The sequence below is a fragment of the Macaca thibetana genome, chromosome X (assembly GCF_024542745.1).
Source record: "Macaca thibetana thibetana isolate TM-01 chromosome X, ASM2454274v1, whole genome shotgun sequence".
NCBI classification, from domain to species: domain Eukaryota; kingdom Metazoa; phylum Chordata; class Mammalia; order Primates; family Cercopithecidae; genus Macaca; species Macaca thibetana.
The window spans coordinates 60,428,330-60,716,687 of record NC_065598.1 but is presented as its reverse complement, the minus strand read 5'-3'; the positions used below and the strand labels follow the sequence as shown (position 1 = coordinate 60,716,687).

General features: G+C 41.0%; 5 protein-coding genes and 3 pseudogenes across 6 annotated transcripts; 5 read left to right on the top strand and 3 right to left on the bottom strand.

The window, feature by feature from the left end:
- Positions 1–22,223: 22,223 nt before the first annotated feature.
- Positions 22,224–23,814, bottom strand: LOC126946527 (SHC-transforming protein 1-like; annotated as a pseudogene).
- A 47,851-nt stretch (positions 23,815–71,665) lies between these two features.
- Positions 71,666–72,481, bottom strand: LOC126946576 (profilin-2-like). Its single transcript, XM_050777103.1, has one exon. It carries the CDS (start codon positions 72,157–72,159, stop codon positions 71,698–71,700), a length of 462 nt encoding a protein of 153 aa, XP_050633060.1. The 5' UTR covers positions 72,160–72,481; the 3' UTR covers positions 71,666–71,697.
- Positions 72,482–79,598: 7,117 nt separating this feature from the next.
- MTMR8 (myotubularin related protein 8) lies at positions 79,599–199,776 on the top strand. 2 transcript variants are annotated; one of them, XM_050776904.1, is made up of 14 exons: positions 79,599–79,711; positions 112,181–112,303; positions 115,448–115,610; positions 116,861–117,018; positions 121,707–121,835; positions 123,018–123,152; positions 126,782–126,914; positions 128,247–128,356; positions 134,661–134,786; positions 135,915–135,964; positions 138,284–138,484; positions 141,140–141,268; positions 189,457–189,583; positions 191,488–199,776. In XM_050776904.1, exons 1-14 carry the CDS (start codon positions 79,688–79,690, stop codon positions 192,010–192,012), a joined length of 2,133 nt encoding a protein of 710 aa, XP_050632861.1. In that variant the 5' UTR covers positions 79,599–79,687; the 3' UTR covers positions 192,013–199,776. The 2 variants fall into 2 exon arrangements, with proteins under 2 accessions (XP_050632861.1, XP_050632863.1); XM_050776906.1 differs by lacking the exon at positions 189,457–189,583 and having other exon boundaries at positions 79,613–79,711; positions 191,484–199,776.
- LOC126946544 (40S ribosomal protein SA-like) lies at positions 97,099–98,149 on the bottom strand. Its single transcript, XM_050777010.1, has one exon. The coding sequence runs from the start codon at positions 98,066–98,068 to the stop codon at positions 97,181–97,183; it is 888 nt and encodes a 295-aa protein (XP_050632967.1). The 5' UTR covers positions 98,069–98,149; the 3' UTR covers positions 97,099–97,180.
- Positions 199,777–222,989: 23,213 nt separating the features above from the next.
- LOC126945789 (uncharacterized) lies at positions 222,990–227,595 on the top strand (annotated as a pseudogene).
- A 10,358-nt stretch (positions 227,596–237,953) lies between these two features.
- Positions 237,954–240,613, top strand: ASB12 (ankyrin repeat and SOCS box containing 12). Its single transcript, XM_050776975.1, has 3 exons — positions 237,954–238,025; positions 239,133–239,979; positions 240,337–240,613. The coding sequence occupies exons 1-3, from the start codon at positions 238,008–238,010 to the stop codon at positions 240,468–240,470; spliced, it is 999 nt and encodes a 332-aa protein (XP_050632932.1). The 5' UTR covers positions 237,954–238,007; the 3' UTR covers positions 240,471–240,613.
- Positions 240,614–246,247: 5,634 nt separating this feature from the next.
- Positions 246,248–256,863, top strand: LOC126945788 (uncharacterized; annotated as a pseudogene).
- A 130-nt stretch (positions 256,864–256,993) lies between these two features.
- On the top strand, positions 256,994–278,143 carry AMER1 (APC membrane recruitment protein 1). The gene is made up of 2 exons (XM_050776844.1): positions 256,994–257,168; positions 269,910–278,143. The coding sequence occupies exon 2, from the start codon at positions 270,008–270,010 to the stop codon at positions 273,410–273,412; it is 3,405 nt and encodes a 1,134-aa protein (XP_050632801.1). The 5' UTR covers positions 256,994–257,168; positions 269,910–270,007; the 3' UTR covers positions 273,413–278,143.
- The last annotated feature ends 10,215 nt before the right edge of the window (positions 278,144–288,358 follow it).

Below are 288,358 nucleotides of genomic sequence, written 5' to 3'. Positions count from 1 at the left end.
GATACCTAAATAGACCAAGGAAGTTTGGATTCAGAAGTTCAATTACATCTTTAGAACCTGGCCTCTCTCTTCATAGTTCACATTCACCCTCAGTCATCTCCAGCTCCAACCTCAGCAACTTCAGGCTTTTATCATACATTCATCTACAATATACCATTGTGGTAAAGAGCACGAGCTCTGGAGTCCCACTGCTGGAGTTTGAATCCTGGTTCTGCCACTTACTTTGTATGATTTTGAATGTTACTTGACTCTGTATCTTCTATAAAATCTGGATAATACTACTATTTATCTCACAGAGTTTTTATAATGATGAAACAAGTTAATATACATAAAGGATTTAGAACAATAATAAATATTCCACAAGTACTTGCTGTGACTATCTTAATTTTAACATCTATTAATTCCAATGGAAATAAAACATACTGTTACCAATAGTCCCAGCCAAAGTCCCAGAGTTGGCTCAGTTTTGGTCATTTTCCATCCCTGAACATTCACTCTGAGATCTCATTGGCCAGAGCTATATTATGTACCAACCCATTGGAGTCAGGAGGAGGAAGTGTATTAGCCCATCTGACCCACATGGATTTACAATGAAAGGGGATGTTCCCCAAAAGGAAATTGAGGAGGCTGTTACCAAAAGGCAAAAAAAAAAAAAAAGAAAAAAGAAAAAAAAAAAAGGACACTGGGAATGTAAAAACAAACACTCATACAAAGATGCTCATACTAAGGTCCTTCTTGGTTGAGAGAGGAAAGATCTTCAAGGATAAAGAGCATCTTCAAGTAAGCCCTGAAACATTCCTTGTTCCCTCTTCTTACTCTAAAGAAATAATAGCATAAATATGGTGGTGGCAGTGATGATGGCAATAACAAAGATGACAGTGATGGGGCAGAATATACTAGACAGCTGACATTACAAGAAAGCAATGGAGGCTTGGGAGATTTTAAACTAGAAATGGGCATGGAATTTTTTTATAAATAGCAAGCAATTCTTCCAGATTTCATGGATGATGGGTCATTTGAAAAAAAAAATACAGATGTTTTTGGTGGCAATAATTTGTCTCAAGTTGTGAGAATGAGGTAGCAGCCTTTTGAGACATCTAAAATCAGGCTTCTACTCAGGTTCAGAAAAATCAAAGAGCCTGAAAAATATCTTCTATATATTTCAACATCCACAAGTATTCCTGCATGGACTTTTCTGGTGTTTCATTGCATTAATTGGGCAAAAAGGTTAGAGTTAAAAAAAAAATGAGGCCAGTATGCTTACTGCTTGCTTTTATAAATGCACACTATTTATCTCTCTCAGGTGTCTGTTAATTTTTATTATTTGTCTAAAGGGCCAGACATCTCTCTCCCTGACCCTAGTCAGCCTTTCTCATTCACTCTAGCCTCCATCAGTGCAAATTACTTTTCAGCCAGCCATCATAGACAACCTGTTGTTTGTCCAAATGTTTCTACCATTTTTTGTGCCATTGCTAAAACTATCCCCTCTATACCTGAAATTCTCTTCTGTTTGCTGCTTCTCTGCTTTGACCGCTCTGCTTATCACCATAACCACAACTCAAATTCCATTTCCTTCAAAATTTTCCACAAATTACTTCATTCTGGATTAATTTGTCTCACCTGTGTCCTCCCATTGAGCATTCTTTGGCTCTTGTCATGGCAGCTACCACATCGTACCTCAAGAGAGCTACTCATGGGTAGATTTGGCTGCCTGACTGATTTATAACATCTCTTTCAATAACAGGACAGAGACTCTATCTCCACCTGTGACAGTTAATATTGAGTGTCAACTTCATTGGATTGAAGTATACAAGGAATTGATCTTGGGCATGTGTCTGAGGGTGTTGCCAGAAAAGATTATCATTTGAGTCAGTCAGTTGGGAAAGGCAGACCCACACTTAATCTGAATGGGCACAATCTAATCAGCTGCCAGCACAGCTAGAATATAAGCAGGCACCAAGTTCTTCAGTTTTGGAACTCGGACTGGCTTTCCTTGCTCCTCAGCCTGCAGACAGCCTATTGTTGGACCTTGTGATTGTGTGAGTTAATACTTGATAAACTCCCCTTTATATATACGTATATTCCATTATTTCTGTCTCTATAGAGAACCCTGACTAAAACAGATTTTGGTACCAGGAATGGTTCTAGAGGAACATAATATTAAAGATGGAGTTATTTTGTTGGTTTTGGGGTTTCTGGAGTGGGCTGCTTGATATGATTAGACCCGAAAGTGCTAAGGACTCTACTTCTAATAGTATAGAGAGCACTGATTGTCCTTTGTGTAAACTGTTTACAGAGTAATACAAAAAATGCATTTGACACTCATGATTAATTGCTCATGAGAGGCAAGGAGTTTAGTGATTCTATACATAATAACTTTGACCATACTTGGAGAACCAAAGGACATAATGAAGCTGATTGGTTGCTCCTAAGCTCAGAGGGCAAAGTGATGAAAGAAAATGAACTCAGAGACTCTATCTCCTGGCTTCAGAAGCATTTACTGAGCCTCAAATCTGCTAAGATTGCCCTGAGTGAGAGTCTTATCTCCTGTAGAGAAAGAGCTGAAATTGTAGAAAAACAGACACAGCTCTTATCATGCAAGTGGCTGACCTGCAATGAAAGATGTATGCACAGTCTCGCCAGGTTTCTACGTTAAAGTGAGGGCATTGATCGAAAAAGAGTGGGAACTTGCAACTTGGAATGAGGACTTGTGGGAAGACCCTGATGAACCTGGGGACACTGAGTTTGTAAACTCTGATGAAACTTTTTTGCCAGAAGATACAGCTCCCCATCGGCAGTAGTGGCAATGTCTCCTCCCCTATGCATGCTGCCATCAGCCTTTCCACCTTTGTCTTAGGAGATAAACCCTGCAATGCCTGAGGCAACAGTGGTGGCCTCCCCTGAGGCAGTTGCCAGGCAAGGTAATGTTGATTCTCCTCAGGAGTCACCTCCAACACTCCTCTTTGCTTCTAGACCTATAACTAGACTTCAGTCCTGGTAGACCCCTGGAGGTAAGGTTGAGAGTGTAACCCATGAGGAGGTGCACTACATGCAAAAAGAACTGCTTGAGTTTTCTAATTTATATAAACAGAAATCTGGAGAACAGGCATGGGAATGGATAGTAAGGGTTTCAGAAAATAGTGGAAGGAACATGGAGTTGGATCAGGCTGAATTTATTGATTTGGGCCCACTAAGTAGGGGCTCTGCATTTAATGTTTCAGCTCGGGAAGCTAAGAAGATTCTAACGGTTTCTTTGCTTGGTCTGCTGAAATATGGATTAAAAGGTGGCCCACTGTGAGTGAGCTGGAAATGCCTGATTTCCCTTGGTTTATTGTAGAGAAGGATCAAAAGGCTTAGGGAGGTTGGGATGGTGGAGTGAATTAGTCACTTTAGGCCTACTCATCCCCTTTGGGAGGGTACAGAAGACATACCTTTGACCAATACCTTGTGAAATAGATTTGTGAAGGCAGCACCTGCATCTTTGAAGAGCCCTGTAATTGCTTTTCTCTGTATGTCAGATCTAATGGGGGAAACTGCAGTCACTAAACCATAAAATTGAAATACAATGGGAATAACTAGATAGCGAGGTGGCAGGGGCCAAGTGGTGGCACCCAACTGTCAAAAGTTAGCTGGGCATAGCTACCATAATTGACAGCAGAGACAAACCAGCAATCAGAATAGTCTAACTTGTGTAGAGCTCTGGCATAGGGCTAATTAATCGCGGTGTGCCTAGAAGTGAAATTGATAGGAAGCCTAATACATTTCTACCTAATTCATGCAAGCAGAAAATTTCTAGGTCAAATGTACAAAAGACTAATTTGAATTATAAAACCAGAGAATCATGGCCCCTCAGTTTCCAGACTTGAGCCAGTTTTTAGACCCAGAACTTCTTGAATAAAGGACAGGCAGGGTTCCCTTGAGAAAGGATCCCACTACATTACTGACAATGTATGCAGTGAATCTCCTTTCTCCAAGGAGACCTCTGGATTTTCACCAGGGTAACTGCACTGAGGAAAAGGACCCTGACTAATATACCTTCCATCTCATTTTCTCAGCATAGTCTAACATAACATCTGCAGCATAGTAGGCCCTTGTAAATCTATGTTTATTTTTTTACTCATTCATTCTTTCAACAAATATTTATTGGATACCTATTATGTGGCAGGCACTGTGCTGATTACTGGGGTACAGCAGTAACTATAACACTCAAACATCCATATTTCTATGTTTTATAAGTTTTTGATATTTCCTCCTATACACACTCTCCTCTCTCAGGCCACCATGTGAAGAAGGTATTTCCTTCCCATTCACATTCTACCCATAAGTGAGAAAACCAGTGTCAAAAGACAAGGTCAGAGTAGTGCAGAGTCAAATCTCTTAGAATCTGTTGACAAGAATGGAGTAAAAAAATAAATTTAAAAGGTGAGGATAGAAGACTGATGGAGTAGAAGCAGCAGGGCTTGTTGAAAGAATACTAAGCCTATGGCCAATTTAGACTCCACGGCTCACCTCAGGCACAGCGCTTTCACCTTCTAGGTTTAACTACTCACTTTTTGTTCACTGATCTTCAGACACCCACCCCATTTCCCAGGTGCTTACTGCCTATGTCCCAGGTAGAGCCAAGTGTATGGACTTGGCACACCCACAATTCAACCATGAAAATGATCTGAAAGCTGCTTGAGGCAGGAAAGTCAGAGAATTTTCTGTTTTCTAAACTGAAACAGATTCAGAGCAGATTTCTAGAATTGAGAGGTGGTTTGGCTTGCTCTTTGTTGAATCAATTACAATCTGGGTTATCCTCTTGTTTTGCTTAAAGAAGGGAATTCTTCCTCCGCAAATAGGTTTCAATATCTGAAGAAAAGTGCATATCTCTCTCTCTTGTTGGGCCATGCCAGAAGTAGAATAAGACCCCATTTTTGTGGAGGGTGATCAGTGGAGAATGACAAAGAGAGATTGAATAGAGTCTTGCATAATCCTGGGGTGCTGCACCAAATGAAGTAGTGAGGAAGAGAAGGAGGAAAGACCCAGACCACAAGCAGCAATGTGGCTATTTTTGTTACCAGCATTCGGTGTTGAAATTTATTTAGTCAAAGGAAATTGAACAGCAGATCTGCTAGATGGATAGAACCCCGTTAGACGTAAGATCCCCTTCTCATAGGCTCAGTTCCAGAAACTATCTTGGAAAAAAAAAAAAAGGCAGAGCTTAAGCTCTGTATTACTCCTGGCCCATTGGAAGTGGCAATTGGCAATACAGCTGCTTCACCCTCTGGCTGGCTGAAACCTGGATAAGAGGTGAGGGGGGACCATAAGGAGAAAATATTCATGAAAGCAGACTTGGCCTCAGGATGCACCTCGTGTGGGATATAGCTCATTAAGAGTAATGTAAAACAGCTTATGGTTAAGAGGATAAAGCAAAGGTGGCAAACTAGTAATTAGTGTCCTAATCACCTGAGGTCATGTATGTTTTGCCAGCATGGTGTTTTAAAAAATATTAGCCTAATGGCTTTTACGTGGGGTATAAACTCTGGAGTCCATACCACTCCCTATTGTCATACCTGCTTTCTGAGAGCCAGTATGTGCAATGGCTAAGAATACTGGGGCTCTGGTGTCAGATCTCCTGCTTACATAGCCTGCACCTCTCACTTACTATCTGTCCTTCAATTTCCTTATCTGTATATGGGGAAGATAATAGTGCCAACTTATAGTTGTGAACATTTAAAGAGTTAATGTAATAATCTCTCCATGGCTGCTATTATATTTGTCTGACTCCTGAAAGCATTTGAGTTTTCAACCTCTATTATAAAGGGGAGTAATCTAGAGTAGGTGACAAAAACAATTCACAGAGGAAATATTTGACCTAGGCCTTAAAAAATAGGGCAGAGGGACAGACTCTAGCAAAGTCATGGATGCATCAACCCACAAGCTATGTTTGCAGGGCAGAAAGTATTCTTGAGAGCTAACACAGAATTGTTTTCTTTTCTTTTCTTTTCTTTTTTTCTTTTTTTTTTTTTTTTTTTTTTTGAGACAGAGTTTCACTGTTGTTGCCCGGGTTGGAGTGCAATGGCACAATCTCAGCTCACCGCAACCTCCACCTCCCAGATTCAAGGAATTCTCCTGCCTTAGCGTCCCGAGTAGCTGGGATTATGGGTGTACACCACCACATCAGGCTAATTTTGTATTTTTAGTAGAGACAGGGTTTGTACATGTTGGTCAGGCTGGTCTCGACCTCCCGAACTCAGGTGATCTACCTGCCTCGGCCTCCCAAAGTGCTGGGATTACAGGCTTGAGCCACCACGCCCAGCCCCAAGGCAGAATTGTTTTCTTAAGGAATGGCAGAAGTGGGTCTGAAAAGAAAGTAAAAGATGGACTGCAAAGAACGTGCTGTGTTCTGCCCAGCTGTTTCATATATAGTTATTTGAAATCTCATTGCTGCTTATACCATAAAAAGGTTGGGGCAAAACATCATTTATTTCATGACCAAGTGATAACCACATATTTACTTCCTCCTTTCTGGGTAAGGAGATTAATGTAATTGATCTTATCCCACCATTGTCTTGCTTATGGGGAAGCTCAGAACCTAGGGTAAAACTCAACTAGCCCTATAATCTTCATTTTATATTTTTTCTTTCCCTTGATCCTCATTTTCTGTTTGTCTTCCATTATTGTGTGTTGTGACTTTATTATTTACTATAATATTGTATGAGATATTTTATAAGTTGCTATCATTTGTTTGTTGGAAAGGCAGAGTATGAATACATAAATAAAATGTAAATTATTTAAGCTTTCTCCTTTAAACAATAAAAAAGTTTAAAAGCAGAGTGACATGATTTGGACAACACTTTAGAAACACAATTCTGACTGACTGTATTGTGGAAAATGAACTAGAGAGGAGTGAGCTTGAAAGTGGAGAGATCACTCAAGAGATTGTTTCAATTGTACAGGTAGGAGAAGATAGGGCCTGACTCCGGGTAGTAGTGGGATGGAGAGGAGAGGGTAGAAATAGAAAAAACTGGAGGCAAGGTAGAATTGATATGATGTAGTGATTGAATATGGGGAGAGAGGAGAAAAAGGATGCAACTAAGTAGATGATAGTTAAAGTAGGAAGAATTCTAAGATGACCTCCATAACCTTTGTTCCTTGGTATTACTCCCGTAATTATGTTACATTACATTGCTAAGGGGATTTTGCAGATATTGCTAATATTACTAATTAGTTGACCTTAAGAAAGAAGATTATCCAGGTGGGCCTAGCCTAATCATATGAGCCCTTCAAAAGCAGATCCAAAAGGAAGCAAAAGAAGAAGCCAGAGTGATTCAAATTGAGTTAAATTTAAAATGAGGAAGATTCTTCATTTCTTATGTGGGGGAGGACATATGAATGTGCCTGAGAATGGCCTCCAGGATCTGATAGTGATCTTCAGCAGCTGACAGCCAGTAATGAAATAGGTACCTCAGTCTTATAACCATAAGAAATTGAATTCTGCCAGTAATCTGAATGATTTTGGAAGTGGATTCTTCCTCAGAGCCTTAAGATTGGAGTCCAGCCTGGTTGACATCTTGATTTGAGCAGTGTAAAACTTTAAGCAAAGAACTCAGTTAAACCCATCTAGATTTCTGACATACAGAACTGCAAGTTAATAAATGAGTTTTGTTTTAAACCACTACATTTGGACCGGTGCTGTGGCTCACACCTGTTATCCCAGCACTTGGGAGGCTGAGGCAGGAAGGTCATTTAAGCTAAGGAGGTTGAGATGAGCTTCACCAACACAGCAAAATCTCCTCACTACTACTTTTTTTCTTTTAAAAAATTAGCTTGTCATGGTGGCATGTGCATGTTACCCTAGCTACTCCAGAGGCTGATGTGGGAGGATCACTTGAGCCCAGAAGGTTGAGGCTGCAGGGAGCTATGATGGCACCACTGAACTCCAGCCTGGGTGACAGAGCAAGACCCTGTCTCAAACAAACAAAGAAACAAGACTGCTAAGATGGTAGGTAATTTGTTTTACACATCAATAGAAATTAATGCAGTAGTTGAGCAGAAACCTTTGGAACCCACATCACATCCTTTTGAGCTACCTCTGAGTCTACCTGCAGCTGTGGTTGACAGCTCTGACTTACCTGAAGCTACTAATGTCCTACCTCAAGAACACAATAAACATCTTTCTGCATTCTTCCCTACTGCCTTTTCTGATGCTGTAGAGCTTGCTCAAAAGTAGCTTAGAAATGCAGAGAAAATTAATGGTCCCAGGAGCAACATTCAATTAGTAGAGAAAGCAAATTGATAGCATAAAGTGTATCTTCTGATACACTTTAGCCTCTGAATGATGTTCAGGAAGACAATTCTTAATTTTGTATTTCAATAGGTTTTTGGAAAACAGGTGACGTTTGGTTACATGAATAAGTTCTTTAATGGTGATTTCTGAGATTTTGGTGACCTATCACCCAAGCAGTATACACTGTACCCAATTAATGATCTTTTAGCTCTAACTCCCTTTCCACACTTTCCCCCAAGTCTGCAATTCCATTGTATCGTTCTTATGCCTTTGCACCCTCATAGCTTATCTACCACTTATGAGTGAGAACATATGATGTTTGTTTTTCCATTCCAGAGTTACTCAACTTAGAATAATGATCTCCAATTCCATCCAGGAATTCTTTATCTACTTGTTGATTGAAGGGCATTTGGTCTGGTTCTATATTTTTGCAATTGCAAATTGTGCTGCTATAAACATGTGTGTGCAAGTATCTTTTCAGTATAATGACTTAGTTTCCTCTAAGTAGATATCCAGTAGTGAGATTGCTAACTCAAATGGTAGATCTACTTTTAGGAAATTGTCACACTGTTTTCCATAGGGTTGTAATAGTTTACATTCCCACCAGCGTATTGAAGTCCCTCACTGTTATTGTGTTGCTGTCCATCTCATTTCTTAGGTCTGGTAATAATACTTTTATATATTTGGAAGCTTGAGTGTTAGGTGTATATATATTTTGAATTGTGATTTTTTCCTGTTGGACAAGTCTTTTTATCATTATATAATGTTCCTCTTTGTCTTTTTAAAGGGCTGTTGCTTTAAAGCTTGTCTTGTCTCACATAAAATTAGCTACGCCTGCTCACACTTGGTTTCCATTTGCATGAAATATCTTTTTCCATCCCTTTACCATAAGTCTATATGAGTCCTTATGTTTTAGGTGAGTATCTTGAAGACAGCAGATTCTTGGTTGGTGAATTCTTATCTGGTCTGTCATTGTGTACCTTTTCAGTGGAGCATTTAGGTCATTTACATTCAACGTTAGTATTGAGATGTGAGGTATTCTTCTATTCATCTATTCATTGTGCTATTTGTTGCCTGAATACCTTGTTGTTGTTGTTTTTATTGTGTTATTGTTTTGTAGGTGTTGTGAGATTTATGTTTTAAGAATGTTCTATTCTGGTGTATTCCAAAGATTTATTTTAAAATTTACATCTGCCTTTAGCAGTTCTTGTAGTGCTGGCTTTGTATTGGCAAATTCTCTCAGCATTTGTCTGAAAAATGACTATGTTTCCTTCATTTATGAAGCGTACTTTTGCTGGATACAAACTTCTTGGCTGACAATTGTTTTGTTTAAGGAGACTAAAGATAGGACTCCAATCCCTTCTAGCTTGTAGGATTTCTGCTGAGAAATCTGCTGTTAATATGCTGTGTTTTCTTTTATAGGTTACTTGATGCTTTTGCCTCACAGATTTTAAGATTCTTTCCTTCATCTTGACTTTAGATACCTGATGACTAGGTGCCTAGGCGGTGACATTTTTGTGATGAATTTCCCAGGTGTTTTTTTCAGCTCTTGTATTTAGATATCTGTATCTCTAGCAAGACCAGGGAAGTTTTCCTTGATTATTTCCTCAAATATGTTTTCCAAACTTTTAGATTTCTCTTCTTCCTAAGGAACATCAATTGTTCTTAGATTTGGTCATTTAACATAATCCCAAACTTCTTGGAGGCTTTGTTCATTTATTTTAATTCTCTTTTCTTTGTTGGATTTGGTTAATTCAAAAGCCTGTTCTTTGAACTCTGAATTTCTTTCTTCTACTTATGTTATTCTATTTCTGAGACATTCCAGTGCATTTTGCATTTCTTTAAGCGTGTCCCTCATTTCCAGAAGTTGTTACTGCTTTTTGTTTATGCTGTCTATGTTATTTTTAATCTGCTATCTCTCTCTCTGTCTCTCTCTCTATATATATATATAGACAGAGAGAGAGTGAGACATATGCTGCCTCTCTCTGTCTCTATCTGTACATATATGTATGTATATCTATCTGTAGATATATATATCATATAAATGTACATGTATGTATATATGTACAGAGAAAGATATTTATACATGTACATCAATATACATATATCTTTTTATGTGATGAAAAATCTCTCTGTGTATGTGTGTGTGTGTGTATATATATATATAAATCTTTGTATGTACTTTGAAATATGTATATATCAGTTACTCTGCTGAGCACAAGGGTCCTGAGGGAATGAGACCCAGGAAAAGCAAATTTTGATAGGATGTGAAGGTAATCGAAATATCACATAAAAAGATATTTTATGCAAATGGAAACCAAAAGTGAGCAGGATTATAGAGATAGATAGATAGATAGATAGATAGATAGATAGATAGATAGATAGACAGACAGACAGACAGATAGATAATAGGGAAATTCTCACTCTATAACCCAGGCTGGAGTTCAGTGGCACAATCACAGCTGACTGCAGCCTTGAACTCCTGAGTTTAAGCATCCTTTTGCCTCAGCCTCCAAAGTAGCTGGGACTACAGGTATGTGCCATCATGCCTGGCTAATTTTTATTTTAACTAATTAATTTATTTTTTTGAGATGGAGTCTCACCCTGTCACCCAGGCTGGAGTGCAGTGGCACAATCTCAGCTCACTGTAACTTCCACATCCTGGGTACAAGCAATTCTCCTGTTTCAGCTTCTTGAGTAACTGGGACTACAGGCGCACCACCATGGCCGGCTAATATTTTTTATTTTTAGTATAGACAAGGTTCACCACGTTGGTCAGGCTGGTCTCAAACTCCTGACCTCAAGTAATATGATGGCCTTGGCTTCTCAAAGTGATGAGATTATAGGCATGAGACACTGAGCTCAGCCAAGCTAATTTTAAAATTATTTTTTGTAAAGATGGATTATCCCTATGTTGTCTGGTCTGGTCTTGAACTCCTGGGCTCAAGCAATTCTTCCTCTTCAGCCTCCAAATGTGCTTGAATTAGGATCCTAAAAACTATTAATTCATTGATTCATTAAACAAATATCTACTGGTCATTTATTATGTGATTGTGGAGAGGTGAAATAGTGAATGAGGCAAACTAATTTCAACTCTTCTCATGCTATCAGCCTGATAGAGAAGGATGACCAATGATCAAGTTCTTTGAAAATCTGAAAGACAAGTGCAGGGTGCTTAGGGGCATATCCTGGATGGACCTAACCTAGTATGAATATTCTTTGAGGGCTTTCTAGAGAAAGCAACTTTTCTTTTTCTTTTTCATTCTTTTTTTTTGTGTATATATATATATATACTTTAAGTTCTAGGGTACATGCACACAATGTGCTGGTTTGTTACATATGTATACATGTGCCATGTTGGTGTGCTGCACCCATTAACTCATCATTTACATTAAGTATATCTCCTAATGCTATCCCTTCCCCTCCTCCCACCCCATGACAGGCCCCGGTGTGTGGTGTTCCCCTTCCTGTGTCTAAGTGTTCTCATTGTTCAATTCCCAACTATGAGTGAAAACTTGCGGTGTTTGGTTTTCTGTCCTTGTAATAGTATGCTCAGAATGATGGTTTCCAGCTGCATCCATGTCCCTACAAAGGACATGAACTCATCCTTTTTTATGACTACATAGTATTCCTTGGTGTATATATGACACATTTTCTTAATCCAGTCTGTCACTGAAGGACATTTGCATTGGTTCCAAGTTGTTGTTATTGTAAATAGTGCCACAATAAACATACATGTGCATGTGTCTTTATAGCAGCATAATTTATAATCCTTTGGGTATATACTCAGTAATGGAATTGCTGGGTCAAATGGTATTTCTAGTTCTAGATCCTTGAGGAATCGCCACACTGTCTTCCACAATGGTGGAACTAGTTTACAGTCCCACCAACAGTGTAAAAGTGTTCCTATTTCTTCACATCCTCTCCAGCACCTGTTGTTTCCTGACTTTTTAATGACTGCCATTCTAACTGGTGTGAGATGGTATCTCATTGTGGTTTTGATTTGCATTTCTCTGATGGCTAGTGATGATGAGCATTTTTTCATGTGTCTGTTGGCTGCATAAATGTCTTCTTTTGAGAAGTGTCTGTTCATATCCTTTGCCCACTTTTTGATGGAGTTGTTTTTTTTTTTTTTTTTCTTGTTAATTTGTTTGAGTTCTTTGTAGATTCTGGATATTAGCCCTTTGTCAGATGAGTAGATTGCAAAAATTTTCTCCCATTCTGTAGTTTATTTTGCTGTGCAGAAGCTCTTTAGTTTACTTAGATCCCATTTGCCAATTTTGGCTTTTGTTGCCGTTGCTTTTGGTGTTTTAGACATGAAGTCCTTGTCCATGCCTATGTCCTGAATGGTATTGCCTAGGTTTTCTTCTAAGGTTTTTATGGTTTTAGGTCTAACATTTAAGTCTCTAATCCATCTCAAATTAATTTTTGTATAAGGTGTAAGGAAGGGATCCAGTTTCAAATTTCTACATATGGCTAGCCAATTTTGCCAGCACCATTTATTAAATATGGAATCCTTTCCCGATTTCTTGTTTTTGTCAGGTTTGTCAAAGATCAGATGGTTGTAGATGTGTGGTATTATTTCTGAGGGCTCTGTTCTGTTCCATTGGTCTATATCTCTGTTTTGGTACTAGTACCATGCTGTTTTGGTTACTGTAGCCTTGTAGTATAGTTTGAAGTCAGGTAGCGTGATGCCTCCAGCTTTGTTCTCTTGGCTTAGGATTGTCTTGGCAATGTGGGCTCATTTTTGGTTTCATATGAACTTTAAAGCAGTTTTTTCCAATTCTGTGAGGAAAGTCGTTGGTAGCTTAATGGGGATGGCATTGAATCTATAAATTACCTTGGGCAGTATGGCCATTTTCACAGTATTGATTCTTCCTATCCATGAGCATGGAATGGTCTTCCATTTGCTTGTGTCCTCTTTTATTTTGTTGAGCAGTGGTCTGTAGTTCTCCTTGAAGAGGTCCTTCACATCCTTTGTAAGTTTAATTCCTAGGTATTTTATTCTCTTTGAAGCAATTGTGAATGGGAGTTCACTCACAATTTGGCTCTCTGTTTGTCTGTTATTAGTGTATAAGAATGCTTGTGATTTCTGCACATTGATTTTGTATCCTGAGACTTTGCTAAAGTTGCTTATCAGCTTAAGGAGACTTTGGGCTGAGACAATGGGGTTTTCTGAATATACAATCATGTCATTTGCAAACAGGGACAATTTGACTTCCTCTTTTCCTAATTGAATACTGTTTATTTCTTTCTCCTGCCTGACTGCCCTAGTCAAAACTTCCAATACTATGTTGAATAGGAGTGGTGAGAGAGGGCATTTTGTCTTGTCCCAGTTTTCAAAGGGAATGCTTCCAGTTTTTGCCCATTCAGTATGATATTGGCTGTGGGTTTGTCATAAATAACTTTTATTATTTTGAGATACGTTCCATCAATACTGAATTTATTGAGAGTTTTTAGGGTAAAGGTCTGTTAAATTTTTTCAAAGGCCTTTTCTGCATCTATTGAAATAATCATATGGTTTTTGTCCTTGGTTCAACTTTTTAAATGAAATCTGAAGTCTGAGAAAGCATAATCAAGGCCAGGCACCATGGCTCAAGCCTGTAATCCTAGCACTTTGGGAGGCCGAGATGGGAGGATCATGAGGTCAGGAGATTGAGATCATCCTGGCTAACATGGTAAAACCCCGTCTCTACTAAAAAAAAAAAAAAAAAAAAAAAAGTAGCCAGGCGAGGCGGCGGGTGCCTGTAGTCCTAGCTACTTGGGAGGCTGAGGCAAAAGAATGGCCTAAACCCGGGAGGCGGAGCTTACAGTGAGCCGAGATCTGGCCACTGCACTCTAGCCTGGGCGACAGAGCGAGACTCCGTCTCAAAAAAAAAAAAAAGAAAGCATAATCAAGAGACACCAGAGGGCAGAAGTTAATGAGGGAGGGAAAGAGGGGTTCAGGCAGAAGGAATCATATGTGCACAGCTCCCAAAGGTATGACTAATGTGTACAGGAAAGGACTGTAGTGAAAAGTAAAATTGAATAGGTAGATAGAACATAATGTTGCCAGGCTTTTGTAGGCTATGGTGGGGTTTTCTGTTTTTATCCTAAGGGTAAGTGGAAGCCCCCGAAGTGTTTTAGATAAGAGAGTGCCATCAGATTTGCATGTTAAAAACATCATTCTAGCTACTTTGTGGAGAATAGGCTGGCAGTGGGATACATAGCCTGAAGGGGGAGACACTAGCTGGAAGGTGAAATTAGGAATGAGATGAGGGTGGCATGTGGTAGTGTAGTGCAGGTGGCAATGAAAAGGAAGTGGACAGACTTTTGAGAAACTTAGGAAATATAATCAACAGAAATTGGTGACTGATGATGAGTGGTGGTAGATTTGCAAGAGAAGGAATAGTTACAGATGATCGCCAAGTGCCTTTCTTAAGCATTTGGGAAGATGGTGGCGCATTTCTGGAGAGAAGAAATGCTGAAATCATATAGACCTTATTGTAGTCACTTCTATCTCCTACTGTCTTTCCATTACCCTAATATCCTGTCAAAATTTGCATTTCCTGGGTATCATTTCCTCAGGACCCTTGTGCTCAGCGGAGTAACTGACTAGAGCTAAGTAATATTAATTAGTGCTAAGGAGTTAACATGCCAACCTTTGTAGAACTCACCTTGGCATTTTGCCAATAGTCTTTTGAAGAGGATGTTTTTATTAAAGGAGGCAGTGTGGAAAATTGAAAATTGATTTGTAGATAGGAAGGTTTTTTTCCCAACAAAGGGTGAAGTAATATATATCCCTCTGGTAAGTAACAGTAGGCCAAACCCAAAAGGACTCAAGACTCAGATACTGCTTCTAACCTCTTTTTTTTTTTTTTTTTTTTTTTTTTTTTTTTTTTTTTAAACACACCTCTGATTTGGCCCAAATGTCAGGAAGACTGGGACTCAGATCTCATGTCTGGGATCCACATTCTATCCCAGCTGGTGGTATGCTGGAACTCACTTATATCAGCTAGTGGGAGATAATTGATAAATTTTCAGGAATTTCGTGACTAGTTGGCATCACCTTGTAGCTTGAAATTGGCCACAGTAGAAGAATTTACATCACAAAAACTGGCAAATGCTATAAATTAGGGCTTCTGTCCTTTAGAAAATTTGTTGTTAAACATTTATTAGCACATCACTGATTTCAGTCCTGCTGAAATGGCTCTGTTGTCTGGGGTATATAACCTGGCTCTTGGTCTGTCGAGAAGGAATTCAGGACACAAACACACATGAGGAGTAGCTTTTGGAGCAGAAGGTTTAATAGAAAAAGAAAAGAGAGAGAAAAAGCTACCTCATGTTGAGAAAACCTAAAAGAGAATGTCAGAGTGGAAAAAAGAACTGGCTGGTGTGAATGCACTGAGTTTTATAGTCCAGTTTGAGGAGGTGGTGTCTGATTTACATGGGGCTCATAGATTGGTTCAATCAGTTATGATGTCCACATAGTGGGTGGGGAAGGTTGGTTGCCCCACCCTAATCTTATTATGCAAATGAGCATTCCAGTTGATCAGCACCATCTTGTCTGCTTCTTACTGTACACATGGCTAACAAAGAGAAGGGAAGATGGAGGCGCCATCTTGAACATGACTGGCCCAACTTCCGATATCTATATCTGCAGCTCAATTTTACAGGCTGTTCTTTGTTAAAAAGGAAAATGACTTGGGGCTGCTTTTCATTAAAAAGAAAAGCCTTACCAAGGATTCCCATACCCTTACTATCTGCCTAAGTAATTTATTCTTAGCTCCTGTATCACTGCCACAGACTAACCATGTGGCTGGCTTCTCTGTCTGCACCCACATCTTTGGTAACCTCATCCATTATTGTGATTTTAGATACCATGTATATTCTGTAAGCTCCCAAATTGATATCTCCAATCCAGACATATCTTCTGGATGCCAAACATATATAGCAGACTTGTATAACCAACTGCCTCTTTAACATTTTGTATTTTCGTTTGGATGTCTAATAGGCATCTTAAACTTAACATGACTTAAACTGACCTCCCAATCTACAATCCCCTCATGCTCCCCATCACAAAATTTCCCCCTGCTGTCTTGTCCATTTTAGCAAATAACAAATTCCTCCAGTGGTTAAGGTCTGAACCTTGGTGTTATTGAAACTACCCTTGCAAAAGTATGACAGTAAGAGAAATCTGACATGGTTGACTCCATCTTGCATCTAGCCTCACAAGTTGGCTGTCTTTGCTCATTCCTGGGTATGGGCCAAACTAACTTTGGGATAAATTTAGTTTACAGTTTAAATGATAATAACCTTTCACAAAAACTAAACTGTTTAAAACTAATGAAAGAATACCAAGTTAGGAGAATGAGGGAAACCTGAATTTTAAATAATTGCCAGTCATTATTCTGGAGGTGATAAGATTTTCAACTTCCTCAATTACTCTTCAAGATAACATCACTATTATAGAACCTAAGAACTGCCTTTTGAGACGTCTTTTCAGATTTTTGCATTTTTGACAACTGGATGCCTTCACCACCAGGACCCACAAATAGTCCTGTGGCCTCCACCCAGGAACTGACTCAGCATAAGTGGACAGCTTTGATTACCTGTAATCTCACCTCTGACCCAACCAATAAGCATGCTCCCTACACTAGTCCCCTGCTCACTAAACTATCTTTGAAAAATCTCTAACCTGTGAGCCTTTGGGGAGATTGATTTGAGTAATAAGTCCATCTTCCATGTGGCATGGCTAGTCTCACATCAATTAAATGCTTTATTTACTGCAACACCATGGTCTCTGTGAGTTGATTTTGTTTGTGCAGTGAGCAGGAAGAACCCATCAGGTGGCTACATTATCCTTGAATGTTCCCTTTCTCTCACACCCCACATCCAATCCATCAGCAAATTCTGTTTGCTTTACTTTCAAAATACATCCAGAATCAAACTGTTTATTACCATATCCCATGCTACTATAACCACCCAATGGGTTCATTTTGCCTGCTTCCCAAATAGAGCTGATTTATCAAGACAGAGTGCAATAGAGAAAGAGCTTAGTTCACACAGAGCAAGCTGAACAGGAGACTGGAGTTTTATTATTATTCAAATCATTCTCCCCCCAAATTTGGAGGCTAACATTTTTTAAGGATAGTTTGGAAGGCATGGGAATCTGCTTCTAGGTGGGGCCACAGGAATGGTCAGTGGGAATCAGAGGTCCTGGTGCAGCCGTTGGTCCATCAGTTGTCAGAAATGCAAAAACCAGAAAAGACATCTCAAAAGGCCAATCTTAGGTTCTACAATAGTGATGTTATCTGCAGAAATAATTGGGGAAGTTGCAAATCTTGTGACCTCTGGAATCATTACTGGTAATCATTTATGTCTACACCTTAGCAGAATTCAGGATTCTCACATCCTCCTAACCTGGTGGCCTTTCATTAGCTTTATAAAGGCAGCTTAGTTTTGGGGGAAGGGCTGTTATCATTTAAACTATAAACTAAATTTCTCTCAAAGTTAGCTTGGTGCAAGCCCAGGAATAATTAAGGGACATTTGAAGGTTAAAGGCAAGATGTGGGCCAGGCGTGGTTCCTCACATCTGTAATACCAGCACCTTGAGAGACTGAGGGGGAAGGATCATTTGAGTCAAGAGTTTAAGATCAGCCTATGCAACATAGTAAAACCATGTCTTAAGGATTTGTTTTTTTAGTTAGTCAGGTGTGGTGACATGTACCTGTAGTCCCCACTACTTGAGAGGCTGAGGCAGGAGGATCATTTGCGCTTAGGAGGTCAAAGGTGTAGTGAGCTAAAACCGCATCACTGCACCCCATCCTGGGTGACAGAGTGAGACCCCACCTGTTTTTTTTAAAAAAAGGCAAGATAAGGGTTGGTTAGATCAGATCTCTTACAGTGTCATAATTTTCTCACTGCTATAATTTTTGCAAAGGCCGTTTTACTATCACCTGGTCTGTGCTGCTATCATCTCTCACTTGGATCATTTGCAGTAGCCCCCTAACAGGTCTCCCTGCTTCCTCCTCTTCCGTTCTGCAGTCTGTTCTCAACATGGAAACCAGAGTCATCTCATTAAAACACAAGTCGGATCATATCAACCCTCTTCTCAAAATTCTCCAAAGGCTCCCCAAATAATCTGAAGTAGAACATAAAGTCCTGTAAGACTTTATGAGATCTACCTTACATAACTTATCTCATCTCCCTATATTCCCTTCCCTTCCTTGTTCACTTTACTCCAGCTTCAAACATACCAATCTTGCCTTTACCTCATAGCCTTTGCTTTGTCTGGAATATTTTTCCCCTAGATACACACTAGATATAGGTAAGGCACTCCTTAACTCCAATATTTAAAATTGTAAAACTTCCCCCACTCTGCTCCAGCACTCCCTGTTTACCTTTTCTGATTTCTTTCTTGGAACTCACCATCATCTGACACATTGTGTACTATTTATTTTGTGTACTATCTATCTCCCAGGTTAAAATGTAAGTTCCATTGAGAGAAGAGAGAAAGAGACCCCCCCCATATTGTTTTATATTGTTTTATACTCAGTACCTGTTTTAAGAAGAAACGAGGAAGTGAAACCAAAGGCAGGCAGCCCAGCACCAGGCACCAGACCCAAAACCAGACCCAAAACCAGGCCTGGGCCTCCCTGACCTAACCTGGTAGTTAAAATTCAACCCCTGACCTAGCAACTGATGTTATCCATAGATTCCAGACACTGTATGGAAGGACATTGTGAAACTTCCCATTCTGTTCAGTTTCACTCTGATTACCGGTGCATTCAGCCCCTGTCACATACCCCCTAGGGTGCTCAATCAATCACGGCCCTTTCATGTAAAATCTTTAGGGTTGTGAGCTCTTAAAAGGGACAGAAATTGTGCACTCAAGAAGCTCAGACATTAGTCTGCTGATGCTTCCAGCTGATTAAAGTGACTTCCTTCACTATTTCTGTGTCTGTGGGGTTTTGTCTGCGGCTCGTCCTGCTACAGCATGACAGCAAGGTTTTTGTTTTGTTTTGTTTTTTCCTATGTTGTGTACTGTTATGTTGTCAGTGCTTGAAACAGTGCTTGAAACATAGTGAACACTCAGTAAATATTTGAAGGAATAAATAAATACATTTTCTAATGTAACTTACTACATAATACTGTAATTTATCTCTTCACACTAAGTGTATAATAGGCACTCAATGAATATTTGTTGAATTAATAAATAATAAAAGTCTTTTATGAACCCTGAAGCACTTACACAATGCTTTATCTTATGAAACCCGAAAATTTGAGACAGGTCTCAGTTAATTTAGAAAGTTTATTTTGCCAAGATGAGGATGTCTGCGCAAGACACAGGCTCAGGAGGTCCTGATAACATGTACCCAAGGTGGTCAGAGCACAGGTTGGTTTTATACATTTTAGGGAGATATGAGACATCAATCAATATACGTAAAATGAACATTGGTCTATCCAGAAAGGTGAGACAATTTGAAGTAAAAGAGGGGCAACTCAAAGCAGAGGGGGAGCTTCCAAGTCACAGGTAGATGAGAGAAAAATAGTAGCATTATTGTAAGTTTCTGATTGGCCTTTCCAAAGGAGACAATCAGATATGCATTTATCTCAGTGAGCAGGAGAGATGACTTTGAATAGAATGGGAGGCAGTCTTGCCCTAAGCAGTTCCCAGCTTAAATTTTCCTTTTTAGCTCAGTGATTTTAGGGGCCCAAGATATTTTTCTTTCACACTTTCCCCCTTTTCTTTTTAAAAATCTTTTGGAGAAAGCATAGTAGAATAAAATGAGTCTTTGGTCTCAGGTTTCATCTGATCTCTCATGGCTAGGTCGTTTTATTCCTAGAAAGGTAGGCCCTGAGTTATTAGGAAAGCTCATTTTTAGAAGGTCCTGTGAAGAGAAAATAGGGGTAAAAAAGGGAGGAAAACAACAACAAACAAAAGAACAATCTTGGAAAATCAATATAGGCCACATAGTCTGAAGTTCATACATCAGTAGGCAGATATGGTCACTTACGTATGTACATAGGATGCTATTATTTTCTTCTGAAGTTTAAGTTGTCCAGCTTCAGTATTCATGGCTTTATGAAAGCACAGCTTAGTTTCCAGTAATTTCAAATTAGGAAAAATGGGGAAAAAGGAAAAAAAATAAAAACATTATTTAGCAGTCTTATAGTCAAGAAAAATTAGAATTTGGTTCAAACTGTAGAAAATAATAAAAATTTTAAAAAATTAGGTAAGGCTAGAATCTAACAACAGATGTACTACAGTTTTTAAACATAACTTTTCTCTCTCCAGTTTTCCATTTTAACTAAAGACAGATTACAGTAGGACTGGTTAGCTTTATTATACTTGGCCTAATTATTTGTGTACCGTGCAGCAAGAATAATCATTTTTACACAGACTTTTAAATTGGCTTTGATGAAACTTTGTTCCATAGAAGGAATCTCAGATAAAACTTTTTTTTTTTTTTTTGGTAGAAGAAATACGGACATTTTAATGAAGAGTTTTCCCTTTGGTATAAGCGAGACCGTGGAAACATCCAAATAACAACAAAAGGAGGGTGGGATGAAAACAGTCAACTCTCCCTTATCCACAAGGCCGAAAGAGAGGAGCCTGTTTGCTGTGGTGTGGCCACCCCGGGCCTAGGCTGTACCAGGCCTGTAGAAGGTACTCAGGAATTGTAGGTCTTGCGTTTCCCATCCGTGAAACTGACCAGCATTCAGGCAAACTTCTGCCTCTCAGCCTCGCGGTAAGAGGCCCAAGTTTTTCTAGTCCTAGCTGGAAATCAATTTCATCTGCCTCAGGTGTCTGGTATAAAAGATAATGCTGCCGGTCCCAGTTACCTCACAGGCCTGGAGGAGGAAAATGCCAAGAGCTGTAAAAGGGCTTGGAAAAGTCAAAAAGGTGATGTATAAATGTAATAACTGATTAACATTTTGTGCTCAAGAATAAACCATGGAAAACAAAATTAGAAAAGTAAGTCTACAGCCCTAAAATATATGCATACAAAATTTTGAAAGAATGCAGTTGTAATTCTACAGATGGTATTTGGGGATTGTCTACTGCTTTAGAATCTCAATGCCCCTTTTCCTACCTCCACTAAATCCACCTGGGAGAGTTAACTTACAAGAGGCCCAAATTCAATAACCCCCACCCCCCTCCCAGAAAGGGAGGCAGGGCAGAGGCTCCAGGAGGGAGGGCTACACTTTGGCTGTAGAGTACAATAGGCATGCTACATGGGACGGTGGGCCTTATGAAATGTATATGCAGACACCTTGGGGTGAGGGGCCCCCAGCCAGGAGCCACTGAGCAAGGGAGGGATCCATCTCCTCCCTGGCCAGGAGGGGGCCCTGGGGCAAACCCTAAGGGTTGCATATCCCCAGAGAGAGGGGACAGCTGCCACTCCTGCCTCTGTTCTCCCAACCCAAACCGGAGAGGGTGCTGAGCAAGGAGAAGACAGGTCCCAGAAGCCAAGAAGGTGCTGGCATCCCTGTCATTGAACTCAGGGTCCCAATAACTCTTTATGTAAAATATCTTCAGACCTAAGAGATGATCAAAGGCACAAAGTTTAAACATAGGGGTAGGGGTGTTGAGAGGGGTCTGGGGTACCCTGAAGCCCAGAAGTGTGATTCATTCCCCCTTGCCCAGAAGGGTGACTGTTCCACTGGGCCTGTCAGCAAAGGACATTTTCCATGACAAGCACTCACCTTCTTGGGGAAGGGGCATCAGGTTGACACAGAAAAGACCCAGGTAAAGGGCCACTCTGTACATTAATACTTTGATGATTAATGCTTGGGGAGAAGCAGGATTCTTCCCCAGGTTTCTGACTCAAACCCTCTCACTCAGCTGGATATGAAACCCAGTGTCCACACTACTCCCAGCTCTGACACTAGGCCATGCCCACAGAACACTCCCAACTGAGGTCCTGAGAGTTAGGGAATAGGGTGGAAGGGGTTGGAGGGCATCTTCTGGAAGAGAGTGCTGGGGCAGATCACAGTTTCCACTCCACAGGTTGCTGTAGACACAGTTTTCTGCCCACAGAGATGATGGGCAAGTGATAGTCCATGTGGTAGCTGATAAGGTGACTGACACTCTCAAAGTGGTGATCCTTTGTCCAAACTACACCCTTGGTCCACCAGTAGCAGATGCTTGGGCTGCCCGCTCTTCAAGCCAGTGAGCACATACTGGCCAGGTGTGGTCATGCTTTCTTTCACCAGGAAGTCCCTGTTGAGCTGCAGCAGTGCCTCAGCCCCCTGCTGGTTCAGCTTCCCATGGAACCAGGGGTCCCCTCAGAGCTGCTCAGCCATGACATCAACTGCGGAGGAGGAGGCACATGAAGAGCATCTTCAAAGGGCTTCATGTCAAACAGGTCCCAGGTTGTGCTGCCATTGATGGCAGGATTGGGGGGCCCAGCACCACTCCCTGCTTGCTGGGCCTTGTCTAGGTTCTGCATGTTGACACAGGAAGGATCATCAAAGAGCTCTCTGCCTGGACAGGGTGGTGGAGGTGGCATCTGTTTGCAAACTTCTGGATCTCCCCCAACAGGCTATCCTACAGGCAGTGTAGCTCCCAAGTGGCTGGGGGTCTGGGCACTGGGTAGAGAGGGTTGAGCAGCCCCTAGAGTGGCTGCTTCCCGAAGCCTCATGTATACTACATGCCCAAGAGGGGGTTTCTTCCCAGGAAGTCATTATAGTGCTGATGGTGAGGTGGCTCTTCCTCCTCCTCATCCCAAGCTAAGTCATCAAAGCCAGTCATCCTGTCATGGGGGGGGACTGATTTGGGTGGTTTCCTGAGGTATTGTTTAAAGTGCAACTCAAAGGCCTGGCCAATGGTGCTGATGACATCCTGGGCAAGCCCTTCAGGACACTCCAGAATGTGGCAGGCTTTCCAATTCACAGGGTCTTTGGCAACATTGGCAACATACTTGGCTGTGTCCGGATCCCCACTGGATGCAAATAAGATAGATTGCATGTGGTAGTGATAATCTGTTTGCAGTCTGTGACCATAAGGTTGAGGCTGCTGGTGGAGGTGGTGAGAGTGATTGGCATTCCAGCAAAATTCAGGTTACTCCTTCCCAAGATAGAGCTGAGTGGATGGCTACAGGGCTTTCTCTTCCTTGTCACCCCCTTAGCACCCAGCACAGCCTCGCACACCTGATTGATGGCTTCCCTGGTGACCTGAGTCCAGGTGTTGAAGTCCAGGGTGCTCATTGACTGCAGGATCTCCACACAGCCCATGTACCAAATCAAGTAGGAAACCCCGGGTCCCATGACTTTGTCATTGGGATGCAGCCAGCCCTGCATGGGCTTATTGACAGAGCTCCCATGGTGGGTCCACTCCTCACCCCCCAGCTGGCCCGCTTCCACCTGAGTCCTGCACCCACCACCTCCACTCAGCTTGTTCATATCCTGGAGGAGGGGTAGGGGAATGAGTCTGGCATGGCTGCCCCTATGATGCCCTCCCCATCATCGGCTGCCCTTCCTGGCTCCCCCTTAGGCCCCAGCTGTCCCCCGGCCCAATTGGCCAGCCTCTGGTTGCTCATCCGGGGGAAGAAGGAGCACAGAGTAGTGGGACTATCGTCCCCAGACAAAGGGGGCAGGATGGGTCCCAGGGATGAGGCTGATGGGGAAGGCAGTTCCTCTGGCGGGGTGGACCCTGAAGGCCCCTCCTCCAGTGATGACAGAGACTCATTCCACAGTGGATTGTACTTGGGCTTGGGGGGCAGGAGATCCCTAGCTGAGGTGAGAGAGGGGCTACTGCTCAGCCTGGCCCCTCTGTCAGTTTGGGCAAGGAGGCCAGGCAGGGATTATGCCCAGGCCCTTAGCCTGGTCTGACCTCTGTGGCCCAGGAGTCACAGAAGTCCTGGGGAATGAGAGGGATAAGTGGTTTCTGCTCCACAGCTCAGACCCAGACAGTTTTGGGTCCTATCCCCAACCAATGTGGAGCCTCTTCCTCAGATAAAACATTTTAAAGCTGAGCCCAGCCATGGATTTGGATCACCAAATACCTATAAGTGGGGTAAGTTTCCTCTCCTCTTGAGGTTCCAAGATAAACCTGGGGCTCCTGGACCTGTCAGAAAATGGCATTCTTTACCTACCACAGGTCAGAAACCCTGTATAAGGGTTGTGTAGCAAAGGTATGAGGGCAGTTTTTATTCCTTAAAGGAAAGCACACTATTCCAGTCAAAGCCCTGGTAAAATAATCAGTTTCTCCAATTGTGTCCTGTTACAAATGAAAACAGATTCTTTATGCAAATAACTATATTGTTATAAGTTAAGAATATTTAAAAATAGTTTCCAAATCCTGGAGAAATCAGATAGAGAGAAAAAATATGCCCCAAATTTTGTTCATAGGAGCACACTAAATTGGTAAAAGTTGTCAATAGCTCTAAAGAAAAGTTTCAAGACTAGAAAACAAAACAAAGGATCAGCAACATTTTTAGTGAAAAGTCAAAAAGATTAGTCCAGTCCATGCCACTAATTCCTGTTTTGCTTGATATTCACAAAAATTTTAGCTTCTCCATGAATCCTGAAAGTGTTTCCTCTATTCTCATGTCATAATCTCCAAACTTATCAGAAACCTGCATTCAAGAGCACTTGTTAAGAACTTTATAGCTAATTATAAAATCACCTTCTAAAGAGGACAAAACAACATGACAATTGTCCATGGATAACAAAAATTTTAGGGCAACCATACTCAAAGATACAACTGACAAGGAAATGTGTTACTTCTGTGACACACAATAATTCTAACATAACAATTATTATTATTACTGATAATGAACACTAAATCATATCAGAATTACAGGAGTTTCCCATAATTTTGGAAAACATACCAATAACATATTTATACAAATACACCCCAAAGAAAACCAAACACAATTTCATATTTGACAATGCTTCCTGTATACTTTTTGCGCCAAATAAGCCAAATTATGTCATTTTTTAACTTTAGGGAACCTAATATCTTAAAGAATTAATTAGGTCCACAAATACATAATTTATCATTTCATTTTGGAAACCTTGTCAAATATAAAAGGTTTAAAACACTTGATATTACAAAATAGAATAACAGGTCATTGTAAAATACGTCATTCTAAATGAATTACCAAAGTGATAACTCAAGGGTTTGAAAAAAAAAAAAAGGCAAAAACCGTTATTTGTTGTGAGAGGAGACTTGATTTTCAAAATAACTCCTAATAATAACAGCATGAAGCCAAATAAATTTGTTTCTCAAAATTTTACAAATGATCTATAGCATTTTAATTTTTGACCATCAGATATACCCTCCATAAGCCTTTATAACTTTTATTAAGGACTTGGTTAATGCTTCAAGAAAACCTTGTTAATCTGACACAGGGGCCCATATGCTGGTCTTGCATCAGTGTGTCTTTGAAATGAATGATTAATTTATAGAGAAACTGAATTTATTTTCTCTTTCAAAATCAGCCCTTACAATCTCCCATGTCCAACTTTTCCATGATAGTCTCTGGGCCTTGAGTTGACACAGCTTCAATTTTTGGCCTGTATCTCAGGGATACAGTTTATTTTGATTGGTATCTTCTATGGGGCCTGAAGATGAGACTTTAGTTGCTCTCAGTGTTTAAGATCTAGCAAGACTTGGTGCCCTTTTTACACCCAGGAGTCAAAGCCCTGTAACTCAATGTCACAAGGACATTAAAAGCACATACAGGAAGATACATGAATGTAATAACATTAATGTAAAAAAAAATTAAATCTCAGTTTTTTTTTCCTAAGCAAACCAAACTTAATAATAATGGCATAGAAATTATTTTGATAAACCATACAATTTATTAGGCCAGTTACCAAAAGGCAAAATAAAACACCTTCTGCAGTGCAGAGAATATTATGTTGGATGAAAACATTTCCTTTAGACCTTTAAGAAAATGTACCTTTTAAAACGGGAGTGAGAGAAAGCTGAAAAACAGTGAGATGCAATAAAAGTTGAACTTTGGGTTAAAAGAAATTAATATACCTTATAATTTATAACGAGTAAATCAACCTCTTAAGAAAATTTCATTGTTCTAACAAATAATTTAGTGTATAAGTGTTTTTGTTTTACATCAAGCCCAATCTCTAAAAGAGCATTATATTTTTTCTTTAGTTACATACAACTTGATCATATAAAAGGTTTTTTTTTTTTAATCCTCTTTTATGACTTACACAGACCACTCATGACAGGCTGGAACTTTCAGGTTTGTCCTGAATATCACTCTTTCTAAAACAACTAGTCATTTTATTTTAGGTCTGAATTTTCCATACAAGATTCTTTCTCATATAAAATTATTTCTCGTTAAACTTTCTTACCACAGAAAACCTCTATTTTTATAACTTTCTTTACATCTCTTATTTCCTGCTTCCTTTTCCTTGTTTTATATATAACCTTTAAGCTTCATATTACACAAAACTTTTAATCTTTTAAAAAAGTACACACTTTTTTTAGCAAGAATGTTTTCCTACAATATATTTCTATTGGAAAATACTCAAATAATACAATGTCTACTATTTAATTTCATATAGCTTTGTACTCTAAATTATGAGAAGTGGGGGGCGGAGCAAGATGGCCGAATAGGAACAGCTCCAGTCTCCAACTCCCAGCGCGAGCAACACAGAAGACCGATGATTTCTGCATTTTCAACTGAGGTACTGGGTTCATCTCACGGGGGAGTGCCGGACGATCGGTGCTGGTCAGCTGCTGCAGCCCGACCAGCGAGAGCTGAAGCAGGGCGAGGCATTGCCTCACCTGGGAAGTGCAAGGGGGAAGGGAATCCCTTTTCCTAGCCAGGGGAACTGAGACACACAACACCTGGAAAATCGGGTAACTCCCACCCCAATACTGCGCTTTAAGCAAACAGGCACACCAGGAGATCATATCCCACACCTGGCCGAGAGGGTCCCACACCCACGGAGCCTCCCTCATTGCTAGCACAGCAGTCTGTGATCTCGCGGCAAGGCAGCAGCGAGGCTGGGGGAGGGGCGCCCACCATTGCTGAGGCTTAAGTAGGTAAACAAAGCTGCTGGGAAGCTCGAACTGGGTGGAGCTCACAGCAGCTCAAGGAAACCTGCCTGTCTCTGTAGACTCCACCTCTGGGGACAGGGCAAAAACAAACTCAGCCGAAACCTCTGCAGACGCAAACGACTCTGTCTGACAGCTTTGAAGAGAGCAGTGGATCTCCCAACACGGAGGTTGAGATCTGATAAGGGACAGACTCCCTGCTCAAGTGGGTCCCTGACCCCTGAGTAGCCTAACTGGGAGACATCCCCCACTAGGGGCAGTCTGACACCCCACACCTCACAGGGTGGAGTACACCCCTGAGAGGAAGCTTCCAAAGCAAGAATCAGACAGGTACACTCGCTGTTCAGAAATATTCTATCTTCTGCAGCCTCTGCTGCTGATACCCAGGCAAACAGGGTCTGGAGTGGACCTCAGGCAATCTCCAACAGACCTACAGCTGAGGGTCCTGACTGTTAGAAGGAAAACTATCAAACAGGAAGGACACCTACACCAAAACCCCATCAGTACATCACCATCATCAAAGACCAGAGGCAGATAAAACCACAAAGAAGGGGAAAAAGCAGGGCAGAAAAGCTGGAAATTCAAAAAATAAGAGCACATCTCCCCCGGCAAAGGAGCACAGCTCATCGCCAGCAACGGATCAAAGCTGGACGGAGAATGACTTTGACGAGATGAGAGAAGAAGGCTTCAGTCCATCAAATTTTTCAGAGCTAAAGGAGGAATTACGTACCCAGTGCAAAGAAACTAAAAATCTTGAAAAAAAGGTGGAAGAATTGATGGCTAGAGTAATTAATGCAGAGAAGGTCCTAAACGAAATGAAAGAGATGAAAACCATGACACGAGAAATACGTGACAAATGCACAAGCTTCAGTAACCGACTCGATCAAATGGAAGAAAGAGTATCTGCGATTGAGGATCAAATGAATGAAATGAAGCAAGAAGAGAAACCAAAAGAAAAAAGAACAAAAAGAAATGAACAAAGCCTGCAAGAAGTATGGGATTATGTAAAATGACCAAATCTACATCTGATTGGGGTGCCTGAAAGTGAGGGGGAAAATGGAACCAAGTTGGAAAACACTCTTCAGGATATCATCCAGGAGAACTTCCCCAACCTAGTAGGGCAGGCCAACATTCAAATCCAGGAAATACAGAGAACGCCACAAAGATACTCCTCGAGAAGAGCAACTCCAAGACACATAATTGCCAGATTCACCAAAGTTGAAATGAAGGAAAAAATCTTAAGGGCAGCCAGAGAGAAAGGTCGGGTTACCCACAAAGGGAAGCCCATCAGACTAACAGCAGATCTCTCGGCAGAAACTCTCCAAGCCAGAAGAGAGTGGGGGCCAATATTCAACATTCTTAAAGAAAAGAATTTTCAACCCAGAATTTCATATCCAGCCAAACAAGGTTTCATAAGTGAAGGAGAAATAAAATCCTTTACAGATAAGCAAATGCTTAGAGATTTTGTCACCACTAGGCCTGCCTTACAAGAGACCCTGAAGGAAGCACTAAACATGGAAAGGAACAACCGGTACCAGCCATTGCAAAAACATGCCAAAATGTAAAGACCATCGAGGCTAGGAAGAAACTGCATCAACTAACGAGCAAAATAACCAGTTAATATCATAATGACAGGATCAAGTTCACACATAACAATCTTAACCTTAAATGTAAATGGACTAAATGCTCCAATTAAAAGACACAGACTGGCAAACTGGATAAAGAGTCAAGACCCATCAGTCTGCTGTATTCAGGAGACCCATCTCACACGCAGAGACATACATAGGCTCAAAATAAAGGGATGGAGGAAGATTTACCAAGCAACTGGAGAACAAAAAAAAGTGGGGGTTGCAATACTAGTCTCTGATAAAACAGACTTTAAACCATCAAAGATCAAAAGAGACAAAGAAGGCCATTACATAATGGTAAAGGGATCAATTCAACGGGAAGAGCTAACTATCCTAAATATATATGCACCCAATACAGGAGCACCCAGATTCATAAAGCAAGTCCTTAGAGACTTACAAAGAGACTTAGACTCCCATACAATAATAATGGGAGACTTCAACACCTCACTGTCAACATTAGACAGATCAACGAGACAGAAAGTTAACAAGGATATCCAGGAATTGAACTCGTCTCTGCAGCAAGCAGACCTAATAGACATCTATAGAACTCTCCACCCCAAATCAACAGAATATACATTCTTCTCAGCACCACATCGTACTTACTCCAAAATCGACCACGTAATTGGAAGTAAAGCACTCCTCAGCAAATGTACAAGAACAGAAATTATAACAAACTGTCTCTCAGACCACAGTGCAATCAAACTAGAACTCAGGACTAAGAAACTCAATCCAAACCGCTCAACTACATGGAAACTGAACAACCTGCTCCTGAATGACTACTGGGTACATAACGAAATGAAGGCAGAAATAAAGATGTTCTTTGAAACCAATGAGAACAAAGATACAACATACCAGAATCTCTGGGACACATTTAAAGCAGTGTGTAGAGGGAAATTTATAGCACTAAATGCCCACAAGAGAAAGCAAGAAAGATCTAAAATTGACACTCTAACATCGCAATTAAAAGAACTAGGGAAGCAAGAGCAAACACATTCGAAAGCTAGCAGAAGGCAAGAAATAACTAAGATCAGAGCAGAACTGAAAGAGATAGAGACACAAAAAACTCTCCAAAAAATCAATGAATCCAGGAGTTGGTTTTTTGAAAAGATCAACAAAATTGACAGACCACTAGCAAGACTAATAAAGAAGAAAAGAGAGAGGAATCAAATCGACACAATTAAAAATTATAAAGGGGATATCACCACCGACCCCACAGAAATACAAACTACCATCAGAGAATACTATAAACACCTCTACGCAAATAAACTGGAAAATCTAGAAGAAATGGATAATTTCCTGGACACTTACACTCTTCCAAGACTAAACCAGGAAGAAGTTGAATCCCTGAATAGACCAATAGCAGGCTCTGAAATTGAGGCAATAATTAATAGCCTACCAACCAAAAAAAGTCCAGGACCAGATGGATTCACAGCTGAATTCTACCAGAGATACAAGGAGCAGTTGGTACCATTCCTTCTGAAACTATTCCAATCAATAGAAAAAGAGGGAATCCTCCCTAACTCATTTTATGAGGCCAACGTCATCCTGATACCAAAGCCTGGCAGAGACACAACAAAAAAAGAGAATTTTAGGCCAATATCCCTGATGAACATCGATGCAAAAATCCTCAATAAAATACTGGAAAACCGGATTCAGCAACACATCAAAAAGCTTATCCACCATGATCAAGTGGGCTTCATCCCTGGGATGCAAGGCTGGTTCAACATTCACAAATCAATAAACATAATCCAGCATATAAACAGAACCAAAGACAAGAACCACATGATTATCTCAATAGATGCAGAAAAGGCTTTTGACAAAATTCAACAGCCCTTCATGCTAAAAACGCTCAATAAATTCGGCATTGATGGAATGTACCTCAAAATAATGAGAGCTATTTATGACAAACCCACAGCCAATATCATACTGAATGGGCAAAAACTGGAAAAATTCCCTTTGAAAACTGGCACAAGACAGGGATGCCCTCTCTCACCACTCCTATTCAACATAGTGTTGGAAGTTCTGGTTAGCGCAATTAGGCAAGAGAAAGAAATCAAGGGTATTCAGTTAGGAAAAGAAGAAGTCAAATTGTCCCTGTTTGCAGATGACATGATTGTATATTTAGAAAACCCCATTGTCTCAGTCCAAATTCTCCTTAAGCTGATAAGCAACTTCAGCAAAGTCTCAGGATACAAAATTAATGTGCAAAAATCACAAGCATTCTTATACACCAGTAACAGACAAACAGAGAGCCAAATCATGAAGGAACTTCCATTCACAATTGCTTCAAAGAGAATAAAATACCTAGGAATCCAACTTACAAGGGATGTAAAGGACCTCTTCGAGGAGAACTATAAACCACTGCTCAGTGAAATAAAAGAGGACACAGACAAATGGAAAAACATACCATGCTCATGGATAGGAAGAATCAATATCGTGAAAATGGCCATGCTGCCCAAGGTAATTTATAGATTCAATGCCATCCCCATCAAGCTACCAATGAGTTTCTTCACAGAATTGGAAAAAACTGCTTTAAAGTTCATATGGAACCAAAAAAGAGCCCGCATCTCCAAGGCAATCCTAAGTCAAAAGAACAAAGCTGGAGGCATCACGCTACCTGACTTCAAACTATACTACAAGGCTACAGTAACCAAAACAGCATGGTACTGGTACCAAAACAGAGATATAGACCAATGGAACAGAACAGAGTCCTCAGAAATAATACCACATATCTACAGCCATCTGATCTTTGACAAACCGGAGAGAAACAAGAAATGGGGAAAGGATTCCCTATTTAATAAATGGTGCTGGGAAAATTGGCTAGCCATAAGTAGAAAGCTGAAACTGGATCCTTTCCTTACTCCTTATACGAAAATTAATTCAAGATGGATTAGAGACTTAAATGTTAGACCTAATACCATAAAAACCCTAGAGGAAAACCTAGGTAGTACCATTCAGGACATAGGTATGGGCAAAGACTTCATGTCTAAAACACCAAAAGCAATGGCAGCAAAAGCCAAAATTGACAAATGGGATCTCATTAAACTAAAGAGCTTCTGCACAGCAAAAGAAACTACCATCAGAGTGAACAGGCAACCTACAGAATGGGAGAAAATTTTTGCAATCTACTCATCTGACAAAGGGCTAATATCCAGAACCTACAAAGAACTCAAACAAATTTACAAGAAAAAAACAAACAACCCCATCAAAAAGTGGGCAAAGGATATGAACAGACATTTCTCAAAAGAAGACATTCATACAGCCAACAGACACATGAAAAAATGCTCATCATCACTGGCCATCAGAGAAATGCAAATCAAAACCACAATGAGATACCATCTCACACCAGTTAGAATGGCGATCATTAAAAAGTCAGGAAACAACAGGTGCTGGAGAGGAGGTGGAGAAATAGGAACACTTTTACACTGTTGGTGGGATTGTAAACTAGTTCAACCATTATGGAAAACAGTATGGCAATACCTCAAGGATCTAGAACTAGAAGTACCATATGACCCAGCCATCCCATTACTGGGGATATACCCAAAGGATTAGAAATTATGCTGCTATAAAGACACATGCACAAGTATGTTTATTGCAGCACTATTCACAATAGCAAAGACTTGGAATCAACCCAAATGTCCATCAGTGACAGATTGGATTAAGAAAATGTGGCACATATATACCATGGAATACTATGCAGCCATAAAAAAGGATGAGTTTGTGTCCTTTGTAGGGACATGGATGCAGCTGGAAACCATCATTCTTAGCAAACTATCACAAGAACAGAAAACCAAACACCGCATGTTCTCACTCATAGGTGGGAACTGAACAGTGAGATCACTTGGACTCAGGAAGGGGAACATCACACACCGGGGCCTATCATGGGGAGGGGGGAGGGGGGAGGGATTGCATTGGGAGTTATACCTGATGTAAATAACGAGTTGATGGGTGCAGCACACCAACATGGCACAAGTATACATATGTAACAAACCTGCACGTTATGCACATGTACCCTACAACTTAAAGTATAATAATAATAAATAAATTAAAAATAAATAAATAAATAAAAAATAAATTATGAGAAGTTTGTCTACAAGTATTTATCCCATTACATTTACTTATTTTATTTTAATTGTTTACCTAGATTATTTATGAAAACTGTGATAGTCGTCATTTAAAGTTATTGAACCGCCATTGCAAAATTATAACTGAGACAGAGAAAAAGATTTGACCTAACTGACTCTATCTTTCTTTTAACCTCCAAGCTGTCCTTGTTCATTCCTGGGCATAGGCTGAACTAACTTTGGGAGGAACTTAGTAAACCTGCTTATTGCCAGTGAACTAGACTGTCTAAAACCACAGGATTAGAAGTTATAATAATCTTACTCAATTCAAGATGCAACTTTTTTCATTAAACCAATATCAGTCTTATAAACCAATGTCACTCTTATTTATTAAAATTACACAAGCAAAGATTATTCTGTTTAAGGTTGGGTTTATAATTTTGTAATCCCTATGCCAAATTTTGACAACTTTCAGTATTTGGCAGGAATAAGTATGAAATTGCTTGATTAATAAATGTAAACAAAAGGTATGCTGGCAATTCTTAAGACATTTCTATTATTACTTTACCAATAATTTTAAAGCTAGCTTATTTAATAAAGATTTTAACTTAAGTTACATAAACTTGAAAAAGCATTTGACTAATCTTTTCTTTTTTCTTGGCAAAGTATTTGATTCAAGTGCTTTTATTTTCTTAAGCCAATTCATTAGAGCTCTTCATATATTTTCAGTAGTGAAACACTTTGTACACAAAACATAAATACATAGATGTATTAGGCATGCTGATAGAAGTACATCTTATAGATTTCCAAAACCTCCTCTTTTTTTCCTGTCTTAAACTTGCAAACTCTTGATACCTTGTTTCCTTACCCGGGCAGTTGTCAGCTACATAGCCCTAAATCTGCATATTAAAGGAAACAATTCTGGTGAAAATCAGATAGCAAAATTTACATTATAAGGTACAAAGACACTGTCTGGTGAGCTAGAGGGAAATGAAAAGGGATTTAATTGCCAATTGAACATAAAATTATAGTAGTCTACTACACACACATATGCATACACATATACATACACACATAAACACACACAAAGATACTGTAGCTTTTACTTCAGTGCTTTAGCCATGAGATAAATACAAATTCACTAGCTTGTAAAAAAAAAAAAAAAATGTTAGATCCAAACAGTGGTTTTCATTTAAGTAGAAAATAACAGCAGATTTAAAGTAGGCAGAAAAGAAAAATAGGGAAAATTGGGACCTACAAACTCTATAGTCTGCAGGTCAGCCTTGGGACTCTTTTACTTTAATGTAAATATGCACCAAAACCATATTACTTCTATTTTACTCTGGCAAGTAGAGTTGCCATAAAACCTACAGAGTGCTCAAAAGGGGGTCATTCTCCTTATTTTCAGATTATTCATTTCCCACTTTTTTTTTTTTTCTTAGAAGGAGAAACTGAGCTATGGCCTAGGGGTTTTGTGTTGTGGATCAATACGTGCTGCTTGTGGGCAGGACTCCACAGTTGGTCACAGCTGAGTCAATTCCACCCTCTTACATGTCTCAGTTTCACTCCAGAGGTCTATAACCTCTTGTAGCAAGATGAGCCACAGACAAAACTCCTCAGACACCGAGTTAAAGAAGGAAGGGGTTAATTCGGCCAGGGGCATTGGCAAGACTCCTGTCTCAAGAGCCGAGCTCCCCAAGTGAGCAATTCCTGTCCCTTTTAAGGGCTCACAACTCTAAGGGGGTGTGTGTGACAGGGTCGTGATTGATTGAACAAGCAGGGGGTATGTGACTGGGGGCTGCATGCACTGGTAATTAGATCGGAACGAAACAGGATAGGGATTTTCACAGTGCTTTTCTATACAATGTCTGTAATCTATAGACAACATAACTGATTAGGTCAGGGGTCAATCTTTAACTACCAGGCCCAGGGTGTGGCGCCAGGCTGCCTGCTTGTGGATTTCATTTCTGCCTTTTAGTTTTGAATTTTTGTTTCTTTGGAGGCAGAAATTGGGCATAAGACAATATGAGGAGTGGTCTCCTCCCTTATTCCCCACTTTGAGACTCTCACTCAATAGTGGGAGTTCTCACTTTCATTTTTACTCTCCATGTCTTCTTGCAAGACAGATCGATAGTGATTCATATAGTACACTTGTGCTGAAGCATTTTGGTGAACTAAGGTAGTGATGAAGCTTTTATCATTTGAAGAAGTAAAGGTAGCAAACAAGGGAGCAGAAAGCAGGTTCCTATTACTAGTATAACTCTTATAAGAATTTTAAATCCTCCTAGCATTGGGAACCATTTTCTAAACATGGCCCCAGGATCAAATCCATGCCACACTTGCATGGGCACATGTGCCAGCTTTGTCATATCTCTAACTATATCTTCAACTACTTGCCCTTGATTATCTACATGTAGGCAGCAATTAGTAAGGTTAAATTTCCTACAGACCTCTCCTTCAGCTGCTAGCAAGTAGTGGAGAGCTAATCTATTTTGATAGATAGCATTTCTCATCTGAGTTTCTTGCTGGCCGGAATTGTCAAGGCTCTGCCAGTTTTATTAGTGATTATTTCTAAGACAGCTTGTAACCATATGATTTGGTTGATCATGTAAATAGGGGTCCGGTGTCCTCACGAGCCATCTTGTGCCTCAGTAGCAGGCCCATAATATTGTATGATTCTCTCAGGGGGCCATTTATCATTTTTTCAATTTCCTATAGCTATGCTTCTCTTTTCGGGGGAAGCATAGACAGGGAAGCCCAGGAGTTTGCCTGTTTTTATGGGCAGTAGGAAGAAAGATGGTTTAATAGTGCCAATAACACAACTACCTGCCTACTAGTCAGGTAATTTGGCATAAACTCTATGCCTACATATCCAGTATAATCCAGTTGGGGCTGTCCAGTCCCTGTGGGACTCCAGATGGGTCCACACAGTTTGCAACTTTGGGAATTTAGTAAATGGATTTCTCTCTGTGTGATTTGAACTCCACCAAGTGACTGTTTTTGTGGTACCATTATACAGTTTCTGTCTCAGACAACTATGTTGTCCTGCAGGGTGCGTGAATTCTTTTCCTTCTCTACTACGCAGTATTGTCCAATAATTGAGGCTTTTAGGACCCAGAAATTATCGGGGTGATTCTTTTGAGCCAGGAATTCATCAGGAACTGGGTCTGTAGGTACTAATTCTCAGGCTTCCCATGGCCTTTGATCTCCTATTACAGTTCCTCTACCTACATAACATGAAGTGACATTGAGAGACTGGGCTACATGCTCAACTAATTGCAAAAACAAATTTCTTGTTTTTCCTGGAATTTCTGGTACTGGCATATTTAGTTCATCATAGAAAGCTTGAAACACTGACTCAGGAGAGCATTTATAAACTTCTCCTTGAACCAAGATATTTACTCTAGGATCCAGTCTGGCCCATCGATTCCTAAGACCACATGCTCCTCTTTTTTCCAGCGAGGATCAAAGGGATTGGTTATTACTAGCTCTAAGGGGTTACATTGTCCCTTAGTACAGGAAGGGCCATTTTTTCTTTCATTTTTTCTTTTCTGAAGGTGGATCCTTTTCAGTTTTTTTTTTAATCCAACTGGCCTAAATGACACAAGACCAGTATTTACATTTATTTCTAGAAAGTCCTAATTTATGACAGGTGTACTTATTTTTTGCCATATAACCTCTTTTCTAATTAAGAGAACCACACCTTATTCCCAACTTATTAGTATTAATGACAGCACAGGCATCAAATTTTAAGGTGACTTGTTTGGGCACCCCTTTTTCTTCTGTTTCGGCTAACATGTTACTTGTATCATTTATGAGTCCCCACCAGTCCTCAGTCCTTAATCTTATTTTAAAAACTGTGGTCATGGGAGGCTCAGATGGGTCATAACAGACATCAGGTTGGTCATTTCCTGGGTTACATACTTTGTATAGAATAACATTATACAAACAAGTTCTTTTTAGAGTTCCAGTACACTTACAATAACCATAAAATAATGGGACCATAGCAACCTTTTGTCCTACCTCAGTGACTTCATGTATACACTGGGAACAGTCCTCAGTCTGAGGAAGGTCAGTTGAAGTCCTTACTGTAAAAGTCTAAATTTTAAGGAAAATGATTCCCGCAATGAATTTTCTCATGCTTTGGCCGTGCGTGGACCAGTCAGCTTCCGGGTGTGACTGGAGTAGGGCTTGTCGTCTTCTTCAGAGTCACTTTGCAGGGGTTGGTGAAGCTGCTCCCGTCATGTACCACTCACAGTCTAATGATGTTTAAGGATAGTCTCGGAAGATAGCCCTGCTAGAATAAACTGAGTCCAACATCTCTACACAGTTATGTTTAACTGGGCTCTCTGATACCAGGAGCAAGGTGGTGGGGTTTAGGGTGTTGCAAACTTCAATGGTTATGTGGGGATTTTCACATAGCAAGCTTTGGTACTTGGTTAATCTAGTGTGTTAACCAATGATGTCCTTTGGTAGTCATTAAAGTTACCACAGCATGGGGAGCCTTTATATTCAGGTTTTGCCTAAGCGTTAGTTTTTCTGCTTCTTGTGCTAACAGGGCTGTTGCTGCTGGGGCCCTTAGACCTGGGGGCCAGCCTTTGGAAACCCTGTCTAGTTGTTTTGAGAGATAGGCCACTGGCCTTGGCCAGGGCCCCACATTCTGGGTTAAAACTCCAACTGCCATTTTTTTTTCTTTCTGATACATAGAGTGTAAAGAATTTTGTCAGGTCAGGTAGCCTTGGGGCTGGGGCCGACATGAGTTTTTCTTTTAACTCATGAAAAGTTTATTGCTTTTGGTTGTAATAGATGTAGTTTATCTAATCTACATTTTTATTAACTGTCACCTACCAAAATATTGACTCAAATCCTGCGGCTATCTGATTTCAAGCTTTAAATTGATCTGGTATTTCTCATGGGACTCCAATTGCGCATAAATAGACATAAGAGTCGAAAGACCCATGAGGGGCTTCTCTCGCTTTACAATGTCTTATTTTTTTTTTCCTTCCGGTTGATGAAATGCCAAGATGAAAGGGATAGCCAATTGGACTAAAATACAAGTGCCACTCCAGTTATTTGACAGAGTGCCCAGTAAAGGTCCGCCACAATACCACCACACATCCGCTTGGGGATGAACACAGGCTGACTGATTGATAAGCTCTTGACAATACTTAAGCTCACTGCATCCTTTCAGGTCTCCAAGGAATGCTAAGTTTCCTCCCTGTCATGAGAGACACGAAGTGAACTTAGTGTTGGGAGACAGAAGCTGGATGGCCCTCAGGGGCTGACCCACAGGGTGCTGGATTTTGGGATATAGCAGAGAGAACTTGGCACGACTTATTACTCCAGGCTGTAGAATCCTGGAAAAGAGCTACCATGCAGCCCACACCTGGTCGACTGGAGGACCACCTTAGTGGAAAGGGGACAATTTGGGTCTCTGGCCTGCCATGAGCACAAGCATAAAAATTGCTTTTGTTTAACGTGCGGATGGAATATTTGATCCATTTTAACCAGGCATTTGCATCTTGGTGTCTTGCCTTAATTGCTGAAGTTTTTTTAAGTCTTTAACTTCTATGATCCTCTAGTAAAATGAATGTATGGTTATAGAAAATTACAAAAACTGGTTGGGGCAGTCCATCCTTGCTCTTTAGTGGTCCACAGAACCTTGGACTAACTATGGCATGAAAGCTCTACATCGGGGGGCAAGACTCCTGGTTGGCACTGGGGTCTTTATCAAAATCTCCCTGGATTAAATGGTCCTAGTTTACTAAGGCCCAGTCTGAGGAGAATCAAGAGGGACAGAAGTACTTTTCTGAAGTAGAAAGCTGTCTTTGACTTAGTAAGTCCTCACAGAGTATAACAAGGCAAGTATTAAATGCAATAGTTTGAGGCAAAATGACTTGGTTATGTTAATAAGTAGATGGTCAGCAATAGAATGAGGAAAGAAGAAAGAGTAAGAGAATAGATGAAGAGTTAAATTTTTCTTAGCTTTAGTTTGGTAGGGTTTTCCCTGGGACTATGGCCCACAACTCTGGAGGGGGTGGCGCTTTCTTGACTCGGGTGTGATGAGTCCATCCTTTTTTTTTTTTTTTTTTTTTCTGTATGAACAGCAGTCTTGGTGATTAGCAGCACAAGGTAGGGTCCTACCCAGACTGGCCCAAGTTTTTCTTCTTTTCACCCTTTGATGAGAATGTGATCTTCAGGCTGGTGCAGGCTTATCAGAAATTCTAGGGGTGGTACATGTGCTAAAAGACTTTTTGTTTTTGAGAGAAAGGAAAGTGGAAGATAAACCAAGTATATAATTTTTAAGAAATTGACCTTTTGTTTTAAATGTAGGGACATTGGGAGTGGACTTATAGTCCTTAGTGCCTGAGAAATTTCCTTTAGCACCTGTTTTTATTAGTTTTTAAACCAAAGAAAGCCAAATACCATTGTACATTTAACAATGCTTCTCGTATGACTTTTATACCAGATAAGCTAAATTTTATCTTTATATTAGTGTGTTATTAATGTTAAACCTAATTTTAAAAAATTTGTAGACATATTTATCTAATTTTTAATGTTTGACCATAAGGTAAGATTTTATAGACTCTTTTTAACCTTTTATAATTTTTGCTAAAGAACAGGTTGGTGCTTTAAGAAAAACCTGTTGAACTAAACTAGTTCAACCATTATGGAAAACAGTATGGCGATTCCTCAAGGATCTAGAACTAGATGTACCATATGACCCAGCCATCCCATTACTGGGGATATACCCAAAGGATTATAAATCATGCTGCTATAAAGACACATGCACACGTATGTTTATTGCGGCACTATTCACAATAGCAAAGACTTGGAATCAACCCAAATGTCCATCAGTAACAGACTGGATTAAGAAAATGTGGCACATATACACCATGGAATACTATGCAGCCATAAAAAAGGATGAGTTTGTGTCCTTTGTAGGGACATGGATGCAGCTGGAAACCGTCATTCTTAGCAAACTATCACAAGAACAGAAAACCAAACACCGCATGTTCTCACTCATAGGTGGGAACTGAACAGTGAGATCACTTGGACTCGGGAAGGGGAACATCACACACCGGGGCCTATCATGGGGAGGGGGGAGTGGGGAGGGATTGCATTGGGAGTTATACCTGATGTAAATGACGAGTTGATGGGTGCTGACGAGTTGATGGGTGCAGCACAGCAACATGGCACAAGTATACATATGTAACAAACCTGCACGTTATGCACATGTACCCTAGAACTTAAAGTATAATAATAATAAAAAATAAAAATAAATAAATAAATAAATAAATAAGTAAAAAAATAACAGATGCTGGTGAAGTTGCAGAGAAAAAGGAACACTTATACACTGTTGGTGTGAGTATAAATTAGTTCAACCATTGTGGAAAGCAGTATGTTGATTTCTCAGAAACCTAAAAGCAGAACTACCATTTGACCCAGCAATTCCATGACTCTATATATATCCAAAGGAATATGAATTTTTCTGTCATAAAGACACATGTTCATTGTAGCACTATTCACAATAGCAAAGACATGTAATCAGCATAATGCCCATCAATGGTAGACTGCATAAAGAAAATGTGCCACATATACACCGTGGAATACTGTGCAACCATAAAAAAGAACAAGATCCTGTCCTTTGCAGGAACCTGGATGGAGCTGGAGGCCATCAATCTTAGCAAACTAACTCAGAGACAGAAAACCAAATACCACATGTTCTCACTTGTGTGTGGGAGCTAAGTGATAAGAACACATGGACACAAAGAGGGGAACAACAGACACCGGGGCCCACCTGAGGATGAGGGTGGGAGGACGGAGATGAGTAGAAAAAATAACTATTGGGTACTAGACCTAGTACCTGGGTAATAATCTGTACAGCCAACCCTTGTGATACGAGTTTACCTATATAGCAAACCCTCACATTTACCCCTGAACCTAAAATAAAAGTAAAAAAAAAAAAAAAGAAAATCCTGTTATGGTTTTACTTTAATGTAGAGTTCACAGAAAAACTGGATGATACTTCTTTAACTTTAGCTAATATGTTTACACACAGAATTTTCTTTAAAATTAACATTTTAAAACTTGCTTAAACCTTCAAAACAATAATTTTGTAAACTTTTTAAGGTAGGTAAAAATGTAGATTCTTATGCCTCCTTATAATCCTTTTACCAAAGGTATATTTTACTTTTCTTATACACCTTGCACATAAACTTTTTTTTTCAATAGTTTCACATTCAGGAGGCCTAGTTACTTTTAAATTATACAACTTTTTGCATAAATTCTTTTTTATAACATTTTTCTCTGTCATGACTTTCACAAACAATTCTTTGACATGCCTCAACTTTCTGACTTATTACAAATATTTCTTTCTTTAAACAACCAGTTAGTTTATTTCCCGACAAGAATTGCCATATAATAAATACTCTTTTTATATAAATTGCGCCCCCTCCCCCCTTTTTTTCCATTTTTTTTTCCTTAGGATACTTCTGAACTGGTGAGGTGTGTTCACAATGAGGTTTCCTCTAAAAATTTTTTTTTTTTTTACTTTTTTTTTCTTAGCAAAGCCATTGCCGCTACAGATTGAATGCATTTGGGCCATCTGCAGGTTACTGGGTTAAGGATTTTTGATAGCAAGGCCTCAGCGCTTTTGGGATATGTCCTTGTTTACACTGACAACAAAGTGGTATTGGAGTGTTATAGGGTTACGGAGAATAACTTCAATTATCAATTATAGGTTTTTAATTTACCTTGGCTTTTAAAGGGATAGGGTACACTTTTTTTTTCTTAACTACTTGTATATATATCTCTCTCTCTTTTTCCTTGATTCCCTCTTTGTCTGTCTCTTCCTCTCTGTCTCTTCCTCTCTCTATTTGCCATTTTTTCCTCTCTGTCTCTTTCTTTTCTCTCTCTCTGCTGGTCTTTCCTTGCCTCTGCCAGCCGCTTATGCTGCTGTTCTCTCAACCACTGTGTGTTGGGGGTGGGGGGTCTAAAACCAGCTGTAACCAAGTGTCTATGTACAGGAACTGGTCTGGGTTCCCTGGCTTACTACCTTGGCCATACCTTTGAAACAAGGGGCCTGTCCAAGCTTCCTTCTAATGGCCAACCTGCCTCTAAGGCTGGCCAGTCTATCTTACACAACGTTTTAAGTTTTCCTAGTGTCATAGTACTCCACAGTCTCCTTTAAATTCTTTTTTGAAATTTTTCAACATAATTCCTAGTACGGTGGGCTTATTTGTGCCTGACCTACACTTCTTTGAGACGAAACACCATGCTCACACCACACGCACACCATAAAACAAAGAATGGGTTAAAAGGGCACACACACACTTTAGCAGTTTGCAACAAACCAAAATCAAAACCAAAATCAGAGTATCGAGAAACCCAAGCCAGGTCAAAACCAAAACCAAAGTATCAAGCAATCCAAGTCAAGTCAAAAACAAAACCCAAAGTGCCGGTATAGGCACACTGTGGGTGATCAGGTCATGCTTCCACTCAAATGGAGTGGGCAAGTTCCCAAGACAGGTCCTGTCAAGCAATTCAAACCAAGTCAAAACCAAAACCAAAGTGCCCATAAAGGCACACCATGGGTGATCCAGCCATGCTTCCACTCAAATGGAGTGGGCAAGTTCCCAAGACTGGTCCTGTCAAGCAATTCAAACCAAGTCAAAACCAAAACCAAAGTACTGATAAAGGCACACCATGGGTGATCAGGCCATACTTCCACTCAAATGGAGTGGGCAAGTTTCAAAGACTAGTTTTACCAAGTTTTAGATGTCCAGACTCCAAGTGCCGGTTCCTTCCCAGTGTTCAGCCACTGCCTTGATCCTCCATGGGGACCTGATACACACCGCTCTGGCAAGGCATCCCACCAGGGCAAATGCCTACCTGTGAGTACTTTCAGGATCCACGTAGCTCAGGCTGGTCGGAATCCCCCGCAGGGATGTTCCACAGGGCAGGCTGAAGCTGCCTAAGGAGCTACCTCAACCATCCAGCAATCATCTCACTTACGGTCAGGGAACCAAGAAATGTAGCAGGACTGTTTGGGTGAAGGAAAAGGGACAAGATGGATGAAGGTGAACAAGATGAAGCAGTCCCTGTTGTTTCCGGGTTCTTCATCACAGATTTTCCTGCGCCCGGGAAAAGAACCAAATCAACTGAGCATGCGCAGAATGACGTCAAGCCGGGGACACCGAAATTCAAGAAGCCACTCCTACACAAATGCCCCGAACTCCTCCCCTTCCAGCTCCCAGGCATAAAAGTCCGCCCCCGGCCGGAGCCGGGGTGACTTCTTCAGCCCCCGCATTTGTGGACCGGAGAACATCACCCGAGAGCGCCGGTGGGACTTCCCTGGCCCCCCACACCTGAGGACCAGAGAACTTCGCCTGAGAGTGTGTGTATATTTGCAATAAAAGACTGCCACTTTCTTATGTACTTTGGCCTCATGTTTAATTACTTAGCCTCAACCATCCAGCAATCATCTCACTTACGGTCAGGGAACCAAGAAATGTAGCAGGACGAGCTGCAGACAAAACTCCTCAGACACCTAGTTAAAGAAGGAAGGGGTTTATTCGGCCAGGGGCATTGGCAAGACTCCTGTCTCAAGAGTCGAGCTCCCCAAGTGAGCAATTCCTGTCCCTTTTAAGGGCTCACAACTCTAAGGGGGTGTGTGTGACAGGGTCGTGATTGATCGATCAAGCAGGGGGTACATGACTAGGGGCTGCATGCCCCAGTAATTAGATTGGAACAAAGCAGGGTAGGGATTTTCACAGTGCTTTTCTATGTAATGTCTGTAATCTATAGACAACATAACTGATTAAGTCAGGGGTCAATCTTTAACTACCAGGCCCAGGGTGTGGTACGGGGCTGTCTGCTTGTGGATTTCATTTCTGCCTTTTAGTTTTGAATTTTTGTTTCTTTGGAGGCAGAAGTTGGGCATAAGACAATATGAGGGGTGGTCTCCTCCCTTACTCTGAGAGGGCTCAAAATGCCAGATGATCAACCCTTATATGCGTTTTCCAGATGAGACATTTTTAAAATTAATTTTTCTTGGGGATTTCCCTACAGGGTCACTGTATGTCATGGGGGTCAACCTCCTAGAAACTCCAACAAGGCTCCTGATCACCCAAGGGTGCCTTTCAGCTGGGAAGAACAAATGTCCTTTCTCTTTGGAGCTGCGAAAATCTCAGCCTATCATTAACGTATGAAAACAACAGTTCAGTTCCTCATGCAAATGTGCACAGACAAATTGAATTAAGATTAATTCTGAGAGAAAAATCACTAGAGAATACCCTTTAGAATGCATTTCTGAACAAGAATTAGGATCCTTAAACAACAACTTCCTAGGAGAGAAAAGGGGAAAAAAAAAACCCAGCCAAGACCACTTCCTGTAAACTGTGCTCAGTCACCCAAAACTTTGTAGCTATTGTGTGCCATCATACATGCCAAGGTCAAATCCTCTCACAATGCAAAAACCGAAAAGGTCAGGTCATGTAATACAGGAAAACAGAGGTTTAAGCCTAAAAATAATCTGAATTCTTCAAAGGGGTTCAAGTCATTAGAAGCCCTTTCTAGATTTTTTGGTACTGCAGATGGCAAAGGTGGAAAGAGGTATAGGGTGAAAGAAAAGTAAATTAAAATGACAATTATGGAATTATTTTAAGACAGGAAGCAAACACAGAAACCAAACACATCGTTTTTTGTTTTCTCCTTTTTTTTTTTTTTTTTTTCTTTTGCAGCTGCAAGGGATTTTAGCCAAACTAGACAGGACTTGTTACGCACAATTTGGAATTCTCACTCGGATTTGACCAAGTCAGGCAGAGTTGGTCAAATCTGATGGGAGAAACACTGGAACAAACAACAACAAAACCCAACTATATGATCACTGAGTGCTCTAATGGTAAAGAGAAATTAAGATCAACTGGTTGTTAAACTTAACTTTAGCCAAGACAACCCCCAATTCAATTACTTACCTAGGGATGGGTCTCAGGCTGAAGACTGCACTCTACCACCTGAGAAGCAGAAAAAGAACCCTCATCTTCCCTGTTGGAAGTGAGCTCAAACTCCATAAAGGAGTTAACTGCCTTCCATTGTCATGGAAGCAGGAAAAACTTGTCTTTTTTGTGTTGGAAGCAAGTAACACTCCAAAAAGGAAGTGGAGTTGTACTGCAAAATAAACTTTAGATCTTGACCAAATCTGAGGAGAACAGGGGTTCTCTGGAGGGTGTTCTCTCAGACCTCAGCAAAATTTCCTATTGGTTTGAGCCATAAAGTTAGCTCATGCTGGTACCAAGCACTGATAGGAGATTTGTCAAAGGTCAGGGGCATCTCCACTCCAAATCCCTTCATGGTAACCAAATGTGAACCTGAAAATTTGAGACAGGGCTCAGTTAATTTAGAAAGCTTATTTTACCAAGGTTGAAGATGTGTGCCCATGACAAAGCCTCCAAAGGAGGCAATCAGATATGCATTTGTCTCAGTGAGCAGCAGAGGGATGACTTTAAAGAGAAAGGGAGTCAGGTTTGCCCTAAGCAGTTCCCAGCTTGAGTTTTCCTTTTAGCTTAGTGATTTTGGGTGCCGAAGATACTTTCCTTTCATAAACTTTTTTTTTTTTTTTTTTTTTTTTTTTTTTTTTTTTGAGACAAGGCCGCTCTCTGTCAATCAGCTGGAGTGCAGTGGCACAATTAGCCCACTATAACTTCAAACTCCTGTGCTCAAGGGATTCTCCTGCCTCAGCTTCCTGAGTAACTGGGACTGCAGGTGTGTGTCACCATACCCGGCTAATTTTAAATTTTCTTTGGTAGAGATGGGGGTATCAATATGTTGCTCAGGCTGGTCTCGAACTCCTAGGCTCAAGCCATCCTTCTGCCTCAGCCTCCCAAAGTGTTGGGATTACAGACATGAGCCACCACACCCAGCTAAATCGTGCTTTGTCATTAACAAATGGCCATTCTGTTTCCCTCTAGGCCACAAGGATGAGGCTGTTTGCTGCTGCTCCTCAGAGGTGCCCCAACACTTTACACAAAAGGCAGCACTACATTCTATCCCTCCCCTATCACCTCAATATCAATTAAACCCTTTGCTGTAATTGGAGCTTTAAATCCAAGGTTTCTAGATTCTGTTGTCAACCACACGGGAGTTTAGTCTGCCTCCTTCCCCCTACCTGATACTGTAAACAAAAAACGAAATTTTAAGCCCTGCCCTACTCATCTGAATTTCCACCTCCTCTTGGCTAAGGGTATTTCAGAGTTAACCTAAAAATCTAGCTCAGGCCATGATGGAAGAGGGGATTGGACATGCCTCATTATACCCCTCCAGCATTAACATTAACACAGACCTTAAGTATAATTTTAAAAAAATTACAATCTATTTTCCCTGGAGTCTGCTACCTGAAGGCTTCATCTGTATGATAAAACCTTGGTCTCCATAACCCCTTATCTTAACCCAGATATTCCTATCTACTGATAATAACTCTTTCAGCCAATTGCCAATCAGAATATGTTTAAATCTATCTATGACTTGGAAGCCTCTGCTTCAAGTTATCCTACCCTTCCAGATCAAACCAATGTAAATCTTACATGTAGTAATTGTTGTCTCATGTCTCCCTAAATTGTACAAAAGCAAGCTGTACCCCAACTACATTAGGCACATGTTGTCAGGTCCTCCTGAGGTTATGTCATGGGTGCATCCTTAAACTTGACAAACTTTCTTAGCTGACTGAGACTTGACTCCAATATTTTGGATTTACAATACCTACAGCATTTTTACATTTTCCAAAGTACTTTGTTTCCATTCATTCATTTTATCCCCATACCAACCCTGCAGGGACGAACATTTTCATATTCTAGGTGAAGAACCAGAGGCTAGGAGAGGTGACGTGGCTAGGATTCAGATTTCAAGCCTTTTCACTCAGTTTCAAATGCCATTGTAGACAATTTGATGTGAAAACAAACATATAAATAAGTGAATATGCAACTTGTAGAACTCTTAATTAGCAAAGAGTATGTATCTTTAGTGGGGTAATGTGTAAGTATTAGCAGCAGCGAATCCATATGCGTCTGCAGCAACCTCAATTCTTGCCTCCTCAGAAGAAATAATTCAACTGAGGGGTAAAAAAGACAGAAGAAGAGACAAAGGCAAGTTTTATAGCAGGAGTGAAAGTTTATTAAAATGTTTTAGGGCAGGAATAAAAGGAAGTGAAATACCCTCAAAGAGGGCCGAGTGGGTGACCTGAGAGATCAAGTGTGTGCAGTTTGACCTTTGACTTGGGTCTTTATATGTTGGCATGCTTCCAGAGGGTTTTGTTTCTTCTTCCCTAATTCTTCCCATGAAGTGGGCTGTCCACATACACAGTAGCCTGCCAGCACTTGGGAGGGGTCACATGTGCAGCAGATTTACTAAAGTTGTACGCATGCTCACTTGTGGCATTTTTCCCGTATAAGTCAAGTGTTCCTAGAAGAAGTTCATCTGCCATTTTGCCTGTTAGTGCACATGCTTGAGCCCACTCACGCAACTCCTGAGATGTTATTGAAAAGCTGCTGATCACCAAGTTCAGATGTTCTTATCTATTGGGAGACTGTCTTTTCCTGGTGCTGGCTATGATCAATTATTATTTTAGAGAGACAGTTATCAATCGCCTGACCATCACCTGATGGTTGCCTGACATTCTTGGTTGGAAAAAGGGGCCCTCTCCTGCCCTGCTTTTGAGATACCTGTTTTATATTATTTTCATGTCTGACACTAATAGCTCCATCTGGACTCACCAACCACTCCTGTGGCCCCACCCAGAAACAACTCTGTGCAAGAGGACAGCTTTGACATTCTATGATTTCACCTCCAACCTAACCAATAAGCACTCCCCATACCCTCACCTTCTGCCAACCAAACTGTATTTGAAAATCCCCTAACCTCCCAGACTTCGATGAGATTAATTTGAATAATTACCCCATCTCCTGTGTGGTATGGCTGACTTCCCATCAATTAAACTTCATTTACTGCAATTCCATGGTCTTTGTTTGTGCAGCAAGTAGAAAGAACTCGTCTGGTGGTTACAGACATGGACTTGAGATCGTTAAAGAATGAAGGGAGGAGCAGAGACAGGCAATCAGAAAGAATCAATTCTTAGAACACCATGGGAGAAACTGAAATGCATGTCCTGGAAACAGTGAGGAGTTTGATGTGACTGGACTGCAGAATGCTACAGAGAAAAAGTGGGTGCCAAGGCAGCAGAGGAAGGTAAGAGCAGCTTCTGAAGGGACCTGAATTCCATTATGGGCACCCAAAACACCATGGGTTAATGGTGGATGGAGAGAGGAGATGGGTCCTCTCAGTGAGACTCAAGCTTTTCTATTCTGGCCTTTACCCCTCCTATTACAGCCTTCCCTGATACTTTTTGGACATAGGATAGCCTCATCGGTTTCTCTTCATATTCAGTTCAAGCTTATTTGTACAAACAACATTCAGTCTCCAGCGAACGAATTCACCATAGAAACAGGCTAGGGCCATTTTCTGGTCCAGTAGTGAAGTACTTCTTTCTTGCTGGAAAAGGCAGAATTTCTCCTGGGTGGCCACCACCTGGGCTCCTTTCCCTTTCCCAGCCTACCAGCTGTGAGCCTCAGTCAGCCTTAGGCCCAATTAAGTTTCTTGTTCAATGGGGCATCTGGTTGCTTTAGCTTGAGCTCTAATGATTTGGCTGGGCCCCTCCAGTGAACTGGCAAGGTCTGTTTTCTTCAGTGGCTCTATTTTTGTCTCTTTGAGAGATCCAGGCTTCAAATACTAATGTAGAAGGCTCAATTATCTTAAGAATTCATCTTCCTCTCTCTCCAGCTCACCTCCCTCTCCCTCCAGGGATCTGTGTCATGCCATATTGATGCTCTGTCCAAGATGAGGACTCTAGTGAAGGCACTTTCACATTAAATTATTTCTCCGGCTCATTGTCTCACCACTGTTTTGAGCTCTTTTCTTAACAACACCAGTGTGAAAAAAATCTTAGGGGTTTAGTTAACTAGGAGCTCAATATGAGTCAGAAGTGTGATGTGGCTGCCAAAAAAATTAATACAATTTAATCAGAAAACAGGGCCCAGAAGGAAAGTGGCAAGAGCTTTACGCTGATTTGCTGCTCCACCCTGGGAGGCAGTGCCTGCTGCTTCACCGCCATGATTAAGGATGCTGCAGATGGAAAGAAAAAAGGGCACTGTCCTGGGAGACTGCAATGACACTGGCCTCCTGTTGGTTTCTCACCAGACCAAGAATGCGCCTGCCTTAAAGGGCTTTGAATAGGCCGTTCTCTATGCCTAAAACACTTCCTGCAGTTTTTGACATGGCTCACTCCCTTACTTCCTTAAGCCTGTGTACAGATACATTTTCTCCAGAGAGGCTGCCTCAAACCCCCTATTTAAAATAGTTCCTCCCATCATTGTCTATCTTCTCTTATACTGCATTATCTTTATAGCACTTATAATCTTCTAATTCAAATTATCTGTTTATCCCAGTAGAACGTACGCTTACCATAGGGTTTTGTGTGTTTTGTCCACTGTTGTGTCTACAACAATACTTGACAAATATTGAAGCCAGCTGGAAATTTACCTAGGAAGCCTCTTTTTAGGCTTTCTTGACATTTTCACTAATCACTTAGCCAATGCCTGAATTGGTATGTATTGGATAAATTGATGAATGTATTGGCAATGATGTTGCAGGGGGGTTTAAACATTGGATGGGGATTTGCCTACACCCACACCACCCAGTACGGTAGTTATTAGATACATGTGACTATTGAGCACTTGGAATGAGGCTTGTCTGAGTTGTGATGTGTTGCAAACGTAAAATATACACCAGATTTTGAAGCTTTGGCATAAAAACATGTAAAATATTTCTGTAATCATGTTTTTATTGATTATATATTTAAATAATAATTTGAATGTACTAGGTTAAATAAAATATATTCCTAAATTTAAGTTCACCTGCTTCTTTTTTCTTTTTAAATGTGTCCACTAGAAAATTTAGAATTATGTATGTAACCAGCATCATATCTGTATTAAGTAGCACTGCTTTGGAGATTTTGACCACCTCCATGTTTAAACTGTGACCTTTACAAGCTTGTGTGTGTGTGTGTGTGGTAGAGGTAGTTCTTTGTAATTTACACAGAAGAGGGTTCTTCATAATCACTGCTACTAGGGACTGGTGACAGCAGGGTCAAATAAGTACTATGATTTATTACTCTACCTCATCTTTCTCACTTGTGCCATTTGTCATCTAAGCTTGTCACAGAGCTGATAGCCACAAGCCAGAATAAATGGCTACATTTTTTTAACCTTCTTTCTTACTCCTGCCCACCTATGTTTCCCTGATGGTGACATTAAAGCACACGTAAATGGCACAAAGGTGAGCTACAAATTGGAAGAAGAATATCTAGCCACAAGCACTCCGAACCATCCACACCCTGCAAAATCTGCCACTTCAGAAAATATATCTCTACCTCATGAGTAATTTTATGCCTGTAACCAACTCCTGCAGCAGATCCTTATGCTGGGTTATCCCAAAAAGGCAATAGAAAAGTAAGAGACGTTTTCTAATTACCCTCTAGGAAATTAGAAAGTTGGGAACTAAAGCTCATGTGTGGGTGAAAAGTTAAACATGAATAAAGAACAGTCATCCAAGAAATGATGGGAAAAAAGTGATTAAGAGGCAAACAAATGACCCAGAAAGTTGGTGCTCTAGGAGTTCAAATAAGGGATAGCTCCAAGGGCTAAGACAGTCAGAGAAAGCTTTTTGGAGGGGGTAGTACTTGAGCTATTCCTTGAAGAACGTGTGTGATGTTTCAAGATCCAGGATTTCCAGAGCTTGAAGGACCTTACATGACATAGTGCACTTCTCATTGTACAGATAAGAAAACTGAGGCCCAGAGAGAAATAAAATCACAGGAAAATGTTAAGATTAGTACTAAGATTTTTTTTCATGTTTCTCGACTTCAAACTATACCACAGGGCTACCATAACCAAAAGAACATGATACCAGGACAAATACAGACAAATAGACCAATGGAACAGAATAGAGAGCCCAGAAATAAGGCCACACACTTATGGCCATCTGATCTTTTATGAAATCAATGAAGAAAAGCAATGAAGAAAAGACTGCATATTCAGTAAATAATGCGGGGATAACTGACTAGCCATATGCAGCAGATTAAAACTGGACGCTTTCTTACACCATATGCAAAAATTAACTCAAGATAGATGAAAGACTTAAATGTAGAACCCAAAAGTATAAAAACCCTGGAAGACAACTTAGGCAATACCATTTTGAACATAGAAACTGGCAAAGATTGCATGACAAAGACACCAAAAGCAATCACAACGAAAGCAAAAATTGACAAATATCTCATTAAACTTAAGATATTCTGCACAGCAAAAAAAAAAAAAAAAAAAAAAAAAAAAAAAAAAAAAAAACAAAAACAAAAACTATTAACAGAGTAAAGAGACAACCTACAGAATGGGAGAAAAATTTCATGAACTATGCATCTGATAAAGGTCCAATATCCAGCATCTACAAGGAACTTAAACAAATTTACAATAAAAAATACCAAACAACTCCATTGAAAGGTGGGTAATGGACATGAACATAGACTTTTCATATGCATATGACTGAGAAGCATATGAAAAAAATCTCGATACCACTGATCATTAGAGAAATGCAGCTTGAAACCATGATGAGATACCATCTCACACCAGTCAGAATGGCTATTATAAACATTTCAAAATAACAGATGCTGGCTAGGTTGTAGAGAAAAAGGAATGCTTATAAACCACTGGTGGGAGTGTAAATTAGTTCAGTCATTGTGGAAAGCAGTGTGGCAATTCTTTAAATAGGCAAAAACAGAACTACCATTATTCCCAGCCATTCTATTACTGGGCATATACCCAAAGGAACATAAATAATTCTACCATAATACATATGCATGTGTATGTTCATTGCAACACTATTTACAATAGCAAAGACATGTAATCAACCCAAACACCCATCAATAGCAGATTAGGTAGAGAAAATGTGGTACATATACACCATGGAATACTATGCAGCCATAAAAAGAATACAATCCTGTTTTTTGCAGGAACGTAGTTGGAGCTAGAGGACATTATCCTTAGCAAACTAACACAGAAACAGAAAATTAAATACCGCATGTTTTCACTTATAAGTGGGAGCTAAGTGATGAGAGCACATGTGCACAGAGAGGGGAACAACACACTGGGACCTATCAGGGAGTGGAAGGTGAGAGGAGGGGGAGTATCAGAAAAAAATAACTATTTGGGGGTTTGCCAACATGGTTAACTAAAAGCAGCTCGTGCGCACAGCTCTCAAAGAGAGGAATGCAAGGGGCGACTAGATATAGTAACGTTAACTGAAACATCCAGGTGCATGCACTGGGACTAATCAAGAGAACAACTCGGCTGGGAGTGGTGGCTCATGCCTGTAATCCCAGCACTGTGGCAGATGGAGGCGGGTGGATCACCAGGTCAGTTGGAGACCAGCCTGGCCAAGATGGTGAAACCTCATCTCTACTAAAAATACAAAAATTAGCCAGGCATGGTTGCAGGCCTGTAATCTCAGCTACTCAGAGGCTGAGGCAGGAGAATCGCTTGAATCCGGGAGGTGGAGGTTGCAGTGAGCTGAGATTGCACCACTGCACTCTAGCCTGGGCAACAGAGCAAGACTCTGTCTCAAAAAAAAAAAAAAAAGAGAGAGAAAAGAAAAGAAAAAAGAAAACCACTTGACCCACAGGGAATGGAGAAACACAAGGCAAGATGACAGCCTACCCAGAAGTGACATAGAACCAGAAGAACCTCCCCCATTCAGAAAAGCAGTGAGTAATTGTGCAACCCCAGAAACCTATGCTTCTCCCATGGATCTCTGCAACCCTAGGGTCAGAAGATCTCCTTGGAAGCCACTCCATTAGGGCCTTCAGTCTGATACACACAGCTACATGGAGTGTCAGCAGGGCAGCCACTCAGGCACACATAGAGATCTGGGAGCCTTAGATACCCAGGGTTTCTGGACTTCTCAGCAAAAGTAGCTGCAACTCCAGTAGAGCCAGAAGTTAAACCCCTGTACATACCACTAGGAAAGGAGTTGAGACCAAGGGCCTGAGTAGCAACAGTTTTCAGGTCCCACTTTCATGGCACCTCACAAGATAAGACCCACTGGCTTGGAATCCCAGCCAGCCACTGGTAGGAGTGATGCAACTCCCTGAAACAGAGCTCCCAGGGGGAGAGGCAGGACACCATCTTTGCTATTTGGGCTACTTAGCCATTTCAGCCTTAGGACTTTGGAGAGTCCAAGCCACCTGGGGACACAACCGGTTCCCCAGCACACCACAGCTGCTCTATGAAAACGTGACCAGACTGCTTGTTAAAGCAGGTCCCCAACCCTGTTCCTTATCGCTGGGTGGGACCTCCCAACCAAGGTCTCCAGCCGTCCCCGCCAGTTGTCTCTGGCTTGCAGAGATTTCAAACCTCCCTGGGATGAAGCTTCCAGTGGGAGGGACAGGACACTATTTTTACTGTTTGAGTAATTTAGCCATTCCAGCCTTAGGACTTTGAAGAGTCCAAGATGAACTGGGGCTAACACAGACCCCCAGCACAGCACAGGTGTTCTATGAAAATGTAGCCAGACTGCTTTTTAAAGTTCCCCATCTTGTTCCTCATCACTGGGTGGGACCTCCCAACTAAGGTCTCTAGCTACCCCCAGTGGTGTTCTCCAGCTGACAGAGGTTTCAAACCTCCCTGGAATGAAGCTCCAAGAGTAAGGAGTGGGCTGCCATCTTTGCTGTTTGGGTGACTTAGCTGTTTCAGTCTTTGGACTTTGGAGAGTCCAAGGTGTCCGAGGGCTGGAGCAGAGTCCCAGCACAGCACAGCTCCTCTATGAAAATGTGACCAGACTGCTTTTTAAAGCAGGTTCCTGATCTCATTCCTCTTCACTGGGTGAGACCTCCCAACCAAGTTCTCCAGCTACACCTGCTAGTGTTCTCTAGCCAGGAAAGGTTTCCAATCACCCTGGGATAGAGCTCCCAGAAGAAGGGGTGGGCCACCATCTTTGCTGTTTGGGTGACTTAGCTGTTCCAGCCTTTGGGCTTTGGAGTCTCTGATATGACCAGGGGCTGAAGCAGACCCCTAGTATAGCACAGTTACCCCCACAGAAATGTAGCCAGACTGGTTTTTAAAAGCGGGTCCCTGATCCCATTCTTTCTCACTGGGTAAGATCTTTCAACTGGGGTCTCCAGCCACCTCCTACAAGTGTGTTCAAGCCAGCAGCAGGTGCATACCTCCCTGGGACTGAGCTTGCAGAGGGAGGAGCAGGCTGTTGTCTTTACTATTTTACAGCCTTCACTGTTGATATACCTCTATGTACTGGAAAATACACTAGCATACCATAGCAGCTCTATGGAAAATTGGCCAGACTGTTACGTGAGTGCCCATTTCTATAACTCCTCATCAGGCAGGTCCTCCAGGCCTGGGTCTCCAACCAGTCCCCACCAGAGCTGTGGAGCCAGTAGCAGCTCTGCAACTTCCTGGACAGAGTCTCCAGGGGCAACTGAAAGCCTTTCTGCCACCACCTATGCAGTGGAATTGCCCTTGCTATCCTCGGACTAATGAAGGTGCTAAGAACCTAAGTCCACACCTGCAATAAGCTGTAGTTGAGCCAAGGAGAGAAGGCCAGTCCATCTCCCACAGGTCTCACCCACCCCCACTACTTGTCACCAGACAGGAAACCCCCAGTTTGGGCACAGAACACAGACCCTCTATCCTCGGCTGATTGCAGTGAGTGATGACTTACCTGCATCTCTCTGGGGTGGTGTCTCCAGGAGACAAGCAAAAGACTCTTAGCTATAACCACCACTAAGGTCCCTTCCTCTGCTGCCTCCAGGTTTGGAAAGGAACATAAGCACTGATATCACCCCAGAGCTGCAGTGGGCAGCCCTGGAGTGCCATGCTACAATCTACAGCCAGCACACAAGGGGGAGAGGAATCCATACTTTCAGAGCATTCAGAAGGAACATGGCTGCAACGGTGAGGAAACTTAGGGAAAGCACACAACTGAGCAAAAGTCTATCAACTGACCAATACACCTAAGTGCCACCCCAAAGCTTCAACACCAGAAATACCTTGCTAACATATCCCCCACTGAAACCAAAGACAATAAATCAGCTTCAAATAAAGATGCTTCACAAAGAATCAGCCCTGTGAAAACATCCAGAAAAGAAGTCTATTGACTGGAATTAATCAACACTACAATTAAATGAACACACACACACACACACACACACACAGAGAGAGAGAAATGAGAAAGAACTCCAGTAACTCAAATGGAAAGAGTGTTGTATGTCCTCCAAGCAACTGCACCAGTTCTCCAAGAAGAATTCTTAACTAGACTGAGCTGGCTAAAATAACAGAACTATAATTGAGAATATGGATGAGAACAAAGATTATCAAGATTCAGGAGAATGGAAAAATGCAATCCAAGGAAACTAATAACCACCATAAAATGTTACAGGAGGTGAAGGACAAAGTAGCCAGGATAAAAAAGAACCTAATGGATCTGACAGTGCTGAATAACACAATACGAGAGTTTCACGATGCAGTCACGAGTATTAACAGCAGAATAAACCAAGCTGAGAGAAAAATCTCAGAACTTGAAGACTGGCTCCCTGAAAGAAGACAGTTAGACAAAAAAAATTTTTTTTAAAGGAATGAACAAAACCTTCAAGAAGTACAGGATTATGTAAAGAGGCCAAATCTGAGAATCATTAGCATACCTGAAAAGGAAGGGAAGAAAGCAAGCAACTTGAAAACATATTTCAAAATATCATCTGTGAAAACTTCCTCAACCTTGTGAGAGAGGCCAATAGTCAAATTCAGAAAATACAGAGAACTCCTGCAAGATTCTACACAAGAAGGCCATCACCAAGACACGCAATCCTCAGATTTTTCAAGGCCAAAATGAAATAAAGAATGTTAAAGGAAGCTAGAGAGAAAGGGAAGTTTACCTACAAAGAAAACCCCATCAGGCTAACAGCAGACTTCTCAGATGAAATACTCCAATTCAGAAGAGACTGGGGGCCTATATTCAATATTCTTAAAGCCAGCATAGTAACCAGGTAACAACACAATGACAGGGTCAAATCCAAACATATCAATACTAACCTTGAATGTCAACAGGATAAATGCCCCCACAAAGTGGCAAGCTGGATAAAAACAGCAAGACCCAAAGGTATGCTGTCTTTAAGAGACCCATCACACATGTAATGACACCCATAAGCTCAAAATAAAAAGATGGAGGAAAATCTATGAAGCAAATGGAAAACAGAAAAAAACAAGAGTTGCAATCCTAATTTCAGACAAAACAGAGTTTAAAACAACAAAGATCAAAAAGCAAAGAAGGGCATTACATAAAAGTATAGGGTTCAATTCAACAAGAAAGCCTAACTATCATACATATATATAATATATATAAATATATAAAATATATATATAATAAATATATGAAGCAAGAATGAGTCAACCCTAAAACTAACAGAAGACAAGAAATAACCTAAATCAGAAATGAACTGAAGGAAATTGAAACACACACAAAAAAATTCTAAATATATAAATATATATATACACACACATATTTAGGATAGTTAGGCTTTCTCGTTGAATATATATATATATGTCCAACACAGAAGCACCCAGATTCATAAAGCAAGTATTTAGAGACCTGTAAAGAGAAATAGATTCCCACACAATAATAGTGGGATACTTCAACATTCCACTGCCAATATTAGATAGATCATTGAGGCAGAAAATTAACAAAGATAAACAGGACCTGAACTCAAATGTATTAGTCCATTCTTACACTGCTATAAAGACACACCTGAGACTGGGTAATTCATAAAGAAAAGAGCTTTAATTGACTCAGAGTTCCACATGGCTGGGGAGGCCTCAGGAAACTTATAATCATGGCAAAAGATGAAGGGGAAGCAAGGCACATCTTCACATGGCCAGAGCAGGAGGAAGAGAGAAAGCAAACGGGGACATGCTACACACTTTCAAATTACCAGATCTTGTGAGAACTCTATCATGAGAACAGCAAGGGGAAGTCCACTCTCCATGATTCAATCACCTTCCACCAGGCCCCTCCTCCAACACTGGGAAATACAATCCAACATGAGATTTGTGTGGGAACACAGAGCCAAATCATATCATTCTGCCCCTGGCCCCTCCCAAATCTCATGTCCTTCTCATATTTGAAAACACAATCATGCCTTCCCAACAGTCCCCCAAAATCTTAACTCATTCCAGCATTAACTCAAAAGTCCAAGTCCAAAGTCCCATCTGAGACAAAGCAAGTCCTTTGTGCTTATGAGCCTGTAAATTAAAAAACAAGTTAGTTACTTCCATGATACAATGGAGGTACAGGCATTGGGTAAATGTTCCTGTTTCAAAAGAGAGCAATTGGCCAAAACAAAGGGGCCAAAGGCCCCATGCAAATTTGAAACTCATCAGGGCAATCATTAAATCTCAAAGCTCCAAAATAATCTCCTTTGACTTCATGTCTCATATCCTCGCCACGCTGATGCAAGGGGTGCGCTTCCAAGGCCTTCGGCATCAACATTAGACCAGATGAATCTGATAGACCTCTACAGAACTCTCCAATTAAGAACAGCAGAATACATACTCTTCTCATTGCCACATGGCACATAATCTAAAATTGACCACCTACTTAGACATCAAGCAATCCTCAGCAAATGCAAAAGAACCTAAATTATATCAAACACTCTCTCAGACCACAGAACAATCAAAATAGAAGTCAAGACTAAGATATTGCTAAAAACCATGCAATTATATAAAAATTAAAAAACATGTTCCAGAATGGCTCTTGGGTAAATAATGAAATTAAGGAAGAAATCAAGAAGTTTTTGGAAATTAATGAAAACAAAGATACAACATACTACTATCTCTGGGACACAGCTAAGGTAGTATTAAAAGGAACATTCATAGCACTAAATGTCCACATCAAAAAGTTAGAAAGATCTAAAATTAACAACCTAGCATCACAACTAAAAGCACTAGAGGCGCAAGAATGAATCAACCCCAAAGCTAACAGAAGACAAGAAATAACCTAAATCGGGGGGGCGGAGCAAGATGGCCGAATAGGAACAGCTCCAGTCTCCAACTCCCAAAGCAAGCGACACAGAAGACCGGTGATTTCTGCATTTTCAACTGAGGTACTGGGTTCATCTCACGGGGGAGTGCCGGATGATCGCTGCTGGTCAGCTGTTGCAGCCCAACCACCGAGAGCTGAAGCAGGGCGAGGCATTGCCTCACCTGGGAAGCACAAGGGGGAAGGGAATCCCTTTTCCTAGCCAGGGGAACTGAGACACACAACACCTGGAAAATCGGGTAACTCCCACCCCAATACTGCACTTTAAGCAAAAAGGCACACCAGGAGATCATATCCCACACCTGGCCGGGAGGGTCCCACACCCACGGAGCCTCCCTCATTGCTAGCACAGCAGTCTGTGATCTACCAGCAAGGCAGCAGCGAGGCTGGGGGAGGGGCACCCACCATTGCTGAGGCTTAAGTAGGTAAACAAAGCTGCTGGGAAGCTCGAACTGGGTGGAGCTCACAGCAGCTCAAGGAAACCTGCCTGTCTCTGTAGACTCCACCTCTGGGGACAGGACAATAACAAACGCAGCCGAAACCTCTGCAGACACAAACGACTCTGTCTGACAGCTTTGAAGAGAGCAGTGGATCTCCCAACACGGACCCCCCCCCCCCCCCCCCCCCCCCCCCCCCCCCCCCCCCCCCCCCCCCGGTTGAGATCTGAGAAGGGACAGACTCCCTGCTCAAGTGGGTCCCTGACCCCTGAGTAGCCTAACTGGGAGATATCCCCCACTAGGGGCAGTCTGACACCCCACACCTCACAGGGAGGAGTACACCCCTGAGAGGAAGCTTCCAAAGCAAGAATCAGACAGGTACACTCGCTGTTCAGAAATATTCTATCTTCTGCAGCCTCTGCTGCTGATACCCAGGCAAACAGGGTCTGGAGTGGACCTCAAGCAATCTCCAACAGACCTACAGCTGAGGGTCCTGACTGTTAGAAGGAAAACTATCAAACAGGAAGGACACCTACACCAAAACTCCATCAGTACATCACCATCATCAAAGACCAGAGGCAGATAAAACCACAAAGATGGGGAAAAAGCAGGGCAGAGGAGCTGGAAATTCAAAAAATAAGAGCGCATCTCCCCCGGCAAAGGAGCACAGCTCATCGTCAGCAACGGATCAAAGCTGGACGGAGAATGACTTTGACGAGATGAGAGAAGAAGGCTTCAGTCCATCAAATTTCTCAGAGCTAAAGGAGGAATTACATACCCAGCGCAAAGAAACTAAAAATCTTGAAAAAAAGGTGGAAGAATTGATGGCTAGAGTAATTAATGCAGAGAAGGTCTTAAACGAAATGAAAGAGATGAAAACCATGACACGAGAAATACGTGACAAAGGCACAAGCTTCAGTAACTGACTCGATCAACTGGAAGAAAGAGTATCTGCGATTGAGGATCAAATGAATGAAATGAAGCAAGAAGAGAAACCAAAAGAAAAAAGAAGAAAAAGAAATGAACAAAGCCTGCAAGAAGTATGGGATTATGTAAAAAGATCAAATCTACGTCTGATTGGGGTGCCTGAAAGTGAGGGGGAAGATGGAACCAAGTTGGAAAACACTCTTCAGGATATCATCCAGGAGAAATTCCCCAACCTAGTAGGGCAGGCCAACATTCAAATCCAGGAAATACAGAGAACGCCACAAACATACTCCTCGAGAAGAGCAACTCCAAGACACATAATTGCCAGATTCACCAAAGTTGAAATGAAGGAAAAAATCTTAAGGGCAGCCAGAGAGAAAGGTCGGGTTACCCACAAAGGGAAGCCCATCAGACTAACAGCAGATCTCTCGGCAGAAACTCTCCAAGCCAGAAGAGAGTGGGGGCCAATATTCAACATTCTTAAAGAAAAGAATTTTCAACCCAGAATTTCATATCCAGTCAAACTAAGTTTCATAAGTGAAGGAGAAATAAAATCCTTTACAGATAAGCAAATGCTTAGAGATTTTGTCACCACTAGGCCTGCCTTACAAGAGACCCTGAAGGAAGCACTAAACATGGAAAGGAACAACCGGTACCAGCCATTGCAAAAACATGCCAAAATGTAAAGACCATCGAGGCTAGGAAGAAACTGCATGAACTAACGACCAAAATAACCAGTTAATATCATAATGGCAGGATCAAGTTCACACATAACAATCTTAACCTTAAATGTAAATGGACTAAATGCTCCAATTAAAAGACACAGACTGGCAAACTGGATAAAGAGTCAAGACCCATCAGTCTGCTGTATTCAGGAGACCCATCTCACACGCAGAGACATACATAGGCTCAAAATAAAGGGATGGAGGAAGATTTACCAAGCAAATGGAGAACAAAAAAAAGCGGGGGTTGCAATACTAGTCTCTGATAAAACAGACTTTAAACCATCAAAGATCAAAAGAGACAAAGAAGGCCATTACATAATGGTAAAGGGATCAATTCAACAGGAAGAGCTAACTATCCTAAATATACATGCACCCAATACAGGAGCACCCAGATTCATAAAGCAAGTCCTTAGAGACTTACAAAGAGACTTAGACTCCCTCACAATAATAATGGGAGACTTCAACACTCCACTGTCAACATTAGACAGATCAACGAGACAGAAAGTTAACAAGGATATCCAGGAATTGAACTCATCTCTGCAGCAAGCAGACCTAATAGACATCTATAGAACTCTCCACCCCAAATCAACAGAATATGCATTCTTCTCAGCACCACATCGTACTTACTCCAAAATCGACCACGTAATTGGAAGTAAAGCACTCCTCAGCAAATGTACAAGAACAGAAATTATAACAAACTGTCTCTCAGACCATAGTACAATCAAACTAGAACTCAGGACTAAGAAACTCAATCAAAACCGCTCAACTACATGGAAACTGAACAACCTGCTCCTGAATGACTACTGGGTACATAACGCAATGAAGACAGAAATAAAGATGTTCTTTGAAACCAATGAGAACAAAGATACAACATACCAGAATCTCTGGGACACATTTAAAGCAGTGTGTAGAGGGAAATTTATAGCACTAAATGCCCACAAGAGAAAGCAGGAAAGATCTAAAATTGACACTCTAACATTGCAATTAAAAGAACTAGAGAAGCAAGAGCAAACACATTCGAAAGCTAGCAGAAGGCAAGAAATAACTAAGATCAGAGCAGAACTGAAGGAGATAGAGACACAAAAAACTCTCCAAAAAATCAATGAATCCAGGAGTTGGTTTTTGGAAAAGATCAACAAAATTGACAGACCACTAGCAAGACTAATAAAGAAGAAAAGAGAGAAGAATCAAATCGACACAATTAAAAATGAAAAAGAGGATATCACCACCGACCCCACAGAAATACAAACTACCATCAGAGAATACTATAAACACCTCTATGCAAATAAACTGGAAAATCTAGAAGAAATGGATAATTTCCTGGACACTTACACTCTTCCAAGATTAAACCAGGAAGAAGTTGAATCCCTGAATAGACCAATAGCAGGCTCTGAAATTGAGGCAATAATTAATAGCCTACCAACCAAAAAAAGTCCAGGACCAGATGGATTCACAGCTGAATTCTACCAGAGGTACAAGGAGGAGTTGGTACCATTCCTTCTGAAACTATTCCAATCAATAGAAAAAGAGGGAATCCTCCCTAACTCATTTTATGAGGCCAACATCATCCTGATACCAAAGCCTGGCAGAGACACAACAAAAAAAGAGAATTTTAGACCAATATCCCTGATGAACATCGATACAAAAATCCTCAATAAAATACTGGCAAACCGGATTCAGCAACACATCAAAAAGCTTATCCACCATGATCAAGTGGGCTTCATCCCTGGGATGCAAGGCTGGTTCAACATTCGCAAATCAATAAACATAATCCAGCATATAAACAGAACCAAAGACGAGAACCACATGATTATCTCAATAGATGCAGAAAAGGCTTTTGACAAAATTCAACAGCCCTTCATGCTAAAAACGCTCAATAAATTCGGTATTGATGGAACGTACCTCAAAATAATAAGAGCTATTTATGACAAACCCACAGCCAATATCATACTGAATGGGCAAAAACTGGAAAAATTCCCTTTGAAAACTGGCACAAGACAGGGATGCCCTCTCTCACCACTCCTATTCAACATAGTGTTGGAAGTTCTGGCTACGGCAATTAGGCAAGAGAAAGAAATCAAGAGTATTCAGTTAGGAAAAGAAGAAGTCAAATTGTCCCTGTTTGCAGATGACATGATTGTATATTTAGAAAACCCCATTGTCTCAGCCCAAAATCTCCTTAAGCTGATAAGCAACTTCAGCAAAGTCTCAGGACACAAAATTAATGTGCAAAAATCACAAGCATTCTTATACACCAGTAACAGACAAACAGAGAGCCAAATCAGGAATGAACTTCCATTCACAATTGCTTCAAAGAGAATAAAATACCTAAGAATCCAACTTACAAAAGATGTAAAGGACCTCTTCAACGAGAACTACAAACCACTGCTCAGTGAAATAAAAGAGGACACAAACAAATGGAAGAACATACCTTGCTCATGGATAGGAAGAATCAATATCGTGAAAATGGCCATGCTGCCCAAGGTAATTTATAGATTCAATGCCATCCCCATCGAGCTACGAATGAGTTTCTTCACAGAATTGGAAAAAAATTGCTTTAAAGTTCATATGGAACCCAAAAAGAGCCCGCATCTCCAAGACAATCCTAAGTCAAAAGAACAAAGCTGGAGGCATCACGCTACCTGACTTCAAACTATACTACAAGGCTACAGTAACCAAAACAGCATGGTACTGGTACCAAAACAGAGATATAGACCAATGGAACAGAACAGAGTCCTCAGAAATAATACCACACATCTACAGCCATCTGATCTTTGACAAACCGGAGAGAAACAAGAAATGGGGAAAGGATTCCCTATTTAATAAATGGTGCTGGGAAAATTGGCTAGCCATAAGTAGAAAGCTGAAACTGGATCCTTTCCTTACTCCTTATACGAAAATTAATTCAAGATGGATTAGAGACTTAAATGTTAGACCTAATACCATAAAAATCCTCGAGGAAAACCTAGGTAGTACCATTCAGGACATAGGCATGGGCAAAGACTTCATGTCTAAAACACCAAAAGCAATGGCAGCAAAAGCCAACATTGACAAATGGGATCTCATTAAACTAAAGAGCTTCTGCACAGCTAAAGAAACTACCATCAGAGTGAACAGGCAACCTACAGAATGGGAGAAAATTTTTGCAATCTACTCATCTGACAAAGGGCTAATATCCAGAACCTACAAAGAACTCAAACAAATTTACAAGAAAAAAACAAACAACCCTATCAAAAAGTGGGCAAAGGATATGAACAGACATTTCTCAAAAGAAGACATTCATACAGCCAACAGACACATGAAAAAATGCTCATCATCACTGGCCATCAGAGAAATGCAAATCAAAACCACAATGAGATACCATCTCACACCAGTTAGAATGGCGATCATTAAAAAGTCAGGAAACAACAGGTGCTGGAGAGGATGTGGAGAAATAGGAACGCTTTTACACTGTTGGTGGGATTGTAAACTAGTTCAACCATTATGGAAAACAGTATGGCGATTCCTGAAGGATCTAGAACTAGATGTACCATATGACCCAGCCATCCCATTACTGGGGATATACCCAAAGGATTATAAATTATGCTGCTATAAAGACACATGCACACGTATGTTTATTGCAGCACTATTCACAATAGCAAAGACTTGGAATCAACCCAAATGTCCATCAGTGACAGACTGGATTAAGAAAATGTGGCACATATACACCATGGAATACTATGCAGCCATCAAAAAGGATGAGTTTGTGTCCTTTGTAGGGACATGGATGCAGCTGGAAACCATCATTCTTAGCAAACTATCACAAGAACAGAAAACCAAACACCGCATATTCTCACTCATAGGTGGGAACTGAACAGTGAGATCACTTGGACTCAGGAAGGGGAACATCACACACCGGGGCCTATCATGGGGAGGGGGCAAGGGGGAGGGATTGCATTGGGAGTTATACCTGATGTAAATGAGGAGTTGATGGTTGCAGCACACCAACATGGCACAAGTATACATATGTAACAAACCTGCACGTTATGCATATGTACCCTACAACTTAAAGTATAATAATAATAAATAAATTTTTTTTTTAAAAAAGAAATAACCTAAATCAGAAATGAACTGAAGGAAATTGAAACACACACACACAAATTCTAAAGATCAATAAATTCAGGAGTTTTTAAAAAATTAACGAAATATATATGCCACTAGCTAGAGTAATTAGGAATAAAAGAGAGAAGAGCCAAATAAACACAATTAGAAATGACAAGGGGAATGTTATCACTGACCCCAAAGAAATAAAAGTAATCATCAGAAACTACTGTGAACTCTTCTATGCACACAAACTAGAACACCTAGAAGAGACACAGATACATTCCTGGACACACACACACACCCTCCCAAGACTGAGCCAGGAAAAGATAGGTTTCCTGAAGAGATTGAAAATGTGCCCCACAATTGAATCAGTAATAAATAGCCTACCAACCAAAAAAAGCCCAGAACCTGATGAAATCACAGCCAAATTCTACTAGATGTACAAGGAAGAGATGACACCATTCCTACTGAAACTATGCAAAAAAATTGAGAAGGTTACACTCCTCTCCAACTCATTCTTTGAGGCCAGCATCATCCTGATACCAAAAACTGGCAGAGATGCAATAAAAAAGAAAAAAAAAACAAAAACTTTAGGTCAATATCCCTGATGAACATCAATGCAAAAATCCTGAACAAAATACTTGAAAATCGAATCCAGTGGCACATCACAAAGCTAATCCACCATAATCAAGTAGACTTTATCCCTGAGATGCAAGGTTGGATCAACATAGGCAGGTCAATAAATGTGATTCATCACATAAACAGAGTTAGAGGCAAAACCCCACGATTATCTCAATAGGTGCAGAAAAGCCTGTTGATAAAATTCAACACACTTTCAGGTTAAAAATTGTCAATACACCAGTTATTGAAGCAACATATCTCAAAGTAATAAGAGTCATCAAGGACATACCAACAGCCAATATCACACTGAATGGGCAAAAACTGGAAGCATTGCCTCTGGAAAACCAGCACAATATAAGGATGCCCTCTTTCACCACTCCTATTCAACATTGTATTGGAAGTTCTAGCCAGAGCAATCAGGCAAGAGAAAGAAAAAAAGGGCATCCAAATAAGAAGAGAAGAAGTGAAACCATCCCTGCTTGCAGATGACATGATTCCATGTCTAGAAAATCACATAGTCTTGGCCCAAAAGCTCCTTCGGCTGATAAACAACTTCAGCAAAGTTTCAGGATGCAAAATCAATGTACAAAAATCGCTAGCATTCCTATACAACCACAATAACCCAGCCAAGAGCCAAAACAGGAAGAAAATTCCATTCACAGTAGCCATGAAAATAATAAAATATTTAGAAATACAGCTAACCAGGGAGGTAAAAGTGAACCCAGAAATATAGCTGCATATCTATTACCATCTGATCAAAGCTGACAAAAAGAAGCTATGAGGAAAAGACTCCTGATTCAATAAATGGTGCTGGGTTACCTATCTAGCCATATGCAGAAGGTAGAAACTGAACCCCTTCCTTACAACACATACAAAAAACAACACAAGATGGATTAAAGATTTAAATGAAGAACCCCAAACTTTGAAATCCCTGGAAGACAACCTACATATCCTGGACATAGGAATGGACAATGATTTCATGACACAGACATCAAAAGCAACCATATAAAAAGCAAAAAATGACAAATGGGATGTAATTAAACTTAACAGCATCTGCACAGCAAAAGAAACTATCAACAGAGTAAACAGACAACCTACTGAATGAAAGCAAATATTTGCGAATTAGGCATTCGAGAAAGGTCTAATATCCAGTTTCTGTAAGGAACTTAAGTAAATTTTTAAGAGAAAAACAAGCAACCACATTAAAAAGTGGGCAAACAACAAGGACAGACACTTTTCAAAAGAAGACATACATGCGGCCAACAACCACATATAAAAAAAGCTGAACATCACTGATCGTTACAGAATGATTTGCAAATCAAAACCACAATGAGATACCATCTCACACCAGTCAGAACGGCTATTACTAAAAAGCCAAAAAAATAACAGATGCTGGTGAGTTTGTGGAGAAAAGGGAACACTTATACACTGCTGGTGGGAGTATAAATTGGTTCAACTATTGTGGAAAGCAGTATGGTGATTCCTCAAAGAGCTAAAAGTGGAAGTACCATTTGACTCAGCAATCCCATTGTTGGTTATATACCCAGAGGAATTTAAATCATCCTGCCATACAGACACATGTATGAGAATCTTTATTGCAGCACTATTCACAATAACAAAGACATGGGATCAATCTAAATGCCTATTAATGACAGACTGGTTAAAGAAAATGTGGTTCATATATACCATGGAATACTATGCATTCATAGGAAAGAAGATTATGTCATTGCGGGAACATGGATGGAGCTGAAGGCTATTATTCTTAGCAAACTAATGCAGAAACAGAAAACCAAATACTGCACATTCTCACTTATAAGTGGGAGCTAAATGAAGAGAACTCATGAACATAAAGAAGGGAACAACAGACTCTGGATTCTACTTGAGAGTAGAGGGTGGGAGGAGGGAGAGGAACAGAAAATGTAACTATTGTGTACTGGGCTTAATACATGTGTGATGAAAGGATACTAGGCTTAGTACCCAGATGACAAAATAATCTGTGCAACAATCCCCCATAGCCTCAAATTTATTTATATAACACACCTGCATGTGTACCCCTGAACCAAAAATAAGTTAAATTTTTTAAAAAAAACAAAAGAACTAAGGATTTTGGGTTCCCAGTCCACTGCTCTGCTTACCAGGTGTTGAGAAGTGGGGTGATATGGTTTAGATCTGTGTCCCCAGAAAAACTCATGTGGAATTGTAGTCCCCAGTGTTGGATGTGGGCCCTGGTGAGATGCAATTGGATGATGGGGGTGGATTTCTCATTAATGTTTTAGCACCATCCCCCTTGGTATTGTCCTCATGACAGTGAGTGAGTTTTCATAAGATCTGGTCACATAAAAGTGTGTGGCACCTCTCCCGTTACTCTCGCTTGTTCTTGCTCTGGCCTTGTGAACTGCCTGTTTCCCCTTTGCCTTTCACCATGATTGTAAGTTTCTGGTTGCTTCCACAGAAGCTGAGCAGATGCCAGAATCATGCCTCCTGTGCAGCCTATGGAGCCATGAGTGAATTTAACCTCTTTCCTTGATCAATTACCCACTCTCAGGTATTTCTTTTCTTTTCTTTTCTTTTGTTATACTTTAAGTTCTAGGGCACATGTGCACAACGGGCAGGTTTGACACATAGGTATACACGTGCCATGTTGGTTTGCTGCACCCATCAACTCGTCATTTACATTAGGTATTTCTCCCAATGCTATCCCTCCCCCAGTTCCACACCCCCCAACAGGCCCCAGTGTGTGATGTTCCCCATCCTGTGTCCAAGTGTTGTCATTGTTCAATTCCCACCTGTGAGTGAGAACGTGCAGTGTTTGGTTTTCTGTCTTTGTGATAGTTTGCTGAGAATGATGGTTTCCAGCTTCATCCATGTCCCTGCAAAGGACACGAACTCATCCTTTTTTATGGCTGCATAGTATTCCATGGTATATATGTGCCACATTTTCTTAATCCAATCTATCATTGATGGACATTTGGGCTGGTTCCAAGTCTTTGCTATTGTGAATAGTGCCACGATAAACATACATGTGCATGTGTCTTTACAGTAGCATGATTTATAATCCTTTGGGTATATACCCAGTAATGGGGTAGCTGGGTCAAATGGTATTTCTAGTTCTAGATTGTTGAGGAATTGCCACACTGTCTTCCACAATGGTTGAACTAATTTACAGTCCCACCAACAGTGTAAAAGCATTCCTATTTCTCCAAGTCCTCTCCAACATCTGTTGTTTCCTGACTTTTTATTGCCATTCTAACTGGCATGAGATGGTATCTCATTGTGGTTTTGATTTGCATTTCTCTGATGACCAGTGATGATGAGCATTTTTTTCATGTCTATTGGCTGCATAAATGTCTTCTTTTGAGAAGTGTCTGTTCATATCCTTTGTCCACTTTTTGATGGGATTGCTTGTTTTTTTCTTGTAAATTTGTTTAAGTTTTTTGTAGATTCTGGATATTAGCCCTTTGTCAGATGGGTAGACTGCAAAAGTTTTCTCCCATTCTGTAGGTTGTCTGTTCACTCGAATGGTAATTTCTTTTGCCGTGCAGAAGCTCTTTAATTAGACCCCATTTGTCTATTCTGGCTTTTGTCGCAGTTGCTTTTGGTGTTTTAGTCATGAAGTCCTTGCCCATACCTATGTCCTGAATGGTATTGCCTAGGTTTTCTTCTCACGTTTTTATGGTTTTAGGTCTAACATTTAAGTCTTTAATCCATCTTGAATTAATTTTTGTGTAAGGTGTAAGGAATGGATCCAGTTTCAGCTTTCTACATATGGCTAGCCAGTTTTCCCAGCACCATTTATTAAATAGGGAATCCTTTCTCCATTTCTTGTTTTTGTCAGGTTTGTCAAAAATCAGATGGTTGTAGATGTGTGGTGCTATTTCTGAGGACTCTGTTCTGTTCCATTGGTTTATCTCTCTGTTTTGATACCAGTACCATGCTGTTTTGGTTACTGTAGCCTTGTAGTATAGTTTGAAGTCAGGGAGCGTGATGCCTCCAGCTTTGTTCTTTTGACTTTGGATTGTCTTGGCAATGCGGGCTCTTTTTTGGTTCCATATGAACTTTAAAGTAGTTTTTTTCCAATTCTGTGAAGAAAGTCATTGATATCTTGATGGGGATGGCATTGAATCTATAAATTACCTTGAGCAGTATGGCCATTTTCAAGATATTGATTCTTCTTATCCATGAGCATGGAATGTTCTTCCATTTGTTTGTATCCTCTTTTATTTTGTTGTGCAGTGGTTTGTAGTTGTCCTTGAAGAGGTCCTTCACATCCCTTGTAAGTTGGATTCCTAGGTATTTTATTCTCTTTGTAGCAATTGTGAATGTGAGTTCACTCATGATTTGGCTGTCTGTTTGTCTGCTATTGGTATATAGGAATGCTTGTGATTTTTGCACATTGATTTTTGTATCCTGAGTTTCAAGTATTTCTTTATAGTAATGCAAGAACAGACTAATATAGAAAATTGGCAGCAGGAGTGGGGCATTGCTATAAAAATACTTGAACATGTGGAAGCAGCTTTGGAATTGGTTAAGAGGCCAAGAGTTTGGAGGGCTCAGAAGAAAACAGAAAGATGAGGGAAAGTTTGGAACTTCCTAGAGATTGGCCAAATGATTCTGACCAAAATGCTGATAGTAATATGTAAGTCCAGGTTGATGAGGTCTCAGATGAAAATAAGGAACTTATTTGGAACTGGAGCAAAGGTTACTTTTTATGCCTAAGAAATGAACTTGGCTGTATTGTTTTCCCATCCTCGGGATTTCTGGAACTTTGAACTTTAGAGTGACAATTTAGGGTATCTGGTAGAAAAAAATTCTGGCCAGCAAAGTGTTCAAGATGTGTCCTGGTTACTTCTAACATCCTATCATCATATGTGTGAGTGAAGAAATGATCTAAAGTCAGAACTTATATGTAAAGGTGAAGCAGAGTGTAAAGCAGATTAAAAAATTTGCAGCCTGGCCATGTGGTAGAAAAGAAAGAAAAGCCAATTTTCATGGAAGTAATTGAAGCAGGCTACAGAAATTTGCATAAGTAAAAAGGAGCCAAGTGCTAATAGCCAACACAATGGGGAAAAGGCCTCAAAGACATTTCAGAGACCTTTGCAGCAGTCCCTCTCATCACAGGCCCAGAGGACTAGGAGAACTACATGATTTTGTATGTCAGGTCTACAGACCCCAATGCTCTACATAACCTTAGGACACTGCTTTCTGCATTCTGGCCACTCTAGCTCCAGCTCAAAAATGCCCAGGCACAGCTCAGGGCTGCAGCTTTGGAGGGTACAAGCCATAACCTTGGTGGCTTCCACGTAGTGTTAAGCCTCCTGCTGCACAGAGTGAAAGAGTTAGGGCTAGGAAGCCTTTGCCTAGATTTCAGAAGATGTTCAAAACAGCCTAGGTGCCCAGGCAGAAGATTCCTGCAGGGTTGGAACCCCCACAAAGAACCTCTACTAGGGCAATGCAGAGGGGATATGTGGCATTGGAGCCCCCACACAGAGTACCCACTGTGGCTTCGCCTAGTGGAGCTGTGAGAGGAGGGTCACAATCTTCCAGTCCCAGAATGGTTGGTCCGTTATCAACTTGCACTCTGCACCTTTAAAAGCCACAGGCACTCAAACCAGCCCATGAAAGCATCTGTGGAGGCTTAACCCTGCAAAGCCACAGGGGTGGAGCTGCTCAAGTCCTTGGGAGCCCACTTCTCACACCAGTATGCCCTGGATTTGGAACCTAGAGTCAAAGAATATTACTTTAGAACTTTAAGATTTACTGACTGCCCTACTGGGTTTCAAACTCGCATAGGGCCTGTAGACCCTTTCTTTTGGCCAATTTCTCCCTTTTGGAATAAGAATATTTACCCAATTCTTATATCCCCATTGCATCTTGTAAGTAAATAACTTGTTTTTGATTTTACAGGCTCATAGGTGGAAGGGACTTCCCTTGTCTCAGATGAGACTTTGAACTTTGAGTTAATGCTGGAATGAGTTAAGACTTTGGGGGACATGTGGGAAGGCATAATTGTATTTCACAATGTTAAATGAATATGAGATTTGGGGGCCAGGAGTGGAATGATATTGTTTGGATCTGTGTCCCTACCAAATCTGATGCCAAATTGTAATCCTTAATGTTTGATGTGGGGCCTAGTGGGTGGTGATTGGATGATGGGGCTGGATTTCTCCTGAATGGTTGATCACCGTTTCTCTCAATATTGTCCTTACAATAGTCAGTGAGTTCTCATGCGATATGGTCATTTAAAAGTGTGTTGCACCTCTGCGCTCAAACTTTTTTGCTCCTGCTTCAACCATGTGAAGTGTCTGCTACCCCTTTGCCTTCTGTCATGATTGCAAGTTTTCTTAGTTCTCTCTACAAGCCAAGCAGGTGCCAGCATCATGCTTCCTCTACAGCCTGTGGAACCATGAGCCAATTAATCCTCTTTCTCTCATAAATTACCCAGTCTCACATATTTATTTATAGAAATGCAAGAATAGACTAATACAGAAGAGGTAGTATTCCAGGGGCACACAATTTTTAAATAATGGACCAGATCCCAAACCCTTGAAGAAACTACTCACTCTCCAACCCATACCTCTTCCCAACACAAACACACACACACACCCCTCCAAACCTGGTCTGGAATCTTCTATTTTCCTGAAGAACATATTAATTTAGTAGGTGAAACACATAACACTGAATTCAAACTACAGGTCAAACACCAATTATTTTTTATTTAGTTATAAATGGGCCACATGCTGCTGAATGGCCTCTCTGATATAACCTGCCATCTCAAAAGCTTCGAAGTTGAGAGGCCCTCCTTCTGTTCCTTTTCGTCCAATCACCACAAGACATACAGACTCAATCTGAACTACCGTCACTGCCCTGCTGCCCTGACTCTGGCCTTTGGTGCGCAGGTCCATGGTGTTGTTGCCTTCAGTGTACAGATTGTCCCGAATCAACAAGCATTTGGTTCCTGCAAGGGTGACTCCTTGGAGAAACAACTTCTCTCTCCCCTCTCTTGCCAGTAAAATCTGAATTTCTTCCTGGGTCAACTGGAACAAGTTGCCTTCAGAGTAAGATGCTAATAACCAGGGTGGGGAATTGGTGATAATTGCTGCATCACAGCACGTACCAGTTGGTAGAAAGAGAGTGAGGCAGTCCTGCCAGACCTCTTCACTGATATCCTGTATCCACTGCATGATTCAGGTAAGCTGTCTCTAGCAAGTTGGTCTTCAAAGGAAACTTGTTAGCACTTGGCTCAAGAAGTCTGATAAGCTGAGACTGAAATAAACTAAAAATACAGTCTATTTCTCATGGCCTTTCCCCAGAAGCAAGGTAGAGGAGGTCTTGGTGACTTGAATAAAGTTGTGCCTCAGCTGCTATCTGCTGTGATTTATCAAGCTATCTCAAGAATAGGAGTGAGGTCACAAAGGTTCTGTGACTTTTTAAAGAGTCATAATCAACTACATCATTGGTGATCTCTTCCAGTACCTTTCTGAGGCTGTATCTATAGCTATAAAGATAGTGGGTGCAAAGTGTACTTACTTACTTCCCTGGTGTACCATGGGAAAAATACCAACCCCCAACAGTAGGAAAGGCTTTAGTAGAACATAATTGAGTTGAAGGCTTAGATGTGAAATAGGACAGGTGAGAGTTACTGCAGCAATTAGTATCTCATATGTTGGTTAATCTTACTGAGACCTGAGCTTTAGGTACAAAGTCAAAAAGCCCACAGGATTGTCAGTTCACAACTTCTTTTGAGATGATCACAATAGCTTCTTACTTGGTTTCCTTGCCTCCAGACTTCTTTCCTTTAGTTTACCCTCTGACCTACATTAGCTGTTAGTCATTCATTTGGTTATTTATCAAACATTTACTATTTGCCAAGAACTTGTCTAGGCAGTAGGGTACAGTAGTGAACAGAACAGAGACAAACTGCTGCCCTCATGGAGCTGACATTCTACAGGGAAGAAACAAATAATAGATGCTACTAGTATCTCTTTCAATGAAAATATTTTTATTAGCCTAGTAGTTTTTTCTTCCAGATTTTCTCTCTTATTGCCAGGCTTTCTCTACTCCTATGGGGGTACATTCTGACTTGTGGTTCTTCTGTAACCTTTGGCAAGTCAGTGTGTGCATCAGTTTACTCTGAAATGATACCAACTTGCATTAAAAAGGGAATGTTATGAGAAATCACTAATATTAATGGTGGGAAAAATTTGAGCTACTACTAAAAATATTTGTTTTTTTGAATTCAACAAATATTTATTGAGTACCTACTATGGGTTAGGACTATTCCAGACTTTGGAAATCCAACAGTGAACAAAAAGTCCCTGCCCTCATAGAGATGACATACTAGAGAGAGAGGTAATAAATGACAAATACATCTATAATATATCAGGTAGTATTGATAACTATGAAGGAAAAAAGTTAGGAGTGTAGAGAATGTTGGAGAAGAATTAGTGATAGTTTTATTTTATATATGGTGTTCAGGTAGGTAAGGATTGATACAGAGACATTTGATCAGAGACCTGAAAGAGATGAAGGAGTAAACATATAAATATCTGAGGGAAGAGCATTCCAGGCAAAGGAAATAACAAACATAAAGGCCCTGAGGCAGAAGTATGTCTGGTATATTTAAGAAACAGCAAGGAAACCAATATGACTTGAGGAGACAGAAAAAAGAGTGATAGAAGATATAATAGATATAATAAGAGTTGTACTGGGCTTAGATATTATGTAGGGATTTACAGAATATGGTTAATATTTGGCTTTTACTCTAAGATGGGGAGCTAGTAGACAGTTTTAAACCAAGGAATTATACCATTCTAGATTCTAGATTCTAGTCCCATAGAAGATGCTATGTAGATTATAGGTTCTAGGGGTACCAAGGCCAAAACATGCAGACCAGCTAGAGGCTGTGGCAGCAATCCAGGCAAGAGATAACAGAGGCTTGGGGCCAGGCACAGTGGCTCATGCTTATAATTCCAGTACTTTGTGAGGTGGAGGTGGGAGGATTGCTGGAGACCAGGAGTTGGAAACCAGCCTAGGCAACATAGAAAGACATCATCTCTACTAAAAAAAATTAAAAAGAAAAAAATTTAGCCAGGTATGGTGGTACACCTGTAGTCCCAGCTACTTGGGAGGCTGAGACAGGAGGATCACTTGGGCCTGGGAGTTGGAGGCTGCAGTGAGCTATGATCACACCACTTCACTCCAGCCTGGGTGACAGAGACATTGTCTCAAAAAATAATAAAATAAAATAAAATAAAATAAAATAAAATAAAATAAAATAAAATAGAGGCTTGGGCCAGGATACAGGAGTGAGAAGTGATTGAATTTGGAGACAATTTTGAAGGGAGAACTCATGGGATTTGATGATGAATCAGGTATGGGATATGAGAGAAAGGATGCCTCCAAGACTCTTGTCCTGAATGACTGTGCTATGTTTTAATGTTTGTGTCTCCTTCAAAATTCATATTGAACCTTTATCCCCAATGCAACAGTATTAAGAACTAATGATTAAGGAGCATTTAGAAGGTAATTAGGCCATGAGGGCTGTAGTCTTATGGATAGGATTAGTGCCTTATAAAAGGGCTGGATGGAACTAGCCATGTGTGTATCTCCTGCTATGTGAGTATACAGCGTTCATCTCTCTAGAGTGCATTTAAGATGCCATCTTGGAAGTAAAGACAGCCCTTCTTACCAGACACTGAAGCTACTGGCTCCTTAAGCTTGATTTGCCAGCCTTCAGAACTGTGATAAGTACATTTCTGTTCTGTACAAATTATCCAGTCTAGAGTATTTGGTTTTAGCAGCACAAATGCACCAGGATAAACTGGAAGGATAAAGTTGCAATTTCCTGAGATGAGTAATACTGTGTAAAGAGCAGGCTTGAGGATTCAGGTAGAAATCAAAAATTCTTTAATCCATCTTGAATTAATTTTTGTATAAGGTGTAAGGAAGGGATCCAGTTTCAGTTTTTTACATATGGCTAGCCAGTTTTCCCAGCACCATTTATTATATAGGGAATCCTTTCCCTGTTTCTTGTTTTTGTGCCGTTCGTCAAAGATCAGATGGTTGTAGACATGTGGTATTATTTTTGAGGGCTTTGTTCTGTTCCATTGGTCTATATCTCTGTTTTGGTACCAGTACCACGTTGTTTTGGTTACTGTAGCCTTGTAGTATAGTTTGAAGTCAGGTAGCATGATGCCTCCAGCTTTGTTCTTTTGGCTTAGAATTGTCTTAAATGTTAGACCTAAAACCATAAAAACTCTACAAAAAAACCTAGGCAATACCATTCAGGACATAGGCATGGGCAAAGACTTCATGTCTAAAACACCAAAAGCAATGGCAACAAAAGCCAAAATTGACAAATGGGACCTAATTAAACTAAAGAGCTTCTGCACAGCAAAAGAAACTACCATCAGAGTGAACAGGCAACCTAGGAATGGCAGAAAATTTTTGCAATCTACTCATCTGACAAAGGGCTAATATCCAGAATCTACAAAGAACTCAAACAAATTTAGAAGAAAACAAACAAATAACCCCATCAAAAAGTGGGCAAAGGATATGAACAGATGCTTCTCAAAAGAAGACATTTATGCAGCCAACAGACACATGAAAAAATACTTATCATCACTGGTCATCAGAGAAATGCAAATCAAAACCACAATGAGATACCATCTCACACCAGTTAGAATGGCGATCATTAAAAAATCAAGAAACAATAGGTGCTGGAGAGGATGTGGAGAAATAGGAACACTTTTACACTGTTGGTGGGACTGTAAATTAGTTCAACCATTGTGGAAGACAGTGTGGCGATTCCTCAAGGATCTAGAACTAGAAACACCGTATGACCCAGCCATCCCATTACTGGGTATATACCCAAAGGATTATAAATCATGCTGCTATAAAGACATATGCACACGTATGTTCATTAAGGCACTATTCACAATAGCAAAGACTTGGAATCAACCCAAATGTCCATCAGTGACAGACTGGATTAAGAAAATGTGGCACATATACACCATAGAATACTATGCAGCCATAAAAAAGGATGAGTTCACGTCCTTTGTAGGGACATGGATGAAGCTGGAAACCATCATTGTCAGCAAACTATAGCAAGAACAGAAAACTGAACACCGCATGTTGTCTCTCATAGGTGGGAATTGCACAATGGGAACACTTGGACACAGGAAGGGGAACATCACATACTGAGGCCTGTCGTGGGGTTGGGGGAGGGGGGAGGGATAGCATTAGGAGATATACCTAATATAAATGATGAGTTAATGGGTACAGCACACCAACATGGCACATGTATACATATGTAACAAACTTGCACGTTGTGCACATGTACCCTAGAACTTAAAGTATAATAAAAATAAAATAAAGTAAAATAAAAGAGTCAAAAATTCTGTTTTGGATGTAATAAGTTTGAGATGTCTTTAAGATATCTAAGGAGACATGTCAGTAGGCTGCTGAATATTATGTAAGTTTTGAGTTCAGAGGACAGATAAAGATTAGAGATAAAATTTTGGGAGTTGTCCACAAATAGATGCTATTTAAAGCCATGGCACTGGATGACAGCACCCAAGGAATAAGAGTAAATAAAGAAGAGGATAATTCTGAGCTCTGGCAGCATTACAACATATAGAGATAGGTAAAATGAAGTGAAACAGCAAAAGAGATTGGGAATGAGAAGTCAGTGACGTAGGAGAGAGAGTGGTATCCCTATCCCTGGAGCCAAGTGAACAAAATGTATTCAATGAGAAGGGAGTGATCAAATACTGCTGAGAGGACAAAAAGAGATCTGAGGATGACCAATGGACTTTGCAATGGGGAGAATATTGGTGACCTTGACAAGAATAGTTTGGTGGAGTGGTGGAAGAAATGCCTGATTAGAGAGATTTAAAGTGAAAATAGGACAGGAATAGAAGAGAATGGATTTAGATAAATCTTTTGAAGAGTTCTGCTATAAAGTATAAGAGGAATGGGAGGATGGCAGGTTGGGGACAGAAATGTGGGTCCAAAAAGATTTTTTTTAAGATTGGAAATTCTATGGCATGCTTTCATGCTGATGGCAGTGATCCAGTAAAGTGGAAACATTTAGTAATAAAGGCAAGGAAACAATTGAGCAGGATAAAGAGAATGAAATTGAGTGGACAAGTGGAAGGGTTGCCTTAGGGATGCTCAGGAAGAGTTCGTTAATTGAAGACAGATTATATGAGCTCACATGCAAGGCATCAAGCAAATTTGGTTGTGGGATGATGTGGAAGTTCCCTTCTTATAGTTTCTATTTTATCAGCAAACTAGGAAGCAAGGTAAGCATTTGAGAGAGAAAACAGAGATATTTGATGATAAAGTTGAGGAAAGGAAGGAACCTATCAATATTCATTGTGTCTTTACAATGTTCCCGGAACCTCACATACATTACATTTTGAGTTCCCACAAGAAATTTATGAGAATAGGTTTATAGATGAGAAAACTAAGGCACAGAGAGTTTGTGTAATTTGCCCAGGGCCATGTATTATTAGCATATTGCTAAGCCAAAATTTGAACCTGGTCTGACTAGAGTCCACACACCCTTTCCATTATCCTAAACAGCATCGAAATAAGGTTTTGAGTCTGAGTAACAGGGTATATGGTGGTGCAATTAGTAGGGATAGGAAAAAATTGAGAAAGAGCAAGTGGTAGAGGTAGGAAAATGCAAGGGGGTTGTGAGAGAGTGTGAAAGATGAGTTTGTTTTGGGCCAGGATGCCTTTAATGTGCTAGCAGGAACACGCAAGTAGAACTTTCAGAGGGCAATTGGAAGTTCTAAATTTGAACTCACGAAAAAGGTCATGGTACTTGAGATATGAAGTTGGGAATCCCCTACTGAGGGTGCATTAGCCCCTTTTCACACTGCTATAAATAAATACCTGAGACTGGGTAATTTATAAAGAAAAGAGGTTTAATTGGCTCACGGTTCTGCAGGCTGTACAGGAAGCATAGTAGCTTCTGGTTCTGGGGAGGCCTCAGGAAACTTCCAGTCATGGTGGAAGGCAAATGGGGAGTGAGGCACTTCACATGGCCAGAGCAGGAGGAAAGTGGGCAGGGGATGGTGCCACACACTTCTAAGCCATAAGATCTCGTGAGAACTCACTCACTATGGCAATAACAATACCAAAGAGGCTGGTGTTAAACCATTCAGAACAAACCACCCCCATGATCCAATCACCTCTCACGAAGTCCCACTTCCAACATTAGGGATTCCAATTAGCCATGAGATTTGGTGGGGACACAGATCCAGGCCATATCCGGGAGTAAGGGTTTAACTTGTGGAAGAGATCACGATAACCAAAAGAAAGAAAACAGAAGAGGAATGAGGATAGAAGCCAGGAAAATGGCTTTTAAAAAGGAGAAAGGAGCTGGGAAGGAGTCAGAGAAGGAACAGCTGGGGATGCAGGCAGTGAGTTTGCTTTATAATAAAGGTCAAGAGAAGAAAGAATGTCAAAAAGGAATATGAATCAATAGTTTTAAATGCTGTAAGACAAACAGAAAATTAGCACTGAGAAGAGCTGTTTGGAATCAGCAGCTGGAATTGAGGATGATGTGAAAGAGCCAATTGAGTGGAGTGGTAGGGAGGAGTGAGTTTGTTATGGAGAAGTGAAGGTGATGATAAGTAGACTATTCTTTTGAGATATTTGGCAGTGAAAGGGCTGAAAATGATGGAACGATGGTACAAGGGAGAATAGTGTCATGGATCGAGGGAAGGGCCTTCAGGCTAGAGAAAAAGGCAGAATATGATAAACGGATAGTTTTGCTAGCAAATGTTATAAGAACTCAAAGAAGAACAAAATTATTTTGTAGGGGCAGTGAGACTGCAAACCATAACACTGCAATAGTAGAGCTAGAAATTACCCTGAGATAGTGGACAATACCCTCACTGTAACCTTGGTCAACTTAAGACTCAGAGAGGTGCAGTGATTTCCCCAAGGTCACATAGCAAGTTAGTGGCAGACCTGAGAGGAGTAGAACCCAGATTTCCCAACTCTCAGATTGTTCTTTTTCCCATCACAAGTCTGACTTGGAGCACACCACTGAGGGTCTGCACCTATTTACCCCTCATCTGATAACTGGTCCAGTGGGCCCTTCCTTGGTCCTCTTCCCATATCTATGATGGCAAAAGTGATGAGGTTACTGTAGTATTTCAGATTTTAACTAGGTTGATGGCAGCAGACACATAAAGGAGAGACACAGAGGAGGATATACCTTTCCATATTTCAAAAAATATTCTCTGGTGACTTGCCCAAGGTCTCACATCTAGGAAGCTCTTCAGAAACCCAATTGCCAGCATGGGGCAGCCTGTGTTACCACTGCAGGATGCTATCATTGTAATATTAGAGTAAAGGACTGACATCTGTGTTCAGAGCCCTTATAGCATCAAGGAGTGTGAGAAGGGTGGCAGTACTCGAATCTGGGACTTAAAGACTGGGCCAAACGTTGAACCTGAACCAGAATAATCAATTCCCCGAAGAAAAGGGCACTTGCCAGGAAGCAAGATGGCGGAAACGGCTGCGGTCAAAGTGTCGCGATAGGAGCTGCCGCCGAGGATCAGGTGACGAGAGTTTGAGATACGACCGGGAGGGCGGGGTAGAAACCCGGATTGGGCCAGGGGGTGGCTAGAGCGGTGGCGGCGGCATCCGGAGTAGCAGTGAGATCTTCCGGTGGCGGGAACTGCGGTCATGGATCATATTACGGTACCCAAGGTAAGGAGAAGAGTTAAGCGAGGCTGACAGCTGCGAGCTTCCTCTTGGTGCTCACCTGGGAGCCCAGACACACCTCCTCAGCCTTCTCAGCCGTTTTTGACGCGTCTTTCCCGTGCGGGGTCCTGGGTTCCCTTTCTGGGTCCACACCCCTTTTCAACCAAACACCCCTTCTCAGGATCCGCTTGCGGGCGTCGGCGGCCGGGAAAGAGGTGGTCTGCGCCCTCGCGCCCGGTGCACACCTGTTCTGGCCCTCTGACTCCAGCTCCTCCCTAGCCTTGACCTCACACCCACCCTTATCTCAGCTTTTTATACTAGCCCACTTGTAACCGCCATTCGCGAATACCCCACATGGCACTGCCTCCTGCAGAGTTACTTCCTTTATCCAGCGTTTCTTCACCATCCTCTTGGCTCCTCCAGCCACTAACCTTCCCCAGGGGCTGCCCAGACCCCCACTCTCGCCCCAGCTCCACGGCATGCCTGTGAGGGTTTGTGGGGCTACAGCATCTCTTCGGCCAAAGCTGGGCAATAGAAAATGAAGGGGACTAGGGCAGAGTGGATCTGGCCCTGCTCAGCCGGTAGGAGAAACCCAAGAGGTTTATCTAGCCAGTTGTCGCCTGTTTTTAGCCAGCCCCGAGTTAAAGTTGCTTCTGCTACTTTTTCCTCTCATCTTTCCAGATCCTACTCCCTGCTTTCCCAACACCAGCCCCTTTCTGTTTCAAATCCACTTCCCTTCCTTCTCCTCTTTGGGGCTGGGGAACAGTAAAAAGTTCACAACTAGTCTGTCGTTATTTTTTCCTGTTGATCGTAACACACGTGGCCCAGGCTAATTAAAGTCCTGGTAAAAAATCCAGCGTGTTTTTAATGGAAAGAACATGGATTTTGAAGCCAGAAGACTTGAATTAAAGTGCTGCCCACTTCACCCCCACCAACTACTAGCTAATGACTTTGGACAAATTTAACCTCTCTGAGCCTTAGCTTTGATAGGGGTTTTCTCTGCGTCCCTACCCAAATCTCATCTTGTAGCTTCCATAATTCTCACGTGTTGTGGGAGGGACCCGGTGGGAGATGGTTGAATCATGGGGGCAGGGCTTTCACGTGCTGTTCTTGTGATAGTGAATGGGTCTCATGAGATCTGATGGTTTTAAAAACGGGAGTTTCTCTGCACAGGCTCTCTCTTTGCCTGCTGCCATCCACGTAAGATGTGACTTGTTCCTCCTTGCCTTCTGCCATAATTGTGAGGCTTCCCCAGCCATGTGGAACTGTTAAGTCCAATAAACCTGCAATAAATTGCCCAGTCTTGGGTACGTCTTTATCAGCAGCCTGAAAACGGACTGATACACCTACCAAATGAGGATAATGAAATTTGCCTGACTCACTTCACAAGATGGGTGTGGGATTAAATAAGAGGATGTGTGTGAAAGAGTTTTTGTAACTAGTAATGTTTTGCCCACTTTTTAGCATAAGACCTTGATGCTGCCTGATGGGCAAAGCACAAACTCCAACCTTCAACCTCTTTTTCTGACTCCCTCCTCTTCAGGGCCTTTCTCTGTGGAGGATAACCACATCCCGTGTAACAGCCAGCCTTGCCTTTTTCTGTGTCCCTTTGTTTCCAGATCATGTCATTTGTACGAGGTGCTCTGACATGGTATAAGAAGGTGGTACCATTAAAAGAAAGGAACTTCTGTTGTCCAGACTCCCTTTTCTCCCAACCTACCTAAACTCTAGTTCAAAATCAGCTCACTTGAATACTCCTTTTTTCTCTCTTTTGACAACTGGGGGAGATGGGGAGGCAGAACTGCCCTTGTCCTTGAGTGTTAAAATATTAAAATTCCCCTGTTAAGGATTGAAACTATAAACTGGGCTTGCTGTATGAAAATTGGAAGGGAGAAGAAACCATTAATGGGCCCATATGAAAATTATAATAGCAACTAATACATATTGAATATTTAACTATGTGGCAGGCCCTGTGTTAGATATTTTACATGAAATATGCCTTCAATCCTTACATTAACCTATTAGGAGATACTATTATTATTCCCATGTTACAGATAAGGAAACTGAGATCCATAGATGTGGAATGCTTGCCTAATAAATAAAGATAGGTGTGCTCAGACTGGCGCTGGGATAGGGTTTGTGCTCAAGAAAACTTAAATTTGCATCACGGTCAGAATCCATTTGTACTGCATGGATAGTGTCATTAGTCTTGAAATATAAATAAAAACTCCAAATGAAGACTTGATTCTTTAAACAGAATTAGTATTTGTTTTGTTGCCTGGCAGGGCTGTGAGTGCCCACAGGTGGTATGCTGCTGTGAATCTGTTTTTTCCTCAGTTTTTAGAAAGGATTAGGGTTGCATTAATGGCTCGGGATTAAAATGGCCTCCCTTTTGTTAACTCACTGTTTCCACAAAAGAGAGAAACATCTGCCTTGTCCATCTCAGGTCAAAGGGATAACTTTGAGTTTGTCAGTTATTAGTTGTGCATGTCAAGTACAAAAGTGACTTTTATTTTTGGCTCTTGCTTGAGTCTTTTTCTCTACTCAGAAAGACTATAAAGAATTTATTGAAGTGCAGTACACGTAAAGAAAAGTGTATAGATTGGAAGTATTCATTATGCTATAAACTTATATACTCGACGCACCTGTGCAACCACTACTGAGATTAAAAAGAACAACAACAACTGCCCCCCACCAAAAGAACATTACCAGGAGTCTGCTTCATGCCCCCTTCCAGTCAATACCCCTCCTAAGGGTAAACCACTATACTGACCTGTAACAGGATGCGTTCATTTTACCTTTTTGTTGTACTTAATATAAATGGATTAATACAGTCTCTTTTGTGTTTGACTTCTTTTGCTCAACATTGTTTGAAAGATTTATCCATATTATTTTTTGAAGTTATAAGTCATTCTCATTGCTATATTATGTTTTGTTAACATGCCACATGCGATTTATCCATTCTTCTGTTGATGGGGAATTTCCAGTTCTGCCTATTACCAGTAGTACATTTTGACAGATTTAAATATATATTTTTGTTGGTATATGCCATAGGAGAGGAATATCTGGGTCATAGAACATGCACATGTTCAGCTAGACACTACCAATTTTACATTCCCACCACCTATGTATGAGAACAGATCTATCTTTCTAAGATATAGTTTAGGGTTCAACAACTATTTTTGGAGCATCTCAGACCTACCCTAAAGTTTGGTGACTCTCTTGTCTGAATCAGAATTTGTTCTATGTATTTTTCCCTACCCTCATTACATCTGTGTCAGTTGGCACCCAGAATTCTTAATTACTTTTCTTTCCTGGGATGGAACCTTAATAATAAGGCTTTATGCAATTAACATTTATTGAGCTTCAACTGGTTTGACAATTTGCTGTGGTTTAAGAGTGCGTACGTTGGAGCCAGACTGTCTGAAATAAAATCTCAACTCTGCTACTTAACTAGCTTTGTGATTTTGGCAAATATGTAATCTCTCTTGCCTCAGTTTCTTCATCTATAAGACGGTGTTAAAAATAGTACCTATCTCACAGGGTTGTTATAAGAATTAAATAAATTAGTGTCTGTAAAGTGCTTAGAACAGTGTCTGGCACATGGTAGATGCTTAATTTAGCTACCAGTTACTATTATCATTATTAAATATTGTATGCAGAATCCCACATTGGGAGTTAAGGATACATAATTGGATATAGATATGGCAACTGCCCTCCGGGATCTCTTAATCAAGTAAGGTGATGAGATGCCAAGCATAAGGTCCAAAAATGAAAGACACTGAGAAATATGTCCATTCTGTCTTGTGATCTAATGGGAGCAGCCTGACAGGCAGGGAGAAGCTCTTCCAAGTTTACAGCCTCTTAGACCTCAGTAACTACTCTAGAGAATAGCGTTATGTGTTTAATTCATGAATCTCTTTAATCAAGGACAAGGATAATTTAGTCAAAAATCTGTTTTCTGGACTCTCCTTCACATAAATAATTGCTAGCTCATTAAGGAATGTTTTAACACAAAAAAGTAATTTCTACATTTGTATGGGTAAAAAAAAAGACAGTGAAGGTTTTATAGATTGTAAAGGACCTTGAATGTTACACTGAGGAATTTGAACTTGTAAATAGCCAAAGAGCTACTAAAGCTTTATAAGTCTAGAAATGGAAAAGTTAGAAAGGATCTTTTAAAAGATTATCTAAATGAGGAATGGGGATGAAGTTTCTTTTCGGAATGATGGAAATGTTCTAAAATTACACTGTGATGATGGTTGTGTAACTCCAAATTTACTAAAACTATTTGAATTGTATACTTAAAAGAGTGAATTTGACTGGGCCCGGTTGGCTCAAGCCTGTAATCCCAACATTTTGGGAACCCCAGGTGGGAGGATCTCTTGAGCCCAGGAGTTTGAGACCAGCCTGGGTGACATAGTGAAACCCCCATCTGTACAAAAAATTAAAGAAAAAATTAGCTGAGTGTGGTGGCTTGCACCTGTGGTCTCAGCTACTCAAGAGGCTGAGGTGGGGGATGGCTTAAATCTGGGAGGTTGAGGCTGCAATGAGCTCTGATAGTGCCTCTTCACTCCAGCCTAGGCAACAGAGTGACACCCTGTTTCACAAAAAAGGGTGAATTTTATGGTATGTAAATTATAGTTCAATAAAGTTGCTAATACATAAGTTAATTAATAAATAAGGATTGTGTTGTGATGGTCCAAGCCTCTCATTTTACAGATGTGAAAACTGAGTCCCAGAGAGCTAGAGTTTTTTATCCAAGGTTAAAACATCTAGCAAGTAGCAGAGGTAGCATTGTCTTTTAGTTGTTTGAATGCATAGCTTGTTCAGACTGTAATAAATTGTGGAGTTATCACAGAAACAACATCCAAAATAATTGGAGTGCCAGATGGGTACAGAATGTTATCTTGGGTAGTAATAATAAAAAATAATAATACTTTGTAGTATGTTAATAACACTTTGTAGCACTTTGTAGTACTACACAGGAGATTACAATTTGTATGAAGCTTTCTTAAAAGTAGATACTTTTTGCCTTTACTTCCAGGAAACTAAGACCAAATATTCAGTCATGTTAACTACCTTAGCCCTTGTACTTAGCATAATTGCTTCCTCCCCCTCTTCATGGCTTTGGTTTTCTATTCTAATAACCTAATTGTAGATATGTCTTTTATTATAAACAACCTGAAATGCATTTAGACAAGAGGCAGCGTCAAAATAAAGAAAGATAAAACTGGGTAAAGAAGTGTTTTTCGGGAGGCTGAGGCAGGAGAATGGCGTGAACCCAGGAGGCGGAGCTTGCAGTGAGCCGAGATCCCGCCACTGCACTCCAGCCTGGGTGACAGAGCAAGACTCCGTCTCAAAAAAAAAAAAAAAAAAAAAAAAAAAAAGAAGTGTTTTTCATTATGAAAGAAATGAGATTTCTAGAGGTGAGAATTGTGCTCCCCTTCCAATTCCCAAAATTGCAAATCCAGTTGGCTTCACTGTGATCCTTCCAGTCTAGGAAATAGTGTGATATAATGGAAAAAGCATGGACAAAGCTGGATTTGAATTCAAGCTATATTATTTATTAGCTCTGAGTTCTTGGGCAAATCACTTAAACACCCTGAGTCTGTTGGGACTATGATGAAGATTAAGATAAGGTATGATGAGGGCCTGGCACATTATAAGTGCTCTATAACTGTGTTTTTTCCTCCCTCCATCAGAGCCAAACAATAGTAGAGGCTTTAGTATACATTAGTTGTGGGAGGTCTCAAAGATCAGCCTGTCTCAGGGAGATTTGCCTGAGCATCCAGAAAGACTCTTGGTACTACATTGCAAGGAAAGAGACTACTTAGGAAGCCCTGGTGGCAGTGGTCTGGAATTTTAGACACTGTTTTGTAGGCATTGGAATAATTTTCCTCGCCACCAAAACCCATTTCTTCAACCTCACTTTGTACTTGGGAAACCCCAACTAAGCAGTTACTCCTAGAAACCACTGGGATTTGTTTTAGGGTTGTGTCTTTTTAGATATCATTTTCTGTTTTTTGTGGTAAAATACTTAAGTGGTTTAGAGAGATTTTTTGCTAAATTCTAAAGACATTTTCATCATTCGAGACACCAATACTAGACAGAGAGTTAGGAGACCTGAATTCTGGCCCCAGTTCTGATACTGACATGCTATGTGACCTTAGACTGCCTTTTTACCTCTCTAGGCTTCACTTTCTTCACCAGTAAAATAATATTTAACCTTTATAGAGCAATTGCTATGTGCCAGGTACTATTCTAAGTGCTTTACACTTAGAATTAATAAATATTACATACTTATATACTAATTTAACCCTTGCAACAATACTGTTATCCTCATTTTAAATATAAAGAAAGCATCCAGAAAGCTTAAGCAACTTGCCCAGAGCTGGAAATGTGAAGCCAAACAGTCTGTGACCCAAGTTTGTGCTCTTTACCCATGTACTATAGTGCTTCAATAAAATGAGCTGAGTGGGTATACTAGCATTTCCTAAACTATGTTCCTGATGAACACTAGTCCCACAAGATAATTTGTTTTAAAAAATGATTCTAAGGTAAAATATATTAACACAACAAACACTGTGGAGATTCATAGTGGATGTTCACCTATTACAGACTCTGAGAAGCCCTGCAATAAACCTGTTTGTGTTTGTTTCACCCAGTGTTCCCCTATGCTGACCACAGAACTGTGTGTGTACATGTGTGTACATGCCTGTTAACATCCTGTGGAACTAGGATTCATAGAAAATGCCTTAAGAATGCTCGTATCAATCTGGAAGGTTCATTCTAACTCTTGAGTGCTTTCAGCATTTAAAAATGATAGATGTGGGGACCACAAGATGCAGGATTCCTTTCCAAGTCTGAAATTTGCTTTAGTTGGAGGGACACGGAGAAGTAGGGTGTGGACAGGCATAAGTTCAAAGCTATTCTGGATTATATTTTTAACACTTACCTTCAATGACCTTGTACGTCTTGACACAAAAGTATTCCACCATTCCCCTTCCTTCCTCCTGTTACATATTTTCTCACTTACTACTTTAAAGAAGAGACCTAAATTAGAGAGGCTTGTCATGAAAGCCTATCCTTTTTAATACGTACAGGACACAGCGGTTGTTTTCATGATGAATGCTCTCTGCTGTTGGAGGCAGTGACACAAGGGGCAGGACTTACTTGGGACATGGGTGTGACTGATGAATATGATTACACTGGTTGGTATTCTAGAGCCAGGTGTCACTTCTTTTATTTATTGTTGCAGTGCATCTAAGTTGTTACCAATAATTGTAGCAAATCAGGACAGTAGATGGATTCAGAGACCTCTGAAGTACACCTGATTTCCTCTCTTCCTCCCTTCCTAGAAAGGAAATGAGAAAAACAAACAAACATGGATTATGGTTCACAGCTTCTCCAAGAGCAAAGATCTTATAAATGTCAGAGTGCTCTATCTACAGCTCAGGAGTGGAGAAATAACAAAACAATTGGGTGGCCTACCTGGGAATTAAAATCTGTACCATACTTAGTGGTGGTCAGCCTCTTTTCTCCCCTTTTCTTTCTTTTTTCATCTTTCTCTGTCTCCTCTTTACTCTCCCTCTCTTCTCGTTTTTCTTCTCTCTCCTCCCTCCTTTCCTCTCTCCTCCCTTCTCTTTTTACCTTCTCTCTTGCATCCCCTTCTCTCCCGTTCCTTTTTGTCTTTTCTTTCTCTCTTCCCCTCACCCCCAACCCCACACACATATTGTGTGAGACCTCAGTTTCTGCCAGGTAAAAGCACTACAGGTAGAGGAACCCTCTTATAACATTGTGTCAGAAACAGATGGGGCTCTGCTGCCCTTGAGTAGAAAGAGGGAGGGTCTGAGTAACTTCAAGTCTCCTAGAAGGTCCTACCTACTAATAGGCACAGGATTCCTGCCTTGGGGAGACACTATATAGGAAGTCTAGCCTGGATTTCAATAATTTTCCCCTCCCTTCAGACTTCCTCAAAGACTGCTCTCCAAGCGTCGCACAGCACTCTTTGTACTTGCATAATGTAGCCTTTTGGTAGGTAGTGCCCTGGGCCTTAGCGGGAATTTCTTCTGAGTGGCCAGTTTTTCCTCTTGTTGAGCGTCTCCTACCATTCAGGACTGCATAAGGATCTCTGGGACAGTCAGGGGAAAGCTAAAGATGCTTTGTTTTTTTTCAATTCCTACTACTCATCCCTTAACCATTTTTTCCCCTGAAGTGTGACTTCTTTTCCTGAGTGTTATTGAGTGAGCCCCTGTGCAATTGACACTGATTTGTTTTTCTTTCAATCTAATCACACTACACTTTGTCTAGCAAGGGCAAGCCTAGTTTCTTTCTTTCCTTTTCTGAGACAGTGCCTTGCTCTGTCACCTGGGCTGCAGTGCAGTGGCATGAACTTGGCTCACTGCAGCCTCAACTTCCCAGGCTTAAGCGATCCTTCCCACCACAGCCTTCTGAGTGGCTGGGACTACAGGAGCGTGTCCCCACACGTGGCTAATTTTTAAACTTTTTTTTTTTTTTTTTTTGCAGATATGAGGTCTCACTATGTTGCCCAGGCTGGTCTTGAACTCCTGGGCCCAAGCAATCCTGCTTGGGCCTCCCAGAGTTCTGGGATTACAGGTGAAAGCCATTGTACCTGGCCCCTTTTGACTTAGTTGGCTGAACTGATGACATGCTTTCACCAAACTATTTCTATCATGTTTACATATCCTTCTGCATTGAGATTAGCACAGTACCTCCTTGCAGCTTCCCCATTACGTAAGGAAATGGTATGTACTCATGGTTCTCTTGCTGTAGTTCTTTGCAGCTTTTTCCATAAGTATTTTCCATGGGGGTAGGGGGAGCGTTCTGCCTATTCTGTGCCTGAAGGTCCCTGTGAGTTCTTTTTTCCCCTCTCATCCCCATGTGGGTTTTTGGTTTTAAAGTGCCCCCTGAATTCTGAGAGTTATTTTGCATTTATCTTACACTGGTCCCTCTGGCTTTTCACTTAACTTTTTAATCCTTCTCTGGCCTTGTCCCACCTTGCTCCCTCCTTTCTATAGCTGGCCCCTTGTAGCTGACTTCACTTGCCTCTTCTTCTTCAGCCACCCTTTAGCCACCTTCTATACTGTGAAAAGACAAAATTACAACAAAATTTAGTTATAGATCTAATTCATGAATTGGGGAACCTCCATTTTACAAAGTAGAATGAATGTTCCCACTGGGCATTAGCAGAACAGTGTATTTTGTAAGGTGGGAACCAGAAAACAATAGAAGAAAAAAACTAATCAGTTAACATGAGGTTACTTCAGGTTACTTTTTTTTTTTTTGTCAGGGTTAAAGCAGAGAAGACTTTCTTATTAAGCTGATTCAGGTAGATTGGAGTCTCCTGTTTTCAGGAAAAACTGGTCCGTTTGGGGATCTATATGTTTCCTTAAAGTTTCAGTTTGATTATGAGACATTTAACTTGAGTGACTCTCTGTTGGTTTGGTCTGGCCTCTTGGGACCAAGTGCAGGAGCTCTGTCTAAAACAATGGCCTCTGATGTGATTAGGATCTTTGTCCCCACCACATCTCAAGTTGAATTGTAATCCCCAGTGTTGGAGACAGGGCCTAGTGAGAGGTAATTGGATCATGGGGATGGACTTCTCATGAATGGTTTAGCACCATCCTTCTGGTGCTGTTCTCATGATAGTGAGTGAATTATGAGATCTGGTTGTTTAAAAGTATGTGGCACCTCACGGCCTACCCTTGCTCTTGCTCTGCCATGTGAGATGCCTGCTCTCCCTTCACCTTCCACCATGGTTATAAGCTTCCTTTGCTGGATAAATTTGCATAACTAAAAAGGAGGCAAGTACTGATAGCCAAGACAATGGGAAAAAGACCTCAGAGGCATTTCAGAGACCTTAATGGCAGCCCCTCCCATCACAGGCCCAGAGACTTAGGAGGAAGAATAGTTTTGTGGGTCAAGCCAAAGGCCCTGCAGCCCTGGGCATCCTTAAGACATTGGTTCTCAAATCCAGGCTACTCTGGCTCCAGCCTTGGCACAAAGGGGCCCAGGTGTAGCTCGGATTCTAGCACCAGAGGGTTCAAACCGTAAGCCTTGGTGACTTTCACATGGTATTAGGCCTGCAGGGACACAGATTGCAAAAGAGGAAGCTTGGGGGCCTCTGCCTATATTTCAGAGGTTGTATGAAAATGCCTGGGTACCCAGGCAGAAGCCTGCTACAGGGGCAGAACCCTCACAGAGAACCTCTACGAGGGCAGTATGGAGGAGAAATGTAGGGTTGGAGCCCACACACAGAGTCTCCACCAGGGCCCTACCTGGTGGAGCAGTGAGAAGGAGGCCACCACCTTCTAGACCACAGAATAGTAGATCCACTGGTAGCTTGTACCCTGCACCTGAAAAACCTGGAGGCATTCACCTACAACCTGTGAGAGCAGCTGCAGGGTCTGAACAATGCAAAATCACAGGGGCAGAGATGCCGAAGGCCTTCAGAGGCCGCCCCTCACAGCAATGTACCCTGGATGTGGGACATGGAGTCAAAGGATGTTATTTACTTTGGAATTTTAAGTTTTAATGACTGCCCTGCTGGGTTTCGTACTTGCATGAAACCTATAGCTCCTTTCTTTTGGCAGCTTTCTCCCTTTTGGAATGGAAATGTTTACCCAATGCTTATAACCCCATTGTATCTTGGAAGTAACTAACTTGTTTTTGATTTTACAGGCTAGAAAGTAGAAGGAACTTACCTTGTTTCAGATGAGACTTTGGACTTTTGAGTTAATGCTGGAATGAGTTAAGACTTTCTGGGGACGATTGGGAAGACATGGTTGTATTTTCCAATGTGAGTAGGACATTAGATTTGGGGGACCGGGGCAGACTCATATAGTTTGGATCTGTCCCCACCAAACCTCATGTTTAATTATAATCTTCGGTGTTGGAGGTGGGGAGTGGTAGGAGGTGATTGGATGATGGGAGTGCATCTCTCATGAGTGGTTTAGTACCATCCTTCTGGTGCTGTTCTCATAATAGTGAGTGAGTTCTCATGAAATCTGGTCATTTGGAAGTGTATGGCTCCTTCCCCCCATTTTGCTCCTTCTCTCGCCGTGTGAATGCCTGCTCCCTCTTCACCTTCCACCATGATTGTGAGTTTCCTGAGGCCTCCCCAGAAGCTGAGTACATGCCAACATCATGCTTACTGTACAGCCTGCAGAACCATGAGCCAAATTATATATAATAAATTATGTATGTATAATAATATACATAATTTCTGATTTTGATTTTAAATATATCATATATATAATTTTTGGTTTTGGAATTATATATATATAATTATAAGTTATATAATATATATAATACTGCCTCCAGTAATTTTGTTAAAATATATGTATATCTATCTATATATCTAATTGTATTTATATGCCTCCAGGAAGGATGGATCTATGCTGGAAAATGAATGCCTTCCTAGCTTGTACATGAAAATAAGACTTCTTGGGATTGGAAAACAGTTTTAAGAATGACTTTGAAGGACAGAATCCTAGGGGCAGATGATCAAAAGAGATCTTTTTTCTTTGAAGCGTATGGATTAAAATGAAATATAACATGTAAAGCTCAATACTTGGTGTATAGTAACTTCTCTCTTTTGTTATTATAGTTGTTGTTGTTGTTTCTGTATTTAAGGGTGAACCTTGGAACCTAGCCCTGGAAAATAAGAGGATTAATGGGATGAATGTGGTTCTCATCCTTGACTGCATACTAGAATAACCTGGGGAACTTTTTCAGACTCTTGAGATCATTTATGTTAGAATATCTAGGGGTGAGACCCAAGAATCAGTATTTCTTGAAGTTCTCCAGTTCCAATATTCAGCTAAGCAGGAGAGCCATTGCACTAAATTTGTTGTTGTTTTTAAAAATAATTCCGGATCAATGGATTTTTCCATGTCCTTAATTTTTCTCAAATAAAAATTGTATTTAGATGAAGTTTGGATTAATTCAGTGGTTCTCAACAATGGCTACACAATAGATGGAGCTTAAAAAATTTAAATGCCTCACTTCAGACCAATTAAGTTAACCTTTGAGGGTAGAGCCTGAATATGTTTTTTTAAATCTCCCCTGGCATATAGCCCAGGTAGTACCACTGGTTTAACTGAAAGAAGGTTTGTGTTGTAAGGCTAAGTCACTGCAGAGTTTAATTGCTACAGCCATAACATAATTATTTAGTGGAACTCTGAAATGTGTGAGCATTTCTGGGTAACACTGTTCTGGAATAATTATCTCTTGTGGTTTACAAAGTGAAGTCAGACACATATTCATTTGGTGTTTGCAATAACCTCAGTGGCAGGCATGATTGGGAAATTGGCATAGTGCAGTGAAGTCAGTTCCCTGGTTTAACTGAAAGGAGGTTTGTGTTTGTGAGGCTAAGCCACTGATGTTATCTGTAGGTTTTATGTAGATGTTATTTATCAAGTTGAGGAAATGCACCTCTGTTCCTAGTTTGTTGAGAGGTTTTTATCATTAATGGGGATTGGATTTTGTCAAATGCTTTTCTGCATCTAGTGGTATGACTCTGTGATTTTTTTCCTTTTTAGCTTGTTGATGTAATGGATTACATTAATTGATTTTTAAATGTTGAACCAACATTACATATCTGGAATAAATCCCACTTGGTTGTGGTGTATCATTATTATTTATTTATTTATTTATTTATTTTGAGATGGAATCTCGCTGTGTCACCCAGGCTGGAGTGCGGTGGTGCGATCTCGGTTCACTGCAAGCTCCGCCTCCCGGGTTCACGCCATTCTCCTGCCTTAGCCTCCCCAGCAGCTGGGACTACAGGCGCCCACCACCATGCCCGGCTAATTTTTTGTATTTTTGGTAGAGACGGGGTTTCACTGTGTTAGCCAGGATGGTCTCGATCTCCTGACCTCGTGATCCATCTGCCTCGGCCTCCCAAAGTGCTGGGATTACAGGCGTGAGCCACCACGCCCGGCCTCATTATTTTTATACATTGTTGGATTCAATTTACTCATTGTTACGGGATGGATTGTGTCCCCCAAAAAGTTCATATGTTGAAGTCCTAACCTCCCATACCTCAGAATATGACTTTTTTTGAGATGGGGACTTTACAGAGGTAATCAAGTTAAAATGATGTCATTAGGGTGAGCCCTGACCCAATGTGACTGGGTTATAAGGAGAAATTTGGACACAGGCATGCATATTGGGAAGCTGATGTGAAAAGACAGAGGGAGAAGATGTCTATCTATAAGCCAAGGGGAAAGGACTGGATTAGATCCTTCCCTTACATCTTTCAGAAGAAATCGGTTCTGATGACACCTTGATTCTGGTTGTCTGGACTTCAGAACTGTGAGGTAATAAATTTCTCTTGTTTAAGCTGCCCAGTTTCTGGTACTTTGTTATGGCAGCCCTACCTAACTAATACACCATTATATTGTTGAGGATATTTGCATCTATATTCATGAAAAATATTAGTCTGTACTTTTCCTTTCTAGTAATGTATTTTCTGGTTTTGGAATTAGGGTAATGCTGGCCTTATAGAATGAGTTAGGAAGTATTCTCTCTGCTTCTATTTTGAAGAGATGGTAGATAATTGCTATAATTGTGTTCTTAATTGTTTGGTGAAATTCACCAGTGAAACCATCTGGACCTAAACCTTTCTGTTTTAGAAGATTACTAATTTTGGATTTTGTTTCTCTAATAGATATGGACCACTCAGATGATCTGTTTCTCCTTGTATGAGTTTTGGTAGACTGTGTCTTTTGATGTATTGGTCCATTTCACCTAGATTATCAAATTTGCAGACATATAGTTATTTATAATATTGTTTCATTATCCTTTTAATGTACATGGGATCAGTAGTGATGACCCCTCTTTCATTTTTGATGTTATTTGTGTCTTCACTCTCTTTCTCAGGTAGCCTGGCTAGCATCTTACCAATTTCTTGATCTTTTCAAAGAGCCAGCTTTGGGTTTTGTTGATTTTCTCTATTGATTTCCTGTTATCAATTTCATTGATTTCTACTCTGTAATATTTCAGAAGTTTACTTTGGATTAAATTTGCTCTTGTATTTTTTAGTTTTCTAAAGTAGAAGCTTAGATTATTGACTTTAGATTTTTCTTTGTTCTAATATATGCATTCAGTGCTATAGATGTTCTTCTAAGCACTGCTTTTGCTATATCCTTCAAATTTTTTTAAGGTGTGTTTTCTTTTACTTTGAAATGTTTTAAAAACATTTTTCTTGCAACTTGTTTGATCCATGTGTTATTTAGAACTGCGTTGTTACATTCACGTGTCAGGCTGGGCACAGTGGCTCATGCCTGAGACCCTAGCATTTTGGGAGGCCAAAGCAGGGGGATCGTTTGAGGCCAGAAGTTTGAGACCAGCCTGGGAAACATAGTAAGAACTCTTCTCTACAAAAAGTTAAAAAATTACCTTGGCATGGTGATCCATGCCTGTAATCCCAGCTACTTGGGAGGTTGAGATTGGAGGATCACTTGAGTCCAGTAGGTTGAGGCTGCAGTGAGCCATGATCGTATTAAAAAATATGTTCTTAGAGAACTGACCCCTCTATTTTTATATAATTCTTGTTGTTTTAGTCTGTTCAGGCTGCTATAACAAAAATACTATAGATTTAGTGTGTTAGTTGTTTCTCACATTGCTGTAAGGAACTACTTGAGACTGGGTAATTTATGAAGAAAAGAAGTTTAATTGACTCACAGATCCACAGACTGTACAAGAAGCATGGCTGGGAAGGACTCAGGAAATTTACAATCATGGCAGAAGATGAAGGGGAAGCAAGCACATCTTCACATGGCGGAATAGGAGAGAGAGAGAGCAAAAGGGGAAGTGCTACACACTTTTAAACAATGAGATCTCGTGAGAACTCACTGTCATGAGAACAGCAAGGGGGAAGTCTGTCCCCATGATCCAATTACTCTCACCAGGCCCTTCTTCCAACATTGGGGATTACAATTCAACATGATATTTGGGTGGAGACACAGAGCCAAACCATATCATTCCACCCTGGCCCGTCCCAAATCTTATGTCCTTCTCACATTTCAAAACACAATCATGCCTTTTTAACAGTTCCCCAGAGTCTTACTTCATTCTAGCATTAATTCAAAAGTTCAGGTCCAGAGTCTCATCTGAGATAAGACATATCTCGTGTACTTATGAGCCTGTAAAATAAAAAAAGCAAGTTAGTTGCTTCCAAGATACAATGGAGGTACAGGCTTTGGGTAAATACTCCCATTCCAAAGGAGATATACTCACCAAAACTAAGAGGCTACAGTCTCCATGCAAGTTTGAAACCCAGCAGGGTAGTCATTAAATATTAAAGCTCCAATATAATCTCCTTTGACTCTATTTCTCACATCCAGGCCACAGTGATGCAAGGGGTGGATTCAGAAGACCTTGAGCATCTTTGCATTGTGGCTCTGCAGGGTACAGCCCCCTTGGCTGCTTTCACAGACTGGTGTAGAGTGCTTGCAGCTTTTGCAGGTGCACAGTGCAAGCTGTGGGTGGATCTACCATTCTAGGGTCTGGAGGATGGTGGCCTTCTTCTCACAGCTCCACTAGGCAGTCCCCCAGTGGAGACTCTTTGTGAGGACTCCAATCCCACATTTCCCCTCCACACTACCCTAGTAGAGGTTCTTCATGAAGGCTCTGGCTCTGCAGCAGACTTTTGCCTGGACATCCAGGCATCTCCATACATCCTCTGAAGTCTAGGTGGAGGCTGCTAGGCCTTATCTCTTGCCCTCTGAGCACCTGCAGGCTTAACACCATGTGGAAGCTGCCAAGGCTTGCAGTCTCTGGAGCAGCATCCTGAGACATATCTGGGGTCCTTTTAGCCATGGATAGAGCTGGAGTGGCTGGGACACAGTAGTGTCCCCAGGTTGCACAGGGCAGCAGGGCCCTGGGCCCAGACCATAAAACCTTGATTCACTCCTGGGCCTCCGGACCTGTGATGGGAGGGGCTGCTGTGAAGGTCTCTGAAATGCCTTTGAGGTATTTTCTCCATTGTTTTGGCTATTAACATCTGGCTATTCTTCACTTATGCAAATTGCTGCATCCAGTTTGAATTCCTCCCCTGAAAATGGGTTTTCTTTTCTACCACATGACCAGGCTGCAAGTTTTCTAAGCTTTTATGCTGTGCTTCCCTTTTAAATATAAGTTAGAGTTTCAGATTATCTTTTTGCTCACATATATGAGAATATGCTATTAGAGGCAGCCAGAGCACATCTTCAACACTTTGCTGCTTAGAAATTTCTTCCTCCAGATACCCTCAATCATCACTCTCAAGTTCAGAGTTCCACAGATTCCTGGAGCAGGGGCACAATGCCGCTAGTCTCTTTGCTAAAGCATAGTAAGAGTGACTTTTACTCCAGTTCCCAATATGTTCTTCATCTCCATCTGAGACCACCTCAGCCTGGACTTTATTGTCCATATCACTATCAACATTTTGGTCACCATTCAACAACTCTAGAAAGTTCCAAACTTTTATCTTCCTGTCTTCTTGTGAGCCCTCCAAACTTTTCCACCCAAAGCCTATTACCCAGTTTCAAAGCTGCTTCCACATTTTCAGGTATCTTTTTAGCAATGTTCCTCTTTTGTGGTACCAATTTTCTGTATTAGTCTGTTCTTGCATTGCTATAAGGAACTACCTGAGACTGGGTAATTTATGAAGAAAAGAGGTTTAATTGACTCACAGCTCTACAGGCTGTATGTACAGGAAGCATGGCTGGAGAAGCCTCAGGAAACTTACAATCATGGTGGAAGCAAAGGGGAAGTAGGCACATGTTCACATTGTGGAACAGGAAAGAGTGAAGGGGAAGTGCTACACACTTTTAAACAACCAGATTGTGTGAGAACTCACTATCATGAGAACAGCAAGGGGGAAGTCCACCCTTACGATCCAGTCACCTCCCACCAGGCTGTCCTCCAACACCGAGAATTACAATTCAACATGAGATTTGGGTGGGGACACAGAGTCAAACCATATCACTCAGTGAAGCAATAGAATTTATTGCTCACAGTTCTGGAGGATGTGAAGTCCAAGATAAGATGCATGCAGATTTGGTATCTGGTGAGGTCCTACTTCCTGGCTCATAGACAGTGGTCTTTTTGCTGCCTCCTCACATGGCAGAAGGGGCAAACAGGCTCCTTTAAGCCTCTTTCATAAGAGCACTAATCCCAGTTGTGAGCAGAGAACTCTCATGAGCTCATCACCACCTAAATACTCCACCTGTTAATACTATTGCATTGGCAGGAGTTAGATTTCAACATATGAATTTTTGAGGGACACCAGCATTCGGACTATTCCACCTCTCTTCATTCCTGATAACTTTCCTTGCTCTGAAGTCTTTTATGTCTTGTATTAATATATGTACTTCAACTTCTTTTTTTTTTTTTTTTAGAAACTGATGTTTATTTTCCATCAGCCATTTTTCCATGTTGCTTAAGAGCCTGTGCAAGAACAGCTTATGACCATTCAGTGGTTGCTCCTACCCATTCAGTGGCCTGAGCAGTGGGAGCTGCAGACCAGTCTTCCGTGGCAGGCTGAGCACTCCAGTCTTCAGTAGGGAACTGCTGAATAGGCACAGAGGGCACCTGCACACCTTCAGACCAGTCTGCAACCTCAGGCTGAGTAGCAGTGAACTCAGGAGCTGGAGCAGTCCATTCACCCTGAAATACCTCCTTGGTCACTGCCTTTTCAGCAGCAGCCTGCTCTTCTTTTTCAATCTCTTCAGGATCTCTGTAGAAGTAGAGATCAGGCATGACCTCCCACGGGTGTTCACGGGAAATGGTGCCACGCATGTGCAGAACTTCCTGAGCCAGCATCCACCACATCAAACCCACTGAGTGAGCTCCCTTGTTATTGCATGGGATGGCAGTGTCCACATAGCGCAGAGGAGAATCTCTCTTACACAGAGCAATGGTAGGTAGGTTAACATAAGATGCCTCCGTGAGAGGCTGGTGGTCAGCCCTGGGGTCAGTAACCACAAGAAGCCGTGGCTCCCAGAAGGCTGCCTGAATCTGGTTAGTGAAGGTTCCAGGAGTGAAGTGGCCAGCAATTGGAGTGGCTCCAGTGGCAGCAGCAAATTTCAGCATAGCCCTCTGGCCAGTATTCCTGGAGGATATAACACTGACATCAGCAGGGTTTTCAATGGCAATAATGGCACGAGCCATCAGCAGAAGCTTCTCCCAGGTCCTCTTCAGATTTATTATGTAGAGGCCATCACTTTTGCTTTTATAGATGTACTGTTCCATCTGGAAGTCAAGATTGGTGCCACCTAAGTGGGTTCCTGCTGCAAGGAACTTAAGGACATCCTCCTCCTTCATTTGCAGGACATCAAGGGGTCCGGACATTGTGAAAGTTTCCTTTTAAGTTATGACGGGAATCCAGAACAACGCCGTATGGACCCCTCTGTAGGTAGCGCGGAAAGGCTCAACTTCTTTTCATTAGTGTAAGCATGGTATATCTTTCTCCATTCCTTTACTTTTTTTTTTTTTTTTTTTTTCTTTCTATTGAGACAGTCTCTCTCTGTCACCCAGGGTGGAGTGCATTAGTGTGCTCTCAGCTCACTGTAGTCTCTGCCTCCCATGCTCAGGCAATCCTCCGACCTCCTCAGTCTCCTGATTAGCTGGGACTACAGGCACCCACCACCATGCCTGGCTAATTTTTGTAGAGATGGGTTTTGCCGTGTTTCCCAGGCTGGTCTCAAACTCCTGGGCTCAAATGATCCTCCTGCCTTGGCCTCTCAAAGTGCTGGGATTACAAGTGTGAGCCACCACAGCTGGCCATTCCTTTACTTTTTTTTTTTTTTTTTTTGGATTAAAACAATAGAAATTTGTTCCTTCACCGTTCAGGAGCCCAGGAGTCTGAAATTCACGTGTTGGCAGGGTTGCCCTCTCTCTGGAGGCTTTAAGGGAGAATCCTTCCTTATTGCCTCCTCCAGTTTCTGGTAGCTGTCAGAATTCCTGGTGGCTGTATCCATCGCTCCAATCTCTGCCTCCATTTCACATGGCCTTCTCTGTGTGCCGTCTCCTCTCTGTCTGTTATAAGGACACTTATCATTGGATTTACAGCCCGCCTTGGCAGTCCTGGATGATTTCATCTTAGATCCTTAACTTACTTACATCTGCAAAGACCCCTTTTCCAAATAGGGTCACATTCACAGGGTCCAGGTATTAGAAAAAAGACCTGTCTTTCAGGAGGCTGCCGTTCAACCCACTATAGGTGTTCAGCAACCTTTTCCACTTCTCTTTAACTACTTTCATTCCACGCTTGGCTGAGTATAATCCTTATTCTGTTTCCTAAATACTGATAGTACTTCCTTGACTGATTTGTGAGCACTAACTCTGTTGGTCCTTTAGGGTAAAGAGCGTGCTTAGGCATCTTTAATTCTATAACATTTGACACAGTACCTGGCATATAGTAGATTCTCAGTGAATGTTTGTTAAATGGATGGTTGTAGGGAGGGATCATGCCTTGTATATTTCATTTTCCCTTAAAATGCCTAACTCCATACTTTGAAAATAGTAGATACTCAAGAATCTTGAATTAAAGAAAGAATACTTTGAATATTCAGTTCTAGCTGTCTCCCAGGGGAATCTTTCTGAAACCTGGACCTCTGGTTGCCCTAGTACTCTACTCATGCACCTGTTTTGACATTGACCACAGGGTGTCTTTTGTTATGTTATGTTGAGTTGGGTTCATGTTTGCATTTCTTCAACAAATTATAAACTCCCAAGAGTTTATAAGTTATAATTTACAATGTCTCATACATTCTACTTTTATTTTGCATAGGATGTTTTAGCACAGAATCTGGTACATAGTAGGCATTCAAAAAAGTATTATTGAATTAAATCTAGCTTTAGTTGTTTGTATTTTTGCTGGTGTCTGACTCTGTGGTAGAGTGAACATCAAGATATCTTACTGAAAGAAAACTTCCTGAGTCCATTTGGCTTTTTTTCTTTGAGCCCAGTGCTGTACCATCTTACTACAAGATCAGTATTCTTCAGATTCAGTTACTTTGGCAGGAAGTTCCCATTATTACTACCTGGTCTTCTAATCTGTCCCTGCCCAAATATAATGTGGTGTGCTTAGATTCGGGTATCTTGGCATCTTCCCCTAGCCTCCATGCCTTGACTACATTTTTGTTACTTTTCTCTTTTAGAGGGTGGGCCATAGGGGTGGAAGACTTTTTTCAGTTCCCTTTCTCTCCCCAAGCACACACGGTTAATAAGTCTGTGGCAGTATAGTATAATGGCGTATTAGTTCATTCTCACACTGCTATAAAGAAATAGCCGAAGACTGGGTAGTTTATAAAGAAAAGAGGTTTAATTGACTCATAGTTCTGCAAACTGTGCAAGTAGTATGGCTGAAGACGCCTCAGGAAATTTTCAATCGTGGCAGAAGGTGAAGGGGAAGCAGGCTTATTTTCACATGGCTGGAGCAGGAGAGAGAGAGAGAGAGGGATATACTACACACTTTTAAACAACCAGATCTCATGAGAACTCACTATCATGAGAACAGCCAGGGGGAAATCTGCTCTCATGATCCAATCACCTCCCACCAGGCCCCTCCTTTAACACTGTGGATTACAATTCAACATAGGATTTGGGAAGGGACACAAATCCAAACCATATCAAATGGTTAAGAGTTTGGGTTCTTGCTTCTCACTGCCTGCCTTTACCTCACCACTTAACCACCCATGTGGTCTTCGATAAGTTAATTTACCTCTCTGAGACCCAGTTTCCACATATATGAAATGGGATTAACAATATCATCTATCTTAAATAGTTATTATGAGGATTAAATGAGATAACACATGTAGAGTATAGCACAGTGTTTATCATCTCTCTTTGTTCCCACTTTTGGCTTGGACATACTCCCTAGATTGGTGTTATTGGTGTCTGTGGATTGATTGGCCCAGCCCTGTTAGAGTTATTTGTCTGACAGTGAAGTACTCTTTTCCTTTAAGTGCATACGTATGCATTTTAATTTGTCATTGAAAAACATTACAGAAATTGCACTCTTGACCATTTATCCCAGAGAAATGAAAACCTGTTTTCATGCGGAAACTTGTGCACTAATGTTCATAGCAGCTTTATTCATAATAGCCCAAAACTGGAAACTACCCATATGTCCCTTCAGTGAGTAAATGGTTAGATAACTTGTGATATGTCCATACAGTTGCAATACTGCTAATCAATGAAAAGAGGTAAACTATTGATATATGCAAACACCTGGATGAATCTTAAGAGAATTATGCTGGGTGAATAAGGCCAATCTCAAAAGGTTACATACTGAATGGTTCTGTTTGTATAATATTCTTTAAAAATTAATTGTAGAGATGAAGAACAGATTAGTGTTTGCCAAGGGTTCGATGGAGAAGGGATGGGTGTGACTTTAAAGAAATAGCAGAAGGGAGTTTTGTGGTATGTATGTATGTATCATGACTGTGGTGATTGTTACACAAAGCTGTACATGTGATATAATTGCATATAGCCATACACACACAATTTATAACTGTACATAGTATACATGTATAACTACATATATAACTGGTATAATCTGAGTAAGATCTGTGGATTGTACCAATATCATTTTCCTGGTTTGGATGGCTTACTATAGTTATTGTAAGATGTTAAATTTTGGGAGACTGGGCAAAAGGTCCTTAGGACCTTCCCGTAAATTTTTTTTTTTTTACAATTTCCTATGAATCTATAATTATTTCATAATAAAAAATAAGGTTTAAAAATCTTAACATTAAGGATTACACCAAATCCTGTCATTCTACATTTAGGCTACCGTTTTCATTCCATTATGTTCTCATTCAGTCTTTGTATGCATACCGACATTGTTTAACATATTTATAATAGTTTTACTTAACTTTTAAATTTATTATTATGTTAAGTATTTTTATACAGTTCTTGAAAGATTTTTAACAGCACCAAATTTCAGATCTAATTAATTTTTTGGACACTTAATATGTGAAAGGCACCTATCTAGAAACCTTAGTATTATATATCTACTTAATAGTCAATTTTAATATAATGTTCTTAAATTTACCAAATCCTTTCCCCTATTATTGGACATATAGGTATTTCTAGTTTTCTCCTATTATTGGCAGAATCTCAGGGAATATTCTCATGTGTATAAATTTGATTTTCTGAGGATAAACTTCTAAGAGTAGGGATATTGGGTCAAAGGGTACTGGTTCATACTTATATGTTCTTGACAGTTTTTCCATATTACTTTCTAAAAGTGATATAGCATTGCAATCAGCAATGTATAAGGATAGACTTCAGAGGATAAACTGCTAAGAATGGGGTATTGGGTCAAAGGATACTGGTTCATACTTACATGTTCTTGACAGTTTTTCCGTATTGCTTTCTAAAAGTGATATAGCATTGCAATCAGCAATGTATAAGCATAGCAGTTTTACCACAACCATGCAGTATTTGATGTTTTGCAAATTTAATACGTATAAAATAGTAGCTCCATGTCATTTAAATTTAGCATTTCTGTCATTACTAGTGAAATTTAACTCATCACATTTTTATGTTCTCATATGTGAATTATCTGTTCATGTTCTTTGGCTCCTTCATCTGTTGAGCTTGTAATGCTTTTCTTATAAATGTAAATAAGGTATTTATACTTTAGAAGAATAATAAGGAGAATATTTTTGATACTGATTGATTTGTTAATTGATTGAGATAGGGTCTTGCTGTCTCACTTAGGCTGGTGTGGAGTGGCATGGTGCAATCACAGCCTCAAACTCCTGAGTTCAAGTGATCCTTCTGACTCAGCCGCCCAAGTAACTGGGATTACAGGCATGCACCACCATGTCTGGCTAATTATTTTTATTGTTTTTTGTAGAGACAAGTTCTTGCTATGTCACCCAGGATAGTGTTGAACTCCTGGGCTCAAGCAATCCTCCCACTTTGGCTTCCCAAAGTGCTGGGATTACAGGCTTGATCCACCATATCTGGTCTGTCTTGGATATTGAGGATCCCTAATTAGAGCACATTTACAGTTACAGTCATGCATCACTTTACCATGGGGATATGTTCTGAGAAGTGCTTCACTAGGCAATTTTGTCATTGTGTGAACAACATAGAGTGTACTTACACAAACCTACTACACACCTAGGCTATATGGTATATAATCTATTGCTCCCACCACCATTGTATTTGTGGTACATCGTTGACTGAAATGTTGTTATGTGGTACTTGACTGTATAAAAGAAAGCATCAAGGCCTCAGTAGATAAATGAATATCCTGTTCTTAAATGTCTTCAGGGAAAAAGCTGATGCCATTTTTGTGTTATCCCTTTTAGCTATATGTAATTTGCCTACATAATTTGTCACACCGATAGACTTTGGGCTAATGACTTGTGGATGTCAACAAGAGAATATATGAAATGAAAAGATCATTAGGCTGGCGACTTTATGTTCACAGGCATCTTGCCTTTCCTTTGTTTGTGTGTATGTAAATGAAAATCATGACACCTAAGGGTATGGACATACATGTTAATAGCATGAGTTCTGAACCACTCATTCACCTCTGAGTTAAAGAGGCCAACATCATACAACACCGTTTAAATATCTAAGATTGTTTCTCATGTTTCTGAAAAGAAAAGGTGGTATTTTAGTTTCTTTTGTTCTATTTTTCTAACCTCAGGTATATTGCATTGAGTTCATCACGTACTCCTCAATTCTTGGTACTTATCATCATTAGTCCATGAAAAGCTACCTCTCATTTTTATTTAATTAGCCTGTTTTTTCCCCATTCCACTCCCCCATCACAGGCAAGCATTCTAATATGATTAATGTGATTTGAATTAGAATGTGTCTTTCAAAACATGATAGTTGTTTTATACACATGAATTTTTAGTTTATATAGTGATGCCTTCTGTATGTCATTCTCTTTCTTACTTTTTTCACTGTCATATTTATTTTGCTGTATGTATGTCTAACCCATTGCTTCTAATAGCTGCATAATATCCCACCACATTTGACCTTCTGAATTGGCCTGTTATTACATTGCAATAAAGAAATACCTGAGACTGGATAATTTTTTTTAAGTTATACTTTAAGTTCTGGGGTACATGTGGACAATGTGCAGGTTTGTTACATAGGTATACATGTGCCATGTTGGTTTGCTACACCCATCAACTCGTCATTTACATTAGGTATTTTTCCTAATGCTATCCTTTCCCCTGCCCCCTACCCCATGACGGGCCGCCATGTGTGATGCTCCCTGCCCTGTGTCCAGGTGTTCACATTGTTCAATTCCCACCTGTGAGTGAGTACATGCAGTGTTTGGTTTTCTGTCCTTGTGATAGTTTGCTGAGAATGATGGTTTCCAGCTTCATCCATGTCCCTTCAAAGGACATGGACTCATCCTTTTTTTATGGCTGCATAGTATTCCATGGTATATATGTGCCACATTTTCTTAATCCCATCTATCATTGATGGACATTTGGGTTGGTTCCAAGCTTTTGCTATTGTGAATAGTGCCGCAGTAAACACACGTGTGCATGTGTCTTTATAGTAGCATGATTTATAATCCTTTGAGTATATAGCGAGTAATGGGATTGCTGGGTCAAATGGTATTTGAGTTCTAGATCCTTAAGGAATCGCCACACTGTCTTCCACAATGGTTGAACTAGTTTACACTCCCATCAACAGTGTAAAGGCATTCCTATTTCTCCATATCCTCTCCAGCATCTGTGGTTTCATGACTTTTTAGTGATTGCCGTTCTAACTGGTGTGACATGGTATCTCATTGTGGTTTTGATTTGCATTTCTCTGATGACCAGTGATGATGAGCATTTTTTCATGTGTCTGTTGGCTGCATAAATATCTTCTTTTGAGAAATGTCTGTTCATTCCCCTTGCCCACTTTATGATGGGGTTGCTTGCTTTTTTCTTGTAAATTTCTTTAAGTTCTTTGTAGATTCTGGATATTAGCCCTTTGTCAGATGAGTAGATTGCAAAAATTTTCTCCCATTCTGTAGGTTGCCTATTCACTCTGATGGTAGTTTCTTTTGCCATGCAGAAGCTCTTTAGTTTAATCAGGTCCCATTTGTCTATTTTGGCTTTTGTTGCCATTGCTTTTGGTGTTTTCGTCATGAAGTCCTTGCCCCTGCCTATATCCTAAGTGGTATTGCCTAGGTTTTCTTCTAGGGTTTGTATGGTTTTAGGTCTAACATTTAAGTCTTTAATCCATCTTGAATTAATTTTTATATAAGGTGTAAGGAAGGGATCCAGTTTCAGCTTTCTACGTATCCTTAGGCATTTTTCCCAGCACCATTTATTAAATAGGGAATTCTTTCCCCATTGCTTGTTTTTGTTAGGTTTGTTAAAGATCAGACGGCTGTAGATGTGTGGTGTTATTTCTGAGGTCTCTGTTCTGTTTCTTTGGTCTATCTCTGTTTTGGTGTTAGTGCCATGCTGTTTTGGTTACTGTAGCCTTGTAGTATTGTTTGGAGTCTGGTAGCCTGATGCCTCCAGCTTTGTTCTTTCTGCCTCGGATTGTCTTGGCAATGCGGACTCTGTTTTGTTTTGATATGAACTTTAAAGTAGTTTTTTCCAATTCTGTGAAGAAAGTCATTGGTATCTTGATGGGGATGGCATTGAATCTGTAAGTTACTTTGGGCAGTATGGCCATTTTCACTATATTGATTCTATCCGTGAGCATGGAATGTTCTTCCATGTGTTTGTATCCTGTTTTATTTCGTTGACCAGTGGTTTGTACTTGTCCTTGAAGAGGTCCTTTACATCCCTTGCCTGATTGCCCTAGCCAGAACTTCCAACACTATGTTGAATAGGAGTGGTGAGAGAGGGCATCCCTGTCTTGTGCCAGTTTTCAAATAGAATGCTTCCAGTTTTTGCCCATTAAGTATGATATTGGCTGTCGGTTTGTCATAAATAGCTCTTATTATTTTGAGATACAACCCATCAATACCTAGTTTATTGAGAGTTTTTAGCATGAAGGACTGTTGAATTTTGTTGAAGGCCTTTTCTGCATCTATTGAGATAATCATGTGATTTTTGTCTGTTTATATGATGGATTATGTTTATTGATTTGCCTATGTTGAACAAGCCTTGCATCCCAGGGATGAAGCTGAATTGATCATGATGGATAAACTTTTTGATGTGCTGCTGGATTCGGTTTTCCAGTATTTTATTGAGGATTTTTGCATCGATGTTCATCAGGGATATTGGTCTATAATTTTCTTTTTTTGTCATGTCTCTGCCAGGCTTTGGTATCAGGATGATGCTGGCCTCATAAAATGAGTTAGGGAGGATTCCCTCTTTTTCTATTGATTGAAATAGTTTCAGAACGAATGGTACCAGCTCCTCTTTGTACCTCTGGTAGAATTCGACTGTGAATCCGTCAGGTCCTCGACTTTTTTTTGGTTAGTAGGCTATTAATTATTGCCTCAGTTTCAGAGCCTGTTATTGGTCTATTCAGTGATTCAACTTCTTTCTGGTTTAGTCTTGGGAGGGTGTATGTGTCCAGGAATTTATCCGTTTCTTCTATATTCTCTAGTTTATTTGCATAGAGGTGTTAATAGTATTCTCTGATGGTAGTTTGTATTTCTGTGGGGTCGGTGGTGATATCCCCTTTATCATTTTTTATTGCGTCTATTTGATTCTTTTCTCTTTTCTTCTTTATTAGTCTTGCTAGCGGTCTATCAATTTTGTTGATCTTTTCAAAAAACCAACTCCTGGATTCATTGATGTTTTGGAGGGTTTTTTGTGTCTCTATCTCCTTCAGTTCTGCTCTGATATTAGTTATTTCTTGCCTTCTGATAGCTTTTGAATGTGTTTGCTCTTGCTTCTCTAGTTCTTTTCATTGTGATGTTAGAGTGTCAATTTTAGATCTTTCCTGCTTTCTCTTGTGTGCATTTAGTGCTATAAATTTCCCTCTACACACTGCTTTAAATGTGTCCCAGAGTTTCTGGTATGTTGTGTCTTTGTTCTCATTGTTTTCAAAGAACTTCTTTATTTCTGCCTTCATTTCATTATGTACCCAGTAGTCATTCAGGAGCAGATTATTCAGTTTCCATGAAGTTGAGCGGTTTTGAGTTTCTTAGTCCTGAGTTCTAGTTTGATTGCACTATGGTCTGAGAGACAGTTTGTTATAATTTCTGTTCTTGTACATTTGCTGAGGAGTGCTTTACTTCCAATTATGTGGTCAATTTTGCGATCCTTTGGAGGAGAAGAGATGCTCTGGATTTTAGAATTTTCAGCTTTTCTGCTCTGGTTTCTCCCCATCTTTGTGGTTTTATCTACCTTTGGTCTTTGATACTAGTTACCTACAGATGGGATTTTGGTGTGGACATCATTTTTGTTGATGATGATGCTAACGCTATTCCTTTCTGTTTGTTAGTTTTCCTTTTAATAGTCAGGTCCCTCAGCTGGAGGTCTGCTGGAGTTTGCTGGAGGTCCACTCCAGACCCTGTTTGCCTGCGTATCACCAGCGGAGTCTGCAGAACAGCAAATATTGCAGAACAGCAAATATTGCTGGCTGATCCTTCTTCTGTAAGCTTCATCCCAGAGGGTCACCTACCTGTATGAGGTGTCATTTGGCCCCTGCTGGGAGGTGTCTACCACTTAGGCTAAACAGGGTTCAGGAACCCACTTGAGGATGCAGTCTGTCCTTTCTCAGAGTTCAAACACCGTGCTTAGAGAACCATTGTTCTCTTCAGAGCTGTCAGACAGGGATGTTTAAGTCTGCAGACGTTTCTGCTGCCTTTTGTTCAGCTTTGCTCTGTCCCCCGAGAGTTGGGCTCTAGAGAAGCAGCAGGCCTTGCAGAGTTGCAGTGGGCTTCACCACGTTTGGGCTTCCTGGCAGCTTTGTTTACCTACTCAAGTCTCAGCAATGGCAGACACCCCTCCCACTGCCTGGCTGCTGCCTTGCAGGTTGATCTCAGACTGCTGCGCTAGAAGTCAGCAAGGCTCTGTGGGCGTGGGACCCACTGAGCTAGGCATGGGATATAATCTCCTAGTGTGCCGTTTGCTTATACTGCTGGAAAAGTGCAGTATTTGGGCAGGAGTGTCGCGATTTTCCAGGTACAGTCTGTCATGGCTTCCCTTAGCTAGGAAATGGAAATCTCCCACCCCTTGCACTTCCTGGGTTAGGCGATGCCCCACCCTGCTTTGACTTGCCCTCCATGAGCTCCACCTACTGTCCAACCAGTCCCAATTAGATGAACTAGGTACCTCAGTTGGAAATGCAGAAATCACTGTCTTCTGTGTCGATCACGCTGGGAGCTGTAGACTGTAGCTGTTCCTAATCAGCCATCTTAGAACGGAAGAGACTGGGTAATTTTTAAAGAAAAGAGGTTTAATTGACTCACAGTTCTGCAGTCTGTAGAGAAACCATAACACAGGCATCCGCCTCTGGGTAGGCCTCAGACAGCTTACAATCATGGCATAAATTGTAGGTGAGGAGCAGGCATCTCACATGTTTGGAGCAGGACCAAAAGAGTGAGAGGTGCCACACACCTTTAAACAACCAGATCTCACAAGAATTCACTCATTATCATGAGGACAGTACCAAAGGATGGGGCTAAACCATTCATGAGGAATTCACCCCCATGATCCATTCACTTCCCACCAGGCCCCACCGCCAGCATTGGGTATTATATTTCAACATGAGATTTGGGTCGGGACAAGTATCCAGACTATGTTACCTGACTATTCTCAAAGTGATGGACATATTCATCCTTACATGTCCTCTTGTAGACCTACATGAACATTTCTTTGGGCCCATTTTCAGGAATAGAATTGCTGAGTCGTAGGAAACATATATGTATATTTTTTTTGATTAAGTAGTTCCAGATTGCCCTTCTGAATGACCCCACCTGTCTGTAACCCCCTGGTTATAGTGGATGAGGATTCCTATATGCCTTCAACCCTACCAGCACTTGGCATTTTCTTGCTTTCTAGTTTTTGCAAATCTTGTAGTCTTAAAGCAATATCTTATTTTAATTTAACTTTATTTTATTCCCAATGTTTTGAGCTTCTTCTCATGGTTGTATGCTTCTGGGATTGTCTCTTACGCAACTTGCCTGTTCTTATGCTTCATATATTTTCTTTTGGGGCCTCTTTTTCTTGTTGAGTTACAAAAGTCCCTTGTATATTCTAGATAATAATTCCTTGTTAGTTTTAGGAGTTGCACCTATTTTCTCCCATTCTGTTATTAATTTTTAAAAAGTCTTTCCCTGTTCATAGATCCAAGGTACTCTGCATTTTCCAATAACTTTATAGTTTTGTGTAAAAGTTACATATAGATGCATCTAGAATCTAGTTTTGTATATGGTGTTAGGTAGGGATATGGCTTTATCTTACTGCGTGTACTAATACTGTTTCCCCAACACATCTAGTAAATACTCTTTTGTCTGTCAATTTGTAGTGCCATGTTTATGCTCTGTTAGACTCCCATTTTTCACATCAGTCTGATTTTGAGCTCTGGTCCTTTTCCATTGGTTTATTTTTCTGTTTTTGCAATAGTACTAGAGGTTTTTGTTGTTGTTGTTGGTGGTGGTGGTGGTGGTTTTTTTTCCCCACAGCTTGGAGTATGTTTTAATACCTAGTAGAGCAAATCTTACCCTCCTTACTTTGTTTTAAGTTTGATTTAGCAATTTGTGGGGTTTTGTTCTTCTATGTAAATTTAGAATAAGTTTATTAGAAAATCCACTTTGAAATATGATTGAAATTGTATTGAATTTATAGATTAATTTGAGGGATAATTGCCATTTTTATTATATTAAGTTGTCCTATCCAAGAGCATAGACATTATTTCTTTAGATTGTATTCTATATCCTTCATTAGACTTTTAAAGTTTACTCTGTAAAGGTCTTGTATATGCTTGGTTAATTAAGCTAATTTCTAGATTCTATATAATTTTTGTTGCCATCATGAATGGTATTTTTATGTTTTCTAAGTGGTCATTGCTGGTGTAGGAAAATGTTATTGACTTTTGTAGGTTGATATTATATTTGGTATCCTTGTTGAACTCTTTTATATTAGCTCTGAGAGTTTGGTTGATTCTTTTCTTTCATTTTTTTTTTTTTCTGGTTGAATGATTACCTTCTCTGTAAGTGGTGCCAAATATAGAACTTCCCTTCTGATCCTTGCATTTCTTAATTCCACGCCCCCTTTCCTCATAGTATTTAGCCACGATATTTAAAACAGTAGCAGTGATAGTCAAGTTTGTCGTGTTCATGATTTTAAATTAATGCAGTTAGTTTCTTCATTATTCATAACATTCTTTGTAGGTTTTTTGTATATAATTTTTACCAAGTTAAGGATGTTTACTTTTATTCCTTGTTCACTAAGGATTATCATTATAAATAGAATTAAGCTATATTAAATGCTGCTTTTTCTGTATCAATTGAGATAAAGCATATAATTTTTCTGTTTAGTCTTGCTGATATATTACATTGACATTTTCTGATGTTGAACTCCCCATGCTTTCTTGTGATAAACTGCACTTGATCAAAATGTATTTTTAAAAATATACTGTTGGATTCATTAACATTATTTAGCATTTTTTGTGTCTATATTTCATAAATGAAATAGCCCTAAACTTTCTTACTTTATAATTGTCTTTATTTGATTTTAGAATCAAGATTAAATTGCCCTCATAAAATGGACTGAGTAACTTTATTTTTTTTCCAGTGACCGGAGTCAATTGGATAAGGTAGTAATTAATTATATTTTGGAAGTTCGGTAGAATAAACCTATAACGTCATCTGGACCTGAGGGTTTTGTTAGGGAAAATCTTTGACTACCATTGCCATTTTATTTTTTTCTTGATATTTAAAAATATTTCTTGTAAGTTTTCCAATTTATTAGCATATTGTTTTTCATAATACTCATAGTTTTAACTTTTTATGTTTTCCCTTTTTCATTCTGTATTTTATTTGCATCTTTTCTCTTTTTTAGCAATGATCTATCCTATTAACCTTTTGACATAATTAAATTCTGGTTTGTTAATCTTTTCTGTTCAGGCTGTGTGTGTGTATCTGTGGAGGAGGATTCTCTGGTTTTAAATTTCTGTCCTTTACCATCTTATTTCTCTGTAATTTTGCTATTTCCATTACATTGACTGTTTAACTAGTATGTCGTTAACCTTTCTCATTTCATGATAAACTTACTGCTGTACATTTACTACTTAGTTCTTGTTTAACTCCGTCCTACAAATTTTTATTTGTGTTTTTATTATCATTCACTTTTAAATCTTTTTTAGTTTCCTTTCTTTTTTCTTTTTAACTCAAGGTTAATTTAATAATAAGCTATTGTGTTTTCAAACATTTGTTAAATTTTGGCTATTATTTTGTTATTAATTTCCAGTGCTATTGCATTGTGGTTGGAGAGCCTAAACTGTATGATATTCAACGTTTGGAATTTATTGATGTTTCATTTACGGCTATAATCATGATCTCTTTTTGGAATTTTTTTGTTGTTGTTGTCTTGAATGTTCGATTTGTTGGATATAGAGTCCTACTCGGTATATAATAGCTTGAGTTTTTTAGTTGTAATGTGTAAGTGTTCTGTATCTTCATTTGATTTTTTTTTTTTTTGGTCTGCTTGACCTATCAGTTCCTAAGAAGAGTATTAAAGTATCCATATGCACTTGTTCCTTTTCTCTTTGCAGTTCTGCTAGTTGCTTGATATACTTTGAGACTGTATTATACAATATGTTTATATTTATGATGGCTATATCTTCTTGTCCTATTGATTTTTGTCATGTAAATTCTATTTAGTCAGATATTGAGACTGCTACCTCAGCTTTATTTTAGTTTATATTTGCCTGGCATATCTTATTATTTTCAGTTTGTCTGTGACTCTAAAGTATATCTCTTCTAGTATGAATATTGTTGAATCTTTTGTTTTAGTCTGTGTCTTTCTTTTAATTGGTAAGTTTAATTCATGTACATTTATTGCAATTACTTTTATATTGGGATTTAATTCTGGCATTTCTTTTTATGTGTTTTATTTATGGTACTCCTTTTTTTGTTTTGTTTTGTTTTGTTTTTCTCCTTTTCTGTTTTATTCTATTCTTGCCCTGTAATGTAAGATCTATCTTCATGTTATTTACCCTCACTGATTTTTTTACACATACAATAGCTGTACCTTCTTCCAACAAGATAAGTACCGCAGCAAGCTCTCAGGTTCTATATAGTTTCCAGTTATACATACCTCATCTTGTAAACTTTGTCTAGAATTTTTATCTTTTCTAGAATACAGGTTTTCCTCTCACTTTCATAGTTTTTCCAGTGCTGATTTCAGAAAAGGTAATACGGATCATACTAGTTTGCCACCTTGGTAGGAACTGGAAAAACTCAAGTTTTGTAGCAAATTAACAGCATTTATCTTGCTTTGAATGGCCCCACTTCAATCACAGGTGGTGAGTTGGTAACTTAATCAGTATTTTTTACTCCAATAACAGGTAGAAAATGTGAAATTGGTGGATCGTTATGTGAGTAAGAAACCAGCTAATGGGATTCTTTATCTTACTGCAACCCACCTGATCTATGTGGAGGCTTCTGGTGCAGCCCGGAAAGAAACATGGGTATGTTCATGAGAAGAAGTATCAAAGGGTCTTAAAGAGTTGTGCATACATGCTGTCTATATGGTAGTTTCTTGAAATTTCAAGTATAATTTTTAAATTGCTGTAAAACCTTTTCTTCAAAGGACCTATTGTAATAATCTTTTTGTGGTCTGAATTGTATTACTCCTCTTTTTTCAAGTTATTGACTCTGGTCATCGTAGTCATTTTATTCTACATTGTAATATTCCTGGGGATTAGCTAAATTATTTTTAGGTAGAATAGTTTCTGCTAACTTCCTGAACTATGTTTGTAAGCATCTTGAAGTAATTTAAAGCCTGCTATCCATAAAATGTAGTTCAAGAACCAGCAGTATCTGTAGCATATGGGAACTTGATAAAAATGCAGAATCTTAAGCATAAGATTTTGAATTTATAAAAAGGGCTCAGGTTATGCTGATGCTAAGGCCTTATTGACTTTACCTTGGGCAGCACTAATTTAGACCATCTCTCTGTCCTAAGACAGGATTTTACCTAGGTATATATATATATATATATATATATATATAGGTATATATATATACACATATATATATATATAGGTATATATATATACACATATATATATGTGTGTGTGTGTGTGTGTGTGCATGCACAGGCATGTGTGTGTGTTTATTTTTACACCTGTAAGTAATGTTTTCTAATTACTTCAGCACCCCAACATTACTTTATGCCTTACCCATCCTAAAGATCATAATTTAATCTTAATCATTAGATTTATGCTTAGACCTCTTCATTTATAAGAAGTACAACATGCTTCTTTTATACAGCATAGCTTAGTGATTAAAGCTTTAGAGCCAGTCTGCTCAGGTTAAAATCCCGGCTTCAACATTTACTACTTTTGTAACCTTGGGCGAGTTGTTTAACTTTTCTGTGTCTCGCTTCCTTCATCTGTAAAATAGAGATAAAATAATACCTTGAATATTTTTAGAGTTTTAAAAAGTCAAGATACAAGAATTATAAAGTGAATGTTTATAAGTGCTTATAACAATGCCTGAAACATGGTAAATACTATCATAAAAGTATAAAATAAATTGAATTGAGTATGTATATGAAAAAAGTATCTTAATACCTCCTTTTAAAACTGAACTTTCCCCATATGTATCTTGCTTTTTGTGCTGTGATGATAAGAATGTCAAAAGAGGAGTGAGAGCTGGGCTAGACTAAGCTCTGATGCTAACTGGCTGCGTAACCTTAGGCAAGTGATTCTTACTCTCCGGGCTTGTTTCTTCATCTGTAAAATGAGGTGGTTAGATTATATAATTAGTAAGGATTCTTGCAGTTCTAACAGTTTAGGAACCAGTTCTTTAGTACTGTGCCATGAGCCTATCTCCTATCTACCTGCATTTATAGACAGTACAGATGTCTCCAGATTTGTTCCTTTTGGGTATGATTTCAAATCCAGGGGACTGTATCTGGAATGGAGGACTTACACTATTTCTGATGTCAAAGGAGGCTTATTTACCCAATTAGGGAAGTTCTTCCCAGACTTAGTCTGCCTACCTTCCCCCGACCCTTCCCAGTTTCACCACAATTGTTTGCCTGGCCCCTGATCTCGATTATCAGTATTGTACTACCAAAACACACATCTCTCATGTTGACTGGAAGATCTTTGATTTTCTTGAGGTTGAATATATTAATTCATATTACATTTTGTAATACCTCCAGAACTGCCATGGCAGGACTTGAGTGTGACAAAACAGTTAAGATAAAAATTAATCATACCTGTGATCCCAGCAGTTTGGGAGGCTAAGGAAGAAGGATCGCTTGAGGCCAGGAGATTGAGATCAGCTTGGGCAACAAAGCAATACCTAGTCTCTACAAAAGTTAAAAAATTAGCCAGGCATGGTAGCACACAACTGTATTCCTAACTTACTTAGGAGGGTGAGGCAAGATGATCTCCTTTGAGCCCAGGAGGTTGAGGTTGCAATGAGTCATGATTAAGCCACTGCACTCTAGCCTAGGCAACAGAGCAAGACCCTGCCTTAAAAAAATAGAAAATTTATCCTAGGAATATCTGAATCATTTCCACACTTGCTCCATTCTTAGATGGTGGATATGATTGAAAGAGTTCATTGAAGAGATGACTTTTCCAAATAAATTAGGGACTGGGACATTGAGGTGGTGGGAGAGCAGAAAAGGCACTATTGATTGCAAGACCATTCCAGGCACAGGACAGGGAGTCTAGATAATGGAAAGAGCACATCCAGGCTCCATAGTTGCAGAAACATCAGATAGGGATAGGAGGAGAACATCAAAGATCAGAATGCAAAACCATGATTCTATGGCTTTTTGAATCAATTAAGAGATAATTAATATTATTTGGACACATTTTGTTTCATCAGTTCCCTTTCCGTGCATTTCTTTGCTGGCATCAGCATGAACAGAAGTAATCATCCTACATTCTTTGCTTTACTGTCACTAGAGTTTAAAATGTAGAGGAATAGTTCCTCCCTAACATTTTTAGTTAAATCCTTATTCCAGAACTAGAGTTTTTAGAATTCCCAGAGAAGAATCCTGGCCTTATATGGACTGCTATGGTTCAAATTCTGTTTGTGCCACTTCTTGGCTATATGATATCTGAAGAGGAATTCACTTCTCAGAGCTTTGTTTTTTTTCATTCCTGAAATAGGATGATTACACGTCAAATGGCTCTTCTTAAATAGCTAATGGTCATGGACTACTTTGTTTATAATAAAGCACAATACCAGCTATTAATAACTATCTTAATTAGTAATTTGATATAAGAAAACAAATTCTTATTTTCCTCTGTAACAATTATTCTGTGATTGTGAACTCTCTCACAGCATGCTAAAAGTCATCTATTCTGAGCTGATCCACCAAAATTGTCCCACGACTTGGTAATCTTGTATCCTTAAGGAGAGAGAAGTTTTCTAACACTGCAGTCTGCTTCTTGTTGCTTTACCACTATTATGCTTTAGTTCTATTTGAGAGAACCCCAGTTGTGTCTTACAAAGAATGGTTGTAGGCTATAGATGTAGCCTACAGATCTGGTCATGCTGTTACCATTACGGAGAGTCAGGAATACTGATAGTGATAGAGATATTGCACATCTGTATGTATACGCTGCTTCTTTTATGTTTTTCAGATTGCACTCCATCACATTGCCACCGTGGAGAAGTTACCCATCACTAGCCTGGGCTGTCCCCTGACCCTTCGCTGCAAGAATTTCCGGGTGGCCCACTTTGTTTTAGACTCTGACCTTGTGTGCCATGAGGTTTATATTTCACTGCTCAAGCTTTCTCAGCCAGGTGGTTGTGATAGTATTTTTATCTAAAACCATTTTAATGTTTTTCCAAAATGGCATAATGGAAAGATCAGGGCTATGGAGTCAGAGGAGTGTTTGGATCTGGACTCTACCCCTTATTAGCTCCATTATATTTGGACAAGTTATATAACCTCTGAACTCATTTTCTTTACCTGTAAAAGTAAGGAGAGTAAAAGCTCTCCAATGGGGGTTGTTTTGAGCCTTGAATACCTTCATGTATTAGTATATAGTAGATGTTTAGTAGATATTTTCTTCTCTCTCCCTCCCTCCTTTTAAGTATCAACTTGTGAATGTTTCCTCAGTTCAGGAAGGAAGACTGCTGTGGAACAAAATTTGTTTCCTGTTGTCCTGCAGACTTTTTGTTTGGCCCACGATGTCCACCCCTACTTTTAATTCCATCTAGAAGACTAAGGCAGTTCATCAAAGTCCTCATTAATGTAGGACTTAATGCTTCCTCCAGCTTCACCCTTTCATTCCCCATCCCCCACCCCTGGCAATTAACCGTCAGCTTCCTCTGATTTTAGTCTTTGATTTTAATCATGCTCTTACATTTTCTCCCCTATTTTTCCCCTATTCCCCCAAAATAATTCCTCAATATTTGCTGATTTTTATGGATAAAGTTACCCGCTGGATGACCCAGCATTTTACAAGTCTCTGATAGGCTCCATTCATCTCTGGAGAAGTTGTTGCCACATAAATTGGTCAAATGAGTTATTTGATTGGATGCTGTATCTTGTGAAGGGAGGAAGCAGGACTGACAGAGAAAAGAGAGGAAGTGGCCATTTATAAGTCAGAAGTTGCTGTTGGCCTGACAAGTAGAATGCAAAAACATTGTTGACGATGTGTGCAACATGTTACAATAAGCAGTACTGTTAGGACATGGGAGCCCAGTTAAAAACTTTTGGTAAGGACTCTTTTCCTAACATGTGAAACCCTGAAGCCTCAGTTCAGTCAATTATCCAGCATTCTTTTTTTTTTATAGGAAGCCAGGCAGAAAGATCCCACTTTGTATTGATATCACAAAAAATTAAAATATTTTTTAAAAGAACCCAAACAGTATTCCAGTTTTTATTCCTTACATAAAGGCAAACTTGCACGCATCACAGTCTTTTTCTGGGACTGTTTGACAAACATTCCCTTTGGGAAAAGGAAATCTAGCGTTTATTTGCATTGTTTGATGATTTTTAGGTTTCATTCATCATTTTGTTTTCCATGCCTATCTCTCTTCTCCAGCATTACCTGAAGACCTTTATGCTTTTTCTTATAATCCCAAATCCTCAAAAGAGATGAGGGAAAGTGGATGGAAACTGATTGAAGCAATATCAGACTTTGGGCGTATGGGAATACCCAACAGATACTGGACCATAACAGATGCCAACAGAAACTATGAGGTAATTTTGTCCTTGTTGTTTGCCTTTTGGTGCATTCAATTAAAATGGCAGAATATCAGGAAACAAGATTTTGAAAAAAGAGAGAAATGATTCATAATCCTTCTCTCCTTTCCATTCAACATTCAGCCATTCAACAAACATTTATTGAGTACCTACTGTGCAATAGGGACTGAGTAAGAGATCTCATGGCCTAAAGCATAGGGTGCTATGTGAGCATAGGTGCAGGGCATGAAAATCAACCTAGGAAGCCAGAAACAGCCTGATGCTTTGCGGAGTAGCCTTGTGAAGGCTAATTTACTTTTAACATTTTTTATTTTTAATTGTTATGGATATATAATAGTTGTACATATTTATAGGGTACATGTGATGTTTTTATATAGGCATACAATATGTAATGATCAGATCAGGGTAACTGGGGTATCCATCACCACAAGCATTTATCATTTATTTGTGTTAGGAACATTCCAATTCCATTTTCAGTTATTTTATTATTATTATCTGTAGTTGTCCTGTTTTGCTGCTGAATACTAGATCTTATTCCTTCTATCTAACTGTATTTTTGTACCCATTGAGGATCCTCTTTTTATCACCCCACTCCACTACCCTTACCAACCTTTGGTAACCATCATCTATCCATGAGTTCATTTTTATTTTTTTGCTCGTACAATATGTGAGTGAGGTTATGCAATATTTGTCTTTCTGTGCTTTGTTAATTTCACTTAATATAATGTCCCCCAGTTCCATCCATGTTGTTGCAAATGACAGGATTACATTTTTTTGTGGCTGAGTAATATTCCATTGTGCATATATACCACAGTTTTCTTTTCTTTCTTTTTGAGACAAGGCCTCACTCTGTTGCCCAGGGTAGAGTGTAGTGGCATGATCATAGCTCACTGTAGCCTCAATCTCTGGGCTCAAGTGGTCCTCGCATCTCACCCTCCCATGTAGCCAGGACCACAAGCATCCACCCCCATGCCTGGCGAATTTGTTTCATTTTTTGTAGAGATGGGGGTTTTGAACTTTTGGGCTCAAGCGATCCTCCCTCCTTGGCCTCTCAAAGTGCTGAGATTATAGGTGTGAACCACCACGCCTGGCCAGTAGTGGCTATATGATTTACCTTCCTACCAATTGTGTATGAAGATTTCATTTTCTCCATATCCTCACCAGTATCCATTATTGCCTTTTTGATAAAAGCCATTTTAACAGGTGAAATGATAACTTATTGTAGTTTTGGTTTTCATCTTTATGATGATTATTGATGTTGAATGTTTTTTCATATACTTGTTGGTCATCTGTATGTCCTCTTTTGAGAAATGTCTATTCAGATACTTTCTCCATATTTAATTGGATTATTTGTTTTCATTCTTTTGAGTTGCTTGGGCTCCTTATATTTTCTGGTTATTAATCCCTTGTCAGATGGGTAATCTGCAAATATTTTCTCCTATTCTGTGGGTTATCTTTTCACTTTGTTGGTTGTTTCCTTTGCCATGGAGATTTCTAGCTCAGTGTTATCCCACTTGTCCATTTTTGCTTTGGTTGGTTGCATATGCTTTTGAGGTCTTACTCGAGAAGTCTTTGCCCAGACCAATATCCTGAAGTGTTTCTCTGCGTATGGATGTCCAGTTTTCCCAGAACCATTTATTGAAGAGACTCCTTTCCCCCAAATATGTGTTCTTGGTGCCTTTGTTGAAAATGAGTGAACTGTAAATGTGTGGATTATTTCTGAGTTTCTCTCCTAATTTATACAGGGGGAGAAGGAAGGAGGTCAGGAAGTGAAACCATATCATAAAGGGCTTCATGGCCAAATTAAGGAATTTGAACTTTATCATGAAGACAGTTGTGAGTCACAAGAGTATTTACGCTTAAAAGGAACATATGTATATTTGTGTTTTAGAAAGATAACTGTTATTAGTGTGGAGAATTTGTTTGCTGGAGCTAAGAATGCAGGAGAATGATATGTGAAGTTATGAGAACCTGAACTAAGGCAATGGCTGCATATGGAGAGAAGGAGATGGTTTTGAAAGATATTTAGGTGGTAGAATTGAAAGCAACTGGTGACAGATCAAATGTGACTAGAAAAGTGGAGGAATTTAATATGCATCCCAGCTTTCCTGGTTTCTGGCTTTGATGACCAATGAGTGGTGGTGATGTTAACAAAGATAAGGACCACAAGAAGAGGGACAGATGGTATCTTCAATTTTACACTTGATTTCAAGGTGATTAAACAGATATCAAGTATTTGATTTCAAACATTTGGGTCTCGATCTCAAGAAAGAGCTCTGGGCCAAATATGGACATCTGGGAACGTGTTGGAGGTCCCAAAGACCGTTCCTCAGGTTTTGTGATTTACTAGGAAAATTCATAGGACTCGGCGTATAGTCATACTTATGACTGTGATTTATTACAGTGAAAGGATACAAAGCAAAAATCGGCAAAGGGAAAAGGTTCAGGGGAGAAAGTCAACAAAACTGGAACAAGCTTCCAGAGTCCTCTCTCAGCAGAGTGACATAGGACACACTGAATTCCTCCAGCAGAAATTGTGACAAAACTTATGAAATGTTATCTACCAGGATGCTCATTAGAGGCAAAGTGCTCAGGGCTTCTATTGGGACCTGCCCACATAGGCAAGTTCTGCCTAGTGTATGCCAGAAGTCCAGATGTCCAGAAGGAAAGCAGGTATTCAGAATAAGCCACATTGTACAAACAGTTTTAAACACAATGCAAGTAGGCCTTTCTAAGGGTAGTCTGATGGTTAATATTGTCAATTTGATTGGATTGAAGTATGCAAAGTATTGTTTCTGGGTGTGTCTATGAGGGTGTTACTAGAGGGGAGATTAACCTTTGAGTCAGTGGACTGGGCGAGGCAGACCCACCCTTAATCTGGGTGGGCACCATTCCCTCAGCTGCCAGTGCAGCTAGAAAAAGCAGGCAGAAGAAGGTGGAATGAGCAGACTTGCTGAATCTTCCGGTCTTCATCTTTCTCCCATGCTAAATTCCTCCTGCCCGTGAATATCAGAGTTCAAGTACTTCGGCTTTTGGATTCTTGGACTTACACTAGTGGTTTGCCAGGGGCCTCAGGCCTTCTGCCACAGACTGAAGGCTGCTCTGTCGGCTTCCCTACTTTAGAGGTTTTGGGTCTCGGACTGATCCACTACTGGTTTTCTTGCTCCTCAACTTTCTGACGGCCTACCGTGGGACTTTACCTTTTGATCATGTGAGTCAATTCTCCTTAATAAACTCCCTTTCATATATACATATATCCTATTAATTCTCTCCCTCTAGAGAACCCTGACTAATACAGGTAGCAATCAGGCCTGCTAGGATAATTTTTCTGCAGAGAGAGTCGTTGGTGTTTAAGTGATATCCCTGAATTGTTCATCTTTAACAGTGTTTTTACTATCATAGTAAGACTGTAATTGCAATGACTTTCTGGTAACATAGCTTTGAATGTCTACTAGGTATGGGGATTGATGAGCTGTGACTTCGCAGGGTCATCTGTGAGGTGACTTGTTAGGGTCATGCTTGAGAGGAATGAGTAGAGATTGGAAGTAAAATCTGTCCACCTCAAATGTGTGTCTGAGTCTTCCAAAGAAGGTCTGAAATATTCTTGTTGGTCTTTTTGATGTGTATAACCTTCTAAGCTGAACGGGGAGCTCCATTTATTTTTCTTTGTATGACTGTCTTCTCCAAAGTTTAAGTCCGGGTAAGGGGGTGGGTAGAAAACATTTTTAAATGGTCTATATTCTGGGGACATTGACTTTAATGAGTTACATAGAGCATTCTTGATCTTATCTACCTTTAACTTTTTTTTTTATTTTTGCCAGTTCAGTTTATATTTGTTTCATGTGTTGTTAAATGTTTAGGGGTGTTCTTTACTTAGGGGAGTGATTAGAATTAATTTTGCAATGTCAGGTCTGTGGTGTTATAATATTTTGTCACTGTCTCTTTGGAAATATGTATTTTGGTAACCACTAAAAGCTGATAAACTTGAGTAAATAGATCAGTCTTTTCATAGAGTAAGTCACACCTAAAATGTCAACACCTCCAACCCCTAGACTAGTGGTTTAAAGGCCATTCAGATATGAATACTAGGAACCTAGTATGCAGTTTACATATATAACTTTTTCCCTTGCTAGCAACAGGCTGGAATTCGAAATCACTCAAGCATTAGCTAGCTGGTATTTAATCATCTATTCCTCAGAAATAGAAATGAAAATATCCTTGGTATAAAAGCTTTTCCAAGTATGCTGTTATTTTCTAGAAAGGAAGGGATTGAGACATATAAAAACAAAATGTACTTTTAGAATTAGAATAACAAAAATCATAGAAACACATATAAAACCCCATCTTGAAATTCCTGCCTGTGCCCATCAGAGCAAAAACAATAACTGTAAACAAGTAAATTAATATGAACAGATGCAAATATGAAGCAGACAGGTGAAGGAGGAGAAAATATGATGTACTCTTTCATAAACTGCCTACTAGATTCCTAGTATTCATATCTGGATGGCCTTTAAAACACTAGTCTGGGGGTAGAGCTGTTGCATTTTAGGTATGACTTACTCTATGAAAAGACTGACATATTTTCTCAAGTTTATCAGCTTTTAGTGGTTACCAAAATACGTATTTCCAAAGAGAGAGTTATATATAAATATATATTTTTATATATTGTGTTTATTTTCTTTTAGATATGCAGCACCTACCCTCCTGAAATAGTGGTTCCTAAATCTGTTACCTTGGGAACGGTGGTTGGAAGTTCAAAGTTCAGAAGTAAAGAACGTGTCCCTGTGCTCTCCTACCTCTACAAAGAGAACAATGTGAGTTAAGCAAATTTCTCTAATGAGAATTATACTTGGCTCTGGAAGACCTGTTTTAAGTTTCATGCTGCCACTTAGTAGCTGTGTGACCTCAAGCAAGTTCCTTAACTTCTCTGGACTTTCATACTTCTGAAGTTTTTTGAGAGGATCTCAGGAGGGAATAATATATGTGTACCTTGTAAATTGTAAATTGTAAAATGTTATGCAGATATTAAGTGGCATTTTAGTGTGTTTATTTGGTTTTTTTTTTCCTTTTCTATGGGATCCAGCTTGGTGGAAAGTTGTGAAATGACCGGAAATTAGTTGTATACAGGATTTTTTGGGACTGTGGCCTCCCGGTAGAATACAGATATCCTTGATACTTTCTTACTGCTTTTCATGTAATTTCAGGTAGTAGTAAGAAAGCACTTGATTTCTCTGTGTTTCAGTCCCCTTACTTATGTAGGAAGTGATAATATTTATCACCTCTTGTAATCACTCTGAGATCTGGGGTTAGACAAATAGGCAAGTTGTCAAGTGGGCAGCCATTCAAGTGCTAAAGAGTATAGTAATGCAATTGGGTGTCATACTATTGAAGTGAGTCGACCCCTTAAAAACCACATCAAAGTATAATCAATTTCATTAACTAATCATTACCAGACATTCATGTTAAATAGTTACATTGGTTTTGTGTTAAAGTGGCTTGAAATAAACCACCCTTCTGATTTGGCATTAACTTCTGAAACTAGTGAACCCTGTTCTCTTAAGACGCTGTAGATCTTTGCTCTATCTTGAATTCTGCTGCCTCTGCAAGCTTATGGTTTATGTGGGCAATATCACTGGGACTGTAAAAAGTGAGGCAGTTTCAGAAAAATAGCCCATTATGTATCGAGAATAGAATTTCACTAAGGAAATACTCAACGATGTGATTTTCTTTCTTTCTTTCTTTTTTTTTTTTTTTTTTTTTCTGTAGTCTGATTTGCCAAGACTGGGTTGGTAATTAGAGCCACATGCCCAGAGTAGGCAGGAGGTTAAGCGCAATGTCAGTGGAGAATGACTTTAGAGTCACATTTCTCTTTGCTTTGGACACTATCTTAAGTTGGCTTAGCCTCTCCCTCTACTCATGGAACCTGGCCAGGGTCAAGGAAGATTTTTGACCATTTGTGTATATAATCACTCAACTGACACACTTTTTCCTTACAGGCTGCCATTTGCCGCTGTAGCCAGCCTCTCTCTGGATTTTACACTCGCTGTGTAGATGATGAGCTCTTGTTGGAGGCCATTAGCCAAACAAACCCAGGGAGCCAGTTTATGTATGTTGTAGACACAAGACCAAAGGTATCTATTTGTCAGTGATGTCTTTGATATTTCTGCCTCTTGCAGTCTTCCTCCTCATATATTGAGACATGCAGTGTTATTGGGGAAGTTAGGTTTGTGTATGTGTGTTTATTACTTCGGACATTGTGTAAAATCATTTGGGGCTCCTTTTATAAGGTGGTCACTGACAAGTGAGGTTATGAGAGGGTAATTCGAACAACCCGGCTTTGCCACCGCAGTGTGACATCATTTGGGGCTCCTTTTATAAGGTGGTCACTGACAAGTGAGGTTATGAGAGGGTAATTCGAACAACCCGGCTTTGCCACCGCAGTGTGACGTCATTTGGGGCTCCTTTTATAAGGTGGTCACTGACAAGTGAGGTTATGAGAGGGTAATTCGAACAACCCGGCTTTGCCACCTCAGTGTGACGTCCTGCATAGAAGGCTTATTAGCATCCCTCATCTTTTTTACCAAGTCTATTCCTTAACCAGAATTTTCAGTATTCCCATTCTGGGGTCCAAATTTACTGTCCGAGAAAGAGCTTCAACTTAGACATTGGAAACTTACTACAACCAGCGTATTTTTTTTCTGTAAATGTGTTAGGTCACAGTAGTTTAATAATACTTTGGTTCTCCCAAAGCACCAGGGTTCACAAATTTTACTGCTATACGATTAACAAAAAATCTTTAGCTCATGTGGCAGTAATTCTTTTTTAGCATCTAGCACTGTTAGCTGGTTAAATTTTTTCCAGTTTACTACAGTGCAGTTTAAATCTTGGTCCCAGAGAATAAAAAAGACCAAGTTCATAAATTTGCCATGGATTTTGGCAGTGGACATGGATAGACCTAGTCAAATCCTTTGATCTTTCCAATAATTTAATACTGCATGATTTGTTGCAATGTGTTTTCTCAGGCTTTGTCTCTTTCAAATATGAACATTGCTGAATAGAGTGTCCTCATATTAACCTAAGTATCAGCTTACACTCCTCTCTGCATTAATTCCTTAACCTTCAACGTTTTGTCTAGCTCTATATGGGCTGTAGAAGAACTCATTGTGTCCCACAAAGAATAGATTCCCTATTCTTAAATGTTGTCCTTTTTACAAACAGCCCCAGAAAAAAATGATTTTGCTTATAATTTGGTATGTAAAGTGTGGCTGACTAAAAGGTTTCATTGCTGATTCTAGTGATTACTAAATTGGTGATTTTCATCTAAGCCTAAGCCAGATGGTGGTGACTTAAGAGTTGAGCAGTTGGATGTGCATGAAACCAGATAGTTGCCTTAGACAGCTTTCTGCCCCATCTTTGTGATCCCTCAGTGGCTATTCTCCAGAGCTACCTAGGACTGACTGAGCTCAGGAGAGAAAATAATTTCCCTTTCTGCTCAGGTCCATCCTTCAGTTTCTCAGAAGCTTGCTGTCTTGTTTCAACCATAACCACATCTGAAATTCCGCGATTGTAAAGAGTTTGATCGCGTCTGTATCTTTAAACATTAAATAATCTTAAAATAGTAAAGAGAAATATACCAAGCTTTGAAGGAACAAAACAGTTGGTGCCTTTTGTTCAAATCTAACACCCAAAAGCCCCTTTTATGTTCCATTTTCCTCTCTCCAATTTGAGCAAATTGAGACAGGCCTAGAAATATCTGGCATTCCCTCTCTTCTGGATGGCTAGATCTGTACTTTTAGTAGGAACTATATTATACTGACAAAATTTTGTTCTAGGAGTCAGTCAAACCTGTGGTCAAATCCTGCTTTCAGCCTTTATTCATATCATCTTGGGCAAATTGGTTCATCTCTCTGAGCCTGTTTTCTTTTGGGGATAATATTAGTACCCACTTTGAGAGGCTGTAATGAGGATTAAATGAGATAATGTACATAAAGGATTTAGCACAGTGTCACGCATAGTAGGAGCTCAGTAAATATTACATTACAATAGATATTACATCTGACATTCTGCAATTGGAAAGAGTTTAATCGCGTCTGTATCTTTAAAGATTAAATAATCTTAAAATAGTAAAGAGAACTACAGCAGGCTTTTGAAGAAACAAAAGGGTTCTTGCCTTTTGTTCAAATCCAGCACCAAAAAGCCCCTTTTAACAGGTTCCATTTTCCTCTCAGTTTGCCACCTGAATATTAAATAGGTATCTGTTACTCAGATCTGCCAGACATATATTTAAAGAGTGAATACTGGTATGAGGTAACTCGTTATCTGCATTAGGTGGCCTACCCAGACCTGGGTAGTGACTACTGTAATTATTATTATTACTGTTATTTTTGCTGAGGCATCACTCATAAACATCCTTGCTACTAGGTGACTATTGCTTATGCTTCCACAGGTGTTCCTTTGACATTTGTCATTAATTTAATGAAAGCTCAGTAACACTATCAATGTGATAAAAGATCAAAATTACCATCACATTTCCCCTTTTAACAGATGTCTTGCATTGTAAACAGAATATGTTTAGCACACTGACTTTTTTCCCTCTGCATGTTTTAACTTGAATAGTTTGTGCTTTGAGATTTTTGTATTCTTTTAATACAAAAATTATACCCTGTCCACATACGTGCTTCTCCTGCCTTCTGAAATGCACCATATTGGGAGATGAGAAAATAGGCCCAGAAAATAGAAAATCACTTAATTAGTAAGATGGTCATTATCATAGACAGTCTCTTGGCTTCCTTCTAGTTAGTCTATTCATATCTCCGCAAGTCTCATTTACTCCCTACCTCACCCAGCATTCTTCATATGACCTAGATATTTTCTGATTACCACAAGCTGAACATAGTGTTAAAACAATTGGTGGTGTCTCCATTTCAATTTTGTCAGTGAGTAAAAGTCATTTATCTCATGCAGTCACATTTTAGACATTTTTCTAGAACAGCTATTTAAAACTAATTGGGCTTTTGTGGTGATTTATGCCTATAATCCCAGCACTTTGGGAGGCCAAGGCAAGAGAATTACATGAGTCCAGAAGTTCAAGGCTAGCATGGGGAACAGCAAGACTGCATCTTTACAAAAAAACAAATTGTAAAAAAAATTAGCCCAGCATGGTAGTGCACGCCTGTAGTCTTAGCTGTTCAGGAGGCTGAGGCAAAAGGATTGCTTGAGCCCAGGAGTTCGAGGCTGGAGGGAACTCTGTGATTGTGCTGCTGCACTCCAGCCTTAATGACAGGTGAGACTCTGTCTCTTAAAAAATAAATACAATTAATTCATCCTAAAGCTCTTAAGCTTCTTTCTAGAGCTTCTCAGTTGTAAATATTTTTGAACTTTTGCATGTTTCTCAGTATAAAACCCTTTCAGCTGAGAAAACATTTGTGGTAGGCAGCTCAAAATTATTATTTCAGTTTTTTAGATCAGATATCCTCATAGCTGCTATATCCTTTATCTCTTAAGAAAGGTTTTCATAATGAAACAAAACACTATGTCTCCCTATTTTTCCCCTATATGAGTCTGTTACTAAAAGTACCTGATGTAAAAACTAGTGAAATTCTCTCCATTCCAGAATGTATCTCATCTGATTTAACTTCTTTTTAATTGGGATTAAAAAGAATTATGATTTTAAACTGTTCAGAATGAGGCATTGAGATTGATGAACTCCATTCTTTCATCATCTGACCTATCTGCTCTATTATGTTATCTACTATTGCAGTTGAATGCCATGGCCAACCGAGCAGCTGGGAAGGGATATGAAAATGAAGACAACTATGCCAACATTCGCTTCAGATTCATGGGCATTGAGAACATCCATGTAATGCGGAACAGTCTGCAGAAACTCTTGGAAGGTACAGGGATTTCACCTTGGCTAGGCAAGCGGCCATAGCTTTGCATTATTATGTAAGCAGAAAGCATGCCTGATTTGAGGTGGAATATAAAAGCAAGTAGGTGAGCAGAGTCAGTAAGTGGTTAGGTGTTTAACTGTCGTACAAATCTAGCTTACATAGTACTGAATTACAGCAGTGTTGGTCTGGAGAAAGGAGTAAGATGTTCATTTTCATAATTCGATAAAGTTCATCTGGGTCTGGTCTAGTTGGTATGAAAATTATTTCTCTCCGTAGAAATACAGAGGTTGATTTTCAGGGATAGGCAAACCAACATAAGTATTAAATAAATTTGGGGTTGATTTTATCATCCTCAAGGTAAGAAATTACCTTATTTAATTTGGTATAAGGATTTAGTCTGATTTCATCACTATGCTGATGAAGCTGAATTTAGACCTCAAAAGAATAAAGTTGATATCAGACAGTTTTGGTGATCTGTTATCGACTACAAAATGATTAGGGTCAGAAAGGAGGCAAGGTGGGATTGGGGCCTTACAAGACTCTTGGGTGTAGAACATTTCTCCTAAAACCACTATCCAGATTCCATGATGTTCTATGTCACTTCAGGCAGAGATAGTGAAAACCTGCCTTCTTTAGTGAACTCCCCGTTCTTCCTCTCCTTTCTTCAATTTCTTACTTGTGTAGTCTGCCATGACCTCCCCTTTACATCACCCTTGCCAGATCTCATCTGCTCAGTCTGCATCCCTTTTAAAATATTAATGTCCCTCTTCCTTAGGTCTCTTACTCCTTTCTTTTTTGCCCCAGAATATGTTATGGAAAAGGACTTTGTTTTACAGATTTTTAAGGCAAAAGATTTCCCTCTGCTGGCTAATTATTGCAGAGTGCATAAAAATTAACTGGTAATTTTTTTTTCAACGTGTTGACAGAACAGGGCTACAGGGAGTAGATGGGGATGTGGGAGTAGAGACAGATGCTGAGGGCCTTCAGAGGTTGCATAAGTGGGTGGGATTAGGATAGGGATCAAATATGTTTTCTAATCAGGGGAGGTATGTTTTCCTGTAGATGCTAATTCAGTCTTCTGGCTCTCTTCTTGAGAGATTTCTAAGGGCTTGAGAGTGGGTTCTACAGCGTAATAAAGCAGGGGCCCAGGCTAAGAGATCTGGTAGGCTTTAGACCTAGTTCTGTCCCTGACTCACTGTGTGGTTTCTAACTAATCATTTAACCTTTCTGCCTCAGCTTCCTCACTTACAATATGGAGATCCACTTTCTCCCCTTTCTTAATGAATAAATCGAGTTGATCGTGAATTTCAATCTCTGCTTCCTTTTCTACCTTAGTTTGTGAATTGAAAACTCCAACAATGAGTGAATTTCTTAGCGGCCTGGAGAGCTCAGGGTGGTTAAGACACATTAAAGCTATTATGGATGCTGGAATTTTCATTACAAAGGTAATAATCAGGACTTTTAAAATTGCACTGACTTTAATTATGAGATATGTTGAAGTAGTAGTGTGCCATGGAAAGAATATTGAAAAGAAAATCTAGTTTCTAGATTCAGCTCTGCCACTAATTCACTGTGTGCCCTTGGGCATGTCTCTTTTCTTCTCTGGGTCTCAGTGTCTCCATCTTTAAACAAGGTGGTTGAACTAAAATCTAATGATGTAACTTTCAGGCGGCCACAGAATTCTTTGGGAATATTATTAACCCTCTCCCCAACTGGAAAAATGAACATATGATGGTACATACAGAAAATGAACCTCAATTTCAGAGGGTCCACAGAACCCTGGACTTCACATTAAAAACTCTTAGGTGATCTCTAATCGATAAGTGATAATAATTGATCTCTGGCTCAGTTATTCTATGATATATTTTTGTGTTGATACTAAGGTATTAAGTACAAGAGTGTGTGTGAAATAAATGCAGAGCTTACGTATCTATGAGTTTTCAGAACTCTGAATACAAAGACCTATTTTTTTAAATGTCTTTGTATAGATCTGCCTCCAAATGCAGTCTAGGTAGGCTTTGTCACCCTGTATTTATGCTGACCCATTTATTTTCTGATCTCTAGGACCCTAGGCTCTGTAGCCTTTGTTAAGTGGTTTGTTTTCTTACAAAAAACAAAAACAAAAACAAAATTCAGTGTATATTTTCTCATTTTGACATTTTGTTTTTATGTATTTCTACATGAGAACTCTCCCTCTTCATCCCACCCCCATTATTTGTTAAAAGTAAAGGAGATAATGACTTTTCATCCATCTGCTATAATTTTCTCAGTTGAAGGCAATGTTATATATAGCTTCTGGCTTAAAAGGTTTGAAGATTGTATGTAATTAACTGCCTTAAATATCCAAGCCCTAATGCTTTTTGCTTTCCTAGTCCTGTTGCCTGCACTTTTCATTGTTATTGATGTTCACTATGTGACCCTGTCAGTTGTTTCAAGCGCACTATTCTAACTATTCTTTGTTCTGTTCCTTTTTCATAGATTCTACATCCATATATCTATAGTCCCTTTCTGAAACCAAGTTTATTAGACCAAAGAGAGTGAGGATGGATAAGAGGGAGATCTGATAGACAGTACAGCCTTATAAATATTGGTTGAATTAAAATGAATGAACCAAAAAGATAGGCTTGGATTGCACAGTGTTTCTGTGTTCCCTATCTCTATTACCACCTATCCAGTATCCCAAGCTTGAGAACCTCAGTCAGCCTTGAATTCTACCTCTTCTCCTCCATCTGGCTATTGCCAAGTCCCATGTGTTCTGCTTCAAAAGTGTTTCTCAAATCTGTCCTTTCTTCCCAGTCTCCACTGCTACTTCTCTAGTTAAGATAGCCACAACACATTGCCCACAGTATAATAACCTCTTAACTGCTTTACTTGTCTCTAGTAGTTACTCTTTAGTTTGGGAACCAAATTGCTACTAAAGTTATTTTTCTTGAACATGTCTGATCATGTCACTTTAAACTCAAAATCCTCCATTGGTTATCAATTCTATTGCCAATAAGAACTCATAAGCTTGACATTCAGAGTCTTTCACAATGTCACCCCAACTTGGCTGTAGTGGACCTCTTGCTATTCTCTAACATACTATGTTACTTCTTTTTCTCTCTCTTTTTTAAATGTTTATTATATTTACTTGTTTTCTCATTACAAAAGCAGTACATGTATATTATCAAAGAAGTAAACATTTCAGAAATATATAACATAAAATGTAAACATTCCCCATAGTTTGTCCCACAGTGCACACACATCACTGATAGTAGTTTAATGTTTATGTCCCTCGATCAGCACTGTCCATTTGAATTTTTTGTGATGATGGAAATATTCTCTATCTGTACTGTCTAATACAGTACCACTACATGTGGAAATTGAGCACTTAAAATGTGGCTAGTGAGACTGAGGAACTGAATTTATGACTTTATTTAGTTTTAACAAATTCAAATTTAAGTAGATATAGGTGGCTAGTGACTACCATATTAGACAGTGCCGTTGTAGAATTTTTCAACGTATAGAGTTACACATATTAATACTTTGTGAAATGAGCTCATACTGTGCATACTGGGTTTTTTTTTTTTTGTTTTGTTTTTGTTTTTGTTTTTGTTTTTTTTGAGACAGAGTTTTGCTCTCGTTGCCTGGGCTGGAGTGCAGTGGTTTGATCTCGGTTCACTGCAACCTCCGTCTACCGGGTTCAAGGGATTCTTCTGCCTCAGCCTCCTGAGTAGCTGAGATCACAGGAGCATGCCACCACGCCTGACTAATTTTTGTATTTTTAGCAGGAACGGGGTTTTGCCATGTTGGCCAGGCTGGTCTTGAACTCCTGACCTCAGGTGATCCACCAGCCTCGGCCTCCCAAAGTGCTGGGATGACAGGTGTAAGCTACCATACCCGTCCCATACTGTTCTTTAATTGACCTTTTATACTTATACTATTTAATGAGCATTTGTTAAGACAGTTCAGTCAGTACTACGTCATTCTTTTCAGCAACTATGTTATATTCCATTGTAGTAATTTACCATAGTCCCCTGTTGATGGAGAATTTAGTTGTTCCTAATTTTTCGCTAATGCAGATATTGCTGCATCAAATATTCTTAAACATGTATCTTTATAGAAGTGGATTTTCTGAGTCAAAGAGTATGAATGTTTCAAATTTTAATAGATGTGGCCGAATTGCCCTCCAAGTAGGTAATACCAGTTTCCATTCCTATCAACAGTGCCTGTTTTTCCATTTTGGCAGCAATGGTTATCATCAATCTTTTTGATCTTTGCCAGTGTGATAGGTGATACATTTTATATTATGTTTTAATTTGTATTTCTTTAATCATTAGTGAAATCCAGCATCTTTTTCTGTCCACCAGTGACTTTGGACTCCGTTTGGAGCCCTAAACAAAGAACATGGTTGCTGCCATCATGCTCTGCCTACTACCTGAGGTGTCTGCTTAATTGAGAAGTCAAAAAGGTTGAAAAACTTTTTTCCAGATCTCTTTAACTCCTTTTTTACCTGCAACCTGACTACTTTTCTAGGAATACCATTTTTTCTTGTACCCCATTACAAAGATTATTCATTGTCCCGCATCATATGAACCACATGACCAAGGGCAGTTTCACTATTCTTGCTCCTTACAAAAGCCCCTCCTCCTTTCAGATCTATTTCATTTAGCTATACCACCCTATACACCTCCTAGTTACTCTTCCCCCTCCATTAAGGATGTTGGGAACAGCCTTGCCACCTTCTTTTCCATCCTGGTTCTTCCCGTCATCTGAAGAGATTTGAATGTCAATGTACAATTTATCAAACATTCTGCACTTATAGTTCTTTGGACTTTTTATAATTCCAGCTTTCACATCCTTAATCCAGCTAGCATAGTTCTTCTATCTCATGGAAACCTCTGCACTTTTAACTCCTCTTTTTCCAAACTTCTTTTTTCTTCCCTGTATACCAAGACCGGATAGTATAGCACTTCATCCATTCCACCTTGTCTCTTATCCTTCCTCTCTACCTGCCCTGCTAGCCACGGTCATTCTCTGCTCTTACACCCTGACCTCTAAGCATTGCTGCAAATAAATATATCCCATAGATATGTTAGTTGGTACTATCACAGGTTTATGCTTGATAGTCTTAGCTGAGGTCCTGTAGTTGCAGGGCCACGGAACAGTTATTTTATGTGTATTTGGTTGGCTTCCAGTCCTGTTTCACCAAGCAGATCTTCCTTGTACCTTGCTTTCAAACTGGCTACATCATGGTAACTTCCCCTCTATAAGCCCATATTGAAACATGTCCTTCATGGAAAAATGTATGTAATACCTCTTCTCACTATTATCCTTACCAAATTCTTCACTATCTCAGAGGGCATGGTGCCCCATCTTCTGTGTAAGGATACTCACTCCACCTATATTTGAAATTCCATCTCTTCCTACTTTAAGGAACCAACTCTATCGGTTAAACCCTCTTTGTCTTACATTTTCAACCTATTATTTTCGACTGGCTTCTTCCCTCAGTAGTATGCTCAAATGGTTTCTCATTCCTAAAGAAAAAGTACTTTTTCAGTCTTCTAGCTATTGCCCTCTTTCCTCTTGGTTATAACCTTCTGAAAAGTAGTTAGTCTTTCCTATTAGTACTTCATCTCCCTTCACCTTTCAGCCCACTGTGATCCAATTTTCATATATTGCTCTTCCAGAGGTCTTATGACCTTTGATTTGTCGTATCTAAGACTCACTTGTTAGTCTTCACTCTATTTTGACCTTTCTGTTGCATTTGGCACTGTTCACTCCTTTTCACTTTGAACCCTTTTTATAGTCCTGACTTTTATCCAACTACTCCCTCCTGGATCTTTTTTTTTTTTTTTTTTTAACCTTTTGGGCTTTTTTGAACAGGCTGACTCTTATGATAATCCTCCTTCCTCTACATGCCCTTTAAGGGTCACTGCTTTTTAAGGTCTTTTCTTTTGTCACATTTGGTCTCTGCCTGGACAGCGTCAAGTATGCACACAGTGTACAGTGTATACTACTGTCTCTATTCAGATAGTGGTGAAATCTATGCTCTGGCTCAGATCTTTCCCTCTTCTGATCTTTAAACCCACATATCCAATTGTCCCACTGGACTTTCCATTAGATGTCCCTGAACTACCTCAAACTCACCATGGCCAAAACAGAAATCTTACATATCCCCACTACTACCTAAAACTTTCTTTTGTGTTCATTATTTAGTCTAATGGCACTACCATCCACCTGGTTGCTAAACCACACATTTCAGAGTTATCTTTAAGTTTTCCTTCTCTTTCATCCCATGTCTAGTCTCTCACTCTGTCCTGTTAAAATGTTCATAATTAAAATCCCTCTTGTGTTTTTCAGCTCCACTGCTACTACCTTACCTCAGGCCTATATGGACTTCCACGATTTTAGTAGCTCCCTAACTGGTCTTCCTATATCCAAACTCATGTCCTCTCAATCCATTCTCCTTACTGCCACCACAGGGATCTTTCAACGATGTACATCTGATCATGGCACTCCTCTGCTATCAACTCCCTATTGCCATCAGATAAAATGTATACCTGATTTGTCTGACCCTTGTCCTCCTAGCCGGCTCTATCACTCCTTGTTCTCTCACTTCCAGCTTAGCCTGAGCCATTAAGTGTTCTTCCTCTATGTCATGCCTCCTTGCAGTGTACACTCTGTTACATCATTCTCCAGCCTGAAATGTCCTTTCCTCCTGGTCCATCTGATAAATTCCTATTCATCTTTCCAGACCCACCTTAGTTGTCTCCTCCTCCCTGGTTATCTTTTGTGCCTTTGTTATACCTGGCATGGATTTTTACCTTTTATTTTTCATTGGTTTGCAGCCATGCATGTAAGTGTTTGTCTCTTTTGTATTCCCAGTGCACATCATAGTGCCTCTTGTACAGTCACTCAATTATTGGCTAGGTGTATGGATGAATGAATGAATGAGTGAATTAATGTCCTTCTTCACCTAAGGAAATCCTAGTCTTTCTTCAAGGGTCGAGCTTCCCTGGCTCCTGCAAAAGAATATTGTTACTATACATTACTGTATATTACCAGTAGTTTTTCCATTGTATTTTAATTATTTATTTATCTTCGGTCACCCTGACTAGTTTGTGGGTTCCTTGAAAACAGAAACTGAGTCTTATTTTTGTATTTCTAATACCTGGCACATAGAGGCGCAAAATTGTTAGAATGAATAAGTGAATGGTCAATATGTACCATTGCCAAAATTTCCCAGGTTGAGTAACTGCCCAGATTTTTACATCATTCTGATTGTATTTATATAATCGCTTATTAAAGTGACCTAAGACAGGCGAGCACCTCCATCTTATGTTGAAAGCATTTGTGTTAGTAAGACTAAAACAGCTAGAGGAGATTGTTGTCAGATCTGGGACTAGAATGCAGAGCTGTCTGTGTTTTTGAGTGTGAATTCTTCCTCCAGTTCGCCTATTCCTCTGAGAATTGATCCTTGGTTTCTTCAGAAGCTTAGTGAATTTAGAAATCCCCTCATTTTTCTTTTTGCCCTGCATTATGGGTTAGTTTTGATATTCTTTTCCTATTTGGTAAGCTGTCCCTCTCTTGCACTCCATTGTTTTCCTTTTCATTCCCCATAGAAGATGCTAACTTTATGAGAAAAAATTAATGTAGCCCATAAGACCAGGTTCTCTGTGCTTTAGGGACTGTATTTGGCAACTCTTTAACCCAACAAGCTATGCAAGGGTTGCTTATGGTACTTTTTTTTGCCTCTTGTCTTCACAGGCAGTGAAGGTAGAAAAGGCCAGTGTCTTAGTCCATTGTTCTGATGGGTGGGACCGCACAGCACAAGTCTGCTCGGTGGCTAGCATCCTCCTAGATCCATTTTATAGGACATTCAAAGGACTCATGGTAAGAGAGCACGCTACTGTATTTTACTTTGTGTAAGAGACAGATTGCGACAAAATAAAAAGAACTCTCAAACAACTTTTTTTTTTTTTTGCCAGAATTAACTCTAAGTCTACAAAAATAGCTTTTTCAATTTAGCTTCTTTTCATTAAATTTAGGTGTGTACTATCTGTATACTTTCTTTTGTATGTTCAACATACTTCTTACCTATCAGAACATAAGTTATATGTAATAGACTACTGTACAGAGTAGGAAAAGCTCAAAAAGTTTGCAAAACTTAATGGATGACTGTTAAATAGGCTGTCCAAGGGGCTCATCATCTTTAACATGTCAGCTGTTTGAATGTCAGACTCATGATTGTTTTCTAGTGCTGAATCTAAGGCCTCTTAGTTGATCTTTCTAAGAAACAGGACTCACCATAGTGGTTTATTCTCATTTCTTTGGAAAGCTTTTTCTTTTTCTTTTTTTTTGAGATGGAGTCTTGCTCTGTCACCCAGGCTGGAGTGCAGTGGTGCAATATTGGCTCACTACAACCTCCGCCTCTTGGGTTCAAGTGATTCTTGTGCCATAGCCTCCCAAGTAGCTGGGATTTCAGATGTGCACCCCCAAGCTCGGCTAATTTTTGTATTTTTAGTAGTGACTGGGTTTCGTCACATTGGCCAGGCTGGTCTCAAACTCCTGGCCTCATGTGATCTGCCCTCCTCAGCCTCCCAGAATGCTGGGATTACAGGTGTAAGCCACCATGCCTGGCTGGAAATTTTTTTTTGATGGTTAAAAATGGTTTTGTTACTAGTATAAAGCTAAGAGCTGCCTTTGGATTTCTGTTTTTCAAAGTTTGAGTTTAATATCGTGCTTGTCAGGATTGCATTTAGTTATGGCTCAGTGGCTTGTCACACATCATGTGAAAGCCAAAGGAAATTTGACTCTGGATATGTCTGAGAGCATCTGAAATTTGAAGGCACCCTGTATAGGCCTGTGATGAAATCTAAGTTACTTAGTTATCATTTAGGAAATTAACTATTTTATGATCAGTTCAACCATTTCAGCAAAGTGTTTTGACATTCTTGTGTGCATAATTAATTCATTTTATGATTTTCCTAATGCAAACTCTTTCTTTTGTATAAAATGAAGATCTTGATAGAGAAGGAATGGATATCCATGGGCCACAAGTTTTCCCAAAGGTAAAAATATACTCATTTTGAAGGAAGAGGCTGAGGATAGTTCATTAGGGTGAAGTATGTCAAAACCTCAGTATGTACATGTAAAAGAAGGAAGAGGAAGTTGAACATTGCATAAATCTCTTTTCATCAAGAAACAAGTATTCTAGATACTATGCTAGGGCACTAAGGTGACAAAAGTAACCAGAATATTATCCCTGTTTTTAAGGAGTACAAGTAATTATATCAAATTGTTAAATATTTCAAGGAAGAAAAAGGCAGCACAGGCTACAGAAGGAAAAGTGCTTAACATTGCACGAAGAGGTCAGGGTAGGCTTCCAGGAGTACACAGCATTTAAGGATGAGTTTTTGGAAATGAGAAGAAATATAATAGGAAGAACAAGGGAATGAGGAGGTCATTCAGAGGGACTAATATCAAGATAATGCACCTTAAAAGGTGCACCTTTTGAAAGATAAAAGGTGCAGATTTGTTCTTTTTTAAGGGGTGAGGATAAGGGCTTATATTTATCTGTTGTCTGCCATAAACCAAACTGCTTCACTAAGGCTTTATCTGTGTTATCAGAACAATCAATAAATATTTGTCAAATGCCTAACAATGTGCTGTATATTATATCAGACACTAAGCTGATTCCAAAGGCAAATAAAATTTGAGATTTGACTGGGCACAGTGGCTCATGCCTGTAATCCTAGCACTTTGGGAGGCCAAAGCGGGTGAATCGCCTGAGGTCAGGAGTTTGAGACCAGCCTGGCCAACATGGTGAAACCCCTTCTCTACTAAAAAAACAAAAATTTAGCCAGACATGGTGGCGAGTGCCTGTATCCCGACTCCTTGGGAGGCCGAGGTAGGAGAACCGCTTGAACCTGGGAGGTGGAGGTTGCAGTGAGCCAAGGCCACACCATTGCACTCCAGCCTGGGTGACAAGAGCAAAACTCTGTCTAAAAAAAAAAAAAAAAAAAAAAAAAAATTGAGTTTTACCCCAAGGAGATTATAATTCAGGTCTTATTTTCCCCCATTGATATGTGTTCATTTAATTTCATTTGGTTGCCACTCTCTAGCCATCTGGGTCCATGTATTTATTCTTCCTTCACCCACAAACTTTGGACCAGTCATTATGTTAGGTATTGAGAAGACGGAGTTGAATCAGATATCGTCCCTATCTCTTCTTTGAAAGAAAAGAAAAATCAGTGATGACAGTGTAGTATGGTAAGTGCTTAAGACAGAGGAAAACATAAACTAAGGAAGTTTACCCATTCTGGGGCAAAGAAGGCTTCCTGTAATAGCTGACATTTTAACTGAGATTTAAAGTATGAGTAGATGTTATTTAGAAAGGGAGAAAGCATTCTAGCTACTGATGTGTTTTAAACCATAAAGGCATTAAACAGGATTATGTGTTTGAGGAGCTGCAAGCAATTCAGTGTGACTGGGTCAAAGGGTGTGTAGGGAGAATAGAGGAAATGAGGCCAGGGAAGCGGAGCCAGAGGAGAAGATCATTCAGAGCCCTGGTTTTTTTTTTTTTTTTTTTTTTTTTTTTTTTTTAAAAAAAGCTAAAACACTTGAGTGTTTTGTGTACATAGTAAAGCTATATTGGAGGACTTTGGACAAGGCAGTGACATGATGTTTAGATCTATATTTTACAAATATCCCTCTGACAGCATGCAGAAGATTGAAATTGGTGGCAAGGGGCTGAATTAGTAGGCTACCAGAATTGATGAGGGCCTGAAAAAAGACAGAAGCAATGGGATAGATACAAGGGTATTCAGGAAGTAGAACTCACCAGAAGATGGGAGGAAACATTAAACAGTTCTGGGATGAGGTTTCATTCATGTACTTTAATAAATGTTTCTTAAATACTAATTTTGTGCCAGACACTATGCAGTAAACAATATAGATGTGGTCATTGCTCACATAGAGCTAAATGTAGCTATTTAAATTAAATTAATTAAAATTAAATACAATTAAAAATTCAGTTCCTCAGTCACAGTATCCACATTTCAAGTGCTTAACAGTTAGTGGCTGCTATATTGGACAACACAACTGTATAAATTTTCCATCATTGCAGAAAGTTCTATTGGAAAGAGGGTGTATAAAAAAATAGACTAGATGACCAAAGGGTTTAGAGTATGGATGACAGTGAAGGACACCAGCAGCTAAGAGGTCTGCTGGGATTAACTAGCTTTGAAATTCTGGCTGGCATTTTGGTATGAGGTGTTTCCTTGCTGCTGCCAACAGAGACAAAAGATGATCCTCCTACAGCCTATTCCCAACAGTGTAATCCTTAATGCTAACTAGTGTCTTCCTTTACCTTTATTTGCATCTCTCAGGTGTGGCCACCTCAATGGGGACTCTAAAGAAGTGTCCCCTGTCTTCACCCAGTTCCTAGACTGTATCTGGCAATTAATGGAACAGTTTCCCTGTGCCTTTGAGTTTAATGAAAACTTCCTGCTAGAGATTCATGACCATGTTTTCTCCTGCCAGTTTGGAAACTTCCTTGGTAACTGCCAGAAGGATCGGGAAGATCTAAGGTGAATTTACTTTGTGAGAAGACACTGAACAGGGAGAAGGGGGTCAGTGCAAAAAGAATGTACCTACCACCCTGAATTTGACATAGCAGTCAAGAAAGGGGAGGAGATAACAATAATAAAAAGAACTTTTGAAGCATAAAGCACTCAATGTTTGCACAGAGATCTCTCAGAACCCTGAGATTTCTCATCTGTAAAATAGGGATAATAATGCCTACTTTTTAGAGCAATCATGAGGATCCAATAAAATAATGGATGTACAAGGCCTTTGCAAATAATTAATTGCTGTGCAGGTACAAGTAGTCATTATCTACAGTCCTTTCTCACTCATATCAGAGATCACAAACTAGCAGCTCGTAGGCTGAACCCAACCCAACAGGCATGATTTGTTTAGTCTGTGGAGTATTTTTTTAAACTCCTAATTAGTTGCCAACATTTTTGTTTATTTCCGTAGGTGTTTGGGGAACAGGTGGTATTTGGTTACATGAATAAGTTCTTTAGTGGTAATTTGTGAGATTTTGGTTCACCCATCTCCTGAGCAGTATACACTGAATCTAATTTGTAGTCTTTTATCCCTCACCCACTTCCTACCCTTTCCCCCTGAGTTCCCAAAGTCCATTGTGTCATTCTTATGCCTAGTTGCTAACATTTAAATATCAGTAGATTTCACATAAAAATCCAGTTATTTTAGAATGTTTTTTATAAATACTCTGAAAAATCAGGAGCTTTGGCAACACTAGACTGTGTTTTCTCATGATAATAATAAGCTAGAGGTGAATAGTAGCTGTTCCATTTGGATGAGGCAAACTCACTCTTGTTGACTGCAGTTCTTACCATTCTCTATAGTTTATTCTTAGCCCATTTCTAATGTTATCTGCCTAGTTCTAGCAGGCAATTGAGTTTGCACCCCTCTCTTAAACTAACATCTTGGCAATATATGAGACATAAGTACTTTTTGAAATTGACAAGGTAGAGCTGCTATGAACAGTATCTTCGTTATTTTAGAGACAGAGAAAAAGAAATAGAAAAGTAGCTGTTTCACAACTCACTCCTATTTCACAGCTGTTGGCTGAGTTAGTAGTTAGCCCAACCCACAGGGCCCTTTATAGCATAGCCAGGATGACATTACTTCTCTGTGATTTGGTTTTCCTGTCAACATAGAGAACAATAATAAGTCTTTCTGCTTCAACATTTGTATTTATTTGGTAGTGTCTCTCTTGATGCCATGCATGTTTCTCTCTCTCTCTCTCTTTACAACTAGACCTTTGTCACTTTCTCCCCAAATTCTTTTAAGGTATTCATTCTGTCTTTGTTTACCTATGCATTAAAACCGAGAATCTTTTCCATAATCTTTTTCCTTCTCTTAAAATCAAGTCAATATATGTGGTATTTTTCACACAAATCTGGATATCCATTTAAAAAACATAACAGTTGAACATTTTAACATATTTTAAAATAGTGATTACTTAAAATAAGCAGAAGTGTCATTCATTCATGAACGGAAAAGCACGGGCTTTAGAATCAGGCAGACTTGGGTTCAAACTTTGGCTTTGTTACCTACTAACTATGTGACCTTGAACAAAATAATATTTAGTTTCATTTTCTCGGTAATTTTGGGCTAAAATATCTCAAAAGGTTTTATTGGGAAAATTTAAGGAGGTATTTTAGGTAAAGAGTTTGGAACAGTGTTTGAACACATAGTAAATACTCAACAAATTAGTTACTTTACCAACGGAATTTTTTTTTCTGTTATAAACCAACAGCAAATGAGAAAGATGGATATACAGAGCCTTTGGCCTCACTGGAATGCTCTGACAATTGTAAAAGTTACAAGACCACAATTTTAGGTCTTACTGCTTATATCACTCTTCATTTCTCCTTTAGCTTCCTTTGACATGGTGTGTGTGCAAATGACCTTCTCATGAATGGTTATACAGCAGCTCTCTTTGGGAACCAGTGGATCTCATGTATTTTGAGGTGTTAACTAAGGGACTTGCTTACTGGTTAAGCAGGCTCCCCATGGTCTCAACTAAAGTATAAGAATCAGTTCTGTAATATAAATGCCATAGTCTTTAGTTGCCCACCTGGGATAGCTCATGAACATTTTCTAGTATAAATTTCCAATTGTCTTTCACTATGTTAAACCTTCTGAAGGGAGGAGAAGCTGGCTTTAAGTAAAATGAAAAATAGAAGAGCCACAAATTCACCCCGTAGAACCTATCTCTTAACTTACCAGACTTTTAAAAGCAATTCCAGAATTTTTACAACCAGAAAAGTCATTAGTTCATAAAATCCTTGATTTGGAAGATAACTTAGAGGTCACATTTAACAGTGAGGAAATAGGCCCAGAAAAAACTCGGGATTTTCTTAAGATCACACAGCTGTTCCACACAGAGACTGGACTTAGAATCTCCTGTTCTCCAATATGGAACTCTTTCTAGCCTCTCATTTATTTTAAAGATGGATAAATTGAAGCCCAGATAATTTGTTACTCCATCAACACTTTTTATCTACTTATTTTTCTTCTGTCATATCCTGTCCTCCTTTCTTGAGTTGGGTTACTTGTTAGTAAAATTTGCTGCTTATCAGTTCAACAGGACTATTGAGATTACTTGCTTACTGCTTTTAATTTTTTGGCTTGTTTTTCTTTTCTAACAGAGTCTATGAGAAAACACATTCTGTGTGGCCTTTCTTGGTTCAGAGGAAACCAGACTTCAGGAACCCTCTCTATAAAGGCTTCACTATGTATGGGGTACTCAATCCTAGTACTGTGCCCTACAACATTAAGTAAGTTCTTAAGTTTTTCCCTCCTTTCTTATAGCAGGTCCCAGGGTCTCAGCTTCCTTGCTTCTCCTTAGATAGCTGCCATCATCTGTACAAGCCTGGCTATGGAGTAGGATACTCTGTCCTCATATCACCCATACCTTGCTGCTTCTGAAAACAAGAGCCCAATTCCTTTTGGTTTTCAGGGCTTTGCTGTTACCTGCTTAGGGAAATAGATAAGAAATTGTAGTTGATTTGTAGGAATACAGCCAGTCAAGATAACATTTGTTTGATTCATTTACTCTTCCTCTGTATCTTCTACTTTTCTGTCCCTTACCCAATAAAGAAAAGAAAAATAAAGGAAACCAGGAGAGTGCTGGTAATGTTTGTTATATTTTTCCAAAGCTTCTGCAGGCTGAAGCACTCACAAAGAGTGCAAAGCAGACATTAATATATTTATTAGCTCTAATAGCTCATTTTGTGGATTCTTTAGGATTTTGTAAATGTAAGATCATGTCATCTCTGAATAGAGAGTTTTATTTATTCAGTTGCAATTTGGATGTCTTTTATTTCCTTGCCTAATTGCTCTGGCTAGAACTTCCAGTACAGTGTTGGGTAAAAGTAGTGAAAAGAGGCACCTGTGTCCTGTTCCTGATTTTTTTTAGGGGGAAAGCTTTCAGTCTTTCACTATTGAGTATTGATGTTAGCTGTAGGTTTTTCACAAATTTCCTTTTTCATGTTTCGGATGTTCTCTTCTGTTTCCAGTTGAGTGCTCATTGTATTTTTTTTTTTTTGCTATTATTATATTTTAAATTTTAATTGACACAATAATTGTACTACATATGGGATATAGAGTGATTATGCTGTATTTGCCTTTGTGTGCCCGGCTTATTTCGTTTAACATAATTTCTCCAAGCTCATCTGTGTTGCTGTGAATGACAGCTTTTCTTTCTTTTATATTGCTAAAATAATATTTCCTCGTGTGTATATGTCACATTCTCCTTCTCAATCCATCCGTTTATGAACATTTAGGTTGATTTCATATCTTGGCTATTGTGAATAGTGCTGCAATAAACATGGGAGTGCACATACCTCTTCGACACAATGACTTCATTTTCTTTGGATATATACCCAGTAGTGGGATTGCCAGATAGATCATAGGGCAGTTCTATTTTTATATTTTTAGGAAGTCCATAATGTTTTTCATAATGAATGTATGATTTACATTTCCACTGATAGTATGTGAGCATTCCCTTTTTTCCACATCTTTGTCAGCGCTTGATATGTTTTGTCTTTTTGTGAATAGCCATTCAAACCTGGCGAAATGATATCTCATTGTGGTTTTGATTTGCATTTTCATAATGATTGGTGATGTTGCATTTTTTTCATATACCTATTGGCCATTTGTCTTCTTTTGAAAAGTATCTATTCAGATCTTTTGCCCATTCTAAAATCAGATTGTTTGCTTTGCTATTTAGTTGAGTTTCTTATATATTCTGGTTATTAATCCTTTTTAGAAGGATAGTTTGCAAATATTTTCTTCCATTCTGTGGGTTGTCTCTTCACTTTGTTGATTGTTTCCTTTACTGTGCAGCAGAAGCTTTTTAGTTTGATGTAATCCCATTTGTCTACTTTTGCTTTTGTTACCTGTGCTTTTAGAGTCATAGCCAAAAAATCGTTGCCTAGTCCAATATTATGAAGTGTTTTCCCTATGTTTTCTTCTAGTAGTTTCATAGCTTTCAGTCTTTCATTTAAGTTTTTAATCCATTTTGAGTTGATATTTGTATGTGATGAGAGATATGTACCTAGTTCCTTTCTTCTGCATATGGGTATCCATTTTTTTTTTTCCAACACCATTTACTGAAGACTGTACTTTCCCCAATGTTTGTTCTTCACACCTTTGCCTGTATATGCATTTGTTTTTCTAGGGTATCTATTCCATTGGTCTATGTGTCTATTTTTAGATCAGTACCATGCTATTTTGCTTACTATAGCTTTGTAATACATTTTGAAATCAGATAGTGTGATATCTTCAGCTTTCTTTCTTTCTTTCTTCCCCCCCCCCCCCACACGTTTGCATCAGCTATTCAGGATCTTTTGTGGTTCCATACGAATTTTAGGATTGTTTTTTCTATTTCTGTGAAGAATGCCATTGATATTCTCATTAGGGATTACATTGAATCTGTAGATCACTTTGGATAGTGTAGACACTTTAACAATATTAATTCTTCCAGTCCATGAAGATGGGATATCCTTCTGTTTATTTGTGTCCTCTTCAATTTTCTCCACCAATGTTTTATAGTTTTCAGTGTGAAGATCTTTCACCTCCTCTGTTAAACTTATTCCTAGGTATATGTTTTTTGTAACTATTGTAAGTGGGATTGTTTTCATGATTTCTTTTTCGGATAGTTTACTATTGATGTATAAAAATACTGCTGATTTTTGTATCTTGCAACTTTACTGAATTTGTTTATTAGCTCTAGCAGTTTTTTGGTGGAGTCTTTTGGGTTTTCTGTATACGGTGAACCCTTAAACAACACGGATTTGAAATGTGTGAGTCCATTTATATGTGGATTTTCTTCCACCTCTGCAACCACTGAGTCAGCAAGACAACCCTTCTTTTTCCTCTTCCTCCGCCTACTCAACGCAAAGATGACAAAGATGTAGATGTTTATGATGATCTACATTCACTTAATTAATAGTAGATGTATTTTCTCTTTCTTATGATTTTCTTAATATTTTTTTCTTTAGCTTAACTTATAAGAATACACTATATAATACATATGACATACAAAATAGGTGTTAATCAATGATTTATGTTATTGATCAGGCTTCTGGTCAACAGTGGGCTACCAGTAGTTAAGTTTATTGGTAAGTGAGAACTTATACATTGATTTTCCAGTGTGCAAGGGTCTGACATTTCTAACACTGGTATTGTTTGAGGGTCAACTGTATACACTCATGTCATCTGCAACCAGGGATAGTTTAACTGCCTTTCCAATTTGGATAACTTTCATTTCTTTTTCTTACCTAATTGCTGTGGCTAGGAATTCAAATACTGAGTAGAACAGAAGTGGTAAAAGTAGGCATTGTTGTCTTGTTCCTGATCTTAAGGAAAAGCTTCCAACTTTTCCCTGTTCAATATGGTGTTATCTGTGGGTTTGTCATATATGACTTTTATTTGTAGTGAGGTACATACTTTCTATACATAATATGTTGTTTTTATCATGAAGGGATATTGAATTTTGTCAAATGCCTTTTCTTCATCTATTGAAATGATCACATGGTTTTTGTCCTTCATTCCATTTAGTGTTCTGTGTCACATTTATTGATTGGCATATGTTGAGCCATTCTTGCATCCCTGGGATGAGTTCCACTTGATCATAGTGAATAATCTTTTTAATGTGCTGTTGAATTCTGTTTGATAGTATTTTGTTGATGATTTTTGCATTTGTGTTCATCAGGGATATTCTTTTTCAATTGTGTCCTTGCCAGGCTTTGCTATCAGGGTAATGCTGTCCTTATAAAATGAGTTTAGAAATATTGTCTCCTCTTCAATTGCGTCAACTAATTTGAGGAAAATTGGTATTCGTTCTTTAAATGTTTGATAGAATTCAGCAGTGAAGCCATCGAGTCCTGGGCTTTTCTTTGATGGGAGATTTTTATTACTGTTTCGATTTCATTACTCACTATTGGTCTGTTCAGATTTTCTATTTCTTCTTTTTTTTCTGTAGAAAACTTATTTTTTCTTTTTTTTTTTTTTATTATACGTTAAGTTCTAGGGTACGTGTGCACAACGTGCAGGTTTGTTACATATGTATACAGGTGCCATGTTGGTGTGCTGCACCCATTAACTCATCAATTGCATTAGGTATATCTCCTAATGCTATCCCTCCCCCCTCCCCCCACCCCATGACAGGCTCCAGTGTGTGATGTTCCCCTTCCTGTGTCCAAGTGTTCTCATTGTTCAATTCCCACCTATGAGTGACAACATGCGGTGTTTGGTTTATTGTCCTTGCAATAGTTTGCTCAGAATGATGGTTTCCAGTTTCATCCATGTCCCTACAAGGACACAAACTCATCCTTTTTTATGGCTGCATAGTATTCCATGGTGTGTATGTGCCACATTTTCTTAATCCAGTCAATCATTGATGGACATTTGGGTTGGTTCCAAGTCTTTGCTATCGTGAACAGTGCTGCAGTAAACATACGTGTGCATGAGTCTTTATAGCAGCACGATTTATAATCATTTGGGTATATGCCCAGTAATGGGATGGCTGGATCCAATGGTATTTCTAGTTCTAGATCCTTGAGGAATCACCACACTGTCTTCCACAATGGTTGAACTAGTTTACAGTCCCACTGACAGTGTAAAAGTGTTCCTATTTCTCCACATCCTCTCCAGCACCTGTTGTTTCCTGACTTTTTAATGATCGCCATTCTAACTGGTGTGAGATGGTATCTCATTGTGGTTTTGATTTGCATTTCTCTGATGACCAGTGATGATGAGCATTTCTTCATGTGTGTTTTGGCTGCATAAATGTCTTTTGAGAAATGTCTCTTCATATCCTTTGCCCACTTTCTGATGGGGTTGTTGTCCTTTACATCCCTTGTAAGTTGGATTCCTAGGTATTTTATTATCTTTGAAAGTTGTATATGACCAGGAATTTATCCATTTTTTATAGGTTATCTGGGTTTTCTGGCATTGAATTGTTCCTGATACTATCTTGTGATGCTTTTTATTTCTGTGTCATCAATTGTAGTATCTCTCTTTTTTTAAATCTGATTTTATTTGAGTCTTCTCTGTTTTTTCTTAGGTCAGCTAAAGGCATCTCAATTTTATCTTTTCAAAAAAACTACTCTTTGTTTCATTGATCTATTTTAAGTCTCTCTTTTCTTTTCTTTTTTTTTTGAGACAGGGTCCTGCTCTGTCACCCAGGCTGCAGTGCAATGGCACAATCATGTTTGACTGCAGCCTTGACCTCCTGGGCTCAGGTGATCCTCCTGCCTCAGCCCCCCTGAGTATCTGGGACTACAGGTGCATGCCACCACATCTGGCTAGTTTTTTAATTTCTTTGTAGAGTTGGGGGTCTCACTATGTTGTCCAGGCTGGTCTTGAACTCCTGGCCTCAAGCAGTCCTCCCTCTTGGCCTCCCAAAGTGCTGGGATTACAAGTGTGAGCCACCAGGTCCGTCCTCTTTCTTCTCTTCTCTTTTCTTTATTTTCTTTCTTTCTTGAGATAGGATCTCACTCTGTTGACCAAGCTGGAATACAGTAATGCAATCATAGCTCATTGTAGCCTCAAAATCCTGAGCTCACATGATCCTCCTGCTTCAGCCTCCCAAGTGGCTGGGACTACTGGTACATGCAACCACACCTGGCTAATCTTAATTTTTTGTAGAGATGGGGTCTTGCTTTGTTGCCCAGGCTGGTGTAAACTCCTGGCTTCAAGTGATCCTTCCACTTTGGCCTCCCCAAAAGTGCTGGAATTATAGGCATGAGCTACTGTGCCTGGGCTCTTTCATTTATTTCTACTCTTTATTATTTCTTTGCTTTTACTAGTTATAGGTTTACTTGGGTTTTAAAATGTTTAATTCCTTTGGTGCATTGTTAGGTTTTTATTTGTGATCTTTTTTCGTTTTCAATGTAGACATTTATTGGTATAATATTTCCTTTTAGAACTGCATTAGCTGTGTCCCAAGAATTTTGGTATGTTGTATTTCAATTTTCATTTCTCTCAAGAAATTTTTAAACTTCCTTTTAATGTCTTCATTGACCTGTTGGTGATATAAGAGCACGTTGTTTAATTTTCATGTATTTGTGAATTTTCAGAAGTTTCTGTTGTTACTGATTTCTAGTTTTACACCATTCTGGTAAAAAATATACTGGAAATTATTTTGATTTTCTTAAATTTGTTAAGGCTTGTTCTACAGGCTACCTGTAGAACAGGTAGATCTGTCCTAGAGAAAGTTTCATGTTCTGTTGAGAAGAGTGTTTATTCTGCAAACATTTGGTCAAATATGCTGTAAATGTTTGCTAGGTTCATTTGATTTAGTGTGTCATTTAAGTGTGATGTTTCTTTATTTTCTGTCTGGATGATCTGTCCATTGCCGAAAGTGACATGCTGAAGTCTCCTTATATTATTTTATTGCAGTCTATTCCCTTAGATCTATAATAATTGCTTCATTTATTTGGGTACTCTGGTGTTAGGTGTATACATATTAAAAATTTTCGTATCATCTTGTCGAAATAACTCCTTTGCATTATATAATGACCTTCTTTTCTCTTTTTATAGCTTTTGCCTTAAAGTCTATTTTATCTGTTATGATTATAGCTACTCCTGCTCTTTCTTGGTTTCCATTTGCATGGAATATCACTTTCCATCTCTTCACTTTCAGTATGCATGTCACTCTGGGCAGGTACCCCCTGGAATTGGTATGCCTGGCTGGTAAGTATGTAGGCAGCAGAGGTCTGCCAGTTTGGGGCGGGGCTCCATGGAAGCAACATTTCTGGCTGGTATACCATTGTCACATGGGGGCCAAATCACCAACTTGGGGCAGGGGCACCTGGAAGCAATATGCCTGGCTAGTGAGTGCACGGGGTTGCACATGGACAGTGAACCTGGCTGGTGAGTGTGCTGACTGCGCACATCACTGGGCAGTACTCAGTTTCTTTACTGGGCAAGATTACCTATTCCTCTAGGGACAGAGTACCACTTGCCTTTGTGCTGGAGCAGTGGACCTAGACTCTGAGAGGCTAGGGTTGGTTGCTGCAGTCACCAAAATGTGCAAGACAGAGCCTTTCCTAGGCAGCTTGTTCTCAGAGGATAGAGTGCTGTGACAGCTTGGCTGGGGAATGGTGCACCACCATTAAGGTGGTGTAATGGCAGTGCAGCTTCAGCAATGAAAAGATGCAGTTATTGCTGGCTCCTGGAGCAGGATACACGCTAGCTGTGGCTCTGGTTTCAAGAAGGCACTGTATAGCTGCAGCTTGGGTTATGGTGAGAGAAAGATGTGCAGTGAGTAATGAAATTGAAACCATAATAGAAAGTCTCCAATCAAAGAAAAGCCCAGGACTCGATGGCCTCACTGCTGAATTCTACCAAACATTTAAAGAACGAATACCAATTCTTCTCAAACTAGTCAACAAAATTGAAGAGGAGACAGTACCTCCAAACTCATTCTATAAAAACAGCATACCCTAATACAAAAACCAGACAAGGACATAACAGTAAAAGGAATATCCCCGGCCAATACCCCTGATGAACACGAACGCAAAAGTCCTCAACAAAATACTTGCAAACAGGGCCTAGTCATGGTGGCTCACACCTGTAATCCCATTACTTTGGGAGGCTAACGTGGAGGATCACTTGAGCCCAGGAGTTTGAGACCAGTCTGGGCAACATAGTGAGACCTCATCTCTACAAAAAAAATAAATAAAAATAAAAAAATGAGGCAGGAGTATGGCTGAAGCCTAGGAGATCAAGGTTGCAGTGAGGTATGATTGCACCACTGCGCTCCCACCTGGGTCACAGAGCAAGACCCTGCCTCAAAAAAAAAAAAAAAAAAAAAAAAAAAAAAAAAAAAAAAAAAAAAAAATACTAACAGAATTCAACAGCACATTAAAAAGATGATTCACTATGATCAAGTGGAATTCATCCCAGGGATACAAGAATGGCTCAACATGTGCAAATCAATAAATGTGATACAGAATGCTGTGGAATGAAGGACAAAACCATATGATCATTTCAACAGGTAAAGAAAGAGTAGTTGACAAAATTTAATATCTCTTCATGATAAAAACTTAACAAATTATATATGGAAAATATGTACCTCAGTACAATAAAGGCCATATATGACAAACCCACAGGTAACAACAGGGAAAAATTTAAAGCTTACCTACTTGGAGTTTATTGAGCTTTGTAGTTATCTAGATTCATGTCTTTCATCAAATTTGTGACATACTCTCTCATTATGTCTTGGAATATTCTTTCCCTCCTTTCTATCACTCTTATCCTTTTAGGACTCTCTCTATGCACTTATTGGTCTGCTTAATAATCTTCTACAGGCCCCTGAGGCTCTTTTCATCATTTTTCTTTCTGTCTCACAGACAGGGTAACCCCAGTGGACCTATCTTCAAGTTCATTAATTCATTCTTTTACCTGCTGAAATCTGTTGTTTAACTATTCTAGTGAGTTTTTCATTTCAATTATTGTACTTGTCATATCCAAAATTTCTGTTTTGTTTTGTTTTTATTATTTCTGTCTCTTTATTGATGCTATCTATTTGGTGAGATACTATTCTCCAGGTTTCCCTTAGTTATTTTTCTATGGTTTCCTTTAGCTGTTTGAGCATATTTAAAACAGTTGATTTAAATTTGTTGACTAGCTAGTATCTGGGTTTTCTCATAAACAGTTTCTATTAATTGTTTCTCTTATGAATGGGGCATATGTTTTTGTTTTTTTTTTCTTAATGCCTCATGATTTTTTTTGTTGTTATTGTTGAAAACTAGGTAGTTTCAATATTATAATGTAGTGGAAATCAGATTTTTACCTCTCTCTAGGGTTTTTTGTTGCGCCTTGTTGTGGGTTGTAATTGTTAGTTTCGTAGTTTTTCTAAACTATGTTTTTAAAGACTGTGTTATTTGCCACATGTAGTCAGTGAATTCTCTGTCAGTTAGCTTAGTTCTCAGATAGTGATTTCACAGAGATTTCCTTAAATTCCAGAAAAATAACAATAGTTATTCTAGCCTTTGCAGGTTGGCTTTTTGTTGATGTATTATCTTCAATGCTTAGCTGGGCCACTTGTATCTTAGCCATGTCCTGCTTCTGTGGAGCCTAAAAGTAAGCCACAGGTGAAAGCTTAGGGTCTCCTCACATATTTTCTGAGAATAGGTCCAGCCCTCGGCATGTGTCTGACCTCCTACATTCCCTGGTATTTGCAAGAGCTTTCCAGAGCAATTTTTTTTCTTATGTATCTGCTTCCCCAGCCTTTTTCTTCCCAGGCTTTTTATTCTGTCTGCTGCTTGCTCCATCTATTATCCCTTGCCTCAGGTGGCTGTGGCTAGTATATTTGCCTTTAAGCGCTTTCAACAAATATCATGAAAAAGGCCACTCCAGCTCTGAGAAAGTTCCAAGGTGGACAAAATAAAGTCAAGGTCCTGAGCCTATACCTTAGGGATCTACCAGGCAGGCCAAAATATATAACCATAGTTTTCTGAGATCAAGATTTATATTGCTTCCCTTGCAGCAGCAAGCCACATCAGTAATGTAGTCTACCATCTCCAAGGCCGTCACTAAGCTGGGGAATAGGGGATGGCAGAGAGGGAAGTCGACATGTTGTAGCACCCTCTTACCAAAATTTATTAGTCTCTTTTTTTAACTAAGTATTTTCCTGGTTTTTGTAGTTGGTGTAAGTTTATTTAAATTAGATTCTAGAATTTGAAAATGTTTATTCTTACAGTTTCTTCCTGCTTAATTATTGCTTTCATGGAGGTATGGAGTTCCCTACTCCACCATTTTTGGTGTTATCACCAATGATAGGTATTTTTCATTGCCACCAATTATTCTTTTTAGCTTTGAGTATTCCAAATGGGAACTTCTCAGTGAAGTGAAGGTATTTTACATGTACTTATTGACAACTGTAGTGCCAGAAATTCTGCATTTCCTTAAGATATAAAAACCAGATTTAGGCTGGGCGTGGTGGCTCATGCCTGTAATCCCAGCACTTTGGAAGGCCTGAGGTCTGGAGTTCGAGACCAGCCTGACCAGTATGGTGAAACCCCGTCTCTACTAAAAATACAAAAATAACCCCAGCTACTTGGGAGGCTGAGGCTGGAGAATTGCTTGAACCCAGGAGACGGAGGTTGCAGTGAGCCAAGATCGCGCCACTGCACTCCAGGCTGGGTGATAGAGGGAGACTCCATCTCAGAAAAACAAACAAAACAAAACAAAACAAAAAAAACAGATTTAGGGGAAGATGGAGTCAACATATTTTTCCTACTCCCCCCACTAAGTAAAACTAAAGCCCATGGACATTATGAAACAAATATTAACCCATCATGAAAAATTCAGAGTAGAAGGCAGATTGGCTAGGGTCCACAGGACCCAAGGAACAACACGATGGTGAGTTTCTTGGGTTTTCTTTTTGCCTCATATAACCCAGACTTGGAGATAAAGAAGCTGACAACCCAGAAATAACATGGGAACAGAAAAAAAACCACAAATAGAAGTCATCTCTTTCTAGCCAAAGGACCAGAAAAGAGCCTAGTAAGACAGAAAACTTGAGAAAATAACTGCTCTGTGTCAAACACTACAGAAAACACTATGGCTCTACTTAGTCAGAAAAGGCCATGTCAGGAGTCTAGATTTCTGGCCTCATCGAGCTATCACAAAATACCCAAATGGCCCCCTGCCAGGGTGGTGTCAGAAAAGGCCAAGTGAGGAGTTGGAATTTAAATCCCTAAAAGAGACACTTCTGTCCCTGAGGTGTCAGTGGAGACCATATGGAAAGTCTGGACTTCCACTAAGTGGTAATCCCTCCCCACTTGGATATGATCAGAAGAAGCCTAGTGGAGAGTCTGGACTTCCACCTAGCATTAATATGGCCATGCCCTGTGTTGTCATTGGAGGTCACATGGGGAAAAGCAATGAGCCACTTTTATCCAATGCAGCTAGGGTGTTATTAGCATAGACCAAGTGGGAAGCCTGAATCCCCACTTCTACCCAGTGGTACTATGGGGCATCTCCCCAACTTAAGTGTCAGTGGAAACTAAATGGAGAACCTTGACTTATATTCCCACCTGGCAATAATGAGGCACTCCTCCTTCTTTATTATCTCCTGCCAAAACAGTGTTATAGTAAGCCTGCTAAAACAGCAGATCTAAATGCAATCCAGAGGCTCGTCACAAAATTCCCCAAATATTTAGGTTTTAGTTGAAAATCAGTCATCAGACCAAGAACAAGGAAACTATCAACTTGAATGAAAAAAGGTAGTCAATGGATGCCATCATTATGATGCCTCAAGAAACAATTGCAAACATGATTGAAACAAATGAAAAAAGTCTCAGCAAAGAAATTCGAGATATAAAGGAGAACCAAATGAAAATTATTCAAATGAATAATATAGAAATGAAGAAAACTAAATGGATCAGCTCAACAGGAGAGTGGAAGGGAAAGAGGAACAAATACATGAGCTCGAGATATAAAAATAGATACTACGGGGGGGCGGAGCACGATGGCCGAATAGGAACAGCTCCAGTCTCCAGCTCCCAGTGCAAGCGACACAGAAGACAGGTGATTTCTGCATTTTCAACTGAGGTACTGGGTTCATCTCATTAGGGAGTGCCGGACAATCGGTGCTGGTCATCTGCTGCAGCCCGACCAGCGAGAGCTGAAGCAGGGCAAGGCATCGCCTCACCTGGGAAGTGCAAGTGGGAAGGGAATCCTTTTTCCTAGCCAGGGGAACTGAGACACACAACACCTGGAAAATCGGGTAACTCCCATCCCAATACTGCGCTTTACCAAGGGTCTTAGCAAACGGGCACACCAGGAGATTATATTCCACACGTGGCCGGGAGGGTCCCATGCCCACGGAGCCTCCCTCATTGCTAGCACAGCAGTCTGCGATCTAAGGGCAAGACAGCAGCGAGGCTGGGGGAGGGGCGCCCACCATTGCTGAGGCTTAAGTAGGTAAACCAAGCCTCTGGGAAGCTCCAAGTGGGTGGACCCCACAGCAGCTCAAGGAGGCCTGCCAGTCTCTGTAGACCCCACCTCTGGGGACAGGGCACAGCTAAACAACCACAACAACAACAAAAAGCAGCTGAAACCTCTGCAGACGCAAATGACTCTGTCTGACAGCTTTGAAGAGAGCAGTGGATCTCCCAACATGGAGGTTGAGATCTGAGAAGGGACAGACTGCCTGTTCAAGTGGGTCCCTGATACCTGAGTAGCCTAACTGGTAGACATCCCCCACTAGGGGCAGACCGACACCCCACACCTCACACGATGGAGTACACCCCTGAGAGGAAGCTTCCAAAGCAAGAATCAGACAGGTACACTCGCTGTTTAGCAATATTCTATCTTCTGCAGCCTCTGCTGCTGATACCCAGGCAAACAGGGTCTGGAATGGACCTCAAGCAATCTCCAACAGACCTATAGCTGAGGGTCCTGACCGTTAGAAGGAAAACTAACAAACAGGAAGGACACTCACACCAAAATCCCATCAGTATGTCACCATCATCAAAGACCAAAGGCAGATAAAACCACAAAGATGGGGAAAAAGCAGGGCAGAAAAGCTGGAAATTCAAAAAATCAGAGCGCATCTCCCCCTCCAAAGGAACGCAGCTCATCGCCAGCAACGGATCAAAGCTGGACGGAGAATGACTTTGACGAGATGAGAGAAGAAGGCTTCTGTCCATCAAACTTCTCAGAGCTAAAGGAGGAATTACGTACCCAGCACAAAGAAACTAAAAACCTTGAAAAAAGAGTGGAAGAATTGATAACTAGAATAATTAATGCAGAGAAGGACATAAACGAACTGACAGAGATGAAAACCATGACACGAGAAATACGTGACAAATGCATAAGCTTCAGTAACCGACTTGATCAACTGGAAGAAAGAGTATCAGCGATTGAGGATCAAATGAATGAAATGAAGCGAGAAGAGAAATCTAAAGAAAAAAGAAGAAAAAGAAATGAACAAAGCCTGCAAGAAGTATGGGATTATGTGAAAAGACCAAATCTACGTCTGATTGGGGTGCCTGAAAGTGAGGGGGAAAATGGAACCAAGTTGGAAAACACTCTTCAGGATATCATCCAGGAGAACTTCCCCAACCTAGTAGGGCAGGCCAACATTCAAATTCAGGAAATACAGAGAACGCCACAAAGATACTCCTCGAGAAGAGCAACTCCAAGACACATAATTGTCAGATTCACCAAAGTTGAAATGAAGGAAAAAATCTTAAGGGCAGCCAGAGAGAAAGGTCGGGTTACCCACAAAGGGAAGCCCATCAGACTAACAGCAGATCTCTCGGCAGAAACTCTACAAACCAGAAGAGAGTGGGGGCCAATATTCAACATTCTTAAAGAAAAGAATTTTCAACCCAGAATTTAATAACCAGCCAAACTAAGTTTCATAAGTGAAGGAGAAATAAAATCCTTTACAGACAAGCAAATGCTTAGAGATTTTGTCACCACCAGGCCTGCCTTACAAGAGACCCTGAAGGAAGCACTCAACATGGAAAAGAGCAACCGGTACCAGCCATTGCAAAAACATGCCAAAATGTAAAGACCATCGAGGCTAGGAAGAAACTGCATCAACTAACGAGCAAAATAACTATTTAATATCATAATGACAGGATGAAGTTCACACATAACAATATTAACCTTAAATGTAAATGGACTAAATGCTCCAATTAAAAGACACAGACTGGCAAACTGGATAGTCAAGACCCATCAGTTTGCTGTATTCAGGAGACCCATCTCACGTGCAGAGACATACATAGACTCAAAATAAAGGGATGGAGGAAGATTTACCAAGCAAATGGAGAACAAAAAAAAGCATAGGTTGCAATACTAGACTCTGATAAAACAGACTTTAAACCATCAAAGATCAAAAGAGACAAAGAAGGCCATTCCAGAATGGTAAAAGGATCAATTCAACAGGAAGAGCTAACTATCCTAAATATATATGCACCCAATACAGGAGCACCCAGATTCATAAAGCAAGTCCTTAGAGACTTACAAAGAGACTTAGACTCCCATACAATAATAATGGGAGACTTCAACACCCCACTGTCCACATTAGACAGATCAACGAGACAGAAAATTAACAAGGATATCCAGGAATTGAACTCATCTCTGCACTAAGCGGACCTAATAGACATCTACAGAACTCTCCACCCCAAATCAACAGAATATACATTCTTCTCAGCACCACATCACACTTATTCCAAAATTGACCATATAGTTGGAAGTAAAGCACTCGTCAGCAAATGTACAAGAACAGAAATTATAACAAACTGTCTCTCAGACCACAGTGCAATCAAACTAGAACTCAGGACTAAGAAACTCAATCAAAACCTCTCAACTACCTGGAAACTGAACAACCTGCTCCTGAATGACTACTGGGTACATAACGAAATGAAGGCAGAAATAAAGATGTTCTTTGAAACCAATGAGAACAAAGATACCACATACCAGAATCTCTGGGACACATTTAAAGCAGTGTGTAGAGGGAAATTTATAGTACTAAATACCCACAAGAGAAAGCTGGAAAGATCTAAAATTGAGACTCTAACATCACAATTAAAAGAACTAGAGAAGCAAGAGCAAACACATTCAAAAGCTAGCAGAAGGCAAGAAATAACTAAGATCAGAGCTGAACTGAAGGAGATAGAGACACAAAAAACCCTCCAAAAAATCAATGAATCCAGGAGTTGGTTTTTTGAAAAGATCAACAAAATTGATAGACCGCTAGCAAGACTAATGAAGAAAAGAGAGAAGAATCAAATAGATGCAATAAAAAATGATAAAGGGGATATCACCACCGACCCCACATTAATACAAACTACCATCAGAGAATACTATAAACATCTCTACACAAATAAACTAGAAAATCTAGAAGAAATAGATAATTTCCTGGACACTTACACTCTCCCAAGACTAAACCAGGAAGAAGCTGAATCCCTGAATAGACCAATAGCAGGCTCTGAAATTGAGGCAATAATTAATAGCCTACCAATCAAAAAAGTCTAGGACCAGATGGATTCACAGCTGAATTCTACCAGAGGTACAAGGAGGAGTTGGTACCGTTCCTTCTGAAACTATTCCAATCAATAGAAAAAGAGGGAATCCTCCTAACTCATTTTATGAGGCCAACATCATCCTGATACCAAAGCCTGGCAGAGACACAACAAAAAAAGAGAATTTTAGACCAATATCCCTGATGAACATCGATGCAAAAATCCTCAATAAGATACTGGCAAACAGAAAACCAAACACTGCATGTTCTCACTCATAGGTGAGAATTGAACAATGAGATCACTTGGACTCGGGAAGGGGAACATCACACACCAGGGACTATTATGGGGGGGGAGGGGGGAGGGATGGCACTGGGAGTTATACCTGATGTAAATGATGAGTTGATGGGTGCTGACGAGTTGATGGGTGCAGCACACCAACATGGCACAAGTATACATACGTAACAAACCTGCACGTTGTGCACATGTACCCTAGAACTTAAAGTATGATAATAATAAGAAAAAAGAAAGAAAGAAAAAAAAATAGGTACTACCCAGTCTGGGAGAAAACTGACTGGAAAAAATAAATAAATAAACAGAAACATAGAGGTCTGTGGGACAATAATGAAAGTTCTAACACTTGTATAGTTGGAAACTTTGAAGGATAGAGGAAAGATGGAAGACCTTAAAAAGCACTCAAATAAATAATGGCTGATAATATTCCAGTATGGCAAAAGGCTTATATGTATAGATTCAAGAAGCTGAGTGAACATCAAACAGGATAAAGCCCAAATAAATTTACATAAAATACATCAGAGCAAAACTTATGAAAACTAAAATATTCTTTTTTTTTTTTTTTTTTTTCGAGACAGAGTCTCGCTCTGTCACCCAGTCTGGAGTGCAGTGGCATGATCTTGGCTCACTGCAGCCTCTGTCTCTCAAGTTCAAGTGATCCTCCCACCTTAGTCTCCCGAATAGCTGGGACTACAGGCACACATCACCATGCCTGGCTAATTTTTTGTCCTGTTAGTAGAGACGGGATATTGCTATATTGTCCAGGCTGGTCTCGAACTCCTCACCTCAAGTGATCCACCTGCCTTGGCCTCCCAGAGTGCTATGATTATAGCCGTGAGCCACTGCACCTGGCCTAACAAACTATTGAAAGCAGCAGGAGAGAAATGACACCTTACTTAGAGGGGAAAAACAATTTAAATGACAGTGGATTTCTCATCAGAAATCGTGGAAGCCAAAAGGAAGTTGCACATCTTTAAGTGCCATAATAATAATAATAATAATAATAATAATAAAATAACAATGCAAAATCTTATAACTGGTGAAAATAGTCTTTTTTTTTGAGACTGGGCCTCGCTCTGTCACCCAGGCTGGTGTGCAGTGGTGCGATCATGGCTCACTGCAGCCTTGACCTCCCAGGCTCAAGTGATCCTCCCACCTCAGCCTCCTGAGTAGCTGGGACAACAGGCATGCACCATCATGCCCACCTAATTTTTGTATTTTCTGCAGAGTCGGGGTTTTGCCACATTGTCCAGGCTGGTCTTGAACTCCTGAGCTCGAGTGATCTGCCCACCTCAGACTCCCAAAGTACTGGTATTACAGGTGTGAGCCACTGCATCTAGCCCAAAAATATTCTTTAGGAATGAAGGGGAAGTGATGATATTCTCAGATGAAATAAAACGTGTTTGTCACCAACAGACCTACCCTAAAAGGAAGACTTAAGGAAATTATCTAAAGAGAATGGAAATATAAAAGAAGGAAGCTTGGAACATCAGAAAAGAAGAAAGAAGAATGGAAAGAATAGAAATATGTGTAAATACAATAGACTTTCCATCTCTTCTTGAATTGTCTCAAATGTATGACAGTGAAAGCAAAAATTATAATGCTATCTGATATGATTCTAAATATGTAGAGAGGAAATGTTTAAGATAATTATATTATAAATAGGGGAGGGAAAAGGAATGTAAAAGGAAGGAGGATTTGTAGACTTCATTCAAACTTATAAAATGCTGACACCAGTACGCCATGATACACGGGCACACAGAGAAAGTATGTATAGGCACGCATATAATATACTGCCTAGAGAAACCACTGAAAGACCTATACAAAGAGATACACTCAAAAACACTTTAGATTAATCAAAATAAAATTGTAAAAAAGTAACCCACAGGAAGGCATGACAAGAAAACAGAAATGACAGATTGAACAAGCAAAAACAATAACATGGGGAATTAAGCTCTGACATATAATAATCTTAAATGTAAATGATCTTAATACACCAATTAAATGACAAAACTAAGCAGAGTGGATAAAAAATATATGCTGTCTACAAGAATTACACTTCAATTATAATAAAATAGACAAGTTGAAAGTAAAAAAGATGGAAAGAGAAGCATCATGAAAACATAAATGGAAGCAGCAGTGGCCATATCACATAATATCAGATTAAATAGACTTCAGAGGAAATTTATTTGGGAAAGATGGCTGATGACAAAGCCAGGTGGAACAGCTGCCACCAAGGGAACTGGGACAACTGGTGCACTCCTAGCCGATCTTCAGAGGGAAGGCACTGAGGGTAGGCAGAGGGAAGACACAGAAGCTGGGCTGAAGTGGGAGGAAGCTGGGGACTCTGCATGGGGCCACCATGCTTGGGACTTGTTACTGGCTCCTAACAACAATGGGGGAATGGGTGAGTTGAACTGGCAAGGAGCAACCGTCTCTTGCTATGGGCCTCTAGAATGCTGGCAGGAGGAGACCCCCAGACTGCGATGGACACTTGAGTTGGCAGGGAGAGCAGTTTACAGAAGTGTTAGGGGCAGCATGCCAGCCAGTTGTAGAGCACAGAGGGTTTAGTGCAGGAGCATCTGTATTGGAGCAGAGCCAGGGATGCCCATTGCCCTAGGCTCGACTTGCTCTCATAGTATACTTTAGTTCTAGGGGAACTAGTGGACCTGAACTCTGCAGGGTGGTCTTGCCCATCACACAGGCCAGTCTGATCTGTGCACCCCTTGGTCTTCTGGCCTCTCGGGACCCCAGCCAGGCCACATTGGTTTGCAGTGCAGTTTCGGTACCCTGGGGGTCTGCATCATAGCTCCTGAGCTGGTGGACTGCACCTAACTGTTGATGAGCTATAGTAGGGTGGCCCTCGAGGTCACGTACCATCCCACCCACTCCATACCCACAATACAGCTTCCCCTGGGCCCAGGGCCACTTCCTACATTGCCTTGACAGCACATGTGTACATAGGGCCGATCTTGCCTTCTTCCCTGCCTGGCCAGCATATACATGCACTGAACCCTGCTTTGCCACTGCTACCAGCAGGAGTTCACTACAACCCTCTACCTTCTACCGCTGTTGTACTGCCATTGCAGTTGGAGCCTTGGCAGGCACAAAGCCAGGCAGTTCTGCCCCTGCAAGTGAAAGTAGGCATGGAGACTAGCAGACTCTCCCCTGACCTGAGCCTGCATGAACATGCACAGAGGGTAGACCTGCACCCATCAGTGCCCTACCCCCATGCTAACACCACCAGCAGGACCACACACACAGTCACCAGTCGTGCCCCTGCCCTCCTGAGCCTCCACCGCCACTACTGTGAATGCCTGCCTGGAGGCAGGCACCCTGGCACCTCCTAGCACCCTGCTGTAGCAAACAAGCATGCGCCCCACTGTGCTGGCACTGCTACCACTGCTGGCACATGCAAACAAAGATGAATCCCACAGCCATCACCCTAAGAAACACTTTAACTGTTACCATCCATTAGAGTGTAGTGACCAGCGGTCCATGAGCACCTCGGCCCTTCTAGCACAGCAGGTTCATAATTTCAAGGAGCCAAAGAACAAAGCAGAGGCTTGATACCAGTCATCCAGCGTTAGCACATCCTGTTCAGGAGTCCTGAGCTGAGGCTTGGCCCCCTAAAATCTTCCAGAAATGAACCCAGTCAACTGAACCCACCTTTTGCCTCAATCAAACCGCAAGGTCATCAAATAGAATAAAATTTTTTTAAAAATCCAAAGGACAGTGACTTCAAAGATTGAAGGAACATCAGCTGATAAAAATGAGAACCAGTGCAAGAACTATGACAGCTTGAAAAGCCAGAGTGTCTTCTTTCCTCCAAATGACAGTACTAGTTCTTCAACAAGGGTTCTTAACCAGTCTAAGATGGCTGAAATCACAGAAATAGAATGCAGAATATGGAAAGAAATGAAGATCATTGCTCCATCTTTTCAGTCCTCTGGATTCAAGACACAACAGTATTGAAATTCGGCCAATTAATAACCATACAATAGCCTTTAAGTGTTCAAGTGAAACGAAGAGTCACATTTCTCACTTTAAATGAAAAGCTAGAAATCATTAAGCTCAGCAAGGAAGACGTGTGGAAAGCTGAGAAAGGCCAAAAGCTAGGGCTCTTGCACCAAACAGCGCAAGTTGTGAATGTGAAGGAAAAGTTCTTGAAGGAAATTGAAAGTGCTGCTCTAGTGAAAACACAAACGATAAGAAAGCAAAACAGTCCTATTGTTGATAAAATTTCCTAACTCTCTTTAATTCTTTGAAGGCTGAGAGAGGTGAGGAAGCTGCAGCAGAAAAGTTGGAAGCTACCTGAGGTTCATGAGCTTTAAGGAAAGGAGTCATCTCCATAACACAAAAGTGCAAGGTGAAGTAACAAGTACTGATGTAGAATCTGCACAAGTTATCTAGAAGATCTAGCTAAGATAATTGATGAAGATGGCTACACTGAATGACAGATTTTTCAATATAGATGAAGCAGCTTTCTATTGGAAGAAGGTGCTACCTAGTATTTTCATAATCAGAAGAAGTCAGTGTCTGTCTTCAAAGTTCCAAAGGACAACCTAACTTTTGTTAGGGTTTAATGCAGCTGGTGACATTAAGATGAAGCCGGGGCTCATTTATCATTCCAAAAATCCTAGGGCCCTTAACAATTATAATAAATCTATTCTGCCTGTGCTCTATAAATAGAACAAAAAAGCCTAGATGATAGCATATCTGTTCACAGCATGGTTTACTAAATATTTTAAGGTCACTGTTGAGATGCACTGTACAGAAGAAGAGGTTTCTTTCACAGTATTACCACTCACAGACAATACCCCAAGTCATCCAGGAGCTCTTATGGAGATCTGCATGGAGATGAAAGTTTTTATGGCCGCTAACATAACATCCATTCTGCAGCCCATGAATCAAGGAGTAATTTTGACTTTCAGGTCTTATTATTTAGGAAATACATTTTGTATGGCCATAGCTGCCATAGATTGTCATTCCTCTAATGGATATGGGCCAAGTAAATAAATTTCTGGGAATGATTCACTATTCTAGATGCCATTAAGAATATTCATGATTTTGGGCTGAGACGATGGGGTTTTCTTTTTTGTTTGTTTGTTTCCCTTCTCTCTCTCTCTTTTTTTTATTATTATACTTTAAGTTCTGGGGTACATGTGCACAACGTGCAGGTTTGTTACGTATTTATACTTGTGTCATGTTGGTGTGCTGCACCCATCAATTCATCAGCACCCATCACCTCATCATTTACATCAGGTATAACTCCCAATGCCATCCCTCCCCCCTCCCCCTCCCCATAATAGTCCCTGGTGTGTGATGTTCCCCTTCCCGAGTCCAAGTGATCTCATTGTTCAATTCTCACCTATGACTGAGAACATGCAGTGTTTGGTTTTCTGTTCTTGCAATAGTTTGCTGAGAATGATGGTTTCCAGCTGCATCCATGTCCCCACAAAGGACACAAACTCATCCTTTTTTATGGCTGCATAGTATTCCTTGGTGTGTATGTGACACATTTTCTTAATCCAGTCTGTCACTGATGGACATTTGGGTGGATTCCAAGTCTTTGCTATTGTGAATAGTGCCGCAGTGAACATACGTGTGCATGTGTCTTTATAGCAGCATGATTTATAATTCTTTGGGTATATACTCAGTAATGGGATGGCTGGGTCATATGGTGTTTCTAGTTCTAGATCCTTGAGGAATCGCCATACTGTTTTCCACAATGGTTGAACCAGTTTACAATCCCACCAACAGTGTAAAAGTGTTCCTATTTCTCCACATCCTCTCCAGCACCTGTTGTTTCCTGACTTTTTAATGATCGCCATTCTAACTGGTGTGAGATGGTATCTCATTGTGGTTTTGATTTGCATTTCTCTGATGGCCAGTGATGACGAACATTTTTTCATGTGTCAGTTGGCTGTATGCATGTCTTCTTTTGAGAAGTGTCTATTCATATCCTTTGCCCACTTTTTGATGGGGTTGTTTGTTTTTTTCTCGTAAATTTGTTTGAGTTCTTTGTAGCTTCTGGATATTAGCCCTTTCTCAGATGAGTAGATTGCAAAAATTTTCTCTCATTCTGTAGGTTGCCTGCTCACTCTACTGGTTGTTTCTTTTGCTGTGCAGAAGCTCTTTAGTTTAATTAGATCCCATTTGTCAATTTTGGCTTTTGTTGCCATTGCTTTTGGTGATTTAGACATGAAGTCCTTGCCCATGCCTATGTCCTGAATGCTATTACCTAGGTTTCTTCTAGGGTTTTTATGGTTTTAGGTCTAACATTTAAGTCTTTAATCCATCTTGAATTAATTTTCATATAAGGAGTAAGGAAAGGATCCAGTTTCAGCTTTCTATTTATGGCTAGCCTATTTTCTCCACACCAGATGGGAAATATTAAATAGGGAATCCTTTCCCCATTTCTGGTTTTTCTCACGTTTGTCAAAGATCAGATGGCTGTAGATGTGTGGTATTATTTCTGAGGGCTCTATTCTGTTCCATTGGTCTATATCTCTGTTTTGGTACCAGTACCATGCTGTTTTGGTTACTGTAGCCTTGTAGTACAGTTTCAAGTCAGGTAACGTGATGTCTCCAGCTTTGTTCTTTTGACTTAGGATTGTCTTGGCAATGCGTGGTCTTTTTTGGTTCCATATGAACTTTAAAGTAGTTTTTTTCCAATTCTGTGAAGAAAGTCATTGGTAGCTTGATGGGGATGGCATTGAATCTATAGATTACCTTGGGCAATATGGCCATTTTCACGTTATTGATTCTTCCAATCCATGAGCATGGAATGTTCTTTCATTTGTTTGTGTCCTCTTTGATTTCACTGAGCAGTGGTTTGTAGTTCTCCTTGAAGAGGTCCTTTACATCCCTTGTAAGTTGGATTCCTAGGTATTTTATTCTCTTTGAAGCAATTGTGAATGGAAGTTCCTTCATGATTTGGCTCTCTGTTTGTCTGTTACTGGTGTATAAGAATGCTTGTGAGTTTTGCACATTAATTTTGTATCCTGAGACTTTGCTGAAGTTTCTTATCAGCTTAAGGAGATTTTGGGCTGAGACAATGGGGTTTTCTAAATATACAATCATGTCATCTGCAAAGAGGGACAATTTGACTTCTTCTTTTCCTAACTGAATACCCTTGATTTCTTTCTCTTGCCTGATTGCCCTAGCCAGAACCTCCAACACTGTGTTGAATAGGAGTGGTGAGAGAGGGCATCCCTGTCTTGTGCCAGTTTTCAAAGGGAATGCTTCCAATTTTTTCCCATTCAGTATGATATTGGCTTATGGGTTTGTCATAAATATCTCTTATTATTTTGAGATACGTTCCATCAATACCGAATTTATTGAGAGTTTTTAGCATGAAGGGCTGTTGAATTTTGTCCAAGGCCTTTTCTGCATCTATTGAGATAATCATGTGGTTTTTGTCTTTGGTTCTGTTTATATGTGGGTTACGTTTATTGATTTGCATATGTTGAACCAGCCTTGCATCCCAGGGATGAAGCCCAATGATCATGGTGGATAAGCTTTTTGATGTGCTGCTGCATTCAGTTTGCCAGTGTTTTATTGAGGATTTTTGCATCGATGTTCATCAGGGATATTGGTCTAAAATTCTCTTTTTTTGTTGTGTCTCTGCCAGGCTTTGGTATCAGGATGATGTTGGCCTCATAAAATGAGTTAGGGAGGATTCCCTCTTTTTCTATTGATTGGAATAGTTTCAGAAGGAATGGTACCAGCTCCTCCTTGTACCTCCGGTAGAATTTGGCTGTGAATCTGTCTGGTCCTGGACTTTTATTGGTTGGTAGGCTATTAATTATTGCCTCAATTTCAGAGCCTGTTATTCGTCTATTCAGGGATTCAACTTCTTCCTGGTTTAGTCTTGGGAGAGTATAAGTGTCCAAGAAATTATCCATTTCTTCTAGATTTTCTAGTTTATTTGCATAGAGGTGTTTATAGTATTCTCTGATGGTAGTTTGTATTTCTGTGGGGTCGGTGGTGATATCCCCTTTATCATATTTTATTGCATCTATTTGATTCTTCTCTCTTTTCTTATTAGTCTTGCTAGCGGTCTGTCAATTTTGTTGATCTTTTCAAAAAACCAACTCCTGGATTCATTGATTTTTTTGGAGGGTTTTTTATGTCTCTATCTCCTTCAGTTCTGCTCTGATCTTAGTTATTTCTTGCCTTCTGCTAGCTTTTGAATGTGTTTGCTCTTGCTTCTCTAGTTCTTTTAATTGTGATGTTAGGGTGTCAATTTTAGATCTTTCCAGCTTTCTCTTGTGGGTATTTAGTGCTATTAATTTCCCTCTACACACTGCTTTAAATGTGTCCCAGAGATTCTGGTATGTTGTATCTTTGTTCTCATTGGTTTCAAAGAACATCTTTAATTCTGCCTTCATTTCATTATGTACCTAGTAGTCATTCAGGAGCAGGTTGTTCAGTTTCCACATAGTTGAATGGTTTTGATTGAGTTTCTTAGTCCTGAGTTCTAGTTTGATTGCACTGTGGTCTGAGAGACAGTTTGTTATAATTTCTGTTCTGTACATTTGCTGAGGAGTGCTTTACTTCCAACTATATGGTCAATTTTGGAATAAGTGTGATGTGGTGCTGAGAAGAATGTATATTCTGTTGATTTGGGGTGGAGAGTTCTGTAGATGTCTATTAGGTCCGCTTGGTGCAGAGATGAGTTCAATTCTTGGATATCCTTGTTAACTTTCTGTCTCGTTGATCTGTCTAATGTTGACTGTGGGGTGTTGAAGTCTCTCATTATTATTGTATGGGAGTCTAAGTCTCTTTGTAAGTCTCTAAGGACTTGCTTTATGAATCTGGGTGCTCCTGTATTGGGCGCATGCATATTTAGGATAGTTAGCTCTTCCTATTGAATTGATCCCTTTACCATTATGTAACGGCCTTCTTTGTCTCTTTTGATCTTTGATGGTTTAAAGTCTGTTTTATCAGAGACTAGTATTGCAACCCCAGCTTTTTTTTGTTTTCCATTTGCTTGGTAGATCTTCCTCCATCCCTTTATTTTGAGCCTATGTGTGTCTCTGTGTGTGAGATGGGTCTCCTGAATACAGCAAACTGATGGGTCTTGACTCTTTATCCAGTTTGCCAGTCTGTGTCTTTTAATTGGACCATTTAGTCCATTTACATTTAAATATACAATCATGTCATCTGCAAGCAGGGACAATTTGAGTTCCATTTTCCTATTCATTAGTAAAATGAATATCCTTTATTTCTTTCTCTTGCCTGATTGCCCTGGCCAGCACTTCCAACACTATGTTGAATAGGAGTGGTGAGAGAGGGCATCGTTGTCTTGTGCTGGTTTTCAAAGGGAATGCTTCTTAAGCTGATAAGCAAATTCAGCAAAGTCTCAGGAGGCAAAATTAATGTGCAGAAATCACAAGCATTCCTATATACCAATAACAAACAACCACAGCCAAATCATGAGTGAATTCCCATTCACAGTTGCTACAAAGAGAATAAAATACCTCAGAATCCAACTTAAAAGGGATGTGAAGGACCTCTTCAAAGACAACTACAAACCACTGCTCAACGAAATAAAAGAGGACACAAACAAATGGAAGAACATTCCATGCTCACCGATAGGAAGAATCAATATCGTGAAAATGGCCATACTGCCCAAGGTAATTTATAGATTCAATGCCATCCTCATCAAGCTACCAGTGACTTTCTTCACAGATTTGGAAAAAACTACTTTAAAGTTCATATGGAATCAAAAAAGAGCCCCCATTGCCAAGACAATCCTAAGTCAAAAGAACAAAGCTGGAGGCATCACGCTACCTGACTTCAAACTATACTAAAAGGATACAGTAACCAAAACAGCATGGTACTGGTACCAAAACAGAGATATAAACTAATGGAACAGAACAGAGTCCTCAGAAATAACACCACACATCTAGAACCATCTGATCTTTGACAAACCTGAGAATAACAAGAAATGGGGAAAGGATTCCCTACTTAATAAATGGTGCTGAGAAAACTGGCTAGCCATATGTAGAAAGCTGAAGCTGCATCCTTTCCTTACACCTTATACAAAAATTAGTTCAAGATTGATTAAAGACTTAAATGTTAGACCTAAAACCATAAAAACCCTAGAAGAAAATCTAGGCAATACCATTCAGGACATAGGCATAGTCAAGGACTTCATGACTAAAACACCAAAAGCAATGGCATCAAAAGCCAAAATAGACAAATGGGATCTAATTAAACTAAAGAGCTTATGCACAACAAAAGAAACTACCATCAGAGTGAACAGGCAACCTACAGAATGGGAGAGCATTTTTGCAATCTACTCATCTGACAAAGGGCTAATATCCAGAATCTACAAACTCAAGCAAATTTACAAGAAAAAAACAACCCCATCAAAACATGGGGAAAGCATATGAACAGACACTTCTGGCAATTAACAAATACAGATAGTAATAGACTCTGGAATAGTTCCTCATTTGGTTCCTCTGTTCAGCCACCAAGTAGTTCAGACTGCTGCACCTCAAGCTGTGGGCAACTTGGCCACTGGAATTGAAGAGCAAACAGAAGTAGTTTTGAATTATGATGCTCTTTCATACTTGTGGGCAATCCTGACACATCCCAAAGAGAAAATTAATAAAGAGGCAGTATGGTTCCTCTGTAACATTACTGCAGGTAATCAGCAGCAGATATAGGCAGCAATTGATGCCAATATTGTACCAAGAATAATAAACCTTTTGGATAAGGGGATATTGGCACTCAGAAGCTGACTGTAAAAGATGTACAAGTTGTACAAGTAGTACAGGATGGACTAAGTAATATATTAAAAATGGCTAAAAATGAGGCAGAATCCATAGCCAATCTTATAGAAAAATGTGGAGGACTGGAGAAAATTGAAAAACTTCAAAATCATGAAAATGGAAACATCTACAAATTGACCTATGAAATCATTGCTCAGTTCTCTTCAAATGATGTTGATGAAGATCTTAGCCTTGATCCAGAGGCAATTCAAGGTGGAACATTTGGTTTCAGTTTATCTGCCAGTATACCAGTAGAACGGTTCCAGTTTTAGAACAGTATTGTGGAAGTTAGGTGCAATTTTATATATATTATATATATAAATGTATATAAAATATTATATATATATATGTGTGTATATGTATGTTTGATCCATCAAGCTTAGCTCATGGGATCTGCTTCTGTATTAAATTGGGAACGAAAATGTGAAGATTTCATTTGGAATCACAGAAAATGCCCAAATGTGGTCAAGATGGTGAATGAGTATGAGTGAGAATGAGTGGCAAAATGTAATGAAAACTTTACATGAATGCTTATTTAGGCTGTTCATAGTAAAAAGGGCTACAGGTCACAGATCTTCAGTGCCTGAGAAAGAACATTGACTTACTCTATATAAACTGAAGGGAAAGTGTAGTACTATTATCTTCAAGGCTTGTAAGCAGAAAAGATAATTGGATGCCCGTATAAGTAAAAGGAAAATGAGCCTAGGCCTTGCTATGAAGCAGTGTCTGAATGGAAAATGTTGAATGAATATCTGGCTCAGTGATGGACAGTCAGGATCATCTTTAAAATCTGGGGCTCTCATTCATGAATTAGACTCCTAGTCCTGGAGTGACTATGTGCAGGAGTGTGGTAGTGGTGCTGTATATGAACACATGCAAGCTTGTTTTGCCTTCAGGTGGCTGATAACCTAGTAAATCGTCAAAATGTGATCATGAGTATTAATGTACACTGGACATAAAAACAAATACCGGATCAGCAGCAGACATTTGTTTACTCTGCAACTTATGTTTTCTATTTCTCCTTACCCCTTTTCCTCCCCACCCCTACAAGTTTTTATTTACTTTACCTAGTATGACTTTCTTCTTAGTTGACTCTCAAGTCAGAAAACATTTCAGGAAGGTTTTCCTGTGCATTTGCACTGAATGAATGTTTGATGTTATGAAAGCCTTTCCTTATCAAAGCTAATTTGTGTATATTTTTGCGTGAAAAAAAATCATAACTTTTTCTCAAAAGAGACTGTGCTGCAGTACACAAGTTGCCATAATAGTATAAAACAGTAAAATGTACTTAAAAGGCCATGCTTTTCACTTTCCGGGAGAACATAAAGATCTTTGCATGAGGTAAATCTACAGCATAATTCATTTTCGGATTTTGTTGGGTCCTGTAGAGAAGAAAAAAGTTTCAGTTGTGGTAGAATACCATGCTGTATTTAAATGTTACTTGTTTTCAAATTTTGTTTTATATGAGAATGAGGTGGAAACTTCTAAAATGGAATTTGTCACATATGTACTGCTTCATAAAGACTGATCAAGTGGTTTTTATAAATTGAATAATACCTCAGTTTCGAGGTTACGTACAGTAAATGTGATGTAATTTGTACAGTAAGAGCTCTTTATAAGATGGCTCATTTTAGGAAATCCTGTGCCTTCCCCTTTGAGCACAAGTATTGTGTGAACCACAGTTTGCTATAAGAAATATATCACATTAACCACCATTAGCCTCTATATATACTTTGTGTTTAAAAATCAACTAGTAATTCTGAAACACTGTAGAATGGATAAAAATTGTTTTGTGAGCATAACTCTGTTGAATTAGAGTATTTTTTGCAGCATGTCTTGTCATCAGAAATATAATTCAAGTTTAAAACTAGTAACAGCAGAAAACTAGCTTATGAAATTTATCCAAGTTGAGTGCAAGCTAGGCTGTCTTGGGGAAATAAACATTAAAACTTAAAAAAAAAGAAAAATGTTCAGCATCATTAGCCAATTTGGTAAATGCAAATTAAAAGCTCAATCAGGTATTACTACACATTTATCAGGATGGTTAAAATTTAAAAAACATGGTGACAGTACAAAGTGCTGTCAAAGATATCGAAAAGCTGAATTTTTCCTGCCTTCCTGGTGGGGATTATAGTGACTTTGAAGGATTTTACCTCTGATAAGAATCATGAGATGGCATTAACACACAGCAAACTTGAAGTGATCCTTTGACAGGTTTGCACCTGGGAAAATCCTTCACAGCACGAGGCCATCCAGACTCTCTGGTATAGGCCTGAGGGCATAACCCATAAGGGGAGGAGGGCTAAGGAACTCATGAAGGAGAGGGGGCTGACATATCTATTAATATATGATGTTGCTAGGCAGCACAGCGAGGAGTCTGTGGGTCAGGAAACTCTGAAGACCAGCAGCAGCTTGGGGTCTTTATTGCCCTACAGTTTTTCTTGTCTATGGGTAGTAGATGTTTTGTGAAGTTTTGTAGTGTATGTAAAGCAGGCAGGCTCTAATGCCTAAAAATATACTTATGTGGGCTATATTTAAAACAATTGGATGTGTAAAATTTTCAGATTGGTACCATCAGGCTTTTCAGCTAATGGGTTCCTAACCTATGATGAAGAAGTAAACAGCATAGGGTCCATATACAGAGGCTATCTGTGGTTCATTTATATAACAGTCTGTCCTCTGGCCCCATGGTATTTTTTGCTTGTTTTGCTTTTTGTAAAATATACATAACATAAAATTTACCATTTTAATCATTTTAAGTGTACGGTGTAATCAGCAATCAGAAGTTGTGTATCTACCATCATTATCCATTTCCAGAACTCTTTCATCATCCCAAACAGAAACTCCATAGTATCACAAAATAACTCTCCATTTTCCCCTCCCAGCAGCCCCTGGCAACCTCTATTCTACTTTCTATCTTTATGAATTTACCTATTCTAGGTAGCTCATGTAAGTGAAGTCATACAATATTTGTTTTTGTATGTGTTTGTGTCTGGCTTATGTCACTTAGCATAGTATTTTCAGGGTCCATCCATGTTGTAGCATGTATCAGAACTTCATTCCTTTTTGAGGCTGAAAAATACTCTATTGTATGGATATAGCACATTTTGTTTATTCATCCATTGATGGACAACTGGGTTGCTTCCATCTTTTGGCTTTGGTCAATAATTTGTCTATGAACATTGGTATTAAACTGTCTGTTTGATTTCCTGCTTCGAGTTCTTGGGGATATATACCTAAAAGTGGATTGTTGGATCATATGGTAATTTTATATTTAACTTTTTAAATGACTTCCAAGTTGTTTTCCACAGTGGCTGTGCCATTTTACATCCCTACCAGCAATGCACAGAGGCTCCATTTTTTCTGTATCCTCACCAATAATTGTATTTTTCCTTTTTTTTAGATAGTATCCATCCTAGTGGGTATGAAGTAGTATCTCATAGTTTTGATTTGCATTTTCCTTGTGACTAGTGGCATTGAGCATATTTTCATGTGCTTATTGTCCATTTGTATATCTTCTTTGGAGAAATATCTATTGAAGACCATTGCCCATTTTTGAATTGGGTTGTTTGATTTTGTGGTTGAGTTTTAGGAATTCTCTATATATTCGTTATATCAATCCCTTACCATATATATGATTTGCAAATATTTTCTCCCATTCTCTGATTGCCTTTTTATTCTCTTTATAGTATCTTTTGGTGCACAAAATTTTGATAAAGTACAGTTTATCCATTTATTCTTTGTTTCCTGTGCTTTTAGTGTCATATTGAGGAAATCATTGCCAACTTCCATGTCATGAAGATTTCCCTCTATGTTCTCTTCTAAGAATTTTACAGTTTTAGTCTTCTAAATCTTCTTGTGGGAAAAAAAAAGAATTTTACAGTTTTAGTTCTTGCATTTAGGTTTACCTCCAGAGAATCTAGGAAACAATTTGTGTGTGTGTGTGTGTGTGTGTGAGAGTGTATGTGTGTGTGTGTCAGAAACATCTCATTTTAAGTTTTATCTGAGGTATACTAACAGGAGAGCCAAAGTGATAGCATCCTTTAGTTTATCTAGTACCTCATTGCTCCAGGTTCTCACTGAAAAATGAGACTTACAGGTGACTCAGTAGCAAATATTGGAGGTGAGGAGTGTGTTGGAGCCAGAATATAAACATTCCTATCAAATGTTGGATCTTCTTTACCAGTGTGCAAGGTTGGAGCACTAGGAGCTTGTCTTACCAGATTGAGAATAGTTCAGCCTTCTGAGTTCCAAAGGTAACCCCGAGATTTAATAGAGAGGTCTTGTACCTTATGTGGGGCAGTTTCCTATCTGCTGTAGACGATATTTATGTTCTCCCAAATTCATATGTTGAAATCGTAACTCCCAATGTGATGGTATTAGGAGTTGGGACCGAGAAGGCAAAGCCCTCATAAATGGGATTAGTTCCCTTATAAATGAGACCCCAGAGACATTGTTTGCTCCTTCTGCCATGTGAGGACACAGCAAAAAGACAACCATCTATGAAGCAGGAAGAGGACCTTCACCAGATGCCAAATCTGCTGTCATCTTGATCTTGCACTTCCTAGCCTCCATGACTGTGAGGAATAAATTTCTATTGTTTATAAGTCACCCAATCCATGGTATTGTGTTATAGCAGCCTAAGTGGACTGAGACACCATCCCCTCTCATTGAAGTGTTTGCTCACAGTTGTGATAGCCTCTGAGACAGAATCTTGGCAAGGTTTAGTAAGGAGGATTTTATCAATATAATGCCAAAGCTGAATTTCTGGTGGAAATATGGGGCAGGCATCTAAGTCATGTCTGCACATGTTTGATCACAGGGCTATTTGAGTATTCCATAGGTCGCTGGGAAAAAAATACACTCTTCACCCTCAAAAGTGAAGGCAAATTGTGATTAGCTCTTCTACAAAATATTTCCCAATTGGAGCATGTTAGGCAAGTCTATAACTCCGTACAATTTATCTATGTTGTTTTGAATGTCGTCCATTAAGGTGATGATATCTGGTAGAAGTGCTCCAATAAAAAGGTGCTCTTATTTAACTCTCTGTAGTTAACCTCTCTTTATTAATAGTGGCTTTACACATAGGCTTTACCAGGGAATTGACAGGTGAGATGGTAAGAATCAGTACATGTTATTTAACTAAGCTATGATGGCCTATAATCTTTCAGGGTCTTGCCTTAGCTTGTTCTGTGCCATATTTACCACCTGCACTGGTAGGGGAAAGTTAATTGGTTCCTACCAGGTAGTGCCACCAATACCATAAAAGCATTAGGTTCTGTGGAGTTACTAGCTGATTGAAGAAGTCTATTCAAATAATGGGAAAAGGGATAGTCTCAGGGGTACAACCAGATTCAAAGCATCTTTTAGCAGAACTGGATCAGTTTTAATAGTTAAGTAAATAATTGCTCCTTTACATAATCATCCTCCTGGACAGGGTGAGGGTTGAGGGGATTCCTTTAAAGCATGAGTGATTCTTAGGATTGGGGAGATTTGGGCACCCATGTCCAACAAAGCCAGCCAATGTTGTGGAACCAAACTACAGTTAATATGGTAAAAGGGTGATTGTCTGCTGGAAGTAGCCACCTTCTGCAACCACCAGATCCCTATGTGGGGGTGGGTCCCTGCCACTGAAGGAGATCAGGAGCAGGTTTCCCAAATGAGACTGACTTTGAATACCTGCTGCAGATTGTAATCTAACCCTAGTAAATGTTAATACTTGTTTCACCAATGTATGAGAGAACATCCGATTTGGGCCCCTTTGTCCATTAGAGTCCAATGTAACCCCTTTTGTTTATCTCAGGGCTCAAGCTAAACCATGGACCTGGCTCTACGTGGTTTGCTTGGTCTAGAAGGGTGCAGCATAACTGTTGGTAGTAATTTTGATTTAGGCTAGATGGAGTTATATTCACAAAATTAACAGGCAACACTTGAGTTTGTCTTTCATGTATTTCTACTAAATCGAGTGAAGCTATGAACTCTTAAATTGTTTTAGCATTAGCCATTATTGCCCAAAAGGAGGACTTACACTTGTCAGGAACCCTCCTGAGAAATAAGTAGTTAGATGTGGGACTGAATTCAGTTTCCACTGGACTTGCCAAGTCATCGTGCTGCAGGTCATCTGTTGCCTGATAAACCCACCTCAACATCCCCAGCTGATGGAGGAGATCTTTAGCCTTGGTTAACATTTTCCATTGACAGTCTTCCCAGGCCTTTATAAGGCCTAATATAGGATGGGAAGCCCACCAAGCCATAAAAATCCACATCAACAAGGTATATGTGGACTGAGGCACAAAGCCTCTTTTGAGGGTCATTCCTACCTTCCATGCTTATTATGTGGGATCCTTTAGCAGTGACACCATTTTTTTCCATCTTGTACTATGGCAGCCAATTGTTTAATTCCCCTATTAGGTGGAGTTTGCTCCCTGCCAGATATATTCTGTATATATAGTCAGACAGCCCCTTTTTCGTTCAGTTCCTGGGTCAGGTCCTTAAGGAGAGACTGGATGTAAGGGCAAGAAAGAGGATGCATTTTCTGCTCCAAAAGAGAAGTGGCCATCTTCTTTTGTTTTTCTGTTTTATGACTTTGCTGGTGGTTACTGGCAAAGCAGAGGGTAAATGGCCCTAGTCCCTAGCATGATGACACCATGCTGCTGCTTTCTTCTTTAGAGGTCACCAATTCTCTTCCCCAGGATCTTCCCTTCCAACTCATCTCCTGCAGGAGTTTGAGTTTCTGCCTCCTCTCTGGGCAAACCCTGGTGAAAAGCAACCAACAGCGAGGTCCAACATGCACCTACTTTATGGTTTGGAGCATCCCTTGAGTAGGATAGTCACTTCCTTTGGTGTCCTGGGATATAACTTTCCTTGATTTAGTCACTGAAATAATGCTTTAGTCGGCTCAGCCAAAAGATGGAGAGCTCAGTATACTTCCAACAGAGGACTGGAATGAGAGTATCAAAAGCATTATTGTCATGATAGCAGAGGACTACTAGCTGCTTGCAAGTGTCTCTCCCAGTTGTACTTAGGAGACCACATCAGACTGACATCTCTGCCTTATCAGCTTGTTTGCCTGCCATAGCAGTGTCCAGGGACAAGGATATTCTCTCATCTCAGAATATTCTCATCACATATTACCAGTCTGGCCATGGGGAACTCTCCCACTATAGACCATTATGGGATCTGGGGTAACCCACATGTGATCCATAGGTATGTACTTTCCCTTTTTCTATTCAGGCCCACAAGTGCCGACCTAGTGCTTTTCTAGTGGGAGACCCAGGTGAGCAGACTGCCCTTCCCTGGGCAGCTTGGTGCCTCTCTCTTAAAAGTCAGTTCTGATGGCAAGAATTTACTCAAATACTGGCACTGCCACTTCTCCAGTCTCATGAGGCATGGGGGAGACCATAGAAAATGTAGAGTGCAATTCAGTACAGAAGAATGCCATGCCAAAGTTATGCGAAGGTGTTCCAAATTCTGAGTCCCAAGTACTTAAGGTCATCCAGGGTTGTTTTGACAGTAATCCTCCTATTGACTTGGTAGGTCCCATATTGATTTCCTGGTCATCACTAAAATTCCATCCTTGTTGCCACTTGTAATGAGTTGAGGGATTTCAGGACTGATCAAGGAGAAAACGAAAAGATATGACCGCCGTAGCACACAACAAGCTTTTTGAGGGGGGCGGGTGTAGGGTGTTCAGCAGGCATGTTTGCATGAGTGTGGAGGCCAGCACTCAGAAGGGGAGAAAGGCAAGAAAACTTCTCTTCAAGAAAGAGGAATATCAGAGGGGTTTACATGTCTAGATCACTAGGCAGCATGTCAGGAAGTTGCTGGGTCAGAGGGTTCTGAAGGGCAACAGTGATGTGAGGTCTTTATTACTCCAGGGTTAATCTTATCTTTGGTTAGCAGATGTTGGGTGCAGTTTTGTGGGGTATGCAAGACAGGAAGGCTCTAAAGGGTTAAAAAATGCTTACTTTGGCTATTTAAAACAATTGGATGTGTAAAAATTTGATTTTGGTACTGGTAGGCTTTTGAGCGAATGGGTTCCCAGCCTGCTCAGAAAAAATAAACAACATAAGGTCCATATGCAGAGGCTACCTTTGGCTCATTTATGTAATAGAAATATGAAATAGTATGGAGCCACTTTGAAAAACAGTTTGTCAGTTTTCTAAAAAACTGAACATGCAAATGCCATATGCCCCAACAATTGCACAAATTGTACTCTTGGCCATATATGCCGGAAAAAAAATCAAACTTTCTGTTTATATGAAAACCTCTACATGAATATTTATAGCATTTTTATTCATATACTTAAAAACTGAAGACAGCCCAGATGTCCTTCAACAGGTAAATGGTTAAACAAACTGTGGTCCATCTGTACCATGGAATACTGCTCAGCAATAAAGAACAAACTAAATATATGCAGCACCTTGCAGAGAATATGTTAAATGAAAAATGCCAATTTCAAAATGCTATCTACTGTATAGTTTCATTTACATAAATTTATTTACAAAATTAAAGAAATAGAGAACAAATTAATGGTTACGAAGGGCTAAGGACAGAGTCCACACTCTGAAGGGGTGGTGGATATGAGGGGGAGGTGGGTGTGGCTACTAAAGGAGAACAGGAGTTTGTCTAGTGGAATTGTTGGTATCTTGACTATCAGTTTCAGTATCCTGGTTGGGATATTGTACTGCAGTTACCCATTGGGGAAACTGAGTAAAGAGTCCATGGGAACGCTATTATTTCTTTTTAAATTTACTTTTAAGTGTAGTAAAATACACTTAAAATTTACCTTTTTGACCATTGTTAGGTGTTAGTTCACTTTTTTAGGTTTTAGGTTAGTTCCATTTTTAGGTTTTAGTTCAGTAGTGTTAGGTCAATCTTTAGAACTTTTTCATCTGAATCCCTACCCATTGAACAAATCATTTCAACTGAAACCCGATCCATTAAACAAATCATGCCACCTAGTCCCTGGCAACCACCAATCTACTTTCTATCTCTGAACTTGACTAATCCAGGTACCTCATATAAGAGGAATCATACGATGTTTTTCCTTTTGTATCTGGCTTATTTTACTTAGCATAATGTCCCCAAAAGTCATCCATATTGTACCATGTGTCACAATTTCCTTCCTCTTTAAGGCTGAATAATATTTAATTGGTTGTATATACTGTATTTTTTTTTTAATCATCTGGCAGTGGACATTGGGTTGCTTCCTCCTTTTGGCTTTTGTGAATAATACTGAATGGAACATGTTTGTAAAAGTATCTTGAGTCCTTGCTTCCAATTTTTTTTTTTTTTTAATTTTTTTTTGCAATGGAGTCTCGCTCTGTCACCCAGGCTGGAATGCAGTGGCACAGTTATAGCACACTGTAACTTGTAATTCCTGGGCTCAAGTGATCTTCCCACCTCAGCCTCCCGAGTAGCTAGGACTACATACATGTGCCACCACGCCCAGCTAATTATTTTATTTTTGTAGAGACAGGGTCTTGCTATGTTGTTCAGGCTCCTACTCTTTTGATATGTATCCAGAAGTGGAATCGCTGGATTATACGTTAAATCTGTTTTTACATTGTTGAGGAAGCACCATAGTGTTTTAAATAGTGGCTGCATCATTTTATATTCCCATCATCAGTGGACAAGGTTTCCAATTTTTCCACATCCTCACCAACACTTGTTATTCTTTGTGCTTTGTTCCTTTTATTTGGATAGTAGCCATTCTAATGGGTGTGAGGTGATATATCATTGTGGTTTTGATTTTCATTTCTCTATTAGTGTTGTTGAACATCTTTTTATGTGTGTCTTGTCCATTTTAATTTCTTTGGAGAAATGACTATTAAAGTCCTTTGCACACTTTATAATTTTGTTGTTGTAGGAGTTTTTTTTTGTTTTTTTGTTTTTTTTTTTTTTTTTTGAGACGGAGTCTTGCTATGTCACCCAGGCTGGAGTGCAGTGGCCGGATCTCAGCTCACTGCAAGCTCCGCCTCCCGGGTTCACGCCATTCTCCTGCCTCAGCCTCCCGAGTAGCTGGGATTACAGGCGTCCGCCACATCGCCCGGCTAGTTTTTTGTATTTTTTAGTAGAGACGGGGTTTCACCGTGTTAGCCAGGATGGTCTCGATCTCCTGACCTCGTGATCCACCCGTCTCGGCCTCCCAAAGTGCTGGGATTACAGGCTTGAGCCACCGCGCCCGGCCAGGAGTTTTTAATATATTCTGGATAATAACTCCTTACTAGATACGTGATTTTCAAATATTTTCTCCCATTCTGCAGGTTTCCTTTTCACTCTTCTGATAGTGTATTTTGATACATGAAAGTTTAATTTTGATGTAGCCCAATTTATCCATTTTTATTTTGTTACCTATGCTTTTGGTCTTATATCTGTGATATAAGATTGCTGAATTCAGTGTCATGACGTTTTATCCTGTGTTCAATGTAAATAATTTTACAATGTTCACTCTTACCTTTAGGTCTTTTATATACTTTGAGTTAATTTTTGTTTATGATGTAAAGTAAGGGTTCAACTTCATTCTTTTTTATTTTGTCTCTGTTTTTCTAATTTTATTTTATTTTAGGTTCCAGGATGCATGTACATAATGTGCAGGTTTGTTATATAGGTAAACGTGTGTCATGGTGGTTTGCTGCACCTATCAACCTGTCATCTAGGTATTAAGCCCCACATGCTTTAGCTATTAGTTCTGATGCTCTCCCTACCCCTGCCCTTGCTGACAGGCCTCGGTGTGTGTTTTTTCCCTCCCTGTGTCCATGTGTGCTCATTGTTCAGCTCCCACTTATGAGTGAGAACATGCGGTATTTGGTTTTCTGTTCCTGTGTTAGTTTGCTGAGGATGATGGCTTCCAGCTTCATCCATGTTACTGCAAAGGACATGATTTCATTCCTTTTATGGCTGCATAGTATGCTATGGTGTGTATGTACCACATTTTCTTTATCCAGCCTATCATTGTTGGGCATTTGGGTTGGTTCCAAGTCTTAGCTATTGTGAATACTGCTGCAATAAACATACGTGTGTATATATCTTTATAATATAATTATTTATATTCCCTTGGGTATATACCCAGTGATGGCATTGCTGGTTCAAATGGTATTTCTGGCTCTAGATCCTTGAGGAATCTTCACCCTGTCTTCCACAATGGTTGAACTGATTTACATTCCCAACAACAGTATAAAAGTGTTCCTATTTCTCCCCAGCCTTGCCAGCATCTGTTGTTTCTTGACTTTTTAGTAATCACCATTCTGACTGGCGTGAGATGGTATCTCATTGTGGTTTTGATTTGTGTTTCTCTAATGATCAGTGATGTTGAGCTTTCTTTCATATGTTTGTTGGCCACATAAATATCTTTTTTTTTTTTTAAGTGTCTGTTCATGTCCTTTGCCCACTTTTTGATGGAGTTGTTTTTTTCCTTGTAAATTTGTTTAAATTCCTTGTAAATTCTGGATATTAGAACTTTGTCAGATGGGGAGATTGCAAAAATTTTCTCCCATTTTGTAGGTTGTCTGTTCACTCTGATGATAGTTTCTTTTGCCGTTCAGAGGCTCTTTGGTTTAATTAGATCCCATTTGTCAATTTTAGTTTTTGTTGCAACTGCTTTTGGCAATTTCATCATAAAGTCTTTGCCCATGCCTATTTTCTGAATGATATTGCCTAGATTTTCTTCTAGGGTTTTTATGGTCTTGTGTTTTACATTTAAGTCTTTAATCCATCTTGAGTTAATTTTTGTATAAGGTATAAGGAAGGGCTCCAGTTTCAGTTTTCTGCAAATGGCTAGCCAGTTTTCCCAGCACCTTTTATTAAATAGGGAATCCTTTCTCCATTACTTGCTTTTGTCAGGTTTGTCGAAGATCAGATGGTAGTAGATGTGTGGTGTTATTTATGAGATCTCTATTCTGTTTCATTGGTCTATGTGTCTGTTTTGGTACCAGTACCATGCTGTTTTGGTTACTGTATAGCCTTGTAGTATAGTTTGAAGTCAACTAGTGTGATACCTCTAGCTTTGTTCTTTTTGCTTAGGATTGTCTTGGCTATATGGGCTGTTTTTTTTTTTTATTTCATATGAATTTTTAAGTAGTTATTTCTAATTCTATGAAAAATGTCAATAGTAGTTTGATGGGAATAGCATTGAATCTCTAAATTACTTTGGGCAGTATGGCCATTTTCATGATACTGATTCTTCCTATCCATGAGGATGAAATGTTTTTCCATTTGTTCGTGTCCTCTTTCATTTCCTTGAGCAGTGGTTTCTAGTTCTCCTTGAAGAGGGCCTTCACATCCCTTGTTAGCTGTATTCCTAGGAATTGTATTCTCTTTGTAGCAATTGTGAATGGAAGTTCATTCATGATTTGACTCTCAGCTTGTCTATTTTTTGGTGGTGGTATAGCAATGCTTGAGATTTTTGCACATTGATTTTGTATCCTGAGACTTTGCTGAAGTTGCTTATCAGCTTAAGGAGCTTTTAGACTGAGACGATGGTGTTTTCTGGATATAGGATCATGTCATCTGCAAACAGAGACAATTTGACTTCCTCTCTTCCTATTTGAATACGCTTTATTTCGTTATCTTGCCTGATTTCCCTGGCCAGAACTTCCAATACTATGTTGAATAGGAGTAGTGAGAGGGGGCATCCTTGTCTTGTGCCTGTATTCAAAGGGAATGCTTCCAGCTTTTGCCCATTCAGTATGATATTGGCTGTGGGTTTGTCATAAATAACTCGTATTATTTTGAGATACGTTCCATCAATACCTAGTTTATTGAGAGTTTTTAACATGAAGGACGTTGAATTTTATTGAAGGCCTTTTCTGCATCTATTGAGATAATTATGTGGTTTTTGTCATTGATTCTGTTTATGTGATGAATTACGTTTATTGATTTGTGTATGTTGAACCAGCCTTGCCTCTGAGAGATAAAGCCGACTTGATTGTGGTGGATAATCTTTTTGATGTGCTACTGGATTCAGTTTGCCAGTATTTTATTGAGGATTTTTGCATCGATGTTCATCAGGGATATTGGCCTGAAGTTTTCTTTCTTTGTTGTGTCTCTGCCAGGTTTTGCTATCAGGATGATGCTGGCCTCATAAAGTGAGTTAAGGAGAAGTCACTCCTTTTCAATTGTTTGGAATAGTTTCAGAAGGAATGGTACCATTTCCTCTTTGTACCTCTAGTAGAATTTGGCTGTGAATTCATCTGGTCCTGGGCTTTTTTTAGTTGGTAGCCTATTTATTACTGCTGCAATTTCAGAACTTGTTATTTGTCTGTTCAATAATTCAACTTCTTCCTGGTTTAGTCTTGTGAGGGTGTATGTGTCCAGGAATTTATTCATTTCTATTTCATTCTTTTGCATGTGGATATAAAGTTTTCCCAGCACCTATTTCTTTGAAAGACTGTCCTTTCTGCATTGAATTATTTTGGCACTGTTATCAAAAATCATTTCATTGTATATGCAATGGTTTATTTCTGGGTTCTCTGTTCTATTCCATTGGTCCATATGTGTGTCTTCATGCCAGTACCATATTGTATTGATTACTGTAGCTTAATAATATGTTTTGAAGTCAAGAAGTGTGTGACCTGCAACTTTGTCTTATTTTTCAAGATTGTTTTTGCTATTCAGAGTGACTTGCAATTCCATATAAATTTTAGGATGTATTTTTTCCATTTCTATAAAAAACCACCATTGTGATTTTGATGGAAACTGCATTAAATCTGTAAATCCCTTTGGGTAGTATTGACATCTTAACAATATTAAGTCTTTCAATTCATGAACAGGGAATGTCTTTCTATTCATTTGTATCATCTTTAATTTCTTTCAACAATGTTTTGTAGTTTATTGTGTATAAGTCTCTTACCTGCATGCTTAGGTTTAGTGAAAGCAGGCTTTCTTGTCTTATTCCCAATCTTAAAGGTAAAGCTTTCAGTCTTTCAACATTGAGTATGATGTTTACTGTGTGTTTGTAATATATACACTTTATTGTGTTGAGATAAATCCCTCCCATACCTAAATTACTGAGTTTTTATTATGAAAGAGGATTGAATTTTGCCACATTTTTTCTGCATCTATTGAGGTAATCATGTAATTTTTATCTTTCATTCTGTTAATGTGGTGTCTCATATTAATTAATTTGCACATGTTGAATTATCCTTGCATTGCAGGGATAAATTGTGCTTGATGGTGGTATACGTTCCTTTTGATGTCCTGTTGAATTCAGTTTGCTAGTATTTTCATGAAGATTTTTGCATCTATATTCAATATCAGCAATATTAGCCTATAATTTTCTTTGGTATAAGGGTAACTCTGGCTAACATAAAATGAGTTTGGAAGCATGCCCTCCTTTTTGATTTCTTGAAATAATTTGAGAAGTGTTGGGGGGGAGGGGCGGTTGTGGGCACAGCTTCATCAGACTTAAATATTCCTGCCTGCCAGCTCTGAAGAGAGCAGTGGATCTCCCAGTACAGTGCTTGAGCTCTGCTAAGGGACAGACTGCTTCCTCAGGTGGGTCCATGACCCCCATGCCTCCTGACTGGGAGATACCTCCCAGCAGGAGTCAACAGACATCTCATACAGGAGAGCTCTGGCTGGCATCTGGCAGGTGCCCCTCTGGGACAAAGCTTCCAGAGGAAGGAACAGGCAGCAATCTTTGCTATTCTGCAGACTCCACTGGTGATAACCAGGCAAATAGGGTCTGGAGTGGACCTCCAGCAAACTCCAGCAGACCTGCAACAGAGGGGCCTGACTGTTAGAAGGAAAACTATCAAACAGAAAGAAATAGCATCAACATTGGCTGTTCACGGTGGCTCATGCCTGTAATCCCAGTACTTTGGAAGGCTGAGGCAGGTGGATCACAAGGTCAGGAGTTCAAGACCAGCCTGATGAACATGGTTTAACCCTGTCTCTACTAAAATACAAAAAATTAGCTAGACGTGGTGGCGCCCACCTGTAGTCCCAGCTACTCAGGAGACTGAAGCAGGGGAATCACTTGAACCCAGGAGGCAGAGGTTGCAGTGAGCTGAGATCTCACCATTGTACTCCAGCCTGGAGGACAGAGTGAGACTCCGTCAAAAAAAAAAAAAAAACAGAACAGCAAAAGAAATATCATCAACATTAACAAAAAGGACATCCACAGAGAAACCCCATCTGAAGCTCACCAGCTTCAAAAACCAAAGGTAGATAAATTCACAAAGATGAGGAAAAACCAGCGCAAAAAGGCTGAAAATTCCATAAGCCAGAACACCTCTTCTCCTCCAAAGGATCACAACTCCTTGCCAGCAAGGGAATAAAATGGGAGGGAGAATGAGTTTGATGAATTGACAGAAGTAGGCTTCAGAAGATGGGTAACAACAAACTCCTCTGAGCTAAAGGAGCATATTCTAACTCAATTCAAGGAAGCTAAGAACCTTGAAAAAAAGTTAAATGAATTACTAACTAGAATAACCAGTTTAAGGAAGAACATAAATGACCTGATGGAGCTGAAAAACACAGCACGAGAACTTCATGAGGCATACAGAAGTATCAGTAGCTGAACTGACCAAGCGGAAGAAAAGATATCAGAGATTGAAGATCAACTTAATGAAATAAAGCATGAAGACAAGATTAGAGAATAAACAATGAAAAGAAACGAACAAAGCCTCCAAGAAATATGGGACTATGTGAAAAGACCAAACCTACATTTGATTGGTGTACCTGAAAGTGATGAGGAGAATGGAACCAAGTTGGAAAACACTCTTTAGGATGTTATCCAGGAGAACTTACCCAACCTAGCAAGACAGGCCAACATTCAAATTCAGGAAATACAGAGAACACCACAAAGATACTCCTCGAGAAGAACAACACCAAGACACATAATCGTCAGATTCACCAAGGTTGAAATGAAGGAAAAAATGTTAAGGGAGAGAAAGGTCGAGTTACCCACAAAGGGAAGCCCATCAGGCTAACAGCGGATCTCGCTGCAGAAACCCTACAAGCCAGAAGAGAGTGGGGGCCAATATTCAACATTCTTAAAGAATTTTCAACCCAGAATCTCATATCCAGCCAAACTAAGCTTCATAAGTGAAGGAGAAATAAACTCCTTTACAGACAAGAAAATGCTGAGAGATTTTGTCACCACCAGGCCTCCCCTACAAGAGCTCCTGAAAGAAGCACTAAACATGGAAAGGAACAACCAGTACCAGCCACTGCAAAAACATGCCAAATGGTAAAGACCATCGACACTATGAAGAAATCACATCAACTGACAGGCAAAATAACCAGCTAGCATCATAATGACAGGATCAAATTCATACATAATAATATTAATCTTAAAGTAAATGGGCTAAATGCCCCCTGGCAAATTGGATAAAGAGTCAAGAGCCATTGGTGTGCTGTATTCAGGAGACCCCTCTCACATGCAAAGACACACATAGGCTCAAAATAAAGGAATGGAGGAATATATACCAAGCAAATGGAAAGCAAAAAATAAAAAATAAATTTAAAAAAAAGCAGTCTTAAAACAACAAAGGTCAAAAAAGAAGACAAAGGAGGGCATTACATGATGGTAAAGGGATCAATGCAACAAGAAGAACTAACTATCCTAAATTTATATGCACCCAATACAGGAGCACCTAGATTCATAAAGCAAGTTCTTAGAGACCTACAAAGAGACTTAGACTCCCATACAATAATAGCAGGAGACTTTAGTACCCCACTGTCAATATTAGATGGAGCAATGAGACTTGAACTCAGTTCTAGACGAAGCCGAACTAATAGACATCTACAGAACTCTCCAACACAAATCAACAGAATATACATTCTTCTCAGCACCACATTGCACTTATTCTAAAATTGACCACATAATTGGAAGTAAAACACTCCTCAGCAAATGCAAAAGAACGGAAATCATAACAAACAGTTTCTCAGACCACTGTGCAATCAATTTAGAACTCAGGATTAAGAAACTCACTCAAAACTGCACAACTACATGGAAACTGAACAACCTGCTCCTGAATGACTACTGGGTAATTAATGAAATTAAAGCAGAAATAAATAAGTTCTTTGAAACCAATGAGAACGAAGACACAACATACCAGAATCTCTGGGACACAGCTAAACCTGCCTTTAGAGGGAAATTTGTAGCACTAAATGCCCACAGGAGAAAGCAGGAAAGATCTAAAATCACCACCCTAACATCACAACTAAAAGAACTAGAGAAGCAAGAGCAAACAAATTCTGGCAGAAGACAAGAAGTAACTAAGATCAGATCAGAACTGAAGGAGATAGAGACATGAAAAACCCTTCAAAAAAATTAATGAGTCCAGGAGCTGGTTTTTTCAAAAGATCAACAAAATAGATAGACTACTAGCCAGACTAATAAAGAAGAAAAGAGAGAAGAATCAAATAGACACAATTTAAAAAGCATTAATTCTTTAAATATTTGGGAGAATTCTTCAGTGAAGCCTCTAGCCCTGGGCTTTTCTTTGCTGGGAGGTTTTTGATTCGTGATTCAATTTCTTTAGTCAATATTAGTCTGTTCAGTTTTTCTTTGTGATTCAGTCTTGGTAGGTTGTATGTTTCTAAGGATTTATCCATTTATTCTAGGTTATCCAATTTATTGGTACATTGTTGTCTTTATGATCTTTTAAATTTTTGTTACATCAGTTGTAATGTCTCCTTTTTCATTTCTGATTTTATTTATTTATTAGTCTAGCTAAAGTTTTATCAATTTTGGAATTTTTTTTTCTGAAAAATAAACACCTCTTAGTTTCTTTGTTTGTTTGTTTGTTTGTTTTACAGAGACTCACTCTGCTGGCCTGGCTGCAGACAGGACAAGGCTCAAGCAGTCCTTCAAACTCAGCTCCCAAGTTGCTGGGACTACAAGCATGTGCTGTTTTCTAAATTTTTTTGTAGAGGTGGGGTTTCTCTGTGTAGTCCAGGCTGTTCTTGAACTTCTGGCCTCAAACAATTCTCCTGCCTTGGCCTCCCAAGGTGCTGGGATTATAAGAGTGAGCCACTGCATCTGGCCTCACCTCTTAGCTTCTTTTTTTTTTTTTGAGATGGAGTCACCTCTTAGCTTCTTTGATTTTATATTCACTAGTTCTTTTATTTCTTCTCTAGTCTTTATTATTCCTTCCTCCACTACTTTTGGGCTAGTTTGTTCTTTTCCTAGTTCCTGAGATATAAAGTTAGGTTTTTCATTTTAGATCTTTCTTCTTTTTTAGTATCACTATAAATTATCACTATAATTTATCACTATAAATTTCTCTTTTTATTAATATTTTTAATTGGCCAGTCATAATTGTATATATTTCAGGTGTACAGTGTGATGTTTTGATATATTAATAAAATGAGGAATGATTAAATCAAGCTAATTAACATATCCATCACCTCATTTAGCCATCATTTTTTGTGGTGAGACAGTTGAAATTTACTCTCTTCAATTTTGAAATATACAATACATTATTGTCAACCATGGTCAGCATGCTGGGCAGAAGACCTCAAAACCTCATTCCTTTTATCTAACTGCATCTTTCTACCCTTTGGCCAGCATCTCCCCATTCTCTCCTATCTCAACCTCTGATAACCACAATTTTACTCTCTGTTTCTATGAGTTTGATCGTTCTAGCTTCCACGTATAAGTGAGAACAGAGTTTTTGTCTTTCTGTGTCTGGCTTATTTCACTTACATAGTGTCCTCCAGTTCCATCTATGTTGTCACAAATGACAGCATTTATTTCTTTTTTAAGGTAGAATAGTATTCCATTATGTATATATATCACATTTTCTTTATTCAGTCATCTATTGATGGACTCTTAGGTTGAGTCCATATCTTGACTTTTGTGAATAATGCCAGAATGAACATGAGAGTGCAGATATTTCTTCAAAATACTGATTTCAGTTCCTCTACCCAGAAGTGGGATTGCTGGATCATATGGTACTTCCATTTTTAATTTTTCGTCGAACCTCCATACCGTTTTCTGTAATAGCTGAGCTTATAAATTTCCTTCTTAGTACTGCCTTTGCTGCATCCTACATATTTTGGTATGTTGTGGTTTTGTTTGTTTCAAGATAATTTCCAATTTCCCTTTTGATTTCTTCTTTGACCCACTGGTTAAGAGTGTGTTTTTTTAATTTCCATACATTTTTTAACTTTCCAGGTTTCCTTTATGCTATTGATTTCTAGTTTCATTCCATTGTGAACAGAAAAAAATACTTGGTATGATTTTAATCTTCTTAAATTTGATAAGCTCTATTTTATGACCTAACATGTGATCTACCTTGAAGAATGTTACATGTACTTTTGAAAAGAATGTGTATTGTACTGTTACTGGGTTGAATATTCTGTATATCTATTAGGTCCATTTGTTCCATAGAGTTGTTCAAGTCTGCTATTTGTTTTTTGATTTCTTTCTCTGATTTTTCTATCCATAATTGAAAGTAGAGTATCGAAGTAATCTATTACTGTATTTTTGTCTGTTTCTCCCATCAGTTCCATCAGTGTTTGCTTTACATATTTAGGTACTCTGATGTTGAATGCATATATATTTATAATTGTTATATTTTCCTGGTGTATTGATTCTTCCATAATTATATAAAATTCTTCATTGTCTCAGTGACATTTTTTGACTTAAAGTTCATTTTGTCTGATATTACTATTGCCACACGTGCATTTTTTCTTTTTCTAAGTTACAATTTGCATGGAATATCTTTTTTTATCTCTTCACTTTCAGTCTATGTGTGCCCTTAAATCTAAAGTGAGTCTCTTATAGACAGCATATAACAGGATATTTTTCTTAAACTATTCAGTCTTTCTGTGTATTTTTATTGAGGAGTTTACTCTATGAATATATTTCAAGTAATTATTGATAGGGGATGATTTACTGTTGCCATTTTGTTCATTGTTTTCTGTTTGCCTTGTAGGGATTTTGTTGTTGTTCCTCTTTTCATTTCTTGCTCTCTTCCTTTATGTTTTGTTTGTTTTGTTTGTTTGTTTGTTTAGTTTATGCTTTGATTTGTTTCACTTTTTTTTTTTTTTTTTTTTTTTAACTTCTGTAGGTATTTCCTTTGTAGCTACCATGGGGCTTACATAAAATATCTAACAGTCTAACACTCTTGTCTTAAGCAAGTAACAACTTAACTTCAATTATGCACACATTACACGTTTTCTTCTTCTCCCTTATGTTATTCATGTCAAAGTTTACATCTATTTATATTGTATATTCATTGGCATACTTTATAATTATGTTAATACTTTTTAAAAACTTTATACTACAATTAAAAGTGACTTACCCACAATCATTACAGTAATATAGTATTCTTTATTAGTTTATATACTTACCTTCACCAACAACTTTTATACTTTTTTATGCTACTGTGTTGCTATTTAGCATTCTTTCATTTTTGTTTTCATTTTCATTTCCCTTTCAATCTAAAGAGAAGACTTCCCTTTAGATTTCCTGTGAGGCAGGTCTAGTGGTAATGAACTCCCTTAGCTTTTGTTTGTCTGGGAAAGTCGTGTTCTCTCTTTAGTTTTTGAAGAACAGTTTTGCTACATATATCATTATTGGTTCATAGTTTTAGTTTTCCTTCAGCTCTTTGAATATATTATCCCACTCTCTACTCTATTCTGACCTGAAAGGTTTTTTTGCTGAGATGTCTGCTGATGGTCCTAATGGATTTTCCTGCATATGACAAGTTGGTTTTATCTTACTGCTTTCAAAATTCTGTTTTTGACTTTTGACAATTTGATTATCATATGTCTCAGTGTGGATTTCTTTAGATTCATCGTATTTGGGTCATTTTGGCTTCCTAGATCTGGATATCCATTTCCTACCCCAGATTTAGAGAGTTTTCAGTCATTATTTCTTTAAATAAGATTTCTAGTCCTTCCTATCTTCTCTTGGGACTCCCATAATGCATATATTGGTCTGCTAATTAATGGTGTCCCATAGGTCCCTTAAGCTATTTTATTTATTTTTTTATTCTTTTTGCTTTGTGTCCCTCTGACTGGATAATGACATATAATCTGTGTTTGAGTCTGCTTAGTCTTTTTTCTGCTTGCTCTAGTCTGTTGTTGAACTCCTCTATTGGATTCTTTACTTCAGTTATTGTATTCTTCAGCTTTAAGACATCTGCCTATTCTTTTACATTTTCTGTCTCTTTGTTGAAATTTTCACTTTGTTTATGGATTGTTCTCCTGAGCTTGTTGAGATTTTCCATGAGGGATACTTTGAGTTCTATGTCGGGTCATTCATATATTTTCATTAGAGTCACTTTCTGGAGTTTTAGCTTCTTTCTTTGTTCAGATTGTGTTACCCTTTTTCTCCACATTAGAAAAATCCACTATCACTCCCAGTCATATGAATTGGCCTTGTATAGGAGAAGACATTCACCAGCCAACCAAGCCAGAGCTTCTGTGGGCCTTTCAACCCATTGTCCTAGTTTAAACTGCTGTCTTTGTTATTAGTGTCCCCCAGGCATCCAGAGTATGTCCAGTTTCATCAATGCTCCTAGGCAGGTGGCACAAAAGCCATTCCCTTGGTAGATCCTGGAGAATTTAGAATGCTGGGTGCATGTTCCAACTTTTCCCCTTCCCAGGGAGAAGCTGGGAACTGGGATTTTCCCCCTACCCTGTGTTGAGCCAGGTACAGGAGCTGTGGTACATGCCTACATGCTAGTTGAAACTGCCACTTTCTTCTCTGTAGCCCTCCGGATACTATCACATGCCAGACCCTTTCAACTCTTTGAAATAGGTGAGAAAGAAGCCGGTCTTTCAGGTGGCACCTGGAGAAGTTGGGATGTTAGATGTGCAGTCCAGCTTCTTCCATTCTGAGGTAGAAGCTGGGAATGGGGGTTTCCTCCTGATCCTATGGCACTGTGCTGGGAGTAGGGATTATGATGAGTGGATGTTTCTGCTTTTTCTACAGATGTTTTATTTACAATCTGGTTGGTTTCATACTTATCCAGGCTGCAGAAGCCTCTCCATGAGTTGCTGGATTTCTCATAAAGGGAATTGATCCTTGTGTTGCAATTAAATTAGTGTATCCATTGGGGGAAGGAGAGTCCAGGGCTTCCTATTCTGCCATCTTGGTGATGTCACTCCTCTCCCTTATTATTTCATAAAACTACATGTGAGTCTATAATTATCTCAAAGTAAAAGCATAATTTGATTGTTTAAAAGAACCTCAAGTTTGCTAAAGTCTAAAGGGTCTCCTTCACCTGAGATTTTTCTGCTGGTATCTTTACTCTTTCCAATTATGAGCATGTCCATTCTTTTTAATGTCATCAAATTACAGTACTCATGAGATCTTCCCACCTACTAGGCTAATATTTTCTTGGCACAAGGAAAACATTGGTAATCAATCACTCCAGCTAAACTAACCCACTTCCCCCCCCCCCCCACCCTTTTTGTCTATTTGAGGTTCTGGTGTGGGATGTATAACCGCTTTGACAAAGGGCTGCAGGCCAAGCAGAGTATACTAGAGAACCTCCTGGAAATTAAGAAACAGAGAGCAATGCTGGAGACAGATGTGCATGAACTAGAAAAGGTGAGGAGAAAAGTCCCAAAGAGAGATCTTCTTGCCCATTCTGGGTAGGTCCAGCCTGCTTGGAGTTGAATTGATACTTGTGGAAAGCTCCCTGACTGGCTTTTTTATACTCTTTGGCTTTTCATGTGTCCCGTGTCTACAAAGCTTTCAGCATAACTCCTTTTCTTACTTCCCAAAATGTGGTAAATATGTCACTCAACTAGATAAACAAGTAAAGTTGTTCTCTTTATCTCTTTTTGGATCTGGATGGAATGAGTAGGAGGAACAAGAGGGAATGACTAGGGAAATCACATAGCATTTGTTATCCATCAAGAGAATAAATATAACATCTTGGGTATACTGATAAGAACAGTGCAATTGCTGTTTTCCAATTAAAAATCTTATAAAAGAAGGTTCTTATTTCCTTCCCATGTAGACTGCAAACTCAGCTTATTGAGTGACCATGTTGGACACTTGTTTTTTAATTACAGGTTACAGAACTCAAAAATTATTTCTTGTTGATTTCATAAACTGAGCTGCTTATGAAATGTAGGGATCCCTAAGGGTTTGTTTGAAGGACAGGGGAAAGGTACCTCTTAGAAAAGAATTATTGGAAATGGTGTGCTATTTAGGAACTGGATGTGAACCCACTTTAAGCCAGATAAGGCATAGCTTTTCTGCTTCCTGTAAGTAAACAAATGTCATTTTATTGTGAAAATAAATGTGTTGTGATTACATCAGATCCCAAACTTTTTAATGTCCTCTTGGGAGGCAACAGCCAGTTACTTGGTTCCATTTGAAAAAAAGGTGGGAGGGCGAACTAAAGCATAACTTAAAATCGTAGGAAGCATGCATCCCCGAGAAGGCCCAGTCTTCAGTAGATTAGATGTAGTAGAGAAACTTCTTCTTAGGGCTCCTCTTTTAGCTACTAGCAGATTCTTCCACAAGGCCCTCAGGGAAGGTGCCCTATTCTTGACCCAGCCCTCTCACTTATCCCTGCCTGACTCCTGAGAGAGAATCAGATTCATTTCACATAGACTCAGATCACTCTGGAAAGACTTCTTTTTGAAGTGTGTATGTGTTGTTATGTATGTGTGTTATTAACTTTCTTTTTTTAATACAGAGCAGAAAAACAAAAATGGCTGATAGTATCACCCAGATAACCCTGTTTACTTTTTTTAAAAGACAATATAAGTGTAAAGTTAGAAAATACAGAATATAATAAGGTACAAAATGAAAATTTAAAAGACTCCCCCCATCACCTTCAGAAAAATGTATGCATTTTTCTGAAGAGAAGGTCCATAATTTTCATCACGTTTTCAATGGGGACTTATGACCCCAAAGAATCACTGTTGTAAAGTATCAGTGAATCATTATATTATCTCTGAAAGTGAAAATATCTGTTAGAGGTAGCATGAGGTAGATGACAGGTCATAGACTTTGGCATTAGGTAGATGCAGGGTCAGATCCTAGTTGTTTACTTCGTACATGTGCAAATTTGGGTGACTTACTTAACTTCTCTGAGCCTCAGTTTCTTCATCTGTAAAATATAGCTAATACCTAAACTAATAGGTTTATTATAAGGATAAACGGAAATACTGTGTGTAAAGTGCCTAGCACATAGAAGTATTCAATAAATATTAGTGATCTATTCCCCCGCCCTCTCCCCATCCCATGAACAAAATTGCACTTATCATAAAAGAGGACTTTTATAGATATAAGACCTTTGAGATTCTTCAATGGTAGGGCTTCTAAAGTACTATGGCATGTGATGAGGGAAAGATGTTGTGGGGGAGGGGTCGAGCAAAAGGTCATTTGCTACCATTATAAGTGACAGCAATAGGATCTCTGCAGATCAAGGTGATGTTTGCCTAGTTTTTCTCCTGTTTCTAATTCTTCTTAACCCTTTCTTGCTCCTGAGGCAGAAACTAAAAGCCCGTGATGAGCCACCAGAAGAGATCTGTACCTGCACTCAATTAGGAAACTTATTATCCCAGCATCTGGGAAGTCCTTTGACCAATCCTCTTGGCTTCATGGGTATCGATGGAGACCTGAATACCTTGATGGAGAATGGCACCCTCTCCAGGGAAGGAGGCCTCCGAGCTCAGATGGATCAAGTAAAAAGCCAGTGTGCAGACCTCCACCATAACCATTGTGAGATTGTGAGCAGCCTTAGGGCCATAAATATCTCTGGGGATGTGGGCATCTCTGGAGGGACAGGCATCTCTGAGGCCATGGGCATCTCTGGAGACATGAGCACCTTTGAGACTATGGGCTTCTCCGAAGACTTAGGAATCTGTGGGGCCATGGATATCTCTGAGGCCACTGACATATCTGGAAACATGGGTATTTCTGAGGCCAGGGGTTTCTCTGGGGACATGGGCATCTTGGGGGACACAGGCATCTCCAAGGCCAGCACCAAGGAGGCAGACTACTCCAAGCATCAGTGAGTTAGTTACTCATCTTCCATGCTAGGTATACCTACAGCAGCTACAATGATTCTTGTCCCAGAGAGGGCTATGCTGCTTTTCCAATTGGTTTAAGTGAGTGAAGCCAAGGCATCCCTCTCCCCACTTAAGTCTGGAAGGGAATTACTTTACTGATTAAGTGACCAATATGTTCATATTAAGCAGTACAGAGTGTAGGCAAGAGAAAGAATATGTTATTGTTCTAAAATGGGATTTAACTATAGAAATGTTGCCTCTCAGGTGAGACACATATTAAGCTGGTTCTACTGTCTGTTTTCCTTAATGATCGACCGCCCCTATTTTCTATCCTAACTGCTGTAATGTGAGAGTGAAGTGGAAATATTGTCACAGTGGTCAATAATGACCCTTTTGAGGGTATGGAGAGATGGTATACAGCAGGTAACTGAATTGCAGAATATATTAAAAGAAAATCTTACTTTCAGGTATGCTTAGTCATGGGATATTAGCTAACATTATTGCCAATGGAGACATATAATGTTTTCCTGAAAAGGAAATCAAAATGATGCTTAATTGTTAGCATGAGTGCATGAGTGCTTGGTGGTTTGAAATATATAAGGAAAGTTTTCTTAAGTTACAACACATGCTTTCCCCAACCCACACGCCAGCTAGGTCTTGTTATAATACTTAGCCAATTCCCTTTTTCATAGATAGTCCATAGGTAAACTTGAATCCACTACAGTCTAAAATTATAAATTTCAAATTAATGGGGTTTGAATTAGTAACATTAATTGCATCAGTTCAGGAAGTAACTGAAAATCTCAGTGCTTCAGACTCAGACTGAGACATGGTCTGTGTGCCCATCTGGTTTTGTGGAAAATAGGACCCTTTTTAGGTCTTTTTATGAAGACAAATGGTTTTGCTTATCTAGATATCTCATGAGGTTTGTGGATTTTTTAGACACAATTGGCACTACTTTTAAATCTGGTAGGTTTATCACCTTGTGCTAATGTACAGTTTTGAAAAAAGTCCATTCTGATAGCAGATCCAGATACTCCTGGGGAAAGGGATGTATTTTTATTTAAACACCAGCTTTTCTCCTAGGGGTTGATATACTTGATGGGTTTTTCATCTGTCCTATTGGATATTCAGTCATGATTTTGCTACTTCCACATACTGAGAGTAGGATAGGCCTCAGTCAGTTTAGGTCATGCTCTGTATATTCTCAGCAATTCCAGAACTCTTAATACCAACAGAATCCAGGTCCTCACCCAAAATGTCTGTTCCAAATACTCTATATTTGGCTTAAGCTAAAAAATTAGATGACTTAAAGAGGCATCCCTTGATTATCACATCCAGTTGTGCACGTAGAAATATCTAAAGGATTACCTCATTAGGTGCTTTTCTTTGAGAGAAAGAGGAACCTTTTAAGGGTTTAATTTAAATGTAGGAGAGGAGTGCCAGGATAGCTCCTTGATTTCTTATCCCTAGCTAAACTGTAGACCCAAAATATCCTCTTTAGTGGAAGAACTCTAAATCATCTTGGTTGTCTTTTTTTATATGTAAACAGGAGTCATTTTTCTATTTACTTCCTCTTGGTAAATTTTTAATTTTTTGTTTTTAAAGAACTCTTAATTTATTTGGGTCTTCCCCATTAATAAATAAAGGCCATATTTTACTTACATGTTCTTGATAGCTACCTTGATCCTATAATTTTAAAGCATCAAGATGATTTCCTTTTTTTATCTCGCTGGTCCTCCTCTTTCCATGATTTAGTCCTTGCTTTATATAACCTAAATCATCAGATGTTGCCAGTTGTCATTTGACTTCTTTTGGAAAAAAAAAATGGGGTTTGTGCACACCGTTTTGATCTGGAGGCTACATCTACTCCTGGCTTTGTGAAGGAAGTTGCCAAAAAGGATGACGGTACCAATCTGCCACCAGTGAGCCATTCTGGATTTTGCTCCCAGATCTTTCTCCCATATCTCAATCTGCATTTTGCAGTTTATTAATTAGCATGATGTTCTGGATAGAGTGTGTTTTCAGAGAAGAAAGTAAAAAGGTAAATGACAAGATGTAGTAGTTTTTGCAAATTCTATAAAAGACTGAAGAGTCTTGATTTATTCCTAAAGATCTGTACAGGTACAGTACATAGTACCTAATCTTATTTCTTAGATCAAAAACAAAATTAATCAATAGTGAAAGGAAGGTCTTTTCAATATAATTCTATACTAGAAGTAGTAAACCACAACTCTGGTATTTCCAAAGGTGAAAACAGCATTTTTAAAAGACTGGATTATTTTGTTAATTATCTAAGGCCATGGGATTGATTTCAGTCTCAAAATCTGTGAGGCCAGTTTGTTTGGTCTTTGATATATTTATTCCCTAACATGCCACATTATTACTTACATATAAAATATACAGAACTTAAAAAAAAAAGACTGCATGAAAATCACCTATTTATTCTCAACACAAAACACCTTTTGGTTTTACAGTTGGATTTAAAAATCTGAGAAGAGCCTGGCCGCAAAGGAAGAAAGAGAAACAGGAGAACCTAGGCCAAGCGTGGTAGCTCACGCCTGTAATCCCAGCATTTTGGGAGGCCGAGGCGGGTGGATCACCTGAGGTCAGGAGTTGGAGACCAGCTTGGCCAACATGGTGAAACCTTGTCTCTATTAAAATATAAAAATTAGCCAGGTGTGGTGGTGGGTGCCCGTAATCCCAGCCACTTAGGAGGCTGAGGCACAAGAAGCGCTGAACCCCAGAGGCGGAGGTTGCAGTGAGTCGAGACCACGCTACTGCACTCCAGCCTGGGTGACAGGAGCAAAACTCTATCTCACACACACACACACACACACACACACACACACACACACACACACACACAAAAGAAACAAGAGAACCTAAATCTTCTCTAAGACCTCTCTCACTGCTAAGACTGTTTCCTCATCATAGTCACTGATCACTGAAAGACCGTCTAAAATAATGGTGCCTGAGGGTTCACACCCTTGTCATTCATCTTCTCACTTCAGTCCATGCTTTTTTACCTATGTCCCATCTGCAAAGTAATCCTAAAAGATATATATATACAGGCTGTTGTTAAACCAGGAGTATAAGTCACGTTTTTATAAAGTTAACCTAAGACTTTTCAATGCCGAAGAGGGAGCTATAGTGTTGGAAAGGTAGCATATTTCCAAAGCCATTTCAGAAAATCAATCTTGGCCTAAGTTAGAGTGAACTATTCCATTCTCTCTCTGCGTAAGTTAGAGTGAACTATTCCATTCTTTCTCTGCTATACCCATGATACCCCATCCTAACCCAGACACCTAGCTAATTTTGTTTTCCTGATGTGAAAAATACTCTAATTCAAAAAATAACCCTCCATCAACTTTCAAAGACAACAAAGAAGAAAGTAGGCAGGTTTTATCTATTATTTATACCTTTCTAAATCCAAATTAGATTTGATCTGGCTTCATCAAAACCAATAAAAATATAAAAGAACCATTAAAATAAGAATTAATACAAGTAACAGTTGGGTAAAATATGTGTTCCAGAAAAATTAAGGTAAAGATGATTGCTGCAATTGCAGTTAATATTAGAAAATAAGACAAAAGAAGAAATGTAAGGAGTTACATGGATTGCATTACTTAAGACAAGGTTTGTACCAGCTCGTTAGAAAAAAAAGTTTTAAGGTATTGTCTTTCAACAATTCTTATATCTTAATATTCTTGACATCCGATTATCTAGTAAGCAGTTATATGTCACAGTTGTTTTATGCAATGTTTTCCATATGGCTGTACCTTTACCATTAAACTTCAAAATTCAACAACAGAGTATTAAGTCATGCAGTGAGAAGGCCGTAACTTGGGATCTGTAGCTTTCCAGTGATCTAATTTAATACATGGAACAAGTTGATATAGTCTTGATAATTACTTTAGCCCTCAGGTGATTGGTCCTTGGCTAATTAGTTGTCTTAGAAGGTTGGGTAACTTCAGCTGGAGAGGAATATTTGAGAGGCAGGTCATTGTTGAAGACCTGAATGGCAAAAGAGAGTTGGAAAAATCATTTCTCCCACAGTGACAAAATCCCAAAATTTTTAATATGTTCCAATAATACCAGCTACTACTCTACACTTTCCCCAGGAATGAGATTGGAAATTTATGGATTCAGATGCTGTACTTTTAGATGTTCTGCAGTGGTTTGGTTGGAACAAGAGATGAGACATTAGAAAATGTTACCTGAACTATGTATTAGGGAAAAGATTTTGTTTATCCATATCTTTTGTTTCCCTTTGCCATGAAAACTCTATCTAAATAAAACCTGTTCACCACGGAAAAAAAAAAAAGAAGAACAAAGCGTTCAAGATAGGAAAATAAATAAATAAATAAATAAATAAATAAATAAAAATCTGAGAAGAAAAAGATGGAATCCAGGTATTTATACACTATTAAAAGCAGATTAGCTATCTATAGGTAGGAGCCCAGCAATAGTGAGGAGACTCTTGAAGGTAAGTTGCCAGGAGTACTAGAAAAGATGATCTATTAATGGCTTTCACTTCATACTCTGATATAGCACCTATCCTGTGAAAGAAATGTGACTCCCTTCCCCCACTGTCCTACCTTTCCAGTTCCCCAAGCAGAAATTCCATTCTCATGTGACTACTCTACTTAAATAGGAAGGCATTTAACCACCTGCCACTGTCATCCACTAATCTGACCTCTGCCTGCTTTCTACACAAGTTTCACAGGCCTGGGGTTACTGCTTATCTTTTCTAAGCATGAGGCAGGCTCTGTCCCTGTGCTTGTGGCCATGCTCAGAGTCTACCATGGCCACCGTTTTAAAAATGCATTAATTATTTACTTAGTTTATGGAATGACAGATTTATCACAGTAATAAATAAAACAATTTTAAATAACAAACTTAAATAACAGCTAACAGTTTGACTTTTTAAAGAAGAAATTCACTAATAAGGTTTGCTCTATGAAAGAAAACCTGAAACTCTATATAGAACTAATTAAAAGAATCTAAAGCTTATGGTGAATATATTAGACATGTGTATCTTTGGAAAGTACCCTTAGAAATTATGTTCATTTACCAGCAAGTCAGTTGTCATTGCCTGCCAACATACATGAAACACCTTTTGTCTGAGATACCCCTCACACTTCACTGGAAGTGAGACCTTTCTCAGAACACTTCCAGCCAAAAAGGAATCCAAGTCTTTTTAAGAGGTGCTTTTCAAACCTAATTGGTAACTATTTAAGCTTGGCCTTAATTTAGTAGAAAGAGAAGTTTAATAACTAAAGATGATCATGTTAGTTCTTTGTTACATACTGGCTTTTATTAAACACCCAACTCTTCTTGATGCTAATTAGGCTTTGATATACTATTGGGAAATCTTTCTATGAGCATATTTTATTAAGTGTACTTTTTCTAAACAATTGTGTAGGGTAACGTAAATTACCTTTACATTAAAATATCCCTCTCAAAAGGGGCTTACTGTACTCCAGATTGGTTTATACCTAGGAAGATAATTCTCACTTTATTATTTTCCAATGTTTATGATTTAGTGATCTCTAAACTAAATTTTTACCTCACCTTCAGGCATCTCACTCTCAGAATTGTTTGTATGATACAGGCAGATATGATTCCAACCAAGTCTGATTGCTTTATTCTAAGTTCCAAATCAAAACCTTCCTTTTGATGTACACATTTAAAAACAAAAAGACAAGGCTTAAGCCTTACATGCTGTTCCTATGTTTTTGTTTTTGTTTTTGTTTTTGTTTTAATATACTGTGAAGAAATGGTTGGGGTGTCAGGCAGTAACAGACAAATGGAAAGATGTGAGGTCATAACGGACTCTTGTTTTCTCGTCCTTTTAAAGGCAGTTGTGATTTCAGAGTATTTGATGGTGGCATAGAAACTTTTCCAAAGCAAAAAACAAAAACGCAAAATGTGCTTTTCAAGCCCTATAAAACATCTTCTCTGATTCCCTGGCTGTGGGACTGACAGTCTTTGCCTTCCCCTGAAATAGGAAGTACTAGTATTGTCACCAGTCTTGGCAGCCCATGTCTCCTTTACATGTCAATGCAAGTAAAAGCATGTTACATTCTCTGTGATTTGTGACTGTTTTCACAAAAGAGAAGTGTGCTTTGAAAACAGCTGTCTCATTTAGACCCATGAGTCTTGCAGAAACTGAACAAACATATGCTGAGAAGTTGGCATGTGTGAAACCAATGGCTTCCATGTTAAGTCTGGTGTCCTGTCTCTTGGTGCTTTTTGAAGCATTGGGGGTAACCTGAAAGCTTTTTTCCCTTCCACAGCTTTGTTAACCTTTCAACCATTTTCATGGTTTCATACTTAACTTTTTAGAGGGCTCTACATCAGCCCTTACAGAATCCCAGTTGTGGAGAAGGAGGTGGGAAGGGTCGGGGGAAGAGAATAATACAGAAACATACCTGGCCAGTTCAACAAAAAGAGTATATACCTATCCATGATTACCAGCATTCCAGTTATTTAAAATTTCATGTGCTCCTTGAGATTAAATTGTTCACAATAAGGTCCAAAAGTCTTTTCCAAGTGGTACTGAGACTACTATATTTTCTTTTTAAGGCTTTTATACTGGTAGAAACTCTCCTTAAGAATGCTATGAGTTGTGTATTTTCTTTGTCAACATTTTTCTGTTGTGATATGTAGTCCTGGGTTTTCTCTTCTTCTAGAGAGTGAAGGATGATGGGTGGTATTCTCTCCCCTTAACATGTCCCTGAGGCAGATCAGTCCTTAGCTTTCTTTTGCTTCTTTTGCTGAAGCAACATTGGATTTCTCACCTGTCAGGTGAGAAACATGCACCAAAATCATAAATAATCATTGTTCAAAGACCCTTATCTTCTGGTCCCACTTCACATGCATTTGGCCATACCAGTTCACATAAAGTGTCTCCAAGTCTCCACTTCACTTGCATTTGCAGACAGGGTGGTTTCTTCATTTTGTGAATGCCAATGAGAATGCAGAGCACATATTCTACTTCTGAAACAGAGCATGTTGTATATTATAGTTTGACAATGCCTCTGGCATAGGAACAGCTAACAAGTTCAGTCCTTTTGGAATATAGCTCATAGTGTAGCTGTGTGTGTGTGTGTGTGTGTGTGTGTGTGTGTGTACTAGAACTTTAGTAGCATCTGGTCTCATAGGTTATTTGGGCATTCAGATGAAGAGGATTTGTCCAAGAAATGAGAAACTCTTTTAGTGCTAAGCCTCTTACTTTGATATTGTCCAGCTAAGTTTAATGAGTACTTTGGGACATGCCAAGCCAGAGATACAAACCAAAGTGAAGCAATTGGCCTTTTCTCTGGGATATATTATCAGGCAGCTTTAAAAGTAAGATTCAAGTATATGACCAGTGTTATCTGTAATACATTAATGTCAGCCACATACCTGCATGAAGATCATGCAACTGATGTATAATTCAGAATTGAACTATATAGGTTCTTTGAGAACCTGACTTTTTATTAGCTCCAGGTTTACAGACTGACACTGTCACAGCAGCTCAAGTCTGAACTTGCCAAGGTACAACAGCGTGAATGATTGACTTTAATCCCCTGTTATGTGTTATCTTAAGCCTGTCACACCACTGCGATATGGATGTGTGACCCAGTGACGATGTTCACTGCCAGTTGTTTTGTCCAGTGCCACAGAGCCCATTGGCCCTCTACTGCAGTTATGTTACAGTTTGTAAATGTTTGGACGATACAGTGTTTTTTATCCAAAATTAAAAACCTTCAGTCTTTTGCATGTGTGAGGTTCCTGTGTATTAGCTACAAATAAAAGAAAAGATGGCATACCTCCAAAAATGGTACACTGACCTAGCCTCAACAGATGAACCACTTTACAAAGACAGAATCTGCACATAGGTTAAAATACTCTGTTGATGTTAAAATAAGACAAGAAAGGTATCCGGGCACCTGGTTCTGAAGAGCACTGTCAGTGACCAGCTGTGAGGGCAAGACTGACACCAACTTAACTCACAAAAGAGTGCTGACAGTATATCAGTTTGTCCGTTCACATTGGGGACAGACCTGTTTACGGACCAAGCTCTTCATCCCCTTTCAGGGCCTTCTCTCCTGCCCCCACCACCCCCTCTCCCAGCAACCTCACTCATGAATTTGGAGGTTATTCCTCCAGGCCTCAAAAGAGCTTCCCTCTCTGGGGACTACGTGATCTGGGCCTCCAGTGGGTGGAACACAGAGGGACCTGGGTTCTAGTCCTGTCTCTGCCATTCACTAGCCCAGTGGTTTTGGGCAAGTCATTTTCTCTCTCTCAGCCTCAGACGTCTTATCTATAAAATGGGAATGATAATTGTACCTACCACACAGGGTCGTTATGCAAGTTAACAGAGCTAATATGTAAAGTACTACCTGGTAAAGTCCCTGGCACATAAAAAAGTCAAAAAGCATTAGTCAGCCTCGTCCTACCTTCAGCCCTGATGCTGCTGATTACACTGACAAGTTCTCACTCTTATGCCTCTTTTTTCACCTCCATTCAGCCCCTTCCTACTCTTCACATAATGTCTATGTACAGTCAGATTCCAATATAATATATTATGCTGAATTAACCAACAAATCTTTGTTCATTGTATAATGTTTTTAAAATATAGACAACCAAAAAAGAACACATCATAATTTTTCTATGCAGAGAGAAATCTACATGCAGAGAACAAAATAGGACTGTACTGTTCACTCTTATGTAATAGTCTCACTTAATTTTGAACATCTTTCCATTTCTATAAATAGAGGTTTATTTTGCTATTTTAACGGCCACATAGTATCTCACTATATGAGCTATAGTTTATTCAATCAGGCTCCTATTGTCAAACACGCTACAGCCTTCTTCTATATCAAATTTCAATCTTGCCTTTCTGAGCTATACCCTATTTTCCTTGGTTAGAATTCAGCAACCTGCTTTCTAATTTGAGGTAACCACCTTCCCTGAGGTGACCTATACAGATGGGTAATTTCATCTATTCTGGTAGGAGTTTTGTTTTTTTTTTTTAACAAACAAACTCTGTATTAGTGCTTTCTCCCATTGCTATAAAGAAATACCTGAGAGTAGGTAATCTATCAAGAAAAGAGGTTTAATTGGCTCACAGGTCTGCAGGCTGTCCAGGAAGCATGATGCTGGCATCTGCTTGGCTTCTGAGGAGGCCTTGGGAAAACTTACAATCAGAGCATAAGGCAAAGTGGAAGTGAGGCATCTCACATGGCAGGAGCAGGAGCAGAAGAGTGAAGAGGAAGGTGCTACACACTTTTAAACAACCAGATCCCACAAGAACTCACTATCAGGAGAACAACACCAAGTGGATGATGCTAAACCATTAATGAAGGATCTCCACCTCCAGTACTGGGGCTTACAATTGAACATGAGATTTGGGTTAGAACACAGATCCAAACCATATCAAACTCTAAGGGTAATTTGAGCTCCAAATTTTCATGGTACTATGTATAGAACATAAGCCTGATCTTGGAATTTATTCACTCTGTAGTCCCAACGTAATGCACTGTGTTAGCTGTGGCTGAGGGTGTGGCAAGCTGGGCACTCTGAAATCAACTATGTTCACAGCCTCCTGTCATTCAGTAAAGGCTTAGTTTCACAGGAGAGATGGTGTCAAAGGAAGCCCCTAAATGAGAAAGCGCTTCTGGATTTGTCAGCCCTCTGACTTACTGTGCTTCCTTATTTGCAAAACAGGAATAATCTCTACCCTGCCAGACTCATGCTGTGATTATGACAACCAAGAGAAATTGTTACTGCAAAAGCACTTTGCAAATTTGGAAGTACTTTTCAAATACAAATTGGTATGATTAGTTTCAATCTTCAAATCGTGTCCAACTGAACTAGAACTACCTCTAGAAGTAAGGAACAAAATCAAGAATGAATGGAGTATGCTTTTGGCCTTTCGGGGGAAAATGCTACTTGGGTATATGTAAGGCACAGCACATTTGAAAGGCTACCTTGTTTCTCTAGGCCTCTGTTACCTTATATTTAAGACAGGTGGTTTGAACTAGATGATTTCTAGGAAAAGACTGAATACCTATTGAGTGGTTCATCCGTGCCCGGTCTTGGGCTGGGAGCTTTAAATATATTTTGTGTGGATGACATAACTGAAGTCCTGTTCAAAGTCAACAAGCTAGTATGGAGGCTACTGAAACATAAGACTGACTAAAATATTGTCTATCTTGAGAATTTCATACTCTAAAACCCTATTGATTGATTGGACTTCCAGTACAGACAAGACAGTGTAGATTCATTTCTCACTATTCCTTCCCACTAAGTACAACCATAAGGCCTGGAAATAACACAAGTGGCAACCAAAGGAGAACTCTGAAAGGTGGTATGAAGGAGAGCTGTTTTGGGATCCCAGGGCTAGAGTAAAAACACAGCAGCAAGATGTTTTATGTCCTGTCACCCAACAAAGTGGCAGTCCAGGCTGGGTATTTCTTGACCCCCAACCTAACAAGAGAAGGCAGCCCAGGTAGGCTTATTCCTCCCCTAGATCAAGCAGGATTCCCTCCAACAAGAGGTGAGCCTGACAGCATCATCAAGAGGGATTAATCAAGACATCAAGACCTCCCTCATTCCCCACTAACAATAAGCAGCCAGACAAAGGGCTCTCCGTCTCTACCCTTCCCTACTCAGAGACATGGGCAGCAGGAGACATCAGCAAAAGAGGCCCTGCCACAAGTGCTCATCCCAGGACGACTACTTCATCTCCACAGGCAGATGGGGACCCTGTCAAAACCAGGGACTAGGCAGGGAAGCCTCTTTGTCATTGCAAGCCTGAAAGTTCCATGACCAACTAAGAGACCCTGGGCAACAGGCCTAGGGAAACCATGTCTGCTCCCCTCAGGCAGCACAAGCAGAAAACAGGAGGAGCCCCAGTGGCAGCAGACAAACCAATCAGACCAAAACAGCACCAAAAAGCTTTCAAAAACCAAACTTCACTGGAATGATAGCTGACAAAAGTAGGAGAGGATCTGCATGCTAAAGCTAAACGAGATGAGTGCCTGCTAAAATAGAAAGTTTAAATAGAGTCTCCTAACATAATAAACAAAATGTCCAGGATATAATAGAAGACTCACAATTTAAGTAAGAAAAGACAATCAAGTAACGTCAACACTGAGATAAATCAGATGTTGGAATTACTAGGATTTTAAAACTGCCATCATAAAAAGGATTCAAAAAGGAATAAAAAATCATTTGAAACAGGTGAAAAATTGGAAAATTTCAGCAAAGAAATAAAAGTTATTTTTAAACAGAACTAAATGAGGCTAGGCGCTGTGACTCACACCTATAATCCCAGCATTTTGGGAGGCCAAGGCGGGTGGATCACCTGAGATCAGGAGTTAGAGACCAGCCTGACCAATATGGTGAAACCCCATCTCTACTAAAAGTACGAAAATTAGCTGGGTGTGATGGTGTGCACCTGTAGTCCCAGCTACTCAGGAGGCTGAGACAGGAGATTTGCTTGAACCCGAGAGGCAGATGTTGCAGTGAGCCAAGATCATGCCACTGCTCTCCAGCCTGGGCGACAGAACAAGACTCCATCAAAACACACACACACACACACACACACACACACACACAAATGAAAGTGGGGCATGGTCCCAGCACTTTGGGAGGCCGAGGCGGGTAGATTGCTTGAGCCCAGGAGTTTGAGACCAGCCTGAGCAACATGGCAAAACCCCCCTTCTCTACAGAAAATACAAAAATTAACTGGGCATGTTGGTGTGAGCCTGTAGTCCTAGCTACTCAGGAAGCTGTGGTGGGAGGATCACTTGAGCTGAGGAGGTTGAGGCTACAGTGAGCTGTGATATCGCATCACTACACTCCAGCCTGGGTGACAGAGCGAGGCCTTGACTCAAAAAACAAACAAAAAAAGAACGAACTGAAATGGAAATAGTACAGGTGAAAGATACAATAATGTTACAGTAGGTAACTAATCAGGTATGAGCAGGGCAGAACAGGGCTCCCCACCACACACACACCAGGAGTGTTGGGTGACCTTCAGCTGATGGTCAGGTGGTTAACAGTTTCTCTAAAGTAATAATTGTTCATAGCCAGTGCCAGGGAAAGGCATTCTCCTAATAGATAGAAAACACCTAAAACTGATCAGCAGCTTCCCAATAAGATCCTGGAAGTATGGCAGCATATAAAGCCCCAAGTCAAGAGGTCAAGCTGTGCACTTGGTTTCTCAAGTCGCCCACTTGGCTGTCTTCTAAGTTGTACTTTCCTTCTTTCCTTTCCTTTTTTTCCTTACTGTTCTAAAGCTTTTTAAATAAACTTCCACTCCTGCTCTGAAACTTGCCTTTAGTCTCTTCTGCTTTATGCCCCTCAGTCAAATTATTTCTACTGAGGAGGACTGAAGTTGCTGCAGACCCATTCGAATATGCCACTGGTAACTTGGGATAACTTGGATCTCCTCCACCAGTAACAATAACAGAAGAGAAACAAAAAACTCACTGGATGAGCTCCTAGTGGAATGGAGATAACAGATAAGAGAATCAGTGAACTTGAGGATATATAAATTGAATTTACCCAGTCTTATAAAAGGAGAAAACAAAACAAAACAAAAAATCAAGCATGAGGGACTTGTGTAATAAAAAATAATTAAATTTAAATTTAAAAACCATTCATATATTTGAAGTTCAAGAAAGGAGAAAGAGCAGGGCTGAAATAATGGCTGAAAATTTTCCAAATTCAGTGAAAGATATAAACCTATAGATACAAGAAGCTGAGCAAACCCTAAAGGGAGTAAACCACCAAAAGACTCATATCAGGATACATGATAATTAAACTTCTGACAACTAAAAAGAAAGAAAATTATTGAAAACAGCCAGAGAAAAATGATGTATTATTGACAGGAGAATATCAAATGAAAGTGGATTTCTCATGTGAAACTGGAAGCCAGAAAACAAAAATGGGACAAAAGTGTTTAACTGCTGACAGGAAACAAACAAAAAACTTATCAGCTTCAAATTGCATTATCAGCGAAACTATCTTTCAGGAATAAATGGGAAATAAAGATATCCTCAGTTGAAGGAAAACTAAAATAATTTGTTGCTTGCAGACCTACTCTTAGAGATTGGCTAAATGAAATTCTTCAAACAGAAAGGAAATAAAGAAGGAAAAAAATCAGGAAAGAAGAGGAACAATAGAGAAGAAATATGGGTATGTACAATGACTTATTCTCCTAAGTTTTATAGATCAAACTTGATTATTAAAACAAATTGTAACACCATCTGGTGTGCAAGGCAATGGCATTTTAAAAGTGAATAAATAAAGGGACCTAAATGGATGTAAGGTTTCCACACTTCACAGAGTGGTAAAATGTTAATACACAGAGGCTAAGTCACATAGATATGTTTTAATACCCTGAGTAACCACTACAAAACTATACAAAGACATACATTCAGAAGCACTATAAATAAATCTAAATGAAATCCTTAAAAGTTCAAGTAATGCACAGGACATTGAGAACAAGAACCAAAGGAAATGAGTAGAAAACAAATACTAAAATGTCTGACTTACATGCTAAAATACCACCAACTACCTTACTAAATACACCAATCAAAAGACAGATGAGAAGAGTAGACATCATTTCAAATTTAACAACACAGATAGATTAAAAGTAAGAGTGGGAAAACATTGCCTATAGTAATATCTAATAAAATATACTTTAGAGCAAAAAAATTATTAGAGGGACATAACATAATTATTATAGGATCACTCTATCAGAGTGGCATAATAATCTTAAATGTGTACAAACTAGAATCTCAAAATACATAAAAGAAAAACTAGTGAAATGAGAGAGAGAAACCCACAATTATATCTGGGGACTCCAACATCCACCTCTCACCAGTTTATAAAACTACTAGGTAGAAAATCATCAAGAATGTAGAACTGAAAGGCCAGGCATGCTGGCTCACACCTGTGATCCCAGCACTTATGAGAAGTCAAGGCGAGAGGATTGTCTGTGGCCAGGAGCCAGGAGTTTGAGACCAGTCTGGGCAACATAGCAAGACCCTGTCTACAAAAAGTAACAGAATTTGCTGGGTATGGTGGCACGTGCCTGTAGTTCCAGCTAGTTGGGAGGCTGAGGTGGGAGGATCACATGAGCCCAGGAGTTTGAGGCTGCAGTGAACTATGATCATACCAGTGCTTTCCAGCCTGAGTGACAGAGACCCTGTCTCTTAAAGAATATAAAAGTGAAAAATACAGTCACCCAACACAATCTAACTGACATATATTGAGTGCTATACTCAACAGCAGTATAGATATTCAAGCTCAGATAGAGCATATACAAAAAAAACAAAAAAAACAAACAAAAAAAAAAAAAAAAAAAAAAACCATATCCTGGCCCTAAAACAAGCCTCAACAAATTGAAAGTAAGCATAATTATTACTGCATTATGACCACAATGTAAAACAACTAGAAATTAAAAATGAAAAGATAGTAACAAGACTCGCCGAACACTTTGACAACACATTTCTAAATAATCCATGGGACAAAGAGGAAGTCTCAAAATTTAAAAGCACACCATAAACTTTCCTCTGTCCAGTCTAGCATGTAAAGAGTTTGGAATTCATCACTCCCATCCGAATAGCAATAAAAGAGCTAACAATCTGAAAATTAACAACTTTTCTCAAATCTGTCAGAGAACTGAGTTCACAGGACAAACTGCTGCCCTCACAATTAGAGGCAGACAGGTAAATACAGAAGAACCACAATTTATCAAACAGCAGAAATCCGTGAGCAGAACGCTGCAATAGGAATCAGTACAAGAGTAGGGAAAACAAATTGAACAATTATTGGAGGCTCAGTGTGGACAAATTTAAGGGTTAATAACAACAACAACAAAAAAAACAAAAAAAAAAACAAAAAAAAACAAAAAAACAAAGAAACCCTCCAGGAGACCATCTTAGGGATGACTCCATTGTTTTGTGAGCATTTTCACCAGGAGCACTACCAGATTCTGACAGTGGAAAAGAAAAAGCCATTTTGAAAGTAACCATTTTGAGATACACCGAGCTTTCTGTTCTTCTTAAGAAGAGCTGACATCAAACTACTTCACTGGAACATAACTGGCTTGAGTTTTGCCACAGTCTAATCAAACTGGGAGAAGAGTAATACCCACCTCCAGTCCTCTCTAGCCTTCCACATGTGGGGGAGGAAAATACGTAGCTTTTCTGTCTCAAAAAAGCGGGTGGAGAAGTATAAAAAGCATTTCTGAAAGTCACAGCCCTGGGGCACAAGCCCACTAAAACACTGTGACCCTATCATGGGACAATAGAACATCTCTACTTCCTCCATATCTTACCGCCACATCAGTTAGGCTCTTGCATAATAGCAGGGTAATATATCTGAAAGAATTTAGAAGAATTATGATTAATATACTTAGGGGACCAATGAAGAAAATGCAAGAACATGAGAAGGAAAAATAAATGCTACAAATCAAATATAATGTAATAGAAATGAAGAATGGCTTGGATGGGCTCACCAATAGACTATTAGACTGAACATGGCCAAGGAAAAAGAAAATCAGTGAGTTTAAAGAAATGTCAATAGAACCCTCCTAAACTGAAATGAAACCAGAAAAAAAGTGAAAAAGACATAACAATATCCAAGAAATGTGGGACAATTAGAAAATGTGTAACATAACTTTATGTAGTGTAGCATAACATTACATAAAGATGTAATGGCAATACCAGAAGAAGGAGAAAGAGAAAAATGAAGAGAAGAAAAATTTGAAGCAATAATGACTGAGAATTTCCCAAAAGTAATGATAGACACCAAACCACAGATCTAGGAAGCTCAAAGAACTCCAAGAAGAATAAATACCCAAAACTCCATACCTAGGCATATCATATTCAAACTGCAGAAAATCAAAGACAAAGAAAAAATCTTGAAAGGAGCTTTAGAGGGGGAAGAAAACTTAAATTTAGAGTAGCAAGGATAAGAATTACATTGGACTGCTCAGAGCCATGCCAGAAGGAAGGTAGTGAATCAAAAAGTTAAAGTATCAAAAGTAGAAAAGCCCCAATCTAGAAATTTGTGTCCAATGAAATTATGCTTCAAAAGTTAAAAGCTTAAAGAAAAATGGTGAACTAGGAAAATTCAAACCATCTTTCCCCCATTAAAAAACATTAAAAAGGAACTACTAAAACTTATATAGCTGTATAGGAGTTCTGGAAATCAGTCAGTGATTAATAGAAACCAAGCAAATGCCCAATGAAGAAAAAGTCACATTCAAAAAGCTAGGAAATTTCATGGCATTGTTACTTACTTTTGACCCACACCTTCCCTAGTGTTATATGCTTTTGGGGAAGAGGTGGCTCAGTCCCCAGCTCTCCTTCAAACCAGAGAGAGAAGAGTAGAACTAATTTTCCATGTTCTAACCTGTCTGAGGGCAACCTGGTGGATTGATTTCTGTCACCTAAACTGGAGCTTAGATGGCCAAAAGTGATACGGTTCAGATCTCAAGCTAAGAAAAGTCATTAGAAGCAGTGAGTACAGCTCATGAAAACCACAGGGGGACTATAGACCCATAGACCCCAAGATCAGGAGATTATTGGTAGGGGAAAACAATTTAACTGCCATGTCCCCAAAAAGAAGCCACAGTGAGACTCAGGGAAACTAAGACACATAAAAGTTGACTATATGTGGGGAAATTGGAGAAAAAGAGCTCAGAGAAAATACAGGCTGAGAAAAGGCCTTCTAAGGCTGGGATTGCCTGGGCCAATCCCAAGGACAAAAATATACCCTGCTAATTAATAAAAGTCTATACCTGCAAGGAGCTAGTCTGCAAAGACCAGAAAAATACTGCTTTTTTTTTTTTTCAAATGCCTAATTTTCAAAAAATATATAGCAAGGCATAGAAAAAAACACAAAAGCCTAGTCTATTTATAGAAACAAAATAAATCTACAGAAATCATCCAAAAAGAGACATAGGCATCAAATGTACTAGATAAAGACTTTAACACACTTCTTTAAATATGTAAAAAGAACTAAAGGAAATCAAGAAAACAGTATGTGAGCAAACTTTAAAAAATCAATGAAAGATAGAATTTTTTTTTAAAAAGTCATGGGCTAAAAAATAAACTCCTTTGAAATACTTGCTAGAGTGGTTCAACATCAGACTCTAATAGACAGAAGGAATCAGAACTTGGAGACAGATCATTTAAAGTTGTCAAATCTGAGGAGCAAAAATTTTAAAAGAATGAAGAAAAGTGAATAGAGTCTAATGGATTAATGAGACACCATTAAGGAGACCAAAAAAAAAAAAAAAAATGCATCATAAAATTTCCAGAAGAAAAAGGAAAAGGGTCAAGGAGGTTATTTGAAGAAATAATGTCTGAAACCCTCCCAAATTTGAGGAAAGAAATGAATATGTAAATATAAGAAGTTCAACAAATTCCATGTAGGATTTAGCCAAAGAGACTCACACCAAGACACATTATTATCAAATTATTGGATGAGAAAAATCTTGAAAGAAGGAAGAGAAAAGCAATTTATCACATAAAAGATATTCTCAATAAGACCATCAGTTTGTTTCTCAGCAGAAACCTTCAAGACCAGAAAACAGAAAATTCATACATTTAAAGTGCTGAAAGAAAAAAAAAAAAAAAGTACTCTGAAAATTGAGAATTCTGTATCTGGCAAAACTGTCCTTCAAGATTGAGAGTGATAGGCCAAAGATGGCCAACTAGACACAGCCAGGAGGAACATCTACGACTGAGAGACTGGAACATCAGGAAGACTGGCAAATTCCAAGCAAATCTTCAGAGGGAAGGCATTAAGAGTAGATGGAGGAAAGGAGTAGATGCTGGGCTGAAGGGGTAGGTATCTGGGAACCCTACAAGGGAATACAAAGCACTGGGACTCATTCCTCATGGGGATGAGCAATGGGGGGAATAGGCAAGAAGCAGCCTGCTCCCATTATGGACCTCTGAAATCTGGGCAGCAGGAAATGCCATGACCCCCATGGACACTTAAGCTGGCAGGGAGTACTTCTTAGAGATGTGCTAGGACCTAGACTCCAGCTTGCACAGAGCCCAGAGGGTTTGGTGTGGGAATATCTGCATGGGAGCAATGCCAGGGATGCCCATCCTCCAAGGCTTCCCATGCTTTTCTAGGATACTTTGGTCATAGAATGAATGTCAGACCTGGACAGAACAGGGCTGTCTTGCTTGTGAAATGAGGCCAGTTCAATCTGAGTGCCCACCTGTCTGTTGCCCTCTCCCAGGACCCCAGCCTGACTGCACCTGCTGGCAGTGCAGCCTTGGATGCCCAACCAAGGTGCTTCCTAGGGACCCTCATTATATCTCCTTCACCAGCAGACCGTGCCTCACCACAGGAGGTCCCCAGCAGAGCATCCACTGACAGAGTACACCATTCCCCCACACACCCTCCCCATTACAGCCTTCCCCACACCACTTTGCCAGGACACTCTTGCTCATGGCCACCCTGCAACTGCTTTGCTGGTGCACATGTACAAGTGGACCTCACCTCCTCTCCTCTGTCAGTGTGCAAGTATGCATGCACCCCACCACTGCTGCCAGTGTGAGTGTAACCCATTGCCCCACCACCACCACTAATGTTTCAGCATTCAGCTGTGCAACAATTTCGTGTGAATGTGCACACACACTGGTGATCACAACTCTCCCACGCTGCCACTACAACTGGTATAAATAAGTGCTGAATGCTGGCAGCTCCATACCCTGACACTGTCAACAGTGCAAATGCACACATGGAGGCCAGCAGCCCCACATCCACCAGTGCCCCACTGCCACTGCCACCAGCATGAGTGCAAGCACAGGCACTGGCAACCTTTCCCGTGCCTATGGCCCACCGCCAGCAGGAGTATGCACAGGAATGCTTCAACCTCGCTTCTACCAGTATCCCACCCCAGCCAATGTACATGCACTCCACCATGCTGCCACAGCTACTGGCACATTCAAGCAGCCACAGCTTGTGCTGTCACTGCCCCAATGAAGTGCTTTGGTTGGCACCAGCCATTAGAGTGTTGTGCCCAGTGGAGTGGGAACACCTCAGCCCCCTCCAGCACAGCAGGCTTCTAACTGCAAGGAGCTGGAGAAGAAAGCCAGGTGCCTAGTACTTCCCCCCAGAGTCAGAGCATACAGATCAGGAGTGCTGAGCTGAGCCTGGGCCCCATACAATCTTCCACAAATGAAGACAGTCAAACCGACCTTATACCACAATCAAACTCTCAAGGGCATCAAAGAAGATAATAGCAAAAACACCAAAAGGATAGCAGCTTCAAAGATCAAGAAAACAGTCTACACAGATAAGAAATAAACAGTGCAAAAACTGTGGCAACTCCAAAACCCAGAGTGTCTTACCTCCAAATGACTGCACTAGTTCCACAACAGTGGTTCCTAACAAGGCTGTAATGACAAAAATAGAATTCAGAATATGGAGAGAAATGAAGATCATCAACATTCAGAAGAAAGTGGAACCCCAATTCAAGGAATCTAAGGAACACAATAAAATGATACACGAGATAAAAGACAAAATGGCCATTTTAAGAAACAACCAAATTGATCTGATAAAGCAGAAAGCTCCAAGAATTTCAGAATACCATTACAGGTATTAACAGCAAAAATAGACCAAGCTGAGGAACAAATCTCAGAGCTTGAAGACTGGTTCTACAAAATAACCCAGACAACAACCACAACAACAAAATGAAAACGCAAGAATGAACGAAAGCTCTGAGAAAGATGGTATTATGTAGACACCAAATCTATGAATCATTGGTGTCCCTGGGAGAGAGGGAGAAATAGCAAGCAATGTGGACAACATATTTAAGGATATCATTCAAGAAAATTTCCCCAACATTGCTAGAGGCCAACAGTCAAATTCAGAAAATGCAGAGAACCCCTGAAGATACTATACAAGATGATCATCCCCAGGACACATAGATCTTCCAAGGTCAAAATTAAAGAAACCATATTAAAGGAAGCCAAAGAGAAGGGACAGGTCACCTACAAAGGGAACCCCATTAGGAAAACAAAGGACATTTCAGCAAAAAACCCTATAAGTCAGAAGAGAATTAGTGCCTATATACAGCATCTTTAATGAAAAATTTCAATCAAGAATATCATATCCAGCCATACTAAGCTTCATAAGCAAAGGAGAAATAGGATCCTTCTCAGACAAGCAAATGCTATGGGAATTTGTTAGCTCCAGACTTGCCTTACAAGAGGCCCTGAAGGGAGTACTAAATATGGAAAGGGAAGACTGTTACCAGCCACCTCAAAAACACACTTAAATGCATAGACCATGCACTTGGTCTATGACACTAAGAAGTGACCACACAATCAAGTCTGCATAATAACCAGCTAACGACTTGATGACAGGACCAAATCCACACATATCAATATTAACCTTGAATGTAAACAGGATAAGTGCTTTAGTTAAAAGGCACAGAGTGACACATTGGATAAAGGAGGCAAGACCAACAGTATGCTGTCTTCAAGACACCCATCCACATGCAATGACACCTATAGGCTCAAAGTAAAGGGATGAAGAAAAATCTACTAAGCAAACAGAAAACAGAAAGAAGTAGGGGTTGTTATTCTACTGTTAGTCAAAACAGACTTAAACCAACAATGGTCAAAAATCAAACAAAGAAGGGCATTACATAATGGTAAAGGATTCAATTTAAAAAGAAGACCCACCCTTCATAAATATATGCACAAACACAGGAGCACCCAGATTCATAAAGCAGGTTCTTAGAGACCTATGAAGAGACTTAGATAACCACACGATAATAGTAGAAGACTTCAACAACCCACTGACGATATTAGACAGGTCATCAAGGCAGAAAGTTAACAAAGATATTTGTGACCTGAACTCGACACTTGACCAAATGGACCTAACAGACATCTACAGAAATCTACCCCCAAAAACAACAGAATATGCATTATTCTCAGAAGCACATGGCACATACTCTAAAGTCAACCACATAATCGGCCATAAAACGATCCTCAACAAATTCAAAAAACCCCAATATCTTACCAAACACACTCTTGGACCACAGCACAATAAAAATAGAAACCAATACTAAGAAAATCACTCAAAACTATACAATCACATAGAAATCAAACAACCTGCTCCTGAATGACTTTTGGGTAAATAATGAAATTAGGGCAGAAATTAACAAATTATTTGAAACCACTAAGAACAAAGATACAACATTCCTTCTTAACACTGCTTTAGCTTTGTTCAATTTGGTGACACAGCAAAAGCAGTGTTAAGAAGGAAGTTTATAGCACTAAACACCCACATGAAAAAGGTAGAAACATCTCAAATTAACAACCCAACATCACACCTAGAGAAACTACAAAAACAAGGTAAATCCAAAGATAAAAGAAGACAAGAAATAGCCAAAATCAGAGCAGAAGTGAAAGATACTGAGATGAAAAAAAAAAAAATCAATGAATCCATGAATTGATTCATTAAAAGAATAAATAAGATTGATGGACTGATAACTAGACTAATAAGCAAAAGGGAAAAGATCCAAATAAACATAATCAGAAATGACAAAGGGCACATTACCACCAACCCCAGAGAAATACAAAATCCTCAAAGACTGCCACAAACACCTCTATGTAAACAAACTAGAAAACCTAGACAAAATAGATAAATGTCTGAAAAAATACAGCTTCTCAAGATTGAACCATGAAGACACTGAATCCCTGAACAGGCCAATAATGAATTATAAAACTGACTCAGCAATAAAAAGCCTGCCACCCAGGACCAGGCAGATTCACAGCTGTATTCTACCAAGTGTATAAAGGAGAGCTGGTACCAGCATTCTTACTGAAACTATTCCAAAAAGTTGAGGAAGAGTGATTCCTCCCTAACTCATTCTTTGAAGCCAGCATTATTCTGACTGCAAAACCTGGCAAAGACACAACAACAACAACAACAAAACTTTAGGCCAACGTCCTTGATGAACATATATGCAAAAATCCTCAACAAAATGCTACCAAACTGAATCAAGCAGCACATCAAAAAGGTAATCTACCACAATCAAGTAAGCTCTATCCCTGAGATGCAAGGTTGATTCAAGATATACAAATGAATAAATGTGATTAATTACATAAACATCTATTTTTAAAACCACATAATTATCTCACTAAATGAAGAAAACACTTTTGATAAAATGCAGTATCATTTCATGTTAAAAACCCCAAGGAAGTAGACATTGAAGGAACATACCTCAAACCAATAAAAGCTATCTATGACATAGCAGTAGCCCAAATCATACTGAATGGGCAGAACTTGGAATAATTCCACTTGAGAACTGGAACAAGACAAGGATGTCCACTATCACCACTCCTATTCAACATAGTACTGGAAGTACGAGCCAGATAAGTCAGGCAAGAGAAAGGAATAAAAGGCATCCAAATAGAGAGGAAATCAAACAATCTCTGTTTGCAGATAATATAATGCTGTACCTAGAATATAATACTAGATATAATGCTATTCCACAGTCTCTTCCCGAAAGCTGCTTAAGCTGACGAACAACTTGATCTGACACACAATTTCAGCAGTTTCAGGATACAAAATTAACATAGAAAAATTAGTAGCATTCCTATACAACAACAACCATGCTGAGAGCCAAATCAAGAATGCAATCTCATTCACAATAGCCACAAAAAAAAAAAATAAAATATCTTGGAATACAGCTAACCAGGGAGGTGAAAGAACTATACAATGAGAATTATAAAACACTGCTCAAAGAAATCAGAGATGAGACAAACAAAGGAAAAACATTCCATCCATGTTCACAGACAGGATGAGTCAATATTTTTTAAATGTCCATACTTCCCAAAGCAATTTGCAGATTCAATGCTATTCCTGTCAAACTAACAACGAAATTCTTCACAGAATTAGAAAAACTATTTTGAAGTTTATACCAAAAGAGAACCCAAATACCTAACGCAATCCTAAGCAAAAACAAATAAAAAAACAACAAACAAAACCAAATCTGGAGGTATCACGTTACCCAATTTCAAACCATACTACAAAGCTACACTAACCAAAACACAAAATAGCATATTACAAAAAACAAATCAGACATAGAAAATTGGAACAGAATAGAGAACCCCAAAATAATGCTGCAGGCCTACAACCATATAGTCTTCAACAAAGTTGAGAAAAACAGGTAATGGGAAAAGGAGTTCCTGTTCAACAAAAAGTGCTAGGATAACTGGCTGGCCATATTCAGAAGACTGCAATGGGATGCCTTCCATACACCATATACAAAAATCAACTCAAAATGGATTAAATACTTACATATAATACCTAAGACTATAAAAATCTTGGAAGACAACCTAAGAAATAACATTCTGGACATAAGGTCTTGTAAAGAATTCATGATGAGCATGCCAAAAGCAATAGCAACAAAAACAAAAATTGACAAATGGGATCTAACTAAACTAAAGAGCTTCTCCCCAGCTAAAGAAACTATCAACATAGTAAATTGACAACCTGCGGAATGGGAGAAAATATTTACAAACTATGCATCGAACTAAGGTCTAATATCCAGAATCTACAAGAAACTTAAACGAATTTACAAGTTAAAAAAATATTAAAAAGTAGCAAAGGACATGGACAGACACTTTAAAAAAAAAAAAAAAGATATACACACAGCCAATAAGCATATGAAAAAGTGCTCGACATTGCTAATCACAAACCTGCCCATGTACCCCTGAACCTAAAATAAAAGTTAAAATAATCATAAATGAAAGAGAAGACATTAAAACTGGTATCACATATAAAACAAGATTATAAGAGACTATTATGAATAATTATATGCCAAAAAATGGATAACCTAAAAGAAATGGATCAAGTCCTAGACACATACAACCTACCAAGACTGAATCATGATGAAATAGAAAACCTGAACAGACCAATAATGAGTAACCAGATTTATTCAGTAACTAAAAGTCCCTCAGCAAAGAAAACCCAGTACTGGGTGGCTTCACTGCCTATTTCTGCCAAACACATAAAGAAAAACTAGCACCAGTTTTCTTCAAAGTATTGCAAAAGTTGTTGAAGAGGATATTCTCCCTAACTCATTCTACAGGGCCAGCATTACCTTGATACCAAAACCAGATAAAGATACAACAGAAAACGAAAACTATAGGCCAATATTCCTGATGAACATAGCTGAAAAAATTCTCAACAAAAGAGCAAATTGAATCCAACAGGACAAGAAAAAGATAATACATCATTATTAATTGGGATTTAATCCAGGGATGAAAGGATGGTTCAACATACACAAATCAGTAAACATGATAAAACACATCAACACAATTAAGAACAAAAGCCATATGATTATCTCATCAGGTACAGAAAAAAACATTTGATAAAATTCATCATTCCTACATGATAAAAACTCTCAACAATGTAGGCATAGCAGGAGCATACCCTAACATAATGAAGGCATATATGAAAAATCCACAGCTAACATCATACCAGATGGGGAAAAGCTAAAAATATTTCCCATAAAAACTAAAACAATACGAGGATACCAACTTCTACCACTCTCATTTAACATAGCACTGGAAATTCTAGGCAGAGCAGTGAGGCAAGAGAAAGAAATAAAAGACATTTGAATTGGAAAAGAGGAAGTCAAAAATTTCTTCTTTTCAGATGACATGACTTTATATTTAGAAAACCTTGAAGAGTCCACTAAAGAATTCTTAGAACTGATAAACTCAGTAAAGTCCCAGAATACAAAATCAACATACAAAAATCAGCAGTGTTTCTATATACCTATTATGAATTAGCTGAAAAAAATAAATCAAGAAGAAAATCCTATTTACACTAGCTAAAAAAAAAAAAAAAAAAAAAAAAAAAAAAAAAAAAACCTAGGAATAAATGATAAATGTAACCAAGGAGGTGAAGGACCTCTTCAAGGAAACTACAAAATACCAATGAAGCAAAACGGAAGAGGACACAAACTAGTGATGCTCAGGAATAAGAGTTAATATTGTTAAGGTAATTATACTACCCAAAGCAATCTACAGATTCAATACAGTCCCTATCAAAATATCAATGACATCTTTCACAGAAATGGAAAAAAATCAATCCCAACATTCTTATAGAAGCAAAAAAGGGCCCAAATAGCCAAAGCAATCATGTGCAAAAATAACAAAGCAGGAGGTATCACATTACCAAATTTGAAAATATATTACACAGCTATGGTAACCAAAACAGCATAGTACTGATTTAAAAACAGACACATTGACCAATGGAAAAGAATAGAGAACCCAGAAATATTGCCTAGAAGAAAACCTAGGCAATACCATTCAGGACATAGGCATGGGCAAGGACTTCATGTCTAAAACACCAAAACAATGGCAACAAAAGCCAAAATTGACAAATGGGATCTAATTAAACTAAAGTAAAGAGCTTCTGCACAGCAAAAGGAACTACCATCAGAGTGGACAGATAACCTACAGAATGGGAGAAAATTTTTGTAATCTACCCATCTGACAAAGGGCTAATATCCAAAATCTACAAAGAACTCAAACAAATTTACAAGAAAACAAACAAATAACCCCATCAAAAAGTGGGCAAAGGATATGAACAGATGCTTCTCAAAAGAAGACATTTATGCAGCCAACAGACACATGAAAAAATACTTATCATCACTGGTCATCAGAGAAATGCAAATCAAAACCACAATGAGATACCATCTCACACCAGTTAGAATGGCAATCATTAAAAAATCAAGAAACAGTAGGTGCTGGAGAGGATGTGGAGAAATAGGAACACTTTTACACTGTTGGTGGGACTGTAAATTAGTTCAACCATTGTGGAAGACAGTGTGGCGATTCCTCAAGGATCTAGAACTAGAAACACCGTATGACCCAGCCATCCCATTACTGGGTATATACCCAAAGAATTATAAATCATGCTGCTATAAAGACACATGCACACGTATGTTCATTGAGGCACTATTCACAATAGCAAAGACTTGGAATCAACCCAAATGTCCATCAGTGACAGACTGGATTAAGAAAATGTGGCACATACACACCATGGAATACTATGCAGCCATAAAAAAGGATGAGTTTGTGTCCTTTGTAGGGACACGGATGCAACTGGAAACCATCATTCTCAGCAAACTGTCACAAGAACAGAAAACCAAACACCAAACGTTCTCACTCATAGGTGGGAATTGAACAATGAGAACACTTGGACACAGGAAGAGGAACATCACACACCAGGGCCTGTTGTGGAGTGGGGGTGGAGGGAGGGATAGCATTAGGAGATATACCTAATGTAAATGACGAGTTGATGGGTTCAGCACACCAACATGGCACATGTATACATATGTAACAAACGTGCATGTTGTGCACATGTACCCTAGAACTTAAAGTATAATTTTAAAAAATTCTCAACATCACTAATCATTAGAGAAATGCAAATCAAAACCATAATAAGATATTATTTTACCCCAGTCAGAATGGCTATTATTAAAAATATGAAAAAATCATATGCAGAGAAAACAGAACTCTTATACACTGTTGGTGGGAATGTAAATTAGTACAGACACTATGGAAAGAAGTAGAGAGAGATCTCAAAAAAAAAAGTAAAATTATCATTCAATCCCACTACTATGTATCTATCCAAAGGGAAAGAAATATATCAAGTAATACATGCACTCCATCAATATGTCTATCAATGAATGAATGGATAAAGAAAATGTGGTATGTATACACAATGGAATACAACTTAGCTATATGAGAGAATGAAGTCATTTGCAGCAAGATGGATGGAACTAGCAGTCATTATCTTAAAAGAAATTAGCCAGGTACAAAAATACAAATATCACATGTTCTCACTCATATGTGGGAGCTAAAAAGTTTGATTATGTGGAAGTAGAGAGGGAAAAGATAGATAACAGAGACTGATGCCTTAGTCCATTTGCATTACCATACATGAAGCTAGGTAATTTATTTTAAAAAATAGGTTTATTGGGTTCCTGGTTCTGCAAGCTGTACAAAAAGCATAGCACCAACATCTGCTTCTAGTGAAAGTTTCAGGGAGTTTCCAATCGTGGTGCAAAGTGAAGTGGAGCAGGCAACACATGATCAGAGATGAGGAGGAAAGAGAGGGTGAGGAGCAGTGTCATACTCTTTTAAACAACCAACTCTACCATGAACTGATAGAGTAACAACTCATTCATTACCATGGGGATGGAACCAAGCCATTCATGAAGGTTCCATCCCCATAACTCAAACACCTCCCGTTAGGAACTCCCTCCAACATTGGAGATCAAATTTCAACGTGAGATTGGAAAGGACAAATATCCAAACTATATCAACTGGAAAGGGTGAATGGGAGAATTGAGGAGGATGAAGAGAAGTGGGTTAATGAGTACAAACATACAGTTGGATTGAAGGAATATATCCAATATTTGATAGCAGAGTAGGGTGAGTACAGTTAACAAAACTATATTATACTCACGTGATGGAAACCCTAAACACCCTGAACTGATCACCACACAGTATATATATGTAACAAAATTTCACATGTACCCTATACATTTGTATAAATTTTTTAAAAGTGTGATTTTCACATAGTGATAGACATATGGACCAGTGACGTAGAACTGAGAGTCCGAACAAACCAACACATCTATGGCCATTTCTTTCTTTTTTTTTTTTTTTTTTTTTTTTTTTTTTTTTTTTTTTTTTTGGACAAAGCTTCCAGGTATATTCAATGAGTGAAAAAAAAAAAAAAAAAAAAAAAAAAAGAAGTTTCTTCAACAAATGATACTAGAAAAACTGAATTTGCATATGCAAAGTAACAAAGTTGGATGTTTACCCCACAACATAAACAAAAATTAACTCAAATGGATCAATGACCCAGGTATAATAGATAAAACTGTAAAACTATTGTTAAAAAAAAAAAAGGTGTAAATCTTCATGTCCTTGGGTTTAGCAACGCATTTGTAGAGGACACAAGAAGCACAAACCACAAAGCAGTTAATAGATAAATTGAACTTCATTAAAATTAAATAATTTTATGTATCAAAGCTCATTATTAAGAAAGTGAAAGAGACATTATCAAGATGGCTGACTAGACGTGTCTCATGCTCTTTTCATTCACAAAGAAAGACCTTAGCAATAAAAAACCACACTTAAGAGAACGCTGTAATTCCAGCAAGGAAATGATAAAAACATTCTCAAATATTGAAACTTGGGATGGCAGCACAGAAAGAGAACCAAATAAAGTGAAAAGACAACCCACAAAATGGTGGGAAATATTTGATGACTTTTATCTAATAAGGGTTTAGTGTCTCAGATATATGAACTCCTAAACTCGACAACAAATAGACAAAAACCTAATTTAAAAATGGGAAAAGTACACAGCTAACATCATACTCAATGATTAAAGATTGAAAGCATTTCATGTAAGGTCAGGAATAAGACAAAGATATTCATTCTCACCATTTCTATTCAAAACAGTACTGGAAGTCCGAGGCAGAGCTATAGTAATTAAAACAATGTAGCACTAGCATTAAAACAATGTAGTACTAGCATAAAAACAGACATGCAGACCAATGGAAGAAAATAGAAATCCAGAAATAAATCCTCATGTATATGGTTAAATTATCTTCCACAAATGCTAAGGCCACTCAATGGGGAAAAGGAGAGTCTTTTCAAAAAATGGTTCTGACAAAACTGGATATTCACATACAAAAGAACCCTTATCTTATATACAAAAATTAACTCAAAATGAATTAAAGACCTAAATGTAAGACCCCAAAATATAAAAATCCCAGAAGAAAACATAGGCCAAAACTTCATGACATGGGATTTGGAAGTGATTTCATGGCTATGACATGAAATGCACAGGCAACAGAAGCAAAAATAGACAAATGGTAATACATCAAACTTAAAAATTGTGTTCATCGAAAATTAATAACAGAGTGAAAAGGCAACTTATGGAATGGCAGAAAACATTTACAAATTATATATCTGATAAAGGGTTAATACCCAGAATAATAAAGAACTCCTACAACAAAACAACAATGAAACAAACCAAATAAATAAATTTAAAATGTGCAAAGAACTTGAATAGACATTTCTCCAAAGGTAATATACAAATGGCAAAAAAGCACATGAAAAAAATGCTCAATATCATTAATCATTAGGGAAATACACATCAAAACCACGATGAGATATTATCTTGCACCCATTAGAAGGGCTACTATAAAATAAAAATCAGAATATAACAAATGTTGGCAAAGATGTAGAGAAATCTGAACCCTTGTGCATTATTGATGGGATTTTAAAATGGTGCAACCGATGTAGAAAACAACATGGCAGTTTCTAAAAACTTTAAAATAGGGCTTCCACACGATCCAGCAATCCCACTTCTGTGGGTATATACCGAAGAGAATTGAATGAAAGCAGGAACTCAACTAGATGCTTGTAGACCAATGTTCATAGTAGCATTATTAATGAAAGCCAAAAGGTGGGAGCAACCCAAGCATCCAGTGATGGATGAATGAACAAAATGTGACATATACATACAATAGAATATTATTCAGCTTTAAAATGGAAGAAAATTCTGTAACATACTATGATATGGTTTGGATTTTTGTCACCACCCAAATCTTATGTTGAATTGTAATCCCCAGTTGTGATGGTTAATATTGAGTGTCAACTTGATTGGGTTGAAGGACTCAAAGTATTGATCCTGGGTGTGTGTGTGAGGGTGTTGACAAAGGAGATTAACATTTCTATCAGTGGACTGGGGAAGGCAGACCCACCACCCTTAATCTGGTGGGCATAATTGAATCAACTGACAATAAATCTAAAGTAGGCAGAAAAATGTGAAAATGCGACACTGACCTAGCCTCCCAGCCTACGTCTTCCTCCCATGCTGGATGCTTTCTGCCCTTGAACATAGGACTTCATGTTCTTCAGTTTTGGAACTCAGACTGGTTCTCCTTGCTCAACCTGCAAATGGCCTATTGTGAGATCTTGTGATTGTGTGACTTAATAAAATCTGCTATATATATGCACACATATATGTACATATACACATATATATGTGTATATATATGTCTCTGTGTGTTTGTATGTATGTGTGTGTGTATATATATGCACACATATATATACACATATATTCCATTACTTCTGTCCCTCTGGAGAACCCTAATACAGATTTTGGTACCAGAAGTGGGGAGGTTCTGGAGTTGGCTGCTTCATATGATTAAAACCAAAAATACTAAGTACTCTACTTCTAATATTATGGAAAACACTGATAGTTCTTGCCTTGAACTGTTTAGATAGTTTTGCAAAATAAATGCATTTGACACTCCTGAATCATTGCTTCTGAGAGGCAAGGAGTTTAGTGACTCTATACAAAATACCTTTGACCATATGTGGAGAACCAAGGAACATAATGAAGCTGGTTGGTTGTCCCTAAGTTCAGTAGCAAAAGTGATGAAAGAAAATAATGAACTCAGGGATTCTATCTCCCGGCTTCAGAAGCAGATACAGAGCCTTAAATCTGCTAGGATTGCCCTGAGTGGGAGTCTTATCTTCTGTAGAGAAAGAGCAGAAATTGTGGAAAAATACACACAAGCTCTTATCAGTTGAGTAGCTGACCTGGAACGAAAGGTGCATGCACAGCCTTGCCAGGTGTCTACTGTTAACGTGAGGGCATTGATTTGGAAAACAATAGGACCCTGCAACTTGGATTGGGGACATATGGGAAGACCCTGATGAAGCTTGGGACACTGAGTTTGTAAACTCTGATGAACATTTTTGCCAGAAGAAACAGCTTCCCCCTCCTCAGTAGTGGCAACACCCCCTCCCTAACCTATACTGCCATGAGCCATTCCACCTTTGTCTGAGGATATAAACGCTGTGCTGCCTGAGGCAATAGTGATGGCCTCCCCTGAGGCAGTTACCAGGCAAGGTAATGTTCATTCTCCTCAGAAGCCACCCCCAACACCCCTGTTTGCTACTAGACCAATAACTAGACTCAAGTCCCACTTGGCCCCTACAGATGAGGTTGAGAGTGTGACCCATGAGGAGGTGTGCTACATTTGAAAAGAAAGAGAGTTGTCTAATTTATATAAATGGAAATCTGGAGAACAGGCATGGGAATGGATATTAAGGGTGTGGGATGATGGCAGAAGGAGCAGAGTTTGATCAGACTGAATTTATTTATTCACGCCCACTAAGTAAGGACTCTGCATTTAATTTTGCAGCTTGGGGAGTTAAAAAAGGTTATAATAGTTTATTTGCTTGGTTAGCTGAAATATGGATTAGAAGATGGCCCACTGTGAGCGAACTTGAAATGCCTGATCTCCCTTGGTTTAATGTAGAGGAAGGGATCTAAAGGCTTAGGGAGATTGGGACAGTGGAGTGGATTAGTCATTTCAGACTTACTCATCCCAGCTTGGAGGATCCAGAAAATATACCCTTGACCAATGCCTTGAGAAATAGATTTGTGAGGGCAGCACCTGCATCTTTGAGGAGCCCTGTAATTGCTGTTCTCTGTATGTCAGATCTAACAGTGGGAACCACAGTTACTCAAGTACAAAATGTAAATACAGTAGGAATAATTGGATCTCAAGGTGGCAGGGGCCAAGTAGTGGCACTCAATTGTTAAAGGTAAGGTGGGTGTAGCTACCATAATGGACAGCAGAGGCAAAGCAGCAATCAGAATAGTTTAACTCGTGTAGAGCTCTGGCATAGGCTAATTAATTACCGTATTCCTAGAAGTGAAATTGATAGGAAGCCTACTGAATTCTTACATAATTTATACAAGTAGAAAATTTCTAGGTCAAATGGATAAAAGACTAATATGAATTATAAAAACAGAGAATCATGGCCCCTCAATCAATTTCCAGACTTCAGCCAGTTTACAGACCCAGAATGCCTTGAATGAAGGGGAGGTTGGGACCCTTTAGGAAGGACTGCACTACATTACCAAAATTTATGTTGTTAGGCTTTCTCCCATTCTTCTCCCAAGGAGATCTTGGGCTTTTTACCACAGGAATTGTGCACTGGGGAAAGGGAAATTATCAGACATTTCAGGGACTACTGGACACTGGCTCTGAGCTGATGTGGATTCCAGGGGACCCAAAGCATCACTGTGGTCCTCCAGTTAAAGTATAGACTTACGGAGATGAAGTAATTAATGGAGTTTTAGCTCAAGTCTGACTTGCAGTGGGTCTAGTGGGTCCTTGGACTCATCCTGTGGTCATTTCCCCAGTGCTAGAATGCATAATTGGCATAGACATAATTAGCAGCTGGCAGAACTCCAACACTGGCTTCCTGACTGGTACGGTAAGGACTATTATAGTGGGAAAGGCCAAATGGAAGCCATTAGAGCTGGTTCTACCTAGAAAAATAGTAAATCAAAAACAATATCTCATCCCTGGAGGGATTGTGGAGATTAGTGCCACTATCAAAGACTTGAAAGATACAGGGGTGGTGATTCCCAACACTTGCCTATTCAACTCTCCCATTTGGCTGTGCAGAAGACAGACGGACCTTGGAGAATGACGGTGGATTACTGTAAGCTTAACTAAGTGGTGACTCCAATTGCAGCTGCTGTACCAGATGCGGTTTCATTGCTTGAGCAAATTAACACATCTCCTGGTACCTGGTATGCAGCCACTGATTTGGCAAATGCCTTTTTCTCCATTCCTGTCCATAAGTCCTATCTGAAGCAATTTACCTTCAGCTGGCAAGGCCAGCAGTATACCTTCACTGTCTTACCTCAGGGGTATATCAACTCTCCGGCTTTGTGTCATGATCTTACTCGGAGAGACCTTGATCGCTTTTTGCTTCCACAAGATATCACACTTATCCATTACATTGATGACATTATGCTGATTAGATCCAGTGAGTAAGAAGTAGCAAACACATTGGACTTATTGGTGAGACATTTATGTGCTGGAGGATGGGAAATAAATCCAACTAAAACTCAGGGACCTTCTACCTCAGTAAAATTTCTAGGGATCCAGTGGTGTGGGGCCTGATGACATATTCCTTCTAAGGTGAAGAATAAGTTTCTGCATTTGGCCCCTCCTACAGTCAAGCAAGAGGCATAACACCTCATGGGCCTATTTGAATTTTAGAGGCAACACATTCCATATTTGAGTGTGTTACTCTGGCCCATTTATTGAGTGACCTGAAAGGCTGCCAGCTTGAGTAGGATCCAGAACAGGAGAAGGCTCTGCAATAAGTCCAGGGTGCTGTGTAACCTGTTCTGCCACTTGGGCCATATGACCCAGCAGATCCAGTGATGCTTGAGGTGTCAGTGGCAGGTAGGGATGCTGTTTGGAGTCTTTGGCGGCACCCATAGATGAATTACAGCAGACGCCTCTAGGATTTTGGAGCAAGACCCTGCCATCTTCTGCAAATAACCACTCTCCTATTGAGAGACAGCTCTTGGCTTTTTACTGGGCTTTGGTGGAGCTTTTTACTTGGGCTTTTTACTGGGTTTTTTACTGGGCTTTCAGTTTCCACAACTGAACGTTTGACTATGGGTCATCAAGTCTCCATGTGACCTGAACTGCCTCTCGTGAACTGGGTGCTTTCTGACCCATCTAGCCATAAAGTGAGTCATGCACAGAAGCATTTCATCGTCAAATGGAAGTGGTATATACATGATTGGGCTCGAGCAGGTCCCGAAGGCACATCTAAGTTACATGAGGAAGTGGCTCAAATGCCCATGGTTTCTACTCTTGCCACCCTGCCTTCCACCCTCAGCCTGCACTGATGGCCTCATGGGGAGTTCCCTATGATCAGTTGACAGATGAAGAGAAGACTAGGGCCTGGTTCCCAGATGGTTCTGCACGATATGCAGGCAACACCCAAAACTGGACAGCTGCAGCACTACAGCCCTTTTCTAGGAAATCACTGAAGGACAATAGTGAAGGTAAATCTTCCCAGTGGGCAGAACTTCGAGCAGTGCACCTCATTGTGCACTTTGTATGGAAGGAGAAATAGCCAGATGTGTGATTATATATGACTCATAGGCTGTAGCCAATGGTTTGGCTGGATGGTCAGGGAATTGGAAAAAGCATAATTAGAAAATTGGTGACAAAGAAATTTAGGGAAGAGGTATGTGGATGGACCTCTCTGAGTGGTCAAAAACTGTGAAGATATTTGAATTCTACATGAGTGGTCACCAATGGGTGACTTCACTAGAGGAGGATTTTAATAATCAAGTGGATAGGATGACCTGTTCTGTAGACATCACTCGGCCTCTTTCCCTAGCCACCCCTGTTATTGCCCAATGGGCCCATGAACAAAGTGGCCATGGTGGCAGGCATTGAGGTTACACATGGGGTCAGCAACATGGATTTTCGCTCATCAAGGCTGACCTGGCTATGGCCACCGCTGAGTGCCCAGTTTGCCAGCAGCAGAGACCAACACTGATCCCTCGATATGGCACCATTCCTCGAGGTGATCAGCCAGCTACCTGTTGGCACGTTGATTATATTGGACCTCTTCCATCATGGAAGGGGCAGAGGTTTGTCCTCACTGGAATAGACACATACTCTGGATATGGGTTTTCCTATCCTGCACTCAATGCTTCTCCCAAGACTACCATCCGAGGACTCACAGAATGCCTTATCCAACGTCATGGTATTCCACATAGCATTGCCATTGCCCCTGACCAAGGCACTCACTTTACAGCTACAGAAGTGTGGCAGTGGGCTCATGCTTATGGAATGCACTGGTCTTTTCATGTTCTCCATCATCCTGAAGCAGCCGGATTGATCGAATGGTAGAATGGCCTTTTGAAATCACAAGTACAATGCTAACTAAGTGACAATACTTTGCAGAGGTGGGGCAGAGTTCTCAAGAAGGCTGTGTACATTCTGAATCAGCATCCAGTATATGGTTCTGTTTTTCCCAGAGCCAGGATTCATGGGTCCAGGAATCAAGGGGTGGAAGTGGAAGTGGCACCACTCACCATTACCTCTCTTGCTCCACTAGGAAAATTTTTGCTTCATGTTCCTGCGATATAATGTTCTGCTGGCCTAAAGAACTTAGTACCAGAGGGAGAAAGGCTGCCACCAGAACACATGAAAACGATTCCATTAAACTGGAAGTTAAGATTGCCACCTGGACACTTTGGGCTCCTCCTACCTCTAAGTCAACAGGTTAAGAAGAGAGTTGCAGTGTTGGCTTGGGTGATTGACTCAGACTATCAAGATGAAATCAGTCACTACTCCATAATGGAGGTAAGGAAGAATCATTGAATACAGGAGATCCATTAGGGTGTCTCTTAGTATTGCCATACCCTGTGATTAAGGTCAATGGGAAACTACAACAGCCCAATCCAGGCAGGACTACAAATGGTCCCGACCCCTCAGGAATGAAGGTTTGGGTCACCCCACCAGGAAAAAAACCACCACCTGCTGAGGTGCTTGCTGAAGGAAAAGGGAATGTAGAATGGGTAGTAGAAGGTAGTCATCAATACCAACTATGACCACGTGACCAGCTGCAGCTAGAAAGACTGTAACTGTCATGAGTATTTCTTCCTTCTTTTGCTAAAAGCATGTTTGTGCATGTATACATTTGCACTAAGAAAATATCTTCATTATATTTCCTTTTCCTCTATCATGTGATATAAGCTTTATTGACATCATATCAGCATTTAAGTATTGTTAACTTTACACAATCATATTTGGGTTGGGGATTGGCGCATTTCTGGTGATAGGAAGAATAGTTGTATTATGTTAGGCATAATTATGACCTTATTATTGTCTTTATTTGAAAATTATGTATGATCTCAAGAGATGTGTATGTGTTCACATTGACAAGGGGTGGACTTGTGATGGTTAATACTGAGTGTCAACTTGATTGGATTGAAGGATGCAAAGTATTGATCCTGGGTGTGTGTGTGAGGGTGTTGCCAAAGGAGATTAACATTTGAGTCAGTGGGCTGGGGAAGGCAGACCCATCCTTAATCTGGTGGGCACAATCTAATCAGCTGCCAGCAAATATAAAACAGGCAGAAAAACGTGAAAATGTGAGACTGGCCTGGTTTCTCAGCCTACATCTTCCTCCCATGTTGGATCCTTTCTGCCCTCGAACATCAGACTCCAAGTTCTTCAGTTTTGGAACTCAGACTGACTCTCCTTGCTCCTCAACCTGCAGACAGCCTATTGTGTGAATCTTGTGATTGTGTGAGTTAATACTTAGTAATAATCTCTCTCTCTCTCTCTCTCTCTCTCTCTCTCTCTCTCTCTCTATATATATATATATATATATATATATATATATATATATACACATACACACACACACACACACATATACAGCATATATATTTATATATATATATGTTCTATATATATATGTATTTATGAATATATATTCAATTACTTGTGTCCCTCTAGATAACCCTGGCTAATACACCAGTGTTAGAGGAGGGGCCTAGTGGGAAGTGATTGGATCATGGGGTGGATTTCCCTTTTTCTGTTCCCATGATAGTGAGTGAGTTCTCATGAGATCTTATCATTTAAAAGTGTGTACCACCTACCCTTTTGTTTTCTTCCTGCTACTCTGGACATGTAAGATGTGACTCCTTCCTCTTTGCCTTCTGGCATGATTGTAAGTTTCCTGAGGCCTCCCCAGCCATGCTTCCTGTACAGTCTGTGGAACTGTGAGTCAATTAAACCTTTTTTCTTTATAAATTACCCAGTCTCACGTAGTTCTTTAGAGCAATGTGAGAACGGACTAATACATACTACTAATGAAAACTTTGATGAACCTTGAGGACATCTGCTAAGTGAAGTAAGTCAGTCATGAAAAGACAAATATCACATGGTTGCATTTATATTACATATTTACAGGAGTCAAATTCATAGAAATAAAAAGTAAAATAGTGCTTTCCAGGGGTTGGGGGAAAGGAGAGTTGGAGAGTTGTTTAATGAATATAGAGTTTCAATTTTGCAAGTGGGAAAAAGTTCTGGAGATCTGTTGCACCAACATGTAAATATACTTAACACTACTGAACTGTATACTTTAAAATGGTTGAAATGGTAAATTTTATGTTATCTGTTTTTATCACAATTTTTAAATAAAAGTGTTGCATTATAGGTACTTGATTTGGCGTGAATGCACAGGCTTTGGCCAAGGAAGGAAATAAGTTGGAGGCAGCTCATGAGAGCCTATATTTTATAAGAGCCTATAGTTTACACAGTATTCAAAGCTTGTTTTTCTGACCATTCTATTACATAATTAGTGTTTGGTAGTTACTAACATTTAAATTTGACATTTAGAACTAGTGTTTTTAGTGTGTTTAATGGACCACTTCTTTGACACTTAGATGCACACAGGTCTGCATTCTGTGTGCAATACAACAGCAGTGCAATGTCATAAACTGAATGGTTGCATTCCAGAGGACAGTCACCTAGGAGTAGACGTAAGTGCCCTCTGAGTAGGGCAGACAGATAAATACTATTTTTTGATAACTGAGACTTTGTCAAACAGCTCTTTGTGTACCTACCTTTGCTTTCTCAAGTATAAACCAGCTAATAAACATGAGTATGTTCTAAAATTTAAAAAAATGGCAAAGTACTTGAATAGACATATTTCCAAAGACGATGTATAAATGACCAATGCGCACATTAAAAGAGGCCAACATCATTAGTAATTAGAGAAATGAAAACCAAAACCACAAGATACCACCTCACACCTACTGAGATGGCTATAATAAAAACAAGGAAAATGACAAATATTGGCTAGGATATGAAAAATTTGGAACTCATACATTGCTGGTGGGAATATAAAATGGTGCACCTGTAATGGAAAAACAGTGTGTCTCTTTTCCTCAAAAAAATTATAAAGCTACTATATAACCCTGCAGTTCTACTCCTAGGTATATACACAAGATAAATGTATGAAGACAAGTTCATACAAAAACTTACACATGAATGTTCATAGTAGTATTCATAATAGCCCCAAAGAAAAAACAATCTGAGCGTCCATCAAAGGATTATTGGATAAACAAAATATGGTACATACATACAATGCAACGCTATTCAGCCTTAAAAATGAATGAAGTTCTGATATATGCTGCATCATGGATGAAGCTTGCAAGCATTATTCTATGTGAAATAAGCTACACACACACACACACTCACACACACAACCAAATTATTGTATTATTTCACTCACATGAAGTACCTAGAATAGGTGAATTCATAGAGACAGAAAGTTATAAGATGCTGAAAGGAGGGGGGGAATGGGGAATTTTTATTTTAAGTTTCTGTTTGAGATGATTTAAAAAAAAACTCTGGAAACGGATAATGATGGTGTTTGCACAGCACTGTGAATGTAGTTAGTGTCACTGAATTGTACACTTATAAATGGTTAAATCGGTAATATATATGTGTGTGTGTACATATATAGCCATAATAAAATAATTAATTACAAATAAGAATACTAGGAATAACTTTACCATCATAAATTCAACAACTTTTAAAAAATGGACCAATTTTTCAAAAACCACAAACTATCAAAACTTTAAAAGAGGTGAAATAGGTTATATGAATAATTCTATACCCATTAAAGAAATGCAGTTTATTATTTAAAGGTTTTAGAAAAAGAAATCTCTAGGTCCAGGCAGTTTCACTGGACAAGTTTACCAAAAATTTAAAGAAGAATTAACACCAATTTTACACAATTTCTTTCAGCAATCGAAAAAGAGAAAACATTTCCCTACTCATTTTGTGAGGCCATTATTACTCTGATACTAAAACCGAAGACAGAACAAAAAAAGAAAACTATAAACCAATATTTCTCATCAAGTCAGATGCAAAATTCCTCACCAAAAGTATTAGCAAACCGAATCCCACAATGCATAAAAAAGAATTATACGCCATTACCAAATGTGGCTAATTTCAAGAATGCAAGTCTGGTTCAACATTTGAAACTAACAGACATAATCCACTAGTCAAGAGATTAAAGAAAGAAAAATGAAATGATCACATCAGCTGATGGAGAAAAAAAAGCATTTAACAAAATGTAACATTCATTCCTGATAAACTCAGAAAACTATGAAGAGAATTTCATAAGCTTGATAAAGGGCATCTTTGAAACAAGTACAATTAACATCATACCTAATTGTGAACAACTGAATACTAATTATCTAAGACTGGGAAAAGGCAAACATGTCCTCTCTCACAACTCTTTATCAACATAGTCCTGGATGTTCTGGTTATTGTATTAAGGCAAAGAAAACAAATAAGGCATACAGATTGGAAAAGGAAAAATAAAATTGCCCTCATTTGCAGATGGCATGATTGGCTATGTAGAAAATCCCAATAAACTTACCAAAAAACAAAAACAAAAGTAAACAATCAACAATTACAAAATCTTTCCTGTAACTAAGGAGTTCAGTTAGGATACAAGATCAACACACACACACAAAATCACATTTCTTTTTTTAAAATCTAATTTAATTTTACTTTAAGTTCCAGGATACACGTGCAGAATATGCAGGTTTATTACATGTGCCATGGTGGTTTGCTGCACCTATCAACTCATTATCTAGGTTTGAAACCCCACATGCATTAGATATTTGTCCTCATGCTCTCCCTCCCCTTGCCACCCACCTCCTAGCAGGCCCCAGTGTGTGTTGTTCCCCTCCCTGTGTCCCTGTGTTCTCATTGTTCAACTCCCACTTATGAGTGAGAACATACAGTGTTTGGTTTTCTGTTCCTGTGTTTGCTGAGGATTTGGCTTCTAGCTTCATCCATGTCCCTGCAAAGGACATGATCTCACTCTTTTTTATGGCTGCATAGTATTCCATGGTGTATATGTACCACATTTTCTTTATCCAGTCTATCACTGATGAGCATTTGTGTTGGTTCCATGTCTTTGCTATTGTGAATAGTGCTGCAATAAACATACGAGTGCATGTGAACCAACTGCATTTCCAAGAAGAAACAAACATTTGGAACAGAAGAACCAAATACATGGAAACCCAAATCAAAATCCAATGCCATGTACATTTGCACAACAGAAATTGAAATATTTAGGTATTTTCTTAACAAAACATACAATCCATATGTTGAAAAGTACAAAATGCTGATAAAAGAAATCAAAGAAGACCTAAATAAATGTAAAAACACACCATGTGCATACACTGGAAGACTCAGTATAACAAAGCACTCAATTCTCCCCAAACTGATATATAGATTTAACACAATTTCTATCAAAATCTCAAAGAGGTTTTTTGTAGGCATAGATAAGCTTATTCTAAAATTTATATAAAGAGATGCAGGTACTAAAATAGCTCAAACAATCTTGAAATGAAATAGTAAAGCTGAAGGAGTCACTCTACCCTACTATATAACTACAATGATAAGGACCTGTACACAGATGTTCATAGCAGTTTTATTCATAGTAGACAAATAGTAAATAGGACCCACATGTCCTTCAATCAGTCAATAATTAAACAAATTATGCTACATACCTACTATAAATCATATTTAGTAATAAAAATAAACAAACTTGATACATACAGCAACTTGAATTAATTTCAAGGACATACTGAGTGAAAAAGCTAATTCCAAATGTTTATATAATGTATGGTTTCATTCATATAAGTTTGAAATTATAGATATGAAGAACAGATTAGAGGTTTCCAGAGGTTAGGGACTAAGGTGGGAAGAATGGAAAGGAAGTAGGAAGGAAGTAGATATGGCTATAAAAGGCAATGTGAAATATCCTAATTGAGATAGAACTATTCTGTGTATTGCCTAAGGTGGTATACACAAGCTACATGTAATAAAATTGTATAGAATTAAATGTACACACACAGACAGGAAAAAGTAAAAGTAAACCTGGGGAGATTTAAATAAGATAAGTGGATTGTATCAATGCCAATGTCATACTTGAGATATTGTACTATAGTATTGCAAGATGTTAGCATTGGGAGAAACTCAGTAAAGTGTACTTGGAATCTGTATTAATTCCACAACCACATGTGAATTACAATTATCTCAACAAAAACTTACATTAAAAAATCCTGCAAATCTTTTTTTTCAAGAATAACACCTTACTCTATCATCTTGAGGATCATAATAGCTTATTTGTTGACTGCAAATGGGCTTGCACGAGGCCTCAGACAAAGTCCACTGGCTCAAGCTAAGCTGAAACTGGTATGCTTTTTGATGTTTCTGATCTTCAGAGTCACTGATCACACTAGGACATTCCAACATTTCCCAGAGGAGTGATCTGGTCTTCTGTGAGCTCCCTGGCACTATCAATGTGCAAGCAGATTGCTTGACCACTTCATGAGTGAGGTAGACAAGACTGGGGAGGGAACTAAATAGATACCAGATTGAAAGAAAGATGAAGGAGCTGAGGCTGTTTTCCCTGAAACAAGGTGACATGGAGGATATAATACCTGGGTTCAGATCCCTAGAGGGCTGTTTTGGGGGCAGAAAAAGTGAGAGCTGAGTTTTTGACAAAGTTCCCAGTGCTGGACACATTAAACTAATGGTGATGCTTTAGGGTGAGGAGAGTGGGAGGTTGTGGGCATTTTCTTCAGGCTGAGCCTGGTGGGTTGCTGGACTGGGAAGGTCTTTATGAATGACCAAGCCCTTCTTAAGCTTTAGAAAAGCTGAGTGAGAACACATTCTGTTATGGAGGCTTCTCCTTCCCACCCTCCTCCTCACTCTGAGCAGTGGGGGAAGGGGAGGGGCAATGAGTTGGAGGATATGCAGAGAGGCTCAGTTCAGAAGAGGAAAAAAAAAAAATGTGTGCTAGGCTGAGGCTGGGCCTTCTCAGTGCTTCCTGGTGGAGGTGTGGGAACACCCACAGCTCAGGGGCCTCACCCTGTCTCCCATTTGAGTGGCAGGGAGGGATATAGGAGGACAGGCTGGGAGCAGGAACCCTAGCCTCGCCAGGCACCTGTCTATCTGTCAGTCAGTCCTTCCAGGACTTCCCCGCAGGCGAGCCCCTCCTCTTACTGAAATCGCTCCCAGAATGGCACTGGTAAGATAACACGGCCTGGGAAGAGGGGGTGGAGGGTAGCCTAAAATTAGCCCCTTGGACCAAGACTAGGGGCTGACTCCTAGTCTTTCAGCGGCATTGTTAACAGTGGGAACCGAGAGCCCCAGCTGCTCCAGGCTGGGGCCGTAGAGGCTCCCTAAGGAGGGGACACCAAGGCCCCAATGTTTCACAGACGGGTGGGGGCAGCGACCCCGGGCAGCACGGCCTCAGGCTGAAGCCCGGTGAGTACCTGGAGCCTAGGACTGGTTTGAGAACAGTGACCACTGCGGGCCGCAGACCTGTGATCACCCACTACCCGTTGTAGGCTGTTTCCGCTGGGTCTGGGACCTGGTGGGAGTTGGGGCAGGCGCTTGGGAGGTCGTTAGGGTAACCCACCAGGAGGAGGGAGGAGGGATATAATGCCAGCTCCCTGCCTTGTGTGTCCCAAGAGGATATGTCTGCCTAGGACCTCGAGTCTAAACAGACCTGCTTCTTGAGAGCAATTGAGATTATACACTACAGGAAGTGTGGAGATTTGTCTTTGTGTCCCTGTGTGGTGGTGTTGGCTAGTCTGTGTGTATGGGTGCCTTGGAGTGGGTTTAAGGGCATAAGGGCAGAACTCCTAAGGGTGGGAGAAGGAAGGTAAGGCTTAAAAACGTTCTACTAATGCCTGAAGGAGTGCTCTAGGGTGCACAGAAACCAATCACTTTCCTGTAGGAGTACTTAACCTGTATTCACAGACACCAAGAGGACCTTAGATAGAATTCAAGAGGTCCAGAAACTTGGATGAGTAGACAATTACCTTTTTTTCCCCTAACCTCTAACTAAAATTTACTATTTCCTTCAAGGATGAATGCAGGTAGCAAATGGCAGTAGCATAACCAGTTCCTGTAACTTGGTTACCAGAAGAAACCACAGATATTTCATATCATATTACAGTTGTGGCAGATATCTTGAAATGTCATTTATTACCACGTAGAAATTGTTACTAGACCTTTTAATTTAATGTGTTACTAAAGAACATCTCTTACTATATCATGCATTTAATAATATTTTGACAGTCGCATTTTATTATAATTGGTTTCCTTTAATTTTATGTGTTTTATGTAGTAAAAACCATTCTGAAAGGCGTTTACAGACTTCACTAGTTTGTCACAGGAACCAGTATCACAAAAAAAGGTTTAAAATTCCTACATCTTTAGGATCAGGAAGGAGCTCCGTGCACATAGGAGGCACATAATAACTATTTGATTAATAAACTACAGCAAAGTGAGGTTAGACAACAGGCTAGCTGGATTTTCTTGTCCTTATCTAACGGAGGCACAGTTCACTCCAGTGCCAAAGCCAGTTGGAGAGCATGGCTTGGTCTCCCTCTGGAGGCTCATTATATGAGCACTGCTGTGGGCTCTTGGTATGACCTTTGCAAGAGCTTCGGCATTTTCCTCTGCCACTCCCTGCCACATTATCTCCCCAGACCCTAGTCCCCAAAATAAAATACTAAGGAGGGAATTCCTACCAGTTTTCAGAAGAAATTATTTGTAAAAGAACCTTCCATTACTGAAGACCCTGGAATTCATCATGACACTGAAAAGCTGAAGATCCTGGGAGCTGCAATGTGACTCTGCTGGAGTCAAGGGAGGGGGTTATGTGTTTGTGTTTCATCTTGTAACAGAAAGAACAGGAGGAGGAGTAGAGAAACCTGGATTCTGTTTCTGACTCTGCTCTTGCCTTGATGTAAGGCATATGGCAAACCCCTTACCCTCTCTGGACTCAGTTTCCTCCATCCAAAAAATGGGGATAATATTACCTATTTTGTTACATGAAATTGCTTTGAAAAGTACAGGATTATAAGTGTGTTCTGAGTTCTTGTTCATGAGACAACTAGCAATAACAACCATGTGACCTTACTAAAGTCCCTGTTCTGCTCTGCTCTGAACCTTGGTTTCCCCATCTCTAAATTGAAAAAATTAAATTATCTACAACGTCCATTGCAGCTCTGAGGTTCTAGAACATTAAGTAGGGAGCAATAGCCATAGAAAATGGAGACATAAGTAATAATCATCCTCATAGTAAAAATAGTTACCGAGAACTACTTTCAGGCACTATTCTAAGCACTTACTATGTACTAACTCATTTAATCCTAACAACCTTCCAAGGCAGGTACTATTGTTATTTTGTCTTTACAGATTAAGAAATTGGCACAGAGAGATTAAGTGACCTGCCCTAAGTCACACAGCTACTAAATGCTAGAGCTGGGGTAGAAGCAGAACTCCCATGTTTTGCCACTACCACATACGGCCTCTTTATCTGCACTGGGGGCAAACAAAGACCCATATAGGAGTTACAATTCTCTGGAGGAATTAACTTGGCAGAAGGAGTTGCTTGTGGCAGAAAGAAACATGGTGTATATGGAGAGCCATCATTTCTTGTCTCTTGTCACTGGATCTCAGGGTATAAGTCAAGGAGTAGTAGGAAGTGAGGCTGGAGAGATTGGCCAAGATTTGTTCATGAAGGACCTCTGAGCTGGGCTAAAGTATCTGGGCTGTAGCTGGAAAGAAAGGGGAGCCATTAAAGTATTTAAAACAGATGATTGGCAGAGATCAGATATGTATTTTAAAATTACCACTTTATCAACAATGTTGAGAAAATAATGAAAAGAGAAACTACCTATGAGACCACTATAACTGCTGAGGCAAAAGGCAGTGGGGGCCTAGATAAAGCATGGTTAATGAGAATGGTCCCTGAAGAGGACAGATGGTCTGGAGAGGTCTTTAGTAGGTAAAATCCACAGGACTTAATGGGATTTGATGAGAGTGAGATAAAGACACAAGAGGATTGACAGGAGTCTTGGTTTTTGGTTTGGTTGACCAGGTAGATGGTGAGGAAACGATATATGGATCAAGTTTAATCATGGTGGTAGTGGTGGTGATGTGATACTTTGAAGTGCTTGAAGAAACTCAGTAGATACATGCCTGGAGCTAAAGAGAGAGCTGGGGGCTTGGACAGAGAGGTTTAAAATAATCAGAATAAAGGTGAGCGTGACTGGAGAGAAGAGGATGGAGAAGAGAACATAAATATTTCAGGGGAGAATGAGAAAGGAGAAAAATCAGGAGAGTATGCTGGCAAGGAAGCTGATGGAGGAGTTTGTAGGGAGGAGTGGTCTGTAGGGATAGATATTCCAGAAAAGTCAGGGAAGAAAAGATCTTCAAGACATCCACTGGATTTAACCACAAAGATGACCTTTTGAAGAGTTTTCTTGGTGTGTGTTTGAGGGTGGGTGAAGCCATACTACAGAGATTGGATAAGTGAATGGAAGGTGGTGAAGTACATAGTAGAAAACTCTTTGGATATGTTTGGTTAAGAAGGGAGAGATGAAGAGAAAGATAGCTAGAGTGAGACAAAGGACCATAGAAGTTTATTGTTTGGTCTCCTAAGATGGTTGAGGGGGAGGAGCCAGTGTGAGGAGGCTGAAGGTACAGAGTATGTAGTAGCCCTCTTACTCCTAACAACTTCATGAGAAAGGGACTTTCATTTCTGTCTTATAGATGAGGAAACTGAGTCCCAAAGAAAGGAAGAGACTTACCCAAGATTACTCAGCTAGGAACTGAGAGTGCTGAGCTGCAAATCTGGGTCTGCTGGATTTCTAAACTCCTGTCCTTCCCATTGCACCCCAAGAATAAATAAATAATAAGACCATATATGGAGCTGATGCTGGTGGGTGGGGAGGGGCCTAAAGTTTAGGGTGACCCTACCCACCCACCTCATAATTTTCTTTCTATGAGGTAGGTACCTGAGGTCCCAGACTAACAAAGAGGGGTGGGGGTAGACAGTGAATAAAAGGAGGTATGAGGCCCTGAGACCTCGGCTGCAGGGTATGGGAGAGTAGGGAAACTTAAGCTCTGAGAAACCTGCCAGCTCACCCTGATGACATTACAAACTGAGGTGGGTGACCTTGACACTGAAGCACTAGGAATAGGACTGGTAAGGTCAGAGGTTAGGTTGAGTCAGACATTGAGCCATGAGTGGTTTTGTAGGGCCTGAGGATTGTGGGAAGAGAAGAGTTGAAGGTTGAGTCAAAGGCTCTAGGCTGGGTCAGACAGAGAGGATGGAAAAAGGGTTAAACCAGAGGAATGGGGAGGCAGCGTTGGCAATCAAAGGGACTCCTGGATTAAATTGGCCCTGGGGGAGAATCTAGTTGTAATCAGAGAGGAAATTTGCCCTGGGAACCGCGACTGTTTCCTGCCATCTGTCTTCATTTTACTTGAAATATGTTCTTTGTAATGCCACCTCTTCATTTAATCAGTAAATATCATTCGATACCAATTTCCTGAATACTTCTGTTCCTGAAATGTGGGGCCTTCATCTGAGGGAAGGTTACAGAACACTCGGGTGAGGGAGCTTTAGTCATATATGAGGGGCTGTGAAGAGTTAAACTATCTGAAAATGGAGTTAAGGGCTTGCCCCAAAAGACTGATGTCAGAAAGCTCAGGGATGACAGCTTGACACCACAAAGTATGGTTCTATTGGCCTAGCCAGTGCCAGGCCAGAGCCACCTTACTAATCCACACATTCTGATCTGAGAAAAATGCATCTACCAAATTTCCAGCCATGATATAGCCCTACTAGGGGTAGAGGAATACAAGATGAATACAGGGCCCTTGCCCTGGAGTTTATACACTAAGGGAATATAGATAAGCGGAAATGTGGTTTGAAAGTTCATAGCTGAAGTTTAGTTGTGATCCTTCAGAATCCCTGAGCAGGAAGAAGAGATTAGGGAAGGCTTCCTAGAAGTAGGAGTTTGAGGGGTAGGCAGAAGAGTATATGCAAAGGCATCAAACTATAAAATGCCCTGACCTGTTTTGGCAGTGTCTTTGGGGCCTGAAATAAGACAGTGGGATTGGGAGTGAGAAGTAGGAGACCCATGAATGAGTAGCCTGATGGTGAAGGGCAGGGGGCAAGGGGTTGAAATGGAGGCAGATTTCAAGGAGGGTGTGTGGTCAGGCTTTTGATGGGTACCCTCATTCTCTCCCACTTGTTTGTCACCCACAGATCTGGCATTTCCTTGTGCTCATAATGAGAATAGTTCTCCAGTTAGCCAAGATGAACCTCATGGACATCACCAAGATCTTCTCCCTCCTGCAGCCCGACAAGGAGGAGGAGGACACCGACACGGAGGAGAAGCAGGCTCTCAATCAAGCAGTGTATGACAACGACTCCTATACCTTGGACCAGCTTTTGCGCCAGGAGCGTTACAAACGTTTCATCAACAGCAGGAGTGGCTGGGGCGTTCCTGGGACACCCTTGCGCTTGGCTGCTTCTTATGGCCACTTGAGCTGTTTGCAGGTCCTCTTAGCACATGGCGCTGATGTTGACAGCTTGGATGTCAAGGCGCAGACGCCACTTTTCACTGCTGTCAGTCATGGCCATCTGGACTGTGTACGTGTGCTTTTGGAAGCTGGTGCCTGCCCTGGTGGTAGCATCTACAACAACTGCTCTCCCGTGCTCACAGCTGCCCGTGATGGTGCTGTTGCTATCCTGCAGGAGCTCCTAGGCCATGGTGCAGAGGCCAACGTCAAAGCTAAACTACCAGTCTGGGCATCAAACATAGCTTCATGTTCTGGCCCCCTCTATTTGGCCGCAGTCTACGGGCACCTTGACTGTTTCCGCCTGCTTTTGCTCCACGGGGCAGACCCTGACTACAACTGCACTGACCAGGGCCTATTGGCTCGTGTCCCACGACCCCGCACCCTCCTTGAAATCTGCCTACACCATAATTGTGAGCCAGAGTACATCCAGCTGTTAATAGATTTTGGTGCTAATATCTACCTTCCATCTCTATCCCTTGACCTGACCTCACAAGATGATAAAGGCATTGCATTGCTGCTACAGGCCCGAGGTGAGTGGTGAACAGGCCAGCCTTGGGTCACGAGGCTTGGAGATCTCAGGGCCCCAAATCACTGTAAAAGCCAATCCTCTGAGATGCAATGGAGAAAACTCCATTTTCCTCCCTCTCCCGTGGCCCCAGTAGAGAAGAGGTTATGTATTCCATGTTAGAGAAAGGTCACTAAGATAAGGTTGGGTGGGGGTGGGGAGCACTAGCCCAATTTCTGGTTCTGGCTCTGCCAATGACTGTTTTATTTCTTGGAAAGGATAGAGCATTAGGGCTGTAGTAGCCAGAGGAGGGTGGATGTAGGCTTGTGTGGGAGAATTATGCTGATAATTGCTCCTCATGACCTGTTTCTTCTTGCTGTAGCCACTCCACGGTCACTTCTATCACAGGCCCGTTTAGTCATCCGCAGAGCCCTGTGCCAGGCTGGCCAGCCACAAGCCATCAACCAGCTGGATATTCCTCCCATGTTGATTAGCTATCTAAAACACCAACTGTAATCTTGCAGTCTCCCCAGGAACTTATGATGCCTCCAAAAACCACCTGGGGACTCAGGTAGCTGGAGGGCATTACAGCCTCATCCACTTACCTGGAGTTGCTCTCCTGTATTATCCTCCACAATAAAATTATCCAGAAAATAAGTCCCAGTGTCTGTTGTGTCTGGTGTGTGTGGGCATGGATGGGGGCGTGGGCATTATTGAGGGAAGGGGTATGATTGGCCATGGGGAAGGATAGCAAATGGTCTGGTATCTGACAGGCACAGGAGTCTGTAAGAGCAAAAGAGGAAGATAACCCAATGGCCTATACCTCCACACCAAGATCCTTTAGAGAGTTTTGGGAGCTGTGTTGCCCTGGAAGCAAGGTCCTGAATAATACAAGTGGGTAGAAGCGTAGCATTAGCTTGCCCAGCCCTGTGCCTCCCTTCAATTCTCTGGCTGCTGCAAGACACCTTTTCATTGGCTGTCCCCTAGTCTCATATTACTTTGAGTCAAGTGACTGAGGAGCCTCCCATTCACTCACCTTGAATCATAGGCTGCATTTCCGCTAGTCCAGTTTATGTTCAAGATCTACCTGGGTAAGCAAACTATCAAATATTTATGACAGAGTATCTAATGTGAAAAATAATTTGGTTACATAGGTGATAGGCTGGGAATTCAAGTAAGACAAGCAGATAACCTAGAGATTAGCAAGTGCAGGAAGCCAGCATAACTTCTAGGCTTCAGGGGTAAGGGAGGAGGGACAGGGGTCATCTGATTGAAAGTGAAATCACAGGCCTGCCCATGATTTGGGTGGTGAAGAATGGAGGGACCATGGGAGGAGGTAGTATGACCTAAACCAGGAGCTGGAATCACACAGCAGAATTGGAAGTATGCTGATAGCAGGAACCACAGAGCAGACACAGCAGGGGCACCACCCAAGGCAGAGAAGGCAGAGGCTAAGTAACCTGGCTTCTCCATTTTCCCTGCCTTCCCACCAGTGCCTTCTATTGGTTAAACCAGCAAGAAGGTAGTTGACTTGGGAGCCTGGGAAACACAGCCTGTAGGGGTCAGACCCCCTATAATGTGGAGAACAGGGGAAGGAGGCAAACAGACCCTGGACCAGCGAGGATATCCACTTAAATCCAGAGAAATTCATTTTACTAAATTTTAATCCCTCCACAGGACCTTCTTGTATTTCTCCTGTACAACTGTGGGTGAGAACATGGGTGAGCAGTGAAAGGGACACAAGATTAAGGGGTAGAGGAGGAGAGCCCAGATAATCTGTACCCAGGAAGCACTTTACATATTTAGAGCCCCTCCTGGGAGCTGCTTTGATGGTCTCCTACATCATGCTCCCCTATCACTGGGAAAGGGAGACAGAGCACGGAGTCTTAATCTGATTTGCCCCCTACTTCTCTCACCTCCCCCATTCTCCCTAGCTACTGCTGCCTGAGAGACTTTAGGAAAGAAGGTGAGAAAATTGGATATCTATCTCCATGCTCCCACCCCACCCAGCTTTCAGATTTTCGTTCTTAGGCACTTTGGGAAACAGTGCAACTGTTTTTCTCCAAGGAGCATGAGAACTAAAGAACTCAGGGCTTCAGGGTAGGCATCCTCAGCTCTCTTCTATCTTTCTTTCAATCTGGGCTCCTAAGTGGTAGTTTGTGCAAAACCTCACCCCTAGCCCTGCCTGTGATTCTCTTAGGGCCCTTGGGGATTGAGTCAACCTCAGCAGCCCTATCTGCTATAGTTCCCCAGGAAAGTACACCCTTCGAATGGGGTCTGGGCAAGGTGGCCTCCTCCATGGCATCTGGGACACAGATTCTGGTTGACTCATGAAGGCACATGGACACTTTAGGCATTTCAAAGTTCATGCGCTTGAGGAGGTTATAGGAATGTACAAAATTCTAGGTAAAGAGGAAGGGCCAAAACTCTTAGCTTCAATTTCCCAGAGGAGGGAATTGAGAACCCAACTAAGGTAAGTGCCCATGTTATTATTTACGGTCCAGCTCTTCAGAACATTCCTAGCTGTTCTTTCTCCGCTTGCCTGTGCTGTTAGTGAGAAGAGACAACTTTAAGACCTGGTGCCTTAAGATTTTATCCTCCCCAGGCCTCATCATTCCCATCCAGAAAATGGGCCAGGAGTTGGAATTAATCACCTCAAATTCTGATGATGACTTTTCCAAGGCAATTTTGCCTAGGAAGTATGAGGAGAAAGCAGAGATGCTATTACTGTACCTAGAATGAAATCTTCCTCTTGGCCTTTAGTGTCTTGTCCAGGTGAAAGCTCAGTTTCCTCAATCTCCCTTACCCCCAGCACAGTCACTAGCTTTCAGAAGGCCAAATCTTAACTACTTCAGGTAAGCTAGGCCCCTTATCTCCCTTTTATCTCTCCTCCTGACCTCCCTTTCCTTTCTGCCTTTCTTCCTTCCTCTCTCCCTCCTTTCTTCCCTCCTGCTATCATCTTAATGTGGTACTTCCCAAATTCATATGTTGGAACCTAATCCCTAGTGTGACAGTATTAGGTGGTGAGGCCTTTGGGAAGTGATTAAATCATGAAGGCTCCAGTTTCATGAATGGGATTAGTGACCTTATAAAAGAGGCCCCAAAGACACCCCTCACCCCTTTCACCATATGTGAGGACACAGCAAGAAGATGCTGTTAATAAACTAGAAAGTGGGCCCTCACCGGACACCAAATCTGCTGGCACCTTGATCTTGGACTTTCTAGTCCCCCAAACTGAGAGAAATAAATTTCTGTTGTTTATAAATTGCCCAGTCTAAGGCATTCTGTTATAGCAGTGCAAGCCGACTAAGACACCTCCCTTTCTTCCTTCCTGACATTGCCATTATCCTAGATCTTGGTTCTGCTTTCTACATGCCACTATCAGTCTGCACTCTCTCCTGCAATGGGAAAATTATTTTGCTTTATTCAAAAAGATGGCCCCCAAGGACTAGATCCAAAGTGTAAAATGGCCCATGGGACTCCAGAAACCAGAGAGATCTCCATTCAGCTACTAACTTGACAGAAAGCCTGATGGAGAAGGGGTATTTGATATTTGCTTTGAAAAGTGGAAAAAAAATTTAGTCAGCAGAGAGGAAGCAAAAGGTATTAGTGGAGGGAACTCAATGAGCAAAAGCATAGAAGTGGGAAAATGCAGGGCAGCTTGGTTTCAGTTCAGTGAATTTGAACAGGAGCTAGGTTGTGGACTAGACCGAAGAGAGCCATGAATACCTTAGTTTTTTAGAGTTGAAGGTTTCAGTTCTTAGAATGGGACACTTACAGTCGCAGGAATGACTTCGTGAGCATATGGAGAACATGTTCCCTGATTTCCCAGGACATATCTGCTAGCATTAACTAAACCACTGTCTTGTGTGCACATATCAAATTACTACTTACAAGTTATTTGCACACCTATAATTTCATTTACTTCTTAGAACAATTCTGTGAAGTAAGCAGAACAGTTTTTGTACAGATGTCGCAACTAAAGCCCAGAGAAGGGAGGGGACTTGACACAGTGAGGCAGTGGCAGAGCCAGGACTGAACCCACAAGACTCCTGATACCCAAGCCACTGTCCTTTCCCAAGATGCTGCTTTGCCTCACGTGTGAATGTTAGCACTGAGGCAGGGTGGTGCATGGAGTTTGCAAGCTCTGACTTCATTTTGCAGGCCTGGGTCCCCGCCCTCCCGCTGACAGAGCTTGGCACTAAGGAGTGATGTAGCGAGGTAGGAAAAGGTGGCAGCCCCAGTGACTGGGGATAAGCTAAAGGGGCTGGGGTAAGCCTGCAGTGAGGGGCTGGGCATATGGGAAGATCAGAGGCCTCCCTCTCCCTGCCCAGGGCTCAGAGGGGCCCCAATCCTACTTTACTGGTAATTTCCAAACTCTAAAGGGGTTTCATTTTTCCCTCAACCCTGAGGAAACCCTGTTCCTAAACAGTCAAGTCAATGACCATCTGCTTCATCCTGGTATCTTCTGAGCTCTATCCACCTATAGGCACAGAAGACATTAGCTTCCAGCTACTAGACTACTTGCCAGCTCCTACTTTGCCAGTCTCCAAGTAGGCTGCTTCTTCCCAGGAGAAAAGCAGAGGCTAGGCTAGTGGCAGAATCTGGTCCACTGATACCTCCAATGCTCTGGCTTGCAGTTCCTTCACCTCCTTGACTCTCACACCACCCCTCACTCTCCATTTTAGTATCCTTGGCTTTACCTGGAAATGCAGGTTCCCCTTTCTAGTCAGATTTGCTTGCTTTCCCAGAAGTTACATTCCTGGAACTCTATGGTTTGATTCCACAGAATCAATTCAACAGATATTTATTGAGTACCTATTCTGTGTCAGGAACTGCATTTCAGGAACCACATAACCTAATTTATCTGCATTTCCCCTTTCCCCTGTCTTCCCTTCCCTCACTGTCCATCTTTGACTCTGTCTTCAATCACTTCATTCTCCACACTAACTTTGGATCAAGCCGTTGTCCTCTCCTAAGCCTGGTCTAAGGAATACCATAGAAGAAATAGAAATGACTAATCATCATAGAAATCTAAAGAATCGATAGAAGAGTGATGGTCACCAGAGGCTGAGGGACTTTGGGGGGAAAAAAAATGGGAGATTATTCATCAAAGGGTACAAAGTTTCAGATAAACAGGATGTGATGGTTAATATTGAGTGTCAACTTGATTGGATTGAAGGATGCAAAGTATCGTTCCTGGGTGTTTCTGTGAGGTTGTTGCCAAAAAAGATTATTAAAATCTGCGTCAGTGGACTGGGAGAGGCAGACCCAGCCTCACACAGTCTGGTTGGGCACAATCTAATCAGCTGCCTGCTCAGCTAGAATAAAGCAGGCAGAAGAACATGGAAAGAATAGACTGCCTGAGCCTTCCAGCCTTCATCATTCTCCTGTGCTGGATGCTTCCTGCCCTCAATCATCAAACTCCAAGTTCTTCAGCTTTTGGACTCTTGAACTTACACCAGTGGTTTGCCAGGGTCTCTCAGGCCTTCAGCCACTGACTGAAGGCTGCAATGTTGGCTTCCCTACATTTGTGGTGTTGCGACTCAGACTGGTTTTCTTTCTCCTCAGCTTCCACAAGGTCTACTGTGGGACTTCACCTTGTGATTGTGGGAGTCAATAATATTCCTTAATAAACTCCCTTTTATATATACATATATCCTATTAGTTCTGTCCCTCTAGAGAACCCTATTACAGAGTTTGGTACCAGATGTGGGGTGGTTCTAGAGAAACAGAATGTTAAGGATGGAGTTCTTTAGGTGGTTTGGGAGTTTCTGGAGTTGGCTGCTTAATATGATTAGGCCCCCAAATGCTAAGGACTCTACTTCTAATAGTATGGAGAAGATTGATAGTCCTTGGGGTGAACTGTTTGGAGAGTTATGCAAAAATAAACACATTTGATACTCCTGATTCACTGCTTGTGAGAGGCAAGGAGTTTAGTGACTATACATAATACCTTTGACCATATGTGGAGAACGAAGTAATATAATAATGTTGGTTGGTTGCTCCTAAGTTAATTGGACAAAATGATGAAAGAAAATGATGAACTCAGGGTTTGTAACTCCCAGCTCCAGAAGTACATACTGATCCTCAAATCTTCTAAGATTGCCTTGAGTGAGAGTCTTATCTCCTATAGAGAAACAGCTGAAATTGTGTAAAGTCAGACACAAGTTCTTGTCATGCGAGTGGCTGACCTGCAATGAAAGGTGCATGCACAGCCTCACCAGGTGTCTACTGTTAAAGTGAGGACATTGATTAGAAAAGAGTGGGACCCTGCAATTTGGAATGAGGACATGCGGGAGGACACTGATGAGGCTGCAGGCACTGAGCCCCTAAATTGTGATGAGCAATTTTTTGCCAGAGAAAACAGCCTCCCTACCCCCAGTGGTGGCAAGATCCCCTCCCTACCCACGCTGCCATCAGCCTTTCCACCTTTGTCTGAGGAGATTAACCATAAACTGCCTGAGGCAACAGTAATGTCCTGCCTTGAGGCAGTTGCCAGGCAAGACAATGCTGATTCTCCCAGGACCCACCTGCAATACCACTGTTTGCTTCTAGACCTATAACTAGACTTAAGTCCCGGCAGGACCCTAGAGATGAGGTTTAGAGTGTGACACACAAGGAGGTGCACTACACACTCCAAAAGAACTGCTTGTGTTTTCTAATTTATATAAGCAGAAATCTGGAGAACAGGCATGAGGATGGATATTAACGGTGTGGGATAAGGGTAGAAGGAACATAAAGTTGGATCAGGCTGAATTTATTGATCTGGGCCCACTAAGCAGGGATCCTGCATTTAATGTTGCAGCTTGGGGAGTTAATAAACATTCTAATAGTTTATTTGCTTGGTTAGCTGAAATATGGATCAAAAGATGGCCTACTGTGAGCAAGCTGGAAATGCCTGATCTCCCTTGTTTTACTATAGAGGAAGGGATCCAAAGGCTTAGGGGGATTGGAATGCTAGAGTGGATTAATCACTTTAGACCTACTCAACCCAGCTGGGAGGATCCAGAAGACACACCCTTCACCAGTAGTTTGTGAAACAGATTTGTGATGGGAGCACCTGCATCCTTGAAGAGCTCTGTGATTGCTCTTCTCTGTATGCCAGAACTTACACTGGGAACTGCAGTAACTAAATTAGAAAAAATTAAATGCAGTGGGAATAATTGGATCCTGAGGTGGCAGGGATCAAGTGGCGACTCTCAACCGTCAAAGGCAAGATGGGTGTAGTTACCATAATGGACAGCAGAGGCAAAGCAGCCATCATAATAGTCTGACTTGTGCAGAGCTCTGGCTCTGCGTGGAAACACGGTGTTCCTGGAAGTGAAATTGATAGAAAGCCTACTGCATTCTTTCTTAATTTGTATGAGCAGAAAACTTCGAGGTCAAGTGGACAAAAGACTAATTTGAATTGTAAAATACAGAATCACAGCCCCTCAATCAATTTCCGTACTTGAACCAGTTTACAGACCCAGAACCCCTTGAATGAAGGGGAAGCCGAATCCCCTTGAAGAAAGACCCAACTACAATACCAACAATTTATGCTGTTAATCTTTCTCCCATCCTTCCCCAAGGAGACCTCCAGCCTTTTACCAGAATAATTGCATCGGGGAAAGGGGAATGATCAGATTTTTGGGGGACTACTGGACACTGGCTCTGAGCTGACATTGATTCCAGGGGGCCCAAAACGTCATTGTGGTTCTCCAGTTAAAGTAGGGGCTTATGGAGGTCAGGTAATTAATAGAGTTTTAGGCCAGGTCTGACTTACAGTGGGTCCCCAGACTCATCCTATGGTCATCTTCCCAGTGCATGAATGCATAATTGGCATAGACATATTTAGCAGCTGGCAGAATCCCCACATTGGTTCCTTGGGTGATAGGGTGAGGGCTGTAAATCAAAAACAATATCACATCCCTGGAGAGATTGCAGAGATTAGTGCTACCACCAAGAACTTAAAAGATGCAGGAATGGTGATTCCCACCACAACCCCATTCAACTCTCTTAATTGGCCTCTACAGAAGACAGATGAATCTTGGAGACTGACAGCAAATTGTCATAAGCTTAGCCAAATGGTGACTCCAATTGCAGCTGCTATACCAGATGCGGTTTCATTGCTTGAGCAAATTAACACATCTCCTGGCACCTGGTATGCAGCCACTGATTTAGCAAATGCCTTTTTCTTCATTCTTGTCCATAAGGACCATATGAAGCAATTTGCCTTTAGCTGGCAAAGCCAGAAATATACCTTCACTGTCTTACCTCAGGGGTATACCTACTCTCCAGCTTCATGCCATAATCTTGTTCACAGAGATCTTGATCACATTTCCGCTCCACAAAATATCACACTGGTCCATTACATTGATGACATTATGCTGATTAGATCCACTGAGCAAGAAGTAGCAAACACACTAGACTTATTGGTGAGACATTTGCATGCCAGGGGATGGGAAATAAATCCAACTAAAATTCAGGGACCTTCTACCTCAGTAAAATTCCTAGGGGTCCAGTGGTGTGGGGTCTGTCAGGATATTCCTTCTAAGGTGAAGGATAAGTTGCTGCATTTGGCCCCTCCTACAACCAAGAAAGAGGCACGATGCCTAGTGGACCTATTTGGATTTTGGAGGCAAAACAGTCCTCATTTGAGTGTGTTACTCTGGCCCATTTATTGAGTGACCTGAAAAGCTGGCAGTTTCGAGTGGGGTCCAGAACAGGAGAAGGCTCTGAAATAGGTCCAGGCTGCTGTGCAAGCTGCTCTGCCACTTGGGCCATATGACCCAACAGATCCAATGATGCTCGAGGTGTCAGTGGCAGATAGAGATGCTGTTTGGAGCCTTTGACAGGCCCCCACAGGTGAGCCACAGTGGAGGCCTCCAGGATTTTGGAGCAAGGCCCTGCCATCTTCTACAGATAACTACCCTGCTTTTGAAAGACAGCTCCTGGCCTGTTACTGGGCTTTGGTGGAAACTGAACGTTTGACTCTGGGTCATCAAGTCACCATGCGACCTGAACTGCCTGTCATGAACTGGGTGCTTTCTGACCCATCTAGCCATAAAGTGGGGCATGCATAGTAGCATTCCATCATCAAATGAAAGTGGTAGTATATACATGATTGGGCTTGAGCAGGTCCTGAGGGCACAAGTAAGTTACATGAAGAAATGACTCAAATGTCCAGGGTCCCCACTCCTGCCACCCTGCCTTCTCTCCTCGAGCCTGCACCAGTGGCCTCATGGGGAGTTTCTTATGATCAGTTAACAGAGGAAGAGAAAACTAGGGCCTGATTCACAGACGGTTCTGCATGATATGCAGGCACCACCCAAAAGTGAACAGCTGCAGCCCCTTTCTAGGACAGCCCTGAAGGACAGCGGTAAAGGGAAATTTTCCCAGTGGGCAGATCTTGGAGCAGTGCACCTGATTACGCACTTTGCTTGGAAGGAGGAATGGCCAGATGTGCGATTTTTTACTGTTTCATGAGCTATAGCCAATAATTTGGTTAAATGGTCAGGGACTTGGAATAAGCATGATTGGAAAATTGGTGACAAAGAAATTTGAGGAAGAGGTATGTGGATGGACCTCTCCAAGTGGTCTAAAATTAAGAAGATATTTTTATCTCATGTGAGTGCTCACCAAAGGGTGACCCCAGCAGAGGAGGATTTTAATAATCAAGTAGATAGGATGACTCATTCTGTGGATGCCACTCAGCCTCTTTCCCCAGCCACCACTGTCATAGCCCAATGAGCCTATGAACAAAGTGTCCATGGTGCCAAGGATGGAGGTTATGCATAGGCTCTGCAATAAGAACTTCCACTCACCAAGGCTGACCTGGCTACAGTCACCACTGAGTGCCCAATTTGCCAGCAGCAGAGACCAACAATGAGCCCTCCATATGACACCATTCCTCTGGGTGATCAGCCAGCTACTTTGTGGCAGGTTGATTATATTGCACCTCTTCCATCATGGAAAGGGCAGTGGTTTGTCCTCCACAGGACAGACACTTATTCTGCATATGGGTTTGCATATCCTGTGTGCAATGATTCTGCAAAGACTACCATCTGTGGGCTCACAGAATGTCTTATCCACGGTCATGGTATTCCACACAGCATTGCCTCTGACCAAGGCACTCACTTTATGGCTAAAGAAGTGCAGCAGTGGGCTCATGCTCATGGAATTTACTCTTCTTACCATGTTGCCCATCATCCTGAAGCAGTTGGAATGATAGAACGGTGGAATGGCCTTTTGAAGTCACAAGTACAATGCAAACTAGGTGACAATACTTTGCAGGGCTGGGGCAAAATTCTCCAGAATGCTGTGTATGCTCTAAATCAGTGTCCAGTATATGGTACTGTTCCTCTCATAGCCAGGATTCACAGGTCCAGTCATCAATGGGTGGCACCACTCACCATTACCCCTAATGACCCACTAACAAAATTTTTGCTTCCTGTTCATTACTTTCTACTGGCCCAGAGGTCTTAGTTCCAGAAGGAGGAATACTGCCACCAGGAGACACAACAATGACTCCATTAAACTGGAAGTTAAGATTGCCACCTGGACACTTTGGGCTCCTCCTACCTCTAAGTCAACAGGTTAAGAAGGGAGTTCCAACGTTGGCTGGTGTGAACGACCTGGACCATCAAGATGAAATCAATCTACTACTCCACAGTGGAGGTAAGGAAGAGTATGTGTGGAATATGGGAGGTCCCTTCGGGCATCTCTTAGTATTACCATATCCTGTGATTAAGGCCAATGAGAAACTACAACAACACAATCCAGGCAGGACTACAAAGAGCCAGACACTTCAGGAATGGAAGTTTGAGTCACTCCATCAGGTAAAAAACCACGACCTGCTGAGGTGCTTGCTGAAGGCAAAGGGGATGCCAAATGGGTATTAGAAGATTATAGTCATCAATAACAGCTCAGATCAGTTGCAGAAATAAGGACTGTAATTGTCATGTGTATTTCCTCCTTATTTCATTAAGAACATGTTTGTGCAAGTATACACTTGTACTAAGAGAATATCCATTTTATTTCCTTTCTTTTTCCTTCATCATGTGACATAAGATTTATTGACTTCCTATCAGCATTTAAGTGTTGTTATCTTTATGTAATAGCATTTAGGCTAAGGACTAGTCAGCTTCCGGTTGTACAAAGGATAGCTGTATTATGTTAGGCTTAATTTTGACCTTATTATTGTCTTTATTTAAAGATTATATATGATTTCAGGAGATGTGTATGGGTTCAAGTCGACAAGGGGTGGACTTATCATGGTTAAAATCGAGTGTCCACTTGATCAGATTGAAGAATGCAAAGTATTGTTCCTGGGTGTGTCTGTGAGGGTGTTGCCAAAGGAGATTAACATTTGAGTCAGTGGACTGGGAGAGGCAGACCCACCCTCAATCTGGGTGGGCACCATCTAATCAGCTGCCAGCTGGGCTAGAATATAGCAGGCAGAACGTGGAAGGAATAGACTGGCTGAATCTTCCAGCCTTCATCATTCTCCTGTGCTGGATGTTTGCTGCCCTAGAACATCGGACTCCAAGTTCTTCAACTTTTGGACTCTTGGATTTACACCAGTGGTTTGCCAGGTGCTCTCGGGCCTTCACCACTGACTGAAGGCTGCAATGTCAGCTTCCCTACCTTTGAGGTGTTGCAACTTGGACTGGCTTCCTTGCTCCTCAGCTTGCACAAGGCCTATTGTGGCACTTCACCTTGTGATCATGTGAATTAATTCTCCTTAATAAACTCCCTTTCATATATACATATATCCTATTAGTCTTGTCCCTCTAGAGAACACTGACTAATACACAGGAGAAATAGGTTTTGAGATCAATTGCACAGTAGGGTGACTACAGCAATAAGAATGCATGATCTATTTCAAAGTAACTAAGAGAGTAAATTTCAAATGTCTCACCATAAAACAATGACAGGTAAACAAGGTGATGGATATGTTAATTAGCTTGATTTAATCATGCCACATTTTATACATATATTAAAACATCATATTATATCCCATAAGTGCATACAATTATGATTTGTCAATCAAAAATAAAAATAACTCTAAAGAGTTGATTTCCATCAAGCACTTATATGTTCCAGGCAGTGTCCTCAGTAATTACTTCACATGGATTAACTCATTTATTTCAATGGCTTTGTTTTACTCATGCCCATTTTATAGATGAGGAAACTGAGGTGCAGTGAAGTTAAGTAGGCTAAGTGAAGTTGCTCTAGGTCACATAGCTAGGAAGCAGGATGTCACAAAACTACAGAGTGGGGTGGCTATACATTCCTGGGTGACAGCCTAGCTGGACCTTTACCAACTAGCCCATTGTCTGCAGTGGCTATTTCAAACCTTGTCCAATATTGACAGACTTCCTTGAACCTCCCTCCAGAACTGCTTTTCCTCTCACTGTCAACTAGGAATTTTGCATCCTTCCTCCCAGAGCAGGTACAGGTCATAAGGAGTGACATCTTCAACCTTCCATAACAACAAACTCTGCTGAATCCACCCATTTTTCCCTCTTGTCTTGATCCCTCGTCCCAGCAAAGGTTAATTCATCTGTAAGGGCTCTGGATTCCATCCCCCACTCCCACCTGCAGCCCCCACCAATCAATTATCTTGTTTCCTGTATCTTCTACTTGATTGATTTCTTTTCCTCTCAGCACATAAACAAACTCACATCCTTCCATCTTGTAAAAACAAACCTGAACACCAGGGCCCCCTCTAGCTACCACATCTTTGTGGTCAAACTTCTAGAACAAGGAAGCTGTATACATTCTCCCTTTTCTCACAGACCATTCTCTTGACACCCCAGCGCAGTCTGGTGTATATCTACAACTCTGTCCTGAACTGGCCTTGCCCATATCACCAGTGACTTGCCCATCCAGTGGCATCTTTTCTGCCTGTATCTTGCTGGGTTTCTGGGCAGCATCTGACACATACATTCTTGGTAACTCTGTCTTGTATAAAATCCCAGTACTTTACTTGGCTTCTAGGAGAGCCAATTCTCTTTCCTCTGGTTTCACATTGCCAATCCCTCTTTCTCAGGGCTTTGTGGGCTTCTATTCCTCACTCTTCTCTTTCCCTCACATCATTCATCTAAGTTATCAACACCAAGTCCAGCCAGTTCTATCTTCCAAATACATCCAGAGTCCAATCAGTTTCCACCACCTCCACTGCCTCTATTCTGATATGGATCACTATCAGAGCCTCCTTCCTGGCCTCTCTGCTTCTTCCTTTGTTGCTATAGCACCCTAAATGCTTTACTGAGGTCATGTAATTCCTCAGCTCAAAATCCTGCAAAATCTAAAGTATTTAAAATGACTCACAAAACTATACATTGTGTTTCCCTATGTCCTCTCTGACCTCCTCTCCTACCACTTTCCTCCTCACTCACTGTGTTCCAGGTGCACTGGCTTGCCTAGATGCTCCTCTAATATTTCAGCATGTCACCATCTCAGGGACTTTGTATTAACTGGCCTCTCTACCTGGAATGCTCTTCCTCCAGATATCCTCATGGTTTGTTCTCTCAGTTCCTCTAGGTCTTTGCTAGAATATCACCTTCTCCAACTTCCTTGTTTAAAACAGCACCCCTCAGTACCCCCTGTACCCATTCCCTGCTCTATTTTTCTCCATCGCATTATTTTTCAAGAGACAAGGTCTCACTATGTTGCCCAGTCTGCCGTGCAGTGGCTGTTTGTACACGCAATCCCACTACTGATCAAGATGGAAGCTTTCATGTGCTCCGTTTCTGATCTCGCTCAGTTCATATCTCCTTAGGCAGCCTGGTGGTCCCCTGCTCCTGGGAGGTCACCATGTTGAGGCTGAACTTAGTGCAGACACCCTATCAGCATACTGCACTACAGCCCAGAACTCCTGGACTTAAGCTATCCTCCTGCTTCAGCCTCCCAAGTAGCTGGGACTACAGGCATGTGCCACTGCCCCAGGATCTCCATCACATTTATTGCCATCTGACCTATTGTATACTTTATGTACTTATTTGTTCATTGTCTATCCCTCACAGAGCTTCCATTTTCATGATAAGAAACAGAAAATTCAAAAATGACTCTAAAATAAATAACAATAAGAAATATACCAAGAGGTGGTAAATGCTATGGATAAGAAACAAAGGCCAATTAAAGAATTGGAGATTGAAGGGGGTGGAAATGGGAATTGCTATTTTATACATCAACTGTTCAGTGAAGGTGTCACTATTAATGACATTTGAGCAGCCACCTGAAGGAAATGAGGTGCAAACTATGCCAATATTCAGAGGACAAACACTGTAGGCAGAAGGAACAGCCAGTGCAAAGACCCTGAGGTGGGATTTCTGACAAGTCAAATTCAGTATGTCCTAAACAGAATCATTACATTTTCCTAATTGTGTTCTTATATTCCTCAGTTCAGTTGATGACACCACCATCCAGCAGTCCCTTGCCCAAGCAAGAAACTCAGGAGTTTTCTTCCTCTTCCACTAGACTGGTTGCCCTTCAGACCAGAAGCTGTGTGTAGTCCATCATTCTGGGTAATGAGTGTGTCACTTAACACAGGGCCTGGCACAAAGGAGATGCCCAATGAGTGGTAACATCACACTTTACTGGTGGATGCTGGCACTTAAGCTTGATATTAGGCCTGAAATGCCTCATTTGACTATGTTCAGTAAATACATGCTCATGACAAGTTTGTGCCAAACTCTCTGTTGAGTGCCGAGGATATGAAGATGAACAAAATATTCTGCCCTGGAAAACTGGGTCTAGGTCTGCACAATAAAGTGAATCTGTGCATAAGAAATCATAGGCTCATGTGTGTTTATATTAAAAACTGGTTTCGGCTGGGCTTGGTGGCTCATGCCTGTAATCCCAGCACTTTGGGAGGCCAAGGCGGGTGGATCACGAGGTCAGGAGATAGAGACCATCCTGGTGTGACAGAATGTTTGGTGACTGGGCAGAAGGCATAGAAGACTAGTCCCTGTGACAGGAGAAGCACAATAGTGCCTGGGACTATTTCAAGCCTGCCACCTGACTACTTTGCACACCTCCTCTCTCCCTGCTTCCACAACTGAGACTGCTCTGGCCCTTTGTTTCCGTGGACCCCAGGTTTGCAAACTGCCTTCTCCAAATCATAATCTTGGTCTAATTCAGAGAATCAAGGTTCTGAGTGAAATGCGAGCAAGTGGCAGTGACCAGAGGCACGAGGTAGGGAGGAAGTCTATAATGGAGATTCTGGAAAACAAAATAAACTTCCAAATCAGGCCTACAAATGAGAATCAGGACTTTGCAAAGCAGGAAAGCATAGCCCCAGGGAAACTTTTATAGTCCAGCCATTCAGATGGGAAAAAAAGTTACATAATGAGCCAGCAGCAGCTCCCTACTCCTCACCATTTATTTAGACTCGGTACTAGGAAGGGAGTCTGATGTTCAATATTGATTTCTGTTGGCAATGTATAGAATGTCATGGAAGGTCATGGAACATCTATATTTCCTATAATATTCCGTGGAAGGTCATGGAATACTATAGAAAAAAAATGAGTTGAACTCTCAGATCTCAAAGATATCAAGAGAGCCTGATGATGCTTACCCTCTCCTTGTGGAGGCGGGGTGATGGACTGGCCCAGAGAAAAAAAAAAAACTAATTGGCCAAGGTGTCCAGCAAGTCTGAGGTAGAGCTAGAGTCAGATCCCTAGCAGCCATGTCAGTTCCTGTGCTCTACACATGCAGAGGCAGAAGTCCACCTCTTACCAGTTCAGCAGCTGGATCTTTTCAAGACTGTCAGGACCCAGAAGCAGCAGAGAACACTCCTGCAATGCAAAAATAGCACGCATTGTTCTCTAATCCTTCTCTCTATCCTCAACTTTAATCCACCCACCTCCCTTTTTAGACACGCACAGAGTTTTAGGGCTGGGCCTTCTGGATATTCTTGAACTAGAGGTGGAACTAGATTCTTTGTTGCCTCCGCTCACCTGGCCCTGGCAGCCACTGATGCCACTTAATGTCCTTAGGCTAGAGACCCAAGTTCGGCTGGCTCCCTGCCACATCCCACACACAGTAGCAGACAAGGCTGGTACAGGCCTCCTCATTTTGTCCTCAGCCTGACCTCCGGTTTGGGCCCAGACAAGATTTTCCTCTCGATATTTAGACTTTTCAGGAAAAAAGGCCTGCACAAAGCCAGGCTCACAAAGGATAGGGGGAAGGGGGACTCTGAAGACCTTGGGGATTCCCTCCACATTCCATAGAAGGTGGGAAATTTGGGTGAGGGTCAATCTATGGAAAACAGGTATCATCTCAGAGAAGAAAAGTGAAAGCAATCCTGGAAGGGGAGCCCGGGGCTCTGTATTCCAAATTGGCCCATGTCGCAGGCCGGCTGGGTAACTGTGGGGAGGGGCTTTCCCTACTCGGGGCAGCAGAGGGCCCGTCGGTAACGGGTGGAAGTTGGCCTCTATGGTCTTAGGGGCACCGGTGTGCCAGAGAGGCGGAGGAAGTTAGGGCGCAGGCGCTGCAGCTGGCTTTCCTGGCAGGTGAGTCCCTCCTCTGGGTGGCCTGGCGGCGCGATCCGCAGGGCCTTGTCTCTACGACTAAGGAAGGGCCGGCGGAGGTGCTAAGGGTTTCTGCAGTCTCCCCAGGTTCCTCAACCTCTCTGCCTCGTTACTCTCCGCCGGCCTCTAGCTCAGGAATAAACGGCCTGCTGGCGTCCAGGGCACACGCGAATGCACAGCGGCCACGGAAATGGCAGTGCGTGAAAACCGAAACCGAGCTCCAGGAATCCGGCGAGCCCCATCCGGGCAGGACCGGCTCCTTGAAGCCACGGTGCAGCCACGCCACTACCAGCCCGGCATGGGGGCGGGAGTGGGGAGCCCCAGCCAGTGGTTCCGCACCCTCTCCGCCCCCTGCCAACACCACGCCTGCACTTATTTGCATTTAAAGAGAAACGCACCAAGGAAAACAGTGGGCGGGCCGGGGCACGCCTTCCCACCATAGCGATTGGACCATACGCCTGCCAATCAAGACGCAGATGCCCCACCCGGTGGCCTTGGAGTACTGGGGGAGGGGGTATGGGGGAGCTTCCCAAAGCCTGGGGAAGGGGAGTCAGTGCTGGAGGTGACTGGAGCCGCGGCGGCGGCGGCAGCAGCTGCGGTGGCGGCGCTCTCAGCCGCGGCAGCCGAGGCTGCAGCCCGGCCCAGGGCGGCTCAGCGGACAATAACCAGGCTAGGAACCTGACCCGGCCGGGTAAGCGTTGCGTACAGCCAGGAGCCTCCGCCTGCCCGCGGTCGGGTGCATTCCCGCGTGCTCTGCTCCTACGAACTGGAGAAGGGCGCTAAGGACTGGGCGGGTCGGAGTCCCGGTCGCTCGCCCTTCTCCTTTGGAACCCGGTTTGCGGAGTGTCCGGTGGAGAGGCCGAGCGGCCTTGAGTCCCCTGGGCACAAGCGACCACGGCTGGGGAGAGGGGGGAGGTTGGGGAGGGAGGGTAGGAAGGCAGGCTAGCCTGGGCCATGCCTCCCGGCTTTCGGGGGGGCGGGGATGGGCCCGCACGTGCTGCCGCACAGTCCCGGGAAGGGCGCCGCCAGCCAGCACCCCAAGCCATGCATTTGTAGGCCGGGAGCTCTGCAGCTTTGTTTTAGCACATTTGCTGGAACAGCTGTGTAACGCGGGTACCGCTCACCCCTCACCCTGGCTGCCTGGCTGCCGCCCCTCCCCTCCCCTGTGCATCTCCAGCCTCTCCCTCCTTTCTGCGGACTCAAGCTGGCGTGCTGGCTTGGGCCCGACAGAAACCGGCTTTGGCGTGGATTAGGACATCCACAGACTGCCCCCTCCCCAGAGGAGCTCAGTGGGGCCTGTGGGCTGAGCTCAGTCGCACACTTCCCTTCAGAACCTTGGCCTTGCGGCCCCAACTAGCCGCGCCCCTCCTCCTGGGCCTCCCGGCGCATCTGGCGCCCGCCCCCGCGGTCGGGCAGGCTGGCTGGCAGCCGGGCTCTTGCTGGTCCTTGGGTTAGAGCAGCGGCGCAAGCTAGTCCTTGAGTTAGAGCTGCAAGGCCGCTTTGTCTCCCGCCTCGCCTCACCTCCGTTTCCCTTGGAGGATACTGGCCGCGTTTTTCTCTCCAGCCTCCCGTTTAAAAATAGCGATAGGCACGGTGTTTGGGGGGCATTTCCTTGCCTGAGGCCGAAGGAGCCCTCATTGTAGTACGGAACGTATCATATCGTCTCTGTGTGTACAGGAGAGCTATCGAGGTGGCTAACCCCTCCAACTTCGCAGTTACTTAACATACCCAGCTCTCTAGGCCACTGTCATTGTCTCCTGGAGACACTTCTGACACTGGTGACCGCCCGAACGCTGGACTTTGCTTGGCTCCCCCAGTGGTGAGGGGCTGCGCCGGCTACATGCGTCACAGCCCAAGCGCCTAGGCAGCAGCTGGACTGGTCCCTCAGAGCTGGTCTCCGTTTGGCCAGGCTCCTCTTGGCAAGGGCTGCGGGGTCAAGGCGAGCCTTGTTCAACGCACAAATACCTCTCTCTGCGGCTCTGCCTGCCTGCCTGCTGCAGCGGCGTGGGCATGGGCAAGGCGGAGGGCACTGCACTGTTGGACTGCCTGCCCCACCAGGATTCCAGCAGAGCCCCCTCCCCCAGTGCGGCTCCCCTCATTCGGCCCCACCCACTGCACAGTCACTGCACCATGGTGCACCCCTGGCAGTGGGCTCTCTAGGCCTTTTTGAGGAATAGGACAGAGAAAGCCACTGAGGGACTTGGTAGGCTCTTCTTGGACCTTTGATTAATCTCTGGTGTGGAGAGTCATGTGGGCTGCAGGGCCCAAGCAAAGCTTGGGCACTTTGAGGAGGGGCAATGAGACCCAGTAAATTCCTCACTTGGAGGAAGGCTAGCTCTGGATCTTTATGACAGGAGCCAGGACCACAGATATCACACTACAGCCACCTCCTCCCACCTTGATTAGGCCCCAACACAAACCTCTACTTGCAGCTGGGCATCTCTAGCCCAGGGCTGGACCTGCCCTCTGCCTTGTCTTAGGCCAACAGGCACCTAATGTATCTGCTCTATGTAACTCCCTTGCCCACACCCAAACCCACTCAGCCTACACCTGTCCAAATCTTCTTCCTTCTCAGACCCCAGTTCTGGGCCTACCTTTTCCTTGGTGCCTTTCCTGCCTGGCTCTTGCCCACCCATGATGACTTCTTTCTTCTTGGAACTCCTCCAGGGCTGCCTCCTTCTCCTGGGCATATTCAGGCTTAAATTATAATAGGATGCAGACTATAATTAAGTTGGCCTGCCTCTGTTTTGTCTGATATCATGGATGTCTGGGTTCTCTCAGAACCCTTTGGAGGAGTAAATAAAACCTGGACCTCAGCCACAACCCTCTCAAAGCCAAGCAGTGCAGAGCAGTTAACGATTGTTCCGGAAGGACTTGCTTTCTTTGTAGAGTTTTTGAGTAGACCTTTACCTTTCCAACTTGTGCTTGCCCTGATTCATATGAAAGTGACTAGAGAAATGGTAGTCAAGGCTCAGATATGTATTGTATTGAATGTGCCTAATGAGGATGGATTAGAAGGGGGATGATTGCAACTACAAGAAAAAAAAAAAAAAAATAATGGTATATCCTCTCCCAACAACAGGCTCAGGATTTGGAATGCTCAGATCCCAGACCATGCATATCTTTGGTTGCTGATTCATGAGCCTAGAGACAAACTATGTGAAGAGAGATGAAAGATCTGTATAAGCAGGGGGATCATCCTTGGAAGCTGCCAGAAAGTAGAGGGGTTTGGTAGGCAAAGGGTAAGCAGACCCAGGAATGGGAGGAGAGAAAGCGATTGACAGGCAGGGTGAGGGGAGTGAATGAGTCTATTCTGGTTGAGATGGTGTGGCTCAGAGGTAGAGAAGAGGTTGAGGCTCAGTGATGGGGTTTCCCAGATGACAGGCTGTGGAATGGGAATCTGATCCTTTTAGGGGAAGGGGGCATCAAAGAGTAGAGAATTGGCAGGGAGTTGCTATTTTTGTATATAAATATGCTGTAATACAAACAAGGTTTTTGAATGAGTGGTAGAATGGGGTCTTAAAAAGGGATCAGAAGCATGCTGCAAAGTCAGCCAGTTAAGAGGCCACCTTTGGATCTGGAAGTAGAGCTGTGGGCAGGCTACCTCCAAAGGAAAGTTTTACTATGTCAGCCTCCCTTTGGCATTGCAGGGGAAAGGGCAGGAAGAGGTGGGAAGTGGGGCCTAAATACCAACATGGTTGGGACCGAGAAGTGTTCCCCAGGCCTCTGCTGAACACCTTCCTCTCAGATAGGCAGTCCTTGGGGAGCACCAGTTTGAACTGCTGTGCTTACAGATGAGAATCCTGAGCCTTGGAAAGCATCAGGGGCTTGCTTAAGGTCACACAGCTATTTAAGGATAGGCTCCTGCTGCCTGTGCAGTGGCTCTTTCCACTGTGTCCCATGGAACCAGCAGCTTCCAATCAATGCAGATTTCATTAACCATCCCCTTCATCTTACCTCCCTCATTCCCGAAGAGGAAATGGGGACTGAGTTAACTTGGGAGCTTCATAAGGGGAACCTTTCACTCGTTTCATGTCTCTTTTGCCTCTTGGTCTTGGTCTACAGCTTTGCCAGGACTGAACATGTCAAAAGGAGAGGAGATAGTTGGAAGAATTTGGCAGTCTAATGATCCCCTCCTAGTATAGTGGAGGTGTTAAAAATTCCTTAAGGGCCAGGCATGGTGGCTCACACTTGCAATTCCAGTACTTTGGGAGGCCTAGCCGGGTGGATCACTTGACCCCAGGAGTTTGAGACCAGCCCTGGCAACATGGCAAAACCTCATCTCTACAAAAAATACAAAAAATTAACCGGGTGTGGTGGTGTGCACCTGTAGTCCCAGCTACATGGAAGGCTGAGGCAGGAGGATCTCTTGGGCCTGAGACATCAAGGCTGCAATGAGCCGTGGTCACGCCACTGCACTCCAGACTGGGCAGCAGAGCAAGACCATGTCTCAAAGAAACAAAATTCCCTCAAGAACTGTTACATCTCCACTCGTAGACAGTATGTATGGGAGAAACAACCCTGCTCCACTAGGAAACAGCAGCAAGCCTGGCAGGTAGAACCAAGAGGGAGAAGGGGTTTCCAGCCCCCTTGCTTAACAGATAGGCTATCTGAGGCTAGAAGAATGTGCAACGTTATTTCAATTTCCCTACCTGAATCCTGTCTGGGAAGATACAGTGTGGGTGATAAAGGGTTAAGCCCCTGAGGCAGTATTTCATAGCCTTTCTGTGTCACTCATTCCTGGGTCACCTGCCTCATTGCCCAGTTCTTCTCAGGGCTAATCTGAGCCTGTCATGCTGTAGTTAAACCTTGCGTGTGTGTGTGTGTGTGTGTGTGTGTGTGTGTGTGTTGGGGGAAGGAGCTGCGAATAGCTGGCCTCCATTGCTCTTCTGCTTAACAATCTATTGGAGATTTCATAGGCATTAAACTCTCTCTCCACCCCCCAACTTCTGTTCTCTGAATTAAATAATCTCAGAGTCTTCCGTCTCCTCTGCTTTGTCTTATTTTTCAAACCTGTGCATGTGTAAGTGTTATTTCTAGCAAAGGCAGGCAGGGAAATCAGAACCACTACAGAGGTACAGGTGCTAGCCCAGTAAGAGTACGTTGCTCCCTCCACCTCCCCTTTTGGAATCAGGGGAAAATATGAACAATGGAGAAATGACCTGAGAGGCTTCGTGTGGTCATAGGCAGGCATACTGGTGCTGCAGTGGCCTTTGTGATCCTTTGATCTGTATTTTGAAATAGAGATTTCACTGCTGGAGCAGGGTTGTTTCTCCCATACACACTGTCTACGAGTGGAGATGTAACAGTTCTTGAGGGAATTTTGTTTCTTTGAGACATGGTCTTGCTCTGCGGCCCAGTCTGGAGTGCAGTGGCGTGGCCATGGCTCATTGCAGCCTTGATGTCTCAGGCCCAAGAGATCCTCCTGCCTCAGCCTTCCGTGTAGCTGGGACTACAGGTGCACACCACCACACCCGGTTAATTTTTTGTATTTTTTGTAGAGATGAGGTTTTGCCATGTTGCCAGGGCTGGTCTCGAACTCCTGGGGTTAAGTGATCCACCTGGCTAGGCCTCCCAAAGTGCCGGAATTGCAGGTGTGAGCCACCATGCCTGGCCCTTAAGGAATTTTTAACACCTCCACTATACTAGGAGGGGATCATTAGACTGCCAAATTCTTCCAACTACCTCCTCTCCTTTTGAAATATTCAGTCCTGGCAAAGCTGCAGACCAAGACCAAGAGGCAAAAGAGACATGAAACGAGTGAAAGGTTCCCCTTATGAAGCTCCCAAGTTTCATCTCCTACAGTTTTTCCCCCTGCTGGGCTTCCAAGTGGATACTAATCCTCCATCCCTAGTGAGCATGCCTCAAGCCTCCCTCCCCATCTGCTCAGTCCTTCTTGCTGGGGGCTGTGGCTCTTTTCAGGGGAATGAGGAATGGCATGACCAGTTCTGGGCCCCCTCCTTTCTGGATATGTTGGAAATATTCACAGGCCAGACTCAGTGCATTTTGAAAGAGCAAAATGTTGAGGGGTGGTGCAAGGAATGAGGCTGGGCCACAGTGCACCTCTGTCCTGAAGTGGTGAACTAGGTCCAACCAGCTAGGTAACCAGGCCTACCAGTAAGACCGAGGACCCCCAAAGCCAATCCAGTGCCCCCTGCTATGCCTTCTGACTCAGCAACCATTAGAAAACTGGGCACAGGACCACTCCTCCCCCAGCCTCTCAGGGCAACCTGGAGCAAGCAGACTGCCTGGTCCAATCTCCCATTTCTAGATGAAGAAACTGAGGTCCAGAACAGGGAAAGGATTTGCTCAAGTTTACTCAGAAGTCCAAAGCTCCTGGTCCCCAATTCAGTTCCAGAGTTCTTCCTCAAATTACACTCTCCTAGTCCCCTCCCAAGCCTCAGTTTCCTCACTTAGCCTCTCATACAGGGCATGGTTAGTAGAAGGGAGTGGACACATAGGAAAGTCAGAGGTATCTGTTGTTCACTTGACCCAGCTGCTCCTCTGTAGGCTTTCCTTGGCTGCTCTGTCACATCTGTTTCTCTGGAGTTAACTCCTCTCCTGTTCTTCATTTGAACAGGGGTTGGGGAAGGGTTGGCGCCTGTCTGATCTCACTCTAGCTGGGCTAGTACTGACTTAGTGGAAGCCTATGCAGGCAGGCATGGTACCCACTTCAGATACACTTCTCTCTAAGAAAGTTTGGGAGCCTGAGATGGGAGTGGCAAGTAAGTGGCTCCCAAAGCCCCTGTCATTCAAGGCAAGCTGGGCAGGGAGGGGACCTCAAGAGCCTGAGGACAAAGCTGGGGCACTGAGAGGACTCACCAGGAAAGCCCATTTCTAGGGAGAGGTGGTATCTGGGTGACCACATCTCCCAGACTGGGCAAACCTCTGTGTATTTGGAGCTGGGGCCAAGAGGCAGAGAAACAAGGCTGAGAAACTTGCAAGGGGCACTCAGGGAGAGCAAGCCTTGAACGTCAGACATAGGGGTTTGGCCCTTATCCTATAGGCAGTGCAGAATAATTTGGTAAGTGGAGGAGTGATGTGCTGAAATAGGAGTTGTAAGAAAATGAACCTGGCAACAATGTACAGGATGAATGAGATGGGAGAGGGGAGCCAGGGGGCGTTGCGACAGGGAGGGACTAGAGGGAGCTCAGCTAAGAGGCTTGTGTCATCTTCGGAGAATGTGGAGTGACAATTGAGGAGCTGGAGGGGAAAAGGTGCCTGCAAGTGGCCTCATCACAAGAGCCCTTTATTGAATATCTGCTTAGTATGTAGTTACCAGTTTGCTTTTACATTGGTCATCTCTAATCCTTACCACAATCCTGCATGGTACGTAGCATTTTCTTCATTTTGCCGATAAGGCATTTGAGTGTCAGAGAGGTTAGGTCACTTTCTCAAACCACACAGCCTATAGAAGGTGAGACTGGCATTCCAGTTCCAGACCAAGAAACTTCAGCTGAATTCGAATTCAGTTGAATCAGCATTGTTTGAGCTCTTGCTATGTGCTAGATGTAGTGACTGTAAGATGAAGGAGGGTCCATTTGAGAGAGATGAATGAACAGACCAAAGCCTGTCAGGATGAATTACACAAAGCTCAGTATGTGAACAAGTCAGTTGAGGGGGGCTGGTGGGGGAATAGGGACAGGAGAGAGCAGTCCCAGTTTGGGGTCTTGCTGAATCTGGAGTTGGTGAGATGCCCCCTGGGCAGGAGGTGCCCCTCAGCAAGAAGGCTGCAAATTAGGGGAGGAGTGAATGAAGGGGTAGCTGAGGGGGCTCTGCCAGCTGCCTCTACAACTCCATCAGAGGGTACCAAGCCAAGCAGCCCTTCCTTCAGGCTCTGACCAAATAGCTTTGAGAGCAGTACTTGGCTATGGGTGTTAGAAATGGATCATTCAAGTTCCAGATGATCTGATAAGTCATTTTCTTTAAATAGCTCAAATTCTGCATCTTTGTCCATATTGGCAGGTTTCTGGTTTTTGGGCCACTCAAACCTATCTCTTAAGGAAAAGGGGAGTAGAGTGACATGTCCTGTAGTTTGAGAGGAGTGGTGGTAGGGTTGCTGATGAGGAGAGCAGCCACAGGCTGGGTTGTTGGCCCCTAGATTCTAACGTCACCAGGCTTTCTAGAATGTGTTTGGTAGGATCCAAACAGTGGCAACCAGTGAGGACTGGAAATGTGGCAAAGAAGGCTTAGCAGGGCTGGTACAGAGGTGGGATGGGAGTGGGAGATTATAGTTCTTGCTGGTGTGAGGGAAACCTTTGCAGTTCTCTCGCTCAGTCTTCCTCCTTTGATTGGTAGCCTGCACGGTGCAGCAGAATGGCATGAAATTGAGACTCAACAGTCCTGGGAGCTAGTGTGGCTCTGTCACCATTTCACTATGTGACCTTGGACAAGTCTTTTCCCAACTCTAGGCACAGTTTCCTTCTCTGTGACAAGGAGTTGCCATCCCCCACCAGGCCTGAATAATGGGGTGGCTGAGGAGGGCAAATGCGGGGTGTGGGAGTAGGAAGTGCTTTGTAAAGTGGTAAATACCCTGAGAGTGAAGAATATCTGTTGATTTGCATTTCCTTTGATGTTGGTACTTTTAGCTGAGTTTGACCTGGGCTAGAGAACCTGGCTAGTTGAAAGTCCCACATAATCCTGGGCTGCTAGCCAGTAGCTAGCTGACTCTTTTAGGTTCCTAAATATCGAAAGTTGGCTAAATGAGCAAGTAAAGCCTCCTATGACATGACCATACAGTTATCCTCATTTACCATTTGTCATTTGGGGAAACTGAGCCCCAAAGAAGTTTGGTGACTTACCCACAGAGCCCTAGGGAGCACCCTACTGAACCTGAGATGATTTTACTTCTAGAAATTGTTCTACCATAGTTTGAATAAAATATGAATAAAAGTTAGTTACTATAATGTTTTGAGCTTCTGCTATGTAATGCACTTCATTTGGTACATTATGTGGGCTGGTTTTACTTCTTACAATAGCCTTAAGAGGTAAGCACTCTCAGTGGCCTCATTTTGCAGTTAAGGAAACTGAGGCATAAACATGGGAAAAAAAAACTTTCTGGATTTCCCCTAGCTGGGCAGAGTTGATTCCAGCGCAGAACTGGCCAGCTCTCTGGAGGGCCATCCTCACTATTTTTTCTTTAACCAACCCTCCCCAACATACAGAAGGGCAGGTGGGCCTGAAGTGGGCTTGCTTTCAGGAAAACTGCTTGGAACAGGCCTGAGGAACTATGGCTGGTCAAGGCCATGTCTCTGGAGCTACTGCATAAATCCACATGCTTCTGTTTCTTCCCCAATTCAGCCCTCTCTAAGTTGGCCAAGCTGGCCCCAGGAAGCTGATTTGGAGCAGAATGTGCAAGGCTCATGTTGCAGCTGTCCCTTCTCCTTGAGAAGGGTCTCTAGGGCGGGTATGTGGTTGGCCTCCTGCCTATGTTTTAAGTGGAGAGGAGAAGGAAGAAGCTCTTCCTTTGTAGCCAGCCTTCCACTGGCCCCAGAATGGCCTAAATCTGGCTCAGGGAGCTGGAATGGCCCCAGCACTTTCTACCACAGTCTGCTTTCTGCCATGATAGCAGCAGCTGCAGCAGGCAGCCCCTGCAAGGGACCACAGAGTGGCTTGGGAGGGTTCTCTTAACCCCTAACCCACCTGAAACTCAGCCACACTGGTTAAGGAACATGAGGGTTGTGGGGCCCTGCATGTGGCAGTGTCACTTTCTTGGCAGGACCCCCAGGGAAAGCCAGTCCCAGCCTAGGGGATCTGCAGAGTCTGTCCTTTGCTGTCTCCTTTACTTTCTGCCCCACCTGACTCTCCTGGTGAACTCTTGTGGTCCTAAGTAAAGGCAGCATAACCCATTGAGGAAGGATAGCTTTGGCACCTGTTTTGATAGCAAAGAGGATGGAGAAGAGGCCTAGGGCAGAGGTAGCTAGGTGGGGCTGGGCTAGGGAGCTACCAGCTAGGCCCTGCTACCTTCCTTCCCAGTGTTCTGGGTGACATAGGCGGAGACACTGTGAATGGCTGTAGGGGTACATGGCTCTGGGAGAGAGAACGCAGAGTACTAGTTTAAGGCTGGTACCTGCCAGCAAAGATGACCCTGGACTTGGTTAGGAGAAGGGCCTGAAATGGAGGGAGAGAAACTCCATCCCAGGGACACCCTGCCTAATTCATCTATCTCCCACAACACACACAGAGGACTTTTCAAACCTCTTAGCAGAGGAGTTTGTGTAGATACACACACCTCTTTAAAATCCCCTCATATCTGTCTCCCTCTCAGCGTGGACCAAGGCAGCAAGTCCCTGAGCTTCCCACAGTGAGTGAATAGCTTTCCCAAATGAACAGCCTTTAACACATGGCCAGTCGCTTCCTAAGAAACTGGGATCTGACCTAGAAGGAGTAATAATAACAGTAATGACAGTCTTTCTCATTTGCACTGTACTATACAGTTTATGAAGTGCTTTTTTTGTGCCTATTATCACATCAAATCGTCACACCACTGTAGTGGGCAGGTAGAAGGATAGGTAGAGGAGCTGTTTTGATCTCAAAATAGCTCACAAGTACCTGAGTTTCAGCAGGCTACATTGGCACATTCAGGGTCCCTTGGCAGATGGGAGGCTGACATGGCCTGGACCCCAGCCCTGTGGTCCATGGCTCCTTCCACAACAAACTGCAGCTCCCTGTGGCAGGAAAGGGGACAATACAGAGAGAGGTGGGTGGGCTGGCCTCTACCCCACAGAGCATAGGAGCAAGGGCAAGGGAAAGCCCAAAGAGACTGTCCTCCAACTGGGGCATCAAGGCTCCGGAAAGCAGCCTTCTTTGTGATTCAATTTGCCTAATCACTCTGTTCCCAGGAACTCCAGCCCCAAACCCAGCAGGACAAGTCAGCCTGTGATTCACAAGGATGTCTAGGTCCATAAGGTTTTTCACTTGACTCTGAGGTTTTCCTTGAGGCCCAGCCTTACTGTCCAAGAAGTGTCTTTCTCCCTTTCACATTTATCTTTGAATATGTTTACAAGGTATAAAGAATGATACTCCACCAACCAGCTTAAGAAATAACGGGCTACTCTTTAAGGCAGCAATCCCCAACCTTTTTGGAACCAGGGACCTGTTTTGTGGAAGACAGTTTTTCCACGGATGGAGAGGGGGAAAGTTTTGGGATAAAACTGTTCCATCTCAGATCATCAGGCATTTGTTAGATTCTCATAAGGAGAGTGCAACCTAGATCCTTGCATGTGCAGTTTGCAATAGGGTTCACGCTGCTATGAGAATCTGCCTCTGCTGATCTGACAGAAGGCGGAGCTCAGGTAATGCTCACCTCGCTCTCCTGCATGCTAGTCACTTCCTGTTGTGTGGTCCAGTTTCTAACAGACTGTTACATGTAGGACTCTCCCTGTTAGCCTAGGAGCTCCCTAGAAGCAAAGGCTGGGAGTTCTCCCTTCTTGGCCTGCCCTGCAGCACTGAATTCCAGAGAGGAATAGAATTTCACAAACAACTCCAGTACTGCCACCCCAACTCCCCTATCCCCAACACCGTGACGATAACCTTACCAGTAATTTTAAGGCTGAGGTAAAAATGTGCTGTGGAAAGTGGGGCATTCAGACATGATAGGACTCCTATTCCCACCAGACCCAGGGACAGAAAACTGGGTGATTGTGTGTTTAGGTATGATTGTGTGTGTATTTGGAAGTGGGAGGGGGCGCTGTCTATTGTGGGACTATCAGTTGCAGGGCTGAGTTGGAATAGTGTGATGTCAAAATATGTCACAGAAAAATCTCTAACCTGAGCAAATGGCAATGCAGATCTCTGCGGAGAGAGGTTCAGATGAACTTTCCTTTTCACCTGCTCTTTTCTTTTCTGGATAACCAGCTGTTATCTTCCTCCAGTTTTAATATTCAGTTATGTAGAGTGTTCTTTATCACACTGATGATTCAAGTGTCAAGCCAAGCAAGGCAGCAGGCACAAAATTAATGTTTGCCAGACAGAAGCAGGAGCTCCAAGGCTAGAGTGTAGCTGCCAGCCTCTTTCCACGCTCATTGCTGGTCCACAGTCTTCCACTTCAGGTGAATGTGTGAATCTTATTACTGTGGCAAGCAATCACAGGCCTGGTGTACTGTCCAGCTGTTCCTGAACCAAGGGTGCTTGCTTCTCTCCCCCTCTCTTCCTCTTCCTTCCCTCCCTTTCCCCTTCCCCTCTCTCCTCTCCTCCCAGATCCCCCATCTGCTGGTGCCACTCTACAGAGAGGGGACACACTGGTGAGGGACTTCCCAGGGAGGGGTCATTGGGTTTTAGCAGGCTGGTCACTGAGCTAGCCGATGACCAGAGGTGCAGAGGTATATTGTGGTAGGTAGTGGCTAGGTCTTGTTTTTATTCCGTCTTTGTTGGTATTTGGGCATTTGGAGGATTGAGAGCCTTAACCAGAAGGGTGTGGCTCGCACCAGATTTATTTATTTAAAAAGCTATTGGGAACCTATCTCACACACCAGGAATATGAATCACGTAGGGCCTTCAAGAAGTTCCCTTCCTAGATAGAGAACTAGATGGGGACAAAAATAATAAGAGGAGGAGAGTAGAGGAGAAACAGTCTACCTCATGGTTCTCAAGGGGAATTTGGGGTTCCATTGATGACCACATTAAAATATCTTCCCAACAGGACAGCCAATAGAGGGTCTGGCTTAGACCCACCCTCATATCACCTCTCTGAGGGAGAGATGTTGGTAGGCTTCTTGGATGGCGAATATTGAAGCCCAGAGAGTACCTTTCTTGAGGCTCCCATTTCATTGTCTTAGCAGGTCCTAGATTGCATACCTAGTTTTCGGATCTGTGAGGCTCCTGTTCTGAGATTCTGAAGCCTGAGCATGGTTCTGTAGGCAATTTAGGAAGCTATGGATGGGAGGTGAAACTTCAGGTCCACTTTTCAGTCTCAGATGAAATGTCAGTGAGAGCCCAGACTAATGTGAAACTGAAGCTTGACTCCAACAGAACCCTGTGAGGACTCAATAGACTGTTTTGCGAGATACTTTTCAAAAATTCTGTGATATTGGAGCCAACATCCCTTTTTCCTTTCTTGTCTCTCCCTATCCTCATCCCCTTTGATAATTGATAATACCTCCCGCAACCAATAGCACCACTAGGCCTTTCACACAACTGCAGGTCCCCCTGCCAGTGGTCCCCTGAGCTTAGGATGGTCTGAAGGGAGTGGACCCAGCAAGAAGGTAGTGGGTGAAGGCTTCTTGTTGCTCAGTGTAGAGTTTTGCTGCCTTGGGGCCCAGAGGGAGCTGGCCCAGCAAGCCAAGCATATCGAGTGGATTAAGATTTACCCCACATTTCCCCTTACTTTCTTTCTCGTTCCGCTCAAGCCTGATGTCCGGTGAAAGCAAACCCAGCCTGGATGCTTGCTCACTAGTATCTGTCTCTCTGTCTTTGTCTCTCCTATCTCCTCCAGACCGCACTGTGATGCTTCCTGACTGATAATGTTATAACAGTGCCTGGAAGCCTGAGGCTGAATTTCCAGCTGGACGTACCTCAGTTGTCCCCATCATCATGGAGACCCAAAAGGATGAAGCTGCTCAGGCCAAGGGAGCTGCAGCCTCTGGGAGTACCCATGAACAAACGACAGAAAAAGGAGCCAAGAACAAGGCAGCTAAGGCGATAGAAGGACCAACATCAGAGCCATCCTCATCCGGCCCAGGTAGGCTGAAGAAAACTGCCATGAAACTCTTTGGTGGCAAGAAGGGTATCTGTACTCTGCCTAGTTTCTTTGGAGGGGGACGGAGCAAAGGTTCTGGGAAAGGCAGCTCCAAGAAAGGTCTCAGCAAGAGCAAGACCCACGATGGCCTGAGTGAAGCAGCCCATGGCCCTGAAGATGTTGTCAGTGAAGGAACTGGCTTCTCCCTGCCTTTGCCTGAATTACCCTGCCGATTTCCCAGCTCTCAGAGCGCCCATGGGGCTTTGGAGACAGGCTCCAGATGTAAGACGTCTGTGGCTGGAGCCACAGAGAAAGCTGTGGCTGAGAAGGTTCCATCTATGCCCAAGCCAAAGAAAGGCCTAAAAGGCTTTTTTAGCAGTATCCGCCGTCACCGGAAGAGCAAGGTCACTGGGGCTGAGCAAAGTGAGCCAGGGGCCAAGGGGCCTGAGAGGGTCAAAGCCAGGCCTCATGAGCACGTGAGCTCAGCCCCTCGGGTGCCCTGCCCTGAGGAGACCTTCCAAGCCCCTAGAAAGGAAAATGCTAACCCCCAAGATGCCCCTGGGCCAAAAGTTTCTCCAACACCAGAGCCTTCTCCACCAACTACTGAGACAATGGCCTGTAAAGATCCAGAAAAACCCATGGAGGTCTGTGCCTCAGCACATGTGCAACCCAAACCTGCCCCTGAATCCAGTAGCCTAGAGGAACCCCATAGCCCAGAAACAGGGGAGAAGGTAGTAGCAGGAGAGGTAAACCCACCCAATGGCCCTGTGGGGGACCAGCTGAGCCTCTTGTTTGGGGATGTGACATCCCTGAAAAGCTTTGACTCATTGACAGGTTGTGGTGACATTATAGCAGAACAGGACATGGACAGTATGACAGACAGCATGGCCTCTGGGGGCCAGAGAGCAAACCGAGATGGGACCAAGCGAAGTTCCTGCCTGGTGACCTACCAGGGAGGTGGGGAGGAGATGGCCTTGCCAGATGATGACGAGGAGGAGGAAGAGGAAGAAGAGGTAGAATTAGAGGAGGAAGAAGAGGAGGTTAAGGAGGAGGAAGAAGATGATGACTTAGAGTATCTGTGGGCAACTGCTCAGATGTATCCAAGGCCCAATATGAACCTGGGCTACCATCCCACCACATCCCCAGGCCACCACGGCTACATGCTCCTTGACCCAGTTAGGTCTTATCCTGGCCTAGCCCCTGGGGAACTTTTGACTCCTCAGAGTGACCAGCAAGAATCCGCCCCCAATAGTGATGAAGGTTATTATGACTCCACCACACCTGGATTTGAGGATGATTCAGGTGAGGCCCTGGGGCTTGTCCACAGGGATTGTCTACCCCGAGACAGTTACAGTGGAGATGCCCTATATGAGTTCTATGAGCCAGATGACAGCCTTGAGAACTCTCCACCTGGAGATGACTGCCTTTATGACCTCCATGGTCGAACCTCTGAGATGTTTGACCCCTTCTTAAACTTTGAGCCCTTTTCTTCCTCCCGGCCACCTGGGGCAATGGAGACAGAGGAAGAACGGCTAGTGACCATCCAGAAACAGTTGTTGTATTGGGAGCTTCGGCGGGAGCAGCTTGAGGCCCAGGAGGCACGTGCCCAAGAAGCTCATGCCAGGGAGGCCCACACCAGGGAGGCCTATACTCGAGAGTCTCATGGCAGGGAAGCCTATGCCAGGGAGGTCCACACTTGGGAAGCTCGTGGCAGGGAGGCCAGAACCCGAGAAACCCAGGCCCGAGAGGCTCGTTCTAGAGAGACTCAAGTCCGAGAGGCCCAGGCCCGGCAGGAGAAGCCCGTCTTAGAGTATCAGATGAGGCCCTTAGGCCCATCAGTGATGGGCCTGGCAGCAGGGCTATCAGGGACCTCTCAGATTTCCCACCGGGGAATTACCTCAGCTTTTCCCACCACTGCGAGCAGCGAGCCAGACTGGAGGGACTTCCGTCCTCTTGAGAAGCGTTATGAAGGAACCTGCTCCAAGAAAGATCAAAGTACCTGCCTAATGCAGCTCTTCCAGAGTGATGCCATGTTTGAGCCAGATATGCAAGAAGCAAATTTTGGAGGATCTCCCAGGAGGGCCTACCCTACTTATTCACCCCCTGAAGATCCAGAGGAAGAGGAGGTTGAGAAGGAAGGGAATGCCACTGTGAGTTTCTCACAGGCCCTGGTAGAGTTCACCAGCAATGGAAACCTCTTTTCCAGCATGTCCTGCAGCTCTGACTCTGACTCATCTTTCACTCAAAACCTCCCTGAGCTGCCTCCCATGGTGACCTTTGACATCGCTGATGTGGAACGGGATGGGGAAGGCAAGTGTGAAGAGAATCCTGAGTTCCACAATGATGAAGATCTTGCAGCCTCCTTGGAAGCCTTTGAGCTGGGCTACTATCACAAACATGCCTTCAACAACTACCATAGTCGATTCTACCAAGGCCTGCCCTGGGGTGTGAGCAGCCTGCCACGATACTTGGGACTGCCTGGCCTGCACCCTCGACCTCCACCTGCTGCTATGGCCCTCAACAGGAGAAGCCGCTCTCTTGACACTGCAGAGACCCTGGAGATGGAGCTCTCCAATTCCCACTTGGCCCAGGGCTACCTGGAGTCTGATGAGCTGCAGGCCCAGCAGGAAGATTCAGATGAAGAAGATGAAGAGGAGGAAGAAGGGGAATGGAGCCGAGACAGTCCCCTTTCCCTCTATACTGAACCCCCAGGGGCCTATGATTGGCCTGCTTGGGCTCCCTGCCCTATTCCAGTGGGGCCAAGTCCTGCCTGGGTAAGCCCTAACCAGTTGGACAGACCTTCCAGCCAGTCTCCATATGAGCAGGCAACCTGTTGCATACCTCCTATGACCACGTCAATGTCACTATCAGTGCCAGAGTCAAGGGCACCTGGGGAATCCAGGCCTCAGCTAGCTCGTCCCTCACACCTATACCTGCCCATGGGCCCTTGCTATAACCTCCAGCCACAGGCCTCCCAGAGTGTGAGGGCCAGGCCTCGAGATGTGCTGCTGCCTGTTGATGAGCCCAGTTGCTCTTCCAGTTCTGGAGGCTTCAGCCCCAGCCCTCTACCACAGGCCAAGCCTGTGGGCATCACCCATGGCATTCCTCAGCTGCCCAGGGTCCAGCCTGAGCACCCCCAGCCTCAGCCCACTCACTATGGACCTTCCAGCCTTGACCTGTCAAAGGAGAGGTCCGAGCAAGGTGCCTCTCTTGCCACCAGCTACTCCTCCACTGCCGTGAATGGAAACCTAGCCAAGTAGTTATCATCAGTTCTGGAGTAGGGGCACGGGGCCTGAGCATGTGAATGGGGATCAGGGGTTGGGCAGAGGGGTGGGGGGTGGGGTTGCTGTTTAACTTGAAAACCCTTTGGGCCAAGGAAAACTCCTATGAGTTTTCACCTTGGTTTTCCCACTTCCCTCTTCTGCCATCTATGGCCACGTTCAACTCAAGTGCATCTGCCCAGGGAGGCTGCTGCTGCTACTGCACTCCAGTTTTTGCTTTTGAGGTTTCTTCTTGTGACCCCATGCCGGGTTTGGGATGCTGTAATTTTGTGCCTATTCCAGTTGCCAAGTTAGTGATTATATATATATATGTATATATATATATACACACACACACACATATATATATGTATATATACACCCACCCACACACACACACACACACACACGCACACGCATATTTAGCATGCATCCTTGACACAGGCTAAACCTTTAGCGCTCCCTGCCCGTTTCCCCCAGTGAATGATGAACCACTGATTAGCAGCCAAGTCTGCATTGCCTCCCACTTGGGGAAGTGGGGCTTATTTGCTATTAGCAATGTGAAATTATGGTACAGATCCTCCCCACCCCTATTCCTTCTAGCCTTGGCATAGCTGCCATCATTATATCAGATGACTATAAGCTATTCATCCCAGCTAGCTGTCCTTAGGATCAAGTAGCATGTGTCTCACAGCCTATCACTGTGGACTTCGGCATCATGACCAGATGGGGGCCTTTTAACCTGTCCTGCCATAGCTTGGGTTAAAGACAAAAACGCTAATCCCCTTGATGGAGCGATAAAATTCATCGATTTGCAAACAGAAGACAAAACAAAGTTCTGTTGTGGACACTGCCATAGAGTCTTGAGCTCTGGAATGATAGGATTTTTTTTTTCTTTCTTTTAAGCCTGTGACTACCTGAGTTGCAGAAACTTTTGAATTTTTGTTCTTTTTTCCTCTAAAGGAAGTTTTCATAATCTCATCACAAGGAACTTGGTCTTTTAATTGAGATAAGGGAAGAGAAACAACCTAAATTAGGCTTGACTATAGGGGCTGGGGTTTTTGTGGGGTGTAGGGGAAAGATAGAAAATGAGGGTCCTTTTATCACAGCCAGCAAGAGAGGGGATTTCAGACTTTGCAGAGCTTGAGGTATCTCAGTTTCTTAAAAGGGAAAACTACTCCCTTCTCAAGCCTCCCAACACAAAAAGTTCCTTAAGCCTTGCCCACCCCATCATTTGAACTCTGCAATAAGGCCCCAGCTTTGCACTCCCAAGACAGGATACCAAAGGCATCTCAGCTGCTGTTCTGGGCCCTTTAAAGAGCTTTTATCTTCCAATTAGCCAAGTCCTCAGCATCATCAAAGGACAGGGCTTCTTGGCAGTTGCAGCCCTTTATGGAATGAATGGCACCCTCCCTTCTCCTGCATCCATGCAGTTTTCATGTTAAACTAGGTTGGAAATACTGGTGGGGAAGAGCTTGCTGTCAGGAAGCCACTGGAACAGGCTAATCTTGCCAAGCCCAACCTCTCATTAGTCACCTATAGGAGAGGGTTCCTTTTACATGTCTTTATTGGAAATGGCATATGGAACATTTTTTGCTTGGCTGTGTTCACTCAAATTATGATTATTGCACCCCCACCCCCACACCCCACCATCTCCATGCCTGTTGAGAGAAGTCAACAGGGTTCTTGCCATTCCTGAGATACAGCATTTTAGCTTGGAAACAGATGCTGTTTGCCCTCTAAGTCAAGGTGACTTTGTGGGCAAACTGTTTCTTGGCCAGGGGATGTGTCCATGCTGGTCTTTGTCACCATTTCTCAGATTGGGGTTGGCCGTTACTCACAAATAGCAGACCTGGCTGGTAGAAGCTGCACCCCTGGAAGCACCACATGAATTTGCATGGCACTAACACCACCACTCAAGGGACCCAGACCAGCTCTTCAAGTTGACTTTGGCTACAGATACATTGTGAAGAAATGTGTCTGTTGTGGAGCTGGAGAATGAAAGAGGGTGAGGAAGGCCCTCCTTACCCCAAGCACAGCATTCCAAGAGAGAAGTGCCCAAATTCCAACTTTCTGGCCTCTTACCAAAGCTGCTCTGGGATGGTGGGGCTGAAATTGGCCTGGCTGTTTGGCAGGAAGTAAACACTCACCAAATGCCTTTACAACAGGGAAAAACCCACCTCTTGCCTCTTCTTTCAGGGCAGCTTGAGCTCCTGTCTACATGTGGACTGTGCCAGCCACAGCAGGCAGTAGAGCCATCACCAGCCTCCGGACCCTGCTGGAGAAGGGCCACCAGCCTATCTGGGAAGAGAAAAAGGAGGTGGTCAACCTTTGGCTAAGGGCTGAGAGCTGCCCTCAGGGTCAGGAAGGCAGCATGAGGCATTGTCTCTGAGGGGCAGTGGCATAGCCCTGACACACTTTGATGGGCTTTGGAAGGTCACACACCACAGAGTAGGGCCTGGGGCTGAGTGAGAGTTCATGGTTTGGACAGCCTTGCTGCCTGCAAGTCCCTTCACTGCCCTAGCCAGCCCAGGGATAGGATCCTTACCACCTGAAGTGGGGCAGCCAAGATATGTGGCTGCAGAAGCAGGTTCCTTTGAATCTCTAGCGCTAAGCAGTTTATGGCTGAAATCCAACTGCAGCTTAGAGGAGGAAGGAAGACCTGTCTGGGCACCCATGGTGATGACAGCACAAGGTGACACTGGGAGAGCCAGCCAAGCTTCAGGCCTGTTTCCAAACACAGACCAGTGCTGACTTGGTTGGCAGCAAATACGCCCCAGACCACTAAAACTGTTGATATCATGTCCACACCTCCAAGACTATGACTAAATGAACACCATGTCTCCATTGCAAGGTCCTAGAATAACGCTTTTGGATGTGACTTTAAGGGAAAATGGGACTTAGTGAAAGCAGCTGCCTTAATCTTGTTACCCAGTAGGCCTAGTGCCAGACAGCTGTGATCCTGAGAATTCCCAGATGAGACTGATCCTTGGAGAACCAGTGAATGTGGATAGAGAAGGCTACCTAGTAGGCCTCTCCCAGGGCCAGGATGCCAGTTTCTTGGTGCTTTAGCGTCTCCAAGGAAGCACTGCCTTGGGGCCCAGTTCAAGCCAGCCCTACCTATCTGGCCTCAACTTGGGTACCAGGCCACAAGACTGCCCGGATAATGGGTTCAGTAAACACCAGTCTCTCTCCCTCCTTAGTCCTATGACAAGAAGGGAAGTAGCTTCACACACTCAGGAGGCTGGGTATGTACCCTTCATCCTGCTGCCAGCAGCTTTCCTTACCTGTGCCAGTGCCACCACCCCACCTGCCCTCAGCCCCCAGGCCCAGTTGCTAGAGGGAGGCATGGGGTTTAGCAGGGAGACTTCAAGTTTACCCATGTGTATGTTGCATTCAAGTTGTTTTTAATATATATATATATCAAAAGTCAATTATCTATTTTTATATTGTTTGCATTTTATATTCATGGAAAACAATGTTTATCAATTGTTCTTTTCTGATTTATTTTTAAGCGGTGCTGTTTACAGTTTTAAACAAAACAAAGATGACACAAAAATTGCTGCTGCTTGTGCAGAGGGCTGGCATCTCAACTGCCTAGGGCCCTCCCTCTTTCCCCTCTTCCTACGTTAGCTGTATCACACTGTCCATTCCCTCCCCTCATGATAGGGACAGCAGAAGATGCCCAGGTACTGAAGACAAACGCCAGGTGACTCAGGCGTGTGGGACCTGGTAGACAGCTTGTCATTTTCTGGCTTTATTTTATGTTTTTCTTTCTTTTGAACCCTCCTTCCCCATGTCTAGACCTTCTGAGAGTACTCATGTGCCTTTTTTTTTTTTTTTTCCTCTTTATGTTTTGTGCTTTTGTTTTGAAATCAGAGTGCCCATGTTGTGCTATTTGTCTTGTTGAGTTTCTCCAAAGGAGCATTTTGGGGACATTCTCCACCCAATGGGGAAGGCAGGGGGTTTCAGCCATGTCCCTTTTCCCCGAGAAGCTGTGGGAGACAGATGACAATGATGCTTGCACTATCAGGAATTTACCATCTCGTTGAGGAAACCTTTGCATAGGACTTCCTAGGAGCTCAGTTGATTGTGACATTTGCCCAGAAGAGGCTTTGGGGAACTCCTTCACCCCTCTTGCTGCTTTGGGGGAATATCCTCCCCTACCACCATTCCCCCTCCCCTGCCCTGCTCCAGCTCACACGTGGATGGTACTTTGGGGAACAGTGACTTTCAGGGTGATGGCTTGCTGGCCTGATCCCCAACTTTCCAATCCTATAGTCACTCCAAAGAAGAAAATCCACATGGTATGTATATGTGTGAGGGTTGGGTCTATTGAGAGGTGGGACTTTAATTATTGTTATTATTATTGGTGCTTATTTTTCCTGCTGTATATGGGGGTGGGGGTGGGGGAATAAAACAGGAATGTATATTTAGGTCATGTTAAATAAAATGGCTGGAGGAAGGAGGGAAGAAATTAGGAACTGCAGTACATCATCACCCCAGGTGTAAGAGTTATTTCTCTCCCAGTGCAGAAAGGGGAGTGTGGCCCCTCGCTGTACCTGAGCTTCCTCTTCTCCATCCCTGAGACATCACAGAATCACCTGGGTTCTGACCTCTCCACTTCTAGCTCTCACTGACATCTGGATATCTGGATGCACTGCCTGTTTGTAACAACATCTTTGCTGAATGCTAATAAACTTCTGGGTTCAAGAGGGAACCCCTCAGTCACTAATGTGCATTCTTGTGGTTTGTTCCACAGTAGCGTGCCTGTAACCCATGGTTGTTGAGATTGCCCTTGGAGAGAAATTGAGAAACCAAGGAGGTGGTGGGTGGAGGTGGAATGGGGAGAACCTAGCAGGGGAAACAGAAGCCAGGGCTGAAATTGACAGTAGAGGAAATTGCAGTTTTTCATCCAAGCCATGCCTTACATCCCAGTCAGATGCCATATTGGTAAACTCTATCACACCTTCTATGCCCTAAGACCTGCCTCTGAAGTCCCTGTGCACTGCCAGGGGCTGGCTAGCACTTCTAAAATTAGCCTCAATTTCTGCAAGTATGCGATCTCCCTACCAGCCAGGAGACAAAGATGTGTACCTCCTGCTGATGGCTCAATCAAAAGGTTATGTCTAATGGTGGGACCAGCAGGCCAAGCTGCAGGAATGGCATCTTTTATCCAGGCCTATGGGCAGAGATGCTGGCCAGATAGCTGCCTGCCCCACCTATTCAGCTGTTGGGCTGGGTGGGGGAATGTGGCTTCTGCCACTTATTGCAGGGCATCTTATCCAGTGAGCACCAGTGGTATACCACAGCAACAATCAGTCACCTTGGGGACATGTGCTGATTTCCAGGCCTGTCCTAGCCTAGGTAGGAATCACTTGCCACTTTCTGTTACCACACAAATGCCTACCTGTGCCACCAACCAAGAGAAGGTGATTGTGCTCATGGCTTTGGTTTCTCTAATCCAGATTCTTACCCTTGGTCCCTGGCAAGCAAGGGCATCTGGCACCTGCTGTAGATGCATTCCTGAGTTCCCCCCAACTGCAATCCCTAAGCAAGCCACAGTTGCTTGAAAGTGCTGTGGGCAGTGCTGCCATGGATATAATTGAAGGGATTCTTAGGGCCCCTTCCCAGACCAACAAAGAAGCTTGGTGGCCCTCGGTATTTCATGAATCAAGCAAAGCCAATTAAAAGCAAATTAGCAAGACAAAAAAAGAGAAACTTATGGGAGGGGAGTTGATATTTCATAGAAATTGGATTAACTCTCCTGGGCTGTCCAGGGAAGGAAGGAGCAGGCATGGTTGCTAAAGGAACTTTTGGAGCAAGAACCTCTGGGAAAGTCCATAAAATCTCATTATATCCATTAGAAATTCATAGGGGTCCTGGAGTCTGAGAGGCCTGGGTTTCTGCCCAATTTTTGCCCCCAGTTAATCAACTGGGCCGTGGGCAAATCTCATCTTTGGCAAATCTTGGGCTAGATTTTACTTGACTAGTTCCCATATGTAAGTCAGAAGACTGGGCTACCTCAAATGACTCAGGACGTTTTCAACTGCCTAAGTGCAAGATTTCTCACCCTGATTCTGACTCAGGTGGCCTGGGAGGGAATATTTATTGTTTTACCCACATGATGCTGGTGTGTTGAACCTGCTGGACAAGAGCTCTTCCTGTTCTGCCATGACAGATGGCTGCCTTTGCTGTGGTCCCCTGAGGAGTGCTTTGCAGTGCTTTTTGGGGTGGGGGGCCGGAGGGGTGGGTGGTGTTAATGGAGGGAATTTCTTAAGAATTTCCTTTTATCATCAAGAAATTCACTTTGGTCAGCTCCAGCACTGTTCTATGGCCTGCTTGAGGGCTGGGGTTGTGCCTAGCAAGTGGTCTGCCCTTGTTCCCAGTTAATGTTTAAAGCAGACGTAAATCCAACAGATAAGAGAGCTTTTTGTAAGCCTTTTGGAAACTGCTGTGGGCAAGCTGCTAGTTTCCCACTGCCCCACTCCCAAGGAGGTTGACTGGGCTGTGGGCCCTACTGATCATATTCTTCCTTTGCTTAACAACTCCTAGGCTTTAGCTGAGCTGCCTGGCTTCTGGGAGCCAAAACTAGCCAGTAAGAGCAAGTGACCGGAGGGTGACATTTTGTAGTTTGCAAACTCCTTCCATCTTTGTTATCTTCTAAATGGCCCTACAAAGTAGATGAAAAGAGCAGGTAATTTCATCCCCACTTTGTAGATGAATAAATAGAGTCATGGAGAAGTAGAGTGACTTGTTCATGGTTATACAGAATACTGACTGCAAGTCAGTGTGGAAAAGATGGTAGGGCAGGCTGGGTTAGAAGAGGTGGTAGAAGAGAAAGTTTACTGCTAATAATTCTCCAAGCACAGAATGAATAATATCATTGATATGTGCGGGACACTAAACACTACATTTTCCTGTGTAATCTTCAACTTAACCCTATGACGTTGACATTTGTTGTTATCCCTATTTTCAGATGAGAAAACTGAGACTCAGAGAGGTTAAGACCCTTTCCAAAATTCACCCAACTAGCTCACTGGACTCCAAATCTTGTGCTTTTACCGTTGCACTTTTAGTGAAGCTGTCAGCTGAACATTAGGGGTAACTCACAGCAATGGTCCCGGCAGCTGGCCTCAGGTCAGAGCATCCAAAAGCTGAAAGGGACTGCTAGCTGCCTCCCTATCCCACTGTGCCCAGCCCAGCCTCCAAGCTCCAAGGCCCCCACCCCCAGTCAGCAGGGGAGCTTGGTGGCTGTGGCCCTGGTGGAGTCCAGGGTGGGACTCCCATCCCCCTCCCAACCCCCAGCCTTGGATCTCTGAGAATTGTTTCCCTCCAGGTGAGCTCAACACTACTCTCACTTAAATCTTCTAATAAGTGGCCTGGGAAAGATGATGAATGGCAGAGTGAGTCAATAGACATGAGCACTTAGATGCCTGGAGACAGGGCCTCCCACCACTCAGCTTTCACCGCTCAGACCTTTATCATCAATTGGAGCGCTGCCTCATGAGGAGCTACTTAATTGTAAATCACTTAATAGCCACAGTGGGAAATAGTCTCTTTCTTTGGGGGAATAATTGCTATCTGATGGGCTCTTGAAGGCTGCTCTTTGTTCCCTCAGTTTCTCTCCTACTTTCCCACTTGCTCCCTCTGGATGCCCGAGAACATTTTCTCTGCTCCTTCCAGCCCGTGGGGCACTTCATGCAGCTTTCCAAGGGCTCCTGTGCAGCACCCATCACCAACAGGAAGTGGATGCTCTAAGTAATGTTATGTCCTTTAAAAGGCCGAAAACGGGATGGGCATCCATCTGCATCTTCAGACTCAGATGTGTTAGGGCAAGAAACAGCCATTGTTTGTTTTCTTTGAAGTAACTGAATTCTGACCCCAGACTCCCCATCCAAACAGGGAAGTGGGAAATTCCATGTCAGTCATGACTGGGAGTCCCCACTCCCTCAAGGGTGGCACTGGAATCCAGGGACTATTTGTGGTTCTCAAAAACCAGGTCAAGGGCAACTAATCTCCCATCTGTTCCAGTCGTCACTGACACCCTCATTTTTTACACTAATAGTAGGGGAAGGAAAGCTAAGAGCTCCGAGATCTTAGGTTCTTCCTCCCTCTGAGCACCTTAGGACTATGTCCACCCTCTCCTTGAGGAGGAGGTTCTACAGCTAAGGGTTCCTACAGTCCCAGACTCAGGAACTCTCCCTTCCCAGCTGGGGCTGGGAATGGTAGGAATCTTTCTTCTTTTCTCTCTCTGGGCTCTCAGAAGTCTCTTCCATCTTTCCTTTGCCTGTAGGATATTATGTCTTCACTGTGGTTTGGGGGGTTTTATAAAAGAATGATAGATTTAGTGGCTTCAGTCTGCTTCTTCTTTCTACACTCCAAAATCCCTCTTTTAAGAGGTCTGTCAAGGGCCTGATTACCTCCATGAAGCAGAAAAATGGGGAATGGGGACATAGGGAGACAACATACACAAACATAAATATTTCTAGAAATTACTCTGCCACAGAAAACTTTCTCATTGGCGAAAAAAGTGATTTCACTATCCTAGAACTCAAGACCCCAAGATTTTAGTCATTGCTCTTCCTATAACTCTTGGGAACTTGGGTGATTTCTCAGTCTCAGTTTCCTCACTGTAAATGTGGGGGGCAGGGGTTGGAGAATATAGAATTTCGAGCTGCAGTTCTTTTCTCACCCTGCCCCTTTTGATGCTTGAAGTCCCCTCGTACACCATGTGTCCTCTGCCTGCTCACTGCAGCTGGCATAGACTCCTGGAGAAGTTTTAATACCTGAGATGCCCCTTCTTATATTGAGCTGGAATTGGCCTAGTTTAGTTCTTGGGTGCCACACAGATCTTGTCTGCTATCTACCCCATCATAGCCCTTCCAGATCTGAAGGCAGAGGTGGTATTCTTTGGATCAATAAATATTATTGAGTGCCTGTTTTGTGTCAGACTCTGTTCTCCATGCCAAGCATATGGAAGTGAACAAGAGAGATAAAACCCTTACCTTCACAGAGCTTACTTTTTTGTGAGAGTAGGGAGGCAGAAAATAAAATAAAATAGTGTGTCAAATGATGATAGGTACAAAGGAGAAAAATTAAGTAGGGGAGGAGAGACAGGGGTTGCAATTTAAAATAGAGTGGTTAAAGAAGACTCACTGAGCAGGTCACATTTGAGAGAAGAGCTAAGGCTCTGAGGTGAGAGCATATAATGTATTGGAGGAACAAACATGAGCCCAGTATGGCTGAAGTAGAGTGAGTGAGGGGGACAATGCTAGGAGACGATATCATAGAGGTAGTGTTGGGGCTAGGGGGATGAAACAGGGCCTTGTAGACAATTGTAAATACATTGTAAAGACTCCTGAGGTGGGAGCAGTGACATGAGCTGACTCAAGTCAACTGTAGAGGTGTCTTTTCTATGCCTAACTAGCTTCAGCTCTGTCTTAGTCCATTTGGCCTGTTATAACATAGCTTATAAACAACTGAAATTTATATCTCACAGTTCTGGAGGCTAGGTAGCACAAGATTAAAGTGCCAGCAGATTCAGTGTCTAGTGAGGCCCACTTCCTCATAGATGGTGCACTTCTTGCTTTTTTTCCCTCAGATGGAGTCTCATTCTGTTACCCAGGCCAGAGTACAGTGGTGTGATCTCATCTTACTGCAACCTCCACCTCCTGGTTTTAAGTGATTCTACTGCATCAGCCTCCTGAGTAGCTGAGATTACAGGTTTGCACCACCACACCCAGCTAATTTTTGTATTTTTATTAGAGATGGGGTTTTGCCATGTTGGCCAGGCTGCTCTCGAACTCCTGACCTCAGGTGATCTGCCCACCTCGGCCTCCCAAAGCGCTGGGATCACAGGCGTGAGCCACCATGCCCAGCTGGTGCCTTCTTGCTTTGTCCTAACATGGTAGAAGGAGCAAACAGCTTCCTTGGGCCTTTTTTATAAGGTCATTAATCCCATTCATAAGAACAGAACCCTCATGACCTATCACCTCCAAAAGGCCTCACTTACTAATACATTGGGGGCCAGGTTTCAACATATGAATTTGGGGATTACACAAACATTCAGACCATAACAAGTAAGCTCCTTTTAGTCCTTCCTTATGTGCCTTGGGTCTTAGCCCCCTCCCCAGCCTTCTTGCTCCCTCTTAGATATACCCCAGTGTGTTGATGCCCCCTTCAAGCATGGGTCCCCGAATAGGATATGATCTCTCAGGGACTGCCTAACCTAGGCAGGGAGGTATGGGGTCATTATTTCCTTGATGTTCTCTAGCATACTTTTAACACTGACTTTTTTTTTTTTTTTTTTTGAGACAGGGTCTCACTCTGTCACCCAGGCTGGAGAGCAGTGGCCCAATCTTGGCTTACTGCAACCTCCACCTTCCAGGTTCTAGCAATCCTCCCACCTCAGACTCAAGTAGCTGGGACTACAGGCACAGGCCACTACGCCAGGCTAATTTTTTGTATTTTTGGTAGAGCTGGGCTTTCACCATGTTGCCCAGGCTGGTCTCCAACTATTGGACTCAAGCTCTCTGCCCACCTCAGCCTCTCAAAGTGCTGCAATTAGAGGCATGAGCCGCTGTGCCTGGCCTAATGCTGACATTCTTTGAGGAAGAATGAATAAGGTTTAAAAATTCACCATCATAGAGCAGGTAATTCTATATTTTCGTATGCTAAGGTGAACAATTTGGACAAATTTACCGAAGCTCTTTGCCATGATTCCTGGATACCTGTAAGAGTCTAAGTGATATTATGAATTTTGGAGTCAAACAGATCCAAGACCATGACCTACCTGCTGTACAACCTTCGTAAATGAGACCTTCTTTAAGCCTCAGCATCTTAATCTATAAAATAGAAGAAATAATCTGCACCTCATCATGGGAGATAGCAATAATGTGTATGAAGCCTCTCTGTCTACTGCCTGCCCCATGCAGGCCCTGCACATATGGTGGCCAATCTTGACTATCATTGTGTCTCCTATCCTTGGCACATAGGCAGCCTCATTTTGGATCTTTGGTAGGACCCTGTAGTTGGAGAGAATTTGGTCAAAATGATCACATTTTTGTAGGGCTCAGCAGATGGAGATGTAAGAGTGTGGACCTCGTGTGCTTCTCCCATTGAGTTATGTGAGTGTCTATTGGTGGCTAGACCCGGGGTCTCAGGAGACCCAGGGCTGTCAGCATTCAGGCTCAAAGTTTAATGTCCCTTTTCTGAGGGAAGGTTGAAATGGAGACTTCAAACGAAGTCAGTGGCAAGTGTTTATTTGACCTGCAATTGAAAGCCCAGGGACCTGCATCACATTGTACCTGAAAAACCAGGCTAAGATGCGAACTGCTTAATCAGAATTAAAATCATCATGTAAGTAAGGAACCTAAAGTGGGCATCAGAAGTCCAATGCCAAGGGGGGAAGCAAGTGCATAACAATGGGACCAAACAGGTGAGCAGGAAGGAGATGACAGTTGCTGGTGCTTGGTGCCAAGGCTGGGCTTTTATGAGTCTCCAGTAGCTTTGTGTGTGAGCGAATGAGCCATATCTGCATACAGGTTGCAAACAGGGGATCCACCAAGATGCTTTCCTAAGGGTCCGTTGAGCACTACTTTCAGGGTAGTCCAGACATAAAGCCAAGTATTTGTGGGATATCTCTGGTTCCACCTTTATGGCTGGGCTTAGTGGTAGGCCAGTCTGAGAAGTAACCCTGTTCACTTGGAAGTTGAAATAACTGGGACTGGCCTGTGTTGGGAGCAGCCAGAGTAACAGGCAAGTCTTTGAGAACCTGGAAAGGTCTGAGTCTGTTTTCTTAGCTGCTAAACAGGACCAGTAATGCCCAGTGATCCTCCCTCTCACCAGCCCTGTGATCCAGTGGAGGCCATTCTCATTTCCCCCACTGAACAACGCTGTAGACACGGGATATTAAATTAATTTTCGAAAATTGTAAAAGGATATAGAAATTCAAGGTGGTAGTATTATGCGAATACTCTGGCACTGGTTGTCCTCTGCCCTCTATGAATTCATCTCTGTCACGAGGCTTGGGCCCTGAGGGGATGAATACCCTGTTCTCAATGATGTGCTTATTTCACATTGCATGCCTATGTCAAAACATGTTAAGAACCCCATAAGTATATACACCTACTGCGTACCCACAATTTTTTTAAATAATAGAAAAATTTTTTAAAAAAATCCTTTAAACCTGCCAGTAGCGAGACCAACACTGTGATAGGCTAGTCATTGGACACAGTAAGTTTAGAGTTTTATTTTTGACTTGTGAGTGGGTTTTTTTTTTTTTTTTTAGGAATATGAAAAATTGGCATACTTAGAGGAATTCACTCTCTTGCTGCTCCCAACTCCTCAATTTCAATCTTTTGATATTCCTCTCTTTCTCACTCTCATTCTCAGTACCAAGACTGACTATGTTCTTGGCTTAGCCAGAGGACCATGCAGGGTACAGATGGTCTCATGTAGCTTCCTTCTTGGCTGGCTTTATTCATGGCAGCCACTATTCAGAATAATTGTGGGCAGGTGGTGGAAACTGTTTGCAGCATCCCAGGTTTAGGCTCGTGAGTCAAAAAGTATCTTCACCACAACCTGAGATAGAGCTGAGCTCCAATGAGTACAGTCCAATGGCAGTAGGAGTGTTCACTTATCCTCCTGGGAGTTAGATAAAAGACTTGCCTTTCTGGTTCTGGCCTGCTCATCTTTGTGACCTTGGGCACTTCCCTCACTGCTCTAGAGCTCAGCTTCCTCAGCCATTAGGTAAGAATACGGATCTCTGCCATGTCCCCCTCCTGTGCAATGCTTATAAAGAGTATTTTGAAAACTGTAAAGGAAGAAGACAAAATGATTGTCATTATTACTGGCATTATCTGTGCAGCTTGGATTCTCAGGGAGGAGGCTGCATCTCCGAAGTAGTAAATTTTTACTGCCCTCATGCTAAGTCTGAGATCCTGCGCTAGGTGCTATAGATATGGAAACAAACAGTGATGTGCCAGGGTCAGCTGGTAACAGCTCTCAAGAGCCAATTGTGCACATCTCTTCTTAACTCTACATTCAGTGACATCACATTAGTTGACTGAAATTGGCTATGGTGGGAGTAATTTCCACAATGGAAATCAGAAGACACTATAAATCAGGGCTTTTATTTTTTTTTTCCCCAGAGATCCAGACCTGTCTCAGCCACAAGGGAGCTGCCAATCTAGCAGTGGTGTGTGTGTGTGTGTGTGTGTGTGTGTGTGTGTGTGTATGTGTGTGTGTCTGTGTGTGCATGCATGCTAGCATCTGTGTGTGAAGGCATATGCATACAGGTTGGTAAAATAAGCAGGCACATGACTACAATAGATAAGAGTATTAAGTTGAACCATGAGATATTGCTATTTGTGTCAATCAAAACTAGCCTAGTATTGACAACTGCATATGGTTAAACCTAATTGAGTATTTATAGCAGAAGGGAGTACCTGGAATAGAAGAGAATTTCCCAAGGTCCCTCCAATGATCTGAGGCTGAGCTGGAGTTAGGCTCCAGGACTCATGGTTCCTTGTCTTAACCCTGAAGGCTTCATCATCACTCTTTTGTCCTCTGATTCTTTGTCAAAATGGACAAGGCTCTGACATGGGAACTGTAGTACTGATGGAGTAGGTTATCCACAGTCTTCTTTTGTCTCTTTGTCTCCTCTGAGTTAAAGGTTAGAATCCAGCGGATATTCTTATGTCTTAGACTCATTGTCCCAACACACTTTTTTTTTTTCTTTCTCTCTGCCTCCCTCCCTCCACCCTACCCTCACCACTCTGCCTGTGTCTTGCAGTCTGAGACTGTCAGAGATTAGAGCATGTCCAGAAGAAAGCAAAGGAAAATGAATATAGCAGTTGGAAATAGAATCCATGAGGAAAGTTGAAAGTAATTTTGCCTTGAGAAAAGAAGTCTGCCTGTCTACCTGTCAACAGAATAGGCTTTATGTCTCAAAATAATTGCTATATAGAGGATCTATACTGCCTTTTCCATTTCATGAAGCCAGAAGAATTCAACATTCCAGCCTTCCAGGCTCCTAAACTGAGAGTTATCATTGACTCCTTTCTCTCACTCAGTCTCCATTTCTAATCAATACAAGAATTCTGCTGATTCTACCTCTTAAATATCTCTTGAATCTGTCCCTTCTTCTTCATCTCAGCTGCCATGGTCCTAGGTCAGGCCGTTATTCCTAGCCTCCACTGCGCTCCATGCTTCTCAACTACTGCCACCAGAATGTTCTTTAAGTATCACCCAACTGTTCAGACCATGCCTTTTGTGAGGTCACTATTGCCTATGAAATTAAGAATGACTTCTTCAGGCTGACATTAAAAGCCTTTTCTCTTATGGCTCCAACCTCCTTTGCAGCCCTAACTCCCACCTCTTGATATACTGGATACTTCAGCTGTTTCCTTGGTAGGCCCCCATTGTTACCACCACAGGGCCTTTGTACATGCTGTTCCCTCCATCTAGACTTCCATCACTTTTGCCCATTGGAAATCGTGGGCCACTTCCTCCTGAATTCCACATCATGATGGGCTCATTTGCTCTCCTAAACACTATAGTCATTCATTTGTCTCTTTCTGTTGGCACGTGACTTAGCATAGTCGTAAGAGCAGCAGCTTTTCAGCTAGACTGCTTAGGTCCCAATCCTGACTTTGCTACCTATTAGCTATGTGACATTGAACAAGTTGCTTAAGTTTACTTGATCATCCTTAAAATGGGCAACATATAAATATTTCCCTCAGAAGCTGCACAAGTTAATAAATGTTTGAAACTGAATATTTATTAACTATAAGCTAAAATATGTTAAATAGTAAATGCATCTATTAGAATTGTTTATACTCTTGTCTCATCTTTTCCACTAGACCATAGTTCCTTGATGATAGAAATCACATATTGCTCATTGTTTGTGACAATTAATAAGGATTTTTTGAAATGCTTCAC

Bases quoted from the DNA above. Each gene is read 5' to 3' on its own strand.
- LOC126946576 (XM_050777103.1), bottom strand. From the start codon at position 72,159: ATGCAGTGGATACAGGATATCAGTGAAGAGGTCTGGCAGGACTGCCTC.
- MTMR8 (XM_050776904.1), top strand. From the start codon at position 79,688: ATGGATCATATTACGGTACCCAAG. The intron at 121,836-123,017 runs GTGAGTTAAGCA...TTTTCCTTACAG, and splicing joins ACCTCTACAAAGAGAACAAT to GCTGCCATTTGCCGCTGTAG. The intron at 126,915-128,246 runs GTACAGGGATTT...TTTCTACCTTAG, and splicing joins TCTGCAGAAACTCTTGGAAG to TTTGTGAATTGAAAACTCCA.
- LOC126946544 (XM_050777010.1), bottom strand. From the start codon at position 98,068: ATGTCCGGACCCCTTGATGTCCTGCAAATGAAGGAGGAGGATGTCCTT.
- ASB12 (XM_050776975.1), top strand. The intron at 239,980-240,336 runs GTGAGTGGTGAA...TTCTTGCTGTAG, and splicing joins ATTGCTGCTACAGGCCCGAG to CCACTCCACGGTCACTTCTA.
- AMER1 (XM_050776844.1), top strand. From the start codon at position 270,008: ATGGAGACCCAAAAGGATGAAGCTGCTCAGGCCAAGGGAGCTGCAGCC.